General features: G+C 45.1%; 2 protein-coding genes across 5 annotated transcripts in view; both read left to right on the forward strand.

The window, feature by feature from the left end:
• The first annotated feature begins 56,989 nt into the window (after window positions 1-56,989).
• On the forward strand, window positions 56,990-185,721 carry CCM2L (CCM2 like scaffold protein). 4 transcript variants are annotated; one of them, XM_029613354.1, is made up of 10 exons: window positions 56,990-57,086; window positions 71,942-72,109; window positions 101,832-101,915; window positions 102,415-102,598; window positions 103,218-103,723; window positions 135,631-135,763; window positions 143,666-143,729; window positions 172,601-172,748; window positions 178,127-178,265; window positions 183,880-185,721. In XM_029613354.1, the coding sequence occupies exons 1-10, from the start codon at window positions 57,057-57,059 to the stop codon at window positions 184,140-184,142; spliced, it is 1,719 nt and encodes a 572-aa protein (XP_029469214.1). In that variant the 5' UTR covers window positions 56,990-57,056; the 3' UTR covers window positions 184,143-185,721. The 4 variants fall into 4 exon arrangements, with proteins under 4 accessions (XP_029469214.1, XP_029469215.1, XP_029469216.1 ...); XM_029613355.1 differs by lacking the exon at window positions 183,880-185,721 and adding an exon at window positions 178,914-179,160; XM_029613357.1 differs by lacking the exon at window positions 56,990-57,086 and adding an exon at window positions 63,752-63,867.
• A 75,039-nt stretch (window positions 185,722-260,760) lies between these two features.
• The window catches only part of TM9SF4 (transmembrane 9 superfamily member 4), a 211,675-nt gene continuing 184,077 nt past the window's right edge, over window positions 260,761-288,358 (forward strand). The window contains 5 exon segments of the mRNA XM_029612354.1: window positions 260,761-260,910; window positions 264,735-264,848; window positions 279,057-279,156; window positions 279,339-279,507; window positions 279,583-279,712. Coding sequence (XP_029468214.1) covers window positions 260,905-260,910; window positions 264,735-264,848; window positions 279,057-279,156; window positions 279,339-279,507; window positions 279,583-279,712 — 519 coding nt within the window. The 5' untranslated portion in view covers window positions 260,761-260,904.

The following is a 288,358-nucleotide window of genomic DNA, read 5'->3' on the forward strand; positions in this document are numbered from 1 at the left end:
AAGGGAGGGGAAGGTGGGGGGGGGGGGGGCGCTGGAAAAAAGTTCCCTCCGAGGCAGGCTGCTCGGCTCGGCACGCGCAGGTTGCACAATTGTGCACCCCCCTGCACGCACCCACTCTGGATTTTATAACATTCGAGCGGCAGCGCGCACATGTTATAAAATCGGGCGTAGATTTGTTTGCGCCGGGTTGCGTGAACAAATCTACGCCCGCGCATAACTTTAAAAATCTACCCCCATAAGCATTGGCAAGTTAGATGCAAAGCACTGATGGAAAACAGAAAATTTGAAAAGAAGCTTGCTGTGGAAGCTGCCATGGAAACTAAAAATAAAACCTTTTTCAGGTACATTTGAAGTAAAAAGCCTGCAGGAGAGACATTTGGACCATTAGATGACATAAGAACATAAGAAAATGCCATACTGGGTCAGACCAAGGGTCCATCAAGCCCAGCCCTGCGCGCGTAAATCCGGCCAACTGGTTTTATAAAATCCCCCCCCCCGCACACGCGAGTCCCAACCTGCCCACACGTGTGCGTGCGGATATTAAAATCCAGCACGCATGTGCATGCAGGAACCATATTTTATAACATGTTATAAAATCACCGCGTCCATGTGCTTGCGCCAGGAACCACATGCACATAGATGCCTGTGCGCTTGTTTTAAAATTTACCCCAAAATGTATCTGGATTTTCAGAAAGCATTTGACAAAGTTCCTCATGAGAGACGTCTTAGGAAATTGAAAAGCCATGGGATAGGGGCAGTGTCCTGTTGTGGATTGGGAACTGGTTAAAAGATAGAAAACAGAGAATAGGGCTTTAGACACGATAAAATGCATGTTAGACCCATAACACAGCTTGATGAATCATCTGGTTAGATTGTAAACCCTTTGGAGACAGGGAAAAACCTGCAATACCTGAATGTAGTCTACTTTGAAGTGGCAAAAAGCATAAAAAACAAAAATCAAACCAAACCTCATCTTGAGTATTGTGTGCAATTCTGGTCACCACATCTCAAAAAGATATGACAGCATTAGAGAAAGAAGACGAAATTGCTAAAGGGGATGGAACAATTCCCCTATTAGGAAAGACTAAAGAGGTTAGTACTCTTCACCCACATACATTCTTCAGCTTGGAGAAGAAACAGCAGAGGGGAGATATGATAGATATAAAGGGGCGGATTTTCAGAGCCCTGCTCGCGTAAATCCGCCCAAAACCGGGCGGATTTACGCGAGCAGGGCCCTGCGCGCCGGGAAGCCTATTTTACATAGGCCTCCCGGCGCGCGCAGAGCCCCGGGACTCGCGTACGTCCCGGGGTTCTCGGAGGGGGGCGTGTCGGGGGGCGGGGCCGGAGCGCGCGGCGTTGCGGGGGCGTGTCGGCAGCGTTTTGGGGGCGGGTACGGGGCGTGGCTACGGCCTGGGGGCGTGGCCGCGCCCTCCGTACCCGCCCCCAGGTCGCGGCCCGGCGCGCAGCAGGCCCGCTGGCGCGCGGGGATTTACGTCTCCCTCCGGGAGGCGTAAATCCCCCGACAAAGGTAAGGGGGGGGTGTAGACAGGGCCGGGTGGGTGGGTTAGGTAGGGGAAGGGAGGGTAAGGTGAGGGGAGGGCAAAGGAAAGTTCCCTCCGAGGCCGCTCCGATTTCGGAGCGGCCTTGGAGGGAACGGGGGGAGGCAGCGCGGCTCGGCGCGCGCAGGCTATACAAAATCGATAGCCTTGCGCGCGCCGATCCAGGATTTTAGTGGATACGCGCGGCTCCGCGCGTATCTACTAAAATCCAGCGTACTTTTGTTTGCGCCTGGAGCGCAAACAAAAGTAGGCTGTTCGCGCTCGTCTGAAAATCTACCCCAATAGGTGGAGTAAAATGAGTAAATGTGAATCGGTTGTTTACTCTTTCAAAAAGTACAATGATTAGGAGACTCACAATTAAGTTACTGAGTTGAACATTTAAAACTAATAAGAGAACATTTTTTTTTACTCAACACATAATTAAGTTCTGGAATTCATTGCCAGAGGATGTGGTGAAAGCTGTTAGTGTATCTGCATTTTAAAAAGGTTTCGACAAGTTAATGGAGGAAATGTACATTATTAACCATTATTAAGACAGAGTTGCAAAAATCCACTGCTTATTCTTGGGATAAGCAGCTTGGAATCTCTCTACCCCTTGGGACCTGGATTGGCCACTGTTGGAAACAGGATATTGGGCTTGATGGTCCTTTGGTCTGATCCAGTATGGCAATCTTATGTTCTTATGTATGTTCTTATGCATACCTTTTAATTTTAAAAAAGTATCAGGTGAATTTTTAAAAGGAGTTACATGTGTAAATGTAACTACTATCGTAGTTACTATTATAGTTACTATTGACACGCCGGAAGGAGTCGAGAGAATGAGACGGGATTTAAGGAAGCTGGAAGAGTGGTCAAAGATATGGCAGCTGAGATTCAATGCCAAGAAGTGCAGAGTCATGCATATGAGGTGTGGAAATCCGAAAGAACTGTATTTGATGGGGGGTGAAGGGCTGGAGAGAGACCTTGGGGTGATAGTGTCTAATGATCTGAAGTTGGCGAAACAATGTGACAAGGCGATAGCTAAAGCCAGAAGAATGCTGGGCTGCATAGAGAGAGGAATATCTAGTAAGAGAAAGGAAGTGATGATCCCCTTGTACAGGGTCTTGGTGAGGACTCACCTGGAGTACTGTGTTCAGTTCTGGAGACCGTATCTCCGAAGGGACAGAGACAGGATGGAGGCGATCCAGAGAAGGGCGACCAAAAAGGTGGATGGTCTTCATAAAATGACTTATGAGGAGAGATTGAAGAACCTAAATATATATACCCTGGAGGAGAGGAGGAGCAGGGGTGGTATGATACAGACTTTCAGATATTTGAAAGGTTTTAATGATCCATGGTCAACAACAAAACTTTTCCATTGGAAAAAAATCAGAGAACTAGGGGTCATGATTTGAAACTCCAGGGAGGAAGACTCAGAACCAAAATCAGGAAGTATTTCTTCACAGAGAGAGTGGTGGATGCCTGGAATGCCCTTCCGGAGGAAGTGGTGAAGATTAAAACTGTGAAGGATTTCAAAGGGGCATGGGATAAACACTGTGGTTCCATAAAGGCTAGAGGATGGGATTGAAGAAAAGAGCCATGGGGTGGCTTGCTGGAATGGTGGCTACTACCTGATGATTACTACCCTTACTCAATAAGCCTTCACACGGTTAATGCAACTCCAACGATGCTCTCTGCTTCAACGGCAAGGAGAAATGTGGAAAAGAGGATTTGCATTCAGACAACAACCAACAAGGACTGAACTACACAGTCTGGGTAAACAAATAAGTGAGGGGGTAGCTTGCTTATTGCGACAGTTACTACCCTAAACTAATTAAGCCTTATACTTCACTTTGAATTAATATACAGCGTTGCTGTCTGCTTCAACGGCAGGGGGAAATGTGAAAAAGAGGATTTACATTCATACAACATCGAACAAGGCATTGATCTGTGCAGTCTGGGTAAACAAGCATCAGGGTAACTTGCTTGATGCGGCAGTTACTACCCTTAACCATTAAGCCTTACGATTTACCTTTGATGCAACTCCAACATTACTCTCTGCATCAATGGCAGGGGTGGCAGGAAATTTGAATCAAACAATTACCAACAAGGGCCCTGAACTTGGTGGTCAGTGAAACAGATACATATGGGAAAATAAGTGTGGGAGCTTGCTGCGCAGACTGGATGGACCGATTGGACTTTTTCTGCCATCATTTCTATGTTTCTATCTGTGTATCTATGTATTTGCTTGCGTGGCTGCACATAGGGAATTGCCTTTATTTATTCCCAAAAAATCTTTTGAGCAATCATTATCTGGAATCTCATGGCCAATGTCTTCAGAGGGTCCCTCATTCTTTCCATTAGCAATCAGTATATTTTAAAAACTAGACCATTGATAGAAAAGTCGGGTTTTCAAAGGCTGTTAAACGTCTACCCCCAGATTCCTAAATGGGGCTTTCATAAGCAACCCTTTCAGTTGCATGTACAGAAATATTGGTGTATTTGCTGTCTTGTAAGTTATATTAAAATCTATAAGAAACATGAACTTACATGTCTCAAATAATTGCCCCTTAGCACAAATCCCATGGTCACTCCAAAAAGAGAAGTTACACCTTCTAAAGTGTGTTGGTAGGTCAGGGATTTAAGGGATTTAAGGAAGCTGGAAGAGTGGTCGAAGATATGGCAGCTGAGATTCAATGCCAAGAAGTACAAAGTCATGCATATGGGGAGTGGAAATCCGAATGAACTGTATACGATTGGGGGGGGGGGGGGGGGGGGCGGGGAAGGCTGATGTGCACGGAGCAGGAGAGAGACCTTGGGGTGATAGTTTATAATGATCTGAAGTCGGCGAAACAATGTGACAAGGTGATAGCTAAAGCCAGAAGAATGCTGGGCTGCATAGAGAGAGGAATATCGAGTAAGAAAAGGGAAGTGATTATCCCCTTGTACAGGTCCTTGGTGAGGCCTCACCTGGAGTACTGTGTTCAGTTCTGGAGACCGTATCTACAAAGAGACAGAGACAAGATGGAGGCGGCACAGAGAAGGGCGACCAGAAAGGTGGAGGGTCTTCATCGAATGACTTATGAGGAGAGATTGAAGAATCTAAATATGTACACCCTGGAAGAAAGGAGGAGTAGGGGTGATATGATTCAAACTTTCAGATACTTGAAAGGTTTTAACGATCCAAAGACAACGACAAACCTTTTCCGTCAGAAAAAAATCAGCAGAACCAGAGGTCACGAGCTGAAGCTCCAGGGAGGAAGACTCAGAACCAATGTCAGGAAGTATTTCTTCACGGAGAGGGTGGTGGATGCCTTGAATGCCCTTCCGGAGGAAGTGGTGAAGACGAGAACTGTGAAGGACTTCAAAGGGGCATGGGATAAACACTGTGGATCCATCAAGTCTAGAGGACGTGAATGAAGAGCGGGTGGCTCGCGGGAATGAAGGCTACTACCTGGAGATAATACCCTTATTCAATATACATACACACGGTTAATGCGACTCCAACATTGCTCTAAGCTTCAACGGTAAGAGGAATTGTGGAAAAAAAAACCGATTTGCATTCACAAAAAAGCGGGGTGTAGCTTGCTTGTTACAGCGGTTACTACCCCCAAACCAAATAAGCCTGATACTTTACTTTCAATGCATATCTAGCATAGCTCTCTGCTTCAATGGCAGGGGAGAAAGTCTGTTACTTCACTTTCAACGCACAGCCAGCATAGCTTTCTGCTTCAACAGCAGGGGAGAAAGTCTGTTACTTCACTTTCAACGCATAGCCAGCATAGCTCTCTGCTTCAATGGCAGGGGAGAAAGTCTGTTACTTCACTTTCAACGCATAGCCAGCATAGCTCTCTGCTTCAACGGCAGGGGAGAAAGTCTGATACTTCACTTTCAACGCATATCCAGCATAGCTCTCTGCTTCAACGGCAGGGGCAATGTAGAAAAGAGGATCTATATATAGACAACAACCAACAAGGACTGAATTACATAGTCGAGTAAACAAAAGCATGGGTGTAGCTTGCTTATTGAGGCGGTTACTACCCCTAACTAAGCTACATATTCAATTAGATGCAGTTCCAACACTGCTCTCTACATTAATGGTGGGGTGGAAGGGAAATAGAACTAAAAGGTACTAAGAGCCAAGCGTAACAAGTAAGAGGAAAAAAAAAAAAGAATGCACAGCTAGCTGGGCAGACTGGATGGGCCGTTTGGTCTTCTTCTGTCATCATTTCTATGTTTCTATGTTTCCATGTTTCAGGGTTACCCTATGGAGGGACGGCAAGAAGGGAATAGAGGATATAGCTGTTCTACATAACTCATTTTCCAAGTGTGTAGTATCAAACCTATAAAGGGGTGTTCAGGGTTCTGGACAGACATTCTCAAGGAGATCCACGAAGATAACTGAAAACCTTTGTTCTGTACCATCTTTTTTCATTACTAATCCAATACTTATCTGTTGCGTCCGTCACTGCTCGACGCCCTCACTCTGCCCTCTTTACATCTATGGCGACTCCCTCTGGGTCTGATGGATGGCTGGCTGCCGTGGCGTCTCCATGCCATCTCCCTCCGGCGTCCCCGGACAGGCTCAACGTTGCAGATCCGCCATGTTGCCTGATGACCTAGGGCGCGCGCACGCTCTGATTGAAGTACCAGCAAGGACGCGAACCTCAGGGGCATCCTCCTGAGATGATGTCATCCGCTTCCAATATTTAAAGGTCTCTAAATCACTATCTAATCGAGTTAACAAGGGGATTGCTTCGGCTTTACTCCAAGCTACTTTGCCTCCTCGAACTTACCAGAGGTACCCGCTCCTCGGGGACCTCGCTCTTTTCTTTACTTTCAGATTACAGATAGGAACCGGTACTCACTCCTCGAGGGCCCATGTTCCTGGACACTGAAGATTCTCTACTGCCTGGAAGCTATCACTGCTACAAACATTAGTGAGTTACCATCGCTCTCTCAGAGCTTTCCCTGGAACCAGGTATTCGCTCCTCGAGGGCCTAAACCTTTCCAGCACCTGAGCTTCCGTGAGACCTTATGTGAGTTTTGTCATCTAGCTCTGTTCATGAACCTTGTCACTCTACCTACTCACTTTCTACAGTTTCTCTACAGCTCAGCCATCCTGGATCATGGTTCCAGTGCCTGAGGAACTACAGCCCTGCCGGGCATATCAGCTCACTACTGCCATCTCTGTTGGTTTCCAAAACCTGTTTAGTAAAAGAACTAATGTGTGTCTGTCTCCATACTCAAGCCTAGCCGGTGGTCCCTCTTGGGATATCCTCCCGGGAGCGTGGTCATCTGCCACCGGCCAAGGGATTCACCACTACTATCTCAGATTCATAACAGTTTGCTATCAGCATAGCAGAATATAACAGAATCTGAGACACTACAAGATAGCTGACTCCTCCTTCTTAGGAGCCATTCATTCAGATTGCTCCTCCCATCTACGCCCAGCTTTCTTAACAGATATAAAAGATTGCTAACTCCGTATGGAGATTCACAAGAGAGTGCTAACTCCCTAGCAAATCCAGAACAGATTGCTAACTCCCTAGCAAATCCAGAACAGATTGCTAACTCCAGTGGATCCAGCTTAAATATGGGATGTTGTTATTCCAGTGGATCTGGCTCAAACCTTGGATGTTGTTAACTCCATGGATCCGGCACATCTCTCTGCATTGCAGGCTATACCGGGCCTGGCCCAACGTATCTCAGAGCAGCAAGAAATTTTGGAGAAACTTACTGCAGCATTTCATCAGCTACACACACAGAAGATACAAGGCACAGCTTCTAACCATGAAGGTCAGTTACAGGAGGTAACTTTAAAGACTGCTGTACCACTGGCGGCTCCTATACGCTTTTCCGGAGAAATCCAGAAGACCCGGGGCTTTCTGAACCAGTGCTGCATGCACTTCACCTTACAGCCAACTTTATTTCCCACGGCTCTTTCGAAGACCACCTACATCCTGTCATACTTGGATGGGAGAGCGCTGTCGTGGGCATCTACCTTGTGGGAATGCAAGGACCCTATTTTGCAGGACATAGAAGGATTTATGGACTTGTTTAAATCTGTCTTTGATGACCCTGCTCGTAATTCTGTTGTAGGGTTTGCTTTGGTGGACTTGAAGCAAGGCAACAGATCATTGACTGAATTCGCCATAGAATTCAAGACTCTTGCAGCAGAACTTCGCTGGAACCCCGACTGTCTCAAGATTCTCTTCTGCAGAGGCCTGGATACCTGCTTAAAGGACGAGCTGGCCACTCACCAGACACCTGACTCACTGGACGAATTAATAGCCTTGGCCACTCGGATTGATCACCGGCTCCGAGACAAGGTGAAGGAACTTCGGCCTAAGGTGTTACTTGGGTTGAAAGAGGCTAGTACTACCACTGCACCTCAGATGATTCCAGTAACTTCTGCTGCTGATAAAGATGAACCGATGCAACTTGGTCATGGACACTTGACCTCCAAGGAGAGAAGATTTCGGAAGAAATGCGGCCTGTGCATGTACTGTGGTCAGCCTGGCCATGATGTCTCTACATGCTCCATGTTGTCTGGGAAATGGACGGATCTAGGTCCTGCGGGAGGACTGTTCTTAGGCCTTACCGCGTCCTCTCCTCCACTCTCTCTCCCAGTCTCCTTGACCTACGGACCAGTCACAGTTCAGATTCCTGCCCTGGTGGACTCAGGGGCAGGAGGCAACTTCATTCTCAGACGTTGAGGATTTCTCTCATCAAATTAAAAGTTCCACTACTGTTATCCTCCATTCACGGGGAGCCCTTACCGAGCAACGTAACTTGCGAAACCGCACCAGTTACTCTTCGCACCGGAGCGTTCCATATGGAATCAATCTCCTTCTTTGTACTGGAAAAGGCTTTGCACCCTATCGTCCTGGGGTTACCCTGGCTGCAAGGGCACCAACCCCAATTTGACTGGGCATCCCTGGATCTTTCACGATGGGGCCCAGAATGTCATGGGAGGTGCCTTAAGGAGATCTCGCATATCACATGCATGCCTACGACTCCAGCAATGCCAGGACTACTGCCCCAATATGCATCCGTCAGGGATGTATTCTCCAAAGAAGTGGCTGATATTCTTCCTCCACATAAGCCCAATACCGAGCCACCGAAAGGATGGGTGTTTTCTCTCTCAGCTCTTGAGAATAAAGCAACGTCGGAAAACATGGAAGAAAATATCCAGAAGGGCTTTTCCCTACCATCAGGGTCATCAGCTGGTGCAGACATTTGCTTTGGGGGAGGAGAAGATGATACTATACCCAGTGAATGTTCTTCAATATATCGAGATGAAGACAATACAATATCCAGTGAATGTTCTTCAATAACTCGAGACGAAGTCGATATAATACCTAGCGAATGTTCTTCAATATCTCTAGACAAAGATGATACTATACCCAGTGAATGTTCTACAATATCTCAAGAACCGTATTCAAGGATCATTAACCCTAGAGTATCTCTGTCATGCTCATTTCACTCAGAAGATGTGCCTGATGAACCACAGCACATAATAGATCCGAAGAAGATATCTCTAGCTACCAGCCAGTCTGTTTCCGCTGGTGATGCAACCATCACTCATCCAGCAACTTCTACTGGAGAGTCATCTTTAGAAATGGGTTTTGGACGTACCCCAACATCACCACTTCCACTGAAACCTTCAGCGATGTCCACAGCAGCTCCATCCATTGCTGCTGATATCATCAGTAACACTCTGCAAGATTCTTCCAAATCTCAAGATCCATCTGTCATCAATGCAGAAGACGAATTAGAAATTAAGATCAAAGAGATTCTGGATGTTGTTAACTCCAGTGGATCCGGCTTAATTATGGGCTGTTGTAACTCCAGTGGATCCGGCTTAATAATGGGATGTTGTTACTCCAGTGGATCTGGCTCAAACCTTGGGCGTCCCCCTGAGATGACGTCATCCGCTTCCAATATTTAAAGGTCTCTAAATCACTATCTAATCGAGTTAGCAAGGGAATTTCTTCGGCTTTACTCCAAGCTACTCTGCCTTCTCGGACTTACCAGAGGTACCCGCTCCTCGGGGGGCCTCGCTCTTTTCTTTACTTTCAGATTACATATAGGAACCGGTACTCGCTCCTCGAGGGCCCATGTTCCTGTACATTCTGAAGATTCTCTACTGCCTGGAAGCTATCGCTGCTACAAACAATTGTGAGTTACCATCGCTCTCTCAGAGCTTTCCCTGGAACCAGGTACTCGCTCCTTGAGGGCCTAAACCTTTCCAGCTCCTGAGCTTCCTTGAGACCTTATGTGAGTTTTGTCATCTAGTTCTGTTCATGTACCTTGTCTACTCTACCTACTCACTTTCTACAGTTTCTCAACATCTCAGCCATCCTGGATCGTGGTTCCAGTGCCTGAGGGACTACAGCCCTGCCGGGCATATCAGCTCACTACTGCCACCTCTGGTAGTTTCCAAAACTTGTTTAATAAAAGAACTAATGTCTGTCTGTCTCCATACTCAAGCCTAGCCGGTGGTCCCTCTCAGGATATCCTCCCGGGGGCGTGGTCATCTGCCACCGGCCCAGGGATTCACCACTACTATCTCAGATTCATAACAGTTTGCTAACTATCAGCATAGCGGAATATAACAGAATCTGAGACACTACAAGATAGCTGACTCCTCCTTCTTAGGAGCCATTCATTCAGATTGCTCCTCCCATCTACGCCCAGCTTTCTTAACAGATATAACAGATTGCTAACTCCGTATGGAGATTCACAAGAGATTGCTAACTCCCTAGCAAATCCAGAACATTATCCTCTGGGTTTTTAAACCATGTAATAATACTCTCCAGGTGTAAATAATTAATCTTAAAATTGCTCAGTTCATCTAACTCTCTTTCCTCCCCCAGTTAGATAAACCTTGTTTTAATGTAACTTTACGGTTCTATGCACATGTTCAATGTTCTGTTTTTTTACATCCCCTGTTATCTGTAAACCGGCATGATGTGATTGTATCACGAATGCCAGTATAGAAAAACTTTAAATAAATAAATAAATAAATAAATAAATATTGCCTTTTGGTATTGGGAGACCTAAGTATCCCATTGCTCTAGGGTGAGATAGAACCTGTAGTGCTATACTTGATCTTTTACCTAGCCATATACATTTAGATAAAGCTAAATTTAACACTGTAAAAAATGAATCTGGGACCCTGATTAGAGGTAGTCTAAGCAGGACATTCATTTTTATAACAGATATCCTACCAATCCATGAAATTGACTAAGGAGTAGGGATGTGCATTCATCCAGAATGAATTAGGCAATTTCAATGAAATTGCCTATTTCGTCCTGGTTCGGTCACCTTGAAAAATGAAGCGGATTTTTCTGAAATTTCGGGAAAATTCTTTTTTCGGGGTTAGTGTGCTCTAACCCTGAAATTCAGGGCAGCCGAAAATAATCGGCCCGAACCGCAGGAAAACAAAATTTCCCACAGCGGGCCGATAAAAAAGAAACCAAAAGGGTCGGCCAAATCACATCTCTACTAAGGAGCCCAAACTGCTAGGTCCTGTGCTATAGCTTTCAAGAGGGGTTGGAAATTAAGGGAGTAAAGCCTATCTAGTGTGCTAGAGATCTGGACACTGATGAGGTAGATATTCAAAAGTCATTTAGATGGATAAAAAAAGTTATCTGTTTAAATGGCACGTTTTGGTATATTTACCCTCTTATCCAGCTAAAATCTAACTGGATTTAAAAAAGGCATTCTGGGGTTGTAACTGGGAAGAGCTACTTATATGGCTAATTCAGCAGGATAAATAATGATACTGAAACTTATCTGGCTAACTTTAAACTTGTTTGGGTATATTCAATGGTACAGCAGCACCACTGAATAAACTGGCTAAGTTAGCAGGTTATGTCTGAATATTGACCTCTAATGTATCTAATACTATACATTACAATACAATACATTTAAATGGAAACCTCTTCTTGATTTCTTCTTTTATTTGATAGCCTAGTCTAATTTCAAGAATCTCAGTTTTAGAAGTATTAACCTTATATCCTGGGAAGACAGTAAACCACCCAATAATTAGTACAACGGCTTGGAGAGAGAGATGTAGATTTCTCACGTGCAGTAGAACGTCATCTGCAAAAGAGGGATTTTATGTTCCAATCCATCACTGGTAACAATACCTTTAATATCCAGTGTTGTCCATAGGAATGTTATTCCCATGGGAATCCCATGGGACACGTCCCATGGGATGGGATGGGATGGGACAGAAAAATATGTCCCATGGACAAGCCTGTCCATTCACCCTTTGATCTCAGCCACTAGTGGTTCTAACTGTGAAGAGCATAGGTGACAAGAGGAGAAAGTGCTGAGAGAACTTCCGATTCACCTGCAGGAACCATCCCTTATTTCCTTTAAAAAAAGAAGCTGATCAGCATACAAACTGCCAATCAGATCCCTGATTTCTGTCTCCAGGAACAGTTTTTAAAGTAACAGAGAGACCTGACCAAGAAAATCTGACATGAAACCAAAACTTCCTCTTTCATGAGGTTTTATTGCAAAAAGAATAGATTTAACAGCAACATCAAAAATTCATTTGCTCTACCCACATCCTACACAGGCAGCTCGTTAAATACTTTTCATTTTTCATTACACACACCTATCAAATCATTATTCTTTGATTACTCATTTCCTTGTATCATATTCTCATGACATCATCACCTCATGAAGCCAATCATGGATGGTATTTATTCCTTCATCCAAAGATATACTGATAAGTAATTAGTATGATGTAAGCTATAATACACCCCTTTTCTCCATCGTAAATCTATTCACCATTTTAGATCCAAGTGCAAGATATCCCTTAGTCCTCCATCTTAGATAGAGCATCATATGATATTTTTCATTCTCTCAACTGGAAAACATATTTATTACCTACAAAAAGGGGAACACTTGCTGTTTCATTTATTATCTAATACTCCAGGTACAGGCTTAAAATAATTCTTGATTTCAGACAGTAATGGCTTAGTCATACATTTCTTAATCAGATCATAAGACTTTAGACACATACAAAAATTTATTTATTTATTTATTTATTTATTATTTTTGCTATACCAGCTTTCATGACAGGAATCACATCAAACCGGTTTACATTTAACAAAGCGTGCAAGGTAAAAGAGAACGCAAACAACTGTAACAAGAGCATGATTAGGAGAGTGACAGTTACAATAAAACAGAGAAGCAAATAACTGGGAGCTGGAAGAGAGAAGAGGGGAAGTTAACAGACAGCAAATTATTTACAGGGTAGCAAAATCGATTGCAATATAATGAAATTTGTATAGTATATGACATTGATAACAAGGTGATGGTGATGACGGAGAAGTGAATGGTTTCTTATTTAAATCCATTTTTGATAATGTGTTTGAGATGTCGGGTGTAGGTCTCAGTCAAGGACTGGAAAAGCTTTTTTAAAAAGCCAAGTTTTCAGCCTTTTCCTGAACGTTGGTAGGCAAAATGCTTAGCTCTGCTTTTCTGTTGCACAGCATTACACTTTGCAGAACTGGCCTATTAGTGGAGACTCTAAGACACCCAAAGGATCTTTTCTATTCTAATTCCACAGCTCTTCTCCTTTCTTCAACCTATATTATAAGATCAGTTATTCCCCACAATGAGCACAAAGCTAAATGAATCCAGACACTCACATGCCACAATTTAAACACTGATCCTTGTCATCTTTTCCTCCTTCCTTTTTCTGCTAACAAAAATGTCCAAGTTCTATTCTGTTATTAAGAACCATCCCTGATTACCATATACTTTTGCATTTGCCTTATCATATTTATGATTAGGGTATAGAACATATGAGTAATTCTTTGGGGTATTAGGTATTACATTTGGATATCCTATTTGGGTCATAAAACTCAACTACTGCAAAAGGGGGTCTAGGTAATAATTTTGCACATCTGAACAATTAGAAATGACCACTGATGTTTGGCACAGCTAAGTACTTACCCATTTCTTCATCATCCCTTACATATCCATCTAAGTGTATATAGACATTATCACCTGTTTCATATACTGGCCAGTATTCATTACGTTCCTTGCTAAACATAAAACAAGATTCCTTGTATCCGAAATCTTTTGGGAATCTTTCTCATGATTGAAATCGGACCTTTTGCCTTCTGGAAGTGCACAAAACTCTAGTCTGTTGGGCCTGCCCACCAGGACAGATTAAACAAAGTCATGCTAGCTGGAGGTGTCATCTTCAATTTTTGAAACTTTATTATTTAAAGAGATAAGTTGACCTTCATATTTGTCCCCTTGTTAAGAGATCACCTCACTTTTTAAGAACATGCCATACTGGGTCAGACCAAGTGTCCATCAAACCCAGCATCCTGTTTCCATCAGTGGCCAATCCAGGCCATAAGAACCTGGCAAGTACCCAAAAACTAAGTCTAATCCATGTTACTGTTGCAAGTAATAGCAGTGGCTATATTCTAAGTCAACTTAATTAATAGCAGGTAATGGACTTCTCCTCCAAGAACTTATCCAATCATTTTTTAAACACAGCTACACTAACTGCACTAATCATATCCTCTGGCAACAAATTCCAGAGTTTAATTGTGCGTTGAGTGAAAAAGAACTCAAGTTTAGTGAATAAAATGTCAATCTTGGAAGAACAAGCACTCAAGGATTTCCCAAAGCCTGCCATCAATTCCCAAAGGGTATCTAGTGTAACAACTGCAGGACAAACAGGAAAAGCAAGAGCCTCACTGCTAACTGACAACAATTCTTCATGGGACAAATCCAAAACCATAGCTGTCCTCAACCCATCAGGGGTTGGGGAATTTGGAGTAAAAGCCAAAGAAGATACAAGTGTCTCATCCCAAAGAATTCCTAAGGGCAGCACCACATCCTCCAGGTCTTGTGTTACGAGCCCCATCTGTCATCTGTCACTCCTACAGCATCACTACTCGCTGCAGGGCTGCCCGATGAAGACAGATGCTGTGCCAGTGGTAAACAATGATCAAGTGGGCTCAAGGAAGCCTCCTCTGCAGATGCCTCCTGCACTCCTTCACCATGGGCTACAACAGGATCCTCAACATCTTGTTGAACAGTAGAGGAGACAGTGAAGGAAGTAATCAGCTGTTGACCTGTAGGGTAAGGGATTTCAGGGGATAAACCCTCACCCTACAATAAGGTATTACAATAAGGAATTGAACAAGAAAACCTAGGCAGGGCAAAGCCTCTTTCATACTGCCATCTTGACCACTTGCAGTTTGTTTGTTTGTTTTAAACCAAGCAATGCAAAAATAACACTGGGTATGGTCTGTTAGCCAGGGCAAAAAATATGGAATGCCTTGCCGCTAGATATTAGATCTGAACCATGCATTCAGAAGTTTAAAAAATGTGTCAAGACATGGTTATTTGAACAGGCATTCAACGAAACAATGGAAGGCAGTAGCTAAGAGTTTAGAGAATAAGATATTTATCCTTGTCAGAATAATTGAATTTAGGGGATGAAATTTCACTTACATAGGAATAATGTGATTGAGCTGCTAAGTTTTTAAGATGTTTTATAAGCGTACTGTTTTAGTCTAGTTTTAAGTTTTAGAATATTTATGATTGTATTGTAATTATGTTGTATTTTATCTATTGAATTTTAGTTATTAAATTGCTAACCGACCTGATATCCAGTGAGGAAGGCCGGTATACAAAAATGATTAAATAAATAAATAATTTATGGACAGTAAAAAAAATAAGAAACACTGGAGAAAGGATGGAGAGAAAAACAGTGAAGTACATAACATTCAGAAACTGTCTTTATTCCTGTGGACTCAAAAAGGGGGGGGGGGGGAAGAGATTCACCCCAATGTCACCAGTTTGTAAAGGATGCACCCTATCTCAAACACAAAATTGTGTGGAAAAAGCAGTCAAGAAAATGGACGAATCCCTCTTGATGGTTGAGCTGACTAGATGACAAACCAAATAGATGAGCACTGCAGTATGTGGAAGGTCTCTCTGGTCGCTGCATCTCAAAAAAGATATAATTGCGATGGAGAAGGTACAGAGAAGGGCAACCAGAATGATAAAGGGGATGGAACAGCTTCCCTATGAGGAAAGGCTGAAGAGGTTAGGGCTGTTCAGCTTGGAGAAGAGACGGCTGAGGGGGGATATGATAGAGGTCTACAAAATCAGGAAAGGACTTGAACAGGTAAATGTGAAATGGTTAATTACTCTTTCACATAATACAAGGACTAGGGGGCACTCCATGAAGTTAGCAAGTAGCACATTTAAAAAAAATCAGAAAAAAATTATTACTTACCAGAGGATGTGGTTAGTGCAGTTAGTATAGCTGGGTTTAAAAAGTATTGGATAACTTTCTGGAGGAGAAGTCCATAAACTGCTATTAATCAATATGGAATAGCCACTGCTGTGCTTGTTGCCAGCATTAGTAGCATGGGATCTATTTAATGTTTGGGTACTTGCCAGGTACTTTTATTGTGGATTGGCCACTGTTGGAGACACGTTACTGGGCTTCTTGGACTCTTGGTCTGATCCGTATAGTATACTTATGTTCTTATGTTTTCTTTCCTGGACAGCTTTCCCAAATGGTTTACTTGGTGCTAAACAGAAAGTAGGCCTGGTACGACTAGGGATGTGAATCGTTTTTTGACGATTTAAAAAAATCGTCTGATATTTTTTAAATCGTCAAAAATCGTTAGAGTGCGCGATACAATAGAAATTCCCCTGATTTATCGTGAAAAATCGTTAATGGGTTAGTGTCCGCTAACGGGAGTTATTTGGGGCGGGCGGGAAAACCGGCACACCAAAACAACCCCTAAACCCACCCCGACCCTTTAAAACTAAACCCTTACCTTCCCCCACCCTCCCAAACCCCCCCCAAAAAATTTTACGAGTACCTGGTGGTCAAATGGAAGCCCCGGGACCGATGTCCTGCTCTTGGGCCATCGGCGCCATTTTGGCTGCCACTAATAAAAATGGCGCCGATGGCCCGATAAAAAAAAAACCCACCGACCCTTTAAAAATTACCCCTTTGCTTCCCCCACCCTCCCGAACCCCCCCCAAAACCGTTTTAAAATTACCCTGGTGGTCTAGTGGGGGCGCGGGGAGCGATCTCCCGCTCTCAGGCTGTCGGCTGCCACTAATCAAAATGGCGCCGAAGGCCCTTTGCCCTTACCATGTGACAGGGTATCCGTGCCATTGGCCGGATCCTGTCACATGGTAGGAGCACTGGATGGCTGGTGCCATCTTGTGCTCCTACCATATGACAGGGGCTGACCAATGGCACCGGTAGCCCCTGTGACATAGTAAGGGCAAAGGCTATCAGCGCCATTTTGAATACAGGCAGCCAACGGCCCGAGTGCAGGAGGTCGCTCCCGGACCCCTGCTGGACCACCAGGGGCTTTTGGCAAGTCTTGGGGGACCCTCCTGACCCCCACAAGACTTGCCAAAAGTCCAGCAGGGGTCCGGGAGCGACCTCCTGCACTCGGACCTTCGGCTGCCAGTATTCAAAATGGCGCCGATAGCCTTTGCCCTTACTATGTCACAGGGACTACTGGTGCCATTGGTCAGCCCCTGTCACATGGTAGGAGCACAAGATGGCGCCAGCCATCCAGTGCTCCTACCATGTGACAGGATCCGGCCAATGGCACGGATACCCTGTCACATGGTAAGGGCAAAGGGCCATCGGCGCCATTTTGATTAATGGCAGCCGACGGCCCAAGAGCGGGAGGACGGCCCGGAGCGGGAGATCGCTCACGGGACCCCACTGGACCATCGGCTGGGGCGCAGCTGATAAACAAAACCGCGATCGGGCCCGATGGAAAAAAACCCACATGTGAATCGGAACCGGAATCCGAACCGATTCCAGTTCCGATTCACATCTCTATCTACGACCCGCACTGTTTGAGCGACATGCTGACCTGAGCAGGTTGCATGCGATGCTGGGAGATAATGTCACCAGCGTTTTTGCTGTGGAGGGAGCCCAGGCAGTGATGGTGTCTGGAGATTTGTGGAGATTTTCAATCTGCCTATGGTGTGCCTTCAAATGACATTGTTTTGGTATTAGTGGCCCAGAACTTGGTTTTGTCCCCAAGTTCAACAATCTTGCCATTCATTGATGAGACCCCTAAACCCACGATGTTGACTCTTGAATTGCTTTGGGATTTATTGTCTCACCATGGAAAATTAATATCAGAATGTTCCACTATATTTCCTCGTCACAAAGGGAATTTTCAGTTACATGGGGAACAGCTTATGGGTCGATTTTAAGACCCGCTAGGTTCCCGGCGCCCGCACATTGACACACCAATTTTATAAAATGCATGCGCATGTGCGGGTAGCCTGTGACTCGTACACTCTGGGGAGGGGGATTTTAGCAAATTTGCACGGTGATGCAATCAGGCCTCCCCCAGTTCCCTCCCAGTCTGCTCCAAATAAGGAGCAGACTGGGAGAGAACTTTCCTGTCCCTATCCCTACCCTTCCTACCTCTTCCCCTCTCCTCCCCAACTCCTAACCTAACCCTAGCTATCCCTAATTTTTTTATTTTAACACTTACTGCTCCCTGGGAGGAGAAATAATCTCTGCTTGCCGGCCAGCTGGCAGCGCATGCTTCCCAGGGCTAATGGTGCTGACTGCCCACTCTCCCGCTCCTTTTGCAGGACCCGGCACTTCAGTGCATAATGGGGGTTACGTGCATGGCCAGGCCCGTTCTAAAATGTGCGCGCTGCGTGCAAGGCCTGGCCACACATGTAACCCCTGTTTTATACATGCGTGGCCCTTTTAAAATCGGGCCATTAATGAATAAGGTGATAGAATTTGTAAGTTGGAAAAGGAGGCCCAAGAAGTTTGCTCTCTTAATCTCTCTGTGGTTAAAAATCAGATGTCCCTTTCAAGATGTGTAGAATATCTGGAGAATCGGGAGAGACCTGAATCTTCATTTTATTTACTGTCCTAGTGTGGTGACTCAGGAAATGTTACATATTCCCGAGGAGAATACCCCTACATTTAATAGAGTTTATTTTCCTCCTGCTAGTACACAAAGATCTCAAACTTCTCCTAGTTCCCTAGATAGGTCTAATCTGACCAATTTTCTTGAAAATTCTAATGTTGAAGTTTCTGAACGATTAACTCTTGTAGTACCTTTTTTGAATCAGAATTAGATATTGTTATGAGAATGTATTTTCGCAATTTAAATGTTAATTTTCTAAGACAGTCTGTAAGAATGTTTTCCAGGTTTAGTTAGATACACCCAGGAAATGAGGAAAAGGTTTTTGATTATGAGATCTTTGGTGCTTCCTTTTTATTAAGGATTCCCTGCAAATGTCTTATTAAGTATAACCGGGATTGTTATGTTTTCTTTGCTCCAAAGCAGTTACGTTACATTTTAGATTCCAGAAATTTGACTACTGAATCCATTCTGAAGATGTATAGTAACTTTGTGGCAGGAAAAATCGTGGAATAGCTATTTTAATATTTTTTTTAATTTCCTTATTTCTCCCTGTTTTCTGCTGTTCTCCCCTTCCTTTGCTCATTTTAATGTGCAGAGAAGAATACATTTTGTGAGGGTTTCTTTGTTATTTAGATTCGATATATAAAATTTCTTTGACTGTTTTCCACAGTTGTTCATTGAATAAATTTGTAAGATTGTAAATTTACAAATAAATAATAATAATAAAAAAAGCTGCTCAAGTATGCGTGTATCTCCATCTGTGCACACAAATGAAAATTTCCAAAAAGGGGCGGGGCATGGGCATTCCTGGATTTCGGTTTTAAATTAGCACATTTTATTTTATTTAAACATTTTTATATACCGGCATTAGTTGTGGACATCATGCCATAAATACTTATGCGCAGAAGAGTGAGCCAGGGCCCCCTGCTATGTAACGACTTCTGCTGTGGTTGACATGTAAGTATGTATTCTTACGTATGTATGCATGTATTCATCTGGATACTGCCTAGATTTCATGATATGTGGTATAGAAATAAAATAAATAGATATAAAACAAAAAATATAGGCAGATTAGTGGGGTTTTAAAGGTTGGGGCTAAGTATGGAACACCATGCCTCTCGAAATAAGGCTCCAGAGAAATTTGAAAATCTTTAAATCTAACCTGAAAACCTGGCTCTATAAACAAGCTTTCGATAAAGACAAAGAGAAGGAGAAAACAATTAATTAACATGGACGCACCAAACAAACACACATTAATGTTAATTTTGTACTGCTGATAAAATGTCATACCAAACTGATGAGCTTAACTTAAACAAATAGCTGATTGTACTTTCCTGTTACTGTACTATGATGGCACATGATTAATTTGTAATCTATACCACTCATAATTTTTATCGTCCTATATGTAAACCGTTGTGATGGTTTTCCAACTTAACAACGGTGTAGAAGAAGTTTTAAAATAAATAAATAGGTAGGGAGGAGGAATAGCCTAGTGGTTAGAGCAGTGGACTATGGACCAGGAGAGCAGGGTTCAAGTCCCGCAATCGCTCCTTGTGACCTTGGGCAAGTCACTTTACCCTACATTGCCTCAGGTACAAAAACTTAGATTGTAAGCCCTCTGGGGATAGAGAAATACCTACAGTACCTGAATGTAAATCGGTGTGATATCTCAATTGAAATGAATGTTGGTATATAACTTGGCGAACTGGGAATGAACTGGATGTCTCTGTATTGCTCCATAGTGAGAATGCACCTTAAATACTGAGTGCAATTCTAGTCGCCACATCTCAAAAAAGATATAGTTGCACTGGAGAAAGTACAGAGAAGGGCAACCAAAATGATAAAAGGCATAGAATGGCTCTCCTATGAGGAAAGGCTAAAGAGGTTAGGGCTGTTGATCTTGGAGAAGAGATGGCTGAGGGGGAATATGATAAAGGTCTACAAAATCATGAAAGGACTTGAATAGGTAAATATGAATTGGTTATTTCCTCTTTCGGATAATAGAAGGACTAGGGGGCACTCCATGAAGTTAGCAAGTAGCACATTTAAAACAAATTGTAGAAAATTCTTTTTCTCTCTTCACACAGTTAAGCTCTGGAATTCTTTGCCAGAGGATGTGGTTAAGGCACAATATTGTTAGTGAATGAGCAATCCATATCTCAGAAAACATTGTTAATTTATGATATTGTACAAGAAACCTTTTCTGATTGGAATCATGGCTAACGAAAACAGATCAGGTGTTGTTTAATCAATTATATCCTCCAGAATATTCATTAATTTCTCAACCCAGGAATTTAAAAAGAGGTGGAGGTCTGTTGCTGATTTTTAAGCGTGTATTAGGGTTGAATCATTCCCACCATTTGTGTTTTTAGTTGCCTCAACAGGAACTTTTAATATACATTTGGTTTATTGTCCACTTGGATCTTTAGCTTATATGTTTCTTCTTTTTTAAAAAAATATTGTCAAATCTGTCTGTGGATTTATATTTGATTGTAGTTTTTGGAGATTTCACTTTACATATTGACCAGACTCCTCTGTCTTCATCTTGTGGGATTTTCCTTAGTTAAAAGTTGGCTTTAGGTTGGGACCAGTTGGTTCATAATTCAACACACATATGGCCATTGTTTTGCTGGTGAACTCTTTGACCGAGGATGGACTTGATGCTACCTGAAGAGAGGAGCCCCCCTTCACCTGGAGGAAGCAGAGGCCCTGCTGGAGCTTCACCAATACCAGCCCATGCTCCCCTTAGATTGAGCCCAACTGGCCTTAGGGGGGCCCACTGCGGAGATGGAAGTCCAGGAGGTAGAAGTGTAGTAGGCAGCACACTGAAGGGTCAGTAGATGAACAGCCAGGGGATCAGAGAAGAAGTGAAGCAGGTGTTCAGGCCACAGTCAGGGGCAGGCAGCAAAGCTTGAGGTCAAGGTTCAGGCAAAGGTCAAGGCAGACAGTGAAACCCATGGTCAGGATCCGAGCAGAGATCGTGGCAGGTGGCAAGAAGTGAAGATCGATGTCCAGTCTGGTGTCCAGCCAAGATCAGTCTGATGGGAAGGAAGGAGGAAGGCAAGGAACATGGAAAGCAGGAACTCAGAAACTCAGGAACTGATAATCCACTACTCAGAGAGAGTTGACCTATTGCCAAGGCAAGGGCAGAAGGCAGGGACCAGTCTTAAATAGTCCCCAGGCAATGATGCCATCCACAAGGGCTGCGGGGCTTTTCCCATTGTGGGCCCTTTAAATTGAGAAGAGAGATGCACGGCACGCTTGTGCCTAGGACAGCATGGCTGAGGACTCAGAGCAGTGTTGGCGGTGTGGCTTGCAGCTCAGGGTGGTGAAGATGGATGCAGCATTGGTGGCGATTCCCAGCTGCTACGAGGAAGGATGGGGCTGGCTTGACCGTAGCAACGTGGTGTCGGGTGAGTAAAGTCATCTGCTGGGTTCCGCGGGCAGAAGCCGCAACAGCTATACGTTAGATCTAATGAGGTCGATATTGAAACGCAACTTTGCCGGATAAGTAGAACTTATCTCACTAAGTGGTTGCTGCTGAATATTTGGATAAGGAGAAATCCCTACACTACTGGAATTTAATCCACTTTGAACTGCCAAAAAGCAGAATAGAAATCAGATAAATGAATAAAATAAATCAAGAAGCCTGCCCTGTGCTGATTGAAGGGCACATGTGGGATTATATATGTGAAGCTGTTGATTAATCCAGGGCAATGAGTCTGTTTTTAGCATCATATGAATGAGTACTAGGACTTTAAACTGAATACATTCTGTGACAGGGAGCCAGTGCAATTCTTGCAGCACAGTAGAAATGTGCGTTCTTTGACTTTGGCTAGATATCATTCTCGCTGCTGAGTTCTGCAGAAGTTGTAATGCATTCTTGGGCAATCCTAAGAGTAAAACGTTAAAATAGTCTAATGTAGCCAGTACCAAAGACTGGACCACAGACCGAAATTCCTGAGTCCTCAAAAGGGAGCACAGTGGCCTCGGCAATCACAGCTTCAAGTAGCTTGATTTCACTGAGAGGAGAGGATCACCTTGCTGGTGGCTGAAAGGAATCCGTAAGTTTTTGCTTGGGAAATGTTCTTTTTTAAAAGTATTGGGGTGAAGTTAACTATTTGGGAATATTATTTAGTGTGTTTTTGTGTTTATGCTTTTAATAGTCAGTAAGGCAGCGAATAAACAGAAGTTAGACTGTTTGTATTTTTAAAATAGTCAGTCAATAAGGCAGCTTATAAGCAATAGTTAGTGTGTTTATTTTTAATAGTCTGTAAGGCAGCTAATAACCAGAAGTTAGAGTGTTTGTATATTAAAAACAAAACAAAACAAAAAAGGTAGCCAGAAGCTAGAAATAAGCTAGGAGCAGTGTTTACCTAAGTAAAAAGGTTGAAAAGTTCAGTTCAGTTACTCACCTTGGAAAGGTTTTGAGGTAGTGTGATTTGGTTTGATTAGGTACCAACATTTGTTAATCAAGAGAGCAGTGAGTCACTCTGGCTGACTAACTGAAGTTAGACTGTTTGTATTTCCCAACCCTCCCACCCCTTACCCACCCACCCCTAGCTCATCCTTTAATTTATAGGCAGGTGCCACATTCACACAAACCCCCCCCTCCCCCCCAAAAAAAAGCACCTTATTGAGAGTTCCTTCCCCTGTAGGCCACTATCAGACATATAGTGAATTCACTAATACATTTAAAGAATGTTAATTAGACACATTCCTACTCCCATAGCAACCTAAAACTTAACTAGGAACTGATCAAAATTGAGATGAAGGCAGCAGTCCAGCAGCAAGAGGGGGGGCTTCCCAGTCTTTTGCATCGAGTGTCACATGTATGATTTTTTACCCACCGGTGAGAAGTTGTACATGTGCATGCGATGCAAAGAGCTCCTGGCTCTCAGAGAACGAGTCCGATCTCTGGAGGCTAGAGTGGCAGACCTGGAGGAGCTGAGGCAGACAGAGAGGTATATAGATGAGACCTTCAGGGACATAGTAGCCAAGTCCCAACTTCAGACTGGCAGCCCTGGTGCTGCCTTGGAGGAAGAAGGTCTCATGATGGGAGAGCATCAACCTGGTACAGCAGGAAAGGATCCTGTAGCAAAGACCTTCTCTCCAGTTGGTGCATTGTCCTTTCGCACTGAGGATATCTCCCCAAGGCCTACTGCCCAGGAGGGAAGGGTTAGGTCGGCCGTCATAGTTGGTGATTCGATTATTAGGAATGTAGATAGCTGGGTGGCTGGTGGGCGTGAGGATCGCCTGGTAACTTGCCTACCTGGTGTGAAGGTGGTGGACTTCATGCGTCACCTAGATAGCATATTAGACAGTGCTGGGGAGGAGCCGGCTGTCGTGGTACATGTGGGCACAAACGACATAGGAAAGTGTGGGAGGGAGGTTCTGGAAGCCAAATTTAGGCTCTTAGGTAGAAAGCTTAAATCCAGACCCTCCAGGGTAGCATTCTCTGAAATGCTCCCTGTTCCACGCGCAGGTCCCCAGAGGCAGGCAGAGCTCCGGAGTCTCAATGCGTGGATGAGACGATGGTGCAAGGAAGAGGGATTCAGTTTTGTTAGGAACTGGGGAACCTTTTGGGGTAGGGGGAGTCTCTTCCGAAGGGATGGGCTCCACCTTAACCAGGGTGGAACCAGACTGCTGGCGCTAACCTTTAAAAAGGAGATAGAGCAGCTTTTAAACTAGAACAAAGGGGAAAGCCGACAGTCGCTCAGCAGCGCATGGTTCGGAGAGAGGTATCTTTAAAGGATACTAATGATGCATTACAATTAGGGCATCCCGACAGTGAGGTTCCAATAATTAGAAAAGTAGTCCAAGTGCCTGTAACTAAAAACTCACCTGAGCTAAAAAATTCTAACTTATCCCTATCAATTAAAAAGCAGAATGAAAATACAAACAAAAAACACACTTTGAAATGTTTGTATGCTAATGCCAGAAGTCTAAGAAGTAAGATGGGAGAATTAGAATGTATAGCATTCTAATAATATATATGTATATACAAATTATATCGCAATGACAGAGAGGAGCACCCGGGAGGCGGTGTGGCACTTTATGTACGGGATGGCATAGAGTCCAACAGGATAAACATCCTGCATGAGACTAAATGCACAATCAAATCTTTATGGGTAGAAATCCCTTATATGAAATTATTCAAAACTAATCTGAAAACCTGGCTTTTTAAACAAGCATTTTATAAAGATAAAGAAAAGGAGAAAAATAGTTGAGTGATAAGGATGCACCAAGCTAGAAGTTTTTAGTAACCTACATAAGCATATTAATGGTAAAATCAAACTGCCTAATTTGTTCCTAACAATCAGGTTTAACTTACACACCTAGTTTATTATTTTACATTGTTATCGTACTATGATGGCACATGAGTAATTTGTAATCTATACCACCCATATTTCTCTTTATCATGCCCTTCTGTAAACCGTTGTGATGGTATTTAACTTAACGATGGTATAGAAAAGTTTTTAAATAAAATAAAATAAAATGTTGGGGAAGACTATAGTGCTAGGAATATACTACTGTCCACCTGGTCAAGATAGTGAGAGGGACAGTGAAATGCTAAGAGAAATTAGGGAAGCTAACCAAATTGGTAGTGCAAATAATGAGAGATTTCAATTACCTGTTACGGTACTGGGCCATGCCCCGGTCCCTCCACTCACCTCGGAGCCAGCCTGGCCCTCTGTTGCTCCATCCCGGCTCCAAGTGCATAACATTTTTCACATCTCGCTGCTCAAGCCGTTGGTCTTGTCCGTCTTCCATAACAAGATTCCTGACTCTGCCGCTCCCGCAGCCCAGAAGGAAATGGTCTACCAAGTAAAGGACATCCTGGATGTACGGTTCCACCTCCCCAGGTGGGAGAACCTCCTTTCATGAGAGGGCTACGGTCCTGAAGAAAACACATGGGAACCAGCCTCTAACATCCTGGACAAGGGTCTTCTCCACCAGTTCCACTTGGATCATCCAGCAAAGCCAAAACCGCTGGGAAGGGGGCGTAAGAGGGGGGGGGGGGTACTGTTATGGTACCGGGCCATGCCCCGGTCCCTCCACTCACCTTGGGGCCGGCCCGGCCCGCTGTTGCTCCGTCCCGACTGGCAGGCCCCATCGGGGCCTCTCCCGTGGCGCTCCCTCCTCGAGGGAGACGCCGCTGATCCGTCGTGGCTGGCCCCGCCCCCTAGGCGCACGCGCAGGAGCAACAGATGTAAAGGGGCCAGCACAGGAACAGGCAGGACAGCCCCAAGATGACGTCAGACGCTGCAGGGGTATTTAAACTAGGGATGTGAATCGTGTCCTCGATCGTCTTAACGATCGATTTCGGCTGGGAGGGGGAGGGAATCGTATTGTTGCCGTTTGGGGGGGTAAAATATCGTGAAAAATCGTTAAAAATCGTGAAATAAATCGAAAACCGGCACATTAAACCCCCCTAAAACCCACCCCCGACCCTTTAAATTAAATCCCCCACCCTCCCGAACCCCCCCCCAAATAACTTAAATAACCTGCGGGTCCAGCGGCGGTCCGGAACGGCAGCGGTCCGGAACGGGCTCCTGCTCTGAATCTTGTCGTCTTCAGCCGGCGCCATTTTCCAAAATGGCGCCGAAAAATGGCGGCGGCCATAGACGAAAAAGATTGGACGGCAGGAGGTCCTTCCGGACCCCCGCTGGACTTTTGGCAAGTCTCGTGGGGGTCAGGAGGCCCCCCACAAGCTGGCCAAAAGTTCCTGGAGGTCCAGCGGGGGTCAGGGAGCGATTTCCCGCCGCGAATCGTTTTCGTACGGAAAATGGCGCCGGCAGGAGATCGACTGCAGGAGGTCGTTCAGCGAGGCGCCGGAACCCTCGCTGAACGACCTCCTGCAGTCGATCTCCTGCCGGCGCCATTTTCCGTACGAAAACGATTCGCGGCGGGAAATCGCTCCCTGACCCCCGCTGGACCTCCAGGAACTTTTGGCCAGCTTGTGGGGGGCCTCCTGACCCCCACGAGACTTGCCAAAAGTCCAGCGGGGGTCCGGAAGGACCTCCTGCCGTCCAATCTTTTTCGTCTATGGCCGCCGCCATTTTTCGGCGCCATTTTGGAAAATGGCGCCGGCTGAAGACGACAAGATTCAGAGCAGGAGCCCGTTCCGGACCGCTGCCGTTCCGGACCGCCGCTGGACCCGCAGGTTATTTAAGTTATTTGGGGGGGGTTCGGGAGGGTGGGGGATTTAATTTAAAGGGTCGGGGGTGGGTTTTAGGGGGTTTTAGTGTGCCGGCTCACGATTCTAACGATTTATAACGATAAATCGTTAGAATCTGTATTGTATTGTGTTCCATAACGGTTTAAGACGATATTAAAATTATCGGACGATAATTTTAATCGTCCTAAAACGATTCACATCCCTAATTTAAACCCTGCAGTTAGGCCTGCGTCTTTGCCTTGCAATGAGGTTCACTCTGGTAAGAGTTGCTAGTTGCTGCTTTGGATCCTTCGGCTCCTGACTTCAACTTCTGACTCCTGGCTTTTGACTCCGGCTTCCATCCAGAGACTTCTGATTCAGCTTCATCCTTCGGCTTCTGACTTCGGCTTCTGACTCCTGGCTTTGACTCCGGCTTCCATCCACAGACTTCTGATTCAGCTTCATCCTTCGGCTTCTGACTTCGGCTTCTGACTCCTGGCTTTGACTCCGGCTTCCATCCACAGACTTCTGATTCAGCTTCATCCTTCGGCTTCTGACTTCGGCTTCTGACTCCTGGCTTTGACTCTGGCTTCCATCCACAGACTTCTGATTCAGCTTCATCCGTTGGCTTCTGACTTTGGCTTCTGATTCCTGGCTTTTGACTCCAGCTTCTGTCCATGGGCTTCTGAATCAGCTTTATCCTTTGGTTTCTGTCTTTGGCTTCTGACTCCTGGCTTTTGATTCCGGCTTCAGTCCACAGACTTATGATCCAGCTTCGTCCTTTGGCTTCCGAATTTGGCTTCGTCCAGGAGGCCTCGCCTAAGTCCAAGCGGCTCGTGTCCTCTCAAGCTCCTCTCGGGGGGGACCGCGGGCTTCCAGTGGTGAAGTTCCAGTTGTCCTCCTGGCTTCAGCTCTTTGTCTCCATTCCCTGGATACCGCCCTGCAGAGACCACTCGTAAGTCCAAGCGGCCCGGGTCCTCACAGGCTCCTCCTGGGGGGACCTCGGGTCTCCAGTGGTGAAGATCTCTTGGTCTCCTGTCTGTGCCATCTCCCGGCTTCGACACCACTGGGTATCTCCTCAGTGAGCCACCAACTATCCTAGCCAGCCCAAGGGTCCACTAATCCAACATTACTCCAATATTGACTGGGTAAATGTATCATCCGGACATGCTAGAGAGATAACGTTCCTGGATGGAATAAATGACAGCTTTATGGAGCAATTGGTTCAGGAACTGACGAGAGAGGGAGCAATTTTACATCTAATTCTCAGTGGAGCACAGGATTTGTTGACAGAGGTAACAGTGTTGGGGCCACTTGGCAATAGTGATCATAATATGATCAAATTTGAATTAATGACTGGAAGGAGGACAGTAAGCAAATCCACGGCTCTCGTGCTAAACTTTCAAAAGGGAAACTTTGATAAAATGAGAAAAATAGTTAGAAAAAAACTGAAAGGAGCAGCTACAAAGGTAAAAAGTGTGCAAGAGGCAAGGTCATTGTTAAAAAATACCATCCTAGAAGCACAGTCCAGATGTATTCCACAAATTAAGAAAGGTGGAAGGAAGGCAAAACGTTTACTAGCATAGTTAAAAGGGGTGGTGAACGAAGCTATTTTAGCCAAAAGATCTTCGTTCAAAAATTGGAAGAAGGATTCAACAGAAGAAAATAGGATAATGCATAAGGATTGGCAAGTTAAATGTAACACATTGATAAGACAGGTTAAGAGATAATTTGAAAAGAAGTTGGCCGTAGAGGCAAAAACTAACAGTAAAAACTTTTAAAAATATATCCGAAGCAGAAAGCTTGTAAGGGAGACAGTTGGGCCATTAGATGATCGAGAGGTTAAAGGGGCACTTAGAAAAGATTAGGCCATTACAGAAAGATTAAATTATTTCCTTGCTTTAGTGTTTACTGAAGAGGATGTTGGGGAGATACCTGTACCAGAGAAGGCTTTCATGAGTAATGATTCAGATGGAATGAAGCAATTCACGGTGAACCTAGAAGATGTGGTAGGCCTGATTGACAAACTGAAGAATAGTAAATCACCTGGACCGGATGGTAAACACCCCAGGGTTCTGAAGGAACTGAAAAATGAAATTTCAGACCTATTAGTAAAAATTTGTAACCTATCATTTAAATCATCCATTGTACCTGAAGACTGGAGGGTGGCTAATGTAACCCCAATATTTAAAAGCAGCTCCAGGGGCAATCTAGATAACTACAGACCAGTTAATTTGACTTCAGTGCCAAGAAAAATAGTGGAAAGTGTGCTAAATATCAAAATCACAGAACATATAGAAAGACATGGTTTAATGGAACAAAGTCAGCATAATTTTACCCAAGGCAAGTCTTGCCTCACAAATCTGCTTTACTTTTTTGAAGGAGTTAATAAACATGTAGATAAAGGTGAACCAGTAGATGTAGTGTATTTGGATTTTCAGAAGGCGTTTGACAAAGTTCCTCATGAGAGACATCTAGGAAAAGTAAAAAGTCATGGGTTAGGTAGCGTGTCCTTTCATGGATTACAAACTGGCTAAAAGACAGGAATCAGGGAGTAGGATTATATGGACAATTTTCTCAGTGGAAGGGAGTGGACAGTGGAGTGCCTCAGGGATCTGTATTGGGACCCGTATTTTTCAATTTATTTATAAATGATCTGGAAAGAAATACGATGAGTGAGGTAATCAAATTTGCAGATGATACAAAATTGTTCCGAGTAGTTAAATCACAAGCACATTGTGATAAATTACAGGAAGACCTTGTGAGACTGGAAAATTGGGCATCGAAATGGCAGATGAAATTTAATGTGGATAAGTGCAAGGTGATGCATATAGGGAAAAATAACCCATGCTCTAATTGCACAATGTTAGGTTCCATATTAGGTGCTACCACCCAAGAAAGAGATCTAGGCGTCATAGTGGATAACACATTGAAATCCTCAGTTCAGTGTGCTGCGGCAGTCAAAAAAGCAAACAGAATGTTGGGAATTATTAGAAAGGGAATGGTGAATAAAACGGAAAATGTCATAATGCCTCTGTATCGCTCCATGGTGAGACCGTACCTTGAATACTGTGTACAATTCTGGTCCCCGCATTTCAAATAAAGATATAGTTGCGATGGAGAAGGTACAGAGAAGGATGACCAAAATGATAAAGGGAATGGAAAAGCTCCCGTATGAGGAAAGGCTGAAGAGATTAGGACTTTTCAGCTTGGAGAAAAGACGGCTGAGGGGGGATATGATAGAGGTGTTTAAAATCATGAGAGGTCTAGAACGGGTAAATGTGAATCAGTTATTTACTCTTTCAGATAATAGAAAGACTAGGGGGCACTCCATGAAGTTAGCATGGGGCACATTTAATACTAATTGGAGAAAGTTCTTTTTCAGTCAACACACAATTAAAATCTGGAATTTGTTGCCTGAGGATGTGGTTATTGCACTTAGTGTAGCTGTGTTTAAAAAAGGATTGGATAAGTTCCTGGAGGAGAAGCCCATTACCTGCTATTAATTAAGTTGACTTGGAAAATAACCACTGCTATTGCTAGCAACAGTAACATTGAATAGACTTTTTGGGTACTTGCCAGGTTCTTATGGCCTGGATTGGCCACTGTTGGAAACAGGATGCTGGGCTTGATGGACCTCCCATAGAGATATAAATACCTATCTAGTGTGAGCACATTTCAACTATTCTCTCTCTCCCTCTCTCCCTCCCTCCCTCTCTTTCCCTCTGCCCCAGGGCCCTGATAGTTTGGCTGGCTCTCTGGGGGCTTAGACCTACTACACATAGTCCCCCCAGTGGTTGTATGTAGGAAATACATCAATTCTGGCACTAATATAGCACTTTGCATAGGGATTAGCACAAATTGTGATAAACTGACTATTACCATGAAACACAACCCTTTTCCTATCACATGCAATATTTAGTGCATTTTGATAAATCCAGGCCCAAGTTAGGTGCCAAGTTGTGAAAATCAGTGCTAAACTCCTAAGTTTGTTTCCTCTCCAGAACTCTGCCCCATAACCACCCACTTTTTAGGATCCTAAATTTAGGCACCTAATGAAACTGGAGCCTAAATGTAGGTGCTCAGTTCTAGTAAATTTTCAAAAAAAACAATTTAGGATCCTAAATGTCAAAATTGGGAATCTGAAAGCAAAATATTAAATGCCGCGTATGTGCTTTGAAATACGAATCAGTTTCTATGGTAAGAATCACAAATTTTCAGTTTCTTACAGGCCAATGCAATAAAGTACGCCCAGCCTAGCGTACAGCCCTGGAGCTGGCGTTAAGTCATTCCGCCAATCAAGGGCTCTTGAGAAATGCAAAAATACTGTTTTGTGTGGTTCCTCCTTCTAAGTATCAGTGCAATTCTTAGATCTACTGCTTGTGATGTTCAAGATTAAAAGAATAATGTAACAACCTGATCTTAAAAAAAATATTTCTGGATGTACAATATACACCACAATATACACATTCCAGGCATGTATATCGTGCGTGTATATTGGGCAACATCAACTAAGGCAGGATAAAACAGACGCTCGTATTGACCGCCCATTGCAATTGTGGCTGCACAACCATGTCTCCTAGGTGCCCGATGCATTAGAGTGCTAGGGACACATGATTCATCCCTAGTGCAACAACTTATTTACATATTTACGGTTCTGCCTTGTTCCTGGCCTTCCGCCTGTTCCTTGTAAACCGGTACGATTTATTTATTTATTTATTTTTAAGATTTTATATACCGGTGTTAGTGGGGACATCACACCAGTTTACATTTGAACAGCAGGTAAGGAAATTACATTTTAACAGGGAGAAGGAACTAGGAGAGGGAAAAAACAACAGCGCAGCATAGAAGAGATAGGATACACCAGTAACATTAAATAAAAAAACCCAGTAACATTAACATTAAATACACCGGTAACATGAAATGAAAATAAAGGACCTTAGCAGATGGGTTGAGGTGTCATTGCATTTGATGCGCATTGATGGACATTTGGTGAGAGGGCTATTCCAGGTAGGCTCATTTGAATAGCCAGGTTTTTAATTTTTTTTTTAACTTGATAGGCCACGGTTCGAGGCGCAGGATTGGTGGCAGTGAATTCCATAGTGAGGGGCCAGCAATTGAGAGGGCACGGTCGCGTGTGGAGGCATGGTGAGCTGTTTTTAGAGAGGGTACAAGTAGTGTGCCTCTATTGGCGGCTCTAGTGGGCCGGGTAGATTGGTGAAGGTTGAAAGGGATATCTAGCCAGTTGGAGTTGTGGGAGTGAATGGATTCGTGTACAATGGTGAGGGCTTTGTAGTGAATACGGGAAAGGATAGGGAGCCAATGTAGATCTTTGAGGATGGGGGTGATGTGTTCGTATTTACGGGTGTTTGAGATGATTCTTGCTGTTGCATTTTGCAACATGTGTAGTAGTTTTATCGTGGAGTAGGGGAGGCCCAGGAGGAGTGCGTTACAGTAGTCCAGTTTGGCGGCAGTGGTAGCTTGGATCACTGTACGGAGATCTTGGGGGTATAGCAGGGGTTTGAGTTTTTTTAGGACAGTTGAGTTTGAAGGAGCCTTCTTTAAGTATGGAGTTGATGTATTTCTTCATGCTCAGTTGTTGATCAAGGAGAACTCCCAGATCCCTTACGAATGGTTGGGCTGAGGTGATGTTAATCTTAGGATCGTTGGAAAGTGGGGGGGGGGGGGGGGGGGGGGGGAGTGCGGAGATATAAGTAGGATCTCGGTCTTGTTGGCATTGAGTGCTAGATGGAGGTTAGTATGGAGGCAGTTGATGGCAACAAGGCAATTTTCCCAATGCTTTAAGGCATCAGCGATAGAACTTTGAATGGGGATGACGATCTGGACATTGTCGGCATATAGATAAAATTTAAGTTTGAGTTCGGAGAGGAGATGGCAGAGTGGGACAAGATAGATGTTAAAGAGGGTGGAGGAGAGTGATGAACCTTGTGGGACTCCTTGTTGTAGGGGGTGGGGGGTAGATATAGCTTCACCAATTTTGACGGAAAAATTCCTGTTTGAGAGGTAGGATCTAAACCAGGTGAGGGCTAGGCCTGTGATGCTGATGCTTTCTAGTCGAGTAAGGAGGTGGTAGTGGCTGATGGTGTCAAAGGCCGCGGAGATGTCAAGGAGGGCAAGAAGGTAACTGTGGCCTTGGCCCATGCCCCTGAGGAGGTGGTCAGATAGAGTGAGGAGTAGTGTTTCAGTATTGAAGTGTTTCTGGAAACCAAACTTGATGGACTCTCTACCTGGGTAACATCAAGCTAAGTTGAGAGACATTGCACAAATCTCATCTTTGTGTGAGTTTTCTCACTCCTAAGATCATCAAATCTTCACAAGAGAGCTCTGTTCTGTTCATACGTCTCACTTTGAATGTCAAAGTGGCCCCTAACCCCTACACTATTACCTAAACCTCACCTCGAGTGACTAGGTGGGTCTCCCATAGAGATACAAATACCTATCTAGTATGAGGGCATTATGGCTTGACACTCTCTCTCTCTCTCTCTCTCTCTCTCTCTCTCTCTCTCTCTCTCTCCCACCATGGCTTTACACAAATGCTAACACCATGTGACACAGCTTCACAAAACATTTTCTCATTTGCATCGCACCAAACAGTTATGGTGCTTTCGCATGCATTAAAGGCATTTCTTGCATGCGAAAACACCTGAACACATGCTGAAACGCCATATAGCACTTTGATAAATGACCCAGTTAGCCAGATAACTTATCCAACTAACTCAAAAGTTATCTGCGTATATATCCAGTGGTGCAGCAGCACCGCAAAATATCCTGGCTAGTTTATCTGGATATATTTATCCAGCTTACTTACCTAGCCTGCTAGGCTTTGAATATGGACCTCAATATCGCTATTTATCCAGCGAAGGCCGGGATTTTCCATTCTCGCAGAGAATGGTGAATCCCGGCAGTAACGGGGGGCAGGCCTGAGAAAGCCGGCAGTGATCGCACTACCATGGTGTGATCACTGCTGGCTTTCACACCCAATAGCGCCACCTGAATCCAGGCCTAAGTGACGAGCTCCCTCACATGAAGTCCTGGTTGGAGCTGCTTTTGCTCACTTACAGGAGGACTTGGCTGATGATTGTATTAATCAAACAAGGTAATGTTGGTGCATGTCTCTCACATAGGCCCCTAATTGATGAATGATTTGCTACCTCATATGGGGTACTAATTATTAACTGATTTTCTCCCTGCCCTGGGATTCCAGCTGTGTACTGAGTTGCTTATAGGAGGGGGTGGCCATGCTAGTGATTCTGTCTCTCAAATGAGGCACTGCTGGAATAGATTTTGAGATTGTTTCTCTGTATTCTTTCATTTGGTTTTATTCCATATCACAGGCAGTAAGTATTGCCATACACGATGTAGATACAATCAGCATCTCAGTATTGTTCTTGTGCACACAGCAAAAGAACGAGGAAAGAGATCCTGTACAATAATTTTTGTACACCACAAACATTTGTAAATTTTTAATTTTGTTGCAGCATAAAATATTAAAATTCTTTTCAATACATATTGTCTTCAATTCATTTGTGTTGTTTATATATCTGTCTTTTTTCTCTACATGTAATTGACTTTCTAGTTAATATCTACTGGGAGACACCCCAGTGATAAACAATGCTATAAATAAATAATACTGTATTTGTATGACATCACAATTAATTACCAGAGAAGCCTTTGTGATATCACAGACATATTGGGGATAATTTTGAAACCTCATGCAGGCCTATAAGCACATATTCAAAGGGACATTTTCCATGGAGGGGGTACCCATGGACTTTGCACCTGTTTTGCAGATAAGACTTTGTGCAGGAATTTCAATTTGCATGTTGTCAGCCAGGACCATCTCTTCTGGGTATGGTAAAAGTATCTATACTGTGTAATGGGGTGAAGGACATTTCAGCCCCTTAGCTCAGGTCCCGGCTGGATGTAGAGAACACCACCCTTGGAATGGCGCAGGACTGCAGGGCAAGGCTAGGGCCTGCCTTCCCCCTAACCAGTACCCTTCCCCGTAGGTTGGGGGCTAGCAGGTCTCTGTGGCAGCGGTACATCATGGTGAGTCTGGAGCAAGGCTTGGACAGGCTGGTAAGGCTGGGGCAAGGCTTGGACAAGAACAGAATTCAGGTAAGGCTGAAAGTGAGGCTTGGACAGAAAATATGATATTATAATGCCTCTATATTGCTCCATGGTGAGACCGCACCTTGAATACTGTGTACAATTCTGGTCATTGCATCTTAAAAAAGATATAATTGCACTGGAGAAAGTGCAGAGAAGGGCGACCAAAATGATAAAGGGGATGGAACAGCTCCCCTATGAGGAAAGGCTGAAGAGGTTAGGTCTGTTCAGCTTGGAGAAGAGATGGCTGAGGGGGGAGGGATAAAATAGAGGTGTTTAAAATCATGAGAGGTCTTGAACAGGTAAATGTATGCGCTCAGATAATAGAAGTTAGCAAGTAGCACATTTAAAACAAATTGGAGAACATTCTTTTTCACTCAACACAGAGTTAAGGTCTGGAATTCATTGCCAAAGGATGTGGTTAAGGCAGTTAGTATAGCTGGATTTAAAAAAGGTTTGAATAAGTTCCTGGAGGAGAAATCCATAAACTGCTATTAATCAATAAAGAATAGCCACTGCTTGTTACCAGCATTAGTAACTTGGGATCTTTGTAATGTTTGGGTACTAGCTAAGTTCTTATGACTTGGACTGGCCACTTTTGGAAACAGGATACTGGGATTGATGGACCCTTGGTCTGACCCAGTATGGCATATCTTATGTTCTTTTTTTTTTTTTTTATTATTATATATTATTTATACATTTTCAATATTTCTTAGACAATCTTATGTTCTTATGTAACAGAGTACAGGTAAGAGTTGGAACTGAGGTATGAGTCTAGGCGAGGATTGGAACTGGATCTTGTATGCAGGCAAGGACTGAAACTGAGGTTTGGGTGCAGGCAAAGACTGGAAATGGAGCTTGAGTGCAGGCAAGGCCTGGAACAGGAGCTAGATAAGAAAGGACAGGACAGAGCAAGACAAGAACAACACAGAACATGGAACATAAAGGCCTGAAGGCAGCATTAGGCAGGAAAGGCCCAGAAGGGCAAGAAAATGGAAAGGCCTAGATAGGCCACAGAGCAAGACAAGGCCTAGATATGCCAGAAAACAAGACAAGGCACAGGAAAGCCCTTAGTCCACAAGGCAAGGCAAGGAGCAGGAAGGCCCTTAGACCACAAGGCAAGGCAAGGTAAAGAGCATGAATGCTCGGAGGCCAAAAGACAAGACAAGCATTGGCCTGGGCAGGCTGCAAGGCAACAGTGGCCAACAAAGTTCCTAGATGGAATAAATGACTGCTTCATGGAGCAATTGGTACAAGAACCAACAAGAGGGGAAACTATTTTAGACCTAGTCCTTAGTAGAATACAGGATTTGGTGCAACAAGTAACAGTGTTGGAGCCACTTAGCAATAGTGATAACAACATGACCAAATTAGTCTAAATAACTGGAAGGAGGACACTAAAGAAATCTACAGCAACAGCATTTAACTTTCTCTTTCTCTTTCTCCGCCCTCCCCCAACGCTGATCGGCCCTGCTCCCCGCCATTGCCACGAGGATCGCCTCTGCCGACCCCCCCAAGGCCGCAATCAGACCGCACCGAACCCGCCTGATGCCAGCTGATCCACCGCAGACTCCGCCTACCTGCTGACATCAGCGGAGCAACGAGGGACAGACACTTTAAAACCAGCACCGGTGAACCATAGGCGCCGTGCGCCATGTGTCACTCGTCGAAGGAGCGCAACAAAAGAGCCTGCCCCTTAGTGCGCCCCTTTGCACTACCCCTGAAGCTACATTTCCATACTACTCGCCTCCTCTTAGCTTTAATTCCACTCTCTCCCCCTCCCCCCTAACCTATCTCTACTTTTCCTCACCCCAAACCCCCCCACATCCTCACCTCTTCCCCCTTTTCCCACCTCACCCATTTTGCATCCCACTCTTCCCTCAGCTCTCCCCACCCCCTACACCCCTTCCCCGATCAAGTCAACACTACCGATTCCCATCCTCCAACATTCCCCACTCTACTTTAAAAAACCTCTCCCATACAATCCTACCTCTCACTCAAGATCCCTAATCCCCATCATGTTATCCCCCCGACACAATTTCTCAGCCTCACAGCCCTCTCCTTTATCCTCTTCAACTCCCAATCCCTAACTAAGAAAACACCAATCCTTAAAGACATCCTCCTCGATGACAATCCAGACATCTGTGCCATAAGTGAAACCTGGTTTAAACAAACTGACCTAGTCCCTCTAAACCAACTCCCCTCTCTCTTATATGACATCTTCTTCTTACCCAGGTTCAAAAAAAGAGGATGAAATATCCTTCTAGCTGCCAAAAAAGTACTCAGACTTAAATCCCAAACTGTCCATACCTCCCCCAAATTCGAAATTGGATTTTTCAAATCCTCACAACTCCAAATATGCCTATTTTACTTCCCCCCAGGCCTCCTTGAAAACAACGCCTCTCCCTTTATTGAATTCATTGCTGACAATATCAGTATGGACATACCTGCTGTCCTGCTTGGAGATTTCAACCTCCACATAGACACCATTCCTCCATCCCCCTCCTGAGAAAACTTCATTGCCTCAATGAATGCCATGGGCTTTAAGCAGATTATAACCAGCCCTGCACACAAAGCAGGCCACTCCTTAGATCTAATCTTCATTAACTCTCACATCCACTCCTCCAAGACACCCACCTACACCCCTGTCACCTAGTCGGACCACTTCCTCATCAAAACAACCCTCTCCTTGACAAAAGCATCTATCTCCCTTCATTCACCCTCCACCATCATCCAATTCAGAAAACCCTGCTCCAAAGACGACCTAATTCTCTCTCTCACAGACACCCTCAATGATCTCGATCTATCCAACCCTAAATCTGCCTTCTCCAACTGGTATAACATCACCAGAGACATTGCCAACAAAATCTGCCCCCTAACAACCAAAACCATAAACTCCTCCCGTAACGCTAGAAAACCATGGTACACCCCAGAACTAAAAAAACTCAAACGTGACCTAAGATACCCTGAAAAGAAATGGCGCATGAATCCATCCCCCTCCCTACAGGCTTCATACAAATCTACCCTTGCCCTCTACAGAACCTCTATACTTAATACCAAACGTGACTTCTACACCCTCAGAATTCACAACATTCATTACAACGCCAAAGCCCTCTTTTCCTATGTTTCAGACCTCACAAAAAACACCCCCCATCCCTGATAAAGTCTCTAAAACCATGTGTGACAACCTTGCCCACTTCTTCCACAACAAAAAAACCAAGCTTACATCCATCTTTCCCACCTCCACCACCCTCTCAAACACCCCCGCTAAAATTCATTATGCGACTTTAGACACATTTGAATCCACCTCCTCATCCGAAATAGAAACCCTCCTAAAGAAAATCAAACCCGCAGCTCATCCCTCCAACACCATCCCCACAAAATACCTCCTTACTATCCCTAACCTAATAGCCAAACCTTTAGCTAATATCAACTACTCTATCTCACTTGGTAACGTCCCTACCTCCTTAAAACAAGCCATAGTCAAACCCATCCTTAAGAAACCTAATCTCAAGCCATCTGAACCAGCCAACTATCGACCTATTTCAATCCTACCCTTCCTAGCCAAACTTATGGAAAAAATAATAAACTCTCTGATCACCTTGAAAAACACATCTTATACCCTTCTCAATTTGGATTCCACAAATTCCACAGTACTGAAACCCTCCTGATCTCCCTCACTGACACTCTCCTTAAAGGCATGGACAATGGGCATTCCTAAATCCTTGCAATGCTAGACATCTCCTTTGCCTTCAACACTATCAGCCACAAAATTCTTCTAACCCGCCTCTCTGAAATTGGCATCACTGGCACCGCCCTTCACTGGATTGAATCATACCTCCATAATAGACACTACACAGTCAAAATTGGTAACAGCGAATCTGAACCTATCAATTTAACTCGAGGTGTTCCCCAAGGCTCCTCACTATCCTCCATCCTTTTCAACATATACATGCTGCCTCTTTGCCACCTTCTATCCAGTCTAGGACTCACTCATTTCATCTATGCAGATGATGTCCAAATCCTTATCCCCATTACTGAATCCATCTCTAAATCCCTCAAGATCTGGGAAACCTGCCTTGCATCAATCACCCTCCTCCTCTCTAATCTAAACCTCTCCCTCAACTCCTCCAAAACTGAACTTATTATTATTTCACACAACCCCAACACTTTGATCACGACTGACATCAACACCCTCCCCCCCTTCAACTCCCTTCACCCAACACGTAAGAGACCTTGGCCTAATAATAGATACCCAACTCAACTTCAAAAAATTCATAAGCTTCACCATGAAAGAATGTTACTATAAGCTTCATGTCCTCAAAAAACTTAAACCCCTCTTCCAATTTAATGACTTCTGCACTGTCCTACAGGCCATAATATTCTCCAAATTAGACTATTGCAACTCCCTCCTGCTAGATCTCCCTTCATCCACCATGAAACCTCTCCCAAATGCTACAAAATGCTGCTGCTATTCTCACTAACACTCGCAGGAAAGACCATATCACCCCCATCCTCAGAGACCTCTACTGGCTCTCAATCTCCTACAGAAGTCGCTACAAGAATCTCACTATTATACACAAGACGCTTCACAACCCTGATGTACACTGGCTCAACGACTTACTACACTTCCACACATCCAATAGACCCACCAGATCTGTATACAATGGCACACTACACATATCTTTGTAAGGTACTGGGGAAACCTTTGGGGAAAGGGGAGAGTTTTCTGAAAGGATGGGCTCCACCATAACCAGAGTGGAACCAAGCTGCTGACACTAACTTTCAAAAAGGAGATAGAGCAGCTTTTAAACTAGAACAATGGGGAAAACCGACAGTCACTCAGCAGTGCATGGTTCGGAAAAATGTATCCTTGAAGGATACTAATGAAACAGGAGAGTTAGGGCATCCCAACAGAGAGGTTCCATTAAAAGCAAACATTGTCCATATGCCCATATGTAAAAGATCACCGAAGCTAATGATTTCTGAATTATCCCAAACAACTGAAAAACAGGTTGTTAAAACAAACCAAAAACACACTTTGAAATGTCTGTATGCCAATGCCAGACGTCTAAGAAGTAAGATGGGAGAGTTAGAGTGTATAGCAGCAAATGATGAGATTGATATAATTGGCATCACAGAGACTTGGTGGAAGGAGGATAACCAATGGGACAGTGCTATATCAGGGTACAAATTATATCGCAATGATAGGAGGATCAACTTGGTGGGGGTGTGGCACTTTATGTCCGGGAGGGTATAGAGTCCAACAGGATAAAGATTATACAAGAGACTAAATGCTCAGTAGAATCTATAAAAAAAAAATCTATAAAAAAACTTAAGACTTGGCTATTCAGGCAAGCCTTTCCGGAGTCAAATATCCATTGAGAGACCTCACTGCACAATGTTAATATCCATAAAGAGACATCACTGCACAATGTAAATAAGTTACCTCTGTAAATTTTTACGCTACTATCCTTATTTCCTTCCTCTCCCAGTTCTACAACCTTGTTTTATTGTAACTTTTGCTTCCGTTGCACTTGTTAAAAGAACAGTTTTTGCACCCCCTGTTATATGTAAACCGGCATGATATGATCTTATCATGAATGCCGGTATAGAAAAACCTTAAATAAATAAAAATAAATAAATAATAAATATATGGGTAGAAATCCCATGTGTGTTGGGTAAGAGTATAGTGATAGGAGTATACTACCATCCACCTGGACAAAATGGTCAGACAGATGATGAAATGCTAAGAGAAATCAGGGAAGCAAACCAATTTGGCACTGCAATAATAATGGGATATTTCAATTACCCCATTATTGACTGGGTAAATGTAACATCAGGACTTGTTAGAGACATAAATTTCTTGGATGTAATAAATGATTGCTTCAAGGAGCAATTGGTTCAGGAACCAATAAGAGAGGGAGCTATTTTAGATTTCATTCTTAGTGGAATGCAGGATTTGGTGAGAGAGTGGCAACAGTGATCACAACATGATCAAATTTAAACTAATAACTGGAAGGGGGACAATAAGTAAATCTGCACCCCTAACACTAAACTTTCAAAAGGGAAACTTTGATAAAATGAGGAAAATAGAAAAAAACTGAAAGGTGCAGCTGCAAAGGTTAAAAGTGTTCAACAGGCTTGGACATTGTTTAAAAATAGAATCCTAGAGGAGCAGTCCATATGTATTCTACACATTAAGAAAGGTGGAAAGAAGGCAAAACAATTACCGTCATGGTTAAAAGGTGAGGTGAAAGAGGCTATTTTAGTCAAAAACACATCCTTCAAAAATTGGAAGGAGGATCCATCTGAAGAAAATAGGATAAAACATAAGCATTGTCAAGTTAAGTGTAAAACACTGATAAGACAGGCAAAGAGAGAATTTGAAATGAAGTTTATTTATTTATTTTTAATTTTTATATACCGATGTTCCTGTATAGGATACATATCGCATGGGTTTACATGAAAAACTGAACTGTCGCCTTGTAGCGAGTACAAAGAATATGGAACATGTAATACCAAATAAAATAATAGAAAAGTCTAACAAAAATAACAGGTTAAAATATGAAGTCCATAGAGGCCATAGAGGCAAAAACTCATAATAAAAACTTTTTAAAATATATCCTAAGCAAGAAACCTGTGAGGGAGTCGGTTGGACCATTAGATGACCGAGGGGTTAAAGGGGCTCTTAAGGAAGATAAGGCCATTGCAGAAAGACTAAATGAATTCTTTGCTTCCATGTTTACTAATGAGGATGTTGGGGAGATACCAATTCCGGACATGGTTTTTAGGGGTGATGAGTCAAACGAACTGAACAAAATCACTGTGAACCTGGAAGATGTAGTAGGCCTGATTGACAAACTAAAGAGTAGCAAATCACCTGGACCAGATGGTATGCATCCTAGGGTACTGAAGGAACTAAAAAATGAAATTTCTAATCTATTAGTTAAAATTTGTAACCTATCGTTAAAATCATCCGTTGTACCTGAAGACTGGAGGGTGGCCAATGTAACCCCAATATTTAAAAAGGCTCCAGGGGTGATCCGGGTAACTATAGACCAGTGAGCCTGACTTCAGTGCCGGGAAAAATAGTGAAATCTATTCTCAAGATCAAAATCGTAGCATATAGAAAGACATGATTTAATGGAACACAGTCAACATGGATTTACCCAAGGGAAGTCTTGCCTAACAAATCTGCTTCATTTTTTTGAAGGGGTTAATAAACATGTGGATAAAGGTGAACTGGTAGATATAGTCTATTTGGATTTTCAGAAGGTGTTTGACAAAGTCCCTCATGAGAGGCTTCTACGAATACTAAAAAGTCATGGGATAGGAGGCGATTCCTTTCGTGGATTACAAACTGGTTAAAAGACAGGAAACAGAGAGTAGGATTAAATGGTCAATTTTCTCAGTGGAAAAGGGTAAACAGTGGAGTGCCTCATGGATCTGTACTTGAACCGGTGCTTTTCAATATATATATAATTGATCTGGAAACGAATGTGACGAGTGAGGTTATGAAATTTGCAGATGATACAAAATTATTCAGAGTAGTTAAATCACAAGCGGACTGTGATACATTACAGGAGGACCTTGCAAGACTAGAAGATTGGGCATCCAAATGGCAGATGAAATTTAATGTGGACAAATGCAAGGTGTTGCATATAGGGAAAAATAATCCTTGCTGTAGTTACACGATGTTAGGTTCCATATTAGGAGCTACCACCCAGGAAAAAGATCGAGGCATCATAGTGGATAATACTTTAACATCGTCAGCTCAGTGTGCTGCAGCAGTCAAAAAAGCAAACAGAATGTTAGGAATTATTAGGAAGGGAATGGTGAATAAAACGTAAAATGTCATAATGCCTCTATATCGCTCCATGGTGAGACTGCACCTTGAATACTGTGTACAATTCTGGTCGCCGCATCTCAAAAAAGATATAGTTGCGATAGAGAAGGTACAGAGAAGGGCAACGAAAATGATAAAGGGGATAGAACAGTTCCCCTATGAGGAAAGGCTGAAGAGGTTAGGGCTGTTCAGCTTGGAGAAGAGACGGCTGAGGGGGGATATGATAGAGGTATTTAAGATCATGAGAGGTCTTGAACGAGTAGATTTGACTCGGTTATTTACACTTTCGAATAATAGGACTAGGGGCATTCCATGAAGTTAGCAAGTAGCACATTGAAGACTAATTGGAGAAAATTCTTTTTCACTCAACGCACAATAAACTCTGGAATTTGTTGCCAGAGGATGTGGTTAGTGCAGTTAGTGTAGCTAGGTTCAAAAAAGGTTTGGATAAGTTCTTGGAGGAGAAGTCCATTAATGGCTATTAATCAATTTTACTTAGGGAATAGCCACTGCTATTAATTGCATCAGTAGTATGGGATAGACTTAGTGTTTGGGTAATTGCCAAGTTCCTGGGGCCTGGTTTGGTCTCTGTTGGAAACATAATGCTGGGCTTGATGGACCCTTGGTCTGACCCTGGATGGCAATTTCTTATGTTCTACTTTGCTGTAATTTTGTTTGCTGTAATTCCAATTGTCGGTTCTCTGCAAACCGAAGCGATATGTACTAGTACATGATCTTTGGTATATAAAAGCCTTTAAATAAATAAATAAATAAATACTAAACCCACCCACCTTTCTACCACAAAAGAAAGAGCACTTTCTACAGCAGGACCTTCAAATTGGAATGCTATGCCACCTGACCTACAACTCGAACCCTGCCATCACAAATTAAAAAAAAAACTAAAAACCTGGCTCTTCAAACAAGCCTTTGCATAATCCAACCCTCCCTACTCGTATGCATTGCAGACTCCCCGGGTAACACCACATTGTACTTATTAACTCAATCTATTCTTTTTGCCACCCTGACTTTCCAGAGACTTCTCATAAAACCCGGTTCCTCCTCTCCTCCCGGTTCCATATTCAGGCATACAATGTTATAACATTTTATGCTTTAATACCCCCTTCTCCAGCTCCTTTATGTTATATTAAATTATATGCCATATGTTGTTTTATGTTACATCATATTGCTTTATGTTATATTACATTATATTATATGCTATATTTTTTGTTATATTATATTTAATTATATGCTAATTTTTATTGCTTTATGTTCATGCTCTTCGTTGTATGTACTGCACAGTTATGATTTTGATATATTGTTTCCCCACATGTTACTTGTAAACCAATGTGATGCTCTGCGAACGTCAGTATAGAAAAACCTTTAAATAAATAAATAAATAAATAAATAAATAAATAAATAAAAAGGTGACAATGATAACTTGAGTAAAATAACCAGAAAAAAACTGAAAGGAGCAGCTACAAAGGTTAAGAGTTTACATCAGGCATGAACGTTGTTTAAAAATACCATCTTAGAAGCCCAAACCAGATGTATTGCACACATTAGAAAAGGTGGAAGGCAAGCTAAACAACTTTCGACATGGTTAAAAGATGAGAAGCTATAATAACTAAAAGAGCATCATTCAAGAAATGGAAAAGGGATCCAAATTAAGAAAACAGGAAATAGCATAAGCACTGGCAAGCTAGATGCAAAGCACTGATAAGGAAGGCAAAGAGAGAATTTGAAAAGAAGATTGTCATGAAAGCAAAAAGGGGTAAAAGGAATGACAAAGCCATAGTAGAGAGACTAAATGATCCAAGCCCTGTGGCCAAATGGATACGGCATCTGACTTTAGATCAGAAGATTAAAGGTTCAACTCCCTTCATGGTCAAGAAAGCATATTTCACTGTGGATCCTTAAAGGCTAGAAAATAGGAATAAAGAGAAGAGCACTTAGATAATAACAATATCCTTTACCCATCACAACACAGCTTCCGTAAGTACTACAGCACTGAAACACTCCTACTCGTACTAACAGATAACATACTAAGAGGATTTGACAGTGGAAAACATTATATTCTAGTATTACTAGATTTATCAGCAGCATTTGACACAGTGAATAACAAAATACTAATCAAAAGGCTTGAAGACTAGGACTACAAGGCAAAACAATCACATGGTTCAGATCTTATGTAAATAACAGAACATTTCAAGTACAAATTAAAAACATGCTATCTGAAAAAATGACCCTAAAAACAGGAATTCCACAAGGGTCAGCACTCTCAGCTACACTTTTTAATATATATCTACTTCCACTATTTATTTATTTATTTATTTATTTTATTTATTTAACAGCTTTTCTATACTGACATTAAAGTACACATCATATCGGTTTACATAATAACAAAAAGGTGGAAAGTACAATAAACAGGGAATTGGGGGGAGGACAACTGATAGAGGTCCCAACAGTGAAACCTGAACAAACTAAATGAAGGAGAGAGGAGAGATTGAGGTAACAAGCTTAACAAGTGTGTGAATACGCAGATTATACAATATTACTTGATTTACAAATTTACAATTGGGGCAGAAAGGGAGATTGTGTGGTTTACAGGGTTTATTTACAAAGGGAAAGGAGGGGTTACAGGAGATATTAGATTAAGTAGGTAGGGGGGCAGCAAATAGGAGGTGACAGCAATGTTAATCCGGAAAAGCCTGGTGGAAGAGCCAGGTTTTTATCTGTTTACGGAATTTGAGAGGGCATTGCTCCAGGCGGAGGTTGGGGGAAGAGAATTCCATAGAGTGGGGCCCGCAATGAATAGGGCATGGTTCCTTGTTGCTGAGAGACGGGCTTTCTTAAGTGTGGGGACTTGTAGGGTGCATTTGAGGTTTGATCTAGTAGGGCGGGCAGATTGAACCAGTAGGAGTGGTTCATTGAGCCATAGGGAGTTATGAGTGTAGATAGCTTTATGTATGATAGTGAAGGTCTTGAACAGGATGCGGGAAGAGATGGGGAGCCAGTGTAGGTCCTTGAAGATGGGGGTTATATGGTCAGATTTACGTGCATTACTGATTATCCTTGCTGTCGCATTTTGAAGTATCTGGAGGGGTCTGATGGTGGAGAAGGGGAGGCCCAGATACAATGAATTGCAGTAATCTAATTTAGATGTTAGAGTAGCTTGGATAACAGTTTTGAGATCGTGGGTGTGGAGTAGGGGTTTGAGCTTTTTTAAGGCCATGAGCTTGTAAAAACCTCCTTTTATGACGGAGTTTATGTGGCTCTTGAGGTTCAGATGAGGGTCAATGAGGACGCCTAGGTTTTGTACAGAGGGTTGTGAGCTGAGGGGGGTGGACGCGGGGTTGTTGAAAGAGGGTAGCGTAAGGGTCTGTTGGTTATGGATGAGGAGGAGCTCAGTTTAGTAGTATTAAGGGCGAGTTGGAGGGAGGTGAGTAGAGTGTTAATAGAGGCAAGGCATTTCTCCCAAAAGGAAAGGGTGGCAGATAGAGATTCACGGATAGTGATGATGATTTGGACATCATCTGCATAGATGTAGAATCTAAGTTCGAGGTCAGATAGATGTTGGCAGAGGGGGAGGAGGTATATGTTAAAAAGGATGGAGGAGTTACCGTTTCATATTTATGTACCGTCATATTTACTCACATAGTCATATTTATTCACTTTGCTATACAACTACATTATTTGATGAAACTGGCTGAAATGTAAATATTGCTCTGTTCAGTCTCTCCCCTTTTCCAGATCCAAGTTAATTTTCCCTGTTTTATTGTAACTTTCTCACATCCTTTAACTGATTTACTGTATTTAAAGTTTAAAGTTTCTATTGGGAATATTGTTTATTACGCTCTGCTTTACACACATTGTTATCTGTAAACCGGGTTGATGTGATGCTAATCATGAAACTCGGTATAACAAAAATAATAAATAAAAATAAATAAATAAATACTAGCAATAAGAACTAGCAAACAGTAAATGGACGTTTGAAAGCAATGTTGCCAAGCGAAGGTACCTGGTATAGCTGCTGATAAGGTAAGACTATGCAATGCTAGTAATAGGCTTAGTTGGAATTGGGTACAGAGTTGGAGTATAATGCTGAACAGCTGACGCTATGAGTTGAGTACAGAGAAATTGAGAAACATACCAGCCCCCATGGGGGAGAGAGCATGGCCCAGTGTAGGCTCTGATTGGCAGCGTAGACAGAGCAAAAAGAAAGTGCATTCGACAAGATGTGGGCGCACTAAGGGGCGCACCAAGGGGCAGGCTCCTTTGGTTGCGCTCCTTAGTGCACGCGACGCCCGGCACATGACGCCTAGGGTCGCGGCCTTACTTTTAAGGCGAAGGTAGGTCGCCTCGATGATGCCACCGGCGGGGTGTTCCTCCGGAGGAGGGAGGCGCGGCTTGGCTCGGGCTTGTTGCGGCAGCTCCCGGGGTCGAAGGCGTGCCACCTCCTCGCCGGACTAGGAATCATTCACTATGTTTACACTGATGACATCCAATTAATTCTACCAATAGAAGACACTATTGAAAAAACAATGAGTTTGGCCATTATGTATCTGGACATAATAAAACAATTACTAAACCAAATGGAACTGATAATTAACATTGATAAAACTGAATTCATACAATTAGAAAGAAAATGCATGAATATTACACAAACTCCTATAATTCTAAAAAGTAACCAAAAAATTGATTTAGCCGAGAAAGTACACAATCTCGGAGTAATAATTGACACAGAGCTAAACCTTAAACAGCACATATCACTAAAGGTAAAAGAAGGGTATGCTAAACTCATGATACTGTTCAAAGCTCTCACTATCATCCACAAATCGGTCTACCAACAATCCTCTCTCCAACTCACCTTCCCTCTGGAACTACTTACATCTTCAAGACCAATAAGAACTGCCTACAAAAGTAAGCTCAAGGCCCCTCCCAACAAATCATCAGTTCACAACTCCATCCACAAGCGAGCTTTTTCAACAGCAGGTCCCCTACATTGGAATTCGCTTCCTCAAGACTTACGCCAGGAACAATGCCATTTAACCTTCAGAAAAAAACTTAAAACCTGGCTGTTCACACAAGCCTATCGTTGAAGGATTCCATATTAACCAACTCTCTCTCACCCTCCAACCCACCCTTCTCCCTCCCCGCACTCCCAAACTTTTTTCACTTTTTTCCCTTTTCCACTCGCAACCTCAACCCACCCTTTTCCCTCACCCCCGCCACTCCTCCCATCTGACATAACATGTATATTCCAGCTGTATATATTCCATATATGTATATATATATATATGTGTATGTATATGGAACATATATATATATGTGTATGTGTGTATATATATATATGTGTATAATATGGAATGTGTATATATGTATATATGTGTATATGTTCCATGTGTGTATATGTTCCATGTATATTTCCGCTGATTATAATCCATGTTTTCTGTATTATTAATTTATTGTTTTATGTTAATTTATAGTTTGTAATTTTGTTAACTTATTGTTCAATTACTTAATTCTGTCCTATCTTCCGACATCCATGTTTTTACTCTCCCTGTTTTAATGTAACTTCTCTTTTCCACTTATACGTTAATTGATTTTTCCCCTTGTTCTAATGTAAACCGGTACGATAAGACCTGGTCTTGAGTGTCGGTATAGTAAAAGAAGTTAAATAAAAAATAAATAAAAAATAAATAAAAATACTCAGAAAACTTAAACCATTGCTATCCCTACCAAACTTTCGCACAGTGCTTCAATATTTGCAAGCACTGACTACTGTAATCCTTTACTACTTGGCTTATCCTACACTACAATAAGACCACTGCAAATATTACAAAACTCCGCAGCTAGAATTCTCACTGGAAAAAGTAAAAAAGATCACATCACAGATACACTTGCCACCCTACACTGGTTACCCATAGAACAAAGAATACAGTTCAAGGCACTTTGCACAATACACAAACTAATCCATGATGAAAAAGCAGAATGGCTGAACACAGCGCTGTGAGTTCACATCCCACACAGAAATCTAAGATCAGCAAACAAAGCTCTTCTAACCATTCCATCGGTGAAAACAGCAAGACTTACCCAAGTTAGGGCACGTGTACTGTCCCTCGCCGGTCCAATATTATGGAATCCCATGCCCCTTGACCTTAGATGTCAGAGAAATCACAAACTTTTCAAAACACACCTCAAAACCTGGCTTTTCAAACAAGCCTTCAAGAGAGAGAATGAAGCAAGCAAATAAATTAGGAAGCGGACATAGAGCACCTAGCACACAGTTTCCAGATACTACTGGAAATTAGTTTCCCCCCTCTTATAATGAGAAGTCAAACCAACAGGTTGAATTGCAATAAACATACAATGTAAATTCTTCATCATAAACCATATTATTCATAATGTTGTTTTGTTACTGAATAATGATGGCACCATCTATGTAATTTATGATTTATATTTTCTTTGACATATATGCCCTATTGTAAACCGTTATGATGGTAAATAACTTAATGACGGTATATAAAAACTTTTAAATAAATAAATAAAAATAAGAGCCATGGAGGTGGCTTGTTGGAATGGAGGCTACTACCTGGTGATTACTACCCTTACTCAATAAGCCTTAACATGGTTAATGCAACTCCAACATTGCTCTCTGCTGCAAGGGGAAATATAGAAAAGAGGATTTGCATTCAGACAACAACCAACAAGGACTGAACTACATAGTCTTGGTAAACAAATAAGCATGGGGGTAGCTTGCTTATTGCGGCGGTTACTACCCTAAACCAATTAAGCCTGATACTTCACTTTGAATGCATATTTAGCGTTGCTCTCTGCTTCAACGGCAGGGAGAAATGTGGAAAAGAGGATTTACATTCAGACAACATCCAGCAAGGCGTGGATCTGTGCAGTCTGGGCAAGCAAACATCAGGGTAACTTGCTTGATGCTGCGGTTGCTACCCATGACCATTAAGCCTTATGCTCACATTTGATGCAATTCCAACATTTCTCTCTGCATCAGTGGCAGGGGGTGGCAGGAAATTTGAATCAAACAGTTACCAACAAGGGCCCGGAACTTGGTGGTCGGTGAAACAGATACGTATGGGAAAATAAGTGTGGGAGCTTGCTGGGCAGACTGAATGGGCCGATTGGTCTTTTTCTGCCGTCATTTCTATGTTTCTATGTTTCTATGAATTCTTTGTGTCAGTCTTCACTGAGGAATATGTAAAAGAGATACCCATGCTAGAAATGATATTCAAAGGTGATGATTATGCACAACTGAAACAAACCTCAATGAACCTGTAAGGTATACTAGGGAAAATTGACAAACTAAGAGTAGCAAATAACCTGGACCAGGCGGTATGCATCCCAGAGTGCTGAAAACAGAAAAATGAAATTGTGGATATACTAGGGATGTGAATCGTTTTTTGACGATTTAAAATATCGTCCGATATATTTTAAATCGTCAAAAATCGTTAGGGCCACGATACAATACCAATTCCCCCGATTTATCGTCAAAAAATCGTAAATCGGGGGAAGGGGGAGGGCAGGAAAACCGGCACACTAAAACACCCTAAAACCCACCCCCGACCCTTTAAATTAAATCCCCCACCCTCCCGAACCCCCCCCAAATGCCTTAAATTACCTGGGGGTCCAGCGGCACACTAAAACACGGCACACTAAAACCCCCTAAAACCTACCCCGACCCTTTAAATTAAATCCCCCACCCTCCCGAACCCCCCCCCCCAAATGCCTTAAATTACCTGGGGGTCCGTAGCCTTAAATTACCTCCGTAGCGGCGGTCCGTAGCTAAATCGGGGGAAGGGGGAGAGCAGGAAAAGCGGCACACTAAATCGTGTAGTCTTCAGCCGGCGCCATTTTGCAAAATGGCCGCCGCAAAATGGCGGCGGCCATAGACCAAAACAATTCGACGCAGGAGGTCGTTCCGGACCCCCGCTGGACTTTTGGCAAGTCTTGTGGGGGTCAGGAGGCCCCCCCAAGCTGGCCAAAAGTTCCTGGGGGTCCAGCGGGGGTCCGTGAGCGATTTCCTGCCGCGAATCGTTTTCCGTACGGAAAATGGCGCCGGCAGTCGATCTCTCATCAGCGTTTGATACTGTAAACCACCAGTGCCTCCTACAACGACTAACGGACATTGGCATTACAGGAGCAGCATTCAACTGGTTCAAATCATTTTTGGAAAACAGATCATACAAGGTCAAGATAAACAATGAGTCCCACGCCATCGAATCCAAAAGGGGAGTACCGCAAGGATCATCCCTCTCCCCGACTCTCTTCAATATATATCTTCTCCCACTCTGTCAATTACTCACCAACCTCAAGCTAATTCATTTTCTATATGCGGATGATATACAAATCCTCATCCCTATAGAAGACTCACTACACAAAGCTATGTCACACTGTAATAAATGTCTCTCAGCTATCAACAACCTTCTCACCAGCCTCAACCTAGTCTTAAACACAAAAAAAACTGAAATCCTCATTATAGCACCGGAAAACTATGTCCCACCCACAACTCTTAATACTAGCCAAAGCCTGGATACCTTTTCACAACAAGTAAAAGACCTAGGAGTCATCATAGACAGCGGATTCAGCCTCAACAAATTCGTCAATAACACTATAAAAGAATGTTTCTTTAAACTTCAAACCTTAAAGAAACTAAAACCTCTCCTGCTATACAGAGACTTCCGCATGGTACTACAGGCCATCATACTCCCAAAACTGGACTACTGCAACTCCCTCCTTCTAGGCCTACCAGCATGCACCACAAAACCACTTCAGATGGTCCTTAATGCCTCAGCAAGAATCCTCTCAAATGCCAAAAAAAGAGATCATATTACCCCAATCCTTCTTCATCTCCACTGGCTCCCAATTAAATTCAGGATCCAATTCAAATCCTCAATGATGATACATAAAGCCTTGTACAACATCGCGCCTCTCAAGCTAACATTCCAAATTCAACTACACACATCCATGAAACCGACCAGAAGCGCTTATCAGAACAGACTAATCACCCAACCAGCTAAATCCGCGCTGAGAAAACGCGCCCTATCCACAGCGGGCCCTTCACTCTGGAACTCACTTCCCACAGACCTTTGCCTTGAACCATGCCACTCCACATTTAAAAAGAAACTTAAGACTTGGTTATTTAAACAAGCATTCCCGCAGAGCTAAGAGCAGGTAGAAAGTCAGTCACATATTATCCGTTTACCCCAGCATATTTCACATAACTTGTTATTTTATTTACTGTTATTTATCATGGATGTCTACTGTTAGTTATTTATTTATTTTTTATTTATTTATTTATTTATTAATTGTTATTTTATCTATTTATTATTACTTTTTAATTGTTAACATTATTACATATATCTTCCTGTTATCTGGATTAACCATGTTCATTGTAAACCACTAACTTGAAGCGATAGTTACTGTTCATTGTAAACCGGGGTGATATATATATTATACAGGAACCTCCGGTATATAAAACCTTAAATAAAATAAATAAATAAATGATAATTATGCCATGGCTGAGTGCTATAACTTAAAGCACATAGTATGATAATTATGCCATGGCTATAACTTAAAGCACATAGTATGATAATTATGCCATGGCTGAGTGCTATCACTTAAAGCACATAGTATGATAATTATGCCATGGCTGAGTGCTATCACTTAAAGCACATAGTATGATAATTACGCCATGGCTGAGTGCTATAACTTAAAGCACATAGTATGATAATTATGCCATGGCTGAGTGCTATCACTTAAAGCACATAGTATGATAATTACGCCATGGCTATAACTTAAAGCACATAGTATGATAATTATGCCATGGCTAAGTGCTATCACTTAAAGCACATAGTATGATAATTACGCCATGGCTGAGTGCTATCACTTTAAGCACATAGTATGATAATTATGCCATGGCTGAGTGCTATAACTTAAAGCACATAGTATGATAATCATGCCATGGCTGAGTGCTATCACTTAAAGCACATAGTATGATAATTATGCCATGGCCGAGTGCTATCACTTAAAGCACATAGTATGATAATTATGCCATGGCTATAACTTAAAGCACATAGTATGATAATTACGCCATGGCTGAGTGCTATCACTTAAAGCACATAGTATGATAATCATGCCATGGCTGAGTGCTATCACTTAAAGCACATAGTATGATAATTATGCCATGGCCGAGTGCTATCACTTAAAGCACATAGTATGATAATTATGCCATGGCTATAACTTAAAGCACATAGTATGATAATTACGCCATGGCTGAGTGCTATCACTTAAAGCACATAGTATGATAATTATGCCATGGCTGAGTGCTATCACTTAAAGCACACAGTATGATAATTACGCCATGGCTGAGTGCTATCACTTAAAGCACATATTATGATAATTATGCCATGGCTGAGTGCTATCATTTAAAGCACATAGTATGATAATTATGCCATGGCTGAGTGCTATCACTTAAAGCACATAGTATGATAATTATGCCATGGCTGAGTGCTATCACTTAAAGCACATAGTATGATAATTATGCCATGGCTGAGTGCTATCATTTAAAGCACATAGTATGATAATTATGCCATGGCCGAGTGCTATCATTTAAAGCACATAGTATGATAATTATGCCATGGCTGAGTGCTATCATTTAAAGCACATAGTATGATAATTATGCCATGGCTGAGTGCTATCACTTAAAGCACATATTATGATAATTATGCCATGGCTGAGTGCTATCACTTAAAGCACATATTATGATAATTATGCCATGGCCGAGTGCTATCATTTAAAGCACATAGTATGATAATTACGCCATGGCCGAGTGCTATCACTTAAAGCACACAGTATGATAATTACGCCATGGCTGAGTGCTATCACTTAAAGCACATATTATGATAATTATGCCATGGCTGAGTGCTATCATTTAAAGCACATAGTATGATAATTATGCCATGGCCGAGTGCTATCACTTAAAGCACACAGTATGATAATTACGCCATGGCTGAGTGCTATCACTTAAAGCACATATTATGATAATTATGCCATGGCTGAGTGCTATCATTTAAAGCACATAGTATGATAATTATGCCATGGCCGAGTGCTATCACTTAAAGCACATAGTATGATAATTATGCCATGGCCGAGTGCTATCATTTAAAGCACATAGTATGATAATTATGCCATGGCTGAGTGCTATCATTTAAAGCACACAGTATGATAATTATGCCATGGCTGAGTGCTATCATTTAAAGCACATAGTATGATAATTATGCCATGATGAGTGCTATCACTTAAAGCACACAGTATGATAATTACGCCATGGCTGAGTGCTATCACTTAAAGCACATAGTATGATAATTATGCCATGATGAGTGCTATCACTTAAAGCACACAGTATGATAATTACGCCATGGCTGAGTGCTATCACTTAAAGCACATATTATGATAATTATGCCATGGCTGAGTGCTATCACTTAAAGCACACAGTATGATAATTACGCCATGGCTGAGTGCTATCACTTAAAGCACATATTATGATAATTATGCCATGGCTGAGTGCTATCATTTAAAGCACATAGTATGATAATTATGCCATGGCTGAGTGCTATCATTTAAAGCACATAGTATGATAATTATGCCATGGCTGAGTGCTATCACTTAAAGCACATATTATGATAATTATGCCATGGCTGAGTGCTATCATTTAAAAGCACATAGTATGATAATTATGCCATGGCTGAGTGCTATCATTTAAAGCACATAGTATGATAATTACGCCATGGCTGAGTGCTATCATTTAAAGCACATAGTATGATAATTATGCCATGGCTGAGTGCTATCACTTAAAGCACATATTATGATAATTATGCCATGGCTGAGTGCTATCATTTAAAGCACATAGTATGATAATTATGCCATGGCTGAGTGCTATCATTTAAAGCACATATTATGATAATTATGCCATGGCTGAGTGCTATCATTTAAAGCACATAGTATGATAATTATGCCATGGCTGAGTGCTATCACTTAAAGCACATAGTATGATAATTATGCCATGGCTGAGTGCTATCATTTAAAGCACATAGTATGATAATTATGCCATGGCTGAGTGCTATCACTTAAAGCACATAGTATGATTATGCCATGGCTGAGTGCTATCATTTAAAGCACATAGTATGATAATTATGCCATGGCTGAGTGCTATCACTTAAAGCACATAGTATGATAATTATGCCATGGCTGAGTGCTATCATTTAAAGCACATAGTATGATAATTATGCCATGGCTGAGTGCTATCACTTAAAGCACATAGTATGATAATTATGCCATGGCTGAGTGCTATCACTTAAAGCACATAGTATGATAATTATGCCATGGCTGAGTGCTATCATTTAAAGCACATAGTATGATAATTATGCCGTGATGAGTGCTATCACTTAAAGCACATAGTATGATAATTATGCCATGGCTGAGTGCTATCACTTAAAGCACATATTATGATAATTATGCCATGGCTGAGTGCTATCACTTAAAGCACATATTATGATAATTATGCCATGGCTGAGTGCTATCACTTAAAGCACATAGTATGATAATTATGCCATGGCTGAGTGCTATCACTTAAAGCACATAGTATGATAATTATGCCATGGCTGAGTGCTATCACTTAAAGCACATAGTATGATAATTATGCCATGGCTGAGTGCTATCATTTAAAGCACATAGTATGATAATTATGCCATGGCTGAGTGCTATCATTTAAAGCACATAGTATGATAATTACGCCATGGCTGAGTGCTATCATTTAAAGCACATAGTATGATAATTACGCCATGGCTGAGTGCTATCATTTAAAGCACATAGTATGATAATTATGCCATGGCTGAGTGCTATCATTTAAAGCACATAGTATGATAATTATGCCATGGCTGAGTGCTATCATTTAAAGCACATAGTATGATAATTATGCCATGGCTGAGTGCTATCACTTAAAGCACATAGTATGATAATTATGCCATGGCTGAGTGCTATCATTTAAAGCACACAGTATGATAATTATGCCATGGCTGAGTGCTATCATTTAAAGCACATAGTATGATAATTATGCCATGGCTGAGTGCTATAACTTAAAGCACATAGTATGATAATCATGCCATGATGAGTGCTATCACTTAAAGCACATAGTATGATAATTACGCCATGGCTGAGTGCTATCACTTAAAGCACATAGTATGATAATTACGCCATGGCTGAGTGCTATCACTTAAAGCACATAGTATGATAATTATGCCATGGCTGAGTGCTATCACTTAAAGCACACAGTATGATAATTATGCCATGGCTGAGTGCTATCATTTAAAGCACATAGTATGATAATTATGCCATGGCTGAGTGCTATAACTTAAAGCACATAGTATGATAATCATGCCATGATGAGTGCTATCACTTAAAGCACATAGTATGATAATTACGCCATGGCTGAGTGCTATCACTTAAAGCATATAGTATGATAATTACGCCATGGCTGAGTGCTATCACTTAAAGCACATAGTATGATAATTATGCCATGGCTGAGTGCTATCACTTAAAGCACATAGTATGATAATTATGCCATGGCTGAGTGCTATCACTTAAAGCACATAGTATGATAATTATGCCATGGCTGAGTGCTATCACTTAAAGCACATAGTATGATAATTATGCCATGGCTGAGTGCAATCACTTAAAGCACATAGTATGATAATTATGCCATGGCTGAGTGCAATCACTTAAAGCACATAGTATGATAATTATGCCATGGCTGAGTGCTATCACTTAAAGCACATAGTATGATAATTACGCCATGGCTGAGTGCTATCACTTAAAGCACATATTATGATAATTATGCCATGGCTGAGTGCTATCATTTAAAGCACATAGTATGATAATTATGCCATGGCTGAGTGCTATCACTTAAAGCACATAGTATGATAATTATGCCATGATGAGTGCTATAACTTAAAGCACACAGTATGATAATTACGCCATGGATGAGTGCTATCATTTAAAGCACACAGTATGATAATTACGCCATGGCTGAGTGCTATCACTTAAAGCACACAGTATGATAATTATGCCATGGCTGAGTGCTATCACTTAAAGCACATAGGTTGCCACAGTCAGCTTTGATTATTGTACTTTGACTGGAAGCACAATCTGCTATTTCAACCCTTTCAGCTACTTATCTGTCCCAGAAGGGGCAGGAACTCAGCAAGTTTACATCAGTCCTGTGTTGGCCTTTGGTGGAGTTTCCTACACAGGAAAAAAACAAGGAATGTTGTGAATAGGAAGAGCATTGAAAGGAAGGGCAGCAGAGGCAGGGAGCAGAATGAGAGCGGAACAGGAGGAAGCAGGACATGGAGTATGAATCTAAGAAAAGAAAGAATGTGAGTAAAAAATGTAAATTGTAATAAAGCACTGTATTGTGGCGTTTAGTCTGAGAAGAGTCTATTGGATAAAAGCTGTTACAGTTCTGTGCATTAATCGCTTTTCCATTAGCAAAGAATGAGAAAAAGACTTTGTAAATCTGACTTTTAATGTGGTGCTGGTGTGGAATGTGCATCTTGATAATGGTTTTATTCTCATGCTTGATCATCTCTTTCACTCTTTACTGGAATATGAGTTCTTTTCAAGAATTAGTGATCTGTCAGCAGAAAGGTGTACGGAAGGCCTGATTCATTTAAGCCTTTTTCCCATATACACAGGGTGGGCAATTTTTAAAAGCCATTTACCCATGTAAAAGTTTGCATAGAAATAAAAGATGTGCATACTTTTACCAGTGGGAAAACTAATTGGGCTTAGAAGCAAAGTTAGGTTAGGGAAAATAACAATATTCACAGGGATGGTGACTTTAAAACAAGCCCTCAGGTACCCTGGACATTCACTGAAATTTAAAATCATGCATGCAGCTGAATATGTATAATTTAAAATATGCCTGCCACACATAATGTTAACTGGTTACTCAAGCAAATGAGCTTCACATATCTTCCTTAGGACTTTGTCAGCTTTACCATACTCATGTGACGGACATTCCCAGTTTTACCAAGTAATCCACCAATTTGTTCAATGTATCTTGAGGTCTTCCAGAGCCCTCTGTTGGGCCGATACAGTAAAAATCGCGGGAGAGCGGGCGAGTGTCCACTCTCCTGTGCGCGCAATACAGTAAATTAATTTATTTAAATTAGGGTCCGCGGCAAAAAGAGGCGCTAGGGACGCGCTAGGGACACTAGCGCGTCCCTAGCGCGTCCCTAGCGCCTCTTTTTGGACAGGAGCGGTGGCTGTCAGCGGGTTTGACAGCCGACACTCAATTTTGCCAGCGTCGGTTCTCGAGCCCACTGACAGCTATGGGTTCGGAAACCGGACGCCGGCAAAATTGAGCGTCCGCTTTTCAACCCGCAAGCCGCGGGCCTATTTCAATTTTTTTTAGTTTTTTATTTTTTACTTTTTTTAACTTTTGGGGCCTCCGACTTAATATCGCCATGATATTAAGTCAGAGGGTGCACAGAAAAGCAGTTTTTACTGCTTTTCTGTGCACTTCCCCGGCGCCGGCAGAAATTAACACTGACCTTTGGGTAGGCGCTAATTTCTTAAAGTAAAATGTGCGGCTTGGCTGCACATTTTACTTACTGAATCGCGCGGAATACCTAATAGGACCATCATCATGCATTTGCATGTTGAGGGTGCTATTAGGTGCCGCGGGTTGAACGCGTGTTTTTGACGTGCTATTGCCCCTTACTGAATAAGGAGTAAAACTAGTGCGTCGAAATCGCGCGTCCAATCGCGGGTTAACAGTGCGCTCCACCTCTGGCCTCTGGTTTTAAAATATGGATTTATGTTCATAAGTGTTGTCCTCGCCCTGGAATGCTCATGTCCTACCCCTTTTCATAAGCTCATGCATGCTCATATATGCACATAATATATACTATATATATTATATATATATATACTCGTGTATATGGACCTTTTAGCACGAGCAACTCTTTTAAAATTTGGCCCATTGTTTTCCGTGGAAAAAGTATCTGCAGAAAATCAGAGACAAATCTCTGTAGCCACTTTTGAAAGGGAAAGTATGAACTTGCATGTATATGGCTAGCTATGAAAACAATCCTTAGTGGCTATACCTGGGAACCTTTGACATTTCTCTGGATTAGAAGAGCAGCTACAGCGACACAACACACTTTCTCTCTTCCCTTCCCCAACAAACAACAACAGGCATTCTTTCTTTCTTCATTTTTTAAATTTTCTTTAATGTAACTTACATCTATACAAATATAATAGCATTCCAAACATGAAGAAAGTACTGATTAAACATGTCTTTACATATTACTGGTCCAATGTGACAGAGAGAGAGGATGAGGTTGTGGTTATGTCTTCACCTGTTTCCTCTTGTGTTCTTGTCCTAGTGCAATGTAAGTTTACTGTTTTGCTTGGTGCAAACTATCATTTGCATATTTAATGGAGTGACAGGTGTCAGTCTTAAACATGTTCACCTTGCATTTAATCAGAGACCCCAAGGTAAATTCAGAAAATAGTGCAGCTCTGAATTCAGTTTTATTTTTTTTGATCAGGGAGCATATTCTTTCTATGTAGAGATGCTTGATGGATTCTATAGCAGGGTACCGTCAAGCCAGGGTGAGATAACATAGTAGAAAAATCTCATCTTTGTGAGACTATCCTCACCCCAAATGAGGTCAAATGTTCACCGAGGTCGTACTGTGCAATTCGTATGTCTCACTCTGCATGTAAACCCTAACCATCACCAGTACCTCACCTCGAGAATTAGCTGTCCCTCCTGCAGTCATATAAATAGTTGAATACTGTGAAGGCCTCCCAGTGGCTCTCTCTCTATCCCCCCCCACAGCCTAGAAATGGCCAAAATGCAATCTTTATTGCAAATTGCGTTATGGCAGTTTTGGACATATTCTACAGCTTAACACCAGGAAAAAAGGTGTCGTTATTTCTGGCGTTAAAACCAGTGGATTTATGCGAGTAGAGGGAATTATGTGTGCCGGGCCTATTTTAGAAAGGCCCAGCAATGCGCAAAAGCCCCAGGACGCGTCAGTCCCGGGGCTTTAAAAAAGGGGCAGTCTGGGGGCGGGGCCAGAGGTCTCTGTCACAGCGGCCATTTGCCACTGTGTCAGAGGATCACCTGCCAGCAGGCTGCCCGGAGGCAGGCACAAAAGGTGAGATAGAGGTCGGGGGGAGGTTAGAATAGGGCTAGGGGGTGGGAAGGTTAGGGGAAGGGGTGGGAAGGGAAGTTCTCTCACAGACTGCTCTGAAATCAGAACGGCCTGGGAGGGAACGGGTGAAGGCCACGGCGTCGGTGCACCGGGGGCAGGACCGAGGCCTCCGGCACAGCGGCCGTGCCGTGGGATCGCACGCCAGTAGCCGGCTGGCGCGCGCAAGTTATGCCTGCCTCAGGCAGGCGTAAATAACAAAATAAAGGTGGGGGGATTTAGGTAGGGCTGGGGGGCGGGTTAGATAGGGGAAGGGAGGGGAAGGAGGGGGGAGCAGAAAGAAAGTTCCCTCCGAGGCCGCTCTGATTTCGGAACGGCCTCAGAGGAAACAGGGAAAGCCATCAGGGCTCCCCTTGGGCTCGGCGCGTGCAAGGTGCATAAGTGTGCACCCCCGTGCGCGCGCTGACCCCGGATTTTATAACATGTGTGCAGCTGTGTGCGCATGTTATAAAATCGGGCGTAGATTTGTGCTCGCCGGCTTGTGCGCACAAATCTACGCCCACGCGTAGCCCTTGGTGTAAGGAACAAAGTTTTGGGTATATTGGAGGGTAGGGCAATTTATGAACAGAAAAGGGCTGTTGCGTTGGAGGTGGACCCTTGACCTGGCACAGAATTGGTACAGCCCTCTGGTCGGACCCAGAGAGCGTCTGCTACCAGGAGGCGGAGCTCATGAGGAGACCGAGGCTCGCTGGAGCTTCACCAATAACAGTCCGGGGTTTCCGCAGGTTGAGCCCTTGGGTACCCGGAGCGCCTGGATTTAGGTGGGGCCTCTGGAGGTCTCCCAGAGAGAGGACAGAGTGGTCAGCCAGGCGGCGGTCAGGTCTGGAGCGGTCAGCATAGTCAGGCAGGCGGAGGTCGCTACCAGGTAGAGATCAAACAAAGATAATGAGAAGGCACGGGAACTAGGAAGCCAGGGCAACAAGGAACAAGAGTCCTTGTTGCAAAGGCAAACCTCAAGTGACTGCAGGCCCCTTTTATAGGGCCAAAGAACTCCCTTGATGACGTCACTAGGAGGAGCCACAGGACTGGCCCTTTAAATGAACTGTGGAGGTGCGGCCTCGCACCTAAGGAGGCAGGACCCTGGAGAGTAATCATGGTGAGGCTGGAGACGCAGGCCCGACGTCAGGGGTGGCTCTAGCCTGAAATGGAGTTTCAGTTGGCCTCCCGGCCACAAGAAGAGTCTCTCGCGGCCGGGCGGATTTAGGCGAGCAGGGCCCTGCGCGCCGGTAGGCCTATTTTACATAGGCCTACCGGCGCGCGCAGAGCCCCGGGACTCGCGTAAGTCCCGGGGTTTTCGGAGAGGGGGCGTGTCGGGGGCGTGTCAGGGGCGGGGCCGAGCGCCGCGCTGTTTTCGGGGCGTGTCGGCAGCATTTTGGGGGCGGGCCTGGGGGCGTGGTTACGGCCCGGCGCGGTCCGGGGGCGCGGCCGCGCCCTCCATACCCACCCCCAGGTCGCGTCCCGGCGCACTAGGGACCTGGTGATGCGCGGGGATTTACGTATCCCTCCGGGAGGCGTAAATCCCCCGACAAAGGTAAAGGGGGGGTTTAGACAGGGCCAGGGGGGTGGGTTAGGTAGAGGAAGGGAGGGGAAGGTGAGGGGAGGGCGTTAGAGGATTCCCTCCAAGGCCGCTCCGAACGGGGGTAGGCTGCGCGGCTCGGCGCGCACCGGCTATACGTAATCGATAGCCTTGCGCGCGCCGATCCAGGATTTTAGTAGATACGCGCGACTACGCGCGTATCTACTAAAATCCCGCGTACTTTTGCTTGTGCCTGATGCGCCAGCAAAAGTACACGAATGCGCCGTGTTTGAAAATCTACCCCTATGCGCACATACGCGTGCATGTTACGAAATAGCCCTGGCGCATGTATGTGTGTGCTGATCTTATATCCATTGGGGTAGATTTTATAAAACAGCGCGAGCGCGTACTTTTGTTGGCGCACCAGGCGCAAACAAAAGTACGCTGGATTTTAGTAGATATGCGCGTATCTGCTAAAATCCTGGATCGGCGCGCGCCGAGCCGCGCAGCCTGTCTCCGTTCCCTCCGAGGCCGCTCCGAAATAGGAGCGGCCTCGGAGGGAACTCCCTTTCGCCCTCCCCTCACCTTCCCCTCCCTTCCTCTACCTAACCCACCCCCCCGGCCCTATCTAAACCCCCCCCCACCTTTATCCCTGGATTTACGCCTCCCAGAGGGAGGCGTAAATCCACGCGCGCCAGCAGCCCGCTGGCGCGCGGAGACGCAATCCGGGGGCGGTTCCGGATGGCGCAGCCACGCCCCCAGACCGCCCCGGCCCGAAACCACGCCCCCAGGCCCGCCCTCGAAATGCCGCGTCCCGCCCCCAAAACGCCGCGCCGATCGGCCCCGCCCCGACACGCCCCCCTCGAAAAACCCCGGGACTTACGAGAGTCCCGGGGCTCTGCGCGCGCCGGCGGGCCTATGGAAAATAGGCGCGCCGGCGTGCAAGGCCCTTCTCGCGTAAATCCGGGCGGATTTACGCGAGCAGGGCTTTTAAAATCCGCCCCATTGCGCACATACGCGTGCATGTTACGAAATAGCCCTGGCGCATGTATGTGTGCTGCTGATCTTATATCCTATGCGCACATACGCGTGCATGTTACGAAATAGCCCTGGCGCATGTATGTGTGCTGCTGATCTTATATCCTATGCGCACATACGTGTGCATGTTATGAAATAGCCCCGGCGCACGTATGTGTGCTGCTGATCTTATATCCTATATGCACATACGCGTGCATGTTACGAAATAGCCCTGGCGCACGTATGTGTGCTGCTGATCTTATATCCTATGCGCACATACGTGTGCATGTTATGAAATAGCCCCGGCGCACGTATGTGTGCTGCTGATCTTATATCCTATATGCACATACGCGTGCATGTTACGAAATAGCCCTGGCGCACGTATGTGTGCTGCTGATCTTATATCCTATGCGCACATACGCGTGCATGTTACAAAATAGCCCTGGCGCACTTTTGTGTGCTGCTGATCTTATATCCTATGCGCACATACGCGTGCATATTACGAAATAGCCCTGGCGCACGTATGTGTGCTGCTGATCTTATATCCTATGCGCACATTCGCGTGCATGTTATGAAATAGCCCCGGCGCACGTATGTGTGCTGCTGATCTTATATCCTATGCGCACATACGCATGCATGTTACGAAATAGCCCTGGCGCACGTATGTGTGCTGCTAATTTTAAACTTGTATGTGCTCGGCAGCATAAGTTAAGCTTTGGGACGCACAAGTGAAGGAATTTTATAACAGATGTTGTGGATAGGGGTGTGCATTCGTTTTCAACGCATATGTAAAACGCAACTTTTTTTTTTTTAACTTAAAAAAGTGATGAGGCGCGATTTCCAACTTATTCAACATAGCTATGTTGAATAAGTTGGAAATCGCGATCGTTGATCCTAAATAAACACTTAAACCCCCCACCCTCCTGACCCCCCCCAAGACTTACCAAACCTCCCTGGTGGTACAACGAGGGGTCCGGGAGCGGAGGCGCGGTGAACCACGTGACAACGGCGTCACTCCGACGTGACGCCGACGTCACATGCTCCTCGCAAAGGAATACAGGAATGGCTTCCTGACTCCCCGCTGGACCACCAGGGAGTTTTGGTAAGTCTTGGGGGAGGATTAAGGAGGGTGAGGGGTTTAAATTTTTATTTAGGGAACCGGTGCACGTATGGACATAGCCTCAACTTATGGAATTCTACATATGTCCATATTGACCGAAATTGACCCTCACCTTCGACTTATGGACTTATGAACATAAACTTTTTGTCTGCACATCCCTAGTTGTGGCCAGAGCGGTGGACCCTTGGACCGGCCTTGTGGAGTAGAGAGGAAAGGCCGGGAGGTTGAAACTTGCTGACAGGAAAAGCCATTTCTCTGTGTCGTTGCTTCGAAGTGGGGTATGTGGTCTTCAGCAGCCTTTCTATCAGCACTGGCAGCGTCACGAGGCCTAGCTACACTATGAACCCCAGTTCTCGCTTTAAAATTGTGAAATCACCCCTTACTGGCACGAAATATTTCACCATGTTCACTTGTTGATGGCTTATCCTTTACGATATCTGCATTTATAGCCCTAGCTCTTTCACAGATGAGACATTCAGACAGGCTATCACCTGCCATCTGCCTTTCGTTTATCCACACTAGCAATATCCTTTCTACCTCTTCTATCACTGTTGATCGTTGCTTGGTAATTTGAGTGACACCTCAAGCCACACTAACTTCCTTGTACAAACCTTTTCTTGGTAAGATTGAGAAAATGGTGCTGTATATGAGAGCGAGATCGCTCACACGAACGCCACTCTCATATTTCTGCACAATTTCCTTCTTTTCGATTGAGATTGCTTTTTTTTATATTGTCTTCCTTTCTTTGCTTCTTTTCTAGCCTTTTTGGGGCCAATTTGAACGCTTCTATGACAAAAGTGATGTTCATCAGGGAGAAGAAATAAGAAAAAATAAGAAATCTAAAAAGGTGTACAACAAAAAAACCCCCATCAACCCCAGACACTCATTCCCCCTCCCCACAACTTCGGAGCACATCTCTTGCCCCCCCCCCCCCCCCCACACACACACACGCTCATTCCCCCTACCCACCACTTCTGAGCACATCTCTGGCCCCCCCCCCCCCACACACGCTCATTCCCCCTCCCATCACTTCTGAGCACAACTCTGGCCCCCCCCCCCCACACACGCTCATTCCCCCTCCCCACCACTTCTGAGCACATCTCTGGCCCCCCCCCCACACACACGCTCATTCCCCCTCCCCACCACTTCTGAGCACATCTCTGGCCCCCCACACGCTCATTCCCCCTCCCCACCACTTCTGAGCACATCTCTGACCCCCCACGCGCTCATTCCCCCTCCCCACCACTTCTGAGCACATCTCTGGCCCCCCACGCGCTCATTCCCCCTTCCATCACTTCTGAGCACATCTCTGGCCCCCCCACACGCTCATTCCCCCTCCCCACCACTTCTGAGCACATCTCTGGCCCCCCCACACGCTCATTCCCCCTCCCCACCACTTCTGAGCACATCTCTGGCCCCGCACATGCTCATTCCCCCTCCCCACCACTTCTGAGCACATCTCTGGCCCCCCCCCCCCCCACACGCTCATTCCCCCTCCCCACCACTTCTGAGCACATCTCTGGCCCCCCCACACGCTCATTCCCCCTCCCCACCACTTGTGAGCACATCTCTGCCCCCCACACGCTCATTCCCCCTTCCATCACTTCTGAGCACATCTCTGGCCCCCCCCCCCCCCCACGCTCATTCCCCCTCCCCACCACTTGTGAGCACATCTCTGGCCCCCCACACGCTCATTCCCCCTCCCCACCACTTCTGAGCACATCTCTGGCCCCCCACACACGCTCATTCCCCCTCCCCACCACTTCTGAGCACATCTCTGGCCCCCCACAACGCTCATTCCCCCTCCCCACCACTTCTGAGCACATCTCTGGGCCCCCCCCCCCACAAACGCTCATTCCCCCTCCCACCACTTCTGAGCACATCTCTGGCCCCCCCCCCCCCCACCCACGCTCATTCCCCCTCCCCACCACTTCTGAGCACATCTCTGGCCCCCCCCCCCACACGCTCATTCCCCCTCCCATCACTTCTGAGCACATCCTGGCCCCCCACACGCTCGATTCCCCCTCCCACCACTTCTGAGCACATCTCTGCCCCCCACACGCTCATTCCCCCTCCCATCACTTCTGAGCACATCTCTGGCCCCCCCCCACACGCTCATTCCCCCTCCCCATCACTTCTGAGCACATCTCTGCCCCCCACACGCTCATTCCCCCTCCCACCACTTCTGAGCACATCTCTGGCCCCCCCCCCCCACACGTCTCATTCCCCCTCCCCACCACTTCATGGAGCACATCTCTGGCCCCCACACGCTCATTCCCCCTCCCCACCACCTTCTGAGCACTATCTCTGGCCCCCCCACACGCTCATTCCCCCTCCCCACCACTTCTGAGCACATCTCTGGCCCCCCACACGCTCATTCCCCCTCCCCATCACTTCTGAGCACATCTCTGGCCCCCCACACGCTCATTCCCCCTCCCCACCACTTCTGAGCACATCTCTGGCCCCCCACACATGCTCATTCCCCCTCCCCACCACTTGTGAGCACATCTCTGGCCCCCCCCCCCCACACGCTCATTCCCCCTCCCCACCACTTGTGAGCACATCTCTGGCCCCCCACATGCTCATTCCCCCTCCCCACCACTTGTGAGCACATCTCTGGCCCGCCACACGCTCATTCCCCCTCCCCATCACTTCTGAGCACATCTCTGGCTCCCACACGCTCATTTCCCCCTCCCCATCACTTCTGAGCACATCTCTGGCCCCTCACACGCTCATTCTCCCTCCCCACCACTTCTGAGCACATCTCTGGCCCCCCCCCCCACACGCTCATTCCCCCTTCCATCACTTCTGAGCACATCTCTGGCCCCCCCCCCCACACGCTCATTCCCCCTCCCCACCACTTCTGAACACATCTCTGGCCCCCCACACGCTCATTCCCCCTCCCACCACTTGTGAGCACATCTCTGGGCCCCCCCCCACACGCTCATTCCCCCTCCCCACCACTTCTGAACACATCTCTGGCCCCCCACACGCTCATTCCCCCCTCCCACCACTTGTGAGCACATCTCTGGCCCGCCACACGCTCATTCCCCCTCCCCATCACTTCTGAGCACATCTCTGGCTCCCACACGCTCATTTCCCCCTCCCCATCACTTCTGAGCACATCTCTGGCCCCTCACACGCTCATTCTCCCTCCCCACCACTTCTGAGCACATCTCTGCCCCCCCACACGCTCATTTCCCCCCTCCCCATCACTTCTGAGCACATCTCTGGCCCCTCACACGCTCATTCTCCCTCCCCACCACTTCTGAGCACATCTCTGCCCCCCACACGCTCATTCCCCCTTCCATCACTTCTGAGCACATCTCTGGGCCCCCCCCCACACGCTCATTCCCCCTCCCCACCACTTCTGAACACATCTCTGGCCCCCCACACGCTCATTCCCCCCTCCCACCACTTGTGAGCACATCTCTGGGCCCCCCCCCCCACACGCTCATTCCCCCTCCCCACCACTTCTGAGCACATCTCTGGCCCCCCCCCCCCACACGCTCATTCCCCCTCCCCACCACTTCTGAGCACATCTCTGGCCCCCCCACACGCTCATTCCCCCTCCCCATCACTTCTGAGCACATCTCTGGCCCCCCACACGCTCATTCCCCCTCCCCACCACTTCTGAGCACATCTCTGGCCCCCCACACATGCTCATTCCCCCTCCCCACCACTTGTGAGCACATCTCTGGCCCCCCACATGCTCATTCCCCCTCCCCACCACTTGTGAGCACATCTCTGGCTCCCACACGCTCTTTCCCCCTCCCCATCACTTCTGAGCACATCTCTGGCCCCCCACACGCTCATTCCCCCTCCCCACCACTTCTGAGCACATCTCTGGCCCCCCACCTGCTCATTCCCCCTCCCCACCACTTGTGAGCACATCTCTGGCCCCCCCCCCCCCCCACACGCTCATTCCCCCTCCCCACCACTTGTGAGCACATCTCTGACCCTCCACACGCTCATTCCCTCTCCCCACCACTTCTGAGCACATCTCTGGCCCCCCACGTGCTCATTCCCCCTCCCCACCACTTGTGAGCACATCTCTGGCCCCCCCCCCCACACGCTCATTCCCCCTCCCCACCACTTGTGAGCACATCTCTGACCCTCCACACGCTCATTCCCCCTCCCCATCACTTCTGAGCACATCTCTGGCTCCTACAGGCTCATTCCCCCTCCCCACCACTTCTGAGCACATCTCTGGCCCCCCACGTGCTCATTTCCCCTCCCCACCACTTCTGAGCACATCTCTGGCCCCCCCCCCCACACACACACGCTCATTCCCCCCTCCCCACCACTTCTGAGCACATCTCTGGCCCCCCACATGTTCATTCCCTCTCCCCACCACTTCTGAGCACATCTCTGGCCCCCCACACGCTCATTCCCCCTCCCCACCACTTCTGAGCACATCTCTGGCCCCCCAAACGCTCATTCCCCTCCCCACCACTTCTGAGCACATCTCTGGCCCCCCACATGCTCATTCCCCCTCCCCACCACTTCTGAGCACATCTCTGGCCCCCCCCCCCACACACGCTCATTCCCCCTCCCCACCACTTCTGAGCACATCTCTGGCCCCCCCCCCCCCACACGCTCATTCCCCCTCCCCACCACTTCTGAGCACATCTCTGGCCCCCCACACGCTCATTCCCCCTCCCCACCACTTCTGAGCACATCTCTGGCCCCCCCCCCCACACGCTCATTCCCCCTCCCCACCACTTCTGAGCACATCTCTGGCCCCCCCCCCCCCACATGCTCATTCCCCCTCCCCACCACTTCTGAGCACATCTCTGGCCCCTCACACGCTCATTCCCCCTCCCCACCACTTCTGAGCACATCTCTGGCCCCCCACACGCTCATTCCCCCTCCCCACCACTTCTGAGCACATCTCTGGCCCCCCACACGCTCATTCCCCCTCCCCACCACTTCTGAGCACATCTCTGGCCCCCCACACGCTCATTCCCCCTCCCCACCACTTCTGAGCACATCTCTGGCCCCCCCCCCCCACACGCTCATTCCCCCTCCCACCACTTCTGAGCACATCTCTGGCCCCCCCCCCACCCACGCTCATTCCCCCTCCCATCACTTCTGAGCACATCTCTGGCCCCCCACACGCTCATTCCCCCTCCCCACCACTTCTGAGCACATCTCTGCCCCCCACACGCTCATTCCCCCTTCCATCACTTCTGAGCACATCTCTGGCCCCCCCCCCCACACGCTCATTCCCCCTCCCCATCACTTCTGAGCACATCTCTGGCCCCCCCACACGCTCATTCCCCCTCCCACCACTTCTGAGCACATCTCTGGCCCCCCCTACCACGCTCATTCCCCCTCCCCACCACTTCTGAGCACATCTCTGGCCCCCCACACGCTCATTCCCCCTCCCCACCACTTCTGAGCACATCTCTGGCCCCCCCCACACGCTCATTCCCCCTCCCATCATTTCTGAGCACATCTCTGACCCCCCCCCACACGCTCATTCCCCCTCCCATCATTTCTGAGCACATCTCTGACCCCCGCCACACGCTCATTCCCCCTCCCCACCACTTCTGAGCACATCTCTGGCCCCCCACACGCTCATTCCCCCTCCCCACCACTTCTGAGCACATCTCTGCCCCCCCCCCCACGCTCATTCCCCCTCCCCATCACTTCTGAGCACATCTCTGGCCCCCCACACGCTCATTCCCCCTCCCCACCACTTCTGAGCACATCTCTGGCCCCCCCACACGCTCATTCCCCCTCCCACCACTTCTGAGCACATCTCTGGTCCCCCACACGCTCATTCCCCCTCCCCACCACTTCTGAGCACATCTCTGGCCCCCCTCCCCACACGCTCATTCCCCCTCCCCACCACTTCTGAGCACATCTCTGGCCCCCCACACGCTCATTCCCTCTCCCCACCACTTCTGAGCACATCTCTGGCCCCCCACACGCTCATTCCCCCTCCCCACCACTTCTGAGCACATCTCTGGCCCCCCACACGCTCATTCCCCCTCCCCACCACTTCTGAGCACATCTCTGGCCCCCCACACGCTCATTCCCCCTCCCCACCACTTCTGAGCACATCTCTGGCCCTCCACACGCTCATTCCCCCTCCCCACCACTTCTGAGCACATCTCTGGCCCCCCCCCCCCACGCTCATTCCCCCTCCCCACCACTTCTGAGCACATCTCTGGCCCCCCCACACGCTCATTCCCCCTCCCACCACTTCTGAGCACATCTCTGGCCCCCCACGCGCTCATTCCCCCTCCCCACCACTTCTGAGCACATCTCTGGCCCCCCACACGCTCATTCCCCCTCCCCACCACTTCTGAGCACATCTCTGGCCCCCCACACGCTCATTCCCCCTCCCCACCACTTCTGAGCACATCTCTGGCCCCCCACACGCTCATTCCCCCTCCCCACCACTTCTGAGCACATCTCTGGCCCCCCCCCCACACGCTCATTCCCCCTCCCATCACTTCTGAGCACATCTCTGGCCCCCCATAAGCTCATTCCCCCTCCCCACCACTTCTGAGCACATCTCTGGCCCCCCACACGCTCATTCCCCCTCCCCACCACTTCTGAGCACATCTCTGGCCCCCCACATGCTCATTCCCCCTCCCCACCACTTCTGACCATATCTCTGGCCCCCCCCCCCAACACGCTCATTCCCCCTCCCCACCACTTCTGAGCACATCTCTGGCCCCCCCCCACCCGCTCATTCCCCCTCCCCACCACTTCTGAGCACATCTCTGGCCCCCCACACTCTCATTCCCCCTCCCCACCACTTCTGAGCACATCTCTGGCCCCCCCCCCACACGCTCATTCCCCCTCCCCACCACTTCTGAGCACATCTCTGGCCCCCCCCCCCCCACACGCTCATTCCCCCTCCCCACCACTTCTGAGCACATCTCTGGCCCCCCCCCCCCCACACGCTCATTCCCCCTCCCCACCACTTCTGAGCACATCTCTGGCCCCCCCCCCCCACACGCTCATTCCCCCTCCCCACCACTTCTGAGCACATCTCTGGCCCCCCCCCCTACACGCTCATTCCCCCTCCCCACCACTTCTGAGCACATCTCTGCCCCCCTCCCCACACGCTCATTCCCCCTCCCCACCACTTCTGAGCACATCTCTGGCACCCCCCCCCCCCACACGCTCATTCCCCACACTGCTCATCTCTGGCCCCCCCCCCCCCCCCCCACACGCTCATTCCCCCTCCTTACCACTTCTGAGCACATCTCTGGCCCCCCACACGCTCATTCCCCCTCCTCACCACTTCTGAGCACATCTCTGGCCCCCCACACGCTCATTCCCCCTCCTAGCATACTCATCCCTCCCCTCCTGATACTGTACCTTTCCAGCTGAGTGCTGTCCCGCGATGCTGTTGTTTGCTGCAAGGCCGTGCCGGGTCTGTCCACATGCGCCTGAGATGGACAGGCCTCATTGGCAGCAGCAGCACCAGCCAATTGCTGTAGAAGTCCCGCCTACCAAGACCAAAAAAATGCGATTGGCAGTAACAAAGGACCAATTTCAAGCAATCCGCAAAAACAAAATCACACGCACGCGGCACGAGCAGCATCTGGGTCGGAACTCAAAACCGGACAACTTGGTCATAACCTAAGTTGCTCGTATGTCAAGCCAGTCGTAACTCAAGGGTCCAGTGTAACTTATCTATTTAATTAAACTCAAACGCAGAATGCCCCCACAACACCCCTGAATTATTCAGCTAAACCTTAACTGGCTAATGAGCTATCCAGCTAAAATTTAACCAAAATATTCAAAAGTCAACTTTTAGCTGAATAATTCCCTTTGAATGTGGACCCACTTGGGTTTTAGAAACCTGAACAAACATTTATCCAGATTAAGGGAAGGGAATCTTCAGACAAGCCATGTAAATGACTTTGAAAATTTTCCTCCCCATGATTTGGAAATCCAACATATTTTCAGACTTGGCTCAAATCTGGAAAATTGCCAGAATTTTTAGGTTGTTTGAAAAATCTGACAAAAATTAAGTGGAATGTTTTTCAAAGATTCACATAGCTCTATACAAGATGAAACAAATAGTATTTAATGGGAAAATGACATGTTGCTGATCCCAAATTCTGTATATCAGGCTGTGCTCGCATTAAAATGACTGATTTAGGGTCCATGATAAGAACGGAGCCCTGTTGCATGATCCCCAGCCAAGGACAGAAAATATAAAACAGGGAAAAATCCCCCAGGTCATTGCAAAGGAAGAATTAGGGTGGGGATCCCAAGCCCAGAAGAGCAGTAGGAAACTGCTGACACCCCAAAAAATGTTTGTTTTACATTCAAGTCTGTTGCCGTCTCATTTTTTTGCTTTTAAAAATTTCTTTCTAGAGGTTCGCATCTCCCATTAGGCGTCTGGTTTTTCCTAAATCCACCCGGAGGTATGCATCAAGGAATAGCACCTACCGGAGACCTCTGCACTCAGTTCCTGTTTACCCTCCGGATTATCTCATCGACCCACAAGTCCTGCTGCATGACTATGTGGAAAAGGAGGTGAAGGTAAAAGCAGGGATGGGGAAGGAGAGAGAATGATGGGGATCAGGGTTTGAGTGCAAGATTTTTCTGCCAGGTAAGATGAGGAGAATTTTAATATTCTTTATTAAAGTTGTCTTGATCTTTATGCTTTCATAACACAGGAACAGGAACATTTTATTTTTATTCCATCTCTATGGCAATGTTAGCTACAGACTCCACTATAATTACAACTCTGCTATATAGGGTGAGGGAAGCTCTATACATAAGAACATAAGAACATGCCATACTGGGTCAGACCGAGGATCCATCAAGCCTAGAACCCTGTTTCCAACAGTGGCCAATCCAGGCCACAAGTATCTGGCAAGATCCCAAATAGTAAATAGATCCCATGCTGCTACTGAGCATAGATAAGTAATGGCTATTTTCAGAAGTCTGCTTGGTTAATAATAGTTTATTAAGAGAGAAACCAAGATGGCGTCCTGAGAGGTCGCAACTCTGCATGCTCCGGTATCAGAGATTTCTGAATTATAGCTTCGGCAATTTTTCCGCAAAGAATGCCTCATAGGAGAAAAGGCAAAGTTCAGGTATATCCACCAGACCCAGACAGCGCTACGGGTCAACGTTTAATATCTGAGTTCGCCTCTGCCGTACCTGTTTTGAGGGCTTCAACCCCCGCTGGGGAGCAGGCGAGAGGAGAGCCTTACTCCCCTGGGGAGCTTTCGTTGAGCCCTCCTGCCCCGAAAACGCTGTTGAGAGCTTTGCCACAAGCCTGCGACGGAGGAGCTATGACTCAAACTGATGACATCATCGGGAGGGTCTGGCTGGGTGGCCCAGAAGCCGCTGGTTTGCCTGGAGGAGAGCCGAAAACCCCAGCAGCTGCTTCGCAGAGGGGGGAGAAGTGCAGGAAGCAACTGGTGTCCCCATACCATCGGGAGAATGTAGTTTGACTACTGAAATTGGGGTAAGGAAATCTCCTCCATTGCAATTTATTAAACAGACGGTCGTAACCCTTGAAATGATCTGGGACCTTATGGCGAGGATGTCGGCCAAACTAGACAATCAGACCCTAAAGCTGGACGAGATAGCGGCTAAAGTTGTGACACAGGAACGGGACATTCAGCAGAGGTTTGTTGAATATGATGACTCCCTAAAGAAAGTTAATGAGGAAATAAAAAGTCTCCACAGTATAAATGCCACTATGATATCTAAGAGGGCGAATACGTCGAGGAGACTGGAATCGATAGAAAACTTTGGGGTAGATCTTAAAAAAATACGCGTGCAAAATTGGCAGCCTGCGCGTGCCGAGCAGGCGTAACTTGTGCGCGCCGCCTCGTCAGCCTCCGGCACAGGCCGCAATGCCGGGGACTTGGGACCGCCCTCCCGGCCTGCCCCCGAAGCCTTGCCACGCCCCTGGACCCGCCTCGGACCGCCCCCTGACCCTGGGCATGCCCCCAGGACATGCCCCCGGTCTTCGGGCACGCCCCAGACACGCCCCCTCCCGCCCCTTTTACGAAGCCCCAGGACTTACGCGCGTCCCGGGGCTTTACGCGCGCCCGCGGCCTATGCAAAATAGGTGCGCGAGTGCCCTGCGCGCGTAAATCCAGAAGGATTTATGCGCGCAGGGCTTTTAAAATCCGCCCCTTTATGAGGCATCTAAATATAAGACTTTTAAATTTCCCCATTGTAATGGGTGAAATACCCTTGTTAACTTTCAGGAAATATGGAGACTCTAAAGATTCCACAAGATGAGATCCCTGCAGTTAAGAAATTATTCTTCCTACCAAAAAGAAGCAACTCTGTCCCAGTCATTCCAAATATGCAAGGTTTGGACTTTCAAAATCTAACCGAATATTTAGAAAATTCTACCATTGAAATTGTGGCAGGGCTGTACTCTTTATTACCTTTTTTTGATGAAACGAGTGTTCAAAGATTATGATGAATTATTTAAAAAATATAAATGAATTATACTGTGGTGGTCTCCTACATGTGTACTCTGACTTAGCTAAATCTACGCAACAGCGCAGAAAAGCTTTCTTACAGATGAGATCTGAAGCCCTAGCATTAGGAGGCAGCTTTATGCTGCATTATCCATGCAAATGCATCATTAAACTGGTCAGAAATACTTCTTTTTTTTTTTTACCTGATCAACTACGGGTCTTTTTGGATGGTAGGAGACAACCTAATGTGCCATAAGGGTGGAGAATTTGTTTGGGAGCGGAATACAGGAGCCAAAGTTTGTAATTTTTTTTCTTTATGTACTCCTCTGAAATGTTTGTTTTCTCTCCATGTTCTCCTATGTAACAAGAGAAAAATTAAATAGAAATTTAATTATAAACCCTTCGAGTTAAGAGGGTTAAATATGTCAAGATAACTGTTACTTTGATTTGAATTCTCTGTATTTCTAATGCAAAAGTTTATTTTGTATATTGTTAAAAGATGATAAATAAAAAATTTAAAAAGAAATAGTTTATTAATTTTTCCTCCAGAAACTTTTTAAAACCCAGCTATGCTAACTGCCTTAATCACATCCTCTGGCAATGAATTCCAGAACTTAATTGTGCATTGAGTAAAAAAGAATTGTCTTCAATTTTTTTTGAATGTGTTACATACTAACTTCATAACATGTTGCTAGTCTTAGTATTTTTTGAAAGAGTAAATAAGCGTTTTGTATTTACCTCTTCTATTCCACTCATGATTTTATAGACATCTATCATATCCCCTGTCAGCCGTCTCTTCTCCAAGCTGAACAGTCCTCTATCATTTTTGTCATCCTTCTCTGTACCTTTTCCAATGCAACTATATCTTCTCTTCTTTTAACTGCTCCCTCAGCATCCTATCAATGCTCTTTGCCCTGGACGAAAACATTTCAGGATAAAAGTAAAATAAGACTTCCCCTGATTAAAAAATAAACCATTCTGACCTCATCAGCGGTAGAGTCTCCTTTCCAAGTGAAACCCAATCCTGCATCCTTCTCTTCAGTTTAAACTGCTGGGTCATACTCCTGCCAGACCCTTTCAAACTTCTCCAGGAAAGCTTTGACCACTGTGGTATCTTCCAAGATCAGGATATTCTTCCTGCTAGCCTGCATAGCTTGTGTTGTTCAATTGGGGGAGCTTGTGATGAGAACAGGTTTATCCACCTCTGCAAATTTCAGGTGTTTTTAGTCCGCATGCTGGTCATGCCACACTGCAATATCTGCTCTCCTCAGCGCTCCAATCTGCAAGCCCTCTTCACCGGCATGTAGTCAGAATCAACAGCAGCACAATCCAAAGTCCACACCATCTGCGGGCAGGAGAAGAGGCAGAGCTCAAGGCTGTGGCAGAAGAAGAGCAGGTGCAACATCTGGCGACTCAACAAGCCAAAAATGCAGAGAATGTAGCAGCTAGGCCGTAACATGCCCACGGGGTTCACGCCAAGGGTGGTATAGTAAGTACCTGGATCTGGATCCGGTCACCCAAAGGTCCCCTGCTGTCCCCGGTCTCACCAAATTCTTGGCCGCCCTCCAATTCATAGCAAGCGGCTCCTTCCAAGCTACTTGGTCGTTGTGAATGTCCCAAACCACTTTCTCACGCTATCTCAACCAGGTCATTGAAGCAGTCACTGACCGCATTAATCGCTACATCAAATTTCCTCACAATTGTTAGGAGTTGATGGACTTGAAGAGAGGTTTCTATGCTTTTGCACATTTTCCAAATTTTGTTGGAGCTATCGACTGCACTCACGTGGCCATCATTCCACCTCGTCAGAAGTAGGAGACGTACCGCAACAGAAAGCTGTTCCACTCCATCAATTTCCAAGTGGTCTGTAATGCTTGAATGCATGTCTTGGACATAGTGGGAGCCGCACACGATTCCTATATACCTAGGCAATCGGGCCTCTTTGGCAATTTTGAGTCTGGCCTGTATGGTGATGGTTGGCTTGTAGGTAAGACACACTTTGTAGTTTATCTGTAGGTTATCTGTCTGCCTATGTGCATGTGTCTAATGGCATCAAAATGGGGGGTGCACGGGGGAAGGACACAATCGGTGGCCTATCAAGTGTCTTGTATTCACATATGGTGGCCATTCGCCCAGGCCATGCCTTTTTGACCCCATGTTTCAAAGGCTGACAAAATCAAGGCAAACAATGCATGTGATGTAAAGGTTGCTCAGTGAGGAAGCATTAAACACTTAGCATATCTACATTATCTAAAAAGACCTGTTCCTATCCTATCCTTGGAAGGTTATACAATATCACTGGTTATTCTGTAGCTTCACCCATCCACACTGCCACCACAGCACCATCACATCTGGGCCCTTATGGACGCATCTCGGAGATTGTCGCACATTGTTTCTGTATAGCCTGACACACCGGTTCCATGCCCATTATATTGTGATGTTAGTGGGTTGCCAAATTGATTCTCTGTGTGAGAGCTTAGTAATGGGTTTCTATGGAGGACAGAATGCACAGCTGCCACATTCGCATGCACAGTATGAGATATGACTTTTGCTGCAAACACAGGTGTGTCACTTCTTATGTATCTGTGCGACGTTCCCAGCTATACACCAGTAGCCTTTGCTGGATTGGGAGGCACAGCAGATTTACTACTCATGAACAGATGAACTCCTTTAGCCTACATAAAAATTATGTTTTATTGTTTGATGTAATTTCCAACTGTTGGTTCACTGTAAACCGAACCGATATGTACATGTACATGATCTTCGGTATAGAAAAGTATTTAAATAAATAAATTTTAAATAAATAAAATACAGCTATCCAGTACATATGGTGGGCATCAACATTATAAAAGGCATTTAGGCCATGCCAATCACCATTTAAAGCTCAGCAAAGGTACAGGCTACCTTATACAGTCTTATTGGATGCTGTGGTTTGGCAGTCACATCTGCAAGAGACAATGCTATGATTCATTGGCACAGGAGATTCAGGGTATGCTTGCAGACCCTGTCTTCTTATCCCCATTAAACCAAAAAATGTACCAGTGGTCAACTGGTAATATATTTCAGAACAATTAAATTATTCAATTTGAGTATGAAATTTTGTAGACAGCTTATTTATTTATTTATTTATTTATTTATAATTTTTATATACCGATCTTCTTGCATAAAATGCATATTAAATCCAAAAGCTGCTCTTTGTTTAATGTCCACTTTGCTTTATTATTTATTTATAAATCAATTTTTAGCATTTTATTTTATAGAATAATTAAAAGTTGGATTGTAATCTGCCAGAAGGTGAGCGATAGCAATAACTTGTTCTGTCTTAATTCTACATATGTAACAACGTTAGCGATTTAAACTTAAACAGTACTTATCTTGCTGACAACGTAGCCATTCCCAACACGCTGGCAGAGACGAGGCACAACAAGGCCTTATGTGCTATCCACTGTGTCATACAATGAACTTTGGGCTTCTGAAAAGTCAGTTTCACTGTTTGGATAAGTCGGGTGGAGCTTTAATGTATGCCTCACCCAAAGTATCAAGGATTGTGTGGCTCTGCTGTGTATTCCATAATCTGGCTGTACGCCACAGAATATCAATGGCCGTACGTCCCGATCTCCCTCCACCCAGAAGCCCAGGAGAGCACACTGAGTGGCAGTCAGATTCGGCAAAACCTTATACAAAGACACTTTGCCTGATAGGCCTCACCTACCACTTCCCCTTCCAGCGACAGTGCACCAGAGGCCAGTTAGCTACTGCTCACCTCACTATCCCTTTTCTTAAGAACATAAGAAATTGCCATGCTGGGTCAGACCAAGGGTCCATCAAGCCCAGCATCCTGTTTCCAACAGAGGCCAAAACCAGGCCACAAGAACCTGGCAATTACCCAAACACTAAGAAGATCCCATGTTACTAATGCAATTAATAGCAGTGGCTATTCCCTAAGTAAACTTCAATTAATAGCCATTAATGGACTTCTCTTCCAAGAACTTATCCAAACCTTTTTTGAACCCAGCTACACTAACTGCACTAACCACATCCTCTGGCAACAAATTCCAGAGCTTTATTGTGCATTGAGTGAAAAAGAATTTTCTCCGATTAGTCTTAAATGTGCTACTTGCTAACTTCATGGAATGCCCCCTAGTCCTTCTATTATTCGAAAGTGTAAATAACCGAGTCACATCTACTCATTCAAGACCTCTCATGATCTTAAAGACCTCTATCATATCCCCCCTCAGCCGTCTCTTCTCCAAACTGAACAGTCCTAACCTCTTCAGCCTTTCCTCATAGGGGAGCTGTTCCATCCTCTTTATCATTTTGGTTGCCCTTCTCTGTACCTTCTCCATCGCAACTATATCTTTTTTGAGATGCGGCGAACAGAATTGTACACAGTATTCAAGGTGCGGTCTCACCATGGAGCGATATAGAGGCATTATGACATTTTCCGTTCTATTAACCATTCCCTTCCTAATAATTCCTAACATTGTTTGCTTTTTTGACTGCTGCAGCACACTGAGCCGACGATTTTAAAGTATTATCCACTATGATGCCTAGATCTTTTTCCTGGGTGGTAGCTCCTAATATGGAACCTAACATTGTATAACTACAGCAAGGGTTATTTTTCCCTATATGCAACACCTTGCACTTGTCCACATTAAATTTCATCTGCCATTTGGATGCCCAATCTTCCAGTCTTGCAAGGTCCTCCTGTAATGTATCACAGTCTGCTTGTGATTTAACTACTCTGAATAATTTTGTATCATCCGCAAATTTGATAACCTCACTCGTCGTATTCCTTTCCAGATCATTTATATATATATTGAAAAGCACCGGTCCCAGTACAGAAACCTGAGGCACTCCACTGTTTACCCTTTTCCACTGAGAAAATTGACCATTTAATCCTACTCTCTGTTTCCTGTCTTTTAACCAGTTTGAAATCCACAAAAGGACATCGCCTCCTATCCCATGACTTTTTAGTTTTCTTAGAAGCCTCTCATGAGGAACTTTGTCAAATGCCTTCTGAAAATCCAAATACACTACATCTACCGGTTCACCTTTATCCACATGTTTATTAACCCCTCCAAAAAAATGAAGCAGATTTGTTAGGCAAGACTTCCCTTGAGTCAATCCATGCTGACTGTGTTCCATTAAATCATGTCTTTCTATATGCTCTACGATTTTGATCTTGAGAATAGTTTCCACTATTTTTCCAGGCACTGAAGTCAGGCTCACTGGTCTATAGTTACCTGGATCGCCCCTGGAGCCTTTTTTAAATATTGGGGTACATTGGCCACCCTCCAGTCTTCAGGTACATTCTGTGTACATCTGTACATTAATAGATTGAAATGGCGTTATAACAAATACAGGCAATGCATGTTATACTTTATGCACAATCATGATTACTACTAAGAATACAGAAAGAGGACGTGGCATCCCTGAAACTATAGTAGTGCAGTAACATAACAGCAATATTCAGCACTACTATGAGCTCTGAAGCCAAAGGCGCCAGACAGTCCATGTTAAAAGAGTGCACTCAAAGAGGACAGCCTAAGGGCCAGGGCAGCAAAGTTCAGGTAAAGGCAGCTGGACCAGGACAGAAGAGCACAGCAGCATGGAGAGAGGAGGCCCAGGTGAAGACACAGCAGCATGGAGAGAGGAGGCCCAGGTGAAGACACAGCAGGATGGAGAGAGGAGGCCCAGGTGAAGACACAGCAGCATGGAGAGAGGAGGCCCAGGTGAAGACACAGCAGCATGGAGAGAGGAGGTCCAGGTGAAGACACAGCAGCATGGAGAGAGGAGGTCCAGGTGAAGACACAGCAGCATGGAGAGAAGAGGTCCAGGTGAAGACACAGCAGCATGGAGAGAGGAGGTCCAGGTGAAGACACAGCAGCATGGAGAGAGGAGGCCCAGGTGAAGACACAGCAGCATGGAGAGAGGAGGCCCAGGTGAAGACACAGCAGCATGGAGAGAGGAGGTCCAGGTGAAGACACAGCAGCATGGAGAGAGGAGGCCCAGGTGAAGACACAGCAGCATGGAGAGAGGAGGTCCAGGTGAAGACACAGCAGCATGGAGAGAGGAGGCCCAGGTGAAGACACAGCAGCATGGAGAGAGGAGGTCCAGGTGAAGACACAGCAGCATGGAGAGAGGAGGCCCAGGTGAAGACACAGCAGCATGGAGAGAGGAGGTCCAGGTGAAGACACAGCAGCATGGAGAGAAGAGGTCCAGGTGAAGACACAGCAGCATGGAGAGAGGAGGCCCAGGTGAAGACACAGCAGCATGGAGAGAGGAGGTCCAGGTGAAGACACAGCAGCATGGAGAGAGGAGGCCCAGGTGAAGACACAGCAGCATGGAGAGAGGAGGCCCAGGTGAAGACACAGCAGCATGGAGAGAAGAGGTCCAGGTGAAGACACAGCAGCATGGAGAGAGGAGGCCCAGGTGAAGACACAGCAGCATGGAGAGAAGAGGTCCAGGTGAAGACACAGCAGCATGGAGAGAGGAGGCCCAGGTGAAGACACAGCAGCATGGAGAGAGGAGGCCCAGGTGAAGACACAGCAGGATGGAGAGAGGAGGCCCAGGTGAAGACACAGCAGCATGGAGAGAGGAGGTCCAGGTGAAGACACAGCAGCATGGAGAGAGGAGGCCCAGGTGAAGACACAGCAGCATGGAGAGAAGAGGTCCAGGTGAAGACACAGCAGCATGGAGAGAGGAGGCCCAGGTGAAGACACAGCAGCATGGAGAGAGGAGGCCCAGGTGAAGACACAGCAGCATGGAGAGAGGAGGTCCAGGTGAAGACACAGCAGCATGGAGAGAGGAGGCCCAGGTGAAGACACAGCAGCATGGAGAGAGGAGCATCAGTAGGTGTTGAGATAAGAGGAGATAGCATCAAGGGCAGGAGATGAAACATGACGAGAAAAGGCAGTAGCTGCAACACAGGATAAAGCTTTAAGGAAGATGGAATACATGCAGGATCTATAAAGCACAGTTGAAACTACCTTCTTCATGCCGGCACAGGAACTCTGTAGTGAGGACGGGCCCAGCAGGCTGCTTCCATGTAGCTGGCACAGGAACTCTGTAGTGAGGACGGGCCCAGCAGGCTTCTTCCATGTAGCTGGCACAGGAACTCTGTAGTGAGGACGGGCCCAGCAGGCTGCTTCCATGTAGCCGACACAAGAATTCTGTAGTGAGGACGGGCCAAGCAGGCTTCTTCCATGTAGCTGGCACAGGAATTCTGTAGTGAGGACGGGCCCAGCAGGCTGCTTCCATGTAGCTGGCACAGGAACGCTGTAGGGAGGACGGGCCCAGCAGGCTGCTTCCATGTAGCTGGCACAGGAACTCTGTAGTGAGGACGGGCCCAGCAGGCTTCTTCCATGTAGCTGGCACAGGAACTCTGTAGTGAGGACAGGCCCAGCAGGCTTCTTCCATGTAGCTGGCACAGGAACTCTGTAGTGAGGATGGGCCCAGCAGGCTGCTTCCATGTAGCTGGCACAGGAACTCTGTAGTGAGGACGGGCCCAGCAGGCTTCTTCCATGTAGCTGGCACAGGAATTCTGTAGTGAGGACGGGCCCAGCAGGCTTCTTCCATCTAGCCGGCACAGGAACTCTGTTGTGAGGACAGGCCCAGCAGGCTTATTCCATCTAGCCGGCACAGGAACTCTGTAGTGAGGTCAGGCCCAGCAGGCGTCTTCCATCTAGCCGGCACAGGAACTCTGTAGTGAGGACAGGCCCAGCAGGCTTCTTCCATCTAGCCGGCACAGGAACTCTGTAGTGAGGATAGGCCCAGCAGGCTGTTTCCATGTAGCCGGCACAGGAACTCTGTAGTGAGGATGGGTCCAGCAGGCTGTTTCCATGTAGCCGGCACAGGAACTCTGTAGTGAGGACAGGCCCAGCAGGCTGCTTTCATTGGGCCAGCACAGGAACTCTGTAGTGAGGATGGGCCCAGCAGGCTGTTTCCACGTAGCTGGCACAGGAACTCTGTAGTGAGGACAGGCCCAGCAGGCTGCTTCCATGTAGCTGGCACAGGAACTCTATAGTGAGGACAGGCCCAGCAGGCTGCTTCCATGTAGCTGGCACAGGAACTCTATAGTGAGGACAGGCCCAGCAGGCTGCTTCCATGTAGCTGGCACAGGAACTCTATAGTGAGGACAGGCCCAGCAGGCTGCTTCCATGTAGCTGGCACAGGAACTCTATAGTGAGGACAGGCCCAGCAGGCTGCTTCCATGTAGCTGGCACAGGAACTCTATAGTGAGGACAGGCCCAGCAGGCTGCTTCCATGTAGCTGGCACAGGAACTCTATAGTGAGGACAGGCCCAGCAGGCTGCTTCCATGTAGCTGGCACAGGAACTCTATAGTGAGGACAGGCCCAGCAGGCTGCTTCCACGTAGCTGGCACAGGAATTCTGTAGTGAGGACGGGCCCAGCAGGCTGCTTCCATGTAGCTGGCACAGGAACTCTATAGTGAGGACAGGCCCAGCAGGCTGCTTCCATGTAGCTGGCACAGGAACTCTATAGTGAGGACAGGCCCAGCAGGCTGCTTCCATGTAGCTGGCACAGGAACTCTATAGTGAGGACAGGCCCAGCAGGCTGCTTCCATGTAGCTGGCACAGGAACTCTATAGTGAGGACAGGCCCAGCAGGCTGCTTCCATGTAGCTGGCACAGGAACTCTATAGTGAGGACAGGCCCAGCAGGCTGTTTCCATGTAGCTGGCACAGGAACTCTGTGCAGAGCCCAGGTCAGGCTTCTTGTATATGTCTGGTTCTATAACCTTAGAGGCCATGTGGTTAAACTCTTCAAGACCCCTTGCCACGACGTGACCATCCTGTTACGATCCTGCTTGCGGAGCCCATCCCGCGAGCAGGCCCTCAACCTACCACTATATCGGCCCAATGCTACAGGACTTTCAGGCGGCCTAGGCCGCCCAGAACCATGCTGCTGCCATCCCTCCACTTCCGCGGCATAGTTCTGCCACCGGGACTCCGCTTCTTTGCGGCCTGCAAGCCGCCACAGACTTCCACCCATGCGGCCCTGAAGCCGCCGCTGCTGACTCTGCCTTCATGGCGGGGAAGACACCGCCTGGATACCTCTAGAGGCAGGAAGCCACCACTGCTGCTGCTTCCACCTATGTGGCCTGAGTGTCGCCGCCGGGATGCCTCTTCGTGGCAGGATGCCACCTCCAGCCTTGCTTTCCAATATGACAGGACTCCGCTGTAGGTCTCTGCCTCCCCAGACTACTCTAGATGCGGGCGTGTGCCTCTTCATCATATTCAAAGGGCCAGTGGTGGGAAAAGCCTGCGGCCCCACCAGATGATGTCATCACCTTGTTCCTTAGTCCAGCCCTATAAAAGGGCTCAGCTTCACTTCCTCGGGGCCTTCAAATCGGATTCCATGGTCGTCCATGTTCCTCTTCTCCAGTCAAGGTCTTCCGTGGTCTACTCCTATCCAGATGGCTTCATGTTCCATGTTCTTAATATTCCTGGTCTCGTCCCTTGTCGGAGCTCCTTCGTTGCCTGTTCCTTGTCTTGATGTTCCTCGTCCAGGAGCCCTGATGTTCCTTGTCCTGAAGTCCTGATGTTCCAAGTCCTGATGTTCCTCGTCCAGAAGTCTTGATGTTCCAAGTCCTGATGTTCCCTCTCCAGAAGCTCCTGATGTTCCATGTTCCAGACGCCCCTGAGGTTCCCGGTCCAGACGTTCCTGATGTTCCATGCTCCGTGTTCCAGACGTCCCTGAGGTTCACGGTCCAGAAGTTCCTGATGTTCCATGCTCCGTGTTCCAGACGCCCCTGAGGTTCGCAGTCCAGAAGTTCCTGCTGTTCCATGCTCCGTGTTCCAGATGACCCTGATATTCTGTGTTTCAGCCCTGTTCCTGATGCATTTTCAAAGCGCCACTTACATGCATAAAACTGGGATTTAAGCGTATAAGTGCCTCGAAAATGATTATCTTTGAATCCAAAATAGGATGTATTGCTTTCCTCACTGAGTTTAATGGAGAATGAATGAATGAATGAATGACATTTTGGAACCTGAACCAAACAAAATGACTCACTGAGCCAAACAAACTGAATGAATGAACAAAATGTAAACTTGTTTCCATACACATTTATCTATTTATTTATTTAAAATCTTTTCTATACCGTTGTTAAGTTATATACCATCACAACAGTTTACAAATAGGTACAAATAGTAATGTTAAAAATTGAAATGGGTAGTATGTTATAAAAGTGCCAACAAGGTTCCGGTTACATAAAATTCCAATATAAAGACTATTTGATGAATGTCAAATGTCTTGTTCTTTTAATACATGTAACATGGTTAATGGTTAATTTACATGTAAAACTCTCATGTACTGTATATTTTTTATCTAAGGTTAGCAGTGAGTCTTAAAATAACAAATAAGCACATTTATTTATTTATTTTTGGTTTTTATATACCGGAAGTTCCTGTATACAATACATATCACTCCGGTTCACATTTAACAGAGATAACTATCGCCGGGGAGGCGGTTTACATGGAACATATCGAATAAAAAAACGGATAATCTATAGTAAAGTACAAACTATTATGAAACAACTAAGATCAACTTAGAACACAACTTGGAACATATAACTGACGCAATATAAACATTAGATTATTGCTGTAAGAAGCTTTTAGCTCTCTGGGAAAGCTTGACGGAAGAGCCAAGTCTTGAGTTTCGCTTTAAAAGTAGTATGGCACTGCTCAAGGCGGAGGTCCGGTGGTAGGGAGTTCCAGAGAGACGGGCCCGCTGTGGATAGAGCGCGTTTCCTCAGGGTAGATTTTGCAGGTTGGGTGATCATTCTGTTCTGGTATGCCCTTCTGGTTGGTTTTTTAGAAGAGTGTAGTTGAAGCTGGAAGGTTAAGTTGAGTGGGGAGATGCTATGTAGGGCCTTATGAATCATCATGCAAGTTTTGAACTGAATCCTGTATTTGATGGGAAGCCAATGGAGATGCTGGAGGATCGGGGTGATATGGTCCCTTTTTTTGGCATTGGTAAGGATCCTTGCAGTGGCATTCAGTACCATCTGGAGTGGTTTGGTGGTGTATGCGGGAAGGCCCTGCAGGAGTGAGTTGCAGTAATCTAATTTAGTGAGAATGATGGCTTGGAGTACTGTGCGGAAATCCCTATAGAGTAGAAGGGGTTTTAGTTTCTTTAGCACTTGTAATTTAAAGAAGCATTCTTTTGTAGTGTTATTTATGAATTTATTGAGGCTGAGTCTGTTGTCTAGTAGTACTCCCAGATCTCTGACTTGAGGTGCGGTGGCATATCCTGAGGTGTCTGGAGAGTTGCTGGATGTTGGCGGGGCAGATTGATCTGGTGCTATTATAAGGATTTCCGTTTTGTTGGTGTTTAGAACGAGGTTGAGGCTGGTTAGAAGATCGTTGATGGATGAGAGGCATTTTTTCCAGTAGGCCATGGTTTTGTGTATGGTCTCCGTAATAGGGATGAGAATTTGTATGTCATCCGCGATTAAGAAGTGAGTGAGCTTGAGGTTAGTAAGTAGCTGACAGAGTGGGAGAAGGTAAATGTTGAAGAGGGTGGGGGAGAGTGATGATCCTTGTGGTACCCCCATCTTGGCTTGGATGGGGTGAGATTCCTTGTTGTTTATCTTAACTTTGTATGTTCTGTTCTCTAGGAATGACTTAAACCAGTTAAAAGCTGCTCCTGTGATGCCGATGTCTGTTAGTCGTTGTAGTAGGCTAGAGTGTTTCACGGTGTCGAACGCTGAGGAGAGATCCAGAAGCGCGAGGAGACAAGGTTGGCCTTTTTCAAGATTGAAGATAATGGCGTCTGTTAGTGTGGCTAATAAAGATTCGGTGCTCTTTTTCTTCCGGAATCCATATTGGTTAGTGGTAAACTAAGTGCTGAGTGCTGATGTTATGATGCCTGTTTTATTTACTTTCCTATTCGCCGTTCTCTTTGCAAAGCGCCTGTTTAAAAAGCCAGGTTTTTAAACTTCCTTTAAATAGTTTGAAATTTCTCTGTAATCTTATCTCAGGAGGCACTGTGTTCCATAGTATGGGTCCTGCTAAGGACAGTGCTCGTTCTCCTGCTTGGCTAAGTCTTGTTGACTTAACAGAAGGAACAGGTAGGAGTGCTTTGTTAGCCGATCTTAGATTTCTCTGTGGAACATTTATTTATTTATTTATTTTTAGTTTTTATATACCGATGTTCCTGTATAATATACATATCACCCCGGTTTACAAGGAAATAAAACTAACGCCTTGCAGGGCGATTTACATTGAAACGAGTAACATTGAAAACAGGTAACAGGTAATGAGGAGGGCATAACAGGGATTAGAGGAAGTTACAATAGAATGACATGTATTAAGCATGTCCATTTTATTGTGATAAAGCTGCTAAGAAACCTATGTACAGGGGGGGAGGTGTACACGCAGTGCTGTGTTAAGCCACTCCGCTTTTTCATCATGAATTAATTTATGTATTTGTGCATAGTGCTTTATATTGTACTCTATGCTCTATGGGTAGCCAGTGTAATTCTGCTAATGTTTCAGTAATGTGATCTCTTTTCCTTTTACCTGTAAGTATTCTTGCGGCAGAATTTTGTAATATTTGTAATGGTCTTATAGTCGTATATGGTAATCCCAAAAACAGGGCGTTGCAGTAATCAGTGCTTGCAAATATTAGTGCTTGTAGAATTGTTCGAAAGTTTGTTAGTGTTAATAAAGGTTTTAACTTCCTTAGAACCATTAGTTTAGCGTATCCTTCTTTTACTTTCAGTGATACGTGTTGGTTAAGGCTAAGTTCTGTGTCAATTATTATGCCAAGGTTCCCTACCTTCTCGGCTAATTCCACTTTTTGATTATTTTAAAGCATTATTGGTATTTGAATAAGATCAATATTTTTTCATTTCAAGTGTAAGAATTCCATTTTTTCAATATTTATAACTAGCACCATTTGATTTAATAATTGTTTGATTATGTCCAAGTAAATATTGGCTAGGTTTAATTTATTTATTTTATTTATTTTTTATTTAAAACTTTTCTATACCATCGTTTAGTAGTGCACAATCACAACGGTTTACAGTTAGGCACAAATATGTGGTTTCTAAATTATCCATAGGGTACCATTATTATACGGTTACATAGTTCAATAATATACTCTAAATGGGGAATGGGTGTGGTTACCATTTATGATTAAACTGTCTTTCTAATTTAATACTTAAATGTGAGAAAATAACAAAAATAAGAAATTCTGCTTTTTCTTGGTGACTTTCTGCTTTGTGTATGTGTTGTTATTCCGCTACCTCACTGTGAAATGCTTTTTTGAAGAGCCAGGTTTTTAAGCCTTTTTTGAAGAGTTTTAAATCTTTCATTAGCCTTAATTCCAGGGGTAATGTGTTCCACAATAATGGTCCTGCCAAGGATAGTGCTCTCTCTCTAACTTGGGTCAACTTTGCTGTTTTGACTGAGGGTATGGTTAGCAGAGCTTTATTGGCCGATCTGAGATTCCTTTGAGGGACATGTAATCGCAGTGCGGTGTTTAGCCAGTCAGAATTTTCGTCATTTATTAGTTCATGAACTGTGCATAGTGTTTTAAATTGAGCTCTCTGTTCTATTGGGAGCCAGTGTAAATCTGCAAGTGTTTGGGTGATATGATCTCTTCTGCCTTTACCAGTCAGTATTCTGGCAGCTGAGTTCTGTAGTATTTGCAGTGGTCTGATAGTGGTGTATGGTAATCCTAGGAAAAGTGTGTTACAGTAGTCCGTGCTGACAAATATTAATGCTTGTAGTACTGTATGAAAGTGTTCCTGATTTAATAAGGGTTTTAGTCTTCTAAGGACCATTAGTTTGGCATAGCCTTCTCTTGCTTTTATTGATATGTGTTGCTTAAGGCTCAGTTCCGTGTCTATAATTACTCCTAGGTTTCTAGCTTTATCAGTTAACTCAACTGATTTGTCATTTTTAAGTCAGATGGGATTTTGAATTCTTTCAATGTTTTTTCGTTCAAGATGTATAAATTCTGTTTTTTCAATGTTGATTACTAGTTCCATTTGGTTTAATAGTTGTTTAATTATGTCTAGGTATAACATTGCAAAATTCAGTGTTTTTTCAATTGATTCTTCAACTGGTAGAATTAATTGAATGTCGTCAGCATATATGTAGTGTATGATTCCTAGCCCAGCCAGTAGGTGGCAGAGGGGGAGCATGTAAATGTTAAATAGAGTTGCTGAGAGTGCTGAACCCTGGGGGACTCCTGTCTTTAGTGTGATTTTGTCTGATATTGAGTTTTTTTTATCTGTACCTGATAAGATCTATTGTTAAGGTAGGATATGAACCATTTAATTGTTTTGTTTTGTAATCCAATTTCTTCCAGTCTTTTCAATAGTATGTCATGGTTTACTGTGTCAAATGCTGTGGACAGATCTAGCAGTATCATGATGTAGTGTTTTCCACTGTCAAATCCGCGAAGTACGGTATCTGTTAGAGAGATTAGTAACATTTCGGTGCTATAGTGCTTTTCTGAAGCCATGTTGTGATGGGAAGAGTATGTTATTGTTGTCTAGATGTTCTGCTAGTTGCTTTTGTACTGCTTTTTCTATTAATTTTGCGATCATGGGCAAGTTTGAAACAGGTCTATAGTTACTTAAGATGGTTGGGTCACTGTTTTTCTTTTTCAGAATCGGTTTTATTATTGCATTTGTGAGTGAGTCTGGCATAACTCCTTCACTGAGTGATAGGTTAATTATTTTGGTTAGTGTGTATGAAGTTATATCAGCTAGTTTTTTTATATCTGTGGTGGGAATGGTGTCAATTTTATGTGGTGCGGGATTCAGTTTTTTTATCATGCATTCAACTTCAGTCTGGGATACCTCGTCGAATGTGGAGAATTGTGTCACATCTCTTTTTTGCATCTTGATTTCCTGTTTTGTTAGGAACGGAATCTTTGCTTTAAGGTTTGTGATTTTGTCTGAGAAAAAGTGTGCTAGGTCGTTGCATTTGTTCTCTTGTGGGTCTTGGGGCATATCTGCTTTATAATTTTTTCAATTGTGCCATCAATGAATAGAATTAGTTATATGTCATCAGCATATATGTAGTGTATGATTCCAAGGCCTGCACGTAGATGGCACAAAGGTAACAGGTAAATATTAAAGAGTGTCACAGACAGTGCTGATCCCTGTGGTATTCCTGTTTGTAGACTTACTTTTTCTGACATTCGGGCCAATACACGGGCCGATACAGTATAGTACAAACCCAGGCTCCACCCAGTGGGTTTGGATTGTGCATTTTTGATGTGCTAGCTTTACCCCTTATACAGTAAGGGGTAATAGCATGTCGAAAATGCGCAGCCAACCCCCCCCCCCCCCCCGAAACTAATAGCGCCCGCAACATGCAAATGCATGTTGATGATGGCCCTATTAGTTATTCCCACGTGATACAGAAAGTAAAATGTGCAGCAAAGCCGCACATTTTACTTTCAGAAATTAATGCCTGCCCAAAGGCAGGCGCTAATTTCGGCCAGCACCGAGGAAGTGTGTAGAAAAGCAGAAAAAACTGCTTTTCTGTATACCCTCCTACTTAATATCATAGCGATATTAAGTTGGAGGTCCCAAAAATAAAAACAAATTTTTAATTTAAAAAAAAATTTTTAAATGTGCCCGCAGCCCGCGGGTCAGTAGACGGATGCTCAATTATGCCGGCATCCATTTTCCGAACCCGTGGCTGTCAGTGGGCTCGAGAACCGATGCCAGTAAAATTGAGCATCAGCTGTCAAACCCGCTGAAAGCCGCCGCTCCTGTCAAAAAGGAAGCACTAGGGACGCGCTAGTGTCCCTAGCGCCTCTTTTTACCATGGGCCCTCATTTGCATGCGGGCCGATACTAAATCGCGCGCACAGGAGTGTGGCCTGTGCGCACGTCGGGAGAGCGGGCGCTCACCGGCTCTCCCGCACTTTTTTCTGTATCTGCACCTGAAAAAATCTGTTACTTAGATATGATCTGAACCAGGCAATTGTGTTGCTATGTAGTCCTATTTCTTCCAGTCTTTTTATTAGTATTTCATGATTTACCGTGTCAAAAGCTGATGACAGATCCAACAGAACAAGAATGTAATTTTTCCCCTAACAAATCCTCTTAGAATATTATCTGTCAGTGAAAGCAGTAATGTTTCTGTGCTGTAATGTTTATGGAAGCCATGCTGTGAAGGATATAGGATGTTGTTGTTTTCTAAATGTTCTGATAGCTGTTTTTGTACAGTTTTTTCTATTAGTTTCGCAATTATTGGTAAATTTGAAACTGGTCTGTAGTTGTTCAGGATTAGGGGGGTCCATGTTTTTTTTCTTTATAATTGGTTTAATTATTGCTCCTTTCAGTATATCGGGCACTGAGCCTTCCTCTAGGGATAAGTTTATAATCTTCGTTAGTGTTGGGGCAGCTATGTTAGCTAACTTTTTTATGTCCATAATAGGTAGAGTGTCAATTAAATGGGGAGCAGGATTTAACTTTTTTTAGCATGGTTTCCACTTCCAAGCTTGATATCTCAGCAAACGAAGACCATTGTGTAACGTCTCTTGTACACATTTTAATCTCTTGTTTAGTTGTACTTGGGATTTTGGTTCTTAAGTTCACAATTTTGTCACTAAAAAACTGTGCTATTTCATTGCATCTATTCTCTGGTAGATTCTGGGGAGAGTCAGTTTTATCATTGGTAAGGTCTTTAATTATGGTGAACAATGTTCTTGAGTTATTCTATTTTTCTATTTTTGAACTGAAGTATTGTTTTTTTGCGTCTAGGATTATTTGCTTGTAGTAGGCCAGATGCTTTCGGTATTTAGCTAAGTTTTCTGTTGTTTTCTGTTTTTTCCATTCCTTTTCTTTTTTTCTAAAATTTCGCTTAACTTCTTTTATCTTTTCGTTATGCCATGGATTTATTTGTTTTGGTTCCTTGATACATTTTTATTTATTTATTTATTTAACGTTTCTTTTATACCGATGACCGTTTGCACATCGCGTCGGTTTACAGCAAACACAAACCATTGGGCGGAGCCCTTACATAAAACAGAATATAGTGAGCTAGGTAACATATAACAAATGTTTGGGAGGAGCCCTTACATAAAACACACAACCACGGTTAGAAGCCATGGGTATATGATAAGTACTTGAACTATAACAATAACTATATACACATATATTTTTTGTGGGGTTTATTTCATCTGCTAGTTTATTAGTCGTATTCACCCATGCTGTTGTTGCGGTGCAGCAATCATTGTAGTCGAAATCTTTAATTTTTCCTCTAGTTTGTCTTTTAGTATTTCTATGTTATAAGGTGGACAATACTTAAATTCTATTGGGGATGGCCGACGAGTGAGCAGCGGAAAGCGGAGCTCCGTGGCGATTTCGCTTTTCTTTTCTCCTAAAAAGATTTCCTATTACATTTTCATTAAAATTCGTTTGTGGTAACATGCCACACACGAAACGTAAGGCGAAAATTAAAGAAATTACCTCTACTCCGATTCAAACTTTACATCAGCCACGGATAGAGGAGCTTTTCGCTGGCCTGTTGCAGCAAACGCCGGAAGGAGGGGCCGTTGGAGGAGACGACGGAGAGCAGCCGTTGAGCCTTCTGGCCACAGAAATATCTTTGAGCCCCGGCGCGCCAAAAACCCCTGAGGCACTGCTTAAGAAACTAGAGACCGACGCTAACATCTCAGCACTGCTGGAGAAAAAAGCAACTCCCCAGGTTGGTGAAGCCCAGAGAGGAAGGGAGGGACTCCCAAATTCCTCGGTGAGTTTAGAGGAGTCTAACACCAGGGCCCCACGGGTTGGAAAACCCCAGGAAACCAGCGAAGGTAACTCTTTTTTCTTGAAGCCTGAAATGAGGAAAGAGACAGAAATGCGGGTTGTTTGTGACTCTTTACATTCCATAACCCCTAATGTGACTTTGGAACATATACTAAATGCTATTTCTACCATGGAAAAATCTATTGCTTCCCTAACAGTAACAGTTAGGGAAAGTATTGACCTGAGTAATGGATTAGAAAAAAGGCTGGAGAAAATTGAATCCACTACATCTGTATTGGAAAATAAAACAACAGAAATGGAAAAGATCCAGACGAATCTGATTAAATCAGAGTCTATACAAATGACAAAAATGGAAAATCTGGAAAATCTTGTTAAACAGAATAACATAAGAATTTTAAATTTTCCCAAGATGAGATTATTGTCACATCGTGAATTGCTTAGATGCTATTTCATAAATGTTTTAAAATTCGCTGAGCAGGATATTCCTAAAATAAAAAGAATATACTATATACCCCAGCCAAATGAAAGAAAATCTCGATTAGATCAAGGGGAGAATATGGAAGATTCCTATGATCTAACTAACATCTTGGAAAAATCCTTTGAATTGGAAGTGAAGGAGAGAGCCACTCTTTTTGTCCAACTAGACTCATCTGTTGAAAGAGACTTGATTCTGAAGTTGTTCTTTAGAAATCAAAATCAAAAATTTTACGGTTTTACCGTGAAAATTTTCCCTGACCTCACTAAAATAACTCAGTTAAGAAGAAGACGATTCCTGGAAATGCGGGGAGAGGTTGTGTCCAGAGGGGGGAAATTTCTTTTGCAATTTCCATGTCAATGTTTAATCATATATAAAGATTCCAGATACAAGTTCAAAGAGCCGGAACAATTACGTATATACCTCGATTCTCATTCCTGTCAACCTGAGGGAAATTAGGCATATAGAAAATGTGCACAGGTTAACTCAGAAGTTTATGTAAAATGTTTAAGATTTCCTTTAATTTACTGCTTTTTATTTCAATTGTCTCCCCTCTATTTCTTATAATTTTTGGGCTAATTAGAAGGGATGTTTATTGTTTACAATATATTTTTTTCCTAAATAATAATTGCTTTTCCCTTACTATTGTGAAATGCTGATATCTATCTGTAAAAATGTGTGAAAATTCAATAAATAGATAATAAAAAAAAAAAAAAAAATTCTATTGGTTCCTTTTTTTGTATCTCTAATGGTCCTAGATATTTAATGGTAGATTGAATGAGGAAATGATCTGACCATGGAATTTGTGTATAATTTGTGTTTATATGTTCTAGGTAACTGTTGTTGATAAATGTCAGGTCGGGGAGTGCCCTGCTTTATGAGTGGGTTTGTCTGTAATTAGTTTGAATCCTAGTGCATTCATTATATCAGTTAGTGTCTGGCAGGCATTTGATAATGGGTATACGTACATGTGAAGGTTAAAATCTCCTAGTACGATGGTAGGTTTTGATGTATTTAGGTGGATTGTGAGGAATTCCATTAGTGGAGAAATGTTTAATTCCAGGAGGCTGGGTGGGCAGTAGATATGGTAGATTTGTATGTGGTTGGTTTCAAAGATTGCGATTTTATTTTATTTTTCTGAAAATTATACAATTAAACAAAGAATACACTTTGCATCAAATTATGGTTACAGTAGTAATAAGAAATATTTTAAAGTTATACACTACACCACTTTATAAGAGATACAAAATCTCTACATTACTATTAAACCCAAAGAAAAAGAAAATTTGGGAGAGTATTTTCTATTGTTAAGAGGAATACACATTGCAACAATAATATTTAAAGATAAACTTCACAGATAGGCGGTCCAATTACATTCCTTCATGTCCTAGATCTATTCAATGGCACTGTCCTGTCGTCTAGTTATAAGAAACTGCTTCAGATGTTCAGGCATAAAGAAAACAAAAGTATTATTGGACTTTTTTACAATACAGCAACATGGGTAGCGCAATAAAAACGTCGCCCCAATCGCTGTTACTTCAGGCTTTAGTAGCAAGAACTCTTTTCGCCTTGTTTGAGTGGGTCTGGCCAAATCCGGGAACAGTCGAACTTTCTGTCCGTGGAATAGAGCATTTAAATTCTTGAAATAAGCTTTCATAATGAGAGCAAAATCTTGTTCTGAATAACATGACACAAACAATGTCGCTCTATCCACTACTTCAAAGTCCGAATTTTCTAGATATTGAGTCAAATTTAGAAACTCTGGTTTTATCTCCCTTTTTTCCTGAGTAATAACAGTTTTCTGACTCAGAAAGCTGATCTTCTTAAATGGTGGAATCCTATCATCTTGGATTTTTAAAACCTCTTTGAAGTATCGTTTCAACGTAAGTAAAGGCAATTCTCCCATTATCTTAGGAAAATTCAGACATCTAACGTTTAAATGTCTTAAGTAATTTTCGACCGATTCCAGTCTCCGCGATAAGATGGAGTTTTTGCGTACAAGACCCCCAGTCATTACTTGTATGTCTTTCACATCTTGTTTAATAGCTTCCACAATCTGAGACTGCTGCTGTACAGCTAAGCCATCTTCTCTTATTATTAAGTCCAATTTTCCTTCCACATTCCCCACCCGAAGTGACTGTTCCTGTAACTGTTTTGACTTACTTGCCATGAACTCCCACAGGGAGTCCATTGTCACCACCTCCGGTTTTTTTAAATCCTCAAACCTCTGACTTGATATTCCACGGGAGACTCCTTGCACTTCTCTTTCCCTTATGGCGGATTCAGGGCCTCCAACTGCCCCTCCACTCTCGGGGTCTTGAAGCGCTGGCTCTCCCAAGGCAGGTTTTACTTCCGGTTCAACATCGGGATCCCAGCCGGCTCAAGGCCTCCAACGGATACACCGTCCACTGCCTCCGCATCCACCGATGCCCCCGGTGAAGAAGCCGATGGAAGGGGTCTAGGATCCGGCGGGGACAGAGTAACATCCCCGGACGAAAGTAAGTCTCCTCTCCTTACCCCGTCAATGGGGCTTAACCTCGGCATCATCTGTAATGGGACAGCATACTGCGATATCAGTCTCTGCTCAGGGGTGGTAACGGGCTCTGCTGGGTACATCCGAACCTTCCCCTTACGTTTATGCGGCATATTGAAAAGGTAGAAAGCCTCCCGATTTACCAAAACCAGGAATTTTAAGAAGAAATCAGAAGAGAGCAGGAGTAGCACTGCCGTTCAAGCCGCCATCTTGGAAACTCCCCAGGACAAGCTTCCAAAGATTGCGATTTCATGATTTCTTGGAGGTGTTGTTGGTAGCAGTTTGCATTTAAATTTCCTTTCAATGATTAGTAGTAAGCCACCCCCTTGTCTATTTGTTCTAGGGATTGAAAAAACATCATAATTTTTATTTGCCATCTGGTTTTTTAAAACTATATCTGATTTTTTTAACCATGATTCTATGATTGCAATGAAACTAGGTGTAGTGTCATATAGTAGATCCATAATTATCGGAAATTTCTTCGTTACTGATTGTGCATTAACTAGTAAAAATGTTATCATCAACAGTTTTTTTCACATTTGTACTATTAGTCCTTTTTATTTGTATAAGGTTATTTAAATTCATATTCTTTGGGTTTTTTTTAATGTAGCAGTCTCTGAGTTTCCTTATAGAGTTATCCCCGTACTTACCTTTTTTTAGGCAAACTTGAATTGTGTGTGTTTCTTGCCCTTTTTCTTCCATGTTCGTTTTTCCTGAATTGTTTGTGCAGTCTGTTCATTTTCCTGCTCAGGGTGTACGAAGGGGCATACAAAGGGGTATGCCCCTTTGTTACGCTTCTTTGGTGTGCGATGCCGGCGCGCGGCGCCTCTGGCCTAGGTGCCTCGTTTAAATCCCCTTTTGGCGTGCTTTTCTGACGTCAGGGGCATCAGTAGCGTCAGCCGAGGGGGAGGAGTGCAGCTCGCTCTTCCGGGTGTCCTCGGAGGCAGAGGTGTTTCGGCAACATCGGAAAAAATAGTTGAACAGAGAGAAGTTAGTGAGCCTCGGTTGGCTGTCAAGGCAGCTGGCTATCTAGGGTCTATGATATGCACCAGGAAATAATTTTGGCAGACTAGATGAGCCTTATGGTCCTTACCTGCCACCATATTGTATGTTTCCATGAGAGAGGTACAGGGGCCAGAGGTGGACAGGGTAGGGAAAGCAACAGAGTAGGAAGGGAATCAATTGAGTGGAGAAAGAGTGGCAGGGAAAAGGAGTTTCAGAAGAAGGGGAGGGAAAAAGAAGAGGACCAATGAATAGCAGCGAGGAAGAAAACTAAAGAGATGGTGATGGACAGAAAATAGAAATGGAGAGACGAGAGAAAATTGGATGGAAGAGAGAAAGAAAGGGAGTCATGTAGAAGGAAATGTCACAAGAAATGATAAAAAGAAAAAGGAATCTGGACAAGACAGATGAAAGACGAAAGCAGAGGTGAGACAGAAAAAACTATAAGGGACAATTTTCAAAATATCCCACATAGTTGCACCTATTCTCAAAGTACGAGCCCCGGGAAAAATACCCAGAGATTTGCATCTCTTTTTTGTGCTTCATCCCAACCTGAACTCACCTCCGAGCCTGCCTGTAGTTTACACTTGTATAAATACATGCATTGTTGATCTTCATACACTCTTTTGCCTAGGGAAAGACTGGGCAATTTTCAAACAGACAATTTACCCAGGTAATTTTATAACAGTGTACTTAGGCCCAAAGTCTGCATGTACAAAGTGCATGCAGACTTTAACCCAAACTTTCAAAGTGCCTTGGAAATCAGTGTGTATGTGCGGAACACAATGCAGCATATATGCACTCATTTCCACCTGCTTGCTAGCAGGTGGAAATGAGTGAACGTAGATTTATGCACATACTTTTGAAAATTTAAAGTTTATTTGTTTATTTATTTTCAAAAATGTATAGCCCGCCATATTACCCGTTTCTGTTCATGCTGGATAACAAACACAATAAAATAACAGCTGTTCATGAAAGCATTTCCGGACCCTTAAAGATTCACTACCATCAAATGCAGCATTACTGAACATTTCCTATTAAACTGAAACAGTCACTATCTACCAATCATTACAATGTTTTACTTCTGGTTAAACTTTTTATCTTTCCTCTAACTCTAATCCCAGTTAGAATGACCCCTGTTTTATTGTAACTTTTTCTTCCATGCACTTGTTTTACTTTTTAATGTATACTCTTATGTTATTAGTTATTTACGTTATAATGTATTTCTCACCCCTTGTTTTATGTAAACCGACATGATACGAACTCCGTGAATGCCGGTATAGAAAAATACAAAATAAATAAATAAAATAACATAATTATAGCAGCAATAAAAATATAGCATATACAAATAGAAACATAAGTATGCATGTAAATGCTTTTCCTGCTCCAACTCTGTTCCCCGGAATACCTCTTTCCATTGTACATAAAAGTATGTACAGAATCACATTTGCAGGACTTTTAAATGTACAACCTCTGGGGCAATTTTCTGAAAGCCAATTTTGCATAGAAAACAGTGATTTATGCATGGAAATGCTTTTGAAAATCGGCTCAGATGGCACAATTTTTGAAACTATATGGGCAAGTAAAGAGTCTTGGGGTATATTTACCCATGGATTTCACACCAGTTTTCAAAGAGAAAGAATGCATGTGCTGTAAAAATTGCCCAAGGAAAAATTACCCACAGACATTTGCCTTTCCTTTAACTGTAGATATGTTTTCCATCCAAAATTATGTGCATTGTTTTCTCCTCTGACCTAATCTCAATCCAGGAACACTTCCACTACAATGTGGGGAAAAGTAGACATGCATACAGGGTCTTCAAAAAGCCCTTTTACCGGGCTAATATTCATTTACATAGGCAAATGGCTTTTGAAAATTATCCTCTGGGATGGTAATTTCAACAGCCATTTCTGAGGGAAAAAACAGTGCTTTACCTGCAGAATTGGGCGTTCAGAAAATTTCCAGCTCTGTGTGGAGGTAAACATATGACAGTAGTCACATTACAGGTGGAACTTTACCCACGGTAAGGGGAGGTGTTACTGGGGACGCAAGTTAACGTATGCTCTTTGGAGGTAATTTTAAAAGGATCTACATATGTAACTGGAACATACTATTGTAGCAATTTAAAAAACCCATTTACGTGCGTAAAATGCCCTTACACTTGAATATCCTATGGACAATTCAATGGCTTATACTGAAGCTATTTTCAAAATCCCACTTATAAGGGTAAAATATATTTGCACATGTATAAACCCAATTTTAAGCAAGTAAATGATTTTTAAAATGAGGCCCATAGTCACAATACAGGCGGAACTTTACCTGCAGTAGTGAGAGGTGTTCTCAGGGGTGAGTAAACTTATACTCAGGGACAGTAACCTTCAAACCAGCGTGTGGGTGCATCAGCCTGCACCAGGGATGCAACTATTTTATAACTATAAATACAAAACCTGCTATATATGGAAATTCTTGGAGCAGTCAAGTATACCTTCATACGATGCTATTAATAAAACAGCTATCGTGTCTGTGAGCCAAAAAATTATAAGGCTTCAATAATCATTGGGTATCTTGATGTGTCTGACTGCACTTGTCCAAGTGTTTTATATAGAAGTCCCCTTTCCAAACTGAATTTATGATGAACTGTTTGAATGTATACAGTACCACTTATCTTGTTGCAGTTAGATTAGGTGTAGCAGTTACAGTCCACCAACCACAGCCGCGCCGATATTCATTGTCATTGGATCAGCGTTCTGACTTGACAACTCACAAATTGAAAGAGTGTTTTGCAGTCCACCACCGCCAATGTTAAGATCTTGAAGAAGGAACCCTTTCGCTCCGAAACATCGAGATATCGGCTTCACAGAATTGGCTACACCTAATCTAACTGCAACAAGATAAGTGGTACTGTATAAATTCAAACAGTTCATCTAAATTCAAACAGTTCATCATAAATTCAGTTTACCTACCCCCGGAACACCTCTCCCTATTGTGTGTTAATGTCCACTACGGGTGGACATTAACACACAATAGGGAGAGGTATTCCGGGGGTACATGCAGACTTTGGGGGTAGGTAAACTTACATACAAAGTCACACTACGGGTGGAAATTAACACACAATAGGGAGAGGTATTCCGGGGGCAGGTAAAGTTACATTCAAATTCACACTACGGGTGGAAATTAACATACAATAGGGAGAGTTATTCCGGGGGTAGGTAAACTTACATACAAAGTCACAGTTCGGGTGGAAATTAACACACAATAAGGAGAGGTATTCCGGGGGTAGGTAAACTTACATACAAAGTCACACTACGGGTGGACATTAACACACAATAGGGAGAGGTATTCCGGGGGTACATGCAGACTTTGGGGGTAGGTAAACTTACATACAAAGTCACACTACAGGTGGAAATTAACACACAATAGGGAGAGGTATTCCGGGGGTAGGTAAACTTACATTCAAATTCACACTACGGGTGGAAATTAACATACAATAGGGAGAGTTATTCCGGGGGTAGGTAAACTTACATACAAAGTCACAGTTCGGGTGGAAATTAACACACAATAAGGAGAGGTATTCCGGGGGTAGGTAAACTTACATACAAAGTCACACTACGGGTGGACATTAACACACAATAGGGAGAGGTATTCCGGGGGTAGGTAAACCTACATTCAAATTCACACTACGGGTGGAAATTAACACACAATAGGGAGAGGTATTCCGGGGGTAGGTAAACTTACATACAAAGTCACACTATGGGTGGACATTAACACACAATAGGGAGAGGTATTCCGGGGGTAGGTAAACTTACATACAAAGTCACACTACAGGTGGACATTAACACACAATAGGGAGAGGTATTCCGGGGGTAGGTAAACTTACATACAAAGTCACACTACGGGTGGACATTAACACACAATAGGGAGAGGTATTCCGGGGGTAGGTAAACTTACATACAAAGTCACAGTTCGGGTGGAAATTAACACACAATAGGGAGAGGTATTCCGGGGGTAGGTAAACTTACATACAAAGTCACACTACAGGTGGAAATTAACACACAATAGGGAGAGGTATTCCGGGGGTAGGTAAACTTACATACAAAGTCACACTACAGGTGGAAATTAACACACAATAGGGAGAGGTATTCCGGGGGTAGGTAAACTTACATACAAAGTCACACTATGGGTGGACATTAACACACAATAGGGAGAGGTATTCCGGGGGTAGGTAAACTTACATACAAAGTCACACTACAGGTGGAAATTAACACACAATAGGGAGAGGTATTCCGGGGGTAGGTAAACTTACATACAAAGTAACACTACAGGTGGAAATTAACACACAATAGGGAGAGGTATTCCAGGGGTAGGTAAATTTACATACAAAGTCACACTACGGGTGGAATTTTATTCACTGTAGTTGGAGGCATCTTTGAGGGTAGGAGAAGGCAGGGGTTTGCACTCAGTGCATACTTTACAATTTTCAAAACCTTGTGCACAACTTTTCTTGGGAAAACAGGATGCTGGGCTTGATGGACCCTTGGTCATAAGAACATAAGAAAATGCCATACTGGGTCAGACCAAGGGTCCATCAAGCCCAGCATCCTGTTTCCAACAGTGGCCAATCCAGGCCATAAGAACCTGGCAAGTACCCAAAAACTAAGTCTATTCCATGTTACCATTGCTAATGGCAGTGGCTATTCTCTAAGTGAACTTAATAGCAGGTAATGGACTTCTCCTCCAAGAACTTATCCAATCCTTTTTTAAACACAGCTATACTAACTGCACTAACCACATTCTCTGGCAACAAATTCCAGAGTTTAATTGTGCGTTGAGTAAAAAAGAACTTTCTCTGATTAGTTTTAAATGTGCCCCATGCTAACTTCATGGAGTGTCCCCTAGTCTTTCTACTATCCGAAAGAGTAAATAACCGATTCACATCTACCCGTTCTAGACCTCTCATGATTTTAAACACCTCTATCATATCCCCCCCTCAGTCGTCTCTTCTCCAAGCTGAAAAGTCCTAACCTCTTTAGTCTTTCCTCATAGGGGAGTTGTTCCATTCCCCTTATCATTTTGGTAGCCCTTCTCTGTACCTTCTCCATCGCAATTATATCTTTTTTGAGATGCGGCGACCAGAATTGTACACAGTATTCAAGGTGCGGTCTCACCATGGAGCGATACAGAGGCATTATGACATTTTCCGTTTTATTCACAATTCCCTTTCTAATAATTCCCAACATTCTGTTTGCTTTTTTGACTGCCGCAGCACACTGAGCCGACGATTTCAATGTGTTATCCACTATGACACCTAGATCTCTTTCTTGGGTTGTAGCACCTAATATGGAACCCAACATTGTGTAATTATAGCATGGGTTATTTTTCCCTATATGCATCACCTTGCACTTATCCACATTAAATTTCATCTGCCATTTGGATGCCCAATTTTCCAGTCTCACCCAACATAGCAATTTCTTATGTTCTTATGTAGGTAGTTTAAGGTAATTTTCAAAGTGAAAGTATGCACACAATTTTACTTTGAAAATTACTTATGTCAGGAGAGTGGGGTTGATTCAGGGCACAGAGGCCCCTTGATCATAGTGTCATGGATGATTCGAGGATGGTCTCAAGAGCAGAGCTTCTCCCTAGTGTTAATTGTTAATATAGCAGCCTTTGCAGGCACACTAACATTTAACACCCACTAACATTTAACACCCACTCTGAGGTTAATGTTAAAATTTAGGCCTTGGTGTGCATGCTAAGCTTTCATTCATTCATAAAATACACATTTAAATGTGTATTTTATAATTAACAAGTGTCAGTACCCTATTCTTGTTAGCATAAAAATTTACTGCTATTTGCATTAGATTTTTCAAGAGGAAGAAGAATAATTTTATAAGCTTATAATTTTGGCTTATCCACTGCCCTCTTCCACCCAATATCTCTCTGAACTCACAAATGCAAACTTGAGCTGTCTGTCTGCAGGACAGTGGGTCCAGCTTATCAAAAGGTATTGAAAACATTCTTTTCTGTTTAGTTTCTTGGTCACTTGACTTGGGTGATATCTTCGCTGAACCCCTCCAGTCGGGATGAGATGTTACAACTACTGGACACAGCTAGGGTAAGGATGAATTTTTATCTACCCTGACAAACATAAGGAGACTGGCTACCATTATCTCAATATCTGAATTACACTACCTCAGGCCATTCAGCACCAATAGCTGTACAGATCATTGTAATAGTCATCAGCTCCAAATATAATGTGAAGAAGGATGCAGTAAAGGGTGGAGGTATCTCTAAAGTATGATGGAAACCAGCTTATTTATAAAGATTCTTCTAACCCGCATGTTCTGTTCAGAAGTTTACAGCAGCTTAGATTATTCACATGCATAATAATAAAACAGAAGTCATACAAATGTACAAAGTTAAAGCATTGAAGAGGAGAAACGACCCATTTAGCTTAAGAAAGCCGATTGAAAAAGGTACATTTTTAGTGCTTTCTTAAACAATTTTTGTGCGACACCGTGCAAACAGACTCTGGCAGATTGTTCCACAGGCTCGACTCCTGTAGTTGTCCACATGTTGTCCAGCTGTCGCTTCCTTTTATTGTTTTACTACAGCAGCTGAAAGCACTGCCCTTGAAGACTACACTAGAGCAGGATAGTATTCTGAGCTTGTCGGCCCGATGCCTCCTCCTTACTTGGAGAGACAATGAGGAGCTTATTCTACGGATTCCTACTCATGAAATTGCTGCTGCTTCCTACCTACGAGATGATGCTCTCCACCTCCTTGTCCTAAAAACAGGTACATGCCAGTTGTAAACACATACTAATTCCCTATCTACTTCTCTTTGGTCTTTGTATCTTTTTCTCGTAGATAAGCAGCTGAATTGGCCATGCTGTCTGGGAGGTTGGAGCTCTCAAAGTTGAAAATCTTGTCTTTGATAGTAAGGAGCGCCTGCTTGCCTGATGCTGCGCTGCCTCAAGACTTCTCAGTCTGTATCAAAGCAAGCAAGATGCAAAGGTAACAAAACTGTCTGGGGAGGCGGGAGGGTCAGCATGGCTAATTCATCTGCTATCTATGGAAAACACCGTTTACAGTGAGAAAACTTGCTCTTCTTTTCTCTCTTTATTCCTCGTTTGCCTGCTTTATTCCTTCCTCTGTCTCTTCTTATTTATTTAGATTCTGTATCACCTTTCCAAGGAACATAAGGCAATGTACAAACCATAATACAATAACAAAAACAAAATATAAATCTAAAAGAAACACAGAATATTAATTGTAGAGGTGAAAATCCTCTTCTCACAAAGTAACAATAAATTGTTTTTCTTCTGAATGTCAATGTTGTTCTCTTTCCTTTTGCCTTTCCTTCTTGCTCTGTCTCTCCATGTAGTGTCCTGATGATTAATATTTTTTATTTCAGGGCTTGGAGTAGACCCAGTGCAAGCGGGTGGCAGTTTAGACATTAATCCTGGGAGAAATCTAGAGCAAAAGTCACCACTAGGGGTAGTTGAGAGGAGGCAGATGGGTGGCAACATGGATCCAAAGCAGCAAGGAGTGACTATGGAGCGTCGTCACACAATCTGCAGTTTAGATTGGAAGATGACTCGGGCTGGATCCGAGAGCAGGCAGAAGGGAGGAGGAAGCCTGGAAAGGAAGCAGGCAGGAGGCAGCTGGGAGAAGAGGCAAGGTGGGAGGGCTTTTGGCAGCTGGGAACAGAGGCAGGCATTTAGTGGTAGCTGGGAAGGAAGGCAGACAGTGAAAACTGTCGGAAGCTGGGGAAGGAGACAGACTTACAGTGGAAGCTGGGAGAGAGGGAAAACCTATGGAAGCTGGGAAAGAAGGCACACAGGTAACAACCCATTGGATCCTCAAGAACCAAGCCCAGAGGCCTATTGCAACCTGATCATCCTAGCTGTGGAAAACAGGGTAAGTAAACACTAATTCCAAATCTTGTATATGCATTTGCATCTATGGAACATTTTTCCATAATATATAGAGCACGCTATAAGGTTTTTTTTCTACTTTATTTTTATTTTCAAAAATTTACATTCAAGATAACTTGAAGACACATTACAGAGTTTGCTAAGAAAAAGAAAAGGAAAAGAAAAAAAACATTTCCAAAATGAGCAACATTTGCAAAACATGCTGTACATCTTTAACCACATTAGGGGAGAGGTTCCAAAACATAAGGTAACAAGAAACCATACTAGTCAGGGGCCTGACAAAAGTTATGTGACTGAGTTCCAATTAACATCAGCAGATTTATTTTGAAAAATACATTCCAGTAGGTTGGGATCATAAAATATGTAGTTAGATCCTTGAAATCTAACAACACATTTGCAAGGAAACCAGTCTACCAGCCTCAAACCCAGTCTACCAGAGTTAAAAAAAAAGTTAAAAACCTGGCTCTTCAGGCAAGCGTTCCAATCTCCAGAATGTAACTAAGCGCCTTATCCTGATTGAACTTGGGAATACTCTGTATTACAGTTAATAATATGCAATTTTATGCAAAATTAAATTTCAATTTAATCTTACGTTTAATTTAAGTTCAACATGCTAATTGGCCTAATTTTAAGTTAATATATGAAAATATTTAAGGATTTATTGTTATTGTTCAATGTTCTTTGTAAAAAAAACCCCGGTCTGACCTCCCAGACCAGGGCAATCTTTTCGTTTCATGTAAACCGGACTGATTTGTATTGTATACAGGAATTCCGGTATATAAAAATTAAAAATAAATAAAATAAATAAATAGATGAAAGGTAGCACCTAGGTTCAAAACCCTCTATTTTTTAGACAAAAAAAATTTCTTCTGAACTTGGGTCTCCCTAACTGCATCAGGGAAGATGGAGATCTTTTGGCAAAAAAAGGAAGATTCTCTTACACAAAAAAAAGATGCGGAGTCCACAGAATATCACTTTCCCGAGTATTTACAACCAATAGGGCATATCTGTCTTGAACAGATATGCCCTCTCCTTCCTCATGGCCACCCGATTCCTCTGGGCCTCACCACGCCCTTTCTATTCCGCTTACCCATAGCAATATCTATTTATTAGATGCCTTACTTTATCTATCGCTTTTCCACTGTTTATGCCGCCCCATTATATTAGTCATTCGTTTTTTTGACGACCTGTTTATTTATATTCAACTGTTATCTTTAATGGTTTTATTCATAAATGCTTATTCATAATTATTATTTTTTTTCTATATTAACCTGTTATTTAATGATTTGACGACTTGTTTCAATGTAACGCCACAGCTGCGACTGTTCTGTTTCAATGGAAACCGATTTGATTTGATATTTTTATCAAGAATGTCGGTATATAAAAATTATAAATAAATAAATAAATAAATAAATAAACAGATGTACCAGAATCAAGAATCTTGATCATTTCTCTCATCTAAAGTAGCCACTGGAACAGATTTATCTTTAACATCAGAAATATATTATACCTTACTGAGATCAGGTATCATCTCCTTGGACACCCTAAGAAAGTCCAAATAGAATCTTCTCAGCATCTCCATGGGAGGTATTAATGGACAACAAGGAAAATTTAAGAAGCACAGATTGAATCTTCTAAAATGATTGATTACCAAAATTTTCAATTTTTCTAGGCAACAATTCATTCTGTTTAATTAAGGCAACATTAATATTAGAGATACTAATACATTGTGTTCTAAAGGACCCCAATTAATCACTATGCTTGGAGAGTTGAAGAGAATGTTCATTAACCTGGGCAGTTAGATTACCCAATGATCCCAAAGCAGTCTATCCTGGAAGATAAGGCTGACTCTAAATTAGTTATTGCTATCCATAAGTCTTCCAAGGTGATGGGAGTAGGTTTAGGCATAACTGGATCTCTCGGAGTAGATGTTAAAATGGTATCTGCCCCTCGGGACCTCCCTTATAAGGAAGAAGGAGACGAGCCTATCATTAATCCATAGTAATGATTCCCAAGTCTCTGTAAAACAGAACTTAGAACCATAGGTGGTATAGGGCCTTCAGGGCTCAGGGAGACTGAAGCCTCTTAATGAATGGAGAATTCAGCTCCAAGTTCCTCTGGGCCTATAACTTGGCTTGAAAAATTGAAGACCTCTAATGTCAACTGAGTAGAAGACACAAGTAACACAGATGGGAGTAGATTCAAGTTTCCTTCCTTGTTCTTCCCCATTTGAATTCCAATGCCAACAAAATCCAAGAAGAAGCAAAGATAAAAACTGTCAGAGGGGCCTGACCCTTTGATGTGCAGCTTGTTGCGCGGGTGGTGGACCCTTGGCCTGAGGTGTGGTTGATGCTACCTGTAGTGCAAACCCCACGGGTTCCTACCGTTGGGAGGCGGAGCAGATTAGGAGACGGAAGCCGACTGGAGCTTTGCCAATACCAGCCCATGTTCCTCACAGGTTGAGCCCTTGGGTGCCGGGGCCGGCTGGTCTTAGGCGGGCCTCGGTCTGACAATTCCCGGTAGATGTTGTAGCAGGTAGTCAGGGACTAGCAGAGGTATTGGAGGGACCAAAGCAGGTCTGGACGAGACAGGGTTCCAGAGACCGAGCGCCAAGGACAGGCCAGAAACAAGAACAGGTGACACCCGGGTAGTAGAAGGCTGGAGCCTGAGAGAGCCAAGTCCAGGGAGATACCGAAGGTGTAGTTGGGAACAGGCTGGAGTCGGGGCAGGTGGCAGAGCTAGTCAAGATGCAGTGGAGCGAGAGCCAAGGACAGGGATCAGCCCTGAGCGTAGTTCCAACAAAGCAAGGGTCAAAACCAGTAATCAGTCCTCAGCAAAGTTCCAATGAAGCAAGGGTCAAAGCCAGTAGTCAGTCCAGAGCATAGTTCCAACAAAGCAAGGGTCAAAGCCAGTAGTCAGTCCAGAGCATAGTTCCAACAAAGCAAGGGTCAAAGCCAGTAATCAGTCCAGAGCATAGTTCCAACGAAGGAAGTGTCAAAGCCAATAGTCAGTCCTGAGCATAGTTCCAATGAAAGAAGGGTCAAAGCCAGTAATCAGTCCTGAGCATAGTTCCAACAAAGCAAGGGTCAAAGCCAGTGGTCAGTCCGAGCAAGGCTAGGGAGTAATCAGGAACGGAATCACAGGAACCAGGGACGAAGTCAGGAACTAGGACGAGCAACGAGTACATGACAAGCATGGAGACCTGTTGCCAAGGCGAAGAATGAGTGGCAGGCCCTGCCTTAAGTAGCAAGGCCCGATGACGTCTGGGGCTGCAGGTTAATGACGTCTGGGGCTGCAGGTTAATTTCCTGCCTCAGCCCCTTTAAATGACAGCAAGGCGCACACGCTCGTGCCTAGGAGAGGCAGGATACTGGATGGCAGCATCTCCCCGCGGCACACGTGGGGAGACCTGCCGGGAGCCGGGGAGGTCTGCAGAGGAGCCAGGAACAGCCGAGGAGGCAACAGGGGTGCGGGAGCACAGACGGCTGCCTACTGCCACCAGTGAGGATGGGCCGGGTTCAGGAGCCGGGCTCCGGAGGTAAGTAGGTCCAGTCGTGGGCTTGCCTTGGGCAGGACACGCAACAGTACCCCCTCCTTTATGCCCCCCTCTTGGAGGCCTGGGTTTGCCCGGATGGGTACGATGAAATTGGAGGAAGATTCCATTATCCAAGATGTTGCTTGCAGGCTCCCAGGAATTCTCCTCAGGACTGTAGCCTTCCCAGGAGAGAAGGTGCTCCCAACGGAAGCGTCTTCTTTGTACATCGAGGACTTCATGAACTTGATACGTGGTATCGGTTTCAGAAGCAACCTGGGAAGGCTCAGGAGTCTTGCTTTAGGGTCAAGAGAGTACCAATGGTTTGAGCAAGGAGACGTGAAATGAATTGTGTATTCCTAAGGTTGGTGGCAGATGGGGCTGGTACGTGACTGGCCCAATACGTCGGGTAACCAGAAATGGACCAATCAATCTAGGCGCAAATCTCTGCGAGGGAAGCTTAAGTTGGATGTAGTGGGTACTTAGCCAAACATTTTGGCCTAGCTGGAACTCTGGAGCCAGTCGATGATGAGCGTCCGTGGATTTCTTGGCTCGTGCCATGGTTAGTCTGGGTCCAAAGCACCTAGAGGGCGTCTGCCGTGGCCTGGGCCACTGGTGAAGGTACTGAGAGAGGAATCAGTAACTGGAGCTGGGGTTGTCTGCCATATACAAGAGAGAACGGAGAGATTCCGGTAGCTGTTGCAATGTGAGAGTTATGGGAGAATTCCGCCCAGTTGTCTTGTTGGTCATTGGAAAAGGCACGAAGGAAACTCTTGAGTGAGCGATTCATCCGTTCAGCCTGGCCACTGGCCTGGGGATGGTACACTGTAGTCAAGCTGATGGTGATCACAAACATCTTGCATAGGGAATGCCAATAGTGGGCGACGAACTGAGGGCCCCTATCAGAGGCGATATCCCTGGGCAGGCCGGGCAGGCAAAAGACGGGCAAAAAGAAGAGACATGCTAGCTCCGGGGCTGATGGTAAGGCAGGCAAAGGAACAAAATGAGCAATTTTGGAGAATCGGTCCACGATGACCCAGATGACCGTATTCCCCTTGGAAGCTGGAAGGTCCACCACAAAGTCTGTGGATAAGTGGATCCAAGGCTCTTTGGGTGCAGGCAGTGGTTGGAAGAGCCTCCAGGTTTCTGTTGGGCACATGTTGGACAAGAGTCCACGTAGGCATGGGTATTGGAAGTCATGGTGGGCCACCTTAGAAACATAGAAACATAGAAATGATGGCAGAAGAAGACCAACGGCCCATCCAGTCTGCCCAGCAAGCTTTCGCACTCTTTTTTTTTTTTAAATTTTTCTCATACTTATCTGTTACTCTTGGCCCTTAGTAACCTTTTGGCTCTGTTTCCCTTCCCCCCTCCATTAATGCAGAGAGCAGTGCTGGAACTGCATCTAAGTGAAATATCTAGCTTAATTAGTTAGGGATAGTAACCGCCACAATAAGCAAGCTACACCCATGCTTATTTACCCCGACTATGTAATTCAGTCCTTGTTGGTTTTTGTCTGTATATAGATCCACTTTTCTTCATCCCCCCACCATTGAAGCAGAGAGCTATGCTGGAATTGCATTGAAAGTGAAGTATCAGACTTTCTCCCTTGCCGTTGATGCAGAGAGTAATATGCATTGAAAGTAAAGTATCAGACTTTCTCCCCTGCTGTTGAAGCAGAGAGCTGTGCTGGATATGCATGAAGTTGAAGCAGAGAGCTATGCTAGATATGCATTGAAAGTGAAGTATCAGGCTTATTTGGTTTGGAGTAGTATCTGCTGTAACAAGCAAGCTACTCCCTGCTTTTTTGTGAATGGAAATCTTTCTTTTTCCCCAAATTACTTCTTGCCGTTGAAGCTAAGAGCAATGTTGCAGTTGCATTAACTGTGTATGTTTATTGAATAAGGGTATTATCTCCAGGCAGTAGCCGTCATTCCTGCGAGCCACCCACTCTTCATACACATCCTCTAGACTTTATGGATCCACAGTGTTTATACCACGCCCCTTTGAAGTCCTTCACAGTTCTGGTCTTCACCACTTCCTCCGGAAGGGCATTCCAGGCATCCACCACCCTCTCCATGAAGAAATACTTCCTGATATTGGTTCTGAATCTTCCTCCCTGGAGTTTTAAATCATGACCCCTGGTTCTGCTGATTTTTTTCCGATGGAAAAGGTTTGTTGTTATCTTTGGATGAGTGACAGAGTTTGGGCACCTCCCAGATGACCAGCTAATTTGGAGTCATGTGCTCAGCGCAGGACCTTCTCTTGGAGCTGGCGAGGTACCACAGTCTTCCTGGCTGGAATCGTGATGGTGGCAGACAAACAGATTTGAGCGGGATCTATGACGTGACACGGCTCGTCTTGGGTGTCTTCAGGCTCAAAGGAGTGAGATAAGGCGTCCGCTCGGAGGTTCTTCTCCACCGGATGATAGCGGAGCTCAAAGTTAAATCAGGAGAAAAATAATGCCCAGCGGGCCTGGCGAGCGTTGAGATGCTGGGCATGTCTGAGGTGCTCAAGGATTTTATGATCAGAAAAGATCGTGAATTTGAACTGAGTGCCTTCCAACTAGGGACACCACTCTTCGAGGGCGAGCTTGATACCGAGCAGTTCCCAATCCCCTATGCTGTAATTTTGTTCAGCAGGGGAGAACTTGTGGGAGTAGAATGAGCATGGATGGAGGATTCCTTGGGTCAAGTGCTGATTTAGAATTGCCCCAGTCCCTATAGCAGAGGCGTCCACTTCCACAATGAAGGGGTGGTTCGGATCTGGATGGCGCAGGCAAGGTCTTGAAAGGAAGGTGTCCATTAAGCTCTGAAAGGCAGCGAGAGCTTCAGGAGACCAGTTCTTGGTGTCGCTGCCTTTACGGGTCATGGCCATGAGGGGTGCTGCCAATAGAGGGTAGTTTGCTATGAAGTGGCAATAGTAGTTGGTGAATCCTAGGAATCTTTGGAACTCCCGAAGGCCCACAGGATGGGGCCAGTCTTGGATGCTCTTTAACTTGCTGGGATCCATCGTGAAGCCTCGTTGGGAGATGATATAGCCTAGGAAAGGCAAGCTTGATCTTTCAAAAAGGCGTTTATCGAGCTTGGCGAACAAGAGGTTCTCCCAAAGACACTGGAGCACTGTGCGGACGTTGGCACGGTAAGTGGTCAGATCCTTCGAAAAGATGAGGATGTCATCTAAATACACACCAACCTTAGTGTACAGGAGGTCATGGAAGATTTCGTTTATCATGCATTGGAATACCGCAGGGGCATTACAAAGTCAAAATGGCATTACGAAATATTCATAGTGTCCATCCCTGGTATTAAATGCTGTTTTCCAGACATCTTCAGGACGTATGCGGACCAAGTTATAAGTGCCTCGCAGATCCAACTTGGTGAAAATGGTGGCATCCTAGAGGCGATCAAACAGCTCTGTGATTAATGGCAAAGGGTACCTGCCTTGTGGGTAATGGCATTTAATACATGGCCTTAAAGACCCATCCTTCTTCGTGACGAAGAAAAAGCCCGTCGGCAAAGTAGAGGGACGGATGAAACCTTTAGCTAGGTTCTCTTGGATATACTCTGAATTTCCTCGGGTTTCGGGCACAGACAGAGGGCATAGTTCCCCCTAGGAGGCAGAGTTCCAGGCAGCAACTCGATGGGACAATCAAACTTGCAAAGAGGTGGAAGGATATCTGCCTTCTGCTTAGAAAATACATTCTCAAAGTCAGCATATGGAGAAGGAAGACTAGAAGCAGTCACCGTGAGGGCAATCGTGGGAGAAGGTGCCACCCTCTTGAGGCACATCTGATGACAGGCTGGGCTCCATTTGGCAAGCTGTAAGGTTTCCAAGTCAAACTGGGGGGAGTGGCGCTGGATTTCTCTAGAATGAAAAGCTCAACCTCCTCTTTGTGTAGAGCTCCGATGAGGTGACGGACAGGTTCTGTCACTTGAGATATCCTTCCGGGTAGTGGTTCACCGTAAATGGAGGCAATAAGAAATTGCCATACTGGGTCAGACCAAGGGTCCACCAACCCCAGCATCCTGTTTCCAACAGCGGCTAATCCAGGCTACAAGTACCTGGGGCAAGTACCCAAAAACAAAGTATATCCCGTGCTACTGATGCTATTGATAGCAGTGGCTATTTTCTAAGTCAACTTGATTAAGCAGGTAATGGACTTCTCCTCCAAGAACTTATCCAAACCTTTTTTAAACCCAGCTACACTAACTGCACTAACCACATCCCCTGGCAACAAATTCCAGAGTTTAACTGTGTGTTGAGTGAAAAAGAATTTTCTCAGATTAGTTTTAAATGTGCTACATGCTAACTTCATGGAGTATCTCCTAGTCCTTCTATTATCCGAAAGAGTAAATAACCGATTCACATTTACCCGTTCTAGACCTCTCATGATTTTAAACACCTCTATCATATCCCCCCTCAGCAGTCTCTTCTCCATGCTGAACAGTCCTAACCTCTTTAGTTTTTCTTCATAGGGGAGCTGTTCCATCTCCTATATCATTTCGGTTCCAAGCTCAGGGAAGCTTGGTGCTTCTCAACTAGGAAATGTCCACTACGACACAAAATGGCTAGAATGCACAGGGACTGCAAACATGATGGCCATGGCCTCTACGGTTCCCTCCAAGGCCCACATGCTAGTGAAGCTCATATACTCTGAAACCTGCCAGACCTCCACTGCGGAAGAGGTGGCATTGGTTCCTGAGGTAGCCGCCCGTGAAGTCTCACCTGGGATTTCTCTTGTGCAAGTGCAGGTTAAAGATAATGGACCTTTCTCCACAGTTGCGTGCCAAACTCCATAAGCACTGCATCTGAGCGCTGCAGTCTGACTTTTCCCATCAGGGCCCCCCCCCCCCCCCCCCCCCAACACACAAAAAATGGAAGCTGACAGAACTTCACCTCAAGAACTCAGTGCGTTGTCTTTCTCCTGCCCTGACACAGCTGCCTTGCACCAAGGTCCAGCCCTCAATAGTGCAAGTGGAAATGCCTAGGAGATGCACCAGGTCCTTGATGATAAAATTCCCACCTGCTCCTGAGTCAAGAGCAAGAGTCAAGAGCAAGAGTCCCAGGTCAGGGTGACTGGCAGTATCAATTGAGGGGCCGGAATAGTAGCGCCCAAGTTCAGGACCCGCAACTGAACTTATTTAGCATTTTATGTATTTAGCATTTTTATATACCGATATTCATGTAAACAATTACACATCACTTCGGTTTACATTAAAACATGAACTGGCATGTAAGAATGCATTACATCACAACAAGGGATACATTAAACTGGGATCAATCGGGTAATAGAAGAATGGGCTGTTCCAGTGAGCCGGAGGATAAAGAACTGAACAAATTGATGTTGCAGTTTGATGCTGCTGGAGAAGATAGTGGACCCTTGGGCCGGCCTACCTAGGGAGACAGGGTAGGCCGGGGGGCGGAGCCACAAGCTGGAAGGGTTCACCCAGGAACCAGGGACCCCCCGGGAGGAGCCCGTAGGGTCCCGGGTCCTCGGGACTGAGAATTGTCTACAGAATGTCCAGAGGCTGAGATGGGAGTAGGCCGGGACCAGAGCAAGCAGAATGAATAGGAAGTCCAAGGTACCCGGAAGGCAGGGGACCGGCTGCACAGGACCGAGGGCCGGCTGAAGGCAGGGCAGCGGGCGGCTGCGGAGTCTGTAGCAACCGGAGTCAGAGGCAGGCAGTGGGTGAAGCGGGGTCAGAAGCAAACCGGAGTCTGAAGCAGGCTGCAGGCTGAAGCGGGGTCAGAAGCAAACCGGAGTCGGAGGCAGGCAGCGAGCTGAAGAGGAGTCAGAAGCAAACCGGAGTCAGAGGCTGGCTGCAGGCTGAAGCGGAGTCAGAAGCAAACCGGAGTCAGAGGCTGGCTGCAGGCTGAAGCGGAGTCAGAAGCAAACCGGAGTCGGAGGCTGGCTGCAGGCTGAAGCGGAGTGAGAATCAGACTGGAGTCAGAGGCTGGCTGCAGGCTGAAGCGGAGTAAGAAGCAAACTGGAGTCAGAAGCAGGCAACGTGGAGATCAACAGGTACACAACTGAGAGCAACTAAGAAGTTGTGAACCTCGTTGCAAGGCGTTGAGAGAGAGTCTGAACGCCGGTTATATCGGGACTTGGGCATGACGTCAGCAGCGCGGGCGGGACCGGGCTTCCGGGAGCTGGACGCGCGAGACCAAAGGGAAGCAGGCCCATAATGGCGGCCGCCACATGGAGTGAGAGAAGCCCCCGGGGTCCGGAGCGGGTGGAATGCGGTGATCACTGAAGCGGAGGTAGGCGGGCCTGGGCCCTAACAGAAGGGAAGCGGTCGGGACCGCAACAGTACCACCCCACCCCTCCCTTTACGGTCCCTCTTGAGAGGACCGGGTTTCTCCAGGTGGTCACGGTGGAACTGTTGCAATAGGGATTTGTCCAGGATGTTACGGCTGGGATCCTAGGTGTTGTCCTAGTCGCCGCAACCCTCCCATGCGAGAAGATATTCCCATCTTCGGTTGTAGAATCGAACATCCAGGACCTCGCGTACCTGGTAAGTAGGATCATCATCGATGGTGGTAGGCGACGGATCCGGAGGTCTTCGGTGGTAGCGAGAGAGAACTACGGGCTTTAGCAGGGATACGTGGAAAACATTGTGGACTCGAAGAGAGGACGGCAACCTCAGCCGATATGAGACCGAGCCCACTCTCTCGGCGATCCGGAATGGCCCACAGAACCTGGGTGCAAATCTTTGTGAGGGGAGGCGGAGACGAATGTTTTTGGTGCTGAGCCAAACCCGGTCTCCTGGCTGATAGGTGGGAGCCGGTCGTCGGTGGCGATCAGCCATCTGTTTTGGCGGAGGAGACTGATCGGATCAGTTTGTTGTGGGTCTTCTGCCACAAGGTCTGTAGCTGTCGAGCCGTTAACTGGGCGGCTGGAGAGGCACTGGGAGTAGCGATGGGAAGTGGAGGTCTCAGCTGTTTCCCGCATACTAGCTGGAAAGGTGAGAGCCCGGTGGCAGCATGAGCTTGATTGTTATAGGCAAACTCGGCCCAGGGTAGCAGCTCTGACCAGTTGTCTTGCTTCTCACTGGTGAAGGCTCGAAGGTAGGTTTTCAGAGACCAATTCATCCTTTCGGACTGCCCATTACTCTGTGGGTGGAAAGCCGTAGAAAAGCTGAGCTTCACTTTGAAGCATTTACAGAGAGCCCTCCAGTAACGTGCGACAAACTGTGGCCCATGGTCGGAAACTATGTCTTGCGGGAGGCCGTGTAGCCGGAAAATATGCTGGGCGAAGAGGAGAGCTAGTTCGGGTGCAGAGGGTAACTTAGTCAATGGAACAAGGTGCACCATCTTGGAGAAACGGTCGACGGTGACCCAGATAACCGTCTGACCGCGAGATGGAGGCAAGTCTACCATAAAGTCTGTAGCTAGGTGGGTCCAGGGCTCTGTGGGAACTGGCAGAGGCTGTAGAAGACCGCACGGGGGTCCGGGACTGGGCTTTTGATGAGCACAGGTGGGACAAGAATTTACATAGACGCGAACATCCTGTCGCATGTTGGGCCACCAGTAAAAACGATTAAGGAGTTCCAATGTTCTCTCTCCTCCTGCGTGCCCTCCAGTGAGGGAGTCATGAGCCTAGCGTAATGTCTTTAGACGATCTCGTCGGGGAACCGCGGTCCTATCTTGGGAGAGGACCGTCAGGGCGGACAGGCGAACCTTACTAAATGCTAAATGCTTAAAAAAATGCTAAATAAATAAATAAATAAATACTAGGGTCTAGAATGTACTGTGGAGGTTCTTGGTCTTCCTCGGATAGGGAGATCCGTGAGAGAGCGTCAGCTCGGAGATTCTTGGCCACCAGCCGGTACTGTAGGATAAAGTCAAAGCGGCTAAAGAACATGGCCCAGTGGGCTTGGCGAGGGTTTAACCGTTGGGCCTGGGACAAAAACTCTAAGTTTTTGTGATCCGTATATACGGTGGTCGTGTGTCTTGCCCCCTCGAGCCATTGTCTCCATTCTTCGAACGCGAGCTTGATTGCCAAGAGCTCTTTGTCACCGATGGAATAATTTGTCTCGGCGGGAGAGAACTTCCTGGAGAAGTAGGAGCATGGCAATAGTTGTCCGGAATCGGAGTGTTGACTGAGGACCGCCCCGACGGCTATGCTGGAGGCATCGACCTCAACGATGAAAGGTTTTGCCGGATCGGGATGACGGAGACAGGTGTCCGTGAGAAATGCCTCTTTCAAGTCGGTGAAGGCTGCAACCGCAGCGTCAGGCCAGTTCTTGGCGTCGGCTCCCTTGCGGGTCAGGGCAGTAAGGGGAGCGACCCGATGCGAGTACTGTGGAATAAAATGTCTATAAAAGTTAGCGAAGCCCAAGAATCTCTGGAGGGCCTTGAGACCCCTGGGTTGAGGCCATCTAGTTATGGCAGATACTTTTTCGCGGTCCATCCGGAAGCCAGTGGAAGAAATGATATACCCCAGGAAGGGCAGGGCCTCAGCTTCAAAAACACATTTTTCAAGCTTGGCATAGAGATGATTGTCTCGGAGAGCCTGCAGAACTTGTGTGACGTGGTGGCGGTGAGTATCCAGATCTCTGGAGAAGATAAGCACGTCATCAAGATAGACAATCACATGAGAGTGGAGCATGTCGAGTAGGACCTCTTTCATGAGATTCTGGAAGACGGCCGGGGCATTGCAGAGTCCAAAGGGCATTACTAGGTACTCGTAATGCCCATCCCTGGTATTAAAGGCCGTCTTCCACTCATCCCCGGGGCGAATACGGATGAGGTTATAGGCCCCTCGGAGGTCTAGCTTGGTGAAGACGTGTGCTCCCTGAAGGCGATCCAGAAGCTCAGGAATCAGGAGAAGCGGATAACGGTCCCGCTTGGTGATGGCATTCAAGCCATGATAGTCTATACATGGACGGAGGGAGCCGTCCTTCTTGGCAACAAAGAAGAAGCCGGCTCCGGCGGGAGAACAGGAAGGACGAATGAAGCCTTTGGCAAGGTTCTCAGTCACATACTGAGACATGGCAGCAGTCTCTGGCAAAGACAAAGGATACACCCGGCCACGGGGAGGCGTGGTGCCCGGTAGCAAGTCAATCGGGCAATCAAAAGGCTGGTGTTGTGGAAGAATTTCAGCCATCTCCTTGGAGAAGACGTCGGCGAACTCCCAATATGGCTTGGGCAGCAGGAGGGAGGAGCAGAGGTGCAAGGTTTTCAGTGGGCGTGGGAGGTGTAAACAATGCTCAAAACAAAAGGGACTCCATTGGGTTAGTTGAAAGTTATCCCATTGAATAACGGGTGAATGCTGTCGTAACCACGGTAGTCCAAGGACCAGGGGGTGCACAGCTCGTTCCAAGACTAGCAGGGAGATTTCTTCCGAATGGAACAAGCCTGTCTGGAGAGTCAAAGGGACCGTGGAGCAGGTGATGGTTCCAGGGAGCAGCGTGCCCCGGATGGAGGAAATACGCAGCAGAGGAACCTTTCGTTGCGTGGGAAGAGACAGCTGGTTCACCAGATCGGCCACAATGAAATTCCCCTCGGCACCAGAGTCAATGAAAGCCCGGATCTGGAGTTCCCCACCGGGGTATTTAAGAGTCACTGGCAAAGTGCATAGAGGAGCTGATCCTGTAGAGCCTAGGTGTAGCTCCTCGGTATAACCTAGGCACGGTTGTTTCCCGGACGTTCCAGGCAATTGGCGAGGAAGTGCCCCATGCCTCCGCAGTAGAGACAGAGGCCCTGCAAGCGGCGCCTCCTCCTTTCTTCGGGAGTTAGTGGAGATCTGCCCAACTGCATGGGTTCTCCACTGTTGGCAGAGGCAGGAAGTCCCTTAGGTGCCGGGGTTCTGGTGGCAGCGGACGACAGTGGTGGTGTTTTACGGTAGGAACGGGTCTCCTTATCCCGCTGTTGAAGGTGGCGATCCACCCTGCCGACGAGGTCAATTAAGTCATTTAAGTCCTCCGGGAGGTCTCGGCCTGCTAACTCATCCTTGATGCGGCTGGCAAGCCCCTCCAAGAAGATTCCCCTAAGGCAATCATCCCGCCAGCCAACTTCCATGGCCAGTGTGCGAAAGTCTATGGTGTAATCAGCCACCGAGCGTGTCCCTTGCCTGAGGTGCAAGAGCTCTGAGGCCGCGGTGGTCTGGCGTGCAGGATCATCAAAAGCGAGGCGAAAGTTGAGAACGAATTCCTGCAGATTCTGTAACAAGGGGTTCTGACGCTCCCACATGGGTGAAGCCCAGTCAAGTGCCTTACCATCCAGTAGCGAGAATATATATGCCACTTTAACTGCGTCTGAGGGAAACTGCGCAGGCAGAAGGGCAAAACGCACGTAGCATTGATTCAAAAAGCCACGGCATGTCTTGATATCCCCTGGTCGGCGTGGGTAGCTGAGTCACTGATGACGAACTGGGTACTGGAGCTGGAGGAGGGGCTGAAGGCGGGTCCGGAGGAGTGGCTTCCAGGCGGGAGACCAGCTGTTCCACGGTAGCAGCAAGCGTGTCGATACAGTGCTGTTGCTGCTGGAGGCGTTGTGCCATCCCCGGGATAGCCTGCAGGCTTGAGGCCTCCGCCGAGTCCATGGCCTTGCAAACTGTTGCAGTTTGATGCTGCTGGAAAAGATAGTGGACCCTTGGGCCGGCCTACCTAGGGAGATAGGGTAGGCCGGGGGGGCGGAGCCACAAGTTGGAAGGGTTCACCCAGGAACCAGGGACCCCCCGGGAGGAGCCCGTAGGGTCCCGGGTCCTCGGGACTGAGAATTGTCTACAGAATGTCCAGAGGCTGAGATGGGCGTAGGCCGGGACCAGAGCAAGCAGAATGAATAGGAAGTCCAAGGTACCCGGAAGGCAGGGGACCGGCTGCACAGGACCGAGGGCCGGCTGAAGGCAGGGCAGCGGGCGGCTGCGGAGTCTGTAGCAATCGGAGTCAGAGGCAGGCAGTGGGTGAAGCGGGGTCAGAAGCAAACCGGAGTCTGAAGCAGGCTGCAGGCTGAAGCGGGGTCAGAAGCAAACCGGAGTCGGAGGCTGGCTGCAGGCTGAAGCGGAGTCAGAAGCAAACCGGAGTCGGAGGCTGGCTGCAGGCTGAAGCAGAGTCAGAAGCAGACTGGAGTCAGGGGCTGGCTGCAGGCTGAAGCGGAGTCAGAAGCACCGGAGTCAGAGGCTGGCTGCAGGCTGAAGCGGAGTAAGAAGCAAACCGGAGTCTGAGGCAGGCAGCGAGCTGAAGCGGAGTCAGAAGCAAACCGGAGTCGGAGGCAGGCAGCGAGTTGAAGCAGAGTCAGAAGCAAACCAGAGTCGGAGGCAGGCAGCGAGCTGAAGCGGAGTAAGAAGCAAACCGGAGTCTGAGGCAGGCAGCGAGCTGAAGCGGAGTCAGAAGTAAACAGGAGTCGGAGGCAGGCAGCGAGTTGAAGCAGAGTCAGAAGCAAACTGGAGTCAGAAGCAGGCAACGTGGAGATCAACAGGTACACAACTGAGAGCAACTAAGAAGTTGTGAACCTCGTTGCAAGGCGTTGAGAGAGAGTCTGAACGCCGGTTATATCGGGACTTGGGCGTGACGTCAGCAGCGCGGGCGGGACCGGGCTTCCGGGAGCTGGACGCTCAAGAGGGACGTCCTCGCGCACGCGCGAGACCGAAGGGAAGCAGGCCCGTAATGGCGGCCGCCACGTGGAGTGAGAGAAGCCCCCGGGGTCCGGAGCGGGTGGAATGCGGTGATCACTGAAGCGGAGGTAGGCGGGCCTGAGCCCTAACAGAAGGGAAGCAGTCGGGACCGCAACAATTGACTGTACCTAAAGGGTACCTAAAGCTGAAAAGAGTCTTATGTCTAGAGAGACCTGAGAAATGAAAGTGTCATGTACACAGTGGACCTGTATACGGAACTAATCTTCTGAAGAGTGGATGTGGAAGGCACGAGTGAAATTAAGGGAAAGCTTGCTCAAATAGCCAGGTCTTGAGTCTTTTTTTGAAGGTAATCGGGCATTGTTCGTGCCGAAGATCTGGTGGGAGAGCATTCCATTGCTGCGGGCCAGTTGTGGAGAGAGCTCGTTTCCTTAATGTGCTTTTTGCGGAGGGAGCGACGAGGGTGTCTCTGTAGGCAGGTCTTACTGGTCTGGAGGGTAAGTGCGGCCGAAGTGGGATATTAAGGTTCAGTGGAGCAGTATTGTGGATGGCTTTGTGTAGGACCATAAGGACTTTGTACATAATTCTGAACTTGATTGGGAGCCAATGCAAGTTCCGTAGGATGGGTGTGATATGGTCTCTTTTATTGGTCTTAGTCAGAATCCTTGCTGTGGCGTTCTGCAACATCTGTAAGGGTTTGATGGAATTTGCTGGGAACCCGATCAGAAGCGTGTTGCAATAGTCAATTTTTGAGAAGATGATTGCTTGGAGAACTGTGCGGTAATCTTGGAAGTGGAGGAGCGGTCTCATCCGTTTTAGGACTTGTAGTTTAAAGAAGCAGTCCTTCGTGGTGTTGTGGATAAATTTTTTTAGGTTTAGCTGATTATCCATGATGATTCCGAGGTTTCTTACTTGTGTAGGTAGAGGGGGTTGCATTGTGGAAAGCAGATTGTTGGCAGTAACATGATTGGCATCCTGAGAGATGAGGAGGATATCCGTCTTATTAGTGTTAAGGATGAGGTTGAGGCTTGAGAGCAGGTGGTTGATTGATTTAAGGCAATTGTTCCAGAAGCAGAGGGTTTTGTGAAGGGAGTCTGTAATCGGAATAAGAATTTGCACATCATCTGCATAAATTCTTATTCCGATTACATATATTCTTATTCCGATTACTTAGGCCTGGGAGTTTCCCGGACGGACGGGACAGGACAGGAGGCGGTGGCCCGAAGCCTCGCAGTACAGGCACAGACCCGAATGCCTCCATCTGAGGCGTTCCCACAGGGACAGACGCCCTTGGCCCAGCTGCATGGGTTCTTCCGCTTTGGTAGACGGCGGGTTTCCACTGGGGGCAGACCCTGCTGCTGGTGGAGAACGGGAATGCTCCGCAGTAGGATGTTGGGGTGTCTGAACTTCTCGGTGATGCTCCTAGAGGCGGTGGTCAATGCGGCCTGCAAGATCAATAAGGTCCTCAAGGGAGGATGGAAGCTCGTGGGCTGCAAGCTCATCCTTAAGTTGGGATGGCAAACTGTACAAATAAATGACTCGGAGGCAATCCTCTTGCCAAGCCAATTCTGTGGCAAGAACTTGGAACCCAATAGTATATTCGTTGAGAGCTCGTTGACCTTGCCGCAAACGTAGGAGACTGGAACTAGCTACAGCCTGCCTCCCCGGGTCATTGAATGTCCAACAAAAGACCGTCATGAAACGTGACAGCTCTTGGAGGAGAGAGTCTGAATGCACCCACTAGGGAGATGCCCATGCCAGCGCCTTGCCTTCCAAACGTGAAAGAATCAAGGTAACCTTTGTGAGCTCATCCTGGAAGATGGAAGGCTGCAGAGCGAACTGCATATAGAACTGGTTGATGAACCCTCAGCAGAGCCTGGGATCTCCATTGAAATGGGGTGGAGCAGGTAGGGCCAACAGAGCCCTGGAGGGGCTCATTTCACCTACTATTGCCTCAGATACAAACTTATATTGCAAGATGTTTAGGGCAGGGATTTATACCACTACTCCTGAATTTATAAATTGCTTTGAGCTTGAATTTGGAAAGGTAAGTAATGAAGACCAAACCAATTCATGATCAGTAGTCGCAGTCCTTAGGAGGGTAATTTTCAAAGTTGTTTACACATGTCAAAAACAATATCCAAGCTACTGAACTGCAAGGGATATGGGATAGAGAAGAAGCATTATGGACAGTCCTAAAAAAAAAAAAGAAGATGGTGCTTCCATTTTTACTGGTGTAGTCAACAGGCCTCTGACGCAAACAGAACTGAACAAAGATCTGATTGAAGACATCCAAAACATGGGAAAGAAAGGAGAAGTTTGCTCACTGGAGATTTTAAACTGCTGGATGTAAATTAGAGAATCCCTTCTGTGAAATCTACAAGAAGTAGAGAGATAAGAACATAAGAAATTGCCATGCCGGGTCAGACCAAGGGTCTATCAAGCCCAGCATCCTGTTTCCAACAGTGGCCAATCCAGGCCACAAGAACCTGGCAATTACCCAAACACTAAGAAGATCCCATGCTACTGATGCAATTAATAGCAGTGGCTATTCCCTAACAGACCTGAAGACTGGAGGATAGCTAATGTAACCCCAATATTTAAAACGGGCTCCAGGGCGATCCGGGAAACTACAGACCAGTTAGCCTGACTTCAGTGCCAGGAAAAATAGTGGAAAGTGTTCTAAACATCAAAATCACAGAACAAATAGAAAGAAAGGGTTTAATGGAACACAGTCAGCATGGCTTTACCCAAGGCAAGTCTTGCCTCACAAATATGCTTCACTTTTTTGAAGGAGTTAATAAACATGTAGATAAAGGTGAACCGGTAGATGTAGTATACTTGGATTTTCAGAAGGCGTTTGACAAAGTTCCTCATGAGAGGCTTCTAGGAAAAGTAAAAAGTCATGGAATAGGTGGCGATGTCCTTTCGTGGATTGCAAACTGGCTAAAAGACAGGAAACAGAGAGTAGGATTAAATGGACAATTTTCTCAGTGGAAGGGAGTGGACAGTGGAGTGCCTCAGGGATCTGTATTGGGACCCTTGCTTTTCAATATATTTAGAAATGAGCTGGAAAGAATTAAGACGAGTGAGATAATCAAACTTGCAGATGTTACAAAATTGTTCATAGTAGTTAAATCACAAGCAGATTGTGTTAAATTGCAGGAAGACCTTGTGAGACTGGAAAATTGGGCATCAAAATGGCAGATGAAATTTAATGTGGATAAGTGCAAGGAGATGCATATAGGGAAAAATAACCCATGCTATAGTTACACAATGTTAGGTTCCATATTAGGTGCTACTATCCAAGAAAGAGATCTAGGCATCATAGTGGATAACACATTGAAATCCTCGGTGCAGTGTGCTGCGGCAGTCAAAAAAGCAAACAGAATGTTGGGAATTATTAGAGAGGGAATGGTGAATAAAACGGAAAATGTCATAATGCTTCTGTATCGCTCCATGGTGAGACCGCACCTTGAATACTGTGTACAATTCTGGTCACTGCATCTCAAAAAAGATATAATTGCGATAGAGAAGGTACAGGGAAGGGCTTCCAAAATGATAAGGGGAATGGAACAGCTCCCCTATAAGGAAAGACTAAAGAGGTTAGGACTTTTCATCTTGGAGAAGAGACGGCTGAGGGGGGATATGATAGAGGTGTTTAAAATCATGAGAGGTCTAGAACGGGTAGATGTGAATCGGTTATTTACTCTTTCGGATAATAGAAAGACTAGGGGGCACTCTATGAAGTTAGCATGTGGCACATTTAAAACTAATCGGAGAAAATTCTTTTTTACTCAACGCACAATTAAACTCTGGAATTTGTTGCCAGGGGATGTGGTTAGTAGAGATGTGAATCGTGTGCCCGATCGTCTTACCGATCGGGTTCGGCTAGAGGAGGGAAAAAATCTGATCGTGGGTGATGTGGGTGATGTGAATCGGAATTGGTTCCTATTCACATCGTTCTTATTTTTGTAGTAAGGCCCGACCCTTTAAAATTAACCCCTTACCTTCCCCCACCCTCCCGAACCCCCCAAAAACTTTTTACGATTACCTGGTGGTCCAATGGGGGCGCGGGGACCGATCTCCCACTCTAGGGCCATCGGTGCTATTTTGGCTGCCACTCAAAAATGGTGCCGATGGCCCGATAAAAAAAACCCCACCCGACCCTTTAAAAAATGACCCCTTAGCTTCCCCCACCCTCCCGAGCCCCCCAAAACATTTTAAAATTACCTGGTGGTCTAGTGGTGGTCCCGGGAGTGATCTCCCGTTCTCGGGCCGTCGGCTGCCACTCATAAAGATGGCGCCGATGGCCCTTTGCCCTTACCATGTGACAGGGTATCCGTGCCATTGGCCGGCTCCTGTCACATGGTAGGAGCACTGGATGGCCGGCGCCATCTTTAAAGATGGTGGCGGCCATCTTTACAACGGCAGCGGCCATCTTTAAATACGGCGGCGGCCATCTTTAAAGATGGCGCCGGCCAGGCAGTGCTTCTACCATGTGACAGGGGCCGGCCAATGGCACGGATACCCTGTCATATGGTAAGGGCAAAGGGCCATCGGTGCCATCTTTATGAGTGGCAGCCGACGGCCCGAGAATGGGAGATCGCTCCCAGGACCACCACTAGACCACCAGGTAATTTTAAAATGTTTTGGGGGGATCGGGAGGGTGGGGGAAGCTAAGGGGTCGTTTTTAAAGGGTCAGGTGGATTTTTTTTTTTATCGGGCCATCGGCGCCATTTTTGAGTGGCAGCCAAAATGGCGCCGATGGACCGAGAGCGGGAGATCGGTCCCCGCACCCCCACCCTTCCACCAGATACTCGTAAAAAGTTTTGGGGGGGTTCAGGAGGGTGGGGGAAGGTAAGGGATTTGTTTTATAGGGTCGGGGTGGGTTTAGGGGTTTTTTTGGTGTGCCGGTTTTCCCCGCCTTCCCCCCTCCCCCGATTTACGATTTTTCACGATAAATCGGGGGAATTTCTATTGTATCACAACTCTGAACGATTTTTGATGATTTAAAATATATCTGACGATTGTTTTAAATCGTCAAAAAACGATTCACATCCCTAGTGGTTAGTGCAGTTAGTATAGCTGTGTTTAAAAAAGGATTGGATAAGTTCTTGGAGGAGAAGTCCATTACCTGCTATTAATTAAGCTGACTTAGAAAATAGCCACTGCTATTACTAGCAACGGTAACATGGAATAGACTTAGTTTTTGGGTACTTGCCAGGTTCTTATGGCCTGGATTGGCCACTGTTGGAAACAGGATGCTGGGCTTGATGGACCCTTGGTCTGACCCAGTATGGCATGTTCTTAGTGTGCTCCGGTGGAGCGCACTGTTAACCCGCATTTGGACGTGCGTTTTTGACGCGCTAGCTTTACCTCTTATTCAGTAAGGGGTAATATCTCTTTTAAATAGGCAGGTTTTTATTCTTTTATTTTTCACTGTTAAATTACTATCGCCTTCTCACCGTTCCAAGTCGTATTATGTCCCTGTTTTATTGTAACTGCTATTTTTTCTTTTAGCACTTGTTAATGTTCTTTTTATTTTCCTTTTGTCACACCTTGTTAATTGTAAACCGGCATGATGCGATTCCCATCGCGAATGCCGGTATAGAAAAAACTCAAATAAATAAAATAGCACGTCGAAAACGCGCGTCCAACCCCCCCGAGACTAATAGCACCAACAACATCTTTTAAAACAAACTTTGGAGCCAAAATCTGATTTTGGCTCCAAAGTTAGTTTTAATAGATGGCTCAGAGTGAGGTTCTATATGTTTGCTAGGCAGAGTGGAGACGAGCATTGGAACGCGAGTAGAAGTTGGTGTTACCGCAGAGTTTGATAGATGTGATGCCAGAGTGGGAATCCAACAGATACATCACATCAACAAGATTATGTTTTTCATATAAAAAAGGAAGGATCAATCTCATAGCGGATCATAATTGTCCAGATTACACTCGTTTCAACTTGAGTCCTAATCAAATTGAGCCCCGGAGGCAGCCGTTTGTTAACAGCGAAACTTGGCCATAGTCGGGCTTTTAAAATACATACGTCTCCACTTCAATAAACTTTTGAAAAAGACTGTGGCGTCTACGCATGGAGGATGGCAGGCGTAGCCGGTATGACACTGAACCCACACGCTCAGCTATTCGGAACAGGCCGCAATATCTTGGGGCCAATCTTCGGGATGGAATCCGAAGCTGAATGTGTTTAGTGCTGAGCCAGACTCGATCTCCAGGAAGGAAGACGGGTGCCGGTGGTCGATGTCGGTCTGCCCATCTCTTCGTAGCCTTGGTTGCTTTGGTGAGTTTACCTTGGATAGATGTCCACAGGGAACTTAATTGCTGAGCCGAGAGTTGAACCGCCGGTAATGCACTAGGTAGTGACAGAGGCAGTGGTGGTTTTAATTGCTTACCGAAAACAGGAAAGGTGAACTTCCTGTGACTGAATGGGTATGGTTGTTATACGAGAATTTGGTCCACGGTAACAACTTTACCCAATTATCCTGCCTCTCATTGGCGAAGGAATGAAGAAACATTTTCAGGGAATGGTTGGTGCGTTCCGTCTGCCCATTACTTTGGGGGTGAAAAGCGGTAGACAGATTGAGTTGTACATTGAACTTCCTGAATAATGCCCTCCAGTAACGGGCGGTGAACTGGGGTCCCCGATCCGAGACAATGTCTTGAGGAAGGCCATGGATTCTGAAGATATGTTGCATGAATAGGTAAGCCAATTCAGGTGCAGATGACAACTTAGGCAGTGGAACAAAGTGAGCCATCTTGGAGAACCGGTCTACAGTTACCCAGATGACCGTATTTCCCTCTGAGGCCGGGAGATCTACCACAAAGTCCGTGGCAATGTGAGTCCAAGGTTCCACTGGTACGGGCAATGGTTGAAGTTGTCCCCAGGGCTTTCCAACTCGCGATTTTTGAATCACGCAGGTAGGACAGGAATCAACGAAAGTGCGAACGTCTCGCCTTACGGTCGGCCACCAGTAGAAGCTATTTATCAAGTCGAGAGTCCTTTCGTGACCAGCATGACCCCCTGTGAGGGAATTGTGGGCCCAGATCAAGACCCCTCTCCGAGAGCGTTGAGGAACCACCGTCCTTCCCCGAGAGCTTACTGTAGTGCTGGAAAGATTGATTTTTGCAGGATCCAGAATATATTACGGTTGATCCTCGTTCTCCTCCAACTCGGCTGTGTGGGAAAAAGTGTCTGCTCGCACGTTCTTGGAAGCAGGTCGGTAACAGAGCACGAAATTGAAACAGTTGAAGAACAGGGACCAACGAGCCTGCCTGGGATTCAGGCGTTGTGGGTGGCCTAAGAACTCCAGATTCTTATGATCTGTATATACAGTAACCGGGTGGATGGCTCCCTCCAGCCACTGTCTCCATTCCTCAAAAGCAAGCTTGATGGCCAAGAGTTCTTTATCACCGATACTATAATTACTTTCGGCTGCAGAGAATTTCCTAGAGAAGTATGAGCATGGTAGTAGCTGACCAGAACTAGTGCTTTGACTAAGCACAGCCCCCACAGCAACATTAGATGCGTCTACCTCCACGACAAATGGACGGAGAGGGTCGGGGTGACGAAGGCAGATGTCCTGCAGGAAGGCCTCTTTGAGCATTTCAAAGGCTTGACAAGCTGATTCTGGCCAATCCACAGCATCCGCCCCCTTCCGGGTGAGTGCGGTGAGGGGAGCCACCATGTGAGAATAGTGGGGAATAAAATGTCTATAAAAGTTTGCGAAGCCGAGGAAGCATTGTAAGGCTTTTAGTCCTTTCGGCTGAGGCCAATCTTTGATAGCGGCCACCTTTTCTGGGTCCATTTGGAATCTGGTGGCGGATACTATGTATCCTAAAAAAGGAAGGGAATCCTTTTCAAAGAAGCACTTCTCCAGTTTCGCATACAGGCAATTGTCTCTGAGAATTTGCAAAACCTGCCTTACATGTTGACGATGCGATGCCAGGTCTCAGGAGTAGATCAATACGTCGTCCAAATATACGATGACAGAGGTATTCAGTAGGTCACGGAGTATCTAGTTCATGAGGTGTTGGAACACCGCTGGGGCATTGCACAGTCCAAAGGGCATGATGAGATACTCGTAGTGCCCATCCCGGGTGTTAAAGGCAGTCTTCCACTCATCCCCCGGACGAATTCGGACCAGATTATAAGCACCCTGCAGATCTAGTTTTGGGAAGATTCTGGCTCCTTGTAATCTATCCAAAAGTTCGGGAATCAACGGGAGTGGGTAACGATCCTGTTTCGTAATGGCATTGAGACCCTGATAGTTGATGCATGGCCTTAGAGACCCATCCTTCTTACCCACGAAGAAGAAGCCCGCCCCAGCTGGTGACTTGGAAGGTCAGATGAATCCCTTTGCAAGATTTTCTGCGATATACTCGGACATAGCTCGAGTCTCTGGTAGTGATAACGGGTATACTCTCCCCCGAGGAGGCATCGTTCCAGGCAAGAGATCAAAAGTGCAATCGAAAGGACGATGCTGGGGTAAGATTTCCGCCTTCTTTTTAGAGAATACGTCAGAAAACTCTGTGTACGGTGCTGGAAGGGCGATGGCAGTGTGTAGAAGAGGGAGACCTGGTACCCTCGGAACCTTCAGGCAATTAGCGAAGCAGAAGGGGCTCCACTTGGTAATCTGTAAAGTATCCCATTGGATGATCGGAGAGTGTTTTTGTAGCCATGGCAACCCTAGCACCACGGGGTGGATGGCCTTCTCCAGAACGAGGAAGGCAATCTCCTCCGAATGGATCGCCCCGGTGTGTAAGGTTATGGGTACCATGGAAGCGGAGATACTCCCTGGAAGAAGTGTTCCCTGAATGGAGGTAATCCGCAGTGGAACTTCTCGGGACCGCGTGGGGATCTGCAGCTGGCACACCAAGTCTTCTAGAATGAAATTACCCCCTGCTCCTGAGTCTAGGAAGGCGAGAGTCTCAAAAGATCCGCCTGATCAGTACAGTACATTGAGGAGCAGCATTGGCACAACCTAGGAGTAGCTCCTCACGACCTCCTAGGCTCTGGCGTTTTTCAAACGCTCCTTACAGCAAGCCAAAAAGTGGCCCTTCTAACCGCAATAAAGGCATAGGCCCAGAATTCGGCGACGTTGTCTCTCCTCCGCGGAGAGTGGTGTACGCCCCAACTGCATGGGCTCTTCAGTGGCAGTCTCCTGTCGTGCTGCCGCTGGAGGAGTGGCCGAAGATAGTGGTCTGGAGAAGACAGGAGCTAGTGACGAGGTACGTCTAACCTGTCGTACCTCCTTAGCTCTCTGCTGGAGACGGCGATCAATTCGGCCAGCCAAGTCAATGAGAGTGTTAAGATCCTCCGGGAGATCGCAGGCGGCCAATTCATTTTTGATGCATCCTGCCAGACCCTCCAGGAACACTGCTTGGAGGCTGTCGTCCCGCCATCCTACCTCGAGGGCGAGCGTGCGAAAGTCCATGGCGTAGTCAGCTAAGGAGCAGGAACCTTGGCACAGCTGCAGCAGTTCCGAGGTGGCTAGGCGAGCCGGCTCATCAAAGGCTTGTTTAAAACTGGAGATGAACTGTAGCAAGTTGTCGAGCAATGGGTCGTTTTGCTCCCAGAGCGGGGCGGCCCAAATTAAATCCTTCCCATCCAGCAAGGACAGAATATATGCCACCTTCACTGCGTCCGTAGGGAACTGCTGGGGTAGCAGGGAGAACCTGATGAAGCATTGGTTTAAAAAACCCCGGCAGGTTTTAGCCTCCCCAGCATAGCGTGAAGGCGCAGGCAGCTGGGTAGGTGAACTGATGTTCGCACTGGAGCAGGCAGCGGAACGGGAGGCGGGTCTGGAGGCATGGCGTCCAGGCGATTAGCAAGACGTTCCACTGTAGCTTCGAGCACATCCAGGCAATGCTGCTGCTGTTGCAGCCATTGGGCCATTCCAGGGATGGCCTGAAGGCCAGGCATATCCGCTGAGTCCATGGCCTTGCAAACTGTTGTGGGTGTCTTGGTGGACCCTTGGGCCGGCCTGACGGAGAAGAGGGATGGTGAGAAAAGGAGTCTCCATAGATGGGACACAGGCCGGGAGGCGGATACCTGGTAGAGCGATGAGATAGATCTTCACCCTGGAAGCCCGAGACTCCCCCGGGAGGAGCCCGTAGGAGCCAGGCCGCTGGGGCTTAGGAGACTGAAGACGATGACTTCACCCTGGAAGCCCGAGGCTCCCCCGTAGGAGCCCGGGCTGCTGGGGCTTAGGCGATCAGCGAAACCAGTAGAGACGGTCCGGGGTCGAGGCAGGCGGCAGACATGGAGGGTCGTAGGCAGGCTGCAGTCGGAACCAGAAAAGCAGTACCTGGAGATGCAGGGAAGATCCGGAACCGGAACAGAAGCAGGGACAGGAATCTGGAACACGAAGGACCGGGACTGGAACTGAAGTGGGTGCTGGAACACGAGAGGAAGATCCAGACCTGGAACTGGAACAACCGGGACAGGAACAACTGGAACTGGAACAACTGGAACTGGAACAATTGGAACTGGAACCAGCAAGGAAGCAGGCAAGCGCCCAGAGCACACAGCAACTAAGCACCAGAAGGTAACCTTGTTGCAAGGCATCAAACATGTTACGGCTATGGCTGCAGTGCAACCGCCTCACCACCAGGGGTCCCTCTAGTGCTGGCTCTCCTGACAGGCCCAGTCCATCTCCCCTGTCCACTCTATGTTCTGGGCTGTCCCTTATAACCCTGCCTGACAGTTCCCTCGGTGCTTCGGCATCGAGCTCGCCTGGGCTCCCTGCTCTAGCCTTCCTTCCCTGCTTGCTGTGCGTTTGGTCCCAGGACCTTGCCTTGCGCGGCCTTCGGGCCTTATTCCTTGCCTTGCCTTGCGCGGCCTTTGGGCCTTCTACCTTGCCTTGCTCTGGGTGTATCTTTGGGCCTGCTACCTTGTACTGTGTGTGGCCTACGGGCCTTCTGTGTGTGTGTGGCCTACGGGCCTTCTGACCTGCCTTGCCCTGCTTACGGTGTGTGGCCTACGGGCCTTCTGTGTTTGTGTGGCCTACGGGCCTTCTGACCTGCCTTGCCCTGCTTACGGTGTGTGGCCTACGGGCCTTCTGTGTGTGTGTGGCCTACGGGCCTTCTGACCTGCCTTGCCCTGCTTACGGTGTGTGGCCTACGGGCCTTCTGTGTGTGTGTGGCCTACGGGCCTTCTGACCTGCCTTGCCCTGCTTACGGTGTGTGGCCTATGGGCCTTCTGTGTGTGTGTGTGGCCTACGGGCCTTCTGACCTGCCTTGCCCTGCTTACGGTGTGTGGCCTACGGGCCTTCTGTGTGTGTGTGGCCTACGGGCCTTCTGACCTGCCTTGCCCTGCTTACTGTGTGTGGCCTACGGGCCTTCTGACCTGCCTTGCCCTGACCCAGCCTGAACCCAGACACTGCTATCTGCCGCCTGCCCTGACCCAGCCTGGACCCAGACACTGCTACTTGCCGCCTGCCCTGACCCAGCCTGAACCCAGACACTGCTACTTGCCGCCTGCCCTGACCCAGCCTGGACCCAGACACTGCTACTTGCCGCCTGCCCTGACCCAGCCTGGACCCAGACACTGTTTCTAGCCATTCCTGTCTCTCTCCACCTGGAGCCACCCTTCTGGGTGATGTTCACGACTCCTGACCGGAGCCCATTCGTAACAAAACAGAGGCAGACGCCGGCCTTAAGTATTTGCCGGCGCCTGACGTCATGGAAAGGGGCAACCCGCCATGTGGCGGGAAAAGCTCTTTAAATTCACCCTCCTCGCACGCGCGCGCTTAGGAGGGGAGAGGCTGAACTCGGCGGCGTCTCCCTCGTGGAGACGCCGCCGCAGAACAGGCCGTACTGGCCCGCCCAGGCACGGAGGTTGCTGCCAGGAACCAGGCCCACGAACCAGAGAACCAAGGAGGAGCTCCCGGGCCCGGGACCCCGGAAGAGAAGGTAAGGTCCCGGTCACGAGTGCTGCGACCGGGATCACAACACGACGTTCAAAGAACATCACATCGGTTTACATGTAACAGGAGGAATGGCTACATAGAACAATATAACATTATGAAACAGGGTGGGGAACAAAGGTATAATTAACTATATAACATAATAAAGCATAATAAAACTGGGTAAGGAACGAAAAGAATATTGAGAATGGAGTATACGAGAGGGTGTGGAAAACTCAAAGTACAAAGGGGGTAATAAGAATAAACAGAGGTAATAAAACAGTTTGGTGCTTGTGGTGAAGTCAGCAAGGACAAAAGAGCAAGGGGAAGTAGATTATTCAAAGGCTTGTTTGAAGAGCCAGGTTTTGAGTTTTTTTTTTAATTTGTGGGTGCAGGGTTCGAGTTGAAGGTCGGGGGGCATGGCATTCCAGTTTGAAACTCCATTTATAGATGAAACTCCATTTATAAAAGAGAATGTATGGGAAGAGCTAGGAAAACTGAAAGTGGACAAAGGCCATGGGTTCATCCCAGGATACTGAGGGAGCTCAGAGATATCCTGCAGGTCTGTTGAAGGACCTGTTCAATAGATCCTTGGAAATGGACATGGTGCCGTGAGATTGGAGGAGAGCGGTGGTGGTCCCACTTCACAAGAGTGGGAGCAGAGAGGAGGCTGGAAATTACAGGCTGATTAGTCTCACCTTGGTGGTGGGAAAATTAATGGAGACTCTGCTGAAGGAAAGGATAATGAACTATCTACAATCCGATGGGTTGCTTGACCTGAGCCAATATGGATTTACCAGGGGAAGATCCTGTCAGACAAATCTGATTGATTTTTTTGATTGGGTGACTAGAGAATTGGATTAGGGAAAAGCGCTCAATGCGATTTACTTGGATTTCAGTAAAGCTTTTGATATGGTCCCACATAGGAGACTTGTGAACAAAATGAGAAGCTTGGCAGAGGATGCCAAGGCAGTGGCATGGACTGCAAACTGGTTGACTGACAGGAGACAGTGTAAATGGATTCTACGCTGAAGAAAGAGTGGTGTTAAATGGAGTGCCACAGGGATGAGTTTTGGAACTGGTTCTGTTCAATATTTTTCTGAGCAACATTGCGAAGGGATAGAAGGTTAAGTCTATTGGTGGATGATCTTAAGATTTGCAATAGAGTGGACATGCCTGAAAAAAAATAGAGAAAATGAAAAGTGATTTAAGAAAGCTTGAAGACTGGTGGAGGATTTGGCAGCGGGATTCACTATCAAGAAGTGCAGAGTTATACATCTGGGGTGAGGTATTCCAAAAGAACTGTATGTGATGGGCAGTGAAAGACTAATGTGCAGGGACTGGGAGAGGGACCTTGGGGTGATAGTGTCTGGCGATCTGAAGGAGGAGAAGCAATGTGAAAAGGTGATAGCAAAAGCTAGAAGAATGCTAGGCTGCAGAGAGAGAGGAATAACCAGTAAGAAAAAGGAGGTGGTGAGCATTGTACAGGTCTTTGGTAAGGCCTCACGTGTTCAGCAATGGAGTCCATACCTCAAAAGGATAGAGATAGGATGGAGGCAGTCCAAAGAAGAGCAACCAAAATGGTGTGGGGTCTGTATCAGAAGACTTATGAGGGTAGCCTGAAGAATCTGAATATGTACACCCTGGAAGAGAAGAGGTACAGGGGAGATACGATACAGACCTTCAGATACGTGAAAGGTTTTAATGATGCACAGATTTTGAACCTTTTCTGTTAGAAAGAAAACAGTAGAACTAGGGGTCATGAAATGAAACTCCAGGGGGACAATTCAAAACGAACATCAGGAAATATTTCTTCATGGAAAGGGTGGTGGATGCCTGGAATGCCCTTCCAGAGGAGGTGGTGAACACAAAAACAGTCAAAGATTTCAAAGGGGCATGGGATAAACACTGTGGATCCCTAAAGGCTAGAGGATGGGAATGAAGAGAAGGGTGCATGGGGGTAACCTGCTCTAGGGTGGTTACTATCCTTAACAGTATGCAAGGGGATAACTATACTTAACCAGGGAAAGGTGAATTTTAAAAGCCTGGAACGTGCCAAAACTGGGAGATATGCGCACAAGTTGAGTCGACATGTGCCAAGCGGATTCTAAAAGCCGCCTGAGTATGCGCGTCCATGCCACTACATGCACAAATGAAAACTTCAAAAAAAGGGGTGGGGTGTGGCCATGGTCTGGGTGGGGCTTGTGTATTCCTGGATTTCATATTGAAATTAGCGCATAAATACTTAGGCACATAGGCGCAAGCTGGGGTCTCCTGCCGCATAACTTCTGCTCTGGAGGACGTGTAAGTTATAAAATAAAGACAGATCAGCAGGTTAAGGCTCAGGGTTAGCAGGGAAGAAGATAGGCTACTAAACTAGGAGGGTGTGGAAGTCCTATCCTTTACCTGGGAGAACTGGGAATAAACTGGTAATGGCGTCGGCGCATGTGTCTTTTAAAATCCCCCCACTTACATGGTAGAAGTGGCATTTACGTGTGTAGGCGCACTTCCACTTAAAATTGATTGCACATGTACATGCTTCCAGGCTATTTTATAACATGCATGCATATGCGCGCATATACTTGCATATGTTATGAAGTGCCTGCGACCCTGGGCACAGGCCAATGAACGCACGCACATGTGCACCCGCACACCTATTTAAAAGTTACCCTCCCTGCCTTGATACTTTTCACACAACTGCAACAACGTTCTCCGCTTTGATGGTGGGGGAGGGGCATTGGATTCAGATGAAAACCACTCTGGGCCCTGACTTTTATGGTATGGGGTACTGATGCGCAGACATAAGGGAAAAAGCAAAGGACGGCTTCTATGGACAAATCCAAAAGCAAAGCACATCAAGCAGCAGTGTCTGAATTTTCAAGAAGGTTGCTCCATCAATTGCAGTCCATTGGCTTGACTGACACTGTTTTAAACTGGTTTCGTACATAACTGTCGAACTGTCCACATCAGATCAATATTGGTCCCCACTCATCTAAATGGTATTCTCAAGGTTCTTCACTTTCCACTCTTCTATTTAATATCTGTCTAATACCACTATGCCAACTCCTTAACAGTCTTAGTTATGCTGACAGCGTTCTGTTTTTTGTACCTTATTCTACATTATGGTCTCCTACTCTTTCTACTATATGTCTATATATTAAAACTATTAACATATGGCCATCCCATAATCGCTTCAAATTAAATACATCAAAACAGAAATTCTTCACCTCTCAACCATACCACATTCTGCTTGTAGTCCCCCATTTCATCTACTTCTAGATAACTCACATATTCCAGTTGTATCCAAAGCCCATAACCTTGCTGTAATCTTAGACTCAAGACTATGTATGTCTCACCATATCTGTACTACCGTTAGAAAATCCTTTTTCAAAATTAATTTGTTAAAATGCCTCCGCTCTTTACTGTTTGCTAACGAATTGCACACTGTTCTGCAATCTCTCATTCTTACAGGTATAGATTGCTGTAATGCCCTCTATCTCAATCTACATGATCTCAATCTATCTCAATCTACATGATCTCAATCTACATGTAACTTTTTTTTTTTTGCTTCTTCAATCTATGTCTCTTGTTAATTGTTACGGTTACGGTTAACCACTTGTTCGATGTAAACCAAGTTGATTTGATTTGTATCAAGAAAGTCGGTATATAAAAGCCTTAAATAAATAAATAAATAAATAAAATGATAATGCACTTGGCCCTTTACAATTAATACAAATCTTGGCTGCTCGCATTCTAACCAGTTCATCAAGAAAAGAACACATACCCCCAATTTTACAATCATTACATTGGCTACTGGCTACAGAATACAATATAAAGTTTTATCCTTTATTCATAACCTGATGTACAAAGACTGTTCTACTTGGCTCTGTTCACTCATCCGTATCTATCAACCGAATAGGCAGTTATGTTCTCTAGTCTCTACACAAAAATCTTCTTGAAATACCATCAGTTCGGTTGGTTAGACTCGACATCACATGAAGACGCGCTTTTTCAGTTGCAGGCCCCTCGCTCTGAAACTCTATCCCAGACCACGTAAGGCAAATTTCATCGCACAATGAATTTTAAAAAAAACTTAAAAACATATCTGTTCTCAAAGGCCTTTGGATTGCTCTCTGTTGTTCAGAAGCTAGTTTTCCATGGCACTCGCTGGTTGTTCATCATAACCTTTTTCTCTCTCTTTACTAGACTATTGACTATGATTATGTTTCATTTTATTTTCTATTTTATTTTAATGTTTTATGGTACTTGTTTTTATGTTATTTTAATTATATGTATTGATACATGTAAACTGTTTTGACTGACATTTTTTGTAGAAGCAATATGTAAACATCTTTTAAATAAATAAATATGTTGCTATGTTAATATAAGGCTTGTGGGTAATCTGCATGGAGCAGCAACTACTACCCTTAACAGAATCATGGGGGTAACCTTCATGGAGCGGTTACTTGCTGGGCAGACTGGATGGACCATTTGTCTTTTTCTCCCATTAATACAATGTTACTATTTAAAACTCCCTCTCCCTCACTACAGGTAAAAGTACCTGCACTTTTCACAGCATGGGTACTTTACTTGCAAAAAATGGGTGGAGAGAGGTCAGGGGAGGGAAAATGTGTGTGGGGCTTTCAAAACAGATGCAAATGTACACAGATGCATTGGATGCAATCCTCTGCGGTGCTGGGATTTCCATGCATATAATGTACCTGCCGGACGGCAAGCCCAGTATCCTATTCAAAAATTGCACCCTATGTTATGGTAGCGAAATACATTGTTTCTTGCTCCATTGCTCTAGAGCACTAAGAAATCCTTGAACTTAGTTTCTTTTTTCAAATGTAGGACGCAGCAGAGGAATCTTGTGCTTTGATATGCCAAGTTTTTCAAATTATCTATGGTGACCAAACCATAGAGTGTGTGGACCGAGCGGGATATCATTACACTGCCACTCCAGAACAACCCTGGCTCTGCAGGAGTAAGTCTCACTACCTTTCTAAATTTTGCTTTCTAAGACAAGGGCTTGCCGTAGTGTAACTGGATCCAAGGATAAGTAGCATTACCAAGATAAAGACTGAATAGTGTTCTTAGGACGGGGCGTAATTTGAATTATTTTGATGAATAACATAGATGTAGTGGACTTGAATTTCAGTAAGGCGTTTGACGTTTCCGCATAGGCAACTTGAAAATAAACTAAACGCCCTTGTTATAGACCCTAAAGTAACTGAGTTAGAAATTAGCTGAGTGGGAGTTCATTCCGAGGATAAGAGTGTACTAGCAGTGACCTGCAGGAATCAGTCCTTGGGCCAGTTCTTTTCAAAATTTTCATAAACAATATTGCAGAAGTGCTATCAAGAAAAGTTAAGAATATAAGATTTGCCATATTGGGTCAATCCAAAGGTTCATCAAGCCCAATATCCTGTTTCCAATAGTGGCCAAACCAGGACACAAGTACCTAGAAGGATTCCAGGTTTGTCTTTTTGCAGATAATATAAAAATCTACAATAGGATAAAGAGCCTGTAGGTGTGGAAACTATGAGGTAGGATCTAGCAAAGCTTGAGGAATGGTCTGTTTATTTATCTACTTATTTATTTGTTTATTTAAAAAGGTTTTTATTTCGCCTATAGCAAGATGTTCATGCAGCCTATAGCAAGTCTGGCAGCTAAGATTTAATGCAAAAAAAGTGCAGTCATGTAAAAATCCAAGGAAACAGTATAATATAAAGAGTGAAATTCTTCTCTACATGAACAAAAGAGCAAGATCTGGGGTTATTGTATTTGGTGGTCTTAAGATGGCCAATCAGGTGGATAAAGCAATGGAAAAAGCCAGAAAGATGCTTGGCTGCATAGGGAGAGGAATGGGCAGCAGAAAAAAGGTGTTGTGATATTGCCCCTGTACAAGCACCTGGTGAGACCTAATTTGGAATACTATTACTAGTACTACTACTTAACATCTCTATAGTGCTACTCAGCGTATGTGTGTCTCTACAAAAACATATAAAAGACACTCCCATCTCATTAGAGCTTACAATCTAATCAAGACAAACATTCAGTGCAAAAGAGACTTTGGGAATTTCATTTATTAAGACAATGGTTAAAAATTAATGATGCTGTAAGAGGGACAATCAGGGGTTAAAATTTAAAAGCAGTTAAGAAAATGCCATACTGGGTCAGACCAAGGGTCCATCAAGCCCAGCATCCTGTTTCCAACAGTGGCCAATCCAGGCCATAAGAACCTGGCAAGTACCCATATATTTATAATAATTTAATTTTATTTTAAGTCGTTCGCTGCTTTATCTATAAGTTCATAAGAAGTTAGCCCTGTTATCTGTACCCTCTTGTTTGATGTAATTTCCAACTTTGGTTCTATGTAAACCGACGTGATATGTACTAGTACAGGAACATCAGTATATAAAAGCCTTAAATAAATAAATAAATAAATCTGCTTCACTTTTTTGAAGGAGTTAATAAACATGTGGATAAAGGTGAACCTGTAGATGTAGTGTACTTGGATTTTCAGAAGGCATTTGACAAAGTTCCTCATGAGAGGCTTCTAGGAAAAATAAAAAGTCATGGTATAGGTGGTGAAGGCCTTTCGTGGATTACAAACTGGCTAAAAGACAGAAAACAGAGAGTAGAATTAAATGGACAATTTTCTCAGTGGAAGGGAGTGGGCAGTGGAGTGCCTCAGGGATCTGTATTGGGACCCTTACTTTTCAATATATTTATAAATGATCTGGAAAGAAATACGATAAGTGAGGTAATCAAATTTGTAGATGATACAAAATTGTTCAGAGTAGTTAAATCACAAGCAGATTGTGTTAAGCTGCAGGAAGACCTTGTGAGGCTGGAAAATTGGGCATCAAAATGGCAGATGAAATTTCATGTGGACAAGTGCAAGGTGATGCATATAGGGAAAAATAACCCATGCTATAGTTACACAATGTTAGGTTCCATATTAGGTGCTACTGCCCAAGAAAGAGATCTAGGCGTCATAGTGGATAACACATTGAAATCGTCAGTTCAGTGTGCTGTGGCAGTCAAAAAAGCAAACAGAATGTTGGGAATTATTAGAAAGGGAATAGTTAATAAAACGGAAAATGTAATAATGCCTCTGTATCGCTCCATGGTGAGACCGCACCTTGAATACTGTGTACAATTCTGGTCGCTGCATCTCAAAAAAGATATAGTTGCGATTGGAGAAGGTACAGAGAAGGGCTACCAAAATGATAAAGGGGATGGAACAGCTCCCCTATAAGGAAAGGCTGAAGATGTTAGGGCTGTTCAGCTTGGAGAAGAGATGGCTGAGGGGGGATATGATAGAGGTCTTTAAGATCATGAGAGGTCTTGAACGAGTAGATGTGAATCAGTTATGTACACTTTCGAATAATAGAAGGACTAGGGGGCACGCCATGAAGTTAGCATGTGGCACATTTAAGACTAATCGGAGAAAATTCTTTTTCACTCAATGCAAAATTAAGCTCTGGAATTTGTTGCCAGAGGATGTGGTTAGTGCAGTTAGTATAGCTGGGTTCAAAAAAGGTTTGGATAAGTTCTTGGAGGAGAAGTCCATTAACAGCTATTAATCAAGTTTACTTAGGGAATAGCCACTGCTATTAATTGCATCATTAGCATGGGATCTTCTTGGTGTTTGGGTAATTGCCAGGTTCTTGTGGTCTAGTTTTGGCCTCTGTTGGAAACAGGATGCTGGGCTTGATGGACCCTTGGTCTGACCCAGCATGGCAATTTCTTATGTTCTTATAGGATTGTGGACCCTTAGCCCGAGGCGGAGTTGGCGCAACCTGGAAGGATGAACCCCCGTAGGTCTCCCCCTGTGGGAGGCGATGCCGGAGAGACACAGGGACCAACTGGAGCTTAGCAATTACCAACCCACATTCCCCACAGGTTGAGCCCTTGGGAACCGGGGCCGACTGGACTTAGGTGAGCCCCTGGGACGATGGAAGGTGAGGAGCTGAACATCAGGAGAAGAAGCAGAATCCAACTGGAGCTGAGGGAGAAGAGCAGCAAAGAATCCGATCTGAGGTCAGGAAGCCAGAAGGAGACAACGATAGCCGGTCCGAAGTCAGGAAGCCAGAAGATCTGTCTGAAGGAAGTAGACCAGGAAGAGGAACAGGCAGGCAGGATCTGGAGCAGGAATGGAATGCAGGAACAGGAACAAGGTACGCTGGAACTGAAGATCTGAAGCAGGAACGCTGAACGAAAAAGACCTGTAGCCAAGTCGTCTGCTGAAGATTATGGGCAGGTTTAAATACCTGCTGGGTTCTGACGTCATCTGGAGGAGCCGACGGTAATTTCCGCTGTGGGCCCTTTAAGGCCCCCTAGGTGGTGCGCGAGCCTAGGAGGTAGCCAAGGAGAGGCAGAGTCGACGGTGTCCTGCGGCAGGGAGGCCCAAGACAGCCCCGGCGATGTGCAGGACCTGACAACCGGGTCGGAGGGGCCCGGGATGCAAGGTTCATTCCGCGAGAGAGCCGGCATGTTGGGCAGCCGGCAGGGATGGCCAGGACAGGCTGCGGCCATGGGCAGTAAGCATAACAATGATAAAACCAACATGTCAAACATGTTAAAAGCCTTAGGGTTATACTAGATTCTAATTTGAATATGTCTATAAAGTTAAAGAGATGGTAAAATCTGGATACTATAAATTTCAACTTTTAGAATCTTTATGATTCCTTTAGGGGAAATATGAGTTTCAGTTGGTAGTATAGTTCATTTTATTGCCAATTTTGGACTATTGTAATGCCTTATTGATCAGACTACCTAAGAATACTTGTTCTTCAAATCCTCCAAAATGTATCTGCTAGGCTGATCTTTGGATTGAGTTGAAGATTTCACATCTCTCTGGTGCTAAGAGACCTACATTGCTTACCTAGCGAGGAAAGAATACAATTTAAAACTGCTCTACTGATGTTATGGCCGCCGGTCACAGCAGACCGCGACTGGGGCCAGACACTCACCGATGCGGCAGACCGCCGAAACGCTGACTGCACTCAGGCATCAGCTGGGTCCCCTCACGGCGATTCCTGCTGCCGCTGATCATGGCCGCGGCGTCGGCTGCCTTCCTGCTCCTCCTCTGACTCCTCCCCCGCCGGGCCTCCCTAGAGCCGCGCGCGTGGCAGAAGCTATTTCTTAAAGGAGCCATGACAGGATATGGGATTGGCCCCTTCCTGTGGGCTCCACCTTCTGAGGTACTATTTAAGGCTTCTTGGCTCTTGTGCTCTGTTCCGTTCCTGTTTTGCTGTTTGGATTTCTGGTACTTGACTCCTGGACTGGCTGCTGATTTTCTTCTGGTATTGACTCCCGGATTGGCTGCTGAGTTTCCTTTAGTTTGACCCCTGGACCGGCTGCGGAGTATCCTTTGGTATTGACTCCTGGTCTGGCTGCGGAGTATCCTTTGGTTTGGACCCGTGGACCTGCTATTGACCCTGCTTTGGCTTTGACCCTGGGACCGGCTTTGACTACTCTCGAGCTTGATTTAGAACTGCACACGACCTGCTGGAGGCGCCAGCCATTTAGATCACACGACCTGCTGGAGGCACCAGCCATCTGGACCACACGACCTGCTGGAGGCGCCAGCTATCTGGACCACATGACCTGCAGGAGGCGCCAGCCATCTGGACCACATGACCTGCTGGAGGCGCCAGCCATCTGGACCACACGACCTGCAGGAGGTGCCAGCCATCTAGATCACACGACCTGCTGGAGGCGCCAGCCATTTAGATCACATGACCTACTGGAGGCACCAGCCATCTGGACCACACGACCTGCTGGAGGCGCCAGCCATCTGGACCACATGATCTGCAGGAGGCGCCAGCCATCTGGACCACATGACCTGCTGGAGGCGCCAGCCATCTGGACCACACGACCTGCAGGAGGCGCCAGCCATTTAGATCACATGACCTACTGGAGGCACCAGCCATCTGGACCACACGACCTACTGGAAGCACCAGCCATCTGGACCACACGACCTGCTGGAGGCGCCAGCCATTTAGATCACATGACCTACTGGAGGTACCAGCCATCTGGACCACACGACCTGCTGGAGGTGCCAGCCATCTGGACCACATGACCTGCAGGAGGCACCTACATCCAGATTCCCCTCTTTAACTTCACAAGATCTTCTGAGTGCAGCCTCGCCTTCCGACGGTAGGAACTTGGGAGGGTTTTTACTCTCTTAAGTAGTGCCAACTCTACCTCGGACCAGAGGTAACATATGAGGAGGACACTGAATAGGAAGTCCCAGGAAATCCTTGAGTCCAGGAGAATTTGGAATTGACTTCAATACCTTACCTCATGCAAAAGCTTTGGTCTTGAAGAGAACACATTGGAGCCCTCCTTCAACGTTCAAGCCCTCAACTCACGAAAGAATTAACCCAGAAGCCCAAGCCTAGAAGCCTGCTGAGAGATTGGATCCTGACCCTTGGCCTGGACCCAGATATTGACTGTTCGCTGCCTGCCCTGATCCTTGGCCTGGACCCAGATATCGTCTGGTCACTGCCTGCCCTGACTTTTGCTTTGAAATGTAGCGCATTTACAACGCATGAATAGTCACCTGCACCCATTTTTTTCTATGGGCAGAGGTCTGCTGGAAAAGTATGCACAAAGACAGTAGTTTTAAAATTGCATAGTGGCGCTCAAGTGAAGATACGCTTGAATTTTTAATCGTGTGTGTACTTGCATGTGTATGTTATAAAATATACCAAAGATCTGATTTTATAAAGCATTTTCACATGTAAAACTGAGTTTTACTCGAGTAAGTGGGCTTTTAAAAATTCCTACAATATATGCCGTTGAATTGTCCGTAAGATTTACTTACATAAGTGCACTTTACTCAAGTAAATGGCTTTTGAAAATTGCTACAATAGTATTTATTTATTTATTTATTTATTTAACAGTTTTTTTATACCGGCATTAAAATACACATCATGTCGGTTTACATTGTAACAGTAGTTGGAAAATACATAGAACAGGGATGGGGGGGTGGATAACCATCAAAAAACAAGAGTAGAGAGGGCTCTAACGGGGAGCCCGAGGCAAAATTAAAATAGTTAAAAATAGTTGAAAAAGGGGGCAGGGTAGGAGGAGATATTTACAAAGAAATAGGGTGCGGGAAGGTAGGATGGGTGGCTATTTACCGGGGGGGGGGGGGGGGGCAACAGTTTAAAGGGGGGCAGGGGGAGGGACAGCTGCTATTCCAGGGAAAACTTGGAAGAGAATCAGAGGAAATGCAATTTGCAGGGAGGGGTAGGGGGAAGTATAGAGGGTGGCTAATTATAGTAGTTATTTACACTATAGTAGTTTAGTAACACATGTAAATCCTTTTGAAAATTACTCCCCAACCACGCAAAAACATGCTCCTAATTTTAAGAGGTTACTCGAGCACAGCTAGCACATGTGTGTCTTCCATAGGACATGTGTATGTATGTCAGGGGATTTTAAAGCATGCTCGTGCAAGGCAGTCCACTGCTTTGTCCAGTCAGTGTTGAGGTCTTTCAGACCCTTCTGGTTCTTCATCCTGCACACTGCCCAGTTGACCTGAACCCCTCACCCTGTTCTATAAGCCCTAAAACTCGAGACTTCCTCCTCATTAAGGAGGGTATTTTGTAAGCCTATCGCATGGGAAAAGTCCCTTTTCCCATGCGATAGCTTGATAGGGGCAAAGTCGGGGCGGAGTTGGGACTGGAAGAGGAGGCGTTGGGACAGACGCGGCGGTAACTTCGCTGGTGGCGATAAGGTAAGACCCATTATCGCCGCCAGTAGCGCGCCCAATAGCAGCACCTTTCACTGTGGCGCTGTTGGGTGCAAAAGCCAGCAGCGATAACACCGCGGTGGTGCAATCGCTGCCGGCTTTCACAGGCCCGCCCCCTGCCCCCCGGATTCACAAAGCTGTTCGAGAATAGAAAATCCAGGCCTAAGAGAAGCAGTAAAGTTACATGGATATAAAGTATACTTGTGCTGCGGTTTTTGGTTTCAAAATACGTAGGTATGCGTGTAAGTTCTGGCCCCTCCCCTCTCCCTTTTCTTCTCCCTTATTCCTCACACGCACACAGATATATTCACACGTATTATGGGGCTTTTTAAAATCCACATTACTCCTGGGCAGCCCACATATGCACATATGTTGGCATTTTTGCGCAAGCAATGTTTGCAAAATCTACCTGAAAGATTTTTAAATGCCATCTACCCACCTGCCTTTCCTCTCCAAGCTAAATATACCCCCAGGAATGCCTCCTCTAAGTGCAGTGCAAACTTGTATTTATTTATCTATTTAACATTTTTTGTATACCACTTATACAATGGAGTTAGATCAAAGCAATCAATACATTCATAATAAAAACATAAAAAATGTAGAAATCACACATAAAATAATGAAATAATAAACGAGACAGTATATCATGACAGTCATCGTAAAGACAGTAAAGTATTATGCCTCAGAAATTGGACTAGATAGAGCTCAGTCTGCTGTTGCCTGCTTATAAGTAATGGAGCATAGTTAAGTTTTTAGATTTTTCTTGAATTCCCTTAAGTTTCTTTGGAGCGTAAGGTGATCTAGGATAGAATTCCAGAGAATGGGCCCAGCTGTATTGTGGACCTGTGAGTAATTTTAATTGCATGTTGTATGTTAATTATGAATGTTCTTATTATACAGTCCTTCAGACAACTCTTCTTTGTATCAGGGAAGCGGTTTATGAGAAATTTTAAATAAATAAAATACATACATTGAAGGAGAGAAGTTTTGAGACTGCTGACTAACCACATAGGGAAAACACTTTTTACACACATAAATTGCTTTGAAAATTGTCCTTCATCTATATCAGTAGCTTTTTTAAGTAACATCTTCATTAATGCTTCTGTTTTTCAGGTGACAGCAATCATACTATCTTGACATTTGGCTATGATGCTGATTTCAGCTGCTGTAGTTCATTGTAAGAACTCTCCCTTTTATCTTAAATTGCATCTTTCTTTTTCTGAGTTCTGCTAATAATGCTTTGCCTGCAGCTTAATGAATTCAGATCCGTTGGGTTTATTGTGAGTGATGTATTTGGGAGGAATGATTTGATTTTGCTGGTTCAAGTCCTGCTGGCACACAAGTATTGAAGGGGTCAGCCTAGAAGGACACGTTCTTCCCAGCTTGCAGTCAACCAGGGAACATCATTTGCTTGGGCAATTATCTTGGCTAGATGGGGAGAGCTATGCGTGTAAGTTCAAAAAATTGAATCTAGAATGCAGATTTGGTATTAATCAAGGTCTCTACAATTCCATAGCCACAATAAATGCCACTAACTCCCTTGCTTAAGGTTGCCAGCTGTCTCCATTGATCAAATTCCAATTTTACTCTGCTGCATGCACAGACTTGTACTTCTAACCTCCCAAGTGACTTCCCTGAGAAAAGAAAGACTAACGGCCACGTGCATGAAAAACGGGGGCCTCGCATGCACTGCGCACATTGCCAGCACGTAACTCCCATTACGCACAGAAATGACAGGGGCACGCTGGGGGTGGGGAGGGCCGGTACAGGACTATTTGCCACTGTGCTGGGGAAGCGCACGCCAGCAGTCGGCTGGAGCGCACAAGTAAAACAAAAAAAAAAGGGAACTGGGAGAGGCCTGATCTCATCATAGCGCGTACTTTTCTAAAATTAGGCCCCTCTGTGCGCACGGATTATAAAATCTGGCAGGCATGTGCGCGTGGCCCACGGGTTTTATAACATGCGTGTGCTGGCGCGTCCATGTGTGCACACCGGGAAGCACGTACACATGGACGCGCGCGCAGCTTTTGAAATGAGTCCATGCAAGGAATGTGCTAAAGCCAGGACTGGATCGGTCTGTCCTGAAACTCTGGAATCAGGTGGCAATCCAACCTGTGCTGCAGAATTTCCCAGTCCCGACAGAATTAGCACAGAATATCAGGAAAGCAGGAAGCTGACTAAGGCGTGCATTGTGCCCCTCTACAGGGGCAAAACCTCATCCTACATCTGCCTCCTCCAGGAGGAACTTGGGGGATCAGAAGGGAGGCCAGGGGGGAAATAAGCAAAATTTAGTTTGGTTTTCTTTTGTTTCATTTTAAATACAAATTGAAATGAAAAGGAAAATTGTGTTAGCATTTCCTGTTTCGTTTCAGACAAATGCACACTCACGTGCCACATAATGTGTTGCAGAAATTTTAAATCTTTGCCAGAAAGTAAAGTGCATTGGGTGTGGCCACTCCCCATGATCCTCTCTGCATTAATAAAAAACAAAAGGTATCCAGCATCTCTGCCTCTGATGATGTCCCTGCCTTCCCACCCTCATTTATCATGCCCTATTCTCCACGACCAGCTCTCTTCATTTCCACGTCAGCTGCACTTGCGAAAACATCCCTGGCTAATCTGAGAGACAGGGATGATTTTGTGGAAAAAGTACCCAGCCAGTGCTTTGTGGAGAGAAAGCAGGAACTGAAGTAGCGGGAGAAGGGGATGATGAATCGGACATCCCTCCCCTGCCTGTCTCAAATCCCTCCTCCCTGTCCCCAGTGATTTCTCTCTCTCTCTCTCTCCTCAGCCCATCCCAACCAATCTTTCTCTCTCTCACTACTTCTCCCCTCACCTTCTCTCTCTCCCAGCACCCTTTCCCTTCCTGGTCCTTCCCCACCAGTCTCTCTCTTCCTCACACTCTATCTCCCAACCCATGCCCACCAGTCTCTCTCTCTCTCCCCTTCACCTCTCCCACTGGAACAAAATATAGATCTAGTCATGGTCTTTAGGATTGCAGACCAGTGTTGTGCACACTGACTACTTCTACACTTCCTTTCCAGTGGCTGAGGAGAAGAACATAAGAACTTGCCATGCTGGGTCGGACCAAGGGTCCATCAAGCCCAGCATCCTGTTTCCAACAGAGGCCAAACCAGGCCACAAGAACCTGGCAATTACCAGGGGACCAAGACTGTCCTGATTTCCTTTCCTCCAGTTGGAGGGAGGGACAGCAATGGTGCAAACTCCCAGGGGCTGCGAGCAGTGGGCAGAGGGAGGAGAGTGTCAGTGCACACTTCTGGGGGCCACGGACAGCCAAGCATGGTACTAGCGGGTGTGGATACCTGTGGGGGCAGCACCAGAGAAGGAGTTGTGCCATCAGCTGTGTCATATTTGAAATAATCCATTGCCCTCTCTCCCTTAGTTTCATTTAAGGCATTATATAGTTTCATGCTGCAGCAGGGTCAACCTTGCAGATCTGCCCCTCACGTAAACGCGACTCCTGCTGCCACCCACCCACCCATACCATGACCGAGGGGGGGTTGCATTGACCCTTCCAAACAAGAGGATCTGGCAGGTGGCCAGCAGAGCCTATTCTGCTGATGCTCGAAGTAAACAAAGAGGCCTGGTGGCCATCAGCAGAGCCAAAGGAAATGTAAAGGCCTTGCAGGCCATCCGTGGAGCCTATCCTGCTGGCGGCCAAAGAAAATAAAGAGACCTGGTGCCCAACAGCAGAACTCATCCTACTAGCGGCCGAAAAATAGATTCTGAAGAGAGAGAGAGCTCTGAGTAAGAGAAAGAGGTGTGTTAGAGAGTGAGTGAGTGGGAGAGAGAGAGAGAGAGAGTGGGTGGGTGGGAGAGAGAATGGGCGGATGTGTGTGGTGGAGAGATGGTGGATGGGGTTGTGGGAGAGTGGGTGGGGTCGATGGGAAGGGCTGTGGGAGAGAGAGTGGATGTGTGAGGGGGAGAGAGAGTAGGTGGTTGGGGTTATGAGAATGAGAGAAGGTAGGAGTGGGTGAGAGAGGCAGTGGGAGAGAGAGGATGGGAGTAGGTGAGTGGGGTTGTGAAAAAGAGAGAGTGGGTGGGCATATGAGAGAGGAAGAGTGGGCAAGGGTGGGTGGGAAAGAGTGGCTGAGTGGGTGGGGTATGCTGGAAAGAGATCTTATATGAGAGAGAGAAGGTTTGTATGCCATCCCCTCTATTCCCCCCCCCCCACACACACACACACACACACAAACAACACACACTAATCCACGACAATCTCAGGGCACCTGAAAATTAAAAGTGCCCAAGTCTGGAAAGAGGAATTTTTTTTTAAATATCCGATTTGCCATACTAGGTGTTACATCGGCCGGCCACGGAACCCGTGGCCAGCCTTTCTTACCTCCCACTGCTGTTGTCCCAGGAGCAAATGCAGGCCCTTCCGCAACGTGGTCCTGCGCTGCCCTCCTCTCTATGGCCCTCGGCATCGTGGCGCGGTGGAGATGCCGCTGCCGTTCCCCTCGTGGGTCTGCCTGACTATGCTACTGATTCCCTCCGAGCCACGACCTCTGCATTGTCTGACTATGCTACTGATTCCCTCCGAGCCACGACCTCTGCATTGTCTGACTATGCTACTGATTCCCTCCGAGCCACGACTTCTGCATTGTCTGACTATGCTACTGATTCTCTCCGAGCCACGACCTCTGCATTGTCTGACTATGCTACTGATTCCCTCCGAGCCACGACCTCTGCATTGTCTGACTATGCTACTGATTCCCTCCGAGCCACGACTTCTGCATTGTCTGACTATGCTACTGATTCCCTCCGAGCCACGACCTCTGCATTGTCTGACTATGCTACTGATTCTCTCCGAGCCACGACCTCTGAATTGTCTGACTATGCTACTGATTCCCTCCGAGCCACAATCTCTGCATTATCTGACTATGCTACTGATTTTCTCCAAGCCACGACCTCTGCATTGTCTGACTATGCTACTGATTCTCTCCGAGCCACGACCTCTGCATTGTCTGACTATGCTACTGATTCCCTCCGAGCCACGACCTCGGCATTGTCTGACTATGCTACTGATTCTTTCCGAGCCACGACCTCTGCATTGTCTGACTATGCTACTGATTCCCTCCGAGCCACGACCTCTGCATTGTCTGACTATGCTACTGATTCCCTCCGAGCCACGACCTCTGCATTGTCTGACTATGCTACTGATTCTCTCCGAGCCACAACCTCTGCATTGTCTGACTATGCTACTGATTCTCTCCGAGCCACGACCTCTGCATTGTCTGACTATGCTACTGATTTTCTCTGAGCCACGATCTCTGCATTGTCTATGCTACTGATTCCCTCCGAGCCACGACCTCTGCATTGTCTGACTATGCTACTGATTCCCTCCGAGCCACGACCTCTGCATTGTCTGACTATGCTACGTATTCTCTCCGAGCCACGACCTCTGCATTGTCTGACTATGCTACTGATTTCCTCCGAGCCACGACCTCTGCATTGTCTGACTATGCTACTGATTCCCTCCGAGCCACTACCTCTGCATTGTCTGACTATGCTACTGATTCCCTCTGAGCCACGACTTCTGAATTGTCTGACTATGCTACTGATTCTCTCCGAGCCATGACCTCTGCATTGTCTGACTATGCTACTGATTCCCTCCGAGCCACGACCTCTGCATCGTCTGACTATGCTACTGATTCTCTCCGAGCCACGACCTCTGCATTGTCTGACTATGCTACTGATTCTCTCCGAGCCACAATCTCTGCATTGTCTGACTATGCTACTGATTTTCTCCAAGCCACAACCTCTGCATTGTCTGACTATGCTACTGATTCTCTCCGAGCCATGACCTCTGCATTGTCTGACTATGCTACTGATTCCCTCCGAGCCACGACCTCTGCATTGTCTGACTATGCTACCGATTCCCTCCGAGCCACGACTTCTGCATTGTCTGACTGTGCTACTGATTCTCCCCGAGCCACGACCTCTGAATTGTCTGACTATGCTACTGATTCCCTCCGAGCCACAATCTCTGCATTATCTGACTATGCTACTGATTTTCTCCAAGCCACGACCTCTGCATTGTCTGACTATGCTACTGATTCTCTCCGAGCCACGACCTCTGCATTGTCTGACTATGCTACTGATTCCCTCCGAGCCACGACCTCGGCATTGTCTGACTATGCTACTGATTCTTTCCGAGCCACGACCTCTGCATTGTCTGACTATGCTACTGATTCCCTCCGAGCCACGACCTCTGCATTGTCTGACTATGCTACTGATTCCCTCCGAGCCACGACCTCTGCATTGTCTGACTATGCTACTGATTCTCTCCGAGCCACAACCTCTGCATTGTCTGACTATGCTACTGATTCTCTCCGAGCCACGACCTCTGCATTGTCTGACTATGCTACTGATTTTCTCTGAGCCACGATCTCTGCATTGTCTATGCTACTGATTCCCTCCGAGCCACGACCTCTGCATTGTCTGACTATGCTACTGATTCCCTCCGAGCCACGACCTCTGCATTGTCTGACTATGCTACGTATTCTCTCCGAGCCACGACCTCTGCATTGTCTGACTATGCTACTGATTTCCTCCGAGCCACGACCTCTGCATTGTCTGACTATGCTACTGATTCCCTCCGAGCCACTACCTCTGCATTGTCTGACTATGCTACTGATTCCCTCTGAGCCACGACTTCTGAATTGTCTGACTATGCTACTGATTCTCTCCGAGCCATGACCTCTGCATTGTCTGACTATGCTACTGATTCCCTCCGAGCCACGACCTCTGCATCGTCTGACTATGCTACTGATTCTCTCCGAGCCACGACCTCTGCATTGTCTGACTATGCTACTGATTCTCTCCGAGCCACAATCTCTGCATTGTCTGACTATGCTACTGATTTTCTCCAAGCCACAACCTCTGCATTGTCTGACTATGCTACTGATTCTCTCCGAGCCATGACCTCTGCATTGTCTGACTATGCTACTGATTCCCTCCGAGCCACGACCTCTGCATTGTCTGACTATGCTACCGATTCCCTCCGAGCCACGACTTCTGCATTGTCTGACTGTGCTACTGATTCTCCCCGAGCCACGACCTCTGCATTGTCTGACTATGCTACTGATTCCCTCCGAGCCACAACCTCTGCATTGTCTGACTACGCTACTGATTCTCTCCGAGCCACAACCTCTGCACTTCCAGACTACTCCGTTGCTCTCCAGACCCAGACCTCAGCCTTGCTTGCCACCGCTTCTAGATTGCCGCCAACCCTGACTCAAGCTTGCCCTTCAACGCCTCTTCAGTCTACATCCTGGACTTGGCCTACTCAGGCTCCGGACTGCTCTTGCTCGGGCGCCACTGTCTGACTCTTGTTCCTTTGGCGCCCGAGTCTCCAGGACTCCGCCTCGTCCAGTACAGACTCTACCATATCTCTGTTGCTGCCTCTGGGCTGACCTCGATCCTTCCATCTGCGACGACATACGGAGGCCCACCTGAGACCAGCCAGCCCCAGTACCCAAAGACTCAACCCGCGGGGAATGAGGGCTGGTATTAGTGAAGCACCAGCCGGCCTCCGTCCATCAGCCCACTCCGCCTACTGACGGTGGAGACCCATGGGACCCTTCCTACGGGTTGCGTCAACCCCACCTTGGACCAAGGGTCCACCTCCGGCACAACACTAGGTCAGACCAAAGGTCCATCAAGACCAGTATCCTATTTTCAGCAGTGGCCAATCCAGGTCACAAGTACCTGGCAGGATCCCTAAAGGTTGATAGATTCCAAGCTGCTTATCCCAGGGATAAGTACTGTATTTTCCCAAGTCCCCCTTAATAATGGTTTATGGGATTTTCTTCCAGGAACTTGTCCAAACATTTTTTAAACCTAGCTAAACTAACAGCTTTTACCGCATCCTCTGGCAATGAATTTCAGAGTTTAATTATGCATTGAGTAAAGAAATATTTTCTCCTATTTGTCTCTAATGTATTATCTAGTACTTCATTGTGTGTTCCCTAGTCTTGGTATTTTTTGCAAGAGTAAACACCAGTTTATCTATTCCACTCCATTCATTATTTTAAAGACTTCTATCATATCTCTCTTCACTTGTCTCTTCTCCAAGTTGAAGAGTGCTAATCTCTTTAGTCTTTCCTCATTGTTCCATCTCATTTATTATTTTTGTCACCCTTCTCTGTAACATTTCTAATTTTGCTATATCTTTTTACAGATGCAGAATACTGAAGGTGCAGTCGCACCTTATTTGTTTTAATTATTGAATGGTGTTTCATGTGTCTGCTGTTTTGAAATATTTTATTGATGTTTGGGAAATTATGGCTATTCCATTCATCAATTGTTTTGAAATATTTATCCTTTTTATGAGTATGGTATTACTATTTATTTATTTAGGGATTTTTTTATATACCACGGCACATTCAAGACATCACTTTGGTTTACAGAGAACCAAAATGCAGCAACAAGCTTTACATTAACATAATTATAGACTTATGATTGTTTTATATTTCTTGATTTTGTTTGATGATTTATGAGGAATGGTGATATTTCTGTTTTTACATTGTTGCATTGCATACACAGTCTGGCTTGTTGTAGTTTCTAGTTTAGTTTGCATGTTTCTGTTTATATTTTATGGTCACTTTATTCTGTATTTGGTGAGGGTCTGTCTGTGTTCTGTGTGTGTGGCTGAAGTGAGGTATTCTGCCATTGTGTAACTTATGTGTAGGGATCTATAGCAGCCTGATATCTTCTGTGTTCCTAATAAGAGGTGTATTGATGTTTTAGGGTCCTGTATAATATTTGCAGTATTGCCTTTTCATAGGTAGGATTTTACTGTTTGAGTGCTAGACGTTAGTGCTGTTTTGGCATAGGAGATTTACTATAGTATAACTGTAATTCAGTTTCCTCATGGCTTTCTGAGGGCCAAATCCATACCCAACATGCATTACAAAAGGCATAATACCATATGGGTTCCAAGTGTCTCTCTAGAGGGTTTTCTGGTTGGCACTACAGAGGTGCATGTATATATAATATATATCAGTGTTTCCCAAACATATCTGATCAGGTGCACTATGGCAAAGTCACCACTACCAATGCTCAGATCCAGGCCAGGACATGGGTTATGCTGTCAGAACTTTGCGGCAATAAGAGACACTAGCAGTGACTTTTAATCTTATAGGAATCCCTTTCTGAGAACATGTGTAAACTCAGATAGCTGAGTTCTGCACACAGCCCTTCTTCATTTTCCTCATCTTTTGAGTTCTTCAATCCTTTGACTTATTCCTAAGTTGACTCACTTTGAGTATTGTGAGCAGCAGAAGCAGTGAATTAACTCTGGCAACTACATGCAGCACCCACGGTAACTGAGTCAGCTGTCAACATTACACCAACTTCTCCCTTCTCCTGCAGAAGCTGGAGAGATTAATGTCTTCCTTGGTTTTAAAGTTTGGAAGAGATGCTGTGGTGCTTTCAGTGCTTCCCTAGCTCTTCATTTGGGCATGTGAGATTTTTCTATGTCTGCACTGCCTGCTCCATGAAGGCTGGTGTGTCACAAAATATTTTTGTTAATGTAGGTATGCATTGTGCTTGAAATGTTGGGGAAGAATGATATGCATGTTGTAAGTTTATTTATTTATTTATTTAACAATTTTTATATACCGGCATTCGTAGGACACATCATGTCGGTTCACATTTAACTGAGAAAGGAAATTACAATGAACGAGGATAGAGAGAGTCAACGATATTACAATGAACTAGGAACAAGGATAGAGAGAGTCAACGAGCAAGGATACAACTTTGTAAAACGAACTGGAGATGATGATTATGCATGTTAAGAGTAGGTATGCATCAGGATGTAAAGGATGCATGTACCCTTAAGAACTTAACATATGAAATTATTTACAATAATAATATTAAATGTAGGGGCAGGGAGAAGGGGAAGGGGGTAGCGAGGAGGGGAAAGGAGAGGAGGGGGTAGGGGTATAGGAGAACGTTAAGGCAATGGCACTTTCAAGGAAAGGCTGTTTGTAGGAGGAGAGGGGAGGGGTAGGGGAGAGGCAGCAGGGTGCTGGGGAAGGGTGGGGGGAGGGAGCAGGGGGGGAGCTGGGAAGGTGAGGGAGCTAGAATGGTAGGGGAGAGGGGGGAGCTGGGAATTTTATTTATTTTGGGATGGCGAAGGGGAGGTTGAGGAGGGGGTGTGAAGGCTGAGCGGGAGCTGAGTAAGTTCGAGACAAGACAATGACTAGGATTGGGAGGAGTTGGGGTATGCCTGTTTAAAGAGCCATGTCTTGATTCCTTTTTTGAAATGGCTCAGGGACGGTTCTAGGCGGAGTTTAGCAGGAAGGGAGTTCCAGAGGGTAGGACCCGCAATGGAGAAGGCTCTGTCCCGGGTAGTGGTAAGGTGCCCAATTTTGAGTGAGGGGGTTTGAAGGGTGCCAGCGAGGGAGTTTCTGGTGGGGCGATTAGTTTGACGGAAATGTGGCATATCCTCCAGCCAGGGGGAGTTGTTTTTGTATAATGTGTTATGGAGGATGGTAAGTGTTTTGTATTGGGAACGGTAGGAAATGGGGAGCCAGTGGAGATCCTGTAGTATGGGAGTGATGTGGTCAGTTTTCCTGGTGTTTGTTAAGATTCTAGCCATAGCATTTTGGAGGATTTGGAAGGGTTTAATAGTGGAGGCAGGTAGACCTATGAGAAGGGAGTTGCAATAGTCGATTTTAGATAGTATGGTGGTTTGCATAAGTGGTTTGCATAAGTGGTTTGCATAAGTGATGTATTTTACTTCAGAAGACTGAACTTTGAATGTTCTTTTACATGTAAAATCTATTATAAATGCCTAATTCTTAATTGTGTGAGAGGGTTCACCTGGGCACCTAATACTGTTGCACTAGACATGGGTTCTGGGGGACAGGATGAAGACTGAGGGGTGTAGGGGTATCAGTTTTTGAAGTTTAGATTGCTGGAAGGAGCTTGGCCTCTTTTTGGCAGGCCCAGGAAAGATAATGAATGAATGAATGAATGGATGTGCAGTAATTGTTTGCACAGGGCAGCAGGAAAGCTAGCGCTGGCCCTATGGACACCCTGCACTTCCTTTTGGTGGGTGGGTAGGGGTAAAGGACAATCCTAGGGTGGTCATGTGTCCTCCTTTTTTCAGAGAGCATTTTCCATGCCCCTTTCTCACCTCAGGGCAGACAGACACAGCAATGTGTGGGAAGGGCCAGGAGGCAGCAGGACTGTGTGGGACACCAGCAGCCAATGGAAAAGTGCTGTGAACCTGAAGGTGAAAGCAAAGTCCCAGGAAGGGAGGGGTGAGCCGGGGAAAACGTCTCTGCTGAGATAACTTACAAGCTGCAGATGTTTGCTGGGAGGGATGCATGCCCTTGCTGACTGAGTACATCAGTGTGTTAGAGAGAGTATATGTCATGGAAACATTATGACAGAAAAAGACTAAAGGTCCCATTTAGTTTGCCCATCCATCTAATTTATCTAGTCCTTACTATTCCCATCACTCCCTCAGCGTTCCCCTGCATTTATCCCAAGCTTTCTTGTATTCAGATATCATTTTTGCCTCCACTACGAGGCTGTTCCATGCATACACTACCCTCTCTGTGTACAAATGTTTCCTAAGATTACTCCTGAATCTACCCCCCTTTCACCCTCAACTCCTTTCCATTAAAAGAGGCATGCAAATCTTTCAGATATTTAAGTATTTCTATCATATCTCCCCTATCTTGCCTTTCCTCTGGGGTATTCATGTTTAGATTTCTGAGTCTGTCCCCTTGGTTTAGAACAAAGACCACTGATCATTTTAATAGCCGCCCTCTGAAGCAACTCTAACCGGTTTATATTCTTTTGAAGGAATTGAATATAGATTCTGGTCTTACCAGGGACCTATACAGGGGCAATATCACCTCACAATATCACTCCCTATGCAGCGAAGAATTTCTCTGGCTTTTGCCATTGGTTTATCCACCTGTTTGGCCACCTTAAGCTAATCAGATACAATTACCCCCAGATCCCGCTCTTCTTTTGTGCGTCCACTCCCTCGGGTTTTGCATCCTAAATGCAATACTCTGTATTACACAAAGAAAGAGAGCTGGTGCCAGGTAGGGTGTGAAGGGAATCTACTGCTGATCAGGGGGGAGGAAGAGACCTGTGGGAGAGTGGGACCTGATGCTGGAAAAGAGGGGTTGAGGGACCTTCTGCAAGTCAGGGAGCGGGAGCACAGAGATCTACTGCTGAACATGGGAAAGGGGGAGGTCTTGAGGGACCTGGTATTGGGCAGAGAAGAGGTACTGTAGAGCGAAGGGTTTGGAAGGAGGAAAACAGAAAGGAGAAATGGGATAGAAGGAGAGAGAGGTAGGAGCAGGATACCTCCATAGTTAGTAAGAAAATTGTAGGGGTAGGAAGCTAGAGTAAGAGATGGGGCAAGGAACCCACATAAATGATAAACGTTTTGGGAAAGGCCATTATTGTACCTAAATTATAAATATGCTGTAATCTGCATTACTTGGTAAGAGTCTTCAAGAATTTGGTGAGTTGTGTTTCATTTAAATTACAGTATTAATATGTATGTCACATCTATACAAATTTATTTGCATATTCAAATTTATTTATCCTAATTAAATATGCAAATTCAATGCATACTTTTGTCCTGCATTTTGTCCTTTTTGGAGGTGACTGTCCTCCTTTTGGGGTATTTGTTCTCCTTTTTGGAGATAAATATCCTCCTTTTCAGATACTCCAAGTTGCAGTAAGTGCGGATTATAAATATTCTAAATAAATAAACAAACTTCCCATCTGAAAGCAACAACTGCCAGCATTCAAATAGAAACAATCCTACTTCTGAAAATCGACACTGCAAACATTACACCAGGCCCTAAAACACCAGTGTACCTCCTATTAGGAAAACAGAACACGCCAAACTGCTACAGATCCCTACACAGAGCCCACATGCTACCAGAATACTTCACCTCTGTCACACATACAGAACCCAGATAGACCAAATACAGAGCAAACTGATCATAAAATAGGAAAATTGAGTAGTGGAACAACAACTTTGATTTTATAGAAAACAATAATATCTTGGCTGTTTAGCAGGTAAAAACACAGCACAGAGACTGCACTCCTAGCAGTAACCAATGATCTTTGGAGGAATCTGGACTCAGGGAAAGAATGTGCCTTGATTTCACTTGATCTTTCGGCAGAGGCGTCCACTTCCACAATGAAGGGGCGGTTCGGGTCTGGATGGCGCAAGCAAGGGCCCAAAAGGAAGGTGTTCTTGAGTTTCTGGAAGCAGCGAGGGCTTCAGGAGACCAATTCTTGGTGTTGCTGCCTTTACAGGTCATAGCCATGAGGGGGCGCTACCAGCAGGGAGTAGTTTGCTATGAAGTGACGGTAATAATTAGTGAATCCTAAGAACCTTTGGAGCGCCCGAAGGCCCACAGGCCAGGGCCAATCTTGGATGCCCTTTAATTTACTAGGATCCATCATGAAACCTTGCTGGGAGATAATGTAGCCTAGGAAACTTAAACTTGATTTTTCAAAGAGGCTCTTGTCGAGCTTGGTGAACAAATGGTTCTCTCGTAGACACTGGAGCACCGTGCGGACATCGGCACAGTGAGTGGTCAGGTAAAGAGAAGATGAGGATGTTGTCTAAATATGCGATGACCTTAGTATATTGGAGATCGCGGAGGATTTATCATGCGTTGAAATACCCCCAACAGGGGCATTATAAAGTCTAAAAGGCATGACAAGGTATTCGTAGTGTCCATCCCTGGTATTAAATGCCATTTTCCAGACATCTTCAGGGCGTATGAGGACCAGATAATACGTGCCTCGCAGATCCAACTTGGTAAAAATGGTGGCGTCCTGGAGGCGATCAAACAGTTATCAATGGCAGGGAGAATGAAGAAAAGAGGATTTATATTCAGACAACAACCAACAAGGACTGAATTGCACAGTCTAGGTAAACAAATAAGCATGGAAGTAGCTTGCTTATTGCGGCGGTTACTACCCCTAACAAATTAAGCCTGATACTTCACTTTGAATGCATATCCAGCACAGTTCACTGCTTCAACAGCAGGGGGGATGAAGAAATAGGATTTACATCCAGACATCATCTAACAAGGCATTGATCTGAGCAGTATGAGTATACAAACATCGGGGTAACATGCTCGATACAACGGTTACTACCCTCAAACATTAAGCCTTATACTTCACTTTGATGCAGCTCCAACACTGCTCTCTGCATCAATGGCGGGGGTGGAAAGAAATTAGAATCAAAAAGTTACCAATTAGGGCCCTGAACTCAGCGGTCGGAGTAACAGATAAGTATGAGAAAATAAGTGTGAAAGCTTTCTGGGCAGACTGGATGGGCCTATTGGTCTTCTTCTGCCGTCATTTCTATGTTTCTATGTAAGTTCCGTTATTAACGGCAGAGGATTATAGCATTTAAGCCACGGTAATAAATACATGGCCTTAAAGACCCATCCTTCTTCATGACAAAGAAAAAGCCCGTGCCCGCAGGTGAAGAAGAAGGGCGGATGAAACCCTTAGCTGGGTTCTCTTGGATATATTCAGTCATTGCTCGGGTTTCAGGCACAGATAGCGGGTAGGTCCTACCCCTAGGAGGTGTAGTGCCTGGCAGCAGTTCAATGGGACAATCAAACTTGCGAAGAGGTGGAAGGATATCTTTCTTCTGCTTAGAGAATACATCTTCAAAGTCCACAAATGGAGGCGGAAGGCCAGAAGCAGTCACCGCAAGGGGAATCACAGAAGGAAGTGTCTTCTTGAGGCACATCTGATGACAGGCTGGGCTCCACTCATTGAGCTGTAAGGTTCCCCAGTCAAACTGGGGGGAGTGACGCTGGAGGCACGGCAATCCCAAGACCACTGGATTGATGGATTTCTCCAGAATGAAGAGTTCAACCTCCTCCTCGTGTAAGGCTCCAGTGAGAAGACAGTCAGGTGCCTTCACTTGGGAGATCCTTCCAGAAAGTGGTTCACCATGAATGGAGGCAATATGTAGTGGAGATGCCTAGGAGATGCACCAGGTCCTTGAGGATGAAATTCCCACCTGCTCCTGAATTGATTAGAGCCAAGGCTGGGAAAGAGCGTGAGCCCCAAATCAAGGTGACTGGCAGTAACAATTGAGGGGCCAGAGAAGTAGTGTCCAAGTTTAGGACCCCAACAGAACTTAGGCCAGTGAGTTTCCCAGATGGACAGGACAGGATTGGAAGCAGTGGCCTGAAGCCCCACAGTACAGGCACAGACCCGAATGCCTCCGTCTGAGGCGTTCCTCTGGAGACAGACGCCCTCGGCCCAGCTGCATGGGTTCTTACATTTTAGTTGATGGCGGGGTTCCACTGGTAGCAGACCCTGCTGCTGGTGGAGAATGGGAACACTCTGCAGTGGAACGTCGGGGCATCCACACTTCACGGTGACGCTCCTAGAGGAGATGGTCAATGCAGCCTGCCAGATCAATAAGATCCTCAAGGAAGGTAGCTCGCGGGCTGCGAGCTCATCCTTAAGTTGGGTTGACAAACCGTCCAAATAAATGGCTTGGAGGCAATCCTCTTGCCATGCCAATTCTGTGGCAACAGTCCGGAACGCGATTGTATAATCGTTGAGAGCTTGTTGATCTTGCCGCAAATGTAGGAGGCTGGAGCTAGCTACAGCCTGCCTCTCTGGGTCGTTGAATGTCTGATGGAAGACAGTCACAAAATGTGACAGCTTTTGAAGGAGAGAGTCCAAACACACCCAAAAGGGAAAAGCCCATACCAGTGCCTTGCCTTCCAGATGAGAAAGAATGAAGGTAACCTTCGTGAGTTCATCCTGGAAGATGGAAGGCTGCAGAGTGAACTGCTTATAGCACTGGTGGATAAACCCTCTGCAGAGTCTGGGATCCCCATTGAAATGGGGTGGAGCGGGTAGGGCCAACAGAGCCCTGGAGGGCAAGGGCGATGGCTGAAGGCTGGCTGGTGCGGGCGTCTGTGCTGTAGGGTCAGCGTAGGTATCTAGCCAGACATGGAGGCACTCAACGGAGGAGGCCAGCACCTCTAGGAACCGCTAATGTTCCTAGATCTTCAGAGCCAGGCCCAGAATGGACTGGAGGGCAGAGGGCTCTGCTGAGTCCATGGCCTTGGCAACCTGCTGCATTGGAGTTGGACCCTTAGCCTGAGGTGGGGTTGACACTACCCACAAGACAAGCACTACGGGTTCCCACCTGAAGCATCGCAAATACCAGCCCACGTTCCCCGCAGGTTGAGCCCTTGGGTGCTGGGGCCGGCTGGTCTTAGGCGGGCCTCCGTCAGACGACTCCCAGTTGAAGAAGTGGTAGGTAGCCAGGGACCAGTAGAGGTATCAGGAAGACCGAAGCAGGTCCGGACGAGACCCGAGTGCCAAGTAGTAGGCTGGAGCCTGAGAGGGCCAAGTCCAGGAAGATACCAAAAGGCGTAATGAAGAACAGGCTGGCGTCAGGGCAGGCAGCTGAGTTAGGCGAAGTACGGAGTTAACAGAGTGAGGGTTAAAGCCAGGGGTCAGTCCAAAGCGTAGTCCAAAACATAGCAAACGTAGCAAGGATCAAAGCCAGAGATTAGTCCAAGCAAAGCTAGGAAGGGACCAGGAGCGAAGTCAGGAACAGGAACCAGGAATGAAGTCAGGAACAAGCAACGAGCACACGACAAGCGTAGAGACCTGATGCCAAGTGGAGGAACTAGTGGTGGGCCCTGCCTTAAGTAGCAGGGCCCGATGATGTCATCATCCGGGGCCGCAGGTTAGTTTTCCACCGCGGCCCCTTTAAAAGACGGCAAGGCACATGCGCGTGTGCGCCTAGAGGGCAGCAGGACGCTGGACTGCGGCGTCTCCCTGCGGCACACGTGGGGAGACCTGTCAGGAGCTGGGGAGGTCCTCAGTGGAGCCAGGGGTGGCCGAGGAGGCAACGGAGGCTCGGGAGCACAGGCTGCTGCCCACAGCCACGAGGAAGGACCAGCCAGGACCGGGAGCTGGGTGCTGGAGGTGAGTAGGCCCAGTCGCAGGCCTGTTGCAGACAGGACACGCAACAGGAAGTTCTCATTTACAGCCCAGGCAATGGTGTGTTCCTGTCTGTATGTGCTGTTAGAAGCTGCGTCTCAAGGATGAAATGCTGGGACAATTAGGTAGGACGTGGCACTGGGTGTTAAATGTTTACTGATTCTGAAGCAAGTAAATTAAAATCCATTATTTCATAAAGGTGAAATTACAGCTGACTCATTTTCAAAGGTATTTTTCTCTTTTGGATAAGTGTCGTTTATCTTAGGTATACACCCCAGGGTTCTGAAAAAACTCAAAAATTAAATTTTAGATCTATTACAATTAATGTGTAACCTATCATTTAAATCATCTATTATACTTGAAGACTGGAAGGTGGAGTTCCTGAGGGATCTGTACTTAGACCAGTGTTTTTTAATATATGTAATATATTTTTTTACTTTTTGTTTTATTCTTTGTACATTGTTTTTGTTTTATTGTTTTATTGTATCACCCACCTGAGTTCTTTGTAAACCGGCATGATGTGCTGCACGAATGTCGGTAAATAAAAGTTAATAAATAAAATAAATAAATAAATAAATTTATAAATGATCTGGAAAGGAATACGAGCAAGGTTATCAAATTTGCAGATGATACAAAATTATTAAGAGTAGTTAAATCACAAGCGGATTGTGATAAATTGCAGGAAGACCTTGTGAGGCTGGAAGATTGGGCGTTCAAATGGCAGATGAAACATGGGGGTAACCTGCACAGAGCGGCAGTCACTACCCTTGAGAGAAATATGGGGGTAACCTGCACAGAGCGGAAGTTACTACCCTTAAGAGAAACAAGGGGGTAACCTGCACGGAGCGGCAGTCACTACCCTTAAGAGAAACATGGGGGTAACCTGCACAGAGCGGCAGTCACTACCCTTAAGAGAAACAAGGGGGTAACCTGCACGGAGCGGCAGTCACTACCCTTAACAGAAGCATGGGGGTAACCTGCACGGAGCGGCAGTCACTACCCTTAAGAAAAACAAGGGGGTAACCTGCACGGAGCGACAGTCACTACCCTTAAGAGAAACATGGGGGTAACCTGCACAGAGCGGCAGTCACTACCCTTAAGAGAAACATGGGGGTAACCTGCACGGAACGGCAGTCACTACCCTTAAGAGAAACAAGGGGGTAACCTGCACGGAGCGGCAGTCACTACCCTTAACAGAAGCATGGGGGTAACCTGCACGGAACGGCAGTCACTACCCTTAAGAGAAACAAGGGGGTAACCTGCACGGAGCGTCAGTCACTACCCTTAAAAGAAACATGGAGGTAACCTGCACGGAGCGACAGTCACTACCCTTAAGAGAAACATGGGGGTAACCTGCACGGAGCGACAGTCACTACCCTTAAGAGAAACAAGGGGGTAACCTGCACGGAGCGACAGTCACTACCCTTAAGAGAAACATGGGGGTAACCTGCACGGAGCGACAGTCACTATCCTTAACAGAAACAAGGGGGTAACCTGCACGGAGCGGCAGTTACTGCCCTTAAGACAAACATGGGGGTAACCTGCATGGAGCAGCAGTTACTATCCTTAACAGAAACATGGGGGTAACCTGCACGGAGCGGCAGTTACTGCCCTTAAGAGAAACAAGGGAGTAACCTGCATAGAGCAGCAGTTACTGCCCTTAACAGAAACATGGGGGTAACCTGCACGGAGCGGCAGTTACTACCTTGGGAAGCTTGCTGGGCAGACTAGATGGACCATTTTGGTCTTTTTCTGCCATCATTACTATGTTAATGTGGACAAGTGCAAGGTGTTGCACATAGGGAAAAATAACCCTCGCTGTAGTTACACGATGTTGGGTTCCATATTAGGAGCTACCATCCAGGAAAAAGATCTAGGCATCATAGTGGATAATACATTGAAATCGTCGGCTCAGTGTGCTGCAGCAGTCAAAAAAGCAAACAGAATGTTAGAAATTATTAGGAAGGGAAAGGTTAATAGAACGGAAAATGTCATAATGCCTCTGTATCGCTCCATGGTGAGACCACACCTTGAATATTGTGTACAATTCTGGTCGCCGCATCTCAAAAAAGATATAGTTGCGATGGAGAAGGTACAGAGAAGGGCTACCAAAATGATAAGGGGAATGGAACAGCTCCCCTATGAGGAAAGATTAAAGAGGTTAGGACTTTTCAGTTTGGAGAAGAGATGGCTGAGGGGGGATATGATAGAGGTCTACCAAATCATGAAAGGTCTTGAACAGATAATGTAAATTAGTTATTTACACTCTCAGACAATAAAAGGAGTAGGGGGCATTCCATGAAGTTGGTAAGTAGTTAATTTAAAACAAATCAGAGAAAATTCATTTTCACTCAATGTATAATTAAGCTCTGGAATTTGTTGCCAGAGGATGTGGTTTCAGCAGTTAGTGTAACTGGGTTTAAAAAAGGTTTGGATTATTTATTATTTATTTATTTTATGGCTTTTATATACCGACAAACGTTGGGAACATCTCATCAGTTTACATAGAACAAAATTAGCAACAGGCTTTACAGGGAACACTTAAGTAAAGAGGAATATAAACTTAGTAGAGTGATAAATTAGTAAACGTTGAGTAAACATATATTCACAAAATTGCATGGAGGATACAAAGATCATGCTATATACAAATAATGTACAGTGGTTAGCTCGCAAGGGAGTTGAGAAAGACTGGGGTAGCAGTAAAGTGAGATAGACTGAGGTGGCAGTAGAGTGAGCGGTCGGTTAGGTGTAAGAATGCTTGAAGAGCCAAGTCTTAAGGTTTTGCCTGAATATTTTTGGGCAAGTTTCTTGGCGGAGTGAGGCTGGTAGGGAGAGGGCCGTTTCGTTTGTGGCGCAAAGCTTAGTCAGCTTGGGTGAGGGGGTATGTAGTGTGGCCAGGTACTGTTTTCTAGTGGGTCTATTATTGTTGTGAAAGGTGAAATGCTCTTTAAACCAGTGCATGTTTTGGTTGTGAAGGGATTTGTGTATTAGAGTGAGAGATTTGTAGGTAATTCTAGATGCTACGGGTAACCAATGCAGATGTTTGAGTACAGGGGTTATGTGGTCATTTCTGTGGGTGTTGGTGAGTATACGGGCTGCTGCATTTTGGAGGAGTTGAAGTGGTTGGATGGTGCTTTTAGGTAAGCCCAGCAGCATGGAGTTACAGTAATCGATTTTCGATAGGGTGAGGGCTTGTAATATGGTACGAAAATCATTGAGATGTAACAGAGGTTTGAGTTTTTTCAGAGTGTGCAGTTTGAAGAAGCAGTCTTTCAGGATATTATTGATAAATATTTTGCAGTTAAGAGGCTGCGTACGTGAGGAGGGAAGGTGATATTAGTGGATGGATCATTGCTCGTTGGTAGAGAAGGAGTAATGTTGGGGGGTGAAATGAGGATGAGTTCTGTTTTAGCGGTGTTGAGGGCGAGAAAGTTGTTAGATAGAAGGCTGCTGATGACAGAGAGGGTGGATTTCCAGGTTTCTATAGCTTTCTGTATTGAGTCTGTAACCGGAATCAGTATCTGCACATCATCCGCATATATAAAGTGTGGAAGGCCAAGTTTGGCAAGGAGATGGCAGAAGGGGAGGAGGTATATATTTAAAAGTGTAGAGGATAGGGATGAACCTTGGGGTACTCCTTGAGCTAGGGCAAGAGGTTTGGAAATGCAATTTCCAATTTGTACGCTAAATTGTCTCTCAGTCAGGTAGGAATGGAACCATTGAAGGGCAGAGCCTGAGATCCCAATGTCAGTGAGGCGTTCTAATAGAATATGATGGTTGACAGTATCAAATGCAGCGGATATATCAAGAAGAATTAGGATGTGTTAGGGCTGTTCAGTTTGGATAAGTTCCTAGAGGAGAAGTCCATAAGAACATAAGAAAATGCCATACTGGGTCAGACCAAGGGTCCATCAAGCCCAGCATCCTGTTTCCAACAGTGGCCAATCCAGGCCATAAGAACCTGGCAAGTACCCAAAAACTAAGTCTATTCCATGTAACCATTGCTAATGGCAGTGGCTATTCTCTAAGTGAACTTAATAGCAGGTAATGGACTTCTCCTCCAAGAACTTATCCAATCCTTTTTTAAACACAGCTATACTAACTGCACTAACCACATCCTCTGGCAACAAATTCCAGAGTTTAATTGTGCGTTGAGTAAAAAAGAACTTTCTCCGATTAGTTTTAAATGTGCCACATGCTAACTTCATGGAGTGCCCCCTAGTCTTTCTATTATCCGAAAGAGTAAATTACCGATTCACATCTACCCGTTCTAGACCTCTCATGATTTTAAACACCTCTATCATGTCCTCTATCAGCCGTCTCTTCTCCAAGCTGAAAAGTCCTAACCTCTTTAGTCTTTCCTCATAGGGGAGCTGTTCCATTCCCCTTATCATTTTGGTAGCCCTTCTCTGTACCTTCTCCATCGCAATTATATCTTTTTTGAGATGCGGCGACCAGAATTGTACACAGTATTCAAGTTGCGGTCTCACCATGGAGCGATACAGAGGCATTATGACATTTTCCGTTTTGTTCACCATTCCCTTTCTAATAATTCCCAACATTCTGTTTGCTTTTTTGACTGCCGCAGCACACTGATCCGGCGATTTCAATGTGTTATCCACTATGACACCTAGATCTCTTTCTTGGGTTGTAGCACCTAATATGGACTCCAACATTGTGTAATTATAGCATGGGTTATTTTTCCCTATATGCATCACCTTGCACTTATCCACATTAAATTTCATCTGCCATTTGGATGCCCAATTTTCCAGTCTCACAAGGTCTTCCTGCAATTTATCACAATCTGCTTGTGATTTAACTACTCTGAACAATTTTGTGTCATCTGCAAATTTGATTATCTCACTTGTCGTATTTCTTTCCAGATCATTTATAAATATATTGAAAAGTAAGGGTCCCAATACAGATCCCTGAGGCACTCCACTGTCCACTCCCTTCCACTGAGAAAATTGCCCATTTAATCCTACTCTGTTTCCTGTCTTTTAGCCAGTTTGCAATCCACGAAAGGACATCGCTACCTATCCCATGACTTTTTACTTTTCCTAGAAGCCTCTCATGAGGAACTTTGTCAAATGCCTTCTGAAAATCCAAGTATACTATATCTACTGGTTCACCTTTATCCACATGTTTATTAACTCCTTCAAAAAAGTGAAGCAGATTTGTGAGGCAAGACTTGCCCTGGGTAAAGCCATGCTGACTTTGTTCTATTAAACCATGTCTTTCTATATGTTCTGTGATTTTGATGTTTAGAACACTTTCCACTATTTTTCCTGGCACTGAAGTCAGGCTAACCGGTCTGTAGTTTCCCGGATCACCCCTGGAGCCCTTTTTAAATATTGGGGTTACATTTGCTATCCTCCAGTCTTCAGGTACAATGGATGATTTTAATGATAAGGATTCCCTTAGGCCCATATACCATGGTAATTTTCACCAATAACCCACATATATAACTTCCTTTACCCCATTTTCCCAGTCCCATCCCCCAATATCCCCCATACATACAAACATCTTCCCACCTCCCACTTTCCCCCATTCCCATCTCCCCTCCTGCACCTCCCCAAGAAATGACTGCAACTCCCATATTTGCCAGTCCTCTTCCCAGTTCAGCTTGTTACCGCAAACAGACGCATCCATCGTCTCTCTTGTACACTTCACTATGCATGGTGATGCTGCACATAAAACACTGTTGCACCAGTTCTCATTCCCACCACCTTCTTTTGGTATCCTCTCATTTTCATGACAAGTGATATGATCATGGTAGAACTCTCCTAGATGCATCTGCTGAATTAACCAGGCAAGGACGAGCAACAGACTCCACACATGGATTGCGCCCTGCATCCTCTTCCTCCCTGACCATCCCCAATATCCTACCCTGAATAATAAAAGCAAATCTAACCCCCAAAGGGCTAAATAACCCCAAGGGCTAAATAACAAAATAAGGAAAAAATATAAACAAAGACAGAGAAAATTTCCCTCCCCACTCCTCAAGCATTCAAAATACACACACAACTCTCAGCCTTTCATACTTTGCTCTTCAGGCAAAAGCCTCCATTAACGCATACAGTGAAGAATTAATAAAAGGATATTCTGCCCAGGAGCAACTTCTCACTCCCTTGCTTCCTGATCTCCTGCTTCTCTAAGTTTCTGCATAAAGCCAACGGCTGCCTTTGTCTCCATGAAAATCATGGATCGGCCTCCATGCTTCACATACAGTCGCACTAGGTACAGCATTGTGTATGTGAGTCCTTGGTTTCTCAACTCCTTTTTAACTTCTGCAAAGCTCTGCCTTTTCTTCTGGACATCCACTGAGAAGTACTGAAAAAAATATAATTTGCACCCCTGAAATAACACTTCTTGTTGCTGATGGCTGGCCTCCAGAATCTTAGCCTTATCTAGATATCGATGCAGCCAGAGTATAATAGCTTGTGGCCGGCCCTCTTCAGCAGGAGCATATGCTGGGACCCAGTACGTCCAGTCTATCTTTACTAAATCATTTTTGCATGCCATTTCAAGTGCATTTGGGATCCACCGCTCCAGAAATCTTACTGGGTCATCACCCTCTGCTTTTTCTGGCAGCCCCACAATCCTTAAATTATTTTGGAGACCCCAGTTCTCTAAGTCATCCATTTTCTCTTCGGCTCTTTTACAAGCACACTTTAGGAAATCCAGCCGATGGTTGTTTGCAGTCCAGGAGAGCTTGATCTCCTCTATGTGCTCAAACACATTACCCAGTCTTTCACTCACTTCGCTTAGGTTTGAATCTAATTACCCAACTTTATCAACAATGAATTCCAATTTGACTTCAAAACTTTTGTGAATTTTATCCCCCAACTGTGGCATCACAACCTTCATTGCCTCTAACACTTCTATCGGGAAGGCAACTTCTGAAATGGTCTCATCCTCTGATGCCATTTCTTCTCTTACCACCACCTTTTCAGTTGTGTCTCTTCCGCACGATCTCTTGGGTTGGATCACTTGCTCACCCCAAATCATGGGGTCCTTTTCAGGCACCTTTTTCAACTTAGCAAGAAGCAAAGCCGACTGGAAATTAATAAAATAATGGTGAAGGATTGGGATCAAGGCAAGCTGGCAGCCATCCACTAGCGCACCATCATGTGACCCTCCATTTATTCACCATTTTGTAGGTCCGTGGAAAAAAGCAATTTTTAAATCTAAAAATAAAGTATAAATAGAAACTTGTAGACAAAAAACTGAACTGGAAACCACAACAAGCCAGACTGTATACAGTGCAACAATGAAAATATCACCATTCCTCATTAAACATCAAACAATAAAATTAAGAAATATAAAATAGGCTTTAAAAACCATAATTCAAGCTACAGTTACTTCTCAACTGGACTACAATAATGGCCTGTAAGTGGGCCTCACTGAGCAGCTCACACCCAAGGTGCAACTGATCTAAAATGTTGCAGCTGAGTTGGATGTACTTGGAGGGCACTCACCTCTCCAGTGTTTCTTACTTTATATTGAATGCCAATTAAGACATGAGTGCAATTTAAGATTATTATCTTAACCTTTGGGGCTCTATAGGGCATAGGCCTAGATCATTTTCATAAATTAACCTGTTACATACTGAGGTGTCAGTTGAGATTGAGTTTATTTTTATTCCACTTTTTTCAGTGCTTCAAAGCAGATTATTATTTCCCTAATCTAAGTTTTTGTACCTGAGGCAATGGAGGGTAAAGTGACTTGCCCAAGGTCACAAGGAGCAACAGCAGGACTTGAACCCTGGTCTCCTGGTTCATAGCCCCCTGCTCTAACCACTAGGCTACTCCACCACTCAATTAGAGGGCATTCCTAACTGTGCCCTCTTTTAAAGAAATGATTTGGTTATGGGCCAGGGCTTTTTCAACTGCTGCACTAATATTTTGGAATTTGATGCCAATTGAGATTCTGTCAGAACACAATTATCTTACATTCCATAAGAAGGTCAAGACTTTGCTTTTTTTCTCAGTGATCAAGTAAAATGATCTGATTTAAATATACTGGAATAGATTTACCTTCTGGATGTTTGTTTGTAAGGTTATAGCACTCTCCCTTTTGGTTGGAAACACTGAGAGGAGAGGATCACCTTGGTGGCTGAAAAGAATTAGTAAGTACTGCTTGGGGAAATTTTTAGAACCTAAAAGTTTTGGGGAGAAGTAAACTATTGGGGTATATTATTTAGTGTGCTTTTGTGTCTGTATTAAATAGCTATTCAGAGGACAGGCAAAAACCAGGAGTTTGTGTGTTTGGTTTTCCTCCCTCCCACCCACCTGTAGCTCATCCTTCAATATATAGGCAGCTGAGACTTTCACACACACACACACACAAAATTAATCAGTCTTTTAACTAAGATTCAGAAATTCCCCACACCTTACCAAGAGTTTAATCATTCCCTTGTAGGTCACTGTTGCGCTCGCTGCTCATGGGCCTCTTCCGCCTGCGGGACCGTATGCCGCTTCGCCCTTGCCCCGGCCTTTGCAAGCGGCTGGGAGTCACTGCTGAGATGTTCCACATTCACGGCTGGGAGCTGCTACCGTCGCCGCTGTCTCCTCCTCTTTGCGGCCCAGGTGCTGCCGCTGACACTGCCCCGTGCATCATGAAGTGCTGCCGCTGCCTTCATCCCCCTCGCGGCATGGACACTGCCGACGATGCTGCCTTATCTCCCCTGCATCGGGCTCCTCTAGGCACGTGTGCCTCTGTACTTTATTTAAAGGGCCAGTGGCAGGAAAAACCCCGCGGCCCCATTGGATGTTGTCATCACCCTGTTTCTTCATCAGCCCTATAAAAGGGCTCTTCTTCCACTCCTCAGGCCTTCGCATCGGATCTTCACAGTTGCCTGTGGTCTCTTCTCCGGTCAAGGTTCTCCATGGTCTCCTCATGTCTAGATGGCTCTTCGTTGGCTGTTCCTGCTCTTGTTCCACGTGGGAGCTCCTTCGTCGCCTGTTCTGTGTTCCTGGTGATCCATGTTTCTGATGTTCCATGTTCCTGATGTTCCACGTTCCAGTCCTGGTCCTGATGTTCTAGCTTCTGGTTCTTTGTCCTGCTCCCAGGTTTCCTTCTTGTCTACCTCTCCTGGTGTGCCACAGTCGTGGTCCATGACCAGCCCATGGGGGGCTGTGTAGGGTGCTTCGTGGCACAAGGCTAAGGGAGCGGTTTTAAAGGGTCGGGGTGGGTTTTTGTTTATCGGCCGACAGCCCAAGCACGAGAGAACGCTCCAGGGACCCCCGCTGGACCACCAGATAATTTTAAAATGTTTTTGGGGGGGTCAGGAGGGTGGTGAAGGCTAAGGGAGCGGTTTTAAAGGGTCGAGGTGGGTTTTTAGGTTGTGTCCTAACTCCCATTAGTGTGCACTAACCCGATTAATGATTTTTTCACGATAAATCGGTGGAATTTCTATTGTATCGCACTCTTTAATGATTAATGACGATTTAAAAAAATATCGGACAATATTTTAAATCGTCAAAAAACGATTCACATCCCTAACACATATATACAGACACACACACACACATTCTCACAAAAACATGCACTCAGACATACTCTCACTCACACGCACATGCTCAATCATAGGAACATACTTTCTCTCACTCACATGCTCTTTCACTCACACACAGACACATGCTCTCTCACGCACACATAATCTATCTCTCACTCCCACCCTTCCCTCACCCCCGAAGCACAAACAGCAGCAGCAACACTCCTCCTTCAGCTCCTGCAGCTGACAGAACTCTTCCTCTTTTTTTGGGCCACTGCTTTGCCTCCTGTACCTGATACCCCACAGCTGATACTGGTTCTTTTGCTTTTGGCCCTGGGTCATGCTGCTCCTCCTCCTGCTGCTGTGTACCATGCAGGCCTAGGGCCAATGTCTCTTCTTTCTGCGGTGTGGGCCGTATTATTCCTCCTCCTCTTCCTTCTGTTGACAGTGGCCATGCTGTTCCTCCTCCTGCTTTCTGATGATGGTCTGGGGCGCTAGCAAGGCTTTTCCTCCTTTTCACTCATGTAAGCCCATGCTACACCACGTCCTGTTCTGGGCGATGTGGACAGGAAGAAGGAGAGACCATGCCACTGTCCCTCAGGCACTCTAGGTGGCTACCTATTCCACCTAGTGTTTTCAGCAGCCCTAGCAGGAAAGTAACTTTACCTGGCTGTTATTGTTTTATGTTTGTCTGTTCTGTTTTACTTTTTTAAACTCTTTAAAAATATTTTTATTGTGTTTACTTATATTATTGAGTGTTTTATTGATTGTGGAGATAACTGAGAATTGTGGATTAGCGGGCTATAAGTTTTTAAATCAATAAATACCCAGATAAGTGGTTCACTGCATATACCTGGCTATTTTTCCAACTTTAGCAAGGTAGCATTGAATATCAACACTCATTGGATAAAGTTTAGTCTCTTTTGACCTTGCTAAATTTTGGCCGGGTAACTCATTATCTCTAAGAGGTCAATATTCAAAGGCATTTAGCCAGATAGCTCACTTATTATCTAATAGCAACTTTTGAATATTCCCCTTGCTTATTGAATTGTAAACCGTTGTGATGGTCCCACTTAACGACGGAATATAAAAGCTGTTAAATAAATAAATAAATAAATATCTGGCTAAAGGTTTGCCAGATACTGTAAGTTATTATCCGGCTAAGATTTACCTGAATAAGAAAGGCACATATTGGGGGAGTCGAATAACTCATCAGGCTAATTTGATATTTGGAGTTAAACAAATACGTTATTTTGCTAATTCAAGATATGCTAGAGAGCAGGTCTTATCTGGGGAATGTGTTCCCAGATAACTTTATCCTTAATCAGCTATATAATCGGTACTTTAATAAAAAAAAATATATATATATTCATGAGAATATAGCCAGTTATGTGCCAAGCTGCAGATTAAAAAAAATGATTGTGGGTCTAGTGTCCTTATCACTTCCCCCCTCCCATCCAAGATCTAAATGCTTGGCCCTGCTGGGCCAAGATCTCAAGCTCTCCCCGTAAAACCTCTTGGGTTGGTGCCAATCTAAAAAATCTTCTCCCCTATCTGCTTCCAGGTCAGCCACATTTTTATAATTGGTAGCCTCCAGAGCCCACCTCCACCCCTACCTCAATGTGAAACTTCAGCCTGGATCTGGAGCTTCAGCTGGAACATCTGGTGCGTCTCTCCTAGTGACGACGGAAGCACTGGCTCCAGGCTGTGAAGGAACCAGGAGGGTGGAAGGGTTAGGGTTAAGAGGAGTCGGGGAGGGAGCCCTTCAAACTATCAATTATGAAAAATGTGGCTTAACTCGGGAACGGGCAGGAGTGATGGAAGAGGCTAGCACCGGCCCTTTTATTTTTATCTTTATGGAGACAGAGTTTGGGGAACACCTGCAGGCTCAGACCAGAAGGATCAAGCATTTGGGGAAGGGGGTAGTGATAAGGCCACTAGTCCCACAATCTTTTTTTTTTTTTTACCCTACAGCTCGGCACTTAACCAGCTCTATTCAAAAGAATATAAGGTTAAGATTAAAGTTATCTAGCTAACCGTAGCCAGATAACCTTACATTTAGCCGGTGATATTAAAAAATATCCACTTAGTTTAAAGTTATCCGGCTACGGTTAGCTGGAAAATTTTAATCGGGGATATTCAGTGGGATGTTTATCCCACTGAATATACCATAAAACTTATTTAGCTAACTTTATCCGTTTTCAAGGTTTTTGAGAATTGGCCTCTAAGAATCTATACAGCAAACAGGAAGTTGGATGGGTATTTTATAAGAAGGCAAGAATCTGTAGCCAGCAATAACAAAAGAAGCACTGAATCATAACTATGTAAAATCTCCACCTCAGCCTTAACTCACAACTCCGCCCTCACACATCACAAAGACCCATCAGGTACAACTACAAAGGTTCCTTATATGCTCCCCCGATCAAAACTACACTAACAAAACGAGCACTCTCCACAGCCGGGCCCACCCTCTGGAACTCATTACCGCCGGATCTACGCCAAGAGACTTGTCATCTAACTTTTAAGAAAAACCTAAAAACGTGGCTTTTCAGGCAAGCCTATACAGAATCACAAGATCACTCAGACACCGGTCAAAGAGAAAAATAGTCCAACATCAGATCCTCGATCACCCATACTCCCCTCAAGAACCAACCACGCCAGATCTGAACAACACACCTGTTTAAGACTCCTTCTCTGATTCATCAGTCTTCTTTAACTCATGCATAACTCGGATTTTTGCACATCAACAAGGTCTATGTACCCACATATCACAATTTAGACTACCCCTTTAATTATTCAAGATACTTATTTACACTTTAAACATTCCTTACATTTATCCACGTCCTGTTGACGAGTTATTATTATTATTGTCTATGTAATATTTAATTTGTATTATTTATATGTTATATGTTATATGTTACTCATATGTTAAGAAACGCTGTTTAATGTAACGCCTTTATTGCGACAGTTTTGTTCTATGTAAACCGACCTGATTCGATACTTGTATTGAGAATGTCGGTATATAAAAATCCGAAATAAATAAATAAATAAATAAATAAATAAATAAATGATAAAAGACAATTCAGCAATTAGAAAATCTTAAAGGAACAGTTTTTGCAGGAAAATATTAGAGAGTTTTGTTCACTAGTAAGGATTTCTCCTTCCTGTAGTCAGATGACCCCACTTGCCACTGGCTTTCAGTTAAGCAATGAGAAAATTCACAGGAGTGTTAATGCCTTGGGTTCTCTATGCTCTTACTATATGTGACTTTTGTTCCTTGTTACTACACTTTGGTACAACCTAAACGCATCTATTCAGGATACTCTCCTTCAATTTTGTATGTTCATAAGGACCCGTCTCTTCCAAATTGCCTGCCTGCTTTGTAGTTTCTTCAATTACATCTTGTCCTTCATACTTCATTATTCTATTTTTTCATATTCTATACTGTTCGCATTAATGTGTTTTTCTATTGTAAAGCCCATATAAATGTAATAAATCAAACTGGTGCGTTTGCTTCTTTTGTTTAGTAACGATTCCCATGATACGTTTGAAGCTTATTACAGTGGGAACTCTTCGCCCTCATTTCACGAGTCATGCCACAGTGTGGTCACCACGTGCAGTGGGAGTGACCAAAGCAACGTAGGATTGGAACAACTGCAAGACTACATGGGCACGGTATGGATTATCTCATTTCAAATACAAATCTTTATTGGTCAAACCTCAATTCCTCCTCCTTCATCCAAGTTCTCTCATGGTTTACTTCATATTTAACTGGGAGAGCATTTCAGCTGCAGAGTGATTACAGCGCGTGCACTTGGCAAGAACTAAAGGTGGGAGTACTGCAAGGAGGTGTGCTTTCAGCACATTTATTTAATACGTATATTAACCCAACATGCAGAATTTTAGATCAGTATGTACCATTTTATAAAATATATGCTGATGACCCCTAGCTATTTTTTCCATTATAAGTCAATTTGGCTGCTACTGTACATATAATTACACAATATCTGGAAAATATAAAAGCTTGGAAGACAAAAAAATCAACTTGTACTGAATGTAATGAAAACAGAGGCTATGTTACTTTCTAAAGCTCCTGACTTAGATACAAGCACAGGTATAATTTTTGATGGTAGTTTTATACCATTTGGGGCTGTAAGAATGAATTCAGATTTATTAATGGACCTAACTTTAAATTATGAGATGCATTTAAATAAGGTATTATGATTTAGATCTTATAAATTAAGGCTTTTATGCCATCTCCATTACCTATTGCTGATTTTAGAAGAGTTGTGCAATCTTATTTATTAACATCAGTAGACGACTGCAAGCTTTTTTTAATAGAACTACCTAAATATCAGCTGCAAACACTTCAATTAATACAAAATGCTGCTGCTCATCCCCTTTTTTTAAAATAAAACTTCACTCACTGTCAGTAGAAAAAAAGAATTAAAGTCCTATTTTTAGTATTTAAGCTAATCAAAGAAGAGTGCTATATCAGGGTACAAATTATATCGCAATGATAGGGAGGATCAACTTGGTGGGGGTGTGGCCCTTTATGTCCGGGAGGGTATAGAGTCCAACAGGATAAAGATCATACAAGAGACTAAATACTCAGCAGAATCTATATGGGTAGAAATCCCATGTGTGTTGGGTAAGAGTATAGTGATAGGAGTATACTACCGTCCACCTGGACAAAATGGTCAGACAGATGATGAAATGCTAAGAGAAATCAGGGAAGCAAACCAATTTGGCAGTGCAATAATAATGGGAGATTTCAATTACCCCAATATTGACTGAGTAAATGTAACATCAGGACTTGCTAGAAACATAAAGTTCCTGGATGTAATAAATGATTGCTTCATGGAGCAATTGGTTCAGGAACCAACAAGAGAGGGAGCTATTTTAGATCTAATTCTTAGTGGAACGCAGGATTTGGTGAGAGAAGTAATGGTGGTGGGGCCACTTGGCAACAGTGATCATAACATGATCAAATTTAAACTAATAACTGGAAGGGGGACAATAAGTAAATCTGCAGCTCTAACATTAAATTTTAAAAAGAGAAACTTTGATAAAATGAGGAAAATAGTTAGAAAAAAACTGAAAGGTGCAGCTGCAAATGTTAAAAGTGTTCAACAGGCTTGGACATTTTTTAAAAATACAATCCTAGAGGCGCAGTCCATATGTATTCCGCGCATTAAGAAAGGTGGAAGGAAGGCAAAACGATTACCGTCATGGTTAAACGGTGAGGTGAAAGAGGCTATTTTAGTCAAAAAAACATCCTTCAAAAATTGGAAGAAGGATCCATCTGAAGAAAATAGGATAAAACATAAGCATTGTCAAGGTAAGTGTAAAACATTGATAAGACAGGCGAAGAGAGAATTTGAAATGAAGTTGGCCATAGAGGCAAAAACTCATAATAAAAACTTTTTAAAATATATCCAAAGCAAGAAAACTGTGAGGGAGTCGGTTGGACCATTAGATGACAGAGGGGTTAAAGGGGCTCTTAGGGAAGATAAGGCCATTGCAGAAAGACTAAATGAATTCTTTGCCTCCGTGTTTACTAATGAGGATGTTGGGGAGATACCAGTTCCAGGGATGGTTTTCAGGGGTGATGAGTCAGAAGAACTGAACAAAATCACTGTGAACCTGGAAGATGTAGTAGGCCAGATTGACAAACTAAAGAGTAGCAAATCACCTGGACCAGATGGTATGCATCCTAGGGTACTGAAGGAACTAAAAAATGAAATTTCTGATCTATTAGTTAAAATTTGTAACCTATCATTAAAATCATCCATTGTACCTGAAGACTGGAGGGTGGCCATATAACCCCAATATTTAAAAAAGGCTCCAGGGGCGATCCGGGTAACTATAGATCAGTGAGCCTGACTTCAGTGCCGGGAAAAATAGTGGAAACTATACTCAAGAGGGTCCGAAGTCGGAGCGTGGGTCAGCAGCATCTTAGCCGCCATGTGAAGCAAGGAAGACCAGGAACAGCATGAGACAATGGCTGGCCAGAGCCGCGGATTCCCATGGAGTGGAGGGCCAAGCATGGCAAGATGTAAGTTGGGGTGGCTGCAGCTGCCTGCGGCTGATGGTCATAACACCCTATGCTTATCAGTTTCCCAGACCTTAAAGTCAGGGCTCTCGTTGGTTGCTGTTAGAATCCAATTCCCCATTACCCCTTGACTTTGAAACAGAGAGCAATATTGGATTTGCATCAAAGTATAAGAACATAAGAAAATGCCATACTGGGTCAGACCAAGGGTCCATCAAGCCCAGCATCCTGTTTCCAACAGTGGCCAATCCAGGCCATAAGAACCTGGCAAGTACCCAAAAACTAAGTCTATTCCATGTAACCATTGCTAATGGCAGTGGCTATTAGGGATGTGAATCGTTTTAGGACGATTAAAATTATCGTCCGATAATTTTAATATCGTCTTAAACCGTTATGGAACACAATACAATAGAGATTCTAACGATTTATCGTTATAAATCGTTAGAATCGTGAGCCGGCACACTAAAACCCCCTAAAACCCACCCCCGACCCTTTAAATTAAATCCCCCACCCTCCCGAACCCCCCCCAAATGAGTTAAATAACCTGCGGGTCCAGCGGCGGTCCGGAACGGCAGCGGTCCGGAACGGGCTCCTGCTCCTCAATCTTGTTGTCTTCAGCCGGCGCCATTTTCCAAAATGGCGGCGAAAAATGGCGGCGGCCATAGACGAACACGATTGGATGGCAGGAGGTCCTTCCGGACCCCCGCTGGACTTTTGGCAAGTCTCGTGGGGGTCAGGAGGCCCCCCACAAGCTGGCCAAAAGTTCCTGGAGGTCCAGCGGGGGTCAGGGAGCGATTTCCCGCCGCGAATCGTTTTCGTACGGAAAATGGTGCCGGCAGGAGATCGACTGCAGGAGGTCGTTCAGCGAGGGTTCCGGCGCCTCAGCTGAACGACCTCCTGCAGTCGATCTCCTGCCGGCGCCATTTTCCTGTACGAAAACGATTCGCGGCGGGAAATCGCTCCCTGACCCCCGCTGGACCTCCAGGAACTTTTGGCCAGCTTGTGGGGGGCCTCCTGACCCCCACGAGACTTGCCAAAAGTCCAGCGGGGGTCCGGAAGGACCTCCTGCCGTCCAATCGTGTTCGTCTATGGCCGCCGCCATTTTTCGCCTGCCATTTTGGAAAATGGCGCCGGCTGAAGACAACAAGATTGAGGAGCAGGAGCCCGTTCCGGACCGCTGCCGTTCCGGACCGCCGCTGGACCCGCAGGTTATTTAAGTCATTTGGGGGGGGGTTCGGGAGGGTGGGGGATTTAATTTAAAGGGTTGGGGGTGGGTTTTAGGGGGTTTTAATGTGCCGGTTTTGCGATTTTTCGATTTTTCGATTTTTCACGATTTTTCACGATATTTTACCCCCCCAAACGGCAACAATACGATTCCCTCCCCCTCCCAGCCGAAATCGATCGTTAAGACGATCGAGGACACGATTCACATCCCTAGTGGCTATTCTCTAAGTGAACTTAATAGCAGGTAATGGACTTCTCCTCCAAGAACTTATCCAATCCTTTTTTAAACACTGCTACACTAACTGCACGAACCACATTCTCTGGCAACAAATTCCAGAGTCCAATTGTGCGTTGAGTAAAAAAGAACTTTCTCCGATTAGTTTTAAATGTGCCCCATGCTAACTTCATGGAGTGTCCCCTAGTCTTTCTACTATCCGAAAGAGTAAATAACCGATTCACATCTACCCGTTCTAGACCTCTCATGATTTTAAACACCTCTATCATATCCCCCCTCAGTGGGTCTCTTCTCCAAGCTAAAAAGTCCTAACCTCTTTAGTCTTTCCTCATAGGGGAGCTGTTCCATTCCCTTTATCATTTTGGTAAACCTTCTCTGTACCTTCTCCATCGCAATTATATCAGACTTATTGGTTAAGGTAGTAACACTGCATCAGCAAGTTTTCCCCATGCTTATTTATTTCCCCATACCCTAAAAGAAAAATGATTTATTACTCTCTTTACCATCTTTTAAAATTATTAGATTTGTCAAAACCTGTGGAAGAGCTTTTTCCATAATTGGTCAAAAATTATGACATGCCCTACCTCATCAATTAAGACTATTTGGATGCAAATACTTTTCAAAAACAGTTAAAAGTTTATTTATTTACTAAGGGGTCGATTTTAAAACCTGCGCGCTTGCAGGTTCCCAGCACATGCACGTGGACGCGGATATTTTATAACATGCACGTCACCACACGCATGTTATAAAATACGATTCCGGCGCGCACATGTGTGTCAAATTTTAATATCTGCTCGCGCATATACGGGTGGATGACCAGTCGCGTGCATGGGGGGGGGGGGGATTTTTTTAAATTACACGCGGCGATGCGATCGGCCTGTTCCCAGTTCCCTTTCAATCCAATTAAGGAGCGGATTGGGAGGGAACTTCCTATAACCCATCCTACTCTGCCTCCCTTTTCCCCTCTCCTCTCTGACCCCTAAAACCCCTTTCCCTACCTTTTTTTTTAATTTCGGATTTTACAAGCGCTGGGCATCAAAAATTCGGGCATAAGGCTTTTGCTGATTAGTCATGATGAACGATATTTTTTGAGATTTGGAAGTAATTTTTAAAAAGTGTTTTATTGTATTGTATCTTGTAGTGATGTTTTTATTAATGTTTCATTTATTTTTGTACACCGCTTAGTTCAATTTTATTTATATAATACGATTTATAAGTTTTAAAAAGTAAATAAACAAAATGGAATGTTAATCTAGATTTACTTAATTTGTATTCTATTAGAGTTTCCTGAGCAAGCGGGAAGTAGTTAGGAAGTGTTTGATAGATTCCCTAGTGAAGCTGGATAGCGATTATAGAAAGGGTCCCTGTATGGCTTGTGAGCGTTTAACAAAGGGATCTCTAGTATGTTTGGATGAAACTTGATGGCATCTCCCCGCCCTGCTTCTGTGGATAGGAACTGTTTAATATTTGTCTCTAGTGGGGGACTGACACAGTTTCCAACACTTTATCTTTCTTTGCTTCCAACCAATATTTTTGCAGCTAAGGAACAAGCTCAATGCTCAAGAGATCCAACAGTTTGCCCTGCTGCTTCGAGAGTACCGGTTGGGAGTGTCAGTTCAAGAATATTGTATGGATCTATTGCGGCTCTATGGGGACAAGAGGAAGTTCCTTTTCTTGGGTAAATTATCTATTTTCCGTTTGGAGGACTACATTTTATTTTGATTTCTGTTCTTGCCACTAGGTTTTATTTATTTAGCCGTTTTATATACCCTCGTTCCAAGTGAAGATCACAATGCTTTACATCATGACACATATTATAGGTAAATTGTTCTTCATTAATCACCTGTGTTTACCCTGAGCTTGGTATGTTATTTTGGAGATATTTTTTAGCTTTTGCTACAAATGTTGCTATTGTTAACTAGCAGCAATGACAGAGAACAATTCCTGTGGTTAATGGTAGAATAGGGCCAATGTAATAAGACCTGTGCTGAAATTGTCACAAAGGTTCTGCGCATATTTTTTTTTGACGCACACACAAAAACAGGCGCCTCTGTGGGATGTAATAAAGGGATGGCATTCAAATTACATATGCACATAAAAAGCATGCAAGATCAAATACACACGCCATTACCTACATAAAAGCTCTGATGCAGAAACCCACATTAAAATAAGCATAATTTAAAAATGTTGCAGATTTACGAGGGGTATTTATTTCTAACTTAGTGCTGATTACATTGGCCCCACGTTATTCAAAAATAAATTGCTTCAGCTCCTACCGACCCTTTTACTCCATTGCTAGCATTAGTGTGGTTGTGTGTCCATGCAGCCTTTTCCTCACTGAGTGCTCGGAGCTGCTCAGTATGGATCAGCCCCGCCGGAAGAGAACAGGAGCCAGGACGGATGGACCAGCGATCTCTGCAGGCTATAGACAAGCACCAACACTATCCAGAGCCATAGCACTTTCACTTTCCTCCTGCCTGACCCAAGCACTAAAAAACCCACTTAACAAAACCTGCACTAACCAATCTCCCTGCAAAGTCCGGGAATGACCTCTTTTACATACCATTTGCATGCACTCTTGCGGGTTATTGCACAGGTATGTGCGCACTTTTTTTGTATGCTAAACATGTTATTACATAGATGCATAAGATTAGCGCAGAAATACTTGTGTCAGGTTTTGCGCAGCTTATTACATTGGCCCCTATGTCATTTCCAGGTATCATTAATTAGGAGTTCACAACTATTGTTAGCTAAATGTCCACATACCAACAGGATTGGTGCTGTATAGATTACAATTTATTTATTTATTTTGACATATTTATTACCCTCCTTCCCAATTTAAAAAATCACCCAAGGTGGCATTCAAAATACATATAATTCATTAAGGGGTTGATTTTAAAAGGAGCATGCACGCGTGCACATGAACATGGCTATTTTATAACATGCACGCATTGGCGCGCCGGATTTTCATGTTCGCATGTGCATATGAGGGCAGGTGGCCTGCTCCGTGTGCATGGGGGATTTTAGAAAAATAAACACGATGATGCAATCAGGCCTCCCCCAGTTCCCTCCCAGTCCACTCCAGTTAAGGAGCGGACTGGGAGGGAACTTTCCTATCCCTAACCCTACTCTTCCTACCTCTTCCCCTCTCCTCCCTGACCCCTAAACTAACCCTAACCTTTTATACTTACTGCTCCTCAGAAGCAGAAGTAAACTCCACGCTCTGGACAGCTGCCAAGTGGGCTGTCCTGGCCCACCCCGCCCTTCCCAGACCACGCCCCCCAGTCTACCCCTTTTACAGGGCCCAACTCTTCTGCACGTAATGGTTATGCATGTGGCTGGGCCCATTCTAAAATGTGCGTGGCACACACAAGGCCCAGCCATGCGTGTAACCCCCCATTTTTACACACGTGGCCATTTTAAAATCAGGCCTTAAAATATAAAAACAATTAAACATACACACAATAAATTACTTTCAATTATTTCCATAGTTTGCTCTGCTCCCACTCTCCTCTCTTTCCATATTACACCTATGATTACAACCATGCATTTACTTTTTTCAGAAGGTCAAATAATTCCCCTCTAATCTGACATCAACTAGGAGGGCGTTCTGTAATACGGGAGCCGTGATGGAAAAAGTCCTAGCCCACAAATGAATGTGCCTCAATTCTTTAAAAGTAGGAATAACTACGTGAGACCCCAGAATGAACTGCAATGACCACTGCAACCTTTTTCAGCAAATAATGGGGCCCAGCCCTCTCAATACCCAAAATGTCAATGTCAAGATCTTAAATTGTGACCTTAGTTGTATAGGGAGCCAATGTAATTTATATAAAATTTGCTGAATTGCCATCTTATGAGGCACTCCCTTCACTAACTTGAGCCACAGTATTCTGAATAACCTGGAGCCTAATAAGCTTTTCTGAAAGGCTCCCATTAAAGCTAACAAACGGAGAGGAACGGTAAACACCAAGTGAACTTTTTTGGGGCATTTATCTCAATAAAGTTCACTTGGTGTTTACTGTTCCTCTCCGTTTGGTTGCTACTTGCAATATTGGATCGGTTTCCGGTTTGTTTCTTTGGACCTTCCCATAAAAGCTACTACAGTAATCCAGCTGAGATGTAATCGATGCCTGGATCACTGTTGAACACAGATGGGGCAGATATTCAAAGCATGTTCAGTGCTATTTAGCAGGATAAGCAGGACTTATGTGGCTAAGTAGGTGCCGCTGAATATACGCCTATGTTCAGCAGTTGCTGCTTAGCTGTATAAGTCCCTTACATGGCTAAAATTTACACGCATAAAAAATAGGTGTGTACTGGGCGGATTAGGGCAGAGCAAGTTAGCCTTATAACTTATATGGATAATTACCAATATTTGGAATTAACTGCATAAGTATATATGAAAGTTTAGACATCCCATAGAGCAGGTTTACTTCTCTGGCATATAAAATATGCATATATTCAGCGGCTTCACCGTGCTGCTGAATATGCATCATAACTTATCCGGCTAATAGGGTCATTTATCAAATAGCATTATGGCGTTTTCGCATGTGTTATACACCTTTAACGCATGCGAAAACGCCTTTAATGCATGTGATAGCACCATAATGTATGGTGCGATGCAAATCAGAAAAAAAGGAGTTAGGGACGAGAGTGGGTTGGGTTTACCGTAGCCCTATTGCACTGCTTTACCATGCGATAGGTTGCATTAAGGCTTTATTGCATTGTGTTCTCAAATGCCAGTTTTAGTAGTTTTAGATAGCCAGTTTTAGTAAGAGAGAGAGAGAGAGAGACTAGCCATAATGCCCTAACACTAGGTAAGTATTTATATCTCTATGGGAGGCCCATTAGTGTAGGGGTTAAGGGCCACTTTGATATTCAAAGTGAGATGTACGAATAGAACAGTGCTCTCTTGTGAAGATTTGATGACCTTTGGAGTGAGGAAACTCACTCAAAGATGAGATTTGTGCAATGTTCTCTCAACCTAGCTTGATGGACTCTCTACCTGAGTAACATCAAGCTAGGTTGAGAGAACATTGCACAAATCTGAGAGATTCAGCAGTGTTATGTCGGCACAGACTTGTTATTTGAAAAGTGAAAACATGAAACAAGTTGTCAGATAAGTGCTTGTTTCCATTAAGATGTCGGGACATGTTTCAGATTTATTGAATGTGTGAAAATTTGCCCGTTCAGAAACACAGAACGCATAAAGTTTGCTCTGTTCTGAAGAATCTATCTATTGTGCTACTCAGTTAATTCAAGTTGCCATGATTTAAAATCAAGTTGATAATACCAAGTTGCTGGACAATTTATTTCAACAATAGTAGAAATAATTTACATTACATCTTATGAACAGATTCAAATCAAGTTTCATTTGGGCAACACCAACTTGCTTGGCAAATTATCGCCATAACAACAGACACTTTCTATAGTACATTTAGTGATTTATCAATATATTTAGAAGGAACATGCATTAAGTTCATCTTTTTTTTTAGTAAAATAATAAAAAGAGATAAAAAGACCGATGATAGACACAGAAGCTCATCAGCCAGTTGTTTCAATCAGATACTTTGCCACTCCTGAGGTCTTTTCTCTTATCATAAAAAATATATAAAATATTTAAAATTAAGAATCGGAAATGTTAAAAATTTGCAATATAATAAAAATAAACTTTTTAGCAACATAACATTTAATTTTAGCAGCTAGTCATTTATTCACAAATAAAATAGCTGCATGCCTGGATACGGGCCGACATATGTGTGCACATGTGCCAGTTTGAAACTTACCGTCCCTCTAAACACAATTTATCATATACAACTTCTTAAAATTTATCCTCATCAATTTTCCCTCATGTCTACTTATTAACCTCACGATGTCCTCCACTCTGGACATTTCAAAGAGAAATCTCTAAAGCTCCTATCAATACCAAATGCTCTGATCAAGGAACCAATCTGGAACCCAAAATTTGAACATTACTCTACTCCACTAAAGGCCCAGAAGCAAATACTAAATCTAACATGTGTCCATATTTGTGGGCTGGAAAATCCACCAACAAATATGGTGTATTTTCCATATTTGGAAGTCCATATCCCTGAAATAGGTAAGAAAACACTGAGCTAAAACATTGGTACAATCATCACAATGCAAATTAAAATTACTTAAAAATAGCAAAAGAGGAAATCTCATTATAATTTCAGAAATAAAATCTAGAGAAAAAAAGCTTCCCTTGAGTAATACCTGTCGGTTGATAAATCAGCAATATCCCAATAATTCAACCCGCATCTCTTCATAAAAGCTAACGTTCCCCATCATCAAATGATGACTTAATTTGAGCCACCAACCAATTTAATGTATAAATTACTGCCACATCCTCACCCTTTTTACCAATTCTACAAGCAAAATAAATTTGATACACCTCAGGGTATAATTGTGACAGAGATACCCCACCCTTCACTGTTAACCATGTCTCAGTAAAAAAAAATAAAATAGAAAATCCAGTTTAAGTTCCATAATTAAATCATGAATTTCTAAAGATTTCTTCTGTACTGAACAAGAATTTAGCAAAGCAAAAGATGGAACTAATCTATTACTTCTCAAAACCCTTCCGACTGTAATATCTGTAAGTCATTTTCTCCTATTTTTAAACAATTTCTTAACACATGAGAACTTAGCAGAATACAGATTTTGATCCATAATCAAAGGAATAGTATTTACCATTAATAACATCAAATTCAATACTTAACCAGTAAATCCAGTTCACCTATGGCCCACCCATTTTTTAAAATAGTGGGTGATGTCAGCAGCCAGTGGGCGAGATCATCCCCGTCACTTTGGGTGGTGGAATTTGAGAGCTCAACATCTGGCTCACTTCAGCACAAGATGGATAAGGGGTAGAATGGCTGCCTCTAGTAATGGCAATTTTAAAACCCTCCAGAGCCACTACCCGAAGCAGATATTAACAGCAGTAGTAGTTCTCACAGCGGCCACCATCCACGTTTACTCCAAATGTATCACCTTTAAAAGTCTATCTTAGATAGCAAATTTTCATGTGGCATTCTTCCTGCTGTTATGCTTGCAGGCCTGGTTTGTATATAGTACACTCTCTGCTGTTATGCCTCAAAGTTATATTTCAGTATAGCTGTCAATTCTGTTTACTTTAAGTGGCAGCAATAGACTTTTTTTTAACAAATATGGTCAATTATCATAAGTAAGCATCTGAAATAGGAAGTTATAATCATGTTATTCTATTAGCTTGACTGTTCTATAGCTGTAAATTTATGCACCTTTAGGTATGAGACCTTTCATTCCTGATCAGGACATTGGCTACTTTGAAAATTTCCTGGAGAGTATTGGCATCCGGGAAGGTGGAATTCTGACTGATAGTTTTGGGAGGATAAAGCGAAGTATGAGCAGCACATCTGCCTCTGCAGTGCGCAGTTATGACAGCTGGTCACTCCGCTCTGAATCAGAGTCCTTCAACAAGATGATTACTGGCATCACGCATGACATCGAGGCACTAGCTCAGGACGAAGAGGAGGATAACTATTTGTGAAGGCACCAAGATTCACATATCAGTGATGAATGGGTTAAGCTCTTGTCATTTATGAAATAATGTGTGAAATCTTACTTGTGATATACTTTGAAGACTGTCATTGAATGGTGTTAAATATTTAGGAGCATGGACCTTTATAATAATATTTAAAATGAATATTGTAAACCCCCTTTTAAGGGAAAAGGATCTCAATACAAGTTCTACAAACTAAGTAAACTGCTTAAATGTAATGCATTGTCTTCTAAGTAGATAACAGAGAACAATAAGGAACACAAATGTCACCCTCTATCACAGTCATATTTACCTCAGCGAAAGCGCAGGTAATGCTTGCTCCTCAGATTAATCAGAGATTAATATTCAGTGGGCCGGAGATTAGGAAGGTTACTCAGGTAACTATTCAGATGTTCAGTGGAACAAAGCCAGATAAGTGTGCCATTGAATATACTTTGTTAATTTTAGGATTGATATTTTTCCAACCAGACTTACCTGGCTAACTTTAGCTGGGTAGTGCTGATTGCCTACATACCTGCTTCTTTTTAACTAGCTAGATTCTGTACAGGTAATGAGCTACCCAAACAAAATTTAGCTGGAAAGACTGAAATCTTAAAGGTGAATTTTCATACCCACGTGCGGTTCCCAGCGCGCGCACATGGATGCGCTGATTTTATAACATGTGCACGCCAACGCACGCATGCTATAAAATCATCTGCCCGCAATAAAGGAGCAGACTGGGAGGGAACTTCCTAAAAGCCCTACCTACCCTTTCCCCCTATCCTCCCTGACCCCTAAAACCCCTCTAGCTATTTTATTTTATAGTTACTGCTCTCTGGAGCAGTAGTAACTTGAGCACGCCAGCTGGCTGCTGGAGCACACTGTCCCGGCCAGCCCCTGCCACACCCCTGGGCAGCCCCATTTTTTTTTTTTTTGCCGGCTCTTCAGTATGTACTGGGAGATACGTGTGGCCACGAGCCTTTAAAAATCCCCACGGTGTGCGTGTGGCCTGGCCAAACGCATATCTCTGGTTTTTTACATGCGTCGGCATTTTAAGATTTATCTGTTAGGTTTTGTCTTGGTAAAACCCTTTGAATATTGACCTCTCAGAATTTTTCAAGATGAAATAGACTGCAGTTCCTCCACTGATATGAATGCAACATCATAATTACTCCATTGTCAGAATGATTTATAGCATGAAATACCTCTGGCACTCAGGAACAATGTGAATCAAGTAGTATAGGAACAGACCAGTTTATTGAAGCAATAAAATGTTTGAGCACATATAACACACCAACACAAGAATATTTCATAAAACGTTTGGAATCATTTGGTTGGATAGAACAGTCAAAGCATATGATTCTATAAGGTAGGGTATCTCATCTTTTCTGTCCTTAAGAAGCAATTAAAAAGTTCAGCATGTATATGCAGTCGCTTAAGAATTTTGTATCCTATTGTTCACCATTGTTTTGCTTCTTGCAGGGCTGCAGCCTCCAGAAACAGGATGGGCAGTTGCTCACTTCTTTAGTTTGCTTTTTCCTGCCAACTATAGGTGTCTGTAGTTGTACTAGCCTATGCAAATAAAATAAAACCATTAAGATTCCTCCTTAGATGGCTGGCAAAATGGGAAAAGATAGGGGACAGATGGCTTCCCCCTTCCCCAGTATCTATCCCCTGCCCTCCCTTACTCCATATTTCAAATGTCTGAGAGAATGCTGTACAGGTTTCTCCCCTTCCTCTCCCCCTCACTCTGCAAATTCTGAAGAGGACATCTCTCTGGCCTCAGCTCAACAAATGTTCCAGTAGAGGAAATGATAACAGGAATTACACACACACACAAACTATATACAATCTCTTCACTGGGAAAATAGCAATGATGTAACAGTTAATATATCTGAGTTTTCTTCATACAAAAGTATTGTACCACCAAAAATGTGTTCAATTCTCCTAAAATCAGAGGGTACAAAATTAAGGTTTGCAAGATCTTTGTGATGTTTGTTATATTGCCATGCAAACCTTGTGTGTCAGGACATGGAGAACAAGTCATGCAATTTGAAGAAATAGTTTAGCAAGACATCACCTGGGAACAGACTTTACCCGAGAACTTCATACGTCAGCTGTAAAAGGTTGAAAGAACATGTGTCTGCCATCATGGCTAGATGGTGCTGTGAAAGAGGCCATCAAAGCCAAAAAGGCATCCTTTAAAAATGGAAACAGGACCTAATGAAGAAAATAAGCAAGTTTGCTTACCGTAAACGGTATTTCCGTAGCTAGAAGGATGAATTAGCCATGCTGTCTGGGAGGCATCCACGGTGACCTGCAGGCGGAGTTTTCCTCAGGAGTCACAGAGTTTTGAACTCTGTGCGGCTGTGTGGTCATCTTCCCCCTCCTCAGTCTGTTAGTAAGCAAGCTGTACTGTGAAGTGGAATAAATTCAAGATTGTCTAGGGAGGTGGGTGGGTTTGCATGGCTAATTTATCCTGCTATCTACGGAAACACCGTTTACAGTACGCAAACTTGCTTTTTCCCATCCATAACAGGCTGAATTAGCCATGCTGTCTGGGCATCCCAAGCCCTTGGGTTGTGTCCTGTGAGGGTCATGTCTTCGAAGTCCAGGGACACAAGCCATAATTGAAGGTAGACAGTCTTTTGAGGAAGCTGGACAAGACTGCGGAGCCCACTGCAGCATCGGAGGTCGCTTGTTGGTGCAGACAGTAGTGTGATGTGAACATGCACATAGAGGACCATGTGGCTGCCTTGCATATCTCTAGCAGTGGCACCTTTCTGAGATGGGCAACAGAGGTTGCTGTGGCTCGTATTTGATGAGCATGAACCCTTCCTTTCAGCACAGTTGATCGTTTCGCATAGCAGAAATGAATACATTGTGACAGCCAGCTAGCGATAGTTCTCTTGGAGACGGGTTGACCAGGAGCATTAGGGTTAAAGGAGAGGAAGAGCTGTGAGGGTCTGGAGGGTGTTTGAGTTCTCTGTTTATAGTAAGCTAAGGCTCTTTTACAATCCAGTGTATGAAGGAGGTGATCCCTTTCATTTTGGTGGGGTTTTGGTACGAAGGTCGGCAAGGTTATTGTTTAATTGAGATGAAAAGGGGATACCACCTTGGGCAGGAAGGTGGGGTGAGGGCGAAGGGTAACCTTGTCATGGTAGAACTCCAAATAAAGTGGGTAGTGAACTAAGGCTTGATGTTCACTAACTCTTCTAGTTGAAGTGACTGCCACCAGAAACACTACATTCCAAGTGAGATACTTCACATGGCAGGTGTCTAAAGGTTCAAAGGGAGGCTTCATGAGTTGTTGTAAAACTATCGGTGGCTTTACTACTGGTGGTTAGAGGCGAAGCATGCCCCACATAAACCTAGAGACGAGTGGGTAACTGGAAATGGGTAGTCCATTCTGAGGGTGATGAAAGGTTGCGATGGCACTGATATGCACCCTCACAGAGGCCAGTCTGGTAGAGAGTGTGAAGGTATTCCAGGAGGTTGGTAGGAGAGCAGGAGAATGGATCTAGCTCCCTCGATTTGCACCATTCAGAATAGCGATACCATTTCCCGTTGTAGTTGAGTCTGGTAGAAGGCTTTCTGGAGGCAATGAGGATGTCTTCTATGTGCGAAGAAAGATGGAGGTGCATTAATACTATCCTTTCAATCTCCATGCCATGAGGTGAAGGGATAGATTAATCAGGAGGAGGAGCATCCCCCCTTCCTGAGTTAGAAGTGTTCGGCTGGTCCCTAGGGAGATGGGTGGGGCCACAGAAAGCCGTATGAGATAAGCATACCATGGTTGTCTCGGCCAAGCTGGAGCTATAAGAATCAAGTCTGCTCATCTTGAATGCATTTCCTGGAGATGAGGGGAATGGGAGGATAGGCGTAGAGTAAGCCCTCCGTCCATGGGATGAGGAAGGCATCCGGAGCATAGCGTTTCCTGCTGGGGTAAATGGAGCAGAATTTTGGAACTTGCCGGTTGCTCTCCGTGGCAAAGAGGTCCATTGTCGGGAAGCCCCACTGCTGAAAGATGTTGAGGGCTACATCCCGGTTTAAGGACCATTCGTATGAGTGGAAAACCCTGCTGAGGCGATCCGCCATGATGTTGTCTAGTCCCGGGAGGTAAGTGGCCTGGAGCAATAAGTTGACAGACTCTGCCCACCAGAGAATTCGTATCGCTTCCCGACAGAGTGTCCAGGAACCTGATCCTCCTTCCTTGTTTATGTAAAACATGGCGACTTGATTGTCTGTGTATACCATAAGGCGGGTCCTTGGACCTGAGTGGAGAAGGCTTGTAGGGCATTCCATATCACTCAGAGTTCCAGGAGGTTTATTTGACAGCAGGGTTCTTCGGGGGACCACAGGCCCTGGTGTCTTGAGATTGGCTAGGTGGGCTCCCCAACCCTTCCTGGAAGCATCCATCATGAGTATGAGTTGGTGTGGAGGAGATCGGAATAGTGTCCCTCTGGAGAGATCTGTGAGGGATAACCACCACTGGATGCCCTTGGTCATGGCTTTTGTCAGTGATTGCAGAAATTGAGACCACTGACGCTTGAGGCCCCATTGTAAACGGCGCATGTGGAGTCTTGTGTGAGGCACGACATGAATAACTGCCGCCATATGGCCCAAGAGTTTGAGTACTTGATGCACAGAGGGGTGAGGATCGTTGCACAAGTGTTGTGCCAAGGAGAAGATCGTGTGGGCTCTGTCTTGTGGAAGGTAAGCCCATCCTGCAACTGTGTCGATCTGGGCCCCAATGAACTGTAGTAGTTGGGTAGGCTGTAGGTTTGATTTCTCGTAATTGATTAGGAATCCCAGACTCTGCAGACAATTGATCGTGCGCAGAGTGTGCGCATTCAAGGTATCTGTTTCCGAGGCTACCAACAGCCAGTCTTCCAGATGGGGAAGATTTGGATGCAAAGTCGTCGAAGATGAGCCACTACCACCGCTAGACATTTGGTGAACACTCTTGGGGCTGAGGAGAGGCCAAAAGGGAGTACCTTGTATTGGTAGTGCCTCCCCTGGATCCAAAATCAGAGGTAGCGCCAGGAAGATCGGTGCATTGGTATATGAGAGTATGCATCCTTCAGGTCAATGGAGCACATCCAGTTGTTGGGTTGTAGAAGAGGGAGAATGGACTTGAGAGAGGTCATCTTGAATTTTTCTCTCTGAATGTATTTGTTGAGGTCTCGTAAGTCTAGGATTAGGCGGAGTCCACCCGACTTTTTTGGGATGAGGAAATATTTGGCATAAAATTCCTGCCCCTCTTTCTGTTGCGGTATCTCCTAGATGGACCACTGATGTAATAAATTAGAGACTTCCGCTTGTAGAGATGGTAGATATGGAATAGCATGCCCCAGGAAATAAGATTACAGAACAATTACAAGCTTTTCAAAGCAAGTATAAAAACCTAGCTTTTTAAACAAGCTTTCTACAGAACAAACGGAGAATAAGTTGAGAAATAAAACTGGCAGTAACACTCCAAACAACCAGCACTCAATTTTAATGTTAATTAATAGTATACAACACACTTTTGAAAAGGACAAGATTTGTGACACTCACTCAAATAGTCTTTATTTTGAATTTTGTTGTAACTGAAACCTTTTGGTACCATTATACTCGTATCCCAGTTCTTTATTGAACATAACCATTTGTGCCTTTATGTAAACCGTTGTGATGGTATCTAACTTAACGATGGTATAGAAAAGATTTTAAATAAATAAATAAATAAATACTTGGGCAGTCATCACTCGAAGAGGGGCTATGGGAGGGAGTGGAGGAGAGCTCTTGAAGTTTAAGCGATAACCTTCTCGAATTATATCTAGATCCCAACGGTTGGTCGTGATCAATTCCCAGGCATTGAAAAATTGTGTTAAAATGTCCTCCTATGTAGTGCGATGGAGCTGGATCGACAATCTTCAAAAATTCGGAGTCGGTTTCTGAGGAGTGGCCGGGCTCTGCCTTGGCTGCCTTTGTTGGCGTGGTCTTGAGCATGACAGTTGCAACTGAGATTGAGGTCTCGGCTGTGTATACGGTTGTGACCAGTAGGGTACATAAGGTCGGTACTAACGCCTGTGATACGGCATCCTCTGGTAAGAGGCAGTTTGCTGATCTGAGGGTGATGATAGTGATAGCACAGCAACATTCGTTCCTTAAGTTGGGACATAGTTTCTCAGAACTTGTCACCGAACAGATTATCTCCTTTGCATGGTAGGTCCGCAATGTTTTCATGTACATCTTCGCGAATAGCACATGCTCTTAACCATGCTAAGCGTTGCGCAGTGATTGCTGCTGCCGACGTTCGAGCAGACGTTTCGAAGGCGTCATAGATCATTCTTAGCAAATGATGTAGGCCTTCTTCCATATCCAGGAAGGGTTGGGGCAAGGATCCCTTGGTGGAGGTCGAGAGACAGGTAGGTCGTAAGGCTTGTAAGCACTCATAGAGGTATTGTGTAACCTAAAATTGATGGTGGTGAATCTTCAAGGATAGCATTGCGGCATGATAGGTCTTCCACCTGAAGTCATCCAAATATTGGTGGTCTTTACCTGGAGGCACATTAGAGTGTTATTTAGATTTCTTGGCTTTATTCATAGCCGATTCTACTACAATGGAATTATGCGGTAGTTGCACTGATGCACAGAATATCGAATTTCACATACAAAATTTTAAATCTGTCTTTCGTGAAGTTGGGAGGTTAGAGAAAGGGGACTCCCACGTTTTGCTGAGTACCGCATCCAGAACTGGATGAGGCGGGAGGGCTGTAGGCTCAGGGGGAATTTAAAAAATGTTTAAGATACCCAGGACCTAAGAACGTGGGTCAGGGATCTTAACCATCTCCACCTTATTTATTTAATAATTTGTATATACCAATGTTTCATGAGAACATATCAAATCGGTTTACATTAGTTAACAAATATTCATTTAAAAATATATGCATTTCCAAAAGAAAAAGGAATTAAATGCATAGTTTCAAAATATAAATAAAAATAAAATAGTAAACTAAATAATCAAACATTTAGACAGTTAGAGAAGCAATAAAGTAAGAGTAAAGGTAATACAATCAACTATATATTTACAGTGGTATATAATCAGTAGGTTAAAGCAAGTTTGCTTATCGTAAACGGTGTTTCCGTAGATAGCAAGATGAATTAGCCATGCTGTCATGGGAACTGTCATTCAGGTCCGGGAGGCGGAGCTTTAACAAGCAGAGGCCAGAGTTTTGCTCTCTGCGGCTGCACGTGTATTCCCGCGCAGGAAAGTAACAGATTCTCCTAAGTCTGTGATTAAGCTTTAATGGAGTCGAAGAGACGACGACAGCCAGGGAGGAGGGAGGGTCAGCATGGCTAATTCATCCTGCTATCTACGGAAACACTGTTTACGGTAAGCAAACTTGCTTTTTCCCATTGATAGCAGGGCTGAATTAGCCATGCTGTCATGGGAGTCCCAAGCTCCTGATCACGTTGTTTGTGATGTGTATAGGCGTACGTGATCCATATTAGTGTGGCAGTCACCGTGGACAAAAGAGTAGAGATTGCAGGATTGCTTGCCCTATCTTCGGATCAGTGGCTGCTTGTTGATCAAGGCAGTAGTGGGATGTGAAGGTATGGAGCAATGACCATGTAGCCGCCTTACAAATGTCTATAGGCTGTACATTTTTTAGGTGTGCCAAGGAGGCCACCACTGCTCTGACTTGGTGAGCTTTGGGAACAGAATGTAGATATAATTTCTGTTTGTCATAGCAGAATTTGATGCACTGTGCTATCCAGCTGGAGATGGTGCATTTAGCCACTGGTAGTCCAGGTGCTTTTGGGTCGAAAGAGACAAATAGTTGAGAAACACGGGAGTCAGAGTGTATTCTCTCTTTGTAGTACGCTAACGCTCTTTTGCAGTCCAGTGTATGCAGTAGTTTTTCCCTATCATTAGAGTGAAGTTTAGGGAAAAAGATGGGTAGTTCTTTGGTTTGATTTAGATGGAATTGAGAAACCACCTTTGGCAGGAAGGATGGGTGAGTCCTGAGAACTACCTTTTGGTGATAAAACTGTAAATATGGAGCATAGTGGACTAAGGCTTGCAATTCACTGACTCGGCATACCTTCCATGTAAGGTATTTCATTTGTGCCGAGTCCATGGGTTCAAACGGGGGAAGCATGAGCTGTTCTAGAACTATGTTGAGGTTCCATGGAACTGGAGGCTTAGAGATCGGAGGACGAAGGTGAGTTAGCCCTTTAATGAAACGAGAGAGCAAGGGGTGATTGGAGATAGGAATATTGTTAACTGGTCTTTGATATGCCCCTATGGCACTAAGATGAACCCTAATGGATGATGTTCCTAGACCAGCTGTGTATAGTGTATGAAGGTAGTCCATGAGTAGCTCGGGTGAGCAGTCCAATTGTGTTATGCCCTTGGACGTGCACCAGGTAGAGTGGCGCTTCCATTTATAGCTATAATTTTTCCTAGTTGAGAGTTTCCTGGATTCTAACAAGATGAACTGCATTGAAGTGGAAACTCCCTGTTCTGTTAGAAGGAGCCGTTCAATCTCCATGCTGTCAAATAGAGAGATGAGTATAGCAGGAGCAGGAGCATCCCCTGTTCTTGGAACAGTAGATCTGGGCGATTCGGTAGTCGAATTGGGTCTTTGATGGATAGTCGTAGAAGGAAACTGTACCACTGCAGTCTGGGCCAGGGTGGGGCTACGAGTATCAGTTGAGCTCTGTCGGCTATGCACTTTTGAATTGTCCTGGTAATGAGTGGTATGGGAGGAAAGGCATACAGGATGCCCTTTGTCCACGGGATGAGGAAGGCATCCTGAGCGATTCTGAGCGGGCTGGGTCTGATTGAGCAGAAGTTGGTAACTTGAGCATTGATTTCCGTTGCAAAGAGATCTATCAAGGGTGTCCCCCATTGTATTTATTTATTTATTGTTTTTATATATCGACATTTGATCTCAATTGAGATATCACACCGGTTTACATTCAGGTACTGTAGGTATTTCTCTATCCCCAATCTAAGTTTTTGTACCTGAGGCAATGTAGGGTAAAGTGACTTGCCCAAGGTCACAAGGAGCGACAGCAGGGCTTGAACCTTGGTCTCCTGGTTCATAGTCCACTGCTCTAACCACTAGGCTATTCCTCCTCCCTGTGGGGCGGATTTTAAAAGGAGCGCGAATAGCCTACTTTTGTTTGCGCTCCAGGCGCAAACAAAAGTACGCTGGATTTTAGTAGATACGCGCGGAGCCGCGCGTATCTGCTAAAAACCTGGATCGGCGAGCGCAAGGCTATGGATTTTGTATAGCCGGCGCGCGCCGAGCCGCGCAGCCTACCCCCGTTCCCTCCAAGGCCACTCCGAAATCGGAGCGGCCTTGGAGGGAATCCTCTAACGCCCTCCCCTCACCTTCCCCTCCCTTCCTCTACCTAACCCACCCGCCCGGCCCTGTCTACACCTCCCCCTTATCTTTCTCCGGGGATTTACGCCTCCCAGAGGGAGGCGTAAATCCCCGCGCGCGAGCAGGCCTCCTGCGTGCCGGGCAGCGACCTGGGGGCGGGTACGGAGGGCGCGGCCACGCCCCCGGACCGCCCCGGGCCGTAGCCACGCCCCCATACCCGCCCCCAAAACGCTGCCGACACGCCTCCGAAACGCCGCGACGACCGGGCCCGCCCCCAGACACGCCCCCGACACGCCCCCCTTGGAGAACCCCGGGACTTACGCGAGTCCCGGGGCTCTGCGCGCGCCGGTAGGCCTATGTAAAATAGGCTTCCCGGCGCGCAGGGCCCTGCTCGCCTAAATCCGCACGGTTTTGGGCGGATTTAGGCGAGCAGGGCTCTGAAAATCCGCCCCTGTATGAATATATCGTGGGCTACATCTGAATTGAGTGCCTTTTGTGAGGATGAAAGATGCGACTTAGTCTGTCCGCTCTTGTATTTGCTACTCCCGGTAGGTAAGTTGCTTGCAAATGTATGCAATGTCGGTGAGCGTGTTCGAAGATTATCAGGGTCTCCTTGCATAGGGACCATGAACCGGACCCTTCTTGTTTGTTGATGTAAAACATCACCACTTGATTGTCCGTGTAGATCATGACCCTGCAGCCCTTCAGGTGGTCTTGAAACCCTTGTAGTGCATTTCGAATCGCTCTGAGTTCCAATAAATTTATTTGCAGAGTCTGCTTGGACATTGTCCATAAACCTTGTGTTTCGTAAATCTCGAAATGTGCTCCCCATCCCTTGCGAGACGCATTGGTGGTAAAGGCTGCGTTGTGAGGAGGGGGGCTGAATAATGCTCCCTTGGAAAGGGTGGAGTCCAGGAGCCACCATGCTATGTCTTTTCTCATCTCGGATGTTAGCGATAGTCTTTGTGTCAATGGTTGTGAGTGTTGTTTCCATTGACGCTTTAAGCCCCATTGCAGGCGTCGCATGAGTAGCCTGGTGTTTGGGACCGTGAAAATAGCTGCTGCCATGTGATCTAGGACTATTAAAACTTGTCTCGCCGAAGGTCTTTGAGTTTGGTTCAACAAATGGAGAAGTTGACGCATTTGTATTGCCCTGTCTTATGGTAGGTATACCCGGTTGCAAGTGGTGTCAGACATGCTCCTATGAATTGTAGCTTTTGTGTTGGCTGTAGATGTGATTTCTGAAAATTGATCACCAGCCCCAATTCCTGTAAGCACGCTATTACCCGTCGGAGATGATCGATCAAAACGTTCGGAGTCGAGGCTATTATCAACCAATCGTCCAGATATGGAAAGATGATCATACCCTGTTATCTGAGATAAGCCACCACCACTACCATGCATTTGGTGAAAACCCTGGGTGCAGCCGATAGTCCAAAGGGGAGAACCTTGTACTGGTAATGTTGATGCCTGTAGCAAAAGCATAGGTTACACTAAGAGGATGGATGAATTGGAATGTGTGTGTAAGCATCCTTCAGATCGATGGAACACATCCAATCGTTGGGTTGAATCAAAGGTAGGATCGATTTCAATGATACCATCTTGAATTTTTCTTTGGTCATGAACTTGTTCAACTCTCAAAGATCCAGTATGGAACGAAGGCCACCCAACTTCCTGGGAATGAGGAAATATGGGGAATAAAACCCTAAGTTTCGGGTTTTCAGAGAAATCAGTTGTATGGCTTGTTGTTTGTGCAATAAAGCAATCTCCTCCCCTAGTTGAGTTTGGGACCTTTGAGGCCTTTGAATTGAAAGGTGGGGTAATGTGGGTTTTGTGGTAAATTGGAGTTGGTAACCATGTTGTATGATCTCTAAAACCCATTGATTGGATGTTATTATCTCCCAGGCTGCTAGGCGAGAATGGATTCTGCCGGGTGGTGCTTGATGCTGTGGTGGTGGTTGAGGTATTAAAAAGATGGTGTTGATTTTATTGGGGCTGCCGGTTGTTGGGTCGGCTGCCTCTGGTTTCGTGACTTACCTCTCCGTTGATTTGGGGTCTGTTGTTGCGTTTGAGGACGCTGGTAAGATGGGTAAGACGGTGTACGAAATGACTGGTAAGACATGTAGGGTCTACGGGCATACGACTGTCGACGATTAGAGCCGTAATAGGGATGTGCAGATGAGTACTGAGGCTGCGATGTCAAGGACTGAACCGCTAGAGCTTCGTCTTTCAATTTGCCTACTGTTTCCTGAAAGTGCTCGCCAAATAAATTGTCTCCTGTACACGGGAGTTTAACTAGTTTTTCATGGAGATCTTCCCATATGGCACTGGAACGCAGCCATGCCATTCTGCGGGCTGCAATGGCTGTTGCAGACGCCCTGGAAGATGTCTCAAATCCTTCATATATCGCCCTCAAAAGGTGTCTAGAACACTCTTCCATATCATGGAGAGGTGGTGGTACCTGGTCTCCAGTCGATGTAAGCATACCTTTTCTGGCTTGTATGCACTCATACAGATATTGTACCATTTAGAACTGATGGTGCATAATGCAGGCATTTAACATTGCATTCTGGTACATCTTTCTTCCAAACTCATCTAGATATCGGTTGTCTTTGCCTGGTGGATAGGCGGTATGTGTCTTTGCCGTCTTAAATCTTTGCACCACAGATTCGACGACAATTGATGTATGTGGTAATTGTGGCATATATAGTGCGATGTTTTCCACATTCGGAATTTTATATCTGTCTTCCTAGAAACCGCTGACAGAGAGGCATGGGTTCCCCTGGAGAGACATGGGTTCCCCTGGAGCATCAAAAATCTTCAGGAGACCCATGGTTTCCGTTCTATGATCCATATCCTTTTGGACCTCAAGGTGTAATATCGTACCCAGTTTTTCTAAAACTTTCGGGTAGGTGAGGTCCTCTGGAGGGGAATATGGTTCCTGCGGCTGTTCTGGAGGGTCAGATGGGTACCCGGTAGACGAGGATGGTGACATTTGTGGAGACATGGAGTCCATTGGCGTTTCAGGGTTTTGAATTGGTGAAGTTGGATGACATCTTACTGGAGATGACGGAGGCTCCACCAATGGTTCCCTGGAAGTGAGTATACTTGGTTCCGGGGAACTTGCAGAGGCGTCGTTAGACATCTTAAAGGATGATTCAAGGGTTCAAAAAATCCTGCTGAGATAACTGAAAAAACGCCTCTTTTGTTTGCGGAGGCATTTCTGAAAGACCAGTTTGTTTAGGTACCTCACTTGCAATAGGCTCCACAGGATATAGTTGAGGTAGATTGTGTGGGACATCATGCTTCTTCCCTCTATTTTCTTCTATAGTATTAATGGAATTATGTGAGGACATAGAGGCATTGGAGGAAGGAACTTGCATTATGTCCTTGTTTGATCTGTGTAAAGGTTTTGAACCTTGTGTATGAGAAGAAATAGAAGTAGAAGGGCTTACTTCCCAACCTTTAATTTTTTGTATAGCCTTTTTATGGTGTGAGTGATGTGAATGCTTATGGTGATGACCCGACGAGGTTTCTGTGAGGGTTCTCTTTTCTGACGGTGACAGTCTTCTATATTTTAGTCTGTATCCTTTAGAAGTGGATTTTGAGGACCATGAACTAATAGAGTGGTTTGGTGTTGAATCTTTAGAGGTTGAATGGGATACCCCTGGAGACTCATGCCATCTTTTTAAAGTATGTTGTACTTGATGGGATGATTGTTTTGGCTTATTTGTTGCCTTTTGCGCCGGTCCTTGCACCGCATGTGCCGTATCTTTTGACGCTATATCTTTCTGCGTCGTCAGCACCATAGTGTGTTCCTCTGGTGCCACGCGCCTCGATGCAGTGTGCGTCAGTTGCTTTGTGGCATGCTTCAGCGCCGCCTGTGCCACTTGCGCTGCTCCCGGTGCCTTGTGCGTCATAGTATATTTCGACGCACGGTGCTTCAAGGACAGCGTTATCTTTGATAGCGAGGCCAAATCCTTGTCCCGGTCCCTCGGATCAGGTCCCTGATCCGATAGCCTAGGGCAGGGCTTCTCAACCGGTGTGTCGCGACACACTAGTGTGTCGCCAAACACCGGCAGGTGTGTCGCGTCTCCCGGTGTCCCACTGCCCCATTGTACTTTCCTTCTCCCTTTTTCCAGCCCCCGCGGTCCAATTGAAAGCCTCCTTTCTTCCTACCCCCACTGCCCAATGGGAAGCCTCCTTCATATTGCCTTCCCCCGCGCAGGCCAATCGGAAGCCTCCTCCCTGCCACCTGCCAGTGGGAGTAGGAAGAAGGGAGGAAGCCTTTGATTGGCCGGTGAGGCAGGCATGGCACTGCCCGGGAGTGGGGTGGGAGGAATAGCAGTGTAGGACCCCGACGAAGCAAGGCCGCTACGGGAGCCCATCCCCGTAGCGGTGAAGAGGAAAACCCGACCCCGACGGTGCAAGGCCGCTACGGGAGCCCAACCCCGTAGCGGTGAAGAGAAAACCCGACCCCGACGGTGCAAGGCCGCTACGGGAGCCCAACCCCATAGCGGTGAAGAGAAAACCCGACCCCGACGGTGCAAGGCCGCTACGGGAGCCCAAACCCGTAGCGGTGAAGAGAAAACCCGACCCCGAAGGTGCAAGGCCGCTACGGGAGCCCAACCCCGTAGCGGTGAAGAGGAAAACCCGACTCCGACGGTGCAAGGCCGCTACGGGAGCCCAGCCCCGTAGCGGTGAAGAGAAAACCCGACTCCGACGGTGCAAGGCCGCTACGGGAGCCCAGCCCCGTAGCGGTGAAGAGAAAACCCGACCCCGACGGTGCAAGGCCGCTACGGGAGCCCAGCCCCGTAGCGGTGAAGAAAAAACCCGACCCCGACGGTGCAAGGCCGCTACGGGAGCCCAGCCCCGTAGCGGTGAAGAGGAAAACCCGACCTCTGACTGAGGCGCCCATCCCTGTGGCGCCGAAAAAAGAAGGCCCGCCGGATTAAAGCAACGGCGGAACCGGAGCCCATCCCTGCAATGAAGGAAGAAGTTATTTTTGGTGAGAGCTTGTGTGTCTGTGTGTGAATGGGGGCCTGGGTGAGAGCTTGTGTGTGAATGGGGGCCTGGGTGAGAGCTTGTGTGTGAATGGGTGCCTGGGTGAGAGCTTGTGTCTGTGGGTGTGAATGAATGCCTGGGTGAGAGCTTGTGTCTGTGGGTGTGAATGGATGCCTGGGTGAGAGCTTGTGTCTGTGGGTGTGAATGGGTGCCTGGGTGAGAGCTTGTGTCTGTGGGTGTGAATGGGTGCCTGGGTGAGAGCTTGTGTCTGTGGGTGTGAATGGGTGCCTGGGTGAGAGCTTGTGTCTGTGGGTGTGAATGGATGTCTGGGTGAGAGCTTGTGTCTGTGGGTGTGAATGGATGCCTGGGTGAGAGCTTGTGTCTGAGGGTGTGAATGGGTGCCTGGGGGAGAGCTTGTGTCTGTGGGTGTGAATGGGTGCTTGGGTGAGAGCTTGTGTGTAGGGGTGTGAATGGAAGCCTGGGTGAGAGCTGGTGTGAATGGGTGTAAGAGCTTTTGTGTGTGATTGAGAGCTTGTATATAAGAGAACATGAGTGTGATTGAGAGAGCGAGACTGGTCAGGGAGGTGATGTGTTTCTGTGTGAGTGAGAGAAACTGGTCAGGAAGATGACTGGTGTGAAAGAGACCGAGACTGGTCGTGGGGTCTAATTGGGGGTGTGTGTGTTGTGAGTGACTGGTTGTGGGTGCTAAGGAAGAAGATTGAGGACAGAGCTTCAGCAGCCCTTGCTGCTTCTGGTTAATGCTATTGGCCTGGAAGGGAAAGGAGTAGGAGAGTTGCTGGAGAAGGTAAGTAAAGGTGGCTTTTTAAATTTATTTTTCTTGATTGACTGCCATTTTAATTATTGGGTATTATGCGATGTCTGCTGTTTTGAAATATTTTATTGATATTTGGACATGTTTTAATAATTTTTATGAGTATTTAATTGAATATTATTTTGTTCAGCAGCTGCTTTGTAACATTTTTGGTATAACTTTACAATGATTTCAGTGTGGGGCTCTGTAGCAGCTTGGCTTATTCTGTTTTCCCAATAGGAAATGTTTTAGTGTTTAGGGCCTGGTTTAATAGTTGTATTTCTTAGATAGGGTTGTTACTGTTTGCGTGTGTTCCGTAATACAGGTGTAACTTTGTGCAGGTTAGTTTGTGTGCATTATTGCAAATCCTGAGTCTGTTAGGTGCTATATTTCTCTTTCCATTTCTCCAGGTTCGCACTGTATGCAGAGTGGCTTTTTTGGTTTTCCGTTCCAGTTTCTGTCTCCATATTTATAATTTGTGTTTTTTCTGTACTTGGTGAAGGTCAGTTCTGGGTGTGTGACCGAGGTGAGGTATTTAACTAGCATGTAGGCATTTGTATCAATCTTATTTGATGTGTTTTCTCAATAGGATATGCATTAGTGGTAAATTACTGTCTTTTCATAAGGAAGGCTATTGTGCCTGGTAGTAAAGGGAGTTTGTTTTGCTTTTACTGAGATGTCATCAGAACCAGAATATCTTTTTTTTGTATGGTGAGTTGTACGGGTTATGCCCTAGATCTGCTCTGCACTCATTGCTGAGGGTTGAGGAAATTCCTGTGGATGCAGAGTGCATTTTTACACTTAGCCCCGTGATGGTCACATGTTCAGTGTGTCACGCATATGAGAACCATTTGTCAGGTGTGTCCCGGCCAAAAAAAGGTTGAGAACCACTGGCCTAGGGCATCGTTAAAAGTCCTTACCTCCAGGCCTGAAGGGTCTTGGATCCCACGATGCTGTTCTCTTTAGTGGTGGGGCCGGTTCTTTCAAGGGCCCTGGCGAAGAGTAAGCCTCGGAAGGCTCCGAAAAATTCAGGAGCTCTCTCATTCTGTAGGCCCGCTGTCTTTGGGCCCTTGGTGACATTCGGGCACAAAATTCACAGTCACTTTGACTGTGATTTGGCCCGAGGCACCGGTAACATCGGCCATGGCCATCCATGATCGATATTACCTTCCCACATCTGCAGGGTTTGAATCCAGATTTCTTAGACATTTTGAAGAAAATAAAACACTGAGGAGAAAACCAGCTCTGCGTGTGATCCCACGCGCGGAATGAACAGACTGAGGAGAATCTGTTACTTTCCTGCGTGGGAACACATGCGCAGCAAAACTCTGGCCTCTGCTGTAGGTTTTGCACTTCCACCATCTGCTTGGAGACAGAGAAATACTGCCAGACTGTAGGTGGCACTCTCCTATATAAGGCGGAGTTTTGTTTTGAAAACTTCTCTGTCTCCATCTGCTAGATGAGGGGCAAAACCCAGCAATCTGGACTGATCCGGGTACGTACAGGGAACAATTATTAGCCAGGTAGACTTGGGGAAAACCACTGCTTGTCCCTGGAAGTGAGCAACAAAGAATGGATCTGCTATGTAATTATTTTTATATTGTTGAACTTACTTATTATAAACTTGCCTTGAGGGTGATCTTAAATAAAAATTGATGATGATAATCTGGATTGGCCACTGTTGGAAACAGGATGCTGGGCTCGATGGCCCCTTGGTCTGACCCATCATGGCATATCTTATGTTCTTTTCTTTTTAAGTTCAAATCTTTTTATTGAGTAGTTAGAAAAGAAAATACAAACACAAAAACCACAGAATCATAAAACATAAGCCTGGCTGCAATATCAACAAGCCATAAAACAAGTAAGCAAAGTAACTTATCATCAAAAGGGTTGTGCATCAAAACATATCCATAAGAAACAAAGAAGTCATCCAGCGGTTGCCACACCTGAGACCACATTGCTAGGTGATGATTCTTAACAGCAACAGCTTTTTCGTATTTATAGTAAAGACATATAGAGTTCCACCAAAAGTGCTCATTGAGAACATAAGAAATTGCCATGCTGGGTCAGACCAAGGGTCCATCAAGCCCAGCATCCTGTTTCCAACAGAGGCCAAAACCAGGCCACAAGAACCTGGCAATTACCCAAACACTAAGAAGATCCCATGCTACTGATGCAATTAATAGCAGTGGCTATTCCCTAAGTAAAATTGATTAATAGCCATTAATGGACTTCTCCTCCAAGAACTTATCCAAACCTTTTTTGAACCCAGCTACACTAACTGCACTAACCACATCCTCTGGCAACAAATTCCAGAGCTTTATTGTGCATTGAGTGAAAAAGAATTTTCTCCGATTAGTCTTAAATGTGCAACTTGCTAACTTCATGGAATGCCCCCTAGTCCTTCTATTATTCAAAAGTGAAAATAACCGAGTCACATCTACTCGTTCAAGACCTCTCATGATCTTAAAGACCTCTATCATATCTCCCCTCAGCCGTCTCTTCTCCAAGCTGAACAGCCCTAACCTCTTCAGCCTTTCCTCCTAGGGAAGCTGTTCCATCCCCTTTATCATTTTGGTTGCCCTTCTCTGTACCTTCTCCATCGCAACTATATCTTTTTTGAGATGCGGCGACCAGAATTGTACACAGTATTCAAGGTGCGGTCTCACCATGGAGCGATATAGAGGCATTATGACATTTTCCGTTCTATTAACCATTCCCTTCCTAATAATTCCTAACATTCTATTTGCTTTTTTGACTGCTGCAGCACACTGAGCCGACGATTTTAAAGTATTATCCACTATGATGCCTAGATCTTTTTCCTGGGTGGTAGCTCCTAATATGGGACCTATCATCGTGTAACTACAGCAAGGGTTATTTTTCCCTATATGCAACACCTTGCACTTGTCTACATTAAATTTCATCTGCCATTTGGATGCCCAATCTTCAAGTCTTGCAAGGTCCTCCTGCAATGTATCACAGTCTGCTTGTGATTTAACTACTCTGAATAATTTTGTATCATCTGCAAATTTGATAACCTCACTCGTCGTATTCCTTTCCAGATCATTTATATATATATATTGAAAAGCACCGGTCCAAGTACAGATCCCTGAGGCACTCCACTGTTTACCCTTTTCCACTGAGAAAATTGACCATTTAATCCTACTCTCTGTTTCCTGTCTTTTAACCAGTTTGTAATCCACGAAAGGAATCGCCTCCTATCCCATGACTTTTTAGTTTTCGTAAATCACTATGTTTCCAGTGGGACATAATTAAATGAATAGTAACAAGGAAAAATTCCAACAGTTTATGGTGAGGAATAGAAAGAAAAATTGGTAGAGCCGCCCCCCCTAAAAATGATTATACATTAAGGGAGGGGAGCATTCAGGTATAAAACCTGAGAGATAATGCTCCACAGTCTTGCCAAAGAGAGAATACAGTGGGGCAAAAATGTAACATATGAGATAGGGTGGCCTTAGCAGAACATCAAGACCAACAGTTATGAGAGAATAATAGCCCAGCCCAAAAAAGTTTCCAGGGGTCCACATCACTCTTTGAGAAACAAAAAAATGAAGATTGCATCAAACTAGAAGACAGTGAAACACGTAGAGAACAGCACCAAAAGGATCCCCAATCAACATCATTAGAAGAGTAAACAGTTTCCGAAAGCCATAAATTAAGCAGCCCAGTCAGCACGGGAAAAAGAGAATCCTTTAGAGATTTGTATATCCTACAGGTTAAATGCCCCAGAGGACCAAAATCCCAGTAAAGCACATAGAGGAGGAAAGTCAGAAAAACGAAATTGAGAGAGCAAGGAAGGTGTTAAAAAATCATGAAGTTGCAAGCAGGCGTAAAACTGAGATTTGGGTAAAGAAAAAACAGCCCTCAATTCAGAAAAGCAAAGAAGGACAGAAACCAAATACCACATTTTTGCCAACTCCACCAGCTAATATGAGTACCACAAATAGAAATAGGTGGATGATACCTTAAGAGCGCCAGCCTTGAAAACTTCCAAGGAGGAGCAGAAGAGGCTTTTAAGTGATCAAAATCTGAAAAAGCCTAGTGCGCGGAGCATAAAATTGGATGAGACTTAATAAAACAGGGGAAGGATGTTCCAGGAACCCCCTCTAAAGGAAAAGGAGAAAGAAGCGCCCATTCTATAGATGCTCACTGAGGACTATCAGGAAAAGAAAGCGATGTTGAAAACCAATAATAACCTTGTTGTAAAATAAACGCTTGATGGTAACTATAAAAATCCGGGAAATTAACTCCCCCATGACTCTTGTCAGCTTTCAGCTTAGAGTGCAATACAAGGAAATTTAGCTTGCCACAAAAACAAGAAAGCAGGCGATCAACTTGTTTACAAAAATCCCCAGAAAAGAAAATGGGTAACATAGAAAATACAAAGTTTAACCAAGGAGCCAACACCATTTTAATAGTATCCAACCTTCCCCACCAAGTTAAATGAAGAGGAGACCACTTCAATATATAGTCCTGGGGGAATTCTGCGCTACTGTGGAGCGCAGAATTTGTGAGCAATTCCCCCCTGCGCAGAAAATAGCAAAGGAGACCCTGGCATGCCACGAACGGAGCACGCAAAGACGAAGGCCCCCATGTGCCGCGAACGTTGCGCCGGGGCCCTGGTGAGAGAGAATTGGTGTGGGGGAGGGGAGGGGAGGAAGAGAGAGAGAGCTTGGGAGGTAAGAGGGGGGATGCTGGAGTGTGGGTTTCAGAGAGAGGGAGCCTATATCAGGAGATTGTGAAGGTGTGTATATGTGTGTGAGAGACTGGGAGTTCGTGTGTATGTAAAAGGGATCGTGTGTATGTGAGGGTGCTAGCCTGTGTGAAGGGACTGTATATGTGTGAGACAGAGCCTGTGTGAAGGGGTGCGTGAGAGACATAGGAAGCCTGTGTGAGGATGTTTTTGTGAGAGAGAGAAAGGGAGCTTGTGTGGGTGTGTATGCAAGAGAGAGGGCTCTGTATGAAGGGATGTGTGTGTGAGAGAGTGGGGGAGCCTATATGAGGGTGTGTGTATGTGTATTAGAGAGAGGGAGCATGTGTGTGAGAGAGGGAGGGACAGAGGGAACCTGTGTGAGGGGCAGTACTGAGAACGGGGTCAAACTCTGGGATTGGCAATAGAGTGGAAGGGGTTGAGCCTAGAAGTGGAGGGGAGAGATACTGGCAGGTAGAGACGTTGGGGCCCGGGGAGAGCAAGTGGAAGGGACACTCTTACAGTGAATTTCTAGGGAAATTCTGCTCAAAATATTTAAAGTTCTGCATCTTTAAGTAATAACTATTTTCTGTATTAATTTAAAATGTAATTACTTAAAGACTGTTATGCAAATGGTGTTATTTTGACCTATATAAAGTTTGCAGAATTTTATGTTTTTGTGTGCAGAATTTAAAATTTTTTTGTGCAGAATTCCCCCAGGAGTAAATATAGAGTCTCGTAACATTTGTAAACGGGAAACCTCACATTGGGAAATGGTAAGAGCAGTGTATTATAAAAACAAATACCCAAATATTTAAGACCCTGGTTCAACCTGTGGAACAGGTAGACAGGTCTACCAGAGACCCAGAACGATTCAGAGCAAGAAGATCAGTTTTATGCCAGTTAATCCAGTATCTAGAAAAAGAAGAGTAAACAGAAATGAGGGAAACAGATGAGGGAGAGAAGAAACTAGATTAGCAAGAAACAACATTCTCTGAAATGTTTCCTGTTCCACGTGCAGGTCCCCCAGAGGAAGGCAGAGCTCCAGAGTCTCAATGTGTCGATGTGACGATGGTGCAGGGAAGAGGGATTCAGTTTTGTAAGGAACTGGGGAACCTTTTGGGGAAGGGGGTGTCTCTTCCGAAGGGATGGGCTCCATCTTAACCAGAGTGGAACCAAGCTGCTGGCGCTAACCTTTAAAAAGGAGATAAGAGCAGCTTTTAAACTAGAACAAGGGGGAAAGCCGACAGTCACTCAGCAGTGCATGGTTCGGAGAAATGTATCCTTGAAGGATACTAATGAAACAGGAGAGTTAGGGCATCCCAACAGAGAAGTTCCAATAAAAGCAAACATAGTCCATGTGCCTATATGTAAAAAATCACCTGCGCTAAAGATTTCCAAATTATCCTTAAGAACTGAAAAGCAGGTTGTTAATACAAACAAAAAACACACTTTGAAATGTCTGTATGCCAATGCCAGAAGTCTAAGAAGTAAGATGGGAGAGTTAAGCGTGTATAGCAGCAAATGATGAGATTGACATAATTGGCATCACAGAGACCTGGTGGAAGGAGGATAACCAATGGGACAGTGCTATATCAGGGTACAAATTATATCACAATGATAGGGAGGATCAACTTGGTGGGGGTGTGGCACTTTATGTCTGGGAGGGTATAGAGTACAACAGGATAAAGATCATACAAGAGACTAAATGCTCAGTAGAATCTATATGGGTAGAAATCCCATGTGTGTTGGGTAAGAGTATAGTGATAGGAGTATACTACCGTCCACCTGGACAAAATGGTCAGACAGATGATGAAATGCTAAGAGAAATCAGGGAAGCTCAGCAATTTGGCAGTGCAATAATAATGGGAGATTTCAATTACCCCAGTGTTGACTGGGTAAATGTAACATCGGGACATGCTAAAGAAAAAGTTCCTAGATGTCATAAATGACTGCTTCATGGAGCAATTGCTACAGGAACCAACATGAGAGGGAGCCATTTTAGATTTAATTCTTAGTGGAATGCAGGATTTGGTGAGAAAGGTAACGGTAGTGGGGCCACTTGGCAATAGTGATCATAACATAATAACTAATAGGGATGTGAATCGTTTTAGGACGATTAAAATTATCGTCCGATAATTTTAATATCGTCTTAAACCGTTATGGAACACAATACAATAGAGATTCTAACGATTTATCGTTATAAATCGTTAGAATCGTGAGCCGGCACACTAAAACCCCCTAAAACCCACCCCCGACCCTTTAAATTAAATCCCCCACCCTCCCGAACCCCCCCCAAATGAGTTAAATAACCTGCGGGTCCAGCGGCGGTCCGGAACGGCAGCGGTCCGGAACGGGCTCCTGCTCCTGAATCTTGTTGTCTTCAGCCGGCGCCATTTTCCAAAATGGCGCCGAAAAATGGCGGCGGCCATAGACGAACACGATTGGACGGCAGGAGGTCCTTCCGGACCCCCGCTGGACTTTTGGCAAGTCTCGTGGGGGTCAGGAGGCCCCCCACAAGCTGGCCAAAAGTTCCTGGAGGTCCAGCGGGGGTCAGGGAGCGATTTCCCGCCGTGAATCGTTTTCGTACGGAAAATGGCGCCAGCAGGAGATCGACTGCAGGAGGTTGTTCAGCGAGGCGCCGGAACCCTCGCTGAACGACCTCCTGCAGTCGATCTCCTGCCGGCGCCATTTTCCGTACGAAAACGATTCGCGGCGGGAAATCGCTCCCTGACCCCGCTGGACCTCCAGGAACTTTTGGCCAGCTTGTGGGGGGCCTCCTGACCCCCACGAGACTTGCCAAAAGTCCAGCGGGGGTCCGGAAGGACCTCCTGCCGTCCAATCGTGTTCGTCTATGGCCGCCGCCATTTTTCGGCGCCATTTTGGAAAATGGCGCCGGCTGAAGACAACAAGATTCAGGAGCAGGAGCCCGTTCCAGACCGCTGCCGTTCCGGACCGCCGCTGGACCCGCAGGTTATTTAACTCATTTGGGGGGGGTTCGGGAGGGTGGGGGATTTAATTTAAAGGGTCGGGGGTGGGTTTTAGGGGGTTTTAATGTGCCGGTTTTGCGTTTTTTCGATTTTTCACGATTTTTCACGATATTTTACCCCCCCAAACGGCAACAATACGATTCCCTCCCCCTCCCAGCCGAAATCGATCATTAAGACGATCGAGGACACGATTCACATCCCTAATAACTAATGACTGGAAGGGGGACAATAAGTAAATCTACAGCTCTAACACTAAGGGGTAGATTTTCAAACCGCACGATTTGGCCTACTTTTGCTGGCGCATCAGGCGCAAGCAAAAGTACGCTGGATTTTAGTAGATACGCGCGGAGCCGCGCGTATCTGCTAAAATCCGGGATCGGGGCGCGCAAGGCTATGGATTCTGTATAGCCGGCGCGCGCCAAGCCGCGCAGCCTACCTCCATTCCCTCCGAGGCCGCTCCAAAATCGGAGCGGCCTCGGAGGGAACTTTCTTTTGCCCTCCCCTCACCTTCCCCTCCCTTCCCCTACCTAACCCACCCGCCCGGCCCTGTCTAAACCCCATCCTTACCTTTGTCGGGGGATTTACGCCTCCCAGAGGGAGGCGTAAATCCCCGCGCGCCAGCAGGCTGCTAGCGAGCCGGGACGCAACCTGGGGGCGGGTACGGAGGGCGCGGCCACGCCCCCGGACCGCCCCGGGCCGTAACCACGCCCCCAAAACGCTGCCGACACGCCCCGAAAACGGCGCGGCGCTCGGCCCCCGCCCCCGACACGCCCCCCTCCGAAAACCCCGGGACTTACGCGAGTCCCGGGGCTCTGCGCGCGCCGGTAGGCCTATGTAAAATAGGCTCACCGGCGCGCAGGGCCCTGCTCGCCTAAATCCGCCCGGATTTGGGCGGATTTAGGTGAGCAGGGCTCTTAAAATCCGCCCCTAAATTTTCAAAAGGGAAACTGATAAAATGTGGAAAATTGTCAAAAAGATTGTCTCCTACACAATGGAGGTTTGCCAATTTTTCGTGAACATCTTCTCTAATGGAACTGGAACGTAGCCACGCCATTCGAAGAGCTGCAATGGCTATTGCAGATGCTATTGCAGATGCAAATTTGATTATATGTACAGCCGTCGTAAGCTTTGTTGATTAATGTAACTGTTTTTCATTTAAGCCTGTCATTTAATCTATGGTTGAATTTTGCTACGTTATCTGTATCTTCATAGCCTGTCTTTGGTTATTGTTATCCTGTTTTTCCCCTATCCCTTGTTACACTGTATTTTCCACACCTTTTGTTAAAATGTGAACCGGCATGATGTTTCTGACGAATGCCGGTATATAAAAGCAGTTAAATAAATAAATAAATGTTCTGGCCGATGTTTCAAAAGACTTGTATACTGCCCTGAGAAAATGCCTGAGACCTTCCTCCATGTCATAGAAAGGTTGAGGTGTGATGGGCTGTCCTGTGTCTGAACGGAGATACAGTTTTAACAGTTGAAGGGATTCATAGGAGGTATTGTACTATGTAGAATTGATATTGCTGAATGCGGGAAGTGAGCATTGCACTTTGAAAAGATGTTTTAGTGTAGTCGTCTAGAATTCTCTGATCTCTTAGAGAAGTAGAGGCGTGTAGTTTGGTCTTTTTTAGCATGTTTCATCGTTGATTCCACTATGATTGATGCATGTGGAAGTTGAACTACTCCATAAATGTTTAGATTTTTGTAATCTGAATTTCAGATCAAGTTTTCTAGAGATTGGAGCTGTTGCTTGAGGGGACTCCCAGAGTTTTGATAAAACAGAGTCCAAGAACTTATGAGATGGTAATGCTGATGGTTCAGCGGGGACATCTAGAATTTTTAGAATACCAAAAACTTCTTCTCTAGGGGGGGTCTCATAATTTTCTAATTTCAACTCCGAGGAGAGTGCCCAATTTCTCGATAAAAACGGGAATATGTAAGATCTTCGGGAGGAGATGTATGATCAGGTAGTTCCTCTGGCGGATCGGAGGGAATACCTGTGGAGCTATCAGGAGAGCTGTCTCTGGGTGAATCCTGTGGTGATGAGTGAGGCGACTGTGTTTTGTCTGTAGGCTGCTCTGGATTGGGAGAGTGTGGTGATTTGGGAGAAGTAGGGTGCTGTGTGTCCTCTGGAGGACCAGGAATGTGTGGTGGGGAAACTTGCAGATGCAATGAAGAGATTTGTAATAGCCGATATTTGATGTATGGCTTCTTGGGAACGAAAAGCAGTAGTATCCCCTTGGTCTTTTTGAGTTTTAGTCTTCTGTTGTAAAATTTGTGGTGGTAACTTCTTGCGGATTATGCCTGCAAGGAGGATATCCGAAGATGGTTGGGGGGTCCAAGAAGACATGCTCCTGTCTAGGAAGTAAAGTTCTTGGTGTCAGCTCCTCCTGTAAATGTGTTGATTTATGATGGGAACGCGAAGATAGTCCTAAGCATTCAGATCGACCACTCTGTGAAGAAGATGAACTGATCGAAAGTGGATTTTGAGGAGAGGCCCATGGAGGCTTTGATAAGATATCCAAAATGGGGTCTTTTGTCATGAGCCCTTGACGGCGATTTATTCTTTGAATTGGATGACACATGCGTTGTTATATGTTCATCATGTGTGGGAGGATTCACATGACTATGCAATTGCATCAGTGGTTCTGCATCGAAGAATCATGATGATGGGATTGCGTCGGTGCATCACATTTATGTGGTCGCGAGGCAATTTGCCCCTTTGAGGGTTCCGATTTGGGCTGATGCTTTTTTGGCCTCAGTTCAGCCGAGGAGGATCTTCTGGGCAAATTATGAGCCCTCTCCCTGGAACCCAGGCAAGATTGAATTGAACATCCCGGAGTAGGAGCATATGAGCCAGAGTCTGGTGAGTGGCTCCGGTGAAGACTCGCTATTTTAGTGGCCTTTTGCCTCTGGGCTCTCGGCAACATGCGCCTGCAATCCTGACATGTGGTTGTCAGTGATGGATATCATTTGTCTGCACTGACAATGTTTGAAGCTGGGTTTTCTCGCAGCCATGTGAGCACTTAAAAGTGCTGTTTTGAAATTTAGTTGTTGAGGCGAAGAATGAAGAAAATGCGTCCGTGCTCGTGTGTGGAAGAAAAATAACTGCTGTTGCGAAGCTGTGAACGGGAAGTGCCGCACATGCGCAGCACCAAAGACTGATCTTTGAAAAGAATGTCCAAACCGGCGTGCCATCCGATGACATCACCCAAATAGCAGGGCTAATTCAGCCTGCTTATCGATGGAAAATTTATTTTAGATATTTAAGTGATAGTAGGAAGTGCAAAAGTGGCATTGTGAGATTCAGAGGTGAAGGGTAGGAATATGTAGATGCTGATGAGAAAAAGCAGAACTGCTGAACAGATATTTCTGCTTGGTGTTCACTGAGGAAGGGCTAGGAGAAGGATCACAAAAAATAAATACAAATATGACTGAAAGGTGAGGTAAACCTCAATCAATTTTAGAAGTGCGTTTTCATGAGGAACTAGCTACATTTAAAGTAGATAAAGTGATGGATCGGGACAAGATATATCCGAGGGTATTAAAGGAACAGAGAAGTTCTGGCAGCTCAAGTGGCTGACCTTTTCAAAACTTCTTTACATTTGGGAGTATTTTTGGAGAACTGGAGACAGGTGATTGTGGTTCCTCTTCACAAAACTGGGAGGCTAGGAATTATAGGCTGAGGCGAGCAGAGTAATAGAATCATTCTAAAACAGGGGATAGCCGTTTCTGGAATCCAATGGATTGCAAGATCCAAGGCAGCATACTTTTACTAGAATTACGTCTTATCAGACAAATCTGATCAATTTCATTGATGGGTGATCAGAGAGTTGGATCAGGAGATAGCACTAGATAGTGTATTTGGATTTCAGTAAGGCTTTTCACACAATTCTGCACAGACTTATAAATAAATTAAGTGACCTTAGTATAGGCCCTAAAATGAATGAGTTAGAAACTGATTGAGTGAGAGGCAATGGGTAATGGAGTTCACGCTAAGGAGAGGGGCATTTCTAGTGGTGTGCCACAGAGATCAGTTTTTGGACTGGTTCTATTCAACACTTTTGTAAGTGATGCTGCAAAAGCATTGTCAGGAAAGGTTTGTCTTTTTGCAGATATCACTAAAATCTGCAACAGGGTATAAGGTCAGGAAAGTGTGGAAAACATGAGGAAAGATCTAGCAAAGCTGAAGGAATGGTCTTGTCTGGCAGCTAAGATTTAATGCTAAAAAAATGCAAGGGAGCAGTACAGTATAATGGGTGAAATTCTAGGCTCAAAAGAAAAACAGGATCTTGGGGTAATCATATCTGATCATCTTAAGATGGATAAGGCAACAGCAAAAGCCAGAAAGAGGCTTAGGGAGAGGAAGTCACAGAACAGAGGAGATGATATTGCCTCTATATTCCTAAAATCTCATTTGGAATACTGCATACAGTTCTGGAGATTGCACCTTTAAAAGAATATAAATAATTGGAGTCAGTCCAGAGACTGGCTACTTTAATGGTCATTGGTCTTCTTTACATATGAGAACAGATGTAAAGATCTAAACATGTGTACTCTGTTACACTGCGGATGGGAGACAGCACCAGGGGGTGCTCTCCAGTGGGGGACGAGATGTGTGCCCTTGTGGTGAAACGTCCTTACCCTGAGCTTTGACCGGACCTGAACGCTTCCTTGAGACCACCAACTCAATGGTGGTCTCTGAATGATCCTCTGACCATTCCAAGCCCTTTCGGACTGTCGCTAGGGAGCGGCGGGAAGCAGCAGGCCAGACAGAGGGCAAGGCAGATGAAGACATCGGACGTGGCAGGGCAGACGAAGACTCAAGGCATGGCAAGGTACGGACAGGCATGGCAAGGCAAGATAGGCATGGCAAGGCAAGACTAAAGCCAATGGTTAAAAGTCCAGAACCTCCAGGCAGACAATGTCCATTCTGGCGCCCTACTCAGCCCATGTAAGGGAAACTGCAGAATCAGCTAAGCACAGCATGTTTTTCGGCCGAGAGAAAAGATGACCTGACTAAACCATCCTTGAGTCTGGAATGCATAGTTTAGACTGGGACTGTTGGCATAGATCTGATTCTAGGATAGTGAGTAATCCTGTCCCACATACACACAGTCTAGTTTGGCACGCACACTTGTTTACATTAGGCTATAAAAGACAAACAGCTATGGCCCAGAGAGAGAGAGAGAAACCTGCTGTTCCTTTGCAGACATGCAAAGTGATGCTTCTCCTTTGCAGACGTGCAAAGTGATGAGACCCCTTCGCTTGTGATGCGCTCTCTCCTTTCCAGGCTGATGACTAAAAGGGTGTTGTGAGTATTGGCCGAGATACAGTGTACACACATATGTATATGCTTAGCACTATTTTTATGCTTAGAACTGTATACCTTTAATGCTTAGCATTGTTAATTTTACTAAGATTGTATATCAATAAACATATTATTTTTACTTTTACCTTGTTCTCGCTTACCTCATTCCTTACAGCCCAGCTGGGCAGAGTCGCGGACCACACAAGAAGGCATCAGAGCCACGGAACTCCAAGGACAGGAACGGGCGGCAACCCGGTCCCTCAGGCGCCCTACACAGTACAGCCAGACTGGTCGCGGATCACACTGCAGGACAGGACCTGTCCAGGGAAGGACACATCAGGCGAGAACATCAAGGCAAGGAAGACATCAAGGTTACGGACATCAAGGCAGACTGACAAGAGAAAAGATGATTCCTTGGCGCCATCTGATGGAAAGGCCCACCAGCGCCCTACACACCCCAGCCGGGGTGGGTCGCGGACGGACCACTGGGCCACTACGCGCCCTACCAGCCCAGCCAGGCTGGTCACGGACCATGAGGGACGGGACAGGCGGAGCTGAAGACATCTGGAACAAACGGACATCTGGACATCAGGGACAGGCGGACATCTGGAGATCAGGAACAGGTGGACAACTGGATATCATGGAACATAGAAGACATCAAAGGAATATGGAACACAGACGAAGACACAGGATCCCACACGGAACAGAGTGCCAAGGAGGAGAAGCAGACGAGGAGTCCTAAGGAGGACTTACTCCTTACAAAGGCCCTGAAGGAATGTCGACGGAAGCCTTTTGTAGGCTGAAGCAGGAAACGCCCAGGGAGCAGTCAGAAGAGGACCACACCTGCACTGGCCCTTTAAAGCAGGCAGAGAGGCACGGCCCTGCGCCTAAGGAAGAGAACATAAGAACATAAGAAAATGCCATACTGGGTCAGACCAAGGGTCCATCAAGCCCAGCATCCTGTTTCCAACAGTGGCCAATCCAGGCCTTAAGAACCTGGCAAGTACCTAAAAACTAAGTTTATTCCATGTTACCATTGCTAATGGCAGTGGCTATTCTCTAAGTAAACTTAATAGCAGGTAATGGACTTCTCCTCCAAGAACTTATCCAATCCTTTTTTAAACACCGCTATACTAACTGCACTAACCACATCCTCTGGCAACAAATTCCAGAGTTTAATTGTGCGTTGAGTAAAAAAAAACTTTCTCCGATTAGTTTTAAATGTGCCCCATGCTAACTTCATGGAGTGCCCCCTAGTTTTTTTACTATCTGAAAGAGTAAATAACCGATTCACATCTACCCGTTCTAGACCTCTCATAATTTTAAACATCTCTATCATATCCCCCCTCAGCCGTCTCTTCTCCAAGCTGAAAAGTCCTAACCTCTTTAGTCTTCCTCATAGGGGAGCTGTTCCATTCCCCTTATCATTTTGGTAGCCCTTCTCTGTACCTTCTCCATCGCAATTATATCTTTTTTGAGATGCGGCGACCAGAATTGTACACAGTATTCAAGATGCGGTCTCACCATGGAGCGATACAGAGGCATTATGACATTTTCCGTTTTATTCACCATTCCCTTACTAATAATTCCCAACATTGTTTGCTTTTTTGACTGCCGCAGCACATTGAACCGACGATTTCAATGTGTTATCCACTATGACGCCTAGATCTCTTTCTTGGGTTGTAGCACCTAATATGGAACCCAACATTGTGTAATTATAGCATGGGTTATTTTTCCCTATATGCATCACCTTGCACTTATCCACATTAAATTTCATCTGCCATTTGGATGCCCAATTTTCCAGTCTCACAAGGTCTTCCTACAATTTATCACAATCTGCTTGTGATTTAACTATTCTGAACAATTTTGTGTCATCTGCAAATTTGATTATCTCACTCGTCGTATTTCTTTCCAGATCATTTATAAATATATTGAAAAGTAAGGGTCCCAATACAGATCCCTGAGGCACTCCACCGCCCACTCCCTTCCACTGAGAAAATTGTCCATTTAATCCTACTCTCTGTTTCCTGCTTTTTAGCCAGCTTGCAATCCACGAAAGGACATCGCCACCTATCCCATGACTTTTTACTTTTCCTAGAAGCCTCTCATGAGGAACTTTGTCAAATGCCTTCTGAGAATCCAAGTACACTATATCTACCAGTTCACCTTTATCCACCTATTTATTAACTCCTTCAAAAAAGTGAAGCAGATTTGTGAGGCAAGACTTGCCCTGGGTAAAGCCATGCTGACTTTGTTCCATTAAACCATGTCTTTCTATATGTATTTAGAACACTTTCCACTATTTTTCCTGGCACTGAAGTCAGGCTAACCGGTCTGCAGTTTCCCAGATCGCCCCTGGAGCCCTTTTTAAATATTGGGGTTATATTTGCTATCCTCCAGTCTTCAGGTACAATGGATGATTTTAATGATAGGTTACAAATTTTTACTAATAGGTCTGAAATTTCATTTTTTAGTTCCTTCAGAACCCTGGGGTGTATACCATCCGGTCCAGGTGATTTCTACTCTTCAGTTTGTCAATCAGGCCTACCACATCTTCTAGGTTCACCATGATTTGATTCAGTCCAACTGAATCATTACCCATGAAAACCTTCTCCATTACGGGTACCTCCCCAACATCCTAAGAACATAAGAAAATGCCATACTGGGTCAGACCAAGGGTCCATCAAGCCCAGCATCCTGTTTCCAACAGTGGCCAATCCAGGCCATAAGAACCTGGCAAGTACCCAAAAACTAAGTCTATTCCATGTAACCATTGCTAATGGCAGTGGCTATTCTCTAAGTGAACTTAATAGCAGGTAATGGACTTCTCCTCCAAGAACTTATCCAATCCTTTTTTAAACACAGCTATACTAACTGCACGAAGCACGAAGCAAAGAAATCATTTAATCTTTCTGCGATGGCCTTATTTTCTCTAAGTGCCCCTTTAACCCCTTGATCATCTAACGGTCCAACTGACTCCCTCACAGGCTTTCTGCTTCGGATATATTTTAAAAAGTTTTTACTGTGAGTTTTTGCCTCTACAGCCAACTTCTTTTCAAATTCTCTCTTAGCCTGTCTTATCAATGTCTTACTTGTAACTTGCCAATGTTTATGCTTTATCCTATTTTCTTCTGTTGGATCCTTCTTCCAATTTTTGAATGAAGATCTTTCACGCTGAAGACTACAGAAGAACTAGGCGTCAAGCAGGCCCCGGGATGATAGGCAGCCTCCCTGTAGCAGAGAGTGGAACTGCTGGTGGCTCCTGCCGCAGGAGAGCCCGGGGATGCAGGCCCTCTTCCCCGGGGGGACTGGAGGTAGGTTGGTGGCCTCTGGGCCACATGGGAATCAGCAGCATGGCACCGGCTGCACAGGGAAAAAGCTGGCGGTCTCTGGGCCACAAGGAATGCAGCAACGCGGCTCTAGCCACGAGGGACTGCGTCAGCGGCCTCTGGGCCGCACAGGATAACGCATTGCGGCTCCGGCCGCAGGAGGGAGCCCTGGCATGGTTCCTGCCGTGGCGTTAGGATGATGACAAGGGTCGGACCGGTTCACCTGGTAAAAGGCGAGAGCCTGCCGCGAACAGGATCACAACATACTCTAGAGCAGTGGTTTTCAACAGGTGTGTTGGGACACACTGGTGTGTTGTGAGGTCCTGGAAGGTGTGTCGCAGGGCCAGCAGATTGCTGTCTCCTTATCAGCCTGGGTGGGAGTTGGTTGACTTCTCTTACATTGGGCCTGATGGAAGGCTACTCTCACTTCCTTCTCTTACTCCAGAGCCTACCCCTTTCACTCTCATTCCATAGCCTCTTTTCCATGGAAATCTTGGAGGTACTTAAATGTTTCTATCATATCTTCCCTATCCCACCTTTCCTCTAGAGCAGTGGTTCTCAACCTTTTTTCTATTGGGATACACCTGGCAGATAATGCTTACAGGCGTGACACACTGAACACTTGACCATCATGGGACTAAATGTAAATATATATATATTCTGCATCCATAGGAAACTGATATCCCCCCGTCCCCGTACAATAGATTCAGAGCAGAACTAGGATATAGAAACATAGAAATGATGGCAGAAGACCAAACGGCCCATCCGCTCTGCCCAGCAAGCTTTCACACTTTTTTTTTTCTCATACTTATCTGTTACTCTTGGCCCCCATCATCAACCCCCTGGTTCCAGTTTCCCTCCATTGATGTAGAGAGCAGTGCTGGAGCTGCATCCAAGCGAAGCATCCAGCTCAATTGGTCAGGGGTAGCAACTGCTACAATAACCCCAGGTTCCAGTTTCCCTCCACTGGTCCAGCGAGAGGCTGTTTCCTCCTTCACCCAGATCAGAGCGAGACATTGCCAGCTCTGGCCGTTCTGTGCCTGATGGAACTCAAAGGTTATCTACCCCTGCTGAGTCTGGGAGTGATGCTGCTGCTGATCTCTTTACCATGTGAAGGGTGGGAGAAAGGAGGTTGGTGATGTGGGAAGATGAAGGTGGAATGGAGAGGGAATTTGGGTGCTGCTGAGCAGGAAGGGGTGTGAAACGGCAGGGGGGGGGGGGGGCATCGGGTTAGCTGGGCAGGCAGGGAGATGGGATGAAGGGGGTAGAAAGAGTCAAGCAGGGGAGAGAAGGAGCACAGGGAAAAGGATGTGGGGGTCAGGAATGCTGGGCAAGAATATGTGTGAGCCGATGACTGAAAGGTAATATTTGGGAAAAGTGAAGGATGATGGAGGTATGGAAGGGGAATGACGGTGCAAGAGCCATAATATGTCAGTTTTGGAAATGTACATTTCTTCTATCTTTGTACTTTGCTTAGTGTAGGAAGATATGTATTTCTGTTTCTAGCTCTCCAGTTTTGGACTGCATGCAGAGTGGCTTTTTGAGGTTTCCATTCCAGTTTTTGTCTCATTTGTAATTTGCTTGTCTTTTATTCTGTATTTGGTGAAGGTCGGATCTGTTTGTGTGACTTAGGTGAGGCATTTTACTAGCCATGTAGGCATTTGTATCAGTCTTATTTGTTGCATTTTCTGATTCTCAATAGGACATGCATTGAGCTGCACTGCTGTCTTTTTCATAGGAAGGGCTACTGCTGTTTGAGTTCTTGGAATTAATGTTGCAATGGATTGAAAGGTTTGCTATATATGTGCTGTTTTTTTTTCAGGTTTCATATTTTACAATGCGCCTGGTAGTAAGGGAATTTGTGTTTCTGTTATTGGGATAGCACCAGAATCAGAATATTTTTTTTATAGTGAGTTGTATTTGAAATATTCAACAGCAGGGGGGGGAAGAGGAAAAGAGGATTTATATTCAGGCAACAACCAACAAGGAATGAATTATAGTCTGGTAAAACATAATTATGGGAGTAGCTTGCTTGTTACGGCGGTTACTACCCCGAATCAATTAAGCCTGATACTTCACTGGGAATATATATCCAGCACAACACACTGCTTCAACGGCAGGGGGAATAAAGAAAAGAGGAATTATATTCAGACAACAACTAACAAGGACTCAATGGCACAGGCTGGGTAAACAAATAAGCATGGGAGTAACTTGCTTATTGCAGCAGTTGCTACCCCTGACCAATTGAGCTGGATGCTTCGCTTAGATGCAGCTCCAGCGCTGCTCTCTACATCAATGGAGGGAAACTGGAACCAGGGGGTTGCTGATAGGGGCCAAGAGTAACAGATAAGTATGAGAAAAAAAAAAGTGTGAAAGCTTGCTGGGCAGACCGGATGGGCTGTTTGGTCTTCTTCTGCCGTCATTTCTATGTTTCTATATCCTAGTTCTGCTCTGAATCCATTGTTTGAGGACGGGGGTGGGGGGGGGGGGGGATATCAGTTTCCTATGGATGCAGAGTGTATATATATTTACATTTAGTCCCATGATGGTCAAGTGTTCAGTGTGTCACGCCTGTAAGCATTATCTGCCAGGTGTATCCCAATAGAAAAAAGGTTGAGAACCACTACTCTAGAGGAAAGGCGGGATAGGGGAGATGTGATAGAAACATTTAAGTACCTCCAAGATTTCCATGGAAAGGAGGCTATGGAATGAGAGTGAAAGGGGTAGGCTCTGGAGTAATCTAAGGAAATATATCTTTATAGAGAGGTTGATAGATGCATGGAACAGCCTCCCTGTGCAGACATGAACTGTCAAGAAAGCATAGGATAAGCCTAGGGGCTCTCTAATAGAGAAGTAGGGATTTTGAAATATAGTTTGTATGGCTGGGCAGACTATATAAGCCATATGATCTTTTTCTGCCATCACATTTCTAAATTGTATTTTCTATGATTTTCACATAAATTGGGCAATTTTCAAAATTGTCCTGTCCTTAGTATGAAAGTTATGTACGCAAATGGAAGAGGTACATCTGATGAAGTGGATGCTTGTCCTTGAATGCTCACATCTCGCTAAATCAGTAAGTCTACAAGGTGCCACTAGGTTTTTTTGTGATTTAGAACATTAGAAACTGCCATGCTGGGTCAGAGCAAGGGTCCATCAAGCCCAGCATCCTGTTTCCAACAGAGGCCAAACCAGGCCATAAGAACCTGGCACGTACCCAAGCCTTAGATAAATAGCAAGCTACTATTGCTGATTATGAAACCGTCTCTTTTTAGTCAGTAAGGAGGTCCAGACAACTGATCCGTAAAGATAGACTTTTATTGCCAGCAAGATGCAGCTATGACAAAGGCTCAGTACAACTGCATGCCCCTCCCCTCCAGGAGCAGACTCTTATGCACTTTACAGTTCTTATCTTTTACACATGCGTTCTAAGCATTGCTGAGCAAGCATATTCCGGCTGAAGGGGCTACTGACCCCCTCCCTAGACACCCTGGAACTTTCGTGAAACTTCTCCCATGTTCTGCAGGAGAGGCTGCTGGGACTTGCAGTTCTGGAAAGGAATTTGCGAGTCTGCAGTAATACAGCCCATCACATAATACATCCATTGTTCTAATCTAGGTTACAGCAGTGAAAGCTTATCAGAGAATAAGAACAGCGAAGCCAAAAAAATGAAAATGTGCAATGTGCTGACAGAGAGTTTCTCAATGTCCTAATTACAGCTGTATTGCAGACTGTAAGTAAACCCGTCATGAAGCAGGGAATTCTGGTACATGAAGTCCTTTGTCAGATTGAAGCGTTCAGACCCCTTCAATTACAGACTAACATGGCTATCCGTCTGGGATTTTTTCAATGCACTACGTCATTTGTGATTTTGAAGAAGAAGTCTTCCGTTAAAGCTTTATTATTTTACTTATACCACTGAAAGTCTCCAGTCAAACATTTTAGGAATGCGGGAAAACCTCTTTAATTACGGGACAATTTTCAAATCCCACGAGTACTTGCAAGCACTTTTGCAAAATGAGATCCCGCATTTGGCCGCTTCTACCGTCTCCCAGCCTCTCCCACTCCCCGGTGTCCCCCTCCATTTCACTCAGGGAGTTCATGACGCCGCTTCACATAGGTCCCAGATCAGGAATACCGTGCACTTTCCTTTCTCTTTCTGCCCGTCAGGAACCACAGAAAACAGAGGCAGGCGAGCGAACGAGGCGCCGGCGATCCCGGACGTACGGGCGACCGTTAGCCCGGTCGCGAGGGCAGGCCAGCTCACTTCCGCTGACGTCGGCAGTGACACGTGGATCCAAGATGGCGGCACCGCTGGTGAGTGGCGGAGATTTCCGTCTTTTTTAGGCTGGGCCTGGTCGCCCCCTGAGGCCGGGCCGAAGGGTGGTACTGTAGTACTTTAGCCATAAGCGTTATAGAGGGAGTGTGAGGCCAGAAAAAGAGCAGAGGGATGGGGTGTGGAGATAGGGCCTCATGGTTCAAGTCAGCTATTTAGTCTTTTATAAAATGCACGAGCTGCTATAGATACAGACAACCAGCGAATGAAGATAGTTTAAATAAGATATTTCCATGCGTCAAAGCGTTTATATTTTTGGAGACCTTCAGGGTTTATGAAGTAGTTTTAGGAGTGATATGGTGATGAGTCTCAGAAGACGTGATTGCTTTTAGGAGAGTTGGAATGCAGGAGAGAAGGCCTGGCTTCTAGCACGGCAGTGAGGTACAGAACTTCGTAGAGAGAATGTAATCGCCAGAAAAGGAAAGAAGTATGCAATATCTTGAATCTAGTGGATTGCAAGATCCAGTGTAGCATTTGATCAGGTTTGTCAATATTGGAAAATAGTTTTTGTTAAGTCTGCCAGAATCTGACTAGTACCTAACTTTTTACAGTCTCACTTTACTGTTGCTGTTTTGTGTACAGCTGGACGTGTCGCGATTCATCCCTTTATGTACCGAAATGAAGTCTCTGACTCAGAGGTACAGCAGCCTTTCAGAACCTAAGACCATGCTCATGTCATGTTAGTAAATTTACTGGCAATTAGCAAACCTGCATTCCATTGATATCTTTCATTGTGGTGACCAGAGAATTAGATTGGAGGAGAATGCTAGACATTTATTTATTTTATTTATTTATTTTTAATTTTTTATATACCGAAATTCCTGTATAAGATACAAATCAATCCGGTTTACATAGAACGGCATATTGCCCGGGGTTTACAAACCACCCCAGGCTTTACAGGAAACAGGTAATGAGACATTTTATTTATTTATTTTATTTATTTGAGGTTCTTTATATACCGACATTCGTTTAGTAACATCATGTCGGTGTACATTCAACAAAACTTTAGCAGCAGCGCTGGAACAGATAGAAAATAGCGGCAGTGCTTTACAATTAATATTCAACTTAGAAAGGACATTAGGAGATTATAACAAGGAAAAATTGGATCAGGGAATGCAAACAGGGAAGGGGAGGGAGAGGGAAAATAAAGGAAGAATTAAGAAGAATATATTAACGTTAATACATATGATAAATACATTAAATACATTAGTTATAATAGATTACTAGGCATCAACTTTATAGAGATATTAGAGAGGAGTAAATTATGTAACTCGAAGGATAATGCATAATTACAAATTTACATAAGTTTGGTCTCAGGGGGAAGCAAGGGGGGAGTAGCTGGAAGTGAAGGTGGTTGCTTTATGTGAAGGCTTTTAAGAATAACCATGTTTTAAGTTTCTGCTTGAATTTTTTTGGGCATAGTTCCTGACGAAGGTCAGGTGGCAAACTGTTCCAGCAGGAGGGGCCAGCTAAGGCAAAGGCACGTTTTCTGGTTGTGTCGAGTCTGGTAGTTTTGTGAGGGGGTAATTGGAGTGTAGCTGCGTGTTGCGGTCTGGGGGTTCTGGAGTGTTTGCGGAACTGTATTGCGTTATTGAGCCAGTTCATGTTCTCAGTGTATAGGGTCTTATGTATTAGAGATAGGACTTTGAAGGTGATTCTTTGAGCAACTGGTAGCCAATGCAATTCTTTAAGTATGGGAGTGATATGATCTGACCTTCTAGTATTGGTGAGGATACGGGCCGCAGCATTTTGTAACATTTACAGCGGTAGGATGGTGGAATTGGGGAGGCCTAACAGAAGGGCGTTACAGTAGTCGAGTTTAGCAAATAGTAGGGATTGCAGCACTGTGCGGAAATCACATTGGTATAGGAGGGGTTTAAGTTTCTTAAGGGTATGCAGTTTGAAGTATCCATCTTTTATAGTATTATTGATATGTTTTTTAAAATTAAGATGGCTGTCAATAGTGACGCCTAGGTTTTTGACATGTTCAGTAGAGATGGCTAAAGGGAGAGGTGAGAGTGTGGAGGATTCTTTGTTGTTGCCTTTGTTGGGGGAGATTATCATGAGTTCGGTTTTGTCAGGATTGATGGCTAAGTTGATGCTGGTGAGGAGTGCGCTTATATCTGATAGGGCAGTTTCCCATTTTTTGAGGGCATTGGTCAGGGAGTCAGTAATTGGGATGACAATTTGTACATCATCAGCATAGATGAAGTACAAGAGCCCAAGTTCAGAAAGGAGGTGACAGAGGGGGAGGATGTATATATTAAAAAGGGTAGAAGATAGGGCAGAACCCTGGGGTACTCCATGGTTTATGTTGTATAGTTGAGATTCTTTGTCCCCGAAGAAGACTTTGTATTGTCTATCTTGAAGGTAGGATTCAAACCAGCGCAGTGGGGTGTTAGCTATACCTATTTCACTGAGACGGGAAATGAGGATATTGTGGTTTATGGTGTCAAATGCTGCCGATATATCAAGCATGGCTATGAGGTAGGAGTGCCCTTTGTCAAGCCCAGTGAGGATGGCGTTGGTGAGTGAGATAAGAAGGGTTTCGGTGCTAAGATGCTTACGAAAGCCAAATTGAGTGGGAGCGAGACATGGGCTATGAAGCAATGTTGTCAACACCCACCTGAATAAAGTCACTAGTTTCACTATGAAAAAGTAGTTAGAACTATGAAGTTGTGCTGTGGCACCATCATAGCTGGGAACTTTTTAATTCTTATTGCCCTAAGATTGGTGTAAACTGGGGGCAAGGGAGAGAGTGGGTATGTATATGTGTCTCGTACACACAGTGTCCCACACACTTCTGCTGACTACTCCTTGCCAGGGTGTGCGAAAGCTGAAACTGGGCTACTGAAGTTTAGGAAACTGATAAAAGCTTTCTTTTTCCAACAAACATTTGAGACATGAAGGTAACACAGTGAAGACTTGATAATTTAAAGCAGTTTGAGAATGGTTTAGTGTGCAATGGTTTATTAAATTTTTGGTCCTGTATTTGTTCTTAATGTATGTATTGCTTTTAACTTTTTATTTTATGTGTTGCAATTCTGGATGTATTAATTTGAAACTGCCTAGAAATGTTGATGAACGGTCAATACATTTTTAAATTAAATAAATAAATACTCCCTCAGCAAATGCCCTCCCCTGGGGCTGACTAATATATAGCACTGGGGCATCATATAAAGTTCTTACATTTTTTTGCCATTCCTTCCCCATCCAGGACACTCATTAGCTCTACTTATTATAAGAACATGCCATACTGGGTCAGACTAAGGGTCTATCAAGCCCAGCATCCATCTCCAACAGTGGCCAATCCAGACTACAAGTACCTGGCAAGTACCCAAAACCTAAGTATATACCATGTCACTGATGCTAGTAATAGCAATGGCTATTTTCTAAGTCAGCTTGATTAATAAGTAATGGACTTCTCCAAGCACAACAAAAGGGGAGCCGGCTCGGGCCCAGGTCCCAGCCGCACCCCACAATGAAAATCAGCCGACCCATCCAAGGGAAGAAGCCATAGGGGGCAGACTTGCCCTATTCTACCAAAGATGGGTCGAGATAACTTCGGACAAGTGGGTCCTAGCCATCATTCGAGAGGGATATTATCTGGATTTCCACCACATCCCTCCGGACAAGTTTGTGGAATCCCCCTGCCACGACCCCTCCAAGAGGACGGCAGTGGAAGCTACACTGACCAGATTACTCGCCTTAGAGGCTATAACACCGGTGCCCTCACAACAAATAAATAACGGACACTATTCCATCTATTTTATCGTTCCCAAGAAAGAAGGGACATTCCGGCCCATCCTGGACCTCAAGTCAGTCAACCGCCACCTGAAGAAGATTCCTCGCTTCCGCATAGAAACCCTATGCTCGGTCATAAGGGCGATACAACCGGGAGAATTCCTTACATCCTTGGATCTGTCAGAAGCCTACCTGCACATTCCGGTCCATCAAGAACATCAGCGTTTTCTAAGCTTCACGATCCTGGACAGTCACTACCAGTTTCGGGCACTACCATTCGAGCCACAGCACCCCGGACGCTCACCAAAATAATGGTGGTAGTGGCAGCAACACTGAGGAAGGAAGGAATCCTTGTATACCCTTATCTGGATGATTGGCTGATCAGGGTGAAATCCCCAGAGGAAAGTCACCAGGCGACCAACAGAGTCAAAACTCTACTAGAGAGCCTCGGGTGGGTGGTCAACACAAACGAGCTGTCTGCAGCCCTCCTAATCTCTAGAATACCTGGAAGTTCAGTTTGACACCAAACAAGACAAGGTCATCCTGACACAGACATGGAGATAAAACTGATGACCCAGTTGCGAACCCTGTTGAGCGAGCTTCGTCCCACAGCATGGGACTACCTCTAAGTCCTTGGCCTCATGGCATCCACACTGGAAGTAGTGCCATGGGCAAGAGCACACATGAGACCCTACAGCGCTCCCTGCTATCACGATGGAACTCGCTGTCCCAGAACTACACAGTTCGTCTCCAACTCCTGGACAAAGTTCGGACCCAACTACGATGGTGGCTACAAAAAGGCCATCTGAGCCAGGGAGTGAGGCTATCCTCACCGACCTGGATCCTGCTCACCACGGATGCCAGTCTACAAGGATGGGGAGCACACTGCCAGGAGCTAACCGCCCAGGGGCAATGGAACAAGGAAGAGTCTGGATGGAACATCAATCGCCTAGAAGCACGGGCAGTCAGACTAGCCTGCCTACGGTTCAGTCACAGACTCTGAGACAAATCAGTCAGAGTCCTGTCGGACAACGCCACAGTAGTGGCCTATATCAACCGTCGGGGAGGAACCAGAAGCCATCAGGTGTCTCTGGAAATAAACCCTCTAATGTCATGGGCGGAAGCGAAACTTCGAGAGATCTCGGCCGTCCACATCGCGGGGAAAGATAGTGTCGCTGCGGATTACCTCAGAGAAAGTCTAGACCCAGGAGAATGGAGACTGTCGACCACAGCATTCCATTTGATAGTAAGCCATTGGGGAACACCAACCATGGACCTCCTGGCAAACCGGTCCAACGCCCAAGTGCCCAACTTCTTCAGCCGCAGACGGGAACCTCAGTCCCAGGGAATCGATACCCTGGTACAGACCTGGCCACAGGAAACTCTATTATATGCCTTCCCGCCGTGGCCCCTATTGGGCGCAAACATCCACAAGATAGAACACCAAAAGGGACCAGTACTTCTAGTGGCCCCAGACTGGCCAAGAGGCCGTGGTACGCAGACAAAGGCTAATCCTCCATGAGGACCCAGCTCGATTTCTCTCTTACTGGCCATTGAGAGGACTTGCCCAAGGAAGAGCGGATACTCGGGGGCAGTAATTGACACCCTGCTCCGAGCACGCAAGTTCTCCACATCCCTAACATTCATAAGGATTTGGAGAGTATTCGAAGCTTGGTGTGAGGACCGCGACATCATCCCGCGATTTTGGAATTCCTGCAGAACGGCCTACAGAAGGGATTGTCTCTCAACTCCATCAAGGTACAGTGGCTGCATTGTCATGCTACAGAACCAAGAGTGAGGACGGTAGCCTAGCCTCTCACCCGGATGTCTCCCACTTCCTGAAAGGAGTCAAGCAGATCCGACCACCCCTAAAGTGGCTGGTGCCTCTATGGAACCTCAACCTGGTCCTAGACTTGTTAGCAGGAGTCTCCTTCAGACCTCTAAGCGGCCTGTCCCTCTGACTATTAACATTGAAAACAGCCTTCCTGGTGGCAGTCGTATCTCCGAGCTACAAGTACTGTCCTGCCAGGAGCCATTCCTCAGACTCACTCCGGGAACCATCCTGTTACGCACAGTCCCGTCCTTCCTCCCCAAAGTAGTTTCTCACTTCCATCTCAACCAAACCATCTCACTACCATCCCCAGATGAGCATAAGAATCTCACCGTCTGCATCACCTCAATGTCTGCAGACTCCTAGTCCAATACCTGGAAAGGTTGGAATCCTTACGAAAGACGGACCATCTATTCGTCCTTCACAGTGGGAACAAGCAAGGGGAAGTGGCCTCGCAAGCAACCATAGCCCGCTGGATCAAAGAAGTTATCAAGGCGGCCTACGTAGAAGCAGGCAAGCCGCCACCTTTACAAGTCAAGGCCCATTCCACTAGAGCCCAGGCAGTGTCCTGGGTGGAAACAAAGATGCTGTCACCCGCCGAGATCTGTCGGGTGGTGACATGGTCCTCCATCCACACCTTCTCCAGGTTCTACCGCCTGGATGTTCAGACTCAAGAGGACACAGCATTTGCAAGGGCAGTACTAAGTGGGCCACGGGCAGCCTCCCACCCGGTTCGGGAGTAGCTTTTATACATCCCATTGTTCCCGAGTCCATCTGCTACAAGCTAGGAAATGGAGAAATTACTTACCTGATCATTTCGTTTTCCTTAGTGTAGACAGATGGACTTAGCATCCCACCCACGGCTGCTGTCATTCATGGAATTCTCGGGCAACATCCCCGAGAGCGAGTTATTCATGGTTGTCGACGTTTCTCGGTTGAGGGCACTGGCGGTCTCCAGCTATAACCAATTCAACCAGTTCAAGTTAATCAAGTTAACAAAGTTATACAAGTTATTCAGTCATGCATATATCCACAATTGCTTTTTGAGGAGAATACTGAAGAGCTGCACTTCCTGCAGGGGTATATGTACTAGGACTGACGTCAGATTGAAATCTGATCTGTCTCCAAGTGCTATCAGGAGTACACTATACCCATTGATCCTGAGTCCTTCTGTCTACACTAAGGAAAACAAAATTATCAGGTAAGTAATTTCTCCATTTCTAAGTCAACTTAATTAATAGCAGCTCTAGGTGAGCAGGGCTGAATCTCCATATGTGTGGGGGCTGGGTGCTTGTTCAGCACTTGGACAGTGTCGCCTGCTCTGTTCTCTGGCAGAGAGTTATTTTTAGGCCCACTTTTTCGTTGGCATGGCGCCTCCCACGCTGCGTAGGAAAGTTTGTTGCGGCTTACAACACTCTCGCTTCGATTTGGTCGCGCTTTGCAGGGAATGCGTCTCCAGAGGGGCAGGGACCTCCACAGGCGCCCGGGGAGATGGCAGGAGCCTGAGTTCGGCGAGGCAGGTTTTGGAGGCCCCAGGGAGGGTCTGAGGATCTGGTGGCCATTTTGTGCACACATGCTGTGAGCCAGATTGCTGTTTCAGGGCCTCAGGACTCCCCTCCCATGCTTTTTCCTGCGGAGCAAGACCCTGCTTGTGACAGGGCGGGGAACAGGCCCAGGGTGATGCAGATCCAGGTCTCTCTTCCTCCAGATCCAGAATCTTTTTCTCCGGATTTTGTCCTCTTGATGCATAAGGCCTATTTGGCCAGGAAAGGGAGCTTGGATCAAGAGGCCTTTGCCTAGGAAGTCCCAGGCAGCAAAAAAGCTTAAGCAGGCGGAGTCCGGAGCTTTCCTGAGGCTTTTGGGTCTCAAGAGGTTTGTGGTGGAGGAAGACATGTCTGATGAGATGGATGGTCCGGTGGATCTGGGCAGGGACTCTGCTGGTATGTTGGATCCATTACAGGATCCGGGTCAGGATCCTATCAGTGCTGTAGGGGATCCTATGCAGGATTCGGGCGAGATTCCGGCTACGGATGGGGATGATCCTCAAGTGGTCCGTTTGTTTCGCAAGGAGGAATGGACCCATTAATTCCATAGGTTCTGGAAGAGCTGAGGATTAAGGGTGCTCAGGAAGAGTCAGATAATGAGGGTATGAACCCAGTCCTGGAGGGATTGCAGGGAACACCTAAGGCTTTCCTGTTGCCTAAGATGGTGAAGAAGTTGGCGGATCTGGAGTGGGAATCTCTTGAAGCGGGCTTGAAAGTAACTCCCTTGCTGGAGTAAGGTTTAAGGTTTATTTTTATTTATATACCGTCATCTCAGCGGTAGCCTTCACGATGGTTTACATTACAATAAAAACATAATAAGAAAGGTACAATTGTTTGTAAATAAAATAAGGTAAAATTACTAGCTTAGAGAAATAGCTTAAAAGATAAAATTACTAAAAGACAGAATAAAACTATACATATTAAACAAATACAATTTTAAATATAAATATATAGTTTCAAGATAGACTTAAGGTTCCCAGAGATGGTGTAAAACTAAACATCTGGCTATTTCTCCACATTGTTGTATGCCGCGTTAAACAACCATGTTTTAAGGTCCGTTTTGAATTTACTTTTATCTTGCTGCATTCTTAGTTGGACTGGGAGTGAATTCCAAAGTTTTGAGCCTGCGATAGATAGGGCCCTCTCTCTAACCTGACTGAGGTGAGCTGACTTGATTGTAGGGATTGATAACAGAGCTTTATTGGCCGAGCTTAAATTTCTCTGCGGGGTGTGTAATCGCAGTGCTGCATTTAACCATTCTGTTTTTTCTCCATAGATAATGTTATGTACTATACAGACAGCTTTATAAAATATTCTAGAATGCATCGGTAACCAATGTAATGCGATCAGTGTTGGGGTGATATGATCAAACCTCTTTTTTCCTGACAGAATACGAGCAGCTGTATTCTGAAAAACCTGGAGTGGTCTGATTGTAGATTGGGGCAGGCCAAGTAACAGAGTGTTACAATAATCCAAATTAGCAAAAAGAAGAGCTTGAAGAACGGATCTAAAATCAGAAGGTTCTAGTACTGGTTTCAATCTTCTTAATGTTAATAATTTAAAATAACCATCTTTTAATTTCATTGCAATATGTTTTTTCATGTTCAATTCAGAATCTATTATCACTCCCACATCTCTTGCAAAATAATGATGGGGTCAAGGTGGAGTTCTCAAACTTAAATTCTGGGATATTAAATTGAGATCGCTTTCTTTCTAACAATATTATTTCAGTTTTATCTGTACTTAAAATTAATTTCATTTGTGATAAGTGTTTTTATGGCATTGAGATAGTTGGTTATTAATTTGTAGGTAAAATCAATATCATTTTCTATGGGTACTAAAAACTGGATATCATCTGCGTAGATGTAAAATTTCAGACCTAATCCTGTGAGAAGATGACAAATAGGTAATAAATAAATATTAAAAAAGGTAGCTGAAAGCGTTGATCCCTGGGGTACCCCTGTATGAAGTGGGATTTTTTTGGATAAAGAATTCTTTGTTTTAACTTGGAATGATCGGTCAGTGAGAAATGAAGTAAGCCATTTTAAAACAGTATCTAAGGTTCCTATTTCTTGTAGACGAGTGATTAATGTGTCATGTTGAACGGTATCAAGTAGACCCTGTAGTCGTGGAAGATTCCAAAGGTGGATGTGCCGGTATCTGCAGTTACCAAAAAGACAACTATTCCGGTGGCAGGCGCAGCGGCCTTGAAGGTTGTTCAGGATCGAAAACTGGAAATCCTCCTTAAAATGCTGTTTGAAGTTTCGGCTCTGAGCCTGAGGGCAGCAGTTTGTGGGAGTGCAGAGTGCCTGTTTGTGCTGGGTTCAGAAGGAGCAGCAGAGGTCGGGAACGACCTGAGAGTCGGCTCAAGCAGCCCGCTTGGAGGCGGGAGCAGCCTATGTGGCGGATGCCCCCTGTACAACATGATTTGGACTTCCGCCAGAAGCATGGTCTTCTGGCGGAAGAGACTCCCGTGGTTACGAAATTGGTCGGTGGATGTGTGGTCTAACTTGCCTTTTAAGAGGAGGCTGCTGTTTGGAGAGGATCTGGAGCAGCTCATGAAGCAATTGGGGGAGCTGAAGGGTAACACGTTGCCTGAGGACAAGAAGAACCCCAAGGAGATTTTTCCTTTGTGTTCTCAATTTTGGGAGGCAGGGAGGTTTCGCGCTGGCGGGAGTCCGGCGCCACCTGCCCCAAAGCAGAGTTCTGGCCGGCAGCAGTCCTTTAGAGCCCAGCGGAGGCTCCTAAGGGATAGTTGTGCCCGGAGGGGGGGGCAGAAACAAGATCGGGCATAGAAGATGTGCTGGTCCACTCCTCTCCAGAGGCTATGGGAAAAAGGCTGGCCCTCTTTTACAAGGAGTTGACCAAGTTCATGTCAGACCAGTGGGTCCTGCAGGTGGTGAGAGAAGACTACACTTTTTAGAATTTTCTCGGCCACTCAGGAATGTCTTTGTAATCTCCCGCTGCGTCTCCCGGAGCAAGCAGGAGGCAGTGCAGGAGACATTGCAATGTTTCCAGCTGCTGCGCGCCATTGTTCCAGTGCCTCCCCTGGAGAGGGACAGGATCGTTACTCCATGTACTTTGTGGTGCCAAAAAAAAGAAGGGACTTTTCGGCCCATTCTTGATCTGCAGAATGTCAGTGCTGCCCTCTGGGCCCGTGCTTTCGGATGGAGATGTAGCGCATGCTAATATAGCGGTGGTTCACAAAGGGGAGTTTCTGGCGTCATTGGACATGTCAGAAGCCTAACTGAATATCTCCATGCAAACCGACCACCAGAAGTTTGAGGTTCATGGTACTGGGGCAACACTTCCAGTTTCAAGCTCTTCCCTTTGGGTTGGCAACGGCGCTGAGTACTTTTCACAAAGGTGATGGTGGTAGTGGCGGCAGCTCTCAGGAAGGAAGGTATCCTGGTGCACCTGTATCTGGACGATTGGCTGATACGGGCAAAGTTTGAGGTTGAGGGTTGTGATGTAGCGCAGCCCGGCCGCTGGTAGGACCTGACAAGCTACCATAAGCACAACAAGAATACCAGGGCCAGACAGCAGGGGGCGCAGGAGAAGAGGAGAAGGACTACACATCCCAGCTTCCCTGAAACGCCACCAGACAGGGGAGGGAAGCCTGAAGGCGAACAGGTGGCAGGCATAGAGGATAATGAGGTAGACACTGATGAGTCCATGGAGGTGGTGGAAGAGGGTGTGCCCCCTTGGTGGAACTGGCCACAAAAACTCAGCCCTTCAGTGTCAGAGGAGGAAGAGATGGAGGTAGGTTCAGGGGGAGAGGAGTCCTCCAGTTCGTATATGGATACCGAGTAAGCTGTGTGGGGTAAGGTATACTCCTTAGCCTAAAGGGGAAGCCCGGGAGGAGGACTCTAAAGGGGCCTGTGGGTTAGGTCTTGTAATAGAGCTAAGCATAAGAAGTAAAAAGGGTTACTCTGTAATAGTACTGCTGGTAAGAGAACTGGAGGGGGAGGGGACAATCCTCATGTAATGTTTCCAGGTGGTATGTTATAAACTACTTTGAAGGAACTACTGCTCCCTCTCTGTGTTGTCTTTGGGGATTGGGGGGTTGCTTACCCCCAACCCTGCTTGAAGGGAACTTAGGAGCCCAGCCAAACCAGGGCCAGCGGAGGCACGGACCTCGGGAGTTACTGGAGCCTGTCGAACTCCAGGGACCTTGGCCGCTGGTGGCAGCACAAGACGGACGACGGAAGGGCGGCGCCCGAGGCCTCACGGACGGTGAGCCATCACAGGGTGCTCGCTTGATCCAGCATAAGAACATAAGAATATGCCATACTGGGTCAGACCAAGGGTCCATCAAGCCCAACAGTGGCCAATCGAGGCCATAAGAACCTGGCAAGTACCCAAAAACTAAGTCTATTCCATGTTACCATTGATAGTAATAGCAGTGGCTATTCTTTAAGTGAACTTAATAGCAGGTAATGGACTTCTCCTCCAAGAACTTGTCCAATCCTTTTTTAAACACAGCTACACTAACTGCACTAACCACATCCTCTGGCAACAAATTCCAGAGTTTAATTGTGTGTTGAGTGAAAAAGAACTTTCTCCGATTAGTTTTAAATGTGCCACATGCTAACTTCATAGAGTGCCCCCTAAAGAGTAAATAACCAATTCACATCTACCCGTTCTAGACCGCTCATGATTTTAAACACCTCTATCATATCCCCTCTCAGCCATCTCTTCTCCAAGCTGAAAAGTCCTAACCTCTTTAGTCTTTCCTCATAGGGGAGCTGTTCCTTTCCCTTTATCATTTTGGTCGCCCTTCTCTGTACCTTCTCCATCTCAATTATATCTTTTTTTTGAGATGCGGCGACCAGAATTGTACACAGTATTCAAGGTGCGGTCTCACCATGGAGCGATACAAAGGCATTATGACATTTTCTGCTTTATTCACCATTCCCTTTCTAATAATTCCCAACATTCTGTTTGCTTTTTTGACTGCCGCAGCACACTGAACCAATGATTTCAATGTGTTAACCACTATGACGCCTAGATCTCTTTCTTGGGTAGTAGCACCTAATATGGAACCTAACATTGTGTAACTATAGCATGGGTTATTTTTCTCTATATGCATCACCTTGCACTTGTCCACATTAAATTTCACCTGCCACTTAGATGCCCAATTTTCCAGCCTCACAAGGTCTTCCTGCAATGTATCACAATCTGCTTGTGATTTAACTACTCTGAACAATTTTGTATCATCTGCAAATTTGATTACCTCACTCGTATTTCTTTCCAGATCATTTATAAATATATTGAAAAGTAAGGGTCCCAGTACAGATCCCTGAGGCACTCCACTGCCCACTCCCTTCCACTGAGAAAATTGTCCATATAATCCTACTCTCTGTTTCCTGCCTTTTAGCCAGCTTGCAATCCACGAAAGGACATCGCCACCTATCCCATGACTTTTTACTTTTCCTAGAAGCCTCTCATGAGGAACTTTGTCAAATGCCTTCTGAGAATCCAAGTACACTACATCTACCAGTTCACCTTTATCCACATGTTTATTAACTCCTTCAAAAAAGTGAAGCAGATTTGTGAGGTAGTGCAGGTAGTGCATCGTCTGGAGTTGCTGGCCTGGGTGATGAACCTCGCAAAAAGTCATCTGGAGCTGACCCAATCCTTGGAATATCTGAGAGCTTGCTTCAATACCTGGCTAGGGAAGGTGTTTCTGACTATGGAGAGGGTTCTCAAGTTGCAGAGACAAGTTCTTCGGCTGCTGGACTTGTTGGTGCCCAGGGTATGGGATTTCCTGCAGATAATAGGTTCCCATGGCGCCTGCTGGATTTAGTGCCATGGGCCTTTAAGAACATAAGAAATTGCTATACTGGGTCAACCCAAGGGTCCATCAAACCCAGCATCCTGTTTCCAACAGTGGCCAATCCAGGCTACAAGTATTTATTTTATTTAAGATCTTTTCTATACCGTCGCTAAGTTATATACCATCGCAACCTTTTACATTTGGGCACATAGATTAAGATGGGTGAATGCGTACAATCGTACATGCTAACAGGTACCAAAAAGGTTCAGTTACATTTTATCATAAAAAAAGGCTTCAATTGTTTAGTGATGTAGGTCCTGACCATGTGTATCTGTAAGGTACTATTCACAGGTAAAATTCACATCCTTTAAGTTTTACTACGTTAGTTGTGAAATAAAGTTATTTTATTTATTTATTTATTTAAAGCCTTTTCTATACCGTCGTTTAGTAATGTTCCATCACAACGGTTTTCATTTAGGCACGAATAGGTTTGGTTTCTAGGTTATCCATAGTGTGCCAATATTTATGGTTACATAGATCAATAATATACTCTAAATGAGAAGTGGGAAGAGGTTACCATTTATATGATTGTCAGGATAATCATATATGTGTATACTGTTTTCATTTAATATTTAATTATGAGTAAAATAAAATAAAATTCTACTTTTTATATATAGGTGACTTTCAGCTGGAAGTATTTGTTGTTATTCAACGCTCTCACTGTGAAATGCTTTTTTGAAAAGCCAAGTTTTTAGGCTTTTCTTGAAGAGTTTTAATTCTTTCATTAGTCTTAGTTCAAGTGGTAGTGTGTTCCATAATAATGGTCCTGAAATAAAGTTATTAAAATATTATACAGCACATTTTGAGAATAGTGCTGTTTGCTGGTGCTCTTCTGCCTATTCCTGTATATTTTCTGTTCTCCGGTCTCTTTGTAAAAGGCTTGTTTAAAAAGCCATGTTTTTAAACTTTTCTTAAAGGTTTTGAGATCCCTTTGTAATCTGATCTCAAGAGGCATTATGTTCCATAGAGTAGGATCTGCCAAAGATAAGGCCCTTTCTCTCGCTTGGGTTAGTCTTGCTGTTTTAACTGATGGAATGGTTAAGAGTGCTTTGTTTGCTGATCGAAGGTTTCTGTGTGGGATTTGTACCCGTAGTGCTGTGTTTAGCCAGTCCGCCTTTTCATCATGTATTAGTTTATGTATGGTACATAGGGCTTTGTATTTTATTCTGTGTTCTATGGGTAGCCAGTGTAATTCCGCTAGAGTTTGTTATATGGTCCCTTCTTTGTTCAGTTAGTATTCTAGCTGCTGTGTTTTGTAGTATTTGAAGTGGTCTTAATGTTGCATTCGGGAGTCCTAGTAAAAGTGCATTACAGTAATCTGTGCTGGCGAATGTTGTAATTCCTGGCCGTGGCAGCCCCCGGCCAGGAGCCCTACCGTTGCGATGTGGCCGAGCGGGTCCCTCTTCAAATGCGGCTGATTGCGCGGGCCGCGGGGTGACTTCTCCGGCGCCTCCTCGAGCAGTATCGGGGAGAATGCGGCAGGCTCCGCCCCTTAAAGGGGCCGCGGCGGGAAGATCTGGTCGGCCCCGGAAGATGTGAACTTAAGTTCACTTAGAGAATAGCCACTGCCATTAGCAATGGTTACATGGAATAGACTTAGTTTTTGGGTACTTGCCAGGTTCTTATGGCCTGGATTGGCCACTGTTGGAAACAGGATGCTGGGCTTGATGGACCCTTGGTCTGACCCAGTATGGCATTTTCTTATGTTTCTTATGATGTCATCACCCGGGGAGATTTAAACCTCTCCCCGGGAACCAGCAGATGCCTTGCAACAAGGTTTGAGTGACTGCTTTGTGCTCTTTCTTGTTACCTGCCTCGACCCTGCCTGGACACCGACTTGCTTTGCCTGCCGCCTGCCTCGACCCTGCCTGGACACCGACTTGCTTTTGCCTGCCGCCTGCCTGGACACTGACTTGCTTTTGCCTGCCTCGACCCTGCCTGGACACAGACTTGCTTTTGCCTGCCTCGACCCTGCCTGGACACTGACTTGCTTTTAGCCTCCCGCCTGCCTCGACCCTGCCTGGACACTGACTTGCTTTTGCCTGCCGCCTGCCTTGACCCTGCCTGGACATTTTCCGCATTTGCCTGCCTCCTGCCTTGACCCTGCCTGGATCTCGACCCTGCTGTACTTGCTGCCTGCCTCGACCTTTGCCTGGACTCGGACTTCGCGTAGTCACCTGCTTCGGAGCTCTGGTGATACCCGTTCCTCAGGGACTTTCCGACGCCTCCGGGCCATCTGCTCTTCGGAGGGCTTGAGAAGCTGAGATTCACCCTTGCCTGGTCTATTGCCCACACCACCTCCCGGAAAGGAGTTTCATCAGGACTGTTCCTTGGTGAGTACTCCCATTCTCTCCGGACCAAGGGTCCACATCAGTACAGTGAAAACTAGTGCCTGAAGCACTGTTCTAAAGTCTGCGGGTGTTAAAAGTGGTTTTAGTTTTCTGAGGATCATGAGTTTCGCATAGCCTTCTTTTACTTTTAGCGATATGTGCTGTTTTAGATTGATTTCTGGGTCCATTATTATTCCGAGTTTCCATACTTTTTCAGCTAGTTCTATTTTCTGGTTGTGGTTTCTTTTTCTTTTTTTTTTTTTTTTTTTTTAAGAGTTATTGGAGTTTGAATAATTTCGATATTTTTTTGTTCTAGGTGTAGGAATTCCATTTTTTCAATGTTAATCACGAGTTCCATACGGTTTAGCAGTTGTTTTATAATGTCTAGGTACATGTTAGCTAGGTTTAACGTTTTCTCTATTATGTCATCGATTGGTAGAATTAGTTGAATATCATCTGCATAAATGTAGTGTATGATTCCCAGTCCTGCTAATAGGTGGCATAAGGGCAGCATGTATATGTTAAACAGGGTTGCGGACAGGGCTGATCCCTGTGGTACTCATGTTTCGAGAGTGAACTTTTCAGATAACATGTTGTTGATCTGAACTTGAAAAAAACCTATGGTTTAGATATGAACTGAACCAGTTTATTGTTTTGTCATGTAATCCAATTTCTTCTAGTCTTTTTAATAGTATTTTATGGTTTACTGTGTCGAATGCTGCTGATAAGTCCAAGTCTAGCATTATTAGAATGTAATGTTTTCCGCTGTCAAAACCTCTTAGAATGTTATCTGTTAGTGCGAGAAGTAGTGTCTCAGTGCTGTAATGTTTTCGAAATGCATGTTGTGATGGATACAGTATGTTATTGTCTAGGTGTTCAGCTAGCTGTTTCTGTACATTTTTTTTCTATTAGTTTGTCTATTAAGGGAAGATTTGAGACTGGATGGTAGTTGTTCAGAATCATAAGAACATAAGAAATTGCCATGCTGGGTCCATCAAGCCCAGCATGGGGTCGCTGTTTTTCTTGTTTATGATTGGTTTTATAATTGCCCCTTTTAATGTATCTGGCATTGTTCCTTCATCTAAGGATAAGTTTACTATCTGCCGCGACCACTCCAATGCCGCGATCCTCTAGCGCTGCTCCCAGACGAACGTGCTGCTAGGCCTGCGCATCCGGCGCTGAAGCCCGTCGGGGCAAGGCCTTTTAAAATCTTTCACCACTTGCCACCGGAGCTCCGAAATCTCAGCACTGCCACCGGAGATCCGACGCGGTCACGAGGCCGCCGCTTCGCTCCCGCCTACAAAACACCCCCAGCAGCCAAATCGAGGAAGCCCTACCTTGACGTCAGCGGTAGGAGCGGGGGTTTTAAATTTTAAACCCCTTCCTCGGCGCCGCGCGCCAAAGGAGCGCAACAAAGGGGCCTGCCCCTTTGTGCGCCCCTGAGGCACAACACGCTCCCTTAACAATCAACGCCTACCACTCCTCTTCAAGTACCAGTCCTTCAAATCACTCGACCATACTCCAAGCCTACAAGCAATCCGCATTCTAACTTCACATTTCATTCAAACCTCAGTCACAAAACAACTGTGAATCTCTCCTACCTATCCACCCCCATTCATACAAAAACCACTAATTCTTCTCTTCAAAAATAACAACAAGACATCCGACCATTTCTAACCATCATGCTCTGTGGTCTCCCGATTCCGATTCTCCATCACAGGAGACACAACTCAACTGGCAACTCTCTGATCTCACATCCTCACACCTATAAAGCCCTCATTCCCATTATGGCGTCCCCCTTTACACAATTACTAGGGCTAACATTTTTCTCACTATTCCTATTCAACGCCTAATCCATCACTAAGAAAACCCCCATTCTCAACGATCTTCTCCTAGACGCAAATCCAGACGTATGCGCTATAACAGAAACTTGGCTCAAACTGACAGACACTGCACTAATTAACCAATTACCTACACATTCATATGACTTCTTCTCAATTCCCCGACAGAAAAGAAAAGGTGGAGGAATTCTTCTTGCTACCAAAAAAGATTTGAATTTCACCCAATACACAGTCAACTCTCCTAACAAACTGGAAACAGGCCTTTTCAAATCAAACTATCTTCAAATCCTTCTTGTATATGCCCCCCCAGGCCTTCTCGACTCAGATGTCTCTCCTCTTCTGGAATTAAGTCTCCCACATTAATCTAGATTCTCCAGCAATTATACTCGGCGACTTCAATTTACATGTTAACAATCCCTCTCTATCTACAAATGGGAAAACTTTCATTACCGCCTTATCTGCTTTAGGTTTCAACCAGATTATCAAGGAACCCACCCATAAAGCAGGTCACACATTGGACCTCAACTTCACTAATTCTGGTATCTCTAATTCAACTCAACCGATCTGCGAACCAGTACCCTGGTCGGATCACTCTCTAATCTCGACCACCATAACACTGGCACAAAAAAACAGCTCCCTCGCCCCTCAACAACAATTCTCCTATAGGAAAATATGTGCAACCGAGGACCTCCACAACCACCTAATTTTAGAACTACCCCACATGGACCTTTCCTCTCCAAATTCAGCACTTCATTCTTGGAATAATATCACAGAAACTGCAGCTAATAAACTCTGTCCTCTAACAACTAAAAAACTAAAACACAACCTTCCAAAAAAACAACCTTGGTTTAATGAAGAACTACAAAATCTAAAACTTTCCCTCAGACGGAAAGAAAGCAAATGGCGCAAATCTCCTTCAACGTCCACCCTCTCTGCCTACAAATTTGCTCTCCACCACTACAAAAATTCCTTGCTAAAAATCAAAAGAGACTTCTATGCTCATAAGATCCATCATATGATCTTTGATGCTAAAGCCCTTTTCGCCTACGTCTCCAACTTAACTCAAATCCAAATACCTGACATTCCATTTAACAAAGCCCAAGAAAAAGCAGAGGAACTTGCCCTCTTCTTCAACAACAAAATAGCCAACCTTCTTTCTAAGAATTTTCTCAATACCTCTTCCCCTCACAGTACCTTTATACACCATAACAAAAACATCTCACTCAACTCATTGGAACCCACTACAACTTTCGGAAATCCATAGAATACTGAAAAATATGAAACCATCGACACACCCATTAGACCAAATCCCTTCCAAATTACTCCTCTTTATTCCGGACACCATATCCAAAGCTCTGGCAGACATAATCAACTGCTCTTTATCTAAAGGACTCTACCCTGATGACCTCAAAATGGCATCAATCAAACCACTCTTGAAAAAACCAAAGTTAGACCCAGATGACCCCTCCAATTTTCGCCCTATCTCAAACCTCCCATTCATTGCTAAAGTCATGGAAAAACTGGTTAACTCTCAATTATCAGACTACCTGGAAGACCACAAAATTCTCTTCCCCTCACAATATGGCTTCAGGAAATCGTTAAGTACAGAATCTCTCCTAATTTCCTTAACAGACTACCTCATCCTAGGCCTAGACAAAGGCCAGTCCTATCTTTTGATTCTCTTGGACCTCTCAGCCGCCTTTGATACTGTTAACCACTCCATGCTCCTAAACCAACTATTGAACATCGGCATAACAGGCTCTGCACTATCCTGGTTCCACTCATTCTTAAAAAATAGAGGCTTCAAGGTAAAAATACACAGCAAAGAATCTAAACGCTATCCTTCATCTCAAGGAGTTCCCCAAGGTTCATCCCTCTCACCTACCCTCTTTAACATCTACCTCCTCCCTCTCTGCCAGCTTTTAACCAATTTGAACCTTAAATACTACCTGTATGCCGACGATATCCAAATTGTAATACCAATCAAAGAATCCATTAAAAAAACCCTCGAGCTTTGGGATTATTGTCTACAAGAAATCAACTCCCTCCTTTCCAGTATGAATTTAATCCTAAATTCCTCAAAAACGGAACTCCTTCTCGTATCCTCTGAGATCTGCCACACACCCACAATTCCTCAAACTAATTTACAAACAACAAAAATAAGAGATTTGGGCGCAGTCATCGATAATAGGCTTAATTTAAAAGCTTTCATAAACCAAACTACTAAAGACTGCTTTCATAAACTGCATGTTCTAAAAAAAATAAGACCACTGTTCCACAACCATGACTACAGGACTATCCTACAAGCAATAATCTTCTCCAAGTTAGACTATTGCAATTCTTTATTATTAGGTACCCCATCAGCACATACCAAACTGCTACAAATGGTTCAAAATACTGCAGCCAGAATCCTAACTAATACAAAGAGAAGAGAGCACATTTCCCCAATCCTTAAAGAATTACACTGGCTGCCAATTCATTTCAGAAAGTCAATCACCATAATCTACAAATCCATCCAACAAATTGCTCCTCTCAACCTACAAATCCCTTTCATAAAGCATACTTCCTCCAGACCCATAAGAGAGTACTACAAAGAGTCTCTGCAAGTACCGCCTTCCAAAACTTCCCTCCACATAACTTACAGAGATAGGGCTTTCTCCACAGCAGGACCCACGCTTTGGAACTCCATACCAACGGAACTTGGACAAGAACCCTGCTTATTGACATTCAGAAAAAGACTTAAAACATGGCTTTTCAAACAAGCCTTCCCAGACGCAGATTAAAAACAATTCTATCCAATATTCAACCACCAATCAACATCTTTTATTATTATAACCATCCTGGTATCCTACCCCTAAGCATTATAATCATCCAGTATCTTCATTACTTATGATTTCATCTTTATTGTTAAACTACATACTTGTACTGAACAATTCATTGTAAATCTCAAACATCCATTTTTGGAAATTCCTCCATTCTACAGGTTTATACACTATGTTAAAGTTTCTATCTTGTCTTCTTCTTGCTCCTAGTTGTACGTCTCCTTGTTTATTGTAACTGCATCTATATTATGTATAGTTCATATTATTTCGTTCTCTGTTCCAGTTATCACCCATTGTTTATTGTAAACCGGCTTGATGTGATATTATCACGAATGCCGGTATAGAAAAAATTAAAATAAAATATAAAAAAAGTTTATGATCTTGGCTAATGTTGGGGAAACTGTGTTGGCTGCTTTTTTAATGTCATATGTTGGTATTGAGTCGATTTTGTGTGGAGCCAGGTTTAGGTTTTTTAGTATGGATTCTACTTCCAGCTCTGATATCTCAATAAATGACCATTGATTAACGTCTCTTTTTTGCATTTTAATTTCTTGTTTGGTGATGTTTGGTTCTTAAGTTTGTAATTTTGTCACTAAAGAACTTAGCTATTTCGTTACATTTTGATTCTGGTAGACTTTGAGGTGTTTCTTGTTTGTCCTAGGTGAGGTTTGATGCAATGGAGAATAAGGTTCTTGGGTTGTTAGCGAACTTTTCTATTTTATTGCTGTAGTATTCTTTCTTGTAGTTGAAAATTAACTGTTTGTAAAAAGCTAGATGTTTTCTGTACTTAGTTAGGGTTTCAGTTGTTTTATGTTTTCTCCAATTTTTTTCCATTTTCCTGAGTTCTTTTTGCCTCTCTTACTTTTTCATTATGCCAGGGATTATTAATTTTTTTTGTTAAGTATTGTTCTGATGGGGTTTATTTCCTCTGCTATTTTTCTGGTTGAGTCTAACCATGCATCCGTTGCGGAGATGCAGGCTTTGTAGTCAAAATCTGTTAGTTTTTCCTCTAGTTTGACTTTTAGCTTTTCAATATTATAAGGTGGTTGGTACTTAAATTCTATGGGTTTATCATGTTGCATAATTTGTGGTTTATGGAATTTGATGATGGAATGGATAAGGAAGTGGTCTGACCACAGGATTTGTGTGTAATTAGACTTAAGATGTTCTAAGCAATTGTGGTTGATGAAGGTGAGATCAAGCGAGTGACCAGCCTTGTGTGTTGATTTGTCCGTTATCAGTGAGAATCCTATTGCTGTCAATGTGTCTATTAGTATTTGGCATGTATTTGATAAAGGGTGGATGTCCATGTGAAGATTAAAATCTCCTAGCACTATGGTAGGTTTAGAGATGTTTAAGTGTGTAGTAAGAAACTTGATTAATGGTAAGATATTTAATTCTAGGAGACTTGGTGGGCAGTAGATAAGGCATATCTGTATATTGTTTGTATCAAAAATGCAATTTCATGATTTGGTGGGGGTGTTATTGGGATTAGTTTACATTTGAAAGCTTTTTCAATTAGTAAGAGTCCGCCTCCTCGCTTATTTATTCTAGGGACTGAAAAGACCTTGTAATTTCTATGAGCTATTTGATTTTTTAGAACTACATCTGATTTTTTTTTTTTTTTTTTTTTAACCATGATTCAGTGATAGCAATAAAGTTTGGTTTATTGTCAAATAGTAAGTCCATGATAATTGGGAACTTCTTTGCAACTGACCATTTACTAAGAGGAATGTTAACATTAGCAAGTTGTTTATGGTTGAGTTAGGGGTCCTTTGAATATGTATAAGGTTACTTTGGAATGTTTTCAATAACTCTTTTGTGATATGTCTCGTTCCGTTTTTTAAATAATTTTTCCCATATTTACCTTTGTTTAGACAGACTGTTAGGTTGTTTACCTGGTACTTCTGCGTCTTCGTCCATGTTCAAAGTTTACCGGTTTTGTCGTGTGGATTGTATGGTCATTCTCAGTTTTTTCGGAGCTTACGAAGGGGCGTACCTGGCAAGTACCAAAAAAAACTAAGTACCCAAAAACTAAGCTACTATGCTAGTAATAGCAGTGACTATTTTCTAAGTCAAATTGATTAATAGCAGGTAATGGACTTCTCCTCCAAGAACTTACCCAACCTTTTTTAAACCCAGCTACACTAACTGCACTTTTACCTGTTCTAGACCACTCATGATTTTAAAGACCTCTATCATATTCCTCCTCAGCTGTTTCTTCTCCAAGCTGAACAGTCCTAACCTCTTGGTGAGACCGCACCTCCATGGTGAGACCGCACCTTGAATACCGTGTACAGTTCTGGTCGCTGCATCTCAAACAAGATATAATTGTGATGGAGAAGGTAGAGAGAAGGGCTACCAAAATGATAAAGGGAATGGAACAACTCCCCTATGAGGAAAGACTAGAGGTTAGGACTTTTCAGCTTGGAGAAGAGACGGCTGAGGGGGGATATGATGGAGGTGATTAAAATCATGAGTGGTCTAGAACGAGTTAATGTGAATCAGTTATTTACTCTTTCGGATAATAGACTAGGGAGCACTCCTTGAAGTTAGCAGGTGGCACATTTAAAACTAATCGGAGAAAGTTCTTTTTCACTCAATGCACAATTAAACTCTGAAATTTGTTGCCAGAGGATGTAGTTAGTGCATTTAGTGTAGCTGTTTTTAAAAAGGATTGGATAAGTTCTTGGAGGAGAAGTTCATTACCTGCTATTAATTAAGTTGACTTAGAGAATAGCCACTGCTATTATTAGCAACAATAGCATCGGATAGACTTAGTTTTTAGGTACTTGCCAGGTTCATATGGCTTGGATTGGCCACTGTTGGAAACAGGATGCTGGGCTTGATGGACCCTTGGTGTATGACCCAGTATGGCATATTCTTATGTTTCCTCATAGGGGAGCTGTTCCATTCCCTTTATCATTTTGGTCGCCCTTCTCTGTGCATTCTCCATCGCAACTATATATCTTTTTTGAGATGTGGCTGCCAGTCTGAAGTTGGAATCCGCTGTCGGAAGAATTTCAACTTCCTTTACTGTTGCCAGAGGATACTAGGTCCAGTCTTTCGTGGTGCTGTCTCGGTGAAATCTGGAATGGATCTGAAAATACCTAACTGGGTACTGGTGAGCACGGATGCTGTCCTCTCTGGCTGGGGGATGATTTGTCAGGGAAAATCAGCCCAAGATCAGTGGTCACCGGAGAAAGCGACTTGGTTTATCAACCGTTTGGAGACCAGGGTATTTATTTATTTATTTATTTAACAGTTTTATATACCGACCTTCATAGTAAATAACCATATCGGATCGGTTTACAATTAACAAGAATTAAAAACTGGGGTAACTATTCAAGTAAACGAAAGATAAACAATAAGTAGGAATGAGTCAAAGTTACAATCAACAGGGAAGAGAACTTGGAAGCTTGAAACAAGCTGGAAAGAAGATAAGGTAGGAAATAAATATGAAGTGATGCCATAAGGCGTACGGGTTAAAGCTTAATGGTGCTTTAACCTGGGAGAGTCAGAGTCCATTCGTGAGTATAATCATCATAACGGGTAAGCGTGAAGGACAACTAGTGATTGTCTGGTGGGTCGGTGAAGGCTTGGTGAAAGAGCCAGGTTTTAAGTCTTTTTCTAAAAGTTAACAGGCAAGGCTCCACTCTGAGACTTGAAGGGATGCTATTCCAGATAGATGGGCCAGCTATCGAAAAAGCTCTGTCTTTGGTCATCGAGAGGCGTGAAGCTTTAGTAGGGGGAAATTTCAGGGTGCCTTTGAGAGTATCTCTAGTTGGTCTGTTAGAGGAGTGGAGTTTGAATGGGATTTCCAGGTCGAGTTGAAGATGATGATGGATAGTTTTATGAATTACGGTGATTGATTTGTATAGAATTCTGAAATTAACTGGTAATCAGTGTAGGTTCCTGAGGATGGGAGAGATGTGTTCGCTGTGGCTGGTACTGGTCAGCAATCTCGCAGCCGCATTTTGTAACATCTGCAGTGGTTTGGTAGTAGATTTGGGAAGGCCTAGGAAAAGGGCACTGCAGTAGTCTATTTTGGCGAACAGTAGCGCTTGGAGGATTGTCCTGAAGTCGTGGAAGAATAAGAGTGGTTTAAGTCGTTTTAGAATCTGTAATCTGAAGAAACAGTCTTTGGAGGTTGTGTTGACCATTTTCTTAAGGTTTAGACGATTGTCTAGTATTACCCCAAGGTCTCTAACCTGCTTGCAAGTAATGTGAGAGATGGTGGGGAGATATTGATTTCGTTTGAGGATATGTGGAGCAGCTCTGTCTTGGAGGCATTAAGAACCAGGTTTAAACTGTTGAGTAGATTAGTGATGGATAGAAGGCAGTTGTTCCAATGGGTGAGCGCTTTTGAGATTGATTCTGTTATCGGTATTAGAATCTGCACGTCGTCTGCGTACAAATAGTGAATTAGGTTGAGGTCTGTTAACAATTGGCAGAGGGGGAGGAGGTAAATATTAAAGAGGGTAGGAGATAAGGAGGAACCCTGAGGTACGCCAAGAGTTGATTTAGTTAGGGGTGACTCTTTATTGTTGATTTTGACTTTGAAAGTCCTATTGCTGAGGAAGGACTTGAACCAGTTGTGGGCAGATCCAGAGATGCCGATGTCTGTTAGGCGATCCAGCAGGATGGTATGGTTGACGGTGTCAAATGCCGCCGAGATGTCTAACAGGACCAACAGAAAGGAGTGTCCTTTGTCCAACCCCATGATAATATGGTCAGTAAGTGAAATGAGAAGGGTTTCCGTGTTGCGTGATTTACGGAACCCATATTGCGATGGGAATAGGATCTTGTGGTCTTCAAGATATTCAGAAAGCTGGGTGTTTACCAGTTTCTCCGTTAGTTTGGCAACAAATGGGAGGTTAGAGATGGGTCTGAAATTAGCTGGTACATTAGGATCTAAGTTGTGTTTCTTGAGGAGGGGCTTGAGTGAGGCGGTTTTTAGACTGTCTGGGTAGCTTCCTTGCGTTAGAAGGCTGTTTATGATGCCGGTCAGAGGTCCTGAGATCACATTTGGGATGAGAAGCAGGAGTCTCGATGGGATGTTATCAGCCGGATGGCTTGATGGTTTCTGCCTTTTTAAAAGGGATTCAATCTCTTTAGTGGAGATTGACTCGAAACTGTCAAATTTGGGTCTAGTAGGAGACTGGAGATTCTCACCTGGCTTGGGAGGTGTAGTATTTGAAGGCAGGAGGGCGAGTGTATTTAAGATCTTCTGTTGGAAGAATGTAGCGAGCTCATTAGCCTTGGAAAGAGCTTGTTCGTCTGGAATAGGTGGGGGGGTAGATTTGGTGATTTGTGTCACGTAGGCGAATAGGGCCTGGGCATCATATTGGAAATGGTGTATTTTGTTTGCATAGTATTCCTTTTTTTTCTGTAGAATGGCGGTCCTGTAGTGATGTAAGAATCCCTTGTATGTAGAAAGGGTAGAAGTGTTAGGTAGTGCGCAAGGCCTTGTTGTTGTTGTTTCTTTGGCTCATCCAGGACAAATTGGTGCGAGTGTTCAAGGACAATGCAACGACCGTGGCGTATATCAATCGTCAGGGCGGTTCAAAGAGTCTGGTGGTGCTGGAGGCGCAATAACTGTTTGTGTGGGCGGAGAAACGTGATGAGAGTAGCTGCTTCTTGTGGCCGGAGTGGACAACATGCAGGTGGACTTCCTCAGTAGGCAGTATCTGGACCAGGGGAGAGGAGGTTGTCAGCGGAAGTCTTCGCCTTGCTGCAGGCAAGATGGTGTACACCAGTGGGTGGACATCATGGTGACTATCATGATGATTCCAGCAAATGCAAAAATGGTTCAGTTTTTTTCAGTCGCAGAAGGGAAGTCGGATTGGAGTGCATCAGTGCTCTCATTCAACCGTGGCAGACTCATCTGTTGCTGTGTTTTTTCCTCGGCCTCTTGTAGGTTGAGTGCTGCGGCGCAGCGAGCTTCATCTGGGCAGGGTGATTCTGGTAGCTCCCGAGAGGCTGCGTTGGCCATGGTTTGCGGACCTTCTGAGTCTGGAGGTGGATGGTCCCATTCGTTTGTCTCATTTTTCAGGGTTGCTATGGCAGGGACCCGTATTTTCAGACCAGGAGGATCACGTCTGTCTTGTGGCTTGACTTTTGAGAGGTGGCGACTCCTTTTGAAAGGCTATTCGGAGTCTGTGATTGCAACTTTGCTTTAGGTGAGGAGACCTTCCATTTCAGTGGCTTATGTCCGGGTGAGGATGTGACCTCGTGGGCGGAGTGTCAACTGCTTTCTCCGCAGGAGATTTGTCGTGCAGCAACGTGGTCTTCTCCTCATACTTTTACAAGACTTTAACGCTTGAATATGCGGGCCCCAGAGGAGGCGACGTTTGGGGAGAGTGTTTTGTGTGCGGGTCTTTCAGGTTCCCGCCCAGAGTAGAGGGGCCAAATCCAAAAGCGAGAAAGTCTTTCGACAGATGGAGACAGGTCTCTGGACTGATCCGGGGTACTTAGGGAAGGAAAATTAGCAGGTAAGAACCAATTTTCCTTTAGTCTGGTTATTCTCAAATCTTTGGTGTTTAATTCCCTACTGTCAGATGGACATTTGGCCTTGGGATCTAATTTAGCAGGAATAATCTGGTGGGCACAGAAACTTAATATCCCTTCTGTACTTTTTGACAGTGGATGCCGAAAAAGTCTTTGGCAGAGTCCACTGCCCATTTAAAGTGCTTCAGAAAATGTTTGGGTGCCAACTTGTCCTGGATTTAAGAAATTGTACACTGAACCATCTGCCTGCATTAATGGGGATTATTCTAAATCTTTTTAAGGTGAGTTGGAGAACTAGACTCTGATGTCCACTCCTACCTCTTCATTTTGTCTTGTCCTTGTAGCCTTTTGCTGAGAGAATTAGGTGATTTAGGTGGGGAAAGTTAATTATAAGTTATCTCTCTTCGCTTATGTTCTAATGTTTATGCTATCAGACCCTGAGGTTTTGTTGCGGACTTTATCTGAAATAGACGTTTCTGGATTCAGGGTTAATGATGATAAATCTGAAATTTTGAATATCTCGGTACTCATAGGCCAGATCAATTGGCTGAAGGGACAGTTTTTTCATTTAAGTGGGTGAGAGATCTGGGGGTCTATATCGGGACTCAACCAGATCACTTATTTAAGCTGATTTTTACAGATATTTAAGATTTAGAAAGATGGGAAAGCTTTAATTTTTCGTGCCTAGAGAGGGTAACGGTGGTTAAAATGATTCTTTTATATTGTCTGTACTTGGACTATTGCTTTTTAATATATTTGTAAATGATCTGGAAAGAGGTACGATGAGTGAGTGGCTCAAATTTGTGGATGACATAAAATTATGTCGAGTAGTTAAATCTCAAGCAGATTGTGATGACTTGCAGAAGGACCTTGCGAGACTGGAAGATTGGGCATCCAAATGGCAGATGAAATTTAACATGGACAAGTGCAAGTGATGCATATAGGGAAAAATAACCCTTGCTGTAGTTACACAATGTTAGGTTCTATCTTAGGAGTTACCACCCAGGAAAGAGATCTATGCTTCATAGTGGAAAATACATTGAAATTGTCAGTCCAGTGTGCTGTGGCGATCAAAAAAGCAAACAGAATGTTAGGAATTAAGAAGAATGGAAAATAAAATGGAGGATGTCATAATGCCTCTGTATCGCTCTATGGTGAGACCGCACCTTGAATACTGTGTGCAGTTCTAGTCACCGCATCTCAGAAAGGATATAACTGCACAGGAGAAAGTGCAGAGAAGGGTGACTTAAATGATAAGGGGCATGGAATGGCTGCCCTATGAAGAAAGGCTAAATAAGTTAGGTTTGTTCAGTTTGGAGAATAGACATCTGAGGGGGGGGGATATGATAGAAATCTACAAAATCATGAAAGGACTTGAACAAGTTAATGGAAATTGGTTATTTACTCTCTCAGATAATAGAAGGACCAGGGAGCACTCCCTGAAGTTAGCAAGTAGCTCATGTAAAACAAATTGAAGAAAATTCTTTTTCACTTGGCGCATAATTAAGCTCTGGAATTCATTGCAGAGGATGTAGTTACAGCAGTTAGTGTAACTGGGTTTAAAAAAGGTTTGGATAAGTTCCTAGAGGATAAATCCATAAACTGCAATGATAGATCACAAGCTACTGTTGCTTATTAATTACTATTTAATGTTTGGGTACTTGCCAGGTACTTGTGACTTGGATTAGCTACTGTTGGAAACAGGATCCTGAACTTGATGGATCCTTGGTCCGACCCAGTATGGCATATCTTATGTTCTTATGTACTACCGATCTCCATTTCATTCAGGATTCTTAAATTTTGTTAGAAAAAGTTTTTTTCCTAGCATGTAGCCAGATGGACTCTGGTCCAATGGGTTATGCTGCCCTGCCAGCATATGGAGACGGAGTCAGCTTTCAAGGCTGACATCATCCTCCCAACACCTCTGCAGTGACCTCAGTCCCTCAGTATTCTCTATCTCTAGCAGATGGTGGAAGTACCTCTCCCTATAGGGATTGTTGTACTTTTTGGAAGGAGAAATTCTACTTCTGAATTGAAGGAAAATTGAGGCCCGCTTTCCTGCAGTGATACCTAAAGGTCCCTCCCCCAGTTGAAAATTCCTGAGGCGATTTCCGAGATCCCTCAGAGGGGAGCCTTGGTCCAGTAGCCGGTTCCCAGCGTGGACTTTGCTACTTAAGCAGCTGAAAGGCAGTGGGTGCAGGAAGCAAAGCGCAGTGGCAATGGCCAAAGCCCTCCCACCCGCAGCCGGAGACGGTCTTTGTACTCAGTCGGTAAGCGCCCTAGCCCAGGTAAGTTAAAAAAAAAAAAAAAAAAGATTTACCTCCCGATTCAGAAATGTTTGGAGGGGTTTCGGTAAAACTTCCTCCTGACTCCTTGCTTGGCGCTCTATACCAATGTCATTCCTGATCCCTTTGGGGTAAGGAGAAGTGGGCTTCCAAGTGGATTGAGCAACCCTCGGTGGGTTAGGCCCCACTTTAGGCTTGATTGACACACCGCAGGGTAGGCTACGGGGGTACCATCTCGCACGCATCTTTCTGCGTGCCGTATTGCCCTCCATCGAGCATCGGTATGCACAGTGCGTTGGCTCTATGCACACGCCGTGTGTGTGTATATATACTCGCACAACTTACTAAGCACAAAACCACAGGAAAATTCGGGCGCACAGGCTGTATGTGTGTCTCACCGCGTCCCGCCTAGGCGCTCAATCTATGCGCATACATTTTTAAGCACGAGCTAATAGGCCGCACAGTTACCGTGGGCAATGGTTCTGCTAACCAAGAAAGCTAAGCGCCTTGCTCTCTGCAACGCTTGCCATATTAGAGCCTCTCAGTCTGACCTGGATTCCAACTTATGTCAGCGCTGCGAGGAAGCTCAAGGGGAATTTATTTCCTCTGACTTTGCTAAGCCAGGCTCCTCTATTCAGATGATGGGTTGACCACTGCCATAACTGGAAGTACGCCGGATCTTAGCGTCCCATTGATGGGTTCATCAGTGGGAGAAGGAAATTCAACTGGTCCCACCCCAGTACCTCCTGGACTAGGCATGGACCCGGCTGCCTTTTCCTGGATAGAGTTTTTCTAGGGACTACAAGCCTTTATGCAGGTGTAGTCTTCTGCCTCTCTAGCCCTAGTGCAGACTGAACCTCAGTCAGTGGCCCCTCCCTCTCCTGTTCCTACCGGCAGGCCCTGAGGTATGCTTTGCCTTACCAAGGGTGTCCCTAGCAGGGACCCAAACGGCATAGATGGATAGGAGGATACAGATTCCTTAGAAGATGGGGAAATTCCCCCGAGTTTAGAGCCATATTGGAATATGTTACAGATTTGCCTCCTACACTTTGCCATAAGAGATGAATTGCCAGCCCTGAAGATGCTGGGAGTTCCTGGGGCGGATTATATGAAGGAACCAAAGAAGAAATCACATTCTGGTTTCTCTGCGGAAGGCCTCCTGCTACTTTTCAGTGATGGATGCCATCCAGGAGTTGATTGATCTGGAATGGGAAGCCCCAGAAGCAAGTTTTTAAAGGGGGCTGAGTGTTGGAAGCTCTATACCTTCTGGATCCAACAGTAACGGAATGTTTGTGTTTTTCTAAAGTGGATGCACTTGTCTGTGCCGTCTCTAAATGAACAACTAACCCAGTGGAAGGTGGCGCAGCCTTAAAAGATGCGCATAATAGATGGATTGAGTCTTTCCTTAAATAAGCCTTTGAGCTGTAGCAATAACCTTACAGATCGCTTCTTGTTGCACTCTGGTGGCTCGTTCATGTCTACTCTCTCAAGAGATTGATGATTCCGGGGTGAATTCCAGAATGGTTATGGAACACGCTGCTGCCTTTTTAGCAGACGCAGGCTCTGATTTAGTCTGTACTTCGGCCAGAGGAGTTGTCTCAGTGGTAGCGGCCAGATGACAGCTATGGTTGCGGAACTGGTCGACTGATGCAACCTCCAATGCTAATCTTACAAAGATGCCCTTTAAAGGATCACTCCTATTCAGGAGCGAGGTGGAAAAGCTGGGTAGTAAATGTGACGAGTCTCCATTTCCCTGGTTGCCGGAAGATAAGAGGGAAGCAGCCACATCACCCCTTGCCTATGAGGGGTTGTTCCAGGGGTTCCCAGCATTTTTGCCCCTACAGAATTTGACATTTCAAAGGCTTGACCCCTTGGGAGGTCCCAGTCCTTTCGTACCTGTCAGCCCAGGAGAGGGGCAGGTTCGGGTTCAATCTCATCTCGAAACCCACAATGAAAGTTTATCGGGGGGGGGGGGGCGGGGGGAACCAAGATGGTCGCTGCTTGAGAAGCACACTGAGAGAACTCTCTCTCTGTACCGTTTCTTGGTTTAATTTTTCTGCTGTAATTATGCCTCACACAAAACGGAAGGCGAAGTTAAGAGAGAATACTTTTCTTCTCTCTTGATGGATTTACAACAGCCCCAGATTTAGAGCTTTTTCGCAGCTCTGCTTTGTAGTCCGAGGAGCGAACGCCAGATCCGTTGGCTGAAGAGATCTCGCTTAGCCCCAGAGTGCAGATAACACCTTCCCCTCCATTCAACACAATTTGTGCTGATGTGGTATTCCAGCCAGCGTGCCTTGAAGGTGGGGGGCATGGAATGTTGGCATTAGGAGGGACTGATGCAGAGGACTCTAGAAGAAACATTGTAACTGTTTCCTCGAGAGTCTTAAATCCTGTACAAACCTCTCGCTGTCCTTGGAGTCTTTGAGAATGGAAGATTCTATGGTTCAAGTCTACACCAGCTGCTCAGGGATTGTGGAAGGCAACAAAATCCCTACGAGTGTAGACGGCGGGAAAATCAAGGTATGTCCGATACCTAAAGCTGTTTTTGACTAAGCCTGCAGAGACAATACTAAATGCAGTGTGGAACGCGTTATTATCTTTGGAATCTATTTCTTCTTTAACTACTGTTACTCTGGATACTAATCATCATGTGGTCATTTATATGGTGCAAAAGTTGAAGATTTGGAATCTCTGGTTTCCTCTGAGACAGGTTCAACATAAACTGGTTCAGTCTGATTTGGTTTATTCTAAGAAGTTGGAGAATGTTGAGAATTCCTTGAAGTATGAATCTGAGGGTTCTCAATTATCCATTAATTAAAATTTCTCCATCTGATCTATTTAAGAGCTGTGTGTCTCAAATTCTTAGGATTCCATCAAATGCCATGCCCATTAGATCTAAAGCTTACTATTTACCTCAATATGAAGATGGAACAACGGGAAATCAAGCTCAAGATCTATCTTTAAATTTGACAGATATCCTTGCATTATCTCAGGAGACAGTCGTCTCCAAAAGAGGAACTTTGTTGGTTTCTTTTAAATTTATATCAGATAGGAATTCTGTGCCTAGGTTTTTCTTTCAAAACTGTTTTCAGCTATTTCATGGACAGAAAACTTGGATATATCCGGATGTTACTAGAATAATTCAAGAGTGTAGGAACAAATTCCTTTCTATGAGATCTGAAGTGTTGTCACGGGGGGCCCAATTTATATTAAGGTACCCTTGTAAATGCTTGGTGAAACATCTTAATTGTAATTATATCTTTTTTTGAACCTTCACAATTGCGGTCATTCCTTGATTCCCAAGCCTAGGGAATGCTCTTAAGTAGGTTCGGCTAAATAAGATGTTGCAAGGTTGGGCAATCTCTCAATGCTTTCTTTTTACATTGTAATTTTTGCTCTTTTGTTTCCTTGTCTCCCCCCTTTTTCTTGTTATTTGGAGATATGTATAATGCTATATTTACTTCTGTTTATTTTGTTTAGCTAATGTTTTGATGCATATCCCTTGTTTTCTGGTACAAGTTATTCTTATGTTTATTGTAAAATTCATTAAAAATAAAATTTAATAAAAGAAATTTTACCGACCCACTTTCAGGACGAGCAGATAAGGGGTCGCCTATCTTTTACCAACGATGGGTCAAGATTACTTCAGACAAATGGGTACTGGAAGAAATTCGAGAAGGATGTGCACTGGAATTCCACAGCACTCTTCGGGATATATTCATGATGTCTCCTTGCCACTCCCAACTCAAGAAGCAGGCAGTGGAGGTTACACTTCTAAGACTCCTCAGGATGAGGACAGTAGTCCCAGTACCTACAGCCCAGGAAAATACAGGGCATTATTCCATTTATTTTGTCGTATCCAAGAAGGAAGGTTCCTTTCGCCCCATCCTGGACCTCAAGAGCGTCGCCTGTAACTCATTTTTTCATAGAAACCTTATGTTCTGTGATAATGGCCATTCAACCGGGAGAGTCCCTAACCTCCCTGGTTCTGTCCGAGGCCTACCTACATATTCCAATCTGGCAGGAACACAGTTTCCTACACTTTGCGGTGCTGGATTGCCATTATCAGTTTCAGGTGTTACCCTTTGGTTTAGCCATCGCCCCCAGAACCTTCTCCAAGGTCATGGTTGTTGTGGTGGCAGTGTTAAGAAAATAAAGGATCCTGGTCCACCCATACTTGGACGATTGGTTGATCCAGGCCAAGTCTGTGGAAGATAGCCTTCTGATAACCAACAGGGTGATCTCTCTGTTACAGGAACTCGACTGGGTAGTAAACCTCGCCAAGAGCAGCCTCAAGCCTTCCCAGTCCTTGTAGTATCTGCGACTCTAGTTTGAAACCAGGTGGGGCAAAGTCTTTCTTCTATCCACATGGATACAGAAGCTGATGTACCGGGTGCGTCGCCTGGTGATCACGGTATGCTCGATGGGGTAGAGCTATCTCAGAGTTCTCAGGTTGATGGCGGCAACCCTGGAAGTAGTACCGTGGGCGAGAGTGCACATGCGTCCTCTTCGATGCTCTCTGCTAGGAAGCCACAGTCACAAGACTATTCGGTGCATCTCGACCTACCATTGGAAGTCTGCGGTCACCTCCAGTGGTGATTACAGGAAGCTCATCTGAACAGGGGTGTGTCCCTGCCCTCCCCGGACTGGCTGGTTCTCACAATAGATGCGAGTCTCTGGGGCTGGGAAGCTCACTGTCAGGAGCTGACAGCCCAGGGACGATGGACAGAAGAAGAGGTTCTCTGGAATATCAATTGGCTGGAGGCCCAGGCAGTCAAATTGGTGTGTTTACAGTTCAGCCACAGACTACAGGAACAGGCAGTCCACGTGATGTCTGATAACACGACGATGGTAGCCTACATCAACCGCCAGGGAGGAACCAAGAGCCAACAAGTGTCACAGGAGATAGTCGTCCTGATGGAATGGGTGGAAGTAAATCTACAGATGATCTCTACCTCCCACATTGCAGGAAAAGACAACGTCAGAGCAGATTTTCTAAGCAGAGAGAGTCTGAATCCAGGAGAGTGGGGATTGTTGGCCAAAGCATTTCAACTGATAGTAGATTGTTGGGGCTTCCCATCAGTCGACCTGCTGGCTGCATCCTGCAATGCGAAGCTTCCGCAATTCTTCAGTTGCAGAAGAGATCCGTGGTCTCTGGGAATCTATGCTCTCATCCAGATCTGGCTGGAGGACGAGTTGCTATAAGCCTTCCCTCCATTTCCTCTCCTGGGCAGGGTCATTTGCAGAATTGAACGCCACAGTGGACTAATCATACTGCTAGCTCCAGATTGGCCCAGGCGTCTGTGGTATGTGGACATGCAGAAACTCCTCTTGGAGAATCCCCTGCGCTTCCCGCCTCTCAGGGACCTGTTACAGCAGGGACCGGTCCTTCACGAGAATCCGACTCAATTCTGTCTTACGTTCTGGCCCTTGAGAGGGCTTGCCTAATGAAGCAAGGATATTCAGTGGCGGTAATTGTCACTTTACTCTGCGCTTGAAAGTTCTTCATGTCCCTAGCGTATGGGCGGGTCTGGAGGGTATTTGAGGCCTGGAGCAAGGAAGCATGGGGTCAGCCCTCAGGCAGTCAAAATCCCACTTATTTTGGAATTTATTCAGGACAGTTTGAATAAAGGTTTGGCCCTTAATTCCTTGAAGGTGCAAGGAGCGGCTCTCTCCTGTTTCAAGGGTAAGGTGAATGGGGCCTCCATTTCAGCCCACCCTGATGTGGCCAGTTTTCTGAAGGGAGTGAAACACTTTGTACCTCCCTTAAGGTTACCAATTCCATTGTAGAATCTCAATTTAGTACTGGAGTTCTTGGCAGGTCCTTCATTTTGGCCTCTGCGGAGTCTTTCGATGCACTTATTGACCTTGAAGATGGCGTTCCTGGTGGCTATATGCTTGGCACGTCTCATTCCGGAACTGCAGGTGCTGTCATGCCGGGAGCCGTTCCTCCAGATGACTGCAGGGGCATTACAGCTACATATTGTCCCTTCCTTCTTGCCCAAAGTAGTCTCTGAGTTTCATTTGAATCAGTCCATTTCGTTGCCAATCCTAGATAAACTCAAGGATGCGGAGGAATATCATCTCCTCTTTCATTTGGATGTCAAGAGACTTTTAGTGCGGTATCTGAAAATTTCAGAACCGGTCGGAAAGGCAGACCGCCTGTTTGTCCTTTTATGGTGGAAAGAAGCAGGGCAAACCAGCTTTGCGGGCTACCATAGCTCGCTGGATTAAGGAAATGATTACGGGAGCCTATGTGGAGGCAGGAAAGCCATTACCTTTTCAGGTTAAAAGTTCATTCCACTAGGGCTCAGGTGGTCTCGTGGACGGAGGTTAGTCTGCTGTCTCCTGCTGATATCTGCCAAGTGGCGACATGGTCCTTTTTGCACACCTTCTCCAGGTTCTATTGCCTGGATGTACAGCCCGAGAGGATGCAGCCTTTGCAAGGGCGGTGTTAACTGGACCACGGGCAGCCTCCTGCCCCAATTTGGGAGTAGCTTTTGTACATCCTTTCGGTCCTGAAACCATCTGGCTACTCGCTAGGAAATGAAGAAATTAATTACCTGATAATTTTGTTTTCCTTAGTGTAGACAGATGGACTCAGCATCCCGCCCTCGGCTGCCCAAGAACTGTGCCAAAGATTTGCCTGTGGAGTGGATATCAAATCCAAGAGATTACAGGTAAGCCTTCATACAGTCCCTAGATCAGGGCACCTATATTCTTACTGGGGTTCAGTGTTTATGATTGGTTGAGTACAGTTACGGTTATCCTTTTTCACTAGTGAGTCCTCAGTGGCTTTTGAAGAGAATACTGAGGGGCTGAAGTCACTGCTGGGGTCTGTGTAGGGTGACGTCAGCCTTGAAATCTGACTCCGTCTCCATCTGCTGGCAGGGGAGCATAACCCATTGGTCCTGAGTACATCTGCCTACACTAAGGAAACGAAATGATCAGGTTAGTAATTTCTCCATTAGCTTTTATATGTAAACTGAGATCACCTTGGGTTGCAAAAGGTGTAATGGCTCAGCAGGCTGGATCAGGGTTGCCATATCTTCGGTGGTATTATGTGACATCTCAATTCCGGGCAGTGATTGAATGAGTTCCTGAAATTAAACAGTGTGTTCAAATTGAATGAGATTTGGTGGGAGGTGTTCCCCCTAGAGTCAATGGTTTGGTTGCCTCTGAAAGCAAGGTGCTCTTTTGATGTGATCTCCCTCTGCACCAGCCTGACCTTAGATATTTGGGTTAGGTGGAAATGCATACTTATGGGCAATAAGTTTTATGCTTACTGATCTACTTTCCTTTTAAATAAGGATATTTTTATCTAGGCTATACTTCAAGTGCTTTTGCACGCTGGAAATCTTTGGGTCTGACCAGATTAGAACAAGTTTTGGATGGGAAGTGTGTGGTACCTTTTGCTGTTTTGCAACCTAAATATTCGTTGAATACTAGTCACAATTTCACCTACATCCAATTAGTACACATTGTTAGGCAGAAAGAGATTTCATGTGATCTTATCAAAGGAAAGTCATTATTTGAGGAACTTTGTGAGAGTGCTGATAAGATAATGGGATCCATTTCAAAGGTTTATGCTTTGCTTAATGCGGAGTTGAAAGCAAACCCTACTCATATTCTTACATGGGAGAAAGACTTGGGGACGGTTCTGGATGATGGGAATTTCTGTTAACATGGATCCTAAATTTGTTTTATTAACTATCTCGAGTCCCACATAGCAGCTCATTCTCCACAACTGCTCTTGCAAACAGCTATAGCCGCCAGATGTGAATTGGCCTTTTGGTGACGAAAGGCATCCCTTCCTTCTTTGGCTCATATATGCTCCCATGTTGAGAGGGTCTGTTACATGGGAAGCTTACTGCTCACAGACATAACATGCAGAAGTTTGAAAAGATTTGGAACCCCTATGTGAGAGGCTGTGTAGGTAATGTTTTTTCTTTAATAATAATTTATTTTGCTCTTCTCAATTATCTGGTATGAGTGCTTTTGATATCTCTCTTTTGATCCATGATGCAAAACTTCAGGGGGAGGGGAGGGATTTTGGAAATATGGGAAGGAGGGCGACCAGTGATATGGTGGTTGGATGGATTCACCTAATTTGGGTTACAGTTTATTATATATATATATTGATATGGTAACCTGCTTGAAGACTTGTTTTGTTTCTGTTTACCTGCTTTTCAATAAAACTTGGGGGGAAAAAAAATTCTGAAAGCCTAAACATTCTTCCTTCTCATGCTTTATTATATTGCTTGGTGTGATTAGATGGGGAGCCATCCAAGTTGGGGACTTACCCATGCCAGAAACTGTATTCAGTGGTGGTGATTCAGAGGAACTGAAACAAATTATGGTGAAGCTGGAAGATGTGATAGGGCAGGTTGACAAACTAAAGAGTAGCAAATCACCCGGACCAAATATACAACCCAGAGTTCTGAAACAACTAAATGAAATTTTAGATCTATTACTAGTATATGTAACCTGTCATTATCATCCATTGTACCTGAAGATGGAGGGTGGCCAATGTAAGCTTGATCTTTAAAAAGGACTCCAAGGGTGATCTGGGAAACTATAGACCAGCAAGTTTGACATCCAGTGCTGGGAAAAATCGTGGGAGCTATTCTAAAGAACAAAATATAGAAAGATCTGGTTTAATGTGATAACAGCCAGCATGGATTTACACAAGGGAAATCTTGCCTCACCAATCTACTACATTTTTTTTGAAAAGGTTAATCAGTTGTTTACATTAACTAGTTGTTTACACTTTCAAAAAGTACAAAGACTAGGGGACACAATGAAGTTACTGGGTAATATATTTAAAACTAATAAGAGAAAATATTTTTTTAATCAATGCATAATTAAGCTCTGGAATTCGTTGCCAGAGGATGTGGTGAAAGCTTTTAGTATAGCTGCGTTTAAAATAAAGTTCCTGGAGGAAAAGTCCATAAATCATTAAGATGGAGTTGCATATATCCACTGCTTATTCTTGGGATAAGCAGCTTTGAATCTATCTAACCTGAAGGATCCTGCCAGGTACTTGTGCCCTGGATTGGCCACTATTGGAAACAGGATAAGAACATGCCATACTGGGTCAGACCAAGGGTCCATCAAGCCCAGCATCCTGTTTCCAACAGTGGCCAATCCAGGCCATAAGAACCTGGCAAGTAGCCAAAAACTAAGTCTATTCCATGTTACCATTGCTAATGGCAGTGGCTATTCTCTAAGTGAACTTAATAGCAGGTAATGGACTTCTCCTCCAAGAACTTATCCAATCCTTTTTTAAACCCAGCTACACTAACTGCACTAACCACATCCCCTGGCAACAAATTCCAGAGTTTAATTGTGCGTTGAGTAAAAAAGAACTTTCTCTGATTAGTTTTAAATATGCCACATGCTAACTTAATGGAGTGCCCCTTAGTCCTTCTATTTTCGAAAGAGTAAATTACCGATTCACATTTACCTGTTCTAGACCTCTCATGATTTTAAACACCTCTATCATATCCCTCCTCAGCTGTTTCTTCTCCAAGCTGAACAGTCCTAACCTCTTTAGTCTTTCCTCAGAGAAACGGTTCCATCCCCTTTATCATTTTGGTCGCCCTTCTCTGTACAGTCTCCATCCCAACTATATCTTTTTTGAGATGCGGCGACCAGAATTGTACACATTATTCAAGGTGCGGTCTCACCATGGAGCGATACAGAGGCATTATGACATTTTCCGTTTTATTCACCATTCCCTTCCTAATAATTTCCAACATTCTGTTTGCTTTTTTTACAGCCGCAGCACACTGAACCGACTATTTTAATGTGTTATCCACTATGACACCTAGATCTCTTTCTTGGGTGGTAGCTCCTAATATGGAACCTAACATTTGTGTAAGTATAGCATGGGTTATTTTTCCCTATATGCACCACCTTGCACTTATTCCACATTAAATTTCATCTGCTATTTGAATGCCCAATTTTCCAGTCTCACAAGGTCTTCCTGCAATTTATCACAATCTGCTTGTGATTTAACTACTCTGAATAATTTTGTATCATCTGCAAATTTGATTACCTCACTCATCATATTCCTTTCCAGATCATTTATAAATATATTGAAAAGCACGGGTCCCAATACAGATCCCTGAAGCACTCCACTGCACACTCCCCTCCACTGAGAAAATTGTCCATTTAATCCTACTCTCTGTTTCCTGTCTTTTAGCCAGTTTGAAATCCACGAAAGAACATCACTTCCTATCCCATGACTTTTTACTTTTCTTAGAAGCCTCTCATGAGGAACTTTGTCAAATGCCTTCTGAAAATACAAATACACTACATCTATCGGTTCACCTTTATCAACATGTTTATTAACCCCTTCAAAAATTTGAAGCAGATTTGTGAGGCAAGACTTGCCTTGGATAAAGCAATGCTGACTTGCTTTAATGGAATAATGTCTTTCTATATGAGCTGTGAGTTTGATATTTTGAATAGTTTCCACTATTTTTCATGGCACTGAAATCAGGCTAACTGGTCTGTAGTTTCCCGGATCGCCCCTGGAGCCCTTTTTAAATATTGGGGTTACATTAGCCACCCTCCAGTCTTCAGGTACAATGAATGATTTTAATGATAGGTTACAAATTTTTACTAATAGATCTGAAATTTCATTTTTGAGTTCCTTCAGAACCCTGGGGTGTATACCATTTGGTTCAGGTGATTTACTGCTCTTCAGTTTGTCAATCAGGCCTACCACATCTTCTAGGTTCACCGTGATTTGGCTCAGACCATCTGAATCATTACCCATGAAAACCATCTCTGGAACGGGTATCTCCCCAACATCCTCTTCAGTAAACACTGAAGCAAAGAAATTGTTTAATCTTTCTGCGATGGCCTTATCTTCTCTAAGTGCCCCTTTATCCCCTCAATCATCTAACGGTCCAACTGACTACCTCGCAGGCTTTCTGCTTTGGATATATTTTAAAAAGTTTTTACTGTGAGTTTTTGCCTCTACGGTCAACTTCTTTTCAAATTCTCTCTTAGCCTGTCATATCAATGTTTTACATTTAACTTGCCAATGTTTATGCTTTATCCTATTTTCTTCTGTTGGATCCTTCTTCCAATTTATGAATGAAGATCTTTTGGCTAAAATAGCCTCTTTTCACCTCACGTTTTAACCATAGAAACATAGAAATGATGGCAGAAGAAGACCAATAAGTCCATCCAGTCTGTCCAGCAAGCTTTTACACTTATTTTCTCATACTTATCTGTTACTCCGATCACTGAGTTCAGGGCCCTTATTGTTAACTTTTTTATTCTAATTTCCTTCTACCCCCGCCATTGGTGCAGAGAGCAGTGTTGGAGCTGCATCAAAGTGAAGTATAAGGCTTAATGTTTGAGGGTAGTAACCGTCGTGTCGAACAAGTTACCCCGATGTTTGTATACTCATACTGCTCAGATCAATGCCTTGTTAGATGTTGTCTGGATGTTAATCCTATTTTTTCATTCCCCCCTGCTGTTGAAGCAGTGAGCTACTCTGGCTCTGCATTCAAATGAAGTATCAGGCTTAATTTGTTAGGGGTAGTAACCGCCACAATAAGCAAGCTACTCCCATGCTTATTTGTTTACCTAGACTGTGCAATTCAGTCCTTGTTGGTTGTTGGCTGAATATAAATCCTCTTTTCTTCATTCTCCCTGCTGTTGAAGCAGTGAGCTGCACTGGATATGCTTTCCAAGTGAAGTAACATGCTTAATTGGTTTGGGGTATAACCGCCGCAACAAGCAAGCTACTCCCACGCTTATTTGTTTACCCAGACTATGCAACCTTGTTGGTTGTTGCCTGAATGCAAATCCTCTTTTCCACATTTCCTCTTGCCGTTGAAGCATAGAGCAATGTTGGATTCGCATTAACTGTGTGAGCGTTTATTGATTAAGGGTATTAACCACCAGGTAGTAGCTGTCATTCCCACAAGCCACCCACATACCTCTTCTCTTCATTCCCATCCTCCAGGTTTTATGGATCCACAGTGTTTATCCCATGCCCCTTTGAAATCCTTCACAGTTTTGGTCTTCACCACTTCCTCCAGAAGGGCGTTCCAGGCATCCACGACCCTTGCCGTGAAGCAATACTTCCTGACATTGGTACTGAGTCTTCCTGCCTGGATTACCATGCCGGTAAACATTTTGCCTTCCTTCCACCTTTCTTAATGTGTGGAATACATCTGGACTGTGCTTCTAGGATGGTATTTTTTTTAACAATGTCCATGCCTCTTGCACACTTTTTACCTTTGTAGCTGCTCCTTTCAGTTTTTTTCTAACATTTTTCTCATTTTATCAAAGTTTCCCTTTTGAAAGTTTAGCACTCGAGCCATGGATTTGCTTACTTGTCCCCCTTCCAGTCATTAATTCAAATTTGATCATATTCTCTAGCATGTCCTGATGATACATTTACCCAGTCAATATTGGGGTAATTGAAATCTCGATAGTGCAAGAAAACATCAAAGTTCCACAAGGAATTCTTTAGAGAGTGTATATTTATTTAGCAACTTTTGTACGGCAACTCCACTGATTTCAAACAGCAGACATCTTATAAAAGTCCCCCGACATGGACCTGTGTATTGCCGTCGGGAGGGACAGTAAACATATAACAGAAAGGCTACCCAACCGATTTAATTGTAAATTAAAGAAACATACCTTTATACACACATTCCAAATGTCAACAGGGAGCGCATCCACCCTCATAGAAGACAGACATTTAAACCTAAAAAGGGCACGAAAAGGAATCCATCGCGAGACTTGGGGAACTTGTGGAACTTTGATGTTTTCTCGCACTATCGTGTTGTCTACTACTTGCTTAAGTGAGGCTGCTGCTTCTTGTGGTTTTGGTAATTGAAATCTCCCATTATTACTGCATTACCAAATTGGTTAGCTTTCCTAATTTCTCTTAGCATTTCATTGTCCGTCTCACCATCTTGGCCAGATGGACTGTAGTATACTCCTATCACTATACTTTTCCCAACACACAAGGGATTTCTACCCATAAAGATTCGATTGTGCATTTAGTTTCATGCAGGATGTTTATCCTGTTGGACTCTATGCCATCCCGGACATAAAGCACCACACCGCCTCCCGGATGCTCCTCTTTGTCATTGCGATATAATTTGTACCCCGGTATAGCACTGTCCCTTTGGTTATCCTCCTTCCACCATGACTCTGAGATGCCAATTAAGTCTGTCATCATTTACTGCTATACATTCTAATTCTCCCATCTTACTTCTTAGACTTCTGGCATTAGCATACAAACATTTCAAAGTGTTTTTTTTTGTTTGTATTTTGATTTTGCTTTTTAATTAATAGGGATAAATTATAATTTTTTAGCTCAGGTAAGTTTTTAGTTATAGGCACTTGGGACTACATTTCTTATTATTGGAACCTCACTGTTGGGATGCCCTAATTCTAATGCATCATTAGTATCCTTTGAAGATGCCTCCCTCTGAACCATGTGCTGCTGAGCGACTGTCAGCTTTCCCCTTTGTTCTAGTTTAAAAGCTGCTCTATCTCCTTTTTAAAGGTTAGCGCCAGCAGTTTGGTTCCACCCTGGTTAAGGTGGAGCCCATCCCTTCGGAAAAGACTCCTCTTTCTCCAAAAGTTTCCCCAGTTCCTTACAAAACTGAATCCATCTTCCTTGCCCCATCGTCTCATCCACGCATTGAGACTCCGGAGCTCTGCCTGCCTCTGGGAACCTGCGCGTGGAACAGGGAGCATTTCAGAGAATGCTACCTTGGAGGTTCTGGATTTAAGCTTTCTACCTAAGAGCCTAAATTTGGCTTCCACAACCTCCCTCCCACATTTTCCTATGTCGTTGGTGCCCACATGTACCACGACAGCAGGCTCCTCCCCAGTACTGTCGAAAATCCTATCTAGGTGATGCGAAAGTTCCGTCACATTTGCACCAAGTAGGCATGTTACCAGGCGATCCTCACGCCCACCAGCCACCTGGCTGTCTACATTCCTAATAATCGAATCATGAACTATGACGGCCGACCTAATCCTTCCCTCTGGGCAGTAGCCCTTGGAGAGACATCATTGGTGCGAAAGGACAATGCACCACCTGGAGAGCAGGTCCTTGCTACAGGATCCTTTCCTGCTGCACCAGGTTGATGCTCTCCGATCATGAGACCTTTTTCCTCCAAGGCAGCACCAGGGCTACCAGTCTGAAGTTGGGACTTGGCTACTATGTCCCTGAAGGTCTCATCTATATACCTCTCTGTCTGCCTCAGCTTCTCCAAGTCTTCCACTCTAGCCTCCAGAGATCGGACTCGTTCTTTGACAGACAGGAGCTCTTTGCATCACATGCACATGTACAACTTCTCACCGGCGAGTAAAAAATCATACATGTGACACTCGATGCAAAAGACTGGGAGGCCCCCCTCTTGCTGTACTGCTGCCAGTTCCTAGTTAAGTTTTAGGTTGCTATGGGAGAAGGAATGTTTCTAATTAGTGTCCTTTAAATGTATTAGTGAATTCACTATATGTCTGGTAGTGGCCTATGGGGACATGATCAAACTCTCAATAAGGTGTAGGGAATTTGTGAAGTGAAGTTAAAAGTTGATTTTATTTATTTATTTATTTATTTATTTATTTATTTATTTTAGTGTGAAAGTGGCACCTGCCTATAAATTAAAGGATGAGCTAGGGGTGGGTGGCTTGGGAAATACAAACACACTAACTTCTGCTTGTTAGCTGCCTTACTGACTATTAAAAGCACAAACACAAATACTGGAAACTGCAAACTGGTTAAAAGTAAACAGAGAGTAGGAATTCATGTTCAGTTTTCTCAGTGGAGAAAGGTAAACAGTGGAGTGTCTTAGGGATCTGTACTGGGACCGGTGCTTTTTAATATATTTATATATGATCTGGCAAGGGAAATGAAGAGTGAGGTAATCGAATTTGCAGACATAAAATTATTCCAAGTTTTAAAATCACAAGCGAATTGTGAAAAATTGCAGGAACATCTTGGAAGACCGGGCACTCAAATGGCAGATGAAATTAAATTGGACAAGTTCAAAGTGATGCACATGGGTAAAACTAATCCACACTGTAGTTACATGATGTTAGGTTCCATATTAAGACTTACCACCCAGGAAAAGGATCTGGATGTCATCGTAGACCATACTTTGAAATCCTTGGCTCAATATGTGGCAGCGGTCAAAAAAAGCAAACAATGTTAGGAATTATTAGTAAAGGAATGGAGATTAAAACGAAGCATGTTATAATGCCTCTAAATCACTCCATGCCGAGACTTCACCTGTGTGCATTTCTGTTTGTCACATCTCAAAAAAGATATACGGTAGTTGCTTGGAAAAGTTACTGAGAAGGGCAACCAAAATTATAAAGGGGATGTAACGGCTCCGCTATGAGAAAAGGCTAAAGAAGTTAGGGCTATTCAGTTTTGAGAAGAGATGGCTTTAGAGGGATATGATAGAGGTCTATAAAATCATGAGTGGAATAAAACTGGTAAATGTAAATCAGTTGTTTGTTCTTTCAAAAAATAAAAAGAATAGGGGGAACACTCCATGAAGTTAATAAGTAGCACATTAAAAACAAATGAGAATTTTTTTTTTCGCTCTGTGCACAATTAAGCTCTGGAGTTCATTGCTGAATGATGTGTTTTAAGGCATTAGCATAGCTGGGTTTAAAATAGGTTTGGACAAGTTCCTGGAGGAGAAATCCATAAGTTGCCATTAATCAAGTAGTCTTAGGGAATAGCCACAATTTATCACTGCTTGATAGCAGTATGGGATCTATTTAGGATCTTGCCAGGTACTTGTCACCTGGAATGGCTATTGTTGAAAGCAGGATACTGGTCTTGATGGATCCTCCATGTGACCCAGTATGGCAATTCACATGTTTTATAGATGTTTTAACTTTGCATGTACTGGAAATACTCTCATGCCATTTTATTGTTTGTTTTTTTTGGCTCTCTCCTGTCTTTGCAGGAAAGGTTGATATGGTCCTTGATTCTATGCTTTGTAATTCATGGGGTGAACTCTTTCTATGTTCCGGGTGTGGCACCAATCAACTTTCATCAGAATAATCCTGTAGAAATTAAGGTAAATTATCAGTGTGGGAGAGAAGTTGACTTGTGGTTCTGTCTGGAAGAATGGGGTTGCTGCCTTTGGGTGGTCAAATAATTTTGGTAAAATTTGAAATTGTCTTGCATCTCATTTCTTTGGAGTGCTAATTTCTTGAGCCTTGCACTGTACATCTAAAGTGAACAGTTTTGTAATAGTCATAACTCAACATTTTTTGTTTGTGTTTAACTTTTCCCTTTTTTTCTGATTGCCATCATTTCTTTTTTTCACCTTTCTCCCTAATTCAGCACAGAGACATTGCTGCTCTCACTAACAGACAATATTCTAAGAGGTTTTGATAGTGGTAAACATTACATTCTAATAATGCTAGAGTTATCAGCCTTCGACACAGTAAATCATAAAATACTATTAAACAGACTAGAAGAAATAGGACTACACAGCAAAACAATAAACTGGTTCAGTTCATATCTAAACAATATGAACCTCATCCCTTTTGAAATCCGTGCGCTGGAAGATGTTAAAAAATTTAAGATGGCATTTAAGAGTTATTTGCTTACTCATGCATTTAATATTGTATAATACAATGTGAATGTTTTTAACATGTTTAAGTGAACTCATGGAGTGTTATTTGTTGAATCTCCCTGTTAGATCTACCATAAGGTACGCTACTCAGTGAATCTCCTCGTAGGGATAAGTCTCTAATGTTAGATCTTTATAACTTGATATGGTTTCTATGAAACCTTACATATATGATTGTATTATTTGTGTTTTTGTTTTTATTATTATGTATGTTTATTATGTACATCGCCTAGGCCTTTCAGTGTTAGGCGATTAATAAATTTTATTAAATGAAATGAAATAGATTCTTTCAAGTTCAGATCAAATACGTAATATCAGACAAATTCAATCTTGAAACAGGAGTACCACAAGGCTCAGCCTTGTCCGCAACTCTCTTTAACATATACATGCTGCCTTTATGCCATCTACTAGCAGGACTGGGAATCATACATTACATATATGCAGATGACATTCAACTAATTCTACCAATTGATGACACAATTGAGAAAACGTTAAACCTAGCCAACATGTACCTAGATATTAACAAACAGCTGTTAAACCAAATGGAACTAGTTATTAACATCGAAAAACAGAATTTCTACACAGAACGGAAAAATATTGAGGTCATTCAAACTCCAATAATACTCAAAAACCACCAGAAAATAGAATTAGCTGAAAAGGTACGGAACCTCGGAATAATAATGGACACGGAACTCAGTCTAAAACAGCACATATCATTTAAAAGTAAAAGAAGGCTATGCAAAACTCATGATTCTCAGGAAACTAAAACCCTTACGAACACCTGCAAACTTTCGAACAATGCTCCAGGCACTAATATTCTCTAGCACTGACTACTGCAATGCGCTGTTACTAGGACTCCCGCATACAACGTTAAGACCACTTCAAATACTACAAAACACTGCAGCAAGAATACTTACTGGTAAAAGGAGAGAACTCTAGCAGAATTACACTGGTTACCCATAGAACACAGAATACAATACAAAACCCTATGTACAATATATAAATTAATACACGCCGAAAAGGCAGACTGGCTGAACACAACACTACGGGTACACGTCCCACACAGAAACCTGAGATCAGCCAACAAAGCACTGCTAACCACACCTTCAGTCAAGACAGCTAGACTAACCCAAGTTAGAGAAAGGGCTTTATCCTTAGCAGGTCCCACACTGTGGAACACAATGCCACTAGAGATCAGATTACAAAGAAACCTTAAAACCTTTAAAAAAAAAAAAAAAAAAAAAAAAAAAGTTTAAAAACCTGGCTTTTTAAACAAGCTTTTTTACAAAGAGAACGGAGAATAGAAAGTATGCAGGAACAGGCAGAAGATCACCAGCAGGGGGCGCTCTTCTGCCGGCAAGAAAGATGGCCGCGTAAGGGAATCTCTCCGCTCCCAAGCCAGCAATAATAGCTGCGATAAACCCGATAAAGTAAGAAAACTTTTTACAAAATCGGCGATTCAGCGGCCACAAGCCCCCGACCACATCCAGGCATGGCGGCGAAAAAGAAAGCCGTAGATTTAAAGCAGTTTCAATTCAGCAAACTGCCACCCAACTTAGGGAGTGACCATGAGGCGGGGCCTGAGCAGGCTGCAGACAACGCGAGCGAGAACGCTGCTGCAGGGAACTGATTCTCTAGCTGGGGGAAGCCTGGAATGGGCAGAGGCTACAGTCCAGCTTAAAAATGACATCCACGGCTGGTTCATAGAATTCATGGCCGATTTAAAAGCCCACAAACAGGAAGTCATGGCCTCGATGTCTGACATCCGCGAAGATATCGCCAGCCTGGGGCACAGAGTTGATGAGATTGAGGTGAGAATGGATGCTCACAGGACTGCCTTAAATAAAGTGGCTATGCAGCAGGATGCTATGGAAGGAGAAATTGGGACCATACAGGAAAATCTAGAAGATCTGGAAAACCGATCCAGGCGGTGCAATATTAGGATCCCGGGGGGTGCCAGAGATCCCAAAATATAGCGATGCCATGAAAGTGGCAAGTTCAATCTGCCAATATATCCTTCGCAACAGCCAGGAACCAGGTGATCTGGATAAGGGAACCCCCCCCCAAGCACAAGCTAGAGAGGGTATATAGGGCCCTTGGTCCCAGAACAGACTCTAGGCCTAGAGACCTTGTTTTATGGTGCCATAGTTTTCTTCAAAAATCCAAGATTATGGATGCAGCCAGTAAAAGAAATTCCTGGTCGTGGGAAGGCCACACTTTGTCTCTCTATCAGGAGCTGGCCCCATCTACACTACGCAAACGATTTGAACTGAAAGAAATCACTGACTATCAACGCGCAAAGAACATCAGGTATCGTTGGTCTTTTCCGTTTGGACTCCATTTTATGGTCAACAGTATGGCTTACCGCGTCAAAACCCTAGCAGAAGCTGTTGGAGCCCTTAACAAGGCCAGCCACCAACCTAAAATTACAGCACCAAAGAAATCCACCAAAAATCTGAAGGTGGATGACCACTCAAAATGGCGCAGGGCAGGAAAAGGTGGGAGCCGACTACGTCGCCATTCCGAGGACTCCCGATTGGCTCTATCAGATCAAGGATGATTCCATCAAAGTGGAACATTGTTGATTCGGACAATGACTGTACTGCCAGGCTGTTTCACTGATGCTGCCATTCGCATCCACTAGTCTGCCTATTGCAGAAGATCATCGGTGGAGGTTTCGCTGCTTGAAGGGCTGAAGCTGGACTTGCTTGCGTAGTGAGCTTGTTTATCATTGTATGCTCAATAGATTTTAAAGGCTGGGTTTAACGTTTCTTCATAGTTTCGGGAGGGGGGCGGGTGGGGGGTGTAACATGCTGGCAGGGAATGACTCTCAGGAGAGGAGTTTAATCACCCATGGGTTACAAATGGGTGACGTCAGTTTTTGGGGTAGTTTTGGGTTACCCTTTCCAGGGCACACTGTTAATTATTACTGTATTTTTTGGCCAGGTAGCTGTCGTTTAGGTGAGAAATTCTCAACATGTCCAGATTAACTACACTTACCAAGGGTCCGAAGTATGCTGAAGCAGCAATACTTTTGGGAGGGGACTTTATTGTGACTCAGAGGCCCACCATGGATAACTCGGCACAGACATCCACCACCCCGAGAAAAGTCCGGAAGCGATTGTCTACCTTGATATCGCATTGGCAATTGGGTGATGTCTGGCAGCAGAGGAATCCGCACTCCAGAAGTTATACTTACTTTTCTCATACACACCAACTATGCTCGTGGTTGGACTATTTTCTAGTGGACAGGCAAACACAAAATTGGGTGACTGATGCTGGAATTGAGCCTATTGTCTGGTCCGATCACTCTCCAGTATGGATTCGGGTGAATCTTAATAACCAAGATCAGTGCCAGAAGTTCTGGTGATTAAATGAAGGACTTCTCAAGGACCTCGTATTTGTTCAGAACCTAGGGGCAAAGTTGACAGAGTACTTTCACAATCCTCTCAATGATTGCACTCCTAAGCCGACTATATGGGAATGCTCCAAAGCAGTTGCTCGGGGCATACTCATTTCGCATGCATCCTTCCGCAAACGCAAGAGGGAGAAACAAAGGCAAACCCTTACTTCGGACTGTACCCAGTTGACACAGCAGCATATGCAGACACAGGGACCTCTGATTCTCCAGAAAATGAATAGCATAAGGGATGCCCTTAAGGCGCTTGATACTGAGACACTTGCTTTTCAAATGGACATCGTTAAACAGCGATGTTTTGAAAGGGGCAATAAGGCGGGATGCTTGTTAGCTCGACGCCTAAAAGAGGTTCTGGTCCAAAACAATATCACTAAAATAAAAGACAGAGGGGGACAACTTGTTACGTCATCAGAAGGGATTAGGAAATGCTTTACTGACTTTTATGGTCAGTTATATAGTAGCTATAATGACATCGTTGGTACTGACATAGATCACTACTTAAAAGATCTACCATTGCACACTATCACAGTTGAACAGCAGGAGTATTTGGATACCCCTATTCTCCTAGCTGAGATACAACAGGTGTTCCCTGTACGTACCAGGATCAGTCCAGACTGCTGGGTTATGCCTCCCGTCCAGCAGATGGAGTCAGAGAGAAACTGAAAAGGCACCACTCATATACCCTGGTGCGCCCCCTGCGATCCTTCAGTATATCTCTGACTCCAGCAGATGAGAGAGCATAACCTGCGGTCCTGATCTCCTGTAAATTGAATTGTGAAGGGATTTCCCTATCAGGTTTGACTTACGATTTTCTGAGGAATCCTGTGACTGGATCAATTTAATTACAGGCCTAGTTTAACACTGTTATTTTCTGAGGAATCCTGTGACTGGATCAATTTAATTACAGGCCTAGTTTAACACTGTTATTTTCTGAGGAATCCTGTGACTGGATCAATTTAATTACAGGCCTAGTTTAACACTGTTAATAGGAGCAGTAGCAGGCAAGGCAGGGCACTGCCCTACAGCCTTTTCCCGGAGTTTCTCTCTGCCCTGCCCAGTGAGAGGAGGGGAGAATTAATCGGTGGGCCGGTCACTCTCCCTCTCCGCCTCCTGAGAAGTTTAATTCCTCGGAGAAGTTAGTCAGATGGGTATGCTACACCCTCTGCAGGCTCCATTGTATAATTGAATTGTGAGGTTTTTCATAGCTGCCGGTAGCAGCGCTATACACGTTTAAAAAAAAAAACAAAAAAAAAAAAAAACGAGGTAATTTATTTTTACTCTGCCTGCCTTACTCACTGTGGTCTCCGGAAGGGGTGGCTTGTCACCCGGCCCCTTTTCGCGCCGTTTTTTCTTCTTAAAAAAAAAAAAAAAAAAATGCCCAGAGGGTCAGTTTGTACTGCATGTGGGGAGCCGGGCTGCCGGCTCTCCCGCGACGGCCTTTGCTCCCGGTGCCTTCCCGGGGGTGAGGGCTCCTCGCGGGGGCCAGCCGTGGCCGGGAGCTCTCCCTCACTGCGACTTGGGGCTCGGGCAGCGTCGGGCAAAACGCGGCAGTCCTCGCTGCCGGTATGAGGGAAAATTCGGCGGCCATTTTAGAAGTGCCTGATTGCGATGCCGTTTCGTCGGAGGAGGGAGAGGACCTCCCACCGCTGTCCCCACCGGACCTTAGCCCCCACAGACCCCGCGGTTTATCGGGGCTTCTAGATTTGCCACCTATGGGAGCCAAGGGAGGTTCTTTAAAAAGACCTCATCCATTTACCTCACAATTTGTTCTTTTGCTCCATAAGGCCTATATGGAGGCCGAAGCTGAATGGGAGCAGGGTGCTCCTGCCCCAGATAAATGTGGCAAAATTTCTACTAACTTGGGAGGGGATCCAAATCCAGACCCTCCTCCTCCTCCTCCTCCTCCTCCTCCTAAACCTTTACGGCATATAGCTCCGGACCCTATTTCACCGGACCCACCCGTTCCGGATTCTGGTACGGAGGTGGGGGGTACGGACCCAGCTGACCCAGTTGAAGGGGACGATCCTCTCATTCTTCGGTTATTTCATAAAGAAGAATTAGATCCCTTGATCATTCATGTTCTTCAAGAACTAAGAATTCCGGTACCCCAGATTGAAACGAATTCCCAGCCAGGGGATTTTGAGTTAGACGGGCTTGCACACCCTCACATGCTTTTCCTTTTCACAATAAACTGTTTCAGCTTGTATCCAAGGAATGGGATAATCCGGAGGCTACTCTGAGTCAGCCGCGCTATGGATAAGCTTTACCCACTCCCTGCTGATTCTTTGGAGCTCCTTAGGGTGCCAAAGGTGGATTCGGCGGTCACTGCCATGGCAATACATACCACCATCCCCGTAACTGGGGGTACGGCCCTTAAGGATCTTCAAGATCGGAAGTTGGAGATGTTGCTTAAGCGAATCTTTGAGGTTTCAGCATTGGGAGTACGGGCGGCCGTTTGCAGTTGTATGGTACAAAGGGCTACCCTTCGCTGGGTACAACAGATGTTGACATCTCAGGATCTGCCTCCGGGGGAAGCTGAGCAAGCAAACCGCATAGAATCCGCGGTGGCCTACGCCGCGGATGCCTTCTATGATCTCCTCCGCACTTCGGCACGGTCTATGTCTTCAGCAGTGTCCGCACGGCGGTTACTCTGGCTGCGTCACTGGGCAGCAGATTATTCCTCCAAGGCCCAAGTCGGTTCCTTTCCTTTTCGGGGCAAACTATTATTTGGCACCGAGTTAGAAGACCTTATTCGATCTTTGGGGGAGAATAAGGTGTTCAAGTTGCCAGAGGACAAGCCGAGATTTTTTCGTACTTCGGGTAACTTTCGCGGGCGATTTCGCGGGCAGCGCCGTTTTCGATCGGGGAGGGGTTCCTCTTACGCTTCAAGACAGCCGTCTACGCGTTCCCAAGCATGGACTCCTTCCTTTCGTGGTAGAAGGCCAGCCCGCGCAGGGGCGTCTCATACCTTCGCCACCTCTAAGGCGGCTCAATGAAGGGACGCAGGTCCATTCCTCCGTCCCGGAGGTCGGAGGACGACTGTCTTACTTTCGGGAGGAATGGGCCGCAATTACCACCGACCAATGGGTCCTCGACATTATAACTCACGGATACGCCTTAGATTTTGCACGGCCCCTGCGCGATTTGTTCCTTATCTCTCCCAGCGGTTCTCTGGTAAAACAACAGCGGATTGCTCAAACCCTGCAGCGCTTGCAGGCGATGGGAGCCATAGTGCCAGTACCGCCCGCCGAACAACGCACAGGCCGTTATTCCATCTATTTCATCGTTCCCAAAAAGGAGGGCACACTCCGCCCTATTCTGGATCTCAAGCGGGTCAACAAGGCATTGCGCATTCCGCGGTTTCGGATGGAAACCCTGCGCTCAGTCATCGCTGCGGTCCACAAAGGAGAGTATTTGGCTTCCTTAGATCTCAGAGGCTTACTTGCACATAGGAATACAAGAGTTCCATCAACGATTTCTCCGCTTTATGGTCCTGGGATCTCATTTCCAGTTCTGTGCCCTTCCGTTCGGACTGGCGACCGCTCCGAGAGTATTCACCAAGGTAATGGTGGTGGTGGCAGCGAGCCTCCGGAGGGACGGAGTATTGGTCCACCCGTATTTGGACGACTGGCTCATTCGGGCAAAATCGCGTCGTCTCTGCGAGGTCGCAATTCAGACAGTACTCCACCGACTACACTCCTAGGGTTGGGTAGTCAATTATCCCAAGAGCCAACTGATTCCCTCCCAGAGTTTGGAATTTCTGGGCGCCTCGTTCGATACAAGAGTGGGAAAAGTTTTCCTGCCGCAGGCAAGGATGGAGCGTCTGATGGCGCACGTTCGTCGTCTCCTAGCCCTTCCCTTGGCAGTGGTATGGGATTATTTACAGGTTCTTGGTTATATGGCGTCCACCCTGGATTTGGTTCCGTGGTCTTTTGCGCATATGCGGCCGCTACAGAGGGCGCTTCTGTCGCGGTGGGATCCCAAATCAGAGGAGTTTCAGATATCTTTGCCACTCCTACACCCAGCAAGGACCAGTCTGCAATGGTGGTTGGATCCGGTCCACTTGCTCCAAGGCATCGATTTGGAACCACCCCAATGGATCATTGTCACGACCGATGCCAGTCTGACGGGGTGGGGAGCAGTCTGTCAGTCTCAATCCGCTCAGGGACGTTGGACGCTTTCTCAGGCCAAGTGGTCTATCAATCGTTTGGAAACCAGGGCGGTTCGCCTAGCGTTACAGCACTTCCTGCCTTTGATTCGGAACAGAGCGGTTCGGGTTTTGTCCGACAATGCAACCACGGTGGCGTATATCAATCGGCAAGGCGGTACAAGGAGTCTTCCGGTAGCAACCGAAGCCAGCCAACTGATGGATTGGGCAGAGGAGCACCTGTCTCGGATTGCTGCGTCGCACATCGCCGGAGTCGACAACATTCAAGCAGACTATCTCAGCCGGCAGCGATTAGATCCGGGAGAGTGGGAACTATCTCCCGAGGCACTCAGACTCATCTGTCACCGGTGGGGGACCCCCCGGTTGAACCTCATGGCGACTTGTTCGAATGCCAAGGCGGTTCGCTTCTTCAGTCGCAGAAGGGAACACGGGTCGGAAGGCGTGGACGCGCTAGTTCTTCCCTGGCCCGTGCAAGTTCTTCTGTACGTGTTTCCACCGTGGCCATTGGTGGGAAAAATATTGCGTCGGATCGAATCCCACGCAGGACCCGTCGTTCTGGTAGCTCCGGAGTGGCCAAGGAGGCCATGGTTCGCCGACCTCATCAACCTAGCGGTGGACGGCCCCTTGCGTCTCGGTCATCTGCCTCGTCTCCTACGGCAGGGTCCAGTATTTTTCGACCAGGCCGATCGCTTTTGTCTAGCGGCTTGGCTTATGAGAGGCGGCAATTGAGAAAGAGGGGATATTCTGAGTCGGTCATTACTACTCTTCTACAGGCTCGGAAGCCCTCTACCTCGGTTGCTTATGTCAGGGTATGGAAAGTTTTTGACTCTTGGTGCCAGGGTTTGAAAGTGTCGTCACGGCAGGCTACGGTCTCTCATATTCTGGCTTTTTTGCAAGAAGGTCTAAAGAAAGGTTTGTCCTATAATTCTCTTCGTGTGCAGGTGGCAGCCTTAGGCTGTTACCGCGGTAAACTTGACGGACTTTCCATTGCCATGCACCCGGACGTTGCACGATTTTTAAAAGGAGTTAAACATTTGCGACCTCCGGTACGCCCTATCTGTCCTTCTTGGAGTTTAAATTTGGTTCTCCGGGGTCCTATGTACTTTCTCCGTTTGAACCGCTACGAAGGGCTACTCTCAAAGATCTCACTCTCAAAACAGTTTTTTCTCGTCGCTATTTGTTCTGCTCGCAGAATCTCTGAACTTCAGGCGTTATCCTGTAGAGAACCTTTTCTCCGTATTTCTGACTCGGGGGTTTCTCTGCGTACTGTTCCTTCCTTTTTGCCTAAGGTAGTTTCCGCCTTTGACGTCAACCAGACTGTGGACCTACCGGCCTTTGCGGTGGATGGTGCTGAGGTGTCTCGGCACCCGGAGCTTCGCAGGTTGGATGTTCGAAGGACACTCTTACGGTACCTGGACATTACCAACCCTTTTCGGTTGTCTGATCATCTTTTTGTCTTGTGGAATGGTCCAAAGAAAGGCAATAAAGCTTCCAAGGCTACTATAGCCCGCTGGTTGAAGGAGGCGATTGTTTCTACTTACATTTCTCAAGGTTGCGCCGTTCCGGACGGTCTTAAGGCTCATTCTCTGCGTTCCCAAGCGGTGTCTTGGGCTGAGAGTGGTTTTATTTCCTCTCAGGAAATTTGCCGGGCGGCTACTTGGAAGTCGTTGCACACTTTTGCTAGACATTACCGATTGGACGTCCGCGCTCCGCCGGTAGACTCGTTTGGCAGTGGTGTGCTTCGTGCGGGACTGTCAGGATCCCACCCCGTTTAGGGCAGTTTGGGTACTTCCCAGCAGTCTGGACTGATCCTGGTACGTACAGGGAAAGGAAAATTATGTTCTTACCTGATAATTTTCGTTCCTGTAGTACCAAGGATCAGTCCAGACGCCCGCCCATGTCAGTGCAGAGTCCCGCGTCTGTCGTGTTTCCTTTTCAGATTCCATTGTTTTTTCCGAGCACTTGTTCTATTTTTCATATGGTTATGTTTCATGGCTTTTGCCTGGTTTCCTCGTTTTCCACATGTTCATATTTATCTTGATCTAGTCACAGAGTTTGCCATTGTTCCTAAATTCATACTGCTTTGTTATGGATTATACTGAAGGATCGCAGGGGGCGCACCAGGGTATATGAGTGGTGCCTTTTCAGTTTCTCTCTGACTCCATCTGCTGGACGGGAGGCATAACCCAGCAGTCTGGACTGATCCTTGGTACTACAGGAACGAAAATTATCAGGTAAGAACATAATTTTCCTATTAAAGCTTTAAAGCCGGGAAAATCACCGGGCTTGGATGGCCTGACCGGAAGCTATTATAAAAAGCTTTCTCACATAGTGGCAGAACCTCTTACTATGATGCTTAATTCTTTAAGGGGTACGGACTCTTTAGCGACTAATGCAAATGTTGCTGGCATCACAGTTCTCGCTAAACCAGAAAGGGACCCCATACATTGTGGGTCCTAATGCCCGATATCATTCATAAATTTAGATCTGAAGATATTAGCCCGAATCCTGGCAGAACGATTAAAGGGCATTATTCCTTCATTAGTACACAATGATCAAGTGGGCTTCATCCCCTCCCATATGGCCAGTGATAATATTAGGAAAGTAGTCGACCTGATAGACTGGGTCCACCATCATAAGTTGCCTGCTGCGCTTCTAGCTATCAATGCAGAAAAGGCCTTTGACCTTGTCCATTTGCCTTTTCTGTTCAGGGTACTTGATAAAATGAACTTTGGCAAGTTCTTCCAAAATTGGATTAAAAAGCTATACGAGGTGCCTCAGGCTAGAGTAAAAGTAAATGGGGGCTATGGCCCGTTACTGATATACAAAGGGGAACGCTACAGGGATGTCCGTTATCGCCTATACTTTTCGCACTCTTTCTGGAGCCTTTTGCACTGACAGTCCGAAGGACGGCGACTATCACTGGGGTTCAGCTTGCTAACTTGCACTTTAAACTGTCATTATTTGCAGATGACTCCTTTTTACACTGACTGACCCTGAGGTTTCCCTACAGGGAGTTACGAATGCTTTGGAGCAATTCCATCGGGTGTCTGGCTTCACAGTGAACCTAGAAAAGTCGGAACTCTTGAATCTCAACTTGCCTAGCCAGGTGGTTTCGGACATCACAAAGAAATTCCCATTTCAATGGGCATGTACTTCTCTCAAATATTTGGGGGTGCAAATTGGCTCGCACAACTCACAGCTATACCCACTTAATTACAATTCCCTATGGAAAAAGATAGAGACATGCTGAAATGGTATAGGGAATATTATTCATGGCTGGGGAGGCTGGCCATTATTAAAATGGTTATCCTGCCACGCTTGTTATATTTCTTCTCTACTGTTCCCATTTTCATTCTCACAGCCCTCTTAAAGCAATGGCAGTCTAAAATCTATGGTTTCATCTGGCGAAAGAGGCCTCCTCGGGTAGCTGGAACAACCTTATTTTTACCCAAGCAAGCAGGGGGCTTGGGAGCACCATATCTAATCTGGTATTATGCAACAGCACAATTACGGTATATGGTAGATATATACAATAGGGTTGACATTAAACAATGGGTTCAATTGGAGCAGGAACAAGTAGGGCCTATGCCGATACAAGCCCTGCCGTGGCAGCCCAAATCTACCTGGCAGCCGCTGACATAAGTAATGCCAGCTTTGCGTACTACTTTACAATTGAGGAAGACTTGGGAAAACTAATCAGTGGGGTCCTCTGATTATCATCAGTCGTCCCGTCTATTTCATAACACTCTCTTTAGAGGGGGCATGGATAATCCACAATTTCTAGCTTGGGAAAGTCAAGGGATTACCTTTGGGCATGTTCTTACAGGCACCTCTATGCGTGTTTATGAAGCCCTGCCCATTCAGGGACAAGTGCTTGCCTATGCACAGGTACGCCACTTTTTTATGTACGCTGATACATGCTAATAAGGTACAGCCAACTAAAACACTTTTTGAGTCATATTGTGAGCACTCAGACAGAATGAAGGGTATTCTTTCCAAGGTTTATGAATTACTGAATAATCACTCTCCTTACTCGGCTGCTCATATACAGGCATGGAACAGGGATCTGGGGGAAGAACTTGACAAGGAAGAATGGGATATAGTATTTTTTCAATTATCCAAGGCATCAGTTGCTGCCAACATACAGGAGCAATGTTTTAAAGTTCTATATAGGTGGCACTTGACTCCAGAGAAACTTCACAGAATGATCCCTGCGATTCCAAATGTATGTTGGAGAGGATGTGGACATATAGCTACCTATATTCATATATGGTGGCAATGCCCGAAGGAACTTTTATTCTGGAAAGGGATCTTTGATTGGTTAGATACAGTGGTACCTAGATCCAGGGATCTGAGTCCTAAGTGTGTATTATTACATGTCCCTCTGGAAGGCTTCCCTAAACATATCCATACATTCTTTACCCAAGTCTTTATAGCAGCTAGGGCTGAATTGGCTAAGGCTTGGAAGTCACCAGACATCCCGTCTATGGCAGTGGTTCTTCATAGACTACACAGCCAGTACCATTTGTCTTATCTCACTGCTGTGAAACATGATACCTTGAAAACATGTCAGGCTGTTTGGCAACCTATGATCCACTGGTTACATACTCAGAACATGCCATCCTCTGGGGCGGATACTTAATGTATTCTTTCACTGACATAATGACAAGCTATAGCGCGAATGGCAGCTGGCAAGGAAAACAGATTTGATTAATATAGTTCAAAGTACTTTATTTCATCCATATTTTGCACTGTCGACAGCGGGCCCTTCACTTTGGAACTCGCTCCCTCCAGACCTGCGTCTGGAACCATGCCACACTACATTTAAAAAGAAACTTAAGACTTGGTTGTTCAAACTAGCTTTCCCCTACAACCAAGAACAGGAAAAAAGTCTTTTCACTCCCACAATGATATTTTTCAGATCTATTTTATTCTTCCTTATTCAATTAGAGATTCACATATTCATGCTGACTACATACAGTCTACATACATATTCTCATGTGGACTTACATATCTCCATGTTATTTATTGATTTATTAACCGCATGTTTATTAACGGTTTAATAGTATTTACTATTTGCTTACTTAATTTGTTTCAAAGTAAAAACTTGTTTACTTCGTTTGTTTCAATGTAAAAACTTGTTTACGTCTTTTGCTCAATGTAAAACTTCGTTTTTTAATCCTGTTCTATGTAAACCGCTAAATGTAGCGATTGTTACTGTTCTATGTAAACCGGGGTGATATGTATATTATACAGGAACCTCCGGTATATAAATTATTTAAATAAATAAATAAATATTTTATTACCTTTTATTTTACAGTACTTCTCTTACATAGCTTTTATATAATGCGGAGACCTGGATAGGTGGGGAGGGGGGATTGGGGAGTTATGTATATCCAAATAGAGAATATTATGTAGATATGTTAGATTACGCAACATTATCCGGTATAGCTCTGTACACCAGAATTACGATATTAAGGATTTGGGGACCTATTGCATTAACTACATTTGTCACTTGCTTGTTGTATCTGAAGGTACTTTAACCTATGTATAACCATCTTTGCCTTGGTTCCTTGTATTTCTTGGTGTTTTTGCTATGTTTAACACAGTATATGCACTACAAATAAAAAAAAAAAAAAAAAAAAAAGATCAGCAGCACACAGCACTGTTTTTAACATGTGCGTTGTAGTAGTTTATTTATTTTATCTCATGGCTAACTTAATAGAATTACACAGAGTATGAGAATTGTACCTGTAAATAAGTAACTAACTTGCATGTATATATGGTCCAGACTTACCTCACTTAACAAATAAGATTTATTATGACATGATGTAACCGAACCTTTTTGGCACTTGTTAGAATGTACTACCGTACACATCTACCAACTTTAATTTATGTGCCTGTATGTAAACCGTTGTGATGGTATATAACTTAACAACGGCATAGAAAAGATTTTAAATAAATAAACTAATTTGTTCCTTCCCTTCCCATTGTTTTCCTTTTCTCTCTTTTTAATACATGCTCTCTGTCTCTATACTTCCTGTCTTTGTTTTCCCAGGCTGTGAAATTGACTAGTTCCCGCACCCAGCTTCCATATGAATATTATTCTTTGCCTTTCTGCCAGCCTGATAAGATCACATACAAGGCAGAGAATCTAGGTAAGAAATCAGCAATAGAAGTGGGTTTGCTGAGGCTGTAGATAATGGGTATGTGGAAAGTTGAGAGGGCTTATGAAGGTATTAATAGATTGGTGTACATGGGGAAAGGCATCAGGGAATCTAGAAAGTTAGTGAGGAAGGTTCAGGATGAGTTGTCTTATGTTTTTGTGTTTCCCTTGAAGGGGAAGTTCTGCGAGGGGATCGGATTGTCAATACTCCTTTCAAGGTGCTGATGCACAGTGATAAGAAATGTGAAATCCTATGTTACAAATCTGGCAAACCTGCGATCCTGAGTATGCAAGAGAGCAAACTGATTGCCGAACGCATCCGTGAGGATTATTACATCCATTTGTGAGTTTTGTTTTCTATTCCATGCCTTAGATCACGATGGCACTTCAGATCTGATAAGTAGCTGTTTGCTTTTAGAATTGCTGATAATTTGCCTGTGGCCACCCGTCTGGAACTCTATTCCAACCGGGATGATGAAGAGAAGAAGAAGGAAAAGGATGTGCACTTCGAGCATGGATACCGGCTTGGGTTCACAGACAACAACAAGGTAAAACACCATCATGCAGAACCAACAGAAATGTAATCTGTGTGCCTCTTATTAATAATAATAATAATAATAATAATAATAAAAAAAGACACAGGTCAGAAACAGGAGCCTGGTGATCTGTGAAAGGCATAACCATGATTAGCTTTGTAGAGGAGGTAGAAAGAGAATGTGCATTGAGTATGAGAGATTCATTCTTTTGGGATGAGGCATAATTGAGGAAATGCCTGGTGGAAGTATTTTCGAAGGGGTGTTTATTTATTATTCCCCACACCAGTCCAGATGGATACATTTTCTCCCCTACCAGCAGATTGAAACAGAATAAAAGCTTTACTATACTGTTGGTATTTCTGCGAGCAATGTTTTATTTTTAAACTGAACACAGTCTTCCCAGATGGATTAAATGAATCTGTAGACCGGCACACTTTATAGTTCTTCTATACATACATAGCTTGGTATATTCCACAAGTAATTCCTTTAATATAGGAGCAATCTTACTATCATTGCAAGATCAGCCAATACACTCCTGCCATTTTTTCCCTTTAAACAAGGTGACTCTGTCCATGGATGACTCATTAAAATGGCGATGCTAAAAGCAACCTGTCAGAATTATATATCATAACATCGATGTTAGCTAGAATTAAAGAATAGCAAAAATGAGCTTAAACTATTATGTCTGCACAAGTGTCCTTTGAGGAATATATTATAAAATGCTATCACCGTGTAATACGCTATCAATTATTTCCTTTAGCGTCTGAATTAAACCTTAGCTGAGCACGATTTCATTAACACCAGCTTCTTTATGTGCCCCGATGCAAATAAGTAAAACACTACCACAGTGTTGGGCCTTTATTGAAGAGACTACAGAAAATTGTTCTCTTCTAACAGATAAGTAGTTTTATCTGATCTTAAATATTTTTTAAAAACTGCGTATGTCCTATATCACATGATGCTTTGAAACTAAATGTCAGTCACTCTGACAAATGAATGCAGTCAATGACTCAGTATATGAAGATCATGAACACAATACGAAATAATATGATTCAATGATTCATGTGCTTCTCTTGGTGAATTTATAATATTATGTACCGCAGAGGTTCAGCAGCAATTGGAAGCTGAGTCGGGCTCTGCTGTAGAGTGCAACAGGGTGGGAATAGCAGCCATTTTGTCCTCTTCCCCCATGGTGCAGTGTTTCTCCAGTGAAGCTGCTGCAGTCCCCCAGTTCTGACCTCTGCTGCTGGAGTGGTAAGGGGTCTGAGGAGATGGGGGAGGGGGGGCTTCTGACATACAAGATTTTGAGGAAGCGGAAGCTGCAGATCTTTCTCTGATTATGTTTTAATTATGCATAAGACATTCTTAAATTAAGAGGCTAGTTCCATCAGGTCTGGCAAAAAGGTGCCTGTATCCCCATCCTGTCCTAAGAAAAGGAGACTGGAGGCTGAGCTGGATTTGGGTTTGGACTCTGGTTTCAAAGGATCTGCCTGTGGATCTCCCTTAGGATGGGGATGAGGATGGGAAGCCTTTAGAGGAGGGAGAAATCCCTATAGTTGAGGGGGATGACCTGAAGGTGGTATGTCTCTTTTTTTTTTTTTCTTCAAAGGGATGATTGTTCACCATGCTGTATCAGGCTCTTGTGTAAGTAAAAATCAAAGAAAAGGGAGTTGAACCAGCAGAGGAAGGAGACATAAGTCCCTCCCTACTTTGGAGGGACTTAGGGGTCCTGCTAAGGCCTCTCTGTTTCATTGCACGATTATCGCTTTAGTTTTTATAGAATGGGATACTCTGGAGGCTGGCCTGAGGGTGGGCTGAGCCATGACTAATTTGTATCCTCTTCTGGAGGATGCCTTGGAGTGCCCAAAGTTGTTGACCACTGTTCCTGAATATAATTCACTTTGCAGTGCCTGAAAGGCAGATCATAAACCAAATAATTAATAAATAAATAAGTAAAGACCACTATCCCTGTACAGGGTGGTACTGCTCTGAAGCATTCTCAGGACAGGAAGATGAAACGACTTCCCAAAAGGATTTTTGAGATTTCTGCATTGGCCTTCTGGGCGACTGTGTGTAGTAGTTTTATGACTCAGGTGTGTTTGCATTGGGTCCAGCAGATCCAAGTAGCAGATTCTGAAGAAATACTTTCAGAGCAAAATGTGGAATGCCTGGAATCTGGTCTAACCTTTTTTGCAGATACTATATATGATTTACTGCACACAGTGGCTAGAAACAGTGTCCTTCAGTGTCTGCTCTGTGTCTGCTCTGTGCCTTCTTTGGTTGTGCAACAAGGCAGTGGATTTGTGGTCCAAATCCCAACTTGGTAACCTCCCCTTTTGATGGAGACTTCTTTTAGTGGAGGATTTGAGAAGCTGATGAAGCACCTGATGACTCTTCATACTCATAAGTTGCCAGAGGATAAACCTAAGTGCCCTTCAAGGCCTTTCTCAGTAAGCAGAAGTTCTGGAAAACCAGACATTATTGCCCGAGAAAGAGTTCTGCTTCACAGTGTCATTGTCCTGGTAAGTCTCAGTCTTTTGGGGTGCCCCATTTTCTTAAGGAGACTCTCGGTTCTGTCATTGCATAGGTCAAGAAAGGAAAACGTTTGGTGTCGCTGGATCTTACTGAGGTCTATTTACACTTCTATTCGGAAGGACCAATAACAGTTTCTCAGGTTTCCAATGCTAGGTAGCCATTTGTAGTTTCAAGAGTTAACATTTGGCCTGGTGACAGCTCCTCGCACGTTTTTCAAGATAATGATGGTCATAGCAGCAGCTCTCTGCAGAGATGGTATAATGGTGCATCCTTTCTTGGATGATTGGCTAATTGGGGGGAAATCCGCTTGGTATACAGGGTGGTTCTCCTGTTGCAGAGTCTTGGCCTCTTGGTCAGTTTTGCAAAGAGCAAACTGGTGCCTTCCCAGATCCTGGCATATCTAGGTACTTGTTTCGAAAAGTAGATGGGGAAAGTTTATTTTTACAGTGGAAAGAAGTTTGACGCTCCAAGACCAGCTTTGTTGATTGCTGTGCTCGAAAATTCCTAGGGTTTAAGATTGTCTTTAGTTGCTGGGATCTATGGAGCCCACATTTGACCTGGTCCTTTGGGTACAGGCTCATAAGAGACTTGTATAGAAGGCTCTACTCTCTCAATGAATCCTCAGTCACAGAATTAGGAAATCAGGTTGCCTCTTCAAGGGGAAGTCAGGACAAGTTTTTCCTGGTGGCTCTTGCAGGACAGTCTATCCATGCGTGTAGAGTTAGAGAGTGACCAAGGATGCCAGTCTGAGCAGATGGGGAGCCATCTGCCAAACGTGAATGGCAGATTCAATGGATCTTGACGGAAACTTCTGGTCCATCAGTCATTTGGAGACCAGTGTGATCAGGAACATAACATAAGATATGCCATACTGGGTCAGATGGGTCCATCAGCCCAGCATCCAGTTTCCAACAGTGGCCAATCCAAGCCACAAGTACCTTGCAAGTACCCAAACATTAAATAGATCTCAAACTACTATTGCTTATAAATAATAGAAGGTTTCCTAGCATGTAGCCAGATGGACTCAGGACCAGTGGGTTATGTGCTCTTCTGCTAGCAGATGGGAGACGGAGTCAGATTTCAAAGCTGACGTCACTCTAGATATACCCCTGCAGTACCCTCAGCTCTTCAGTATCTGTCCATCTCCTAGCAGATGCGGACACTATCCCACACACTAGAATAGTGTTAGTTTTTTACCTTACAGAAGATTGAGCGCCGCTTTCCTGCGGTGATACCTAAGGGTCCCTCCCCCAGTCGAATTCCTGAGGTGATTTCAGTATCCCTCAGAGGTGTGCCTTGATCCGGTAGCCGGTTCCTGGTGTGGACTTAGCCCCCAGAGTGGCTGAAAGGCAGCGGGTGCACAACAGAGTGCGGCAGTGAAGGTAAAACCCCCGTAGCTGGAGACCGTCCAGCACACGATCGGTAAGTGCCGAGAACAGGTAAGCAGAAAACTTTAAATTCAGGTCTCTGGTCTCCGGGGCTTGGATTGCCGTACCGATCCCTCTCTTCTTCCGACGAGGTAAAAAGGGAGTGCCGATCGGGTTGAGCAGCCTTGGTTGGGCTAGGCCCCGATCTGGTGCAGGGGTCCAGGCACGTGAAGACCCTCGGGGGCGCCATCTTATGCACGGGGGTGTCGGCGCCATCTTCCCTTCTCGACCGGCGATTCACGCGGGCAGGCTGGACGGCCAGTGCTCCCAACTTGTGCGTATCCAATATAGATGCACGCACAGCTGCGTGCATAACCACGCGCACACCGCACGCATAACTACTTGCACAGCCACACTTACAACTACACGCATGAATTGTGCTCACATGTATAACTACGTGCACATTGAATAGAGGCAATGGCACCGGCGTCCAAAAAGCCCAGAAGGCACTCTCTTTGCACAGCCTGCCACATCAGAGCCACACAGCCTGATCTGGAGTCCCACTTGTGTCGTCATTGCGAAGAAGCCCAGGGGGGGACCAAAGCCTGGTCCCTTACTGTCTGAGGATGGGTCCGGAACTACTACATTCGATAGCACCCCGGACCTATGCAACTCCAAAATGGCTTCCCCACAGGAGGGCTCCTACTCCGACTCCACCTGGGATTAACATGGACCCAGGGACCTTCTCCTGGTTGGAATTTTTTCAAAGACTGCAAGCCTTCGTTCAGGCGAAATCAGCCCCAGCTGTGACCTGGGTTCAACCCCTGCCGGAAGCACAAGATCCTCCGGGCCTTGCTCGGATGCCTCAAGACATGCCTCGCCTAACCAAGAATTTCCTGGACAGGGACCTGGACACCTCAGATGATGATGGCGGCTTCCTGGAAGAAGGAGAAATCCCTCCAGGCCTGGAACCATACCGAACCATGCTTCACTTCTTCCACAGGGATGAATTACCGGCCCTTGTTTCCCAGACTCTGAAGGCTCTGGGTATTCCAGGCACGGGACCCTATGGTGGAACCAAAGAAGAACCCCATCTTGGTGTCCCTGTGTAAAGCCTCATGCTACTTCCCAATGATGGAAGCCATCCAGGAACACATCGACCTGGAGTAGGATGTGGAGGCCAGCTTTTAAAGGAGGTCGGGCCTTGGAAGCCTTATACCCTCTGGAACCAGCGACCAAGGAACGCCTGCGTTTTCCAAAAGTGGACGCCATGGTCTGGGCCATCTTAAAGCGAACAACCATTCCCGTTGAGGAAGGAGCGGCATTGAAGGATACTCAAGATAGACGATTAGAATCCATCCTTAAGCAGGCCTTCGACGCAACAGCAATGACACTACAGATTGCTTCTTGCTACGCACTGGTGGCACGTTCCTGTTTGCTCCTCTCGAGAGAGGCAAACAACTCAGGAACATATACCGGTGAAACGATTGAACTGGCAGCAGCCTTTCTGGCAGACGTAAGCTCAGATCTGATGCGGGCCTCAGCCAGAGGAGTAGCCTCGTATTGGTGGCCAGAAGACAGTTATGGTTGAGGAATTGGTCTGCGGACGCGACCTCTAAAGCGAATCTCACAAGGATGCCCTTTAAAGGATCTCTTATTCGGAAGTGAATTGGAGAAGTTAGCCAGTGAGTGGGGCAAATCTCCAGTGCCTCGGCTACCGGAGGACAGGGGCAAAATATCCCAGCACCCCTCCCCCAAAAGAACTAGGGGCAGAGGCTCTCAACGCTTTTGCCCCTACAGAAACTCGCAATTCAAGTCACCTCATCCCTTAGGAAGGTCTCAGCCCTTTCGGAACCGACAAACCAAGAGAGGAACAGGCCCAGGGGCAGGCTCCAGCTGTACTCCCCAATGAGAATGGAACGACCCATCCTTGGGAAGAGGAAATAGGGGGTTGACTTTCCCTCTTCTATCAATGATGGGTCGAGATCACGTCTGACAAATGGGTGCTAAACATCATTCGAGAAGGCTACTCTCTGGAGTTCAGGAGAATCCCTCGGGACAAATTTATGATGTCACCCTGCCACTCCCACACCAATAGACTGGCAGTGGAAGCCACTCTAACAAGACTACTCAGCCTGAAGGCAATAACTCCGGTTCCTACGCCCCAACAAAATATGGGGAGATATTCCATCTATTTTATCGTTCCCAAGAAAGAAGGAACATTCCGACCCATCCTGGATCTCAAGAACGTCAGCTGTCATCTGCGGATACTACACTTCCGCATAGAGTCTCTTCGCTCCGTAATAATGGCAGTACACCAGGAGAGTTCCTAACCTCCCTGAACCTCTCCGAAGCCTACCTTCACATTCCAGTCCATCAAGATTACCAGCGTTTTCTATGCTTTGCTATACTGGGCCACCATTACCAGTTCTGAGCGCTACCCTTCGGCCTAGCAACCACCCCCAGAACATTCTCCAAAATTATGGTGGTCGTGGTGGCAACACTGAGGAAGGAAGGGATTTTGGTACACCCTTATCTGGATGACTGGCTGATCAGGGCGAAGTCTTCAGAAGAGAGCTAGCAGGTGACCCCAGAGTCAAGAACCCTACTGCAGGAGCTCAGTTGGGTCGTGAACACGGTCAAGAGCAATCTGCAGCCCTCTCAGTCTCTAGAGTACCTGGGGGCCTGTTTCGACACCAAACAAAACAGTCTTCCTCCCTCCCCTGAGGAGAAGGAAGCTGATGGGACAATTACGACGATTGATGACCAATGCATACTCCAAGGTGTGGGACTATCTTCAAGTCCTTGGCCTCATGGCATCAACCCTGGAGGTTGTTCTGTGGGCAAGGTACCATATGCGACCACGCCAGTGATCCTTACTGTCACGCTGGAACCCACTGTCCCAGGACTACCCAATTCACCTCCAACTACCAGCAGAGGTACGTTCTCAGCTTCAGTGGTGGCTACAGGAAGACCGGCTAAGCAGAGGAGTAAGCCTATCCCCACTGAACTGGATCTTGCTCACCACGGATGTGAGCCTGCGAGGGTGGGAAGCCCACTGTCAGGAACTGACGGCCCAGGGACAATGGAGCAAGGAAGAGACGGGATGGAACATAAACTGCCTGGAAGCTCAAGCAGTCAGGCTAGCGTGCCAGTGATTCAGCCACAGACTCCGAGGCAAAGCGATTTGAGTAATGTCGGACAACGCTACAACGGTTGCCTACATCAACCGCCAGGGAGGAACCAGGAGCCAGCAGGTGTCTCTGGAAATAGACCTTCTCATGGCATGGGTGCAGATAAACCTACAAGGGATCTTGGCCTCCCACATCGCAGGAAAAGACAACATCTCAGCAGACTTCCTCAGTACAGAGAGCCTGGATCTGGGGGAATGGATGCTGTTGACTACAGCCTTCCAACTGATAGTAAATCGCTGGGACCTCCCAGCCATGGACTTACTGGCCACCTCCCTTAGTGCCCAAGTCCCCAGGTTCTTCAGCCGCAGACGAGAGCCACACTCCCAAGGGATCGACGCTCTCGTCCAGACCTGGCCAGAGGAGGACTTACTGTACACCTTCCCTCCATGGCCACTACTGGGCAAGGTCATCCACAAGATAGAACAGCACAGGGGACTAGTTCTACTTGTGGCCCCGAATTGGCCAAGACGCCCATGGTAGGCAGACATACAAAGACTCCTTGCGGGAAGCCTTCTGTGCCTACCTTCACACAGGGACCTTCTCCAGCAGGGCCCGATTCTTCACGAAGATCCATCTCGATTCTCTCTTACGGTCTGGCCCTTGAGAGAACTCGCCTGAAGAAGCGTGGTTATTCGAAGGCTGTGATTGACACCCTGCTCCACGCGCACAAGTTCTCAACATCTCTGGCATACATACGGATCTGGAGAATATTCGAAGCCTGGTGTGAGGAACGCGGGATACTCCCACGGACGGCCAAGATCCCCATAATTGTGGGGTTCCTACAGGACGGTATGAAGAAGGGGTTGTCACTCATCTCCCTCAAGGTCCAAGTGGCAGCTCTCTCCTGCTTCAGAGCCGAAGTGAACTGAATCAGTCTATCAGCTCATCCTAAAAGGGGTTAAGCAACTTCGGCCACCCCTAAAGTGGCCGGTGCGCCTATGGAACCTCAATCTGGTATTAGACTTCCTAGCAGGGGCTTCCTTCAAACCAACGCGCAGTCTGCCACTACACTTCTTAACATTGAAGACGGTATTCCTGGTGGCAATATGTTCAGCTCGTCACATCTCTGAACTACAGCCACTATCCTGTCGGGAATCATTCCTTAGGTTTACTCCTGGAACCATACAGCTGCGCAAGACCCCTCTTTCCTACCGAAAGTGGTTTCCGAGTTTCATTTGAACCAAGCTATCTCCCTACCATCCCCGGATGAACATAAGAACTCTGAAGACTCATGCCTTCTTCACCATCTAAATGCTGGCAGGCTCCTGGTGCGATACCTGGAAAGATCAGAACCGGTGCGCAAAACGGATCGCTTGTTTGTTCTTCACAGCGGGAAGAAGCAAGGAGAAGTGGCCTCGTGGGCGACCATAGTCCACTGGATCAAGGAAGTAATCAAGGCAACCTATATGGAGGCAGGAAAGCCCTTACCACTGCAGGTTAAGGCTCATTCGACTAGGGCCCAGGCAGTTTCTTGGGCAGAAACCAAGCTGCTGTCGCCCGCCGAGCTCTGTCGGACGGCGATGTGGTCCTCCCTACACACCTCCTCCAGGTTCTACCGCCTG

This window comes from Rhinatrema bivittatum, chromosome 8 (assembly GCF_901001135.1).
Source record: "Rhinatrema bivittatum chromosome 8, aRhiBiv1.1, whole genome shotgun sequence".
Classification (NCBI taxonomy): domain Eukaryota; kingdom Metazoa; phylum Chordata; class Amphibia; order Gymnophiona; family Rhinatrematidae; genus Rhinatrema; species Rhinatrema bivittatum.

Coding starts and splice junctions, on each gene's coding strand:
- CCM2L (XM_029613354.1), top strand. CDS start 57,057: ATGGAGTATGAATCTAAGAAAAGAAAGAAT. Junction 101,916..102,414: donor AACTACTGGACACAGCTAGG/GTAAGGATGAAT, acceptor GTTTTACTACAG/CAGCTGAAAGCACTGCCCTT. Junction 135,764..143,665: donor ACAACCCTGGCTCTGCAGGA/GTAAGTCTCACT, acceptor TCTGTTTTTCAG/GTGACAGCAATCATACTATC.